Consider the following 243793-nt stretch of genomic DNA (forward strand, 5'->3'; position numbering starts at 1 on the left):
TGAGGGAAATGAAAATCAAAACAACAAAGAGATATCCCCTCACACCTGGCAGAATAGCTATTATCCTCCCCGCCCATACACACAGACTTCAAAACAAAAGATAACAAATATTGGTGAGGATGTGAAGAAATTGGAATCCTTATACACTGCTGGTGGGAATGTAAAATGGTGCAGCTACTGTGGAAAACAATATGGCGGTTCCTCAAAAAATAAAAAATAGAACTACCAGAAGATCCAGTAATCTCCTTCTGGGTATTTATCAAAAAGAACTGAAATCAGGATCTTGAAGAGATTATTGCAGAGATACCAATTTGAAGGCATCACTTACAATAGCCAAGATATGAACACAACTTAAATGTCCATTAACAGATGAATGAATAAAGAAAATGTGGTATATACATATCTTGGAATATTATTCAGCCTTAAAAAAGAAGAAATCCTGCAGTACGTGACACTACAAACAAATTTGGATAACACTACACTAAGCGAAATAAGCCAGTCATGGAAAGACAATATTGCCTGATTCCATTCATCTGAAGAATTTTTTAAAAATCTCATAAGAAGAGAAAGCTGAATGGTGATTGCCAGTGACTGGGAAGAGGGGAATGGGGAGCACTTATTCAACCAACATAAAGTTTCAGTTAAGCAAGATGAATAAATTCTAGAGCTCTGGTGTATAGTATCATGCTTATAACAGTACTGAATTAAACTCTTAAAAATGTGTTAAGAGAGTAGATCTTATGTTAAATGTTCTCACCCCAATAAAACAAACAAAAGTCACTACCATCACCACCACCAACAAAGCTACACTAAGAAGTACCAAGGAGCATGGACTATTAACAATAAAAGAATCTAGTGCTCTGGGGAAGAAACCCACTATAGATGAGAAATTCTAACATTCAAGGAGAAGCCTGAGGAATAGCCCCTTGGCAAGATTCCAAGATAGAAAATCAACGCAAGAAAATCAATCATATGTTGCTATGCTAGCAACAAACATGGGCCAAACAAAATTTACAACACAATACCATTTACAATCACTCCAAAAGAAATCAAATACCTAGATATGAATCTAATAGAATACATACAGATCTGTATCTGGTTCTGCAGAATATCACAAGTGATGTTATGTTCTTATTGAATCTTCGTGTGTGTTGTAGGGCTTCGCTTGGTCCCATTATTGATGGTTTTCACTTCGATTGTTTGATTAAGGTGTCATCTCTCAGGCTTTTCCACTGTAAAGTTACTCCTTTTGAAATTTTTTAAATTTAAAGAAAATGGTTTTTTAGATTGCATACAGTAAAGCTCACCCTTTTTTGGTGCCCAGTTCCTTGAGTTTTGACAAGCACATAGAATCATGTAACCACCACCATAGACCAGAGACAGAACAATTCTGCCACTCCAGAAAACACTGCTTTCTGCTGTCCCTTTTTGGTCAAGCCCTCCTTCTTCTCTGAGCACTTGGCAACCACTGATATCTTCTCCATCCTGTAGTTTTGCCCTTTCCATAATGTCATATAAATGGAATCATACAGTATGTAGCTAAAGTTACTGTAGCGTCCTTGCAGTTAATATTTATGGGGAAGTCATTTTTTTTTAAAGATTTTATTTATTTGACAGAGAGAAATCACAAGTAGATGGAGAGACAGGCAGAGAGAGAGGGGGAAGCAGGCTCCCTGCTGAGCAGAGAGCCCGATGCGGGACTCGATCCCAGGACCCCGAGATCACGACCTGAGCCGAAGGCAGCGGCCTAACCCACTGAGCCACCCAGGTGCCCCTATGGGGAAGTCATTTTAAACTGTATAATATACTCCTCTTCATCATGCTTTCTATTTATTTATTTACCCATTTATATCAGGATGAACTCGTGGTTCCCGACTGATTAAATCTATTACATCTATTACTATCATCATGTATTTTGATGCTCAAATTTTTCCTGATTTGACTAATCGGAGTCCTTTCAAGTTGGCATCTATCTCCCTCTGACATAGCCCCATCATTTTTGAGTGCTTTCTGGATTTCCAGCACAAGATATCTCAGGCTTACAGGGGCTCCATCACTCCGGGGATGTGAGGTTTTGCGGGTCCTTTCAGTTGACAGAGCAGGAGAATATGTATGTATGTGTGCATGTACATAGGTATGTATATGGTAAATACATATACATTTCCACCCATATTTTTTAAATTTTTATTTATTTTATTTATTTATAAATACATTTTATTTATTTAGTTGTTTGAGAGAGAAAGAGCATGAGCTGGGGGAGGAGCAGAAGGACAAGCAGACTCTTTGCTGTACAGGGAGCTCAATGTGGGGCGCAATCCCAAAACCCTGAAATCATGACCTGAGCCAAAGTCAAGCACTTAACTAGCTGAGCCTCCCAGGCGCCCTCCCCATGTTTATCTCTATTTATGTTTCTCTCTCTCTAGAGAGAGAGACAGACAGAGAGAGAGTAAGAGAGAGCTATAAGCTCACACCAATACCTTGAATTCCAGTCTAACATCACAGGGTTCAGTCAAGTTTTATCCTGTTCTGTATTTCTAACTCTCTTCTCCGACGGTGAGAAACATGACTCTAATCATCTTTAATGTGTTTAGTTATTTAGTATATACCCAAATTTGCATCACTGTCACCAACCCTTCACCCATGCCAAATTCCCATTTGGGTTTCGGCTTCTCACATTGGACCAGCCCAATGCACAAGCACCCCTCCTCACCCTACTTGGGATCCAACATCCAGTGTCAGGATAGCCTTCTAGATGGATGCCCTCTAGATCCCTCCGGATCCTATGCATGGGCTCTGAAACCCCCTTCCAGGTCTCCCCAGCACCTCCATGTGAATGCCTTCCCCATCCTGCTCAGGATCTGACACCCCACAACAGCCCTTGCTGGCATCTGCACTCCTTCTCTATAGGGATAGCCTCCTCAATTTGCTTGGGCTTTGAGCCCCCAGCAAGGACCACCCCAACTTCTGAATATGCTTCCCACGCCAGCCTGTCCCTCCTCTGCCACATGGATATCCTTCGCACCCTGCACTGGGCATCTCACTATGTAATACCCTTCTTATGGTCTTCCGGCTCCTGCACTGTGTCTTGCCTGCCCCCCCCCCCACCGCCCACCCTTCACAGAGGCCCTCCTCATGCAGGCACACAGAGAGATAAAGACAGATCATCTTGACCGAGTTGAAGCTGGTCTATGTCCAGTTCACCTTTGCCCCTAGAGCAAATGCCCATCATGAGTCTCGGTGGGAGGGCCTACGTGTTACCTTGGTGGATCTTTAAATATTTGTCTCCACATACATGTGAGATTGCCAAACCCTCTGCTTAGCTTTTTAGCCCCTTAGCAACTTCCCGTTCGTTTTTCTTGGAAACTCGTAGGTTCAACTTGGTTGTCAACAAATGTCTTGAGAAGGGATTATAAGTAGAATTTCAGGCTCACTTCTTTGTATTTCCCTTTTTTTTTCTGGGATCTCTAGTCCTCAAATCCTGCGTAAGGTAGCTCTGAACTTCAATTTCTGCCTCCGTGGTCCCATAAGCTTGCTTCAGCTTTGCCTCTCCTGCTTCCCATTCTATTGCCAGGACCATGAACTGGTAACCGCCGCAAGGGGGCAAGTTACTGAAAATTTAGATCATAATCAGCAAGCTTCTCTTGGCTTTAGGATGTTGGTCCTTCAAGTCCCAGCTGTCTTGCTTACTCTCCAATGCAGTCAAAAAGCAGCTTTTTAAAATCTAGTTTTGGGAGCGCCTGGGTGGCTCAGTTGTTTAAGCATCTCCTTTCAGCTCAGGTCATGATCTTAGGGTCCTGGGATGGAGGACCCTGCATCAGGCTCCCTGCTTAGCAGGGAATCTGCTTCTCCCTCTCTCTGCCTCTTCCCCATCTCCCTCTGTCCCTTCTCCCCTCCCCCCTCCTCCCTCTCCTTCCACTTGTGCTCTCTCTCTCTCTCTCCCTCAAATAAATACAATCTTTAAAAAATAAAATAAAATCTAGTTTTCATAGTAGTTCTTTTTTTTAGCACAGTGTCATGGAATTTTATTATTATTATTTTTTAATTTATTTGACAGAGATCACAAGTAGGCAGAGAGGCAGGGAGAGAGAGAGGGAGGGAAGCAGGCTCCCTACTGAGCAGAGAGCCGGATGTGGGGCTCGATCCCAGGACCCCGGGATCATGACCTGAGCCTGAGCCAAAAGCAGAGGCTTTAACCCGCTGAACCACCCAGGCGCCCTTCATAGTAGTTCTTAGCAGGAGAATAAATCTGATACCACCTACTCTGTCCTAGCTAGAAGCAGACATCTACCTTTAGTTTTCTGTTTTTCCTTCTTGATAAATGTTGCTTTGAGTTGGGAAGTCAATAGGTTCCCTATGCGATTTTGGCGGGGGAGGATTGGGCTGTGTTTGGACTACCATCCTTCTAGAGTAATTGCCTATTTAGGTGCTAGAGGGAATTAGGTATATTCTGTTCCTCTCTGGAAAGAACATGAAACCAGCCATCCTATCAGATCAGGGTTCTCTGTGCCCTGAAGGGCTCACATGTGAGGGAAAACTGTTGTTCTCAGTAGATAGCCCATTTCTTCCTTTTATCAAGTCTGTATCATAAAATAGAGGAATTTCAAACCAGAATTACAAAAATTAGAACATATTTTAAATGTTCATATGTAACAAATATGACCTTTTAAAAATATAAAACGTGCCATTGTTTACATTTTATTATTTATTAGACACCTAGAAGAATTGTAAGTCTATTAATTAACAAGGCACTATCAGCACGGGGGTCCAGTAAAGGGCCGCGAGTTTAAAACTGTAAGAAAACCAACTTTTCCTCCATTCCCATCTATGTACCTTGTAAGTAGAGATTTGATCTCAGCGTGACATAATGTCCATGTTCTAAATGTGAATGCTGTACTGGGAAACGGGAGTCCCTGACCCTGACAGTCTCTGACTGGGAGAACCGTGGATGTTAAGCAGAAAGACCTAACTGTGGACTTGCCCCTAGGCAGGAACACTGAGAGAAGAGGATGACAGTATATTTAACAACAACAACAACAAAAATTACTAGATTTAAAAGTGTTTTACTAGCTTGGGCAGACCTGGATGGCCCGTTTAGCATCTGACTCTTGATTTTGGCTAAGGTCATGATCCCCGAGTAGTGGACTTAACCTCTATGGGGTTGTTTCCCCTCAAAGTCACAAGAAACTGATGTCCCTCTCTCAGGTTTGCAAGGATGAGATGAGGCAATGGTACGTGAAAGTACTTGGCAAAGAGTCGTGACTAATTTTAGAGACTATTTTCAAAGATGGTTTAAGATCGTTTAGGACTTCAGGGATTGCTAAGCCTGTGTGAACACCTCTCCATTCTCTGCTCCACGTACAGGATACTCTTTGCTTTCGCAATGGAGGGCAAAAGTTTAACTCAGTAGTCCCATTGGGCGAGAATGGCTTTACATAATACATATGTGTAATTAGTTTTCATGAGGGTGAAATGATAAAGATCCAGAAGACTCTTGAGCATTATCTTGGCTTGATCTCTTCATTTTGTAGAGGAGGAAACTGAAGCCCAGGGGGTTGAAGGGCCTTGCCCTAGGTATCCCCCTTGATGACTAGCACCCAACTCCCCTCTCCTCACACTGGGTCCACACTGATCATGGTTGCCTCGGAGGCCTAGGATCCTCATTGGCCCTTTGTCTCTTCTGCCTCATCCTAACAGGCAAGGCAAGTCCCCTGGCCAGCCTGGGGGGCTGGGGAAACAGGGTCTACCACCTGGCAGGAGAAGCTGCGACGTCACATTGCACCAGGCCTGGATACAGAACAGGGAGAAGAACTAAGAAAAACACAAAAGGCAAGTGTCTTCCACTTGCCTGATCTTTGCTCTGTCCAAAAGGAGCCATGAGTGTCACACAAACTTTTCTTAAGTATAAGAAATAGTCATACCTTTGGACTTTGTAGGCATCTGTACACTGTGGAGAATCCTTGGGTAGGTAGTTCTATACCTGAGTGCCCATTCCATGCAGGGTGCTGAGAGGAGACGAGGCAGCAGTCTGCGGGAGTCATGATCTGGGCCTGTAGGCTCACAGGCAAGGTAAGGTATACATGGGGACAATCACAAGATGGCAAATGGCAGTGGACAGCGACTCAGTGTGGGCACAGGGGGTGGGAGTAGCTTGCTGATGGTCAGGAAAGCAAAGCTTCCTTGAAAGACGTGAAGTTTACACGAGGCAGGGAGAGGCGCCTAGCACTTAACTAGCCACGTAGAGGGTGGGGACAAGGTCTGCCCTGAGGGAAATGACAGGATACAAAGTGGAACATCTGGGGCGAGCCTGCGTCACTGAGGGAAGGAGGATGGCATTCAAGGTGGAAAGACAGGGTTAGGCCAGAGAATAGAAAGCTTCCATCCAGGACGGCTGGAACCCACTGAAGGGGAGGAAATGCACCTACAAGCCTGTGAGGTGGGGCTGGAACAACTTCCAGGGCAGAGGAAACTGGGAGAAAGCTCTCAGCCCACACGCTGGTGCATTAAAGCCTGGGTAGCCGGAACCTAAAAGGAAAAAAGCTAAGGCTGGGCTAAAGGGCAAATTTGGAACATTTATGTCCCTTGCATTCAGACGCTCATGGCAAACTGCACTAAAAGCTAACTGAGTGTTTAATGATTTTGAATAAATATGTGTAAAATTGGAGGCTCTTTTTTACCCCAATGGTTATTTCCACTTTTACCCTAAATGCAAAAATATTGGTCACATGATAAAGAAGCCAAAATTTTTTCAGCTTATTATTTTTTTAGCCCTGGAAAAAATTCGAACGCAAAAGCAAATCAAATGTAGATACGAGGAAAGTTCATTTTTGAAAATGCTATATTTAGATACCATTCATTTGTAGCACTTAAAACTAATATTATTTAGATTCAGTATTTCAGTATTTATTACCTTGAACCTGCACTGTCCAGCATGTAAGCCACTAGTAAGTATATGAAATGTAGCCATTCAAGTGTAAATTATATACCAGATTTCAAAAACAATACAATGAAAGAATGTAAAATGCCTTTTTAATAATATTTATATTGATGGCTTATTGAAATGGTGATTTGATAGTGTTAAATAAAATATATTGTTAAAATTAATTTTACCCATTTCTTTTTGTTTTTTAACATAACTATTAAAAAAGTAAAATTATATATGTGTTCACATTTGTGGCTCACATTATATTTCTACCAGGCAGTGCTATTTTAAAAGTTTCATTCGTCTAGAAATATTATGTTACGGAGTGGCCCATACCACAGTTAATAATATTAACAGGTGGGAGGGGTTTGCAGGCCCTGTGAAACAAAAAATTGTTCCATACATTTCTATTTTCTTCCAGGCTGAATCTGTGATTTAGTGATAAGTCCTACAACTACCTTGAAGCACATGGTATATTACATGCTTTCAAGGAAAGCCGTTTCTGTGATTATGATTTCTTTTCCCATAGGGGAGGAGATACAAAAGAAGTTTGCAATAAAAATTTCCATTGGTTAACAAGTTTTAATAATAAATACTTTAGGTTATCACTAAAGCATAATAAATAATGTGCCTGCATAATTTTAGCACCAATTTACAAAATCTACATGCAGCCAGCAGTAGACCCTTACTGAACAGGTGTGATGTTTTGTTCTCATTGCTGTTGTTTAATTAGGTCTCTTAAGTGTCTTTTAATCTTCAGCAGTCTCTTGCTGCTGTTGCTTGTTTCTCTTTTTCTGTGGCCTTGACTTTTTGAAGATTTGCAGTCGAGTGCCTTGTAGAATATTCTGCATGGTGTCCTTTTACTTGCTCCACATTCCCCTGAATTCCTGGAAATGAAAGATCGGGTCTAGAGAAGCCTGATTACATTCAGGCCACACCGTTTAGTAAGAATAATGGTTGATGTTATGTACTTAGTATTGCATCATATTAGGAAGCACGTATGTCAGGTTTTTCTACAATTCATGATGTTAAACTGGTCACGTGTTTAAAGTGGCAATTGCCAGGGGCACCTGGTTGGCTCAGTTGGTGGAGTGAGCGACTCTTGATCTCGGAGCTGTGAGTTTGAGCCCTGTATTGGGAGCAGAGATTACTCAAATTAATTAACCAATTAATTTTTAAAAAGCAGTCATTGCCAGATTTTTCCGTGGCAAAAGTATATGTTTCCATTTGCAAATAAAAGTAATCTTGTAGATGATACCAGTTTCGTAATAACTGTCCGCTTAATGGTTGTAGCATCTATTACCAAATTCTTGCTTGAACCAATTATTTCATTAGAAGTTGCAAAATGGTGATTTCTAAATTCTCCAGTTCCTTTTACATCTATTAGCTGGCACTCTGCTGTAAAGAATCATTGTTTTCTCTCTTTCTCTCCTTTTGATTACCATGAGTTCATGGATTGTAGCACTTAAAACTAATATTATTTAGATTCAGTATTTCAGTATTTATTAATTTAATTAATTTAATAATTTACAATCAAGTATAGCATCATTTTGATGCTCAAGTTGTCCCAAATTTGGCCAATGTCCTTTAGACATACCCCATCATTATTTGAGCACTGCCTTGCTTTCTGGTACAATGAAATGTTCCAGGCTCACCTTGTACTTTCTCCACTCCAAACTGGGTTTCTTTTAGTGAAGAAGGCTATTTAGAAGCCAAGATCTGGACCTTAGGTATGCTCAGTGCACAAGGGTCTCTCAATGAACAGTCTTTTAAATTAGGGTATAATTCACATACCATAAAATTCACCCTTAAAAGTAAATAATTCAAAATGCAAATCGAAACCACAATGAGGGGATGCCTGGGTGGCTCAGTCAGTTAAGCTTCTCCCTTTAGCTCAGGTAATGATCTCAGGGTCCTGGGATCAATCCCCCCGTCGGGCTCCCAGCTCAGTGGCGAGTCTGCTTCACCCTCAGCCTCTGTGATTGCTTTCGCTCTCTCTCAAATAAATAAGTAAAATCTTTTTTTTTTTTTTTTTTTTTTTTTTTTTAAAGATTTTATTTATTTACTTGACAGAGAGAGATCACAAGTAGGCAGAGAGAGAGAGGAGGAAGCAGACTCCCTGCTGAGCAGAGAGCCCGATGCGGGACTCGATCCCAGGACCCTGAGATCATGACCTGAGCCGAAGGCAGCGGCTTAACCCACTGAGCCACCCAGGCGCCCCTCAAATAAATAAGTAAAATCTTACAAAAAAAAAAAATCAAGGAAGCAAGCAAGAACAATGAGTGCTCTCTTCAGGAGCCTATATACTGAAATTGGAACAATACAGAGAAGGTTAGTATGACCTCTGGACCACGATGACATACAAATTTGTGAAGTGTAAAAAAAAATCCATAAGGAGATACCACTTCACAACCGTTAAGATGGCTATCATAAGAAAAATAATTTAGGGGCCCCTAGGTGGCTCAGAGGGTTAGGTCTCTGCCTTCGGTTCAGGTCATGGTCCCAGGGTCCTGGAATCGAGTCCCACATCGGGCTCTGTGCTCAATGGGAGCCTGCTTCTTCCTCTCCCTCTGCCTGCCATTTCCTCTGTTTGTGCTCAATCTCTCTGTCAAATAAATAAATAAAATCTTAAAAAAAAAAAGAAAAGAAAAATAATTTAAACAGAGAATAACAAATGTAGGTAAGGATGTGGAAAAACTAGAATCCTGTGCACTGCCGATGGGAATGTAAAATAAAAAGAAAAGAAAAATAATTTAAACAGAGAATAACAAATGTAGGTAAGGATGTGGAAAAACTAGAATCCTGTGCACTGCCGATGGGAATGTAAAATGGTATAGCCACTATGGAAAACAGCATGGCAGTTCCTCAAAAGCTCTAAATAAAATTTCCATATGACCAGCAATTCCATTCTTAGGTTATATACCCCAAAGCACAGAAAGCAGGGTCTCAAAAAAGGTATTTGAAAACCCATGTTCAGAGCAGCATAATTAGCAATAGCCTAAGAAGAAACCCAAGCATTTGTCAATAAGTGAATGAATAAACATGTGAGATAAATACATATACTATAATATATATGGTGAGAGTATCTATATACTGTTATCTTCCTGGAAAAGGAAGGAACTTTTGCACATGCTCCAGCATAGATGAAACTTGAAGACATTATGCTCAGTGAAATAAAAGAGTCACAAAAAGATAAAAACAGTGTAAGTCCATTTCCATGAGGAGCCTAGAGAAGTCAAATTCAGAACTGGGAGAGGAGGAAATGGAGAGTTATTATTTAATGGGACATGGAGTTTTGGTTTTGCAAAATGAAAAGAGTTCTGAAAAACGGGTGGTAGTGATGGTTGGTCAACAATGTAAATTGTACTTAACACCACTGAACCACACTCTCAAATATTCTTAAAATGATAAATTTTATGTTATATATATTTTACCACAAGTTTTAAAAATTCAATGATTTTTTTTTTTTAGTGTGTTCAGAGTCATACAGCCATCACCACTTCTAATTCTGGAACATTCTTTTTTTTTTTTTTATAAATTTTATTTATATATTTGACAGCAAAAGACACAGTGAGAGAGGGAACACAAGCAGGGGGAGTGGTAGAGAGAAAAGCAGGCTTCCAGCAGAGCGGGGAGGCCGACATGGGACTCCATCCTAAGACCCTGGGATCATGATCCAAGCTGAAGACAGATGCCTAGTGACTGAGCCACCCAGGCGCCCTAATTCTGAAACATTCTTATCACTCCCACAAGAAACCTGGTGTTAGGAATTACTAGCAATTACTGCCAGCAATCATTTCCCAGTGATTTGGGCCCCAAATCTACTTTCTATCTCTATACGTGTGCGTTTTCTGGACATTTTATATGAATGGAATCAAAAGTATGTGAACTTTGTGTCTGTCAATTAGCATAATATTTTCAAAGTTCATTCATGTTGTAATATGCATGAATATTTCATTTCTTTTCATGGCCAAATAATATTCCATTGTACAGATATGTTGTATTTGTTTATTCATTGGTTAGTTGGTGGATATTTGGATTGTTCCCATTTGGGGCTTGTAAGAATAATGCTGACATGAACATTAATGTACAGGTTTTTGTGTGAGCATATTTTTCTCGGATATATACCCAGGAGGGGATTTGCTGGGATATATAGTCTCTCAATGCTTAACTTTTTTTTAAAGGTTTTAATTTTTATTTTTAAGTAATTGCTATACTCCAAGTGGAACTTGAACCTATAACTCTGAGATCAAGAGTCATATGCTCTACTGACTGAACCAGCCAGGTCCCCTTTAATAAAAGAAAAATTTTTAAAATGGGTTTTTTTTTTTTTTTTTTTTTTTTGAGTAACATGCTTAACTTTTTGAGGAACTGTCAGGCTGTTTTCCCCAGCGGCTGCAGTATTTTACATTAGTAACAGTGTATGAGGGTTTCCAATAGTTTTTTTGAGTAGCTGTATTAAAGTAATTGTATAATTTTTCTAAAATAACGACCTATACATTGGCTTAAATCATACAGCTCTGTGCTTGGTTTTGCTTTGCAAATTTGTAATCAAATAAGCTAGACATGCCTCACATGAGGGCGAAAATGAGCTAATTTAATAATAAAATATATACTACCACCTCTGGTATCTCTAATCCAGAATATTCTTCCATTCCACCCTAACACCTATGGCCTCCTGACTACTTGCCGGACCCGAACAGCTAAGCAGGAGAATGAGTCTCGGACTTGGCCAGTTCTGCTGGAATGCCCTCAGCTTTCCGTCCACCCCTTTTCCGCAATGCAGAGCAGCCGCGAACTACATTTCCCAGAATGCCCCCACATGGAGGTTGGAGTTCGCAAGAAAGGAATTCGGGGGAAATTTGGAAGGTAGACGCGAAAGCGACTCTGTTATTCTCCAGAGGTGGTGACAGCCGGATGCCGAGCGGATCTGAGTCGCCCAGGATGCCCGATAGTTCCTCCGGAGCCCCCGCTTCAGGCTGAGACCGCCGGCGACCACCTGTGCCTTCGCAGCGGCTGCCCCAGCTCCGCTCCCTGCCTGCTCGTCCAACAACCGTGTAAGCCCCTTCTGCTGTGTTAGACCCCAGACCCCGAAGACGTAGAGTGGCTTGTGGTTTCCTGAGCAAACCCTGAATAATACATGTGTATATGGGGCAGAGGTACCATTTAACATTTAATGTATTTAAAATACAATGGGGGGGGGGCGGGAAATGTGATGTGTCTAGAGACTGTTTTTGCACCTATGGGAAATTTCTGTTTCGGAGACAAACCGGAGCCAGCCTTGCTAGTCTTAATTTTCATGAGCATTAAACAACGACAGAAGAAGAAGAAGAAAAAAAAAAAAGACATTAAAAAAGTGTCGTTTAAAACTCATTGTAATCTCCATTTAATGGTAGAATAATAATCCATCAAACAGATATCCTACGATTTAATGAACTAGTCCCATAATGTTGCCATTTAGGCTATTGTTTAAAATTGTTTTGGCAATTATGAATAATCCGGAAAAGAGCGACTCTTATGATTACTTTCTTTAGACAGATTCCAAAAAGTAATTATTTCTGGTTCAAAGAATATAAACATATTAAAGATTATGAATACACTCTGCTAGATTGGTTTTCAGAAATGTAGCAATTTAGACTCCTACAAGTAGTGACCAAGAATTTGTCTTGCCTGTCGGGACAGCCTATGGCTGCCATCAAATACTAGAATGTACCAGTAATGTTTGCTAATTTGCTAGGTAAAATTTCAGGTTTAATTTTTATTCACTTGTTGATTAGCCAAGACTGTTCTCTCTCTTCGTTTCTTTCTTAGCTTCCGTCTGTCCCCACCCCCACCCCCACCCCGTCTTTCTTTCCCCTCTCTTCTTCTCCCTCTCCCTCCCTTCTCTTCTTCCCTCCCTTCTTCTCCCTTCTTTCCTCTCCCTTTTTTCGTTCCTTTTTTTCTCTTTCTCTCTCTCATTCTTTTCTTCTATTCTTTCCTCTTTTCTAGAATTCACATGCTTTGCCTATAAATCTGTCAAGAACCATGTTTTTATAAATTCTCCCAACTTCCTGTTGCATTTAGTTTTGTTTGCATATCATTTTATTATATATCTTAATAGTTTTAATGTAGCAAAAATCTGTTCCTTTAGAATTCCTAACATTGCTTTCAATATTAAATAGTTTATTTGTCATTTGGAAATAAGGTAAATACTACCCTCTATTTTCTGTTATTTATGGCTTGATTTAAAATTATGGCTTGATTTTATACATTACCTCTTTGATTTGCCTGAACTTTTTTGGGGGGAGGGGGGAGCATATATTAAGAAAATCAGATCTAAGTTAATATTTCCCTGAAGAAACTAGTTGCTTGAGCACCCTTGGGACAAATCCTACCTTTATGTAATCATATTTTTAGATTCTAAATGTGGCTCTTTTAAAGAATTAAGACATTCATGTTGAAGAAAGTTCAAACACCTCAGAAATACATAATGTGGAAAATGAAAGCATCCCACCCCTTAAAGGTAACCACTGCCGATTTAGTGAATTTTTTAAAATGTAGCTTTCTTATTTTATTTATTTTTCAAAGATTTATTTATCATTTGAGAGAGAGAGAGAGCATGTATGTGCTTGCATGTCCAAGCATGGCAGAGAAGGGCAGAGGGAGAGGGAGAGAATCTCAAGCAGACTCCTCATTGAGAGCTAAGCCTGGAGCCCCACACTGGGCTGGATCCTAGGACCCTGAGATCATGACTTGAGCTGGAATCAAGAGTCCCCCACTTAACCGACTGAGCCACCCAGGCACCCATAAAATTTAGATTTTTAAATTGAGGTATAGTGTACAAAAGAAATATGCATAGATTTTAAATGTACAGTTTGATGAGTTTTGACAAATATATATGCCCATATAACCATCAACCAATCTAACTACAAAACATTTCTGCTCCCAGAAAGTTCTCTCTTGCCCCTTGCCATTCAAACCCCATTTCAAACTATTCCCAAAGCAACAACTGTTCCAATTTCAATCTCTTTGGTCTTGTTTTGACTGTTCTTACACTTCATATAAATGGAATCATAAGTATAAACTCATTTATGTCTGGCTTCTTTCACTCAACATAATTCTTTTGAGAGTCATCAATGTTATTTTGTGTATTAGCACTTCTGTTTATTGCTGAATAGTTTTCCAATGCATGAATGAATCACAGTTTATTTACCCATTAAAACTTACTGATGGACATGAGTTCTTTCCAGTTTGAGACTATGTCAAATAAATCTGCTAAGAACATTCTAGTATAGGACTTTCTGTCAGCATTTCCAGAGTGGAATTACTGGGGCATAGGGTAGGTGTAACTTTAATTTTATGAGAAAGGGACATATGGTTTTTTAAAGTGGTTGTACCATTTAACCATCCACTGGTAGTGTGGAACAGCTGCTTCCCATTCTCACCAAAACTTTATATTATCTTTTGTGTGTAATCATATTTTTAATATATTTTGTTAAAATTATAGCGCAGTCACACACGTTGCAAGTAAATACAAAGAACATTCTCCTTCACCATTTTAGAATAAGTTGCCAACCTGATGCTCCGTCCCCCTCTAATTCTGGATTGTGTATTTTATACAATCAAGGACCTTCTACATGATGATCAAAATTGGGAAGTTAATCTTGGTACACAACAAATACTTAATCCTCAGACACTATTCACTATTCAATTTAACAATTTGTCCTAAAAATGTCCTTTCTAGTAAAAGGATCCTGTTCAAGGAGTTTATGTTGCATTTAATTGTCAAGTTTCTTTCGTCTCCATGAAACTGGAACTTTCCTCAGGTTGCCCTTTTTATTTTAATTTTCAAAATCTAATTAATTAGTTAATCTTTCTTGAGAGAGAAAGTGTGAACAGGAAGGGACAGAGGGAGAAGGACAGAGAGAATTGTAAGCAAGCTCCATGCTGAGTGCAGAGCCCCATGTGGGGCTCAGTCTCATGACCCTAAGATCATGACCTGAGTCAAAACCAAGAGCTAGAAGCTTAAGAGGCTAAGCCAGCCAGGTTCCCCAACATGTTGCCTTTTTTAAAGTTTCCAAGCCAATTATATTGTAGAATAGCCTCAAAATTTGGGGCCAATTGATGTTTCTTCATAATTGTATCCATGTGACACATCTTTGGCAAGATTATCATAGCAGGTACGTGACTTTAATTTGTCCTCTTGCTGATCATATTCATTTCGATCAATTTGAATAAAGTGATATCTGCATGGTTTCTCCAATATAAAGTTACTCTTTTCTCTTTGTAATTCATATTTTTGTAGGGAAGTACTCTGATATTAGGTAACTATTTAATTGCTTCCCAAACATTAATTTATATCTGCATGGACTTGTGGTTTCCTATAGTCTTCAGTGGACAATAATCTTATACTATCATTTATTTTGATACTTAAATTGTACCATATTCACCCCTATAAGCTGGCTTCTCTGTCCTTTTGAAATGTCCCCGTAATTCTTGGAACAATTCTCTGCTTTATGGCACAAGAACATTCACTGTTGCCTTGAACTGAGAAAGAGCCATTCTCCAAGGAGACTTCGTTTCTCTTAGTGGAGGATGGCATTTAGAAACCAATATTTAGGCCCTAGGTGTGGTCATTGTTACTAGCATAACACTGCTCCTAGTGCCTATCTCAGGAGAAAACTAGGGAATATGTGGATGGATACACACAAACACGCACACACACGTGCACATGTGTGTGCATGTACACACCCCAAATGCACACAGTTATATCTATGTTTATTTCTTTCCTTTTTTTTGAGAGAAAGTGCGCACACACACAGAAGTAGGGTGGGGGGAGGGGCAGAGGAAGAGGAGAGAGAGAGAATCTTAAGCAGGATTCACAATCCTGAGATCATGACTTGAGCCAAAATCTAGAGTCAGACTCTTAACCAGCTGAGCCACCCAGACATCCCTATTTATGTTCATTTCTATACCTCTTTACATTTATTGAAAACCGTAAGTCTATACCCATACTTCCAATTCCAGCCCAACTCATATGATTCACATTAGTTTTCCCACTTTCCATATTTGTAACTCTTTTCTCTGACGTGTGTTATCATTATTATATTTATTTGATCAGTACCCTGAATGTATCCTATCTCCCATGTCCACTGCTATCTCCTCCCCAATGTGGTCACCCTCCTCACTATACTTACTCTCTGATACTCCACTCCAGATTACTCTTCTACCAGGACACCCTCCTCTCCTTGCTCTGGTTCTGAGATCCTGCTTTGGGCCTCCTATTGAAGCAGATGACTTCCTTAGACCACTTGGGCTCTGACTCTCTGGGTCACTCTCACAGGGACACCTTCTCACTCAGCTCAGGCTCTAGCTCCCCATGTTGGGCTATCTCCCATTGGACTCTCTGCTCTATTCTGTTCTGACATCTAACACTGGGCTTCCCTCTGTGAAAGCACCTGTCTTACCTTGCTCACCTTACCAATATTCCATATTGGACTGTCCCTAAACATGCTTGCTCCCCTCATTCTGTTAGAGTTCTGATACACTGTTCTAATCCATTGTGGCTGCCCCTTCCCCCAGGTCTCCATCATGTGGCACCTACTTGGCTCTACTCCACATAATGGCTTTAGGACTGAATCATTTGGGAAGCAAAGGGAAGGAGGAAGGTGTATGGACCTAATGTCATTCCTTTAAATTTTAGTTATTCTAAAGGGTGTGACATAGTGTCTCATTATGTTTTTAGAGTGTGTATCTTCGATGAATAATGATGTAGATCTTCTTTTATGTATTTATTGGCCATTTGTACATCTTTTCTCAAGTGTCTAGTTGAGGTTTTTTTTTTCCCTCTGCCTTACTGATTTGTAAAAATTCTTCATACATTCTGGATTCAAGTCCTTTTTAAATGTATATGTTGAGAATGTATTTAACCACTTTGTGGCTTGCCTTTTTATTATATTAATGGTGAAATTTTTACTTTTTATGAAGACCAACTTATGAGTTTTAATTTTATGGCTAGTGTTTTTGTGTTCCATCTGAAATATCTGCCTACTCCAAATTCATGAAGATCTTCTGTGTTTTCTTTTAAAAAGCTTTAAAGTTCAGACTTTATGGTGAGGTCTCTGATACATCTCAAATTAATTTTTGTTTATACTGTGAGACCAAGGCCAATGTTATTTTTTTCTATGCAGCTATCCAGTTGTGCCAATACCTTTTGTTAAAAGATTTTCATTTTCTGATGAGTGACCTTGGATCTCTTGTCAAAAATCAATTATTGTATACATGTGGATTTATTTCTGTATTCTCTGTACTATTACTTCTATCTGTAGTCTACTAATACACCAGTACCCCATCATATTTGATTATTGTACCATTGAAATCAGGTAGTGTAAGTCCTCAACTTCTTTTTTTTTTAAAGAGTTTATTTAATTATTTGACAAAGGGAGAGAGAGCGCGTGTGAGAGCACACAAGCAGATGGAGCGGCATGTAGAGGGAGATGGAGAAGCAAGTTCCCACTGAGCAGAGAACCTAACATAGAGCTTGATCCCAAGACCCTGGAATCATGACCTGAACTGAACGCAAATGCTTAACCAACCAAACCACCCAGGCATCCCAAAAGTTTTCCACTTTTTGTTCGTCTTTTCGAGATGGTTTCTGCTAGATCCTTGGGTTTCCATACAAATTTTATAATCAGCTTGATTAGCTATAAAAAATGCTGCCTGGGAATTTGATTAGTATGATATTAAATCTATAGGTCAAACTGGGGAAAGTCACCATCTTAATATTGGGTTTTTATGAAACGAACATTGATTATTTCCACTTATTTAGGTCTTTCCTAAATTTTTTCACAATGTTTATCATTTGCAGTATACAGGCATACCACAGATACTATGGGTTTCATTCCAGACCACAACAATAAAATGAATAAAACAATAATCAAATGAAGTTTTTGGTTTCCCAGTGCATAGAAAAGTTACACTTACACAATAGTCTGTGAAATGTGCAACAACATTATGTCTAAAAAACAGTGTACATACCTTTTTTTTTTTTAAGATTTTATTTATTTATTTGACACAGAGAGAGAGACACAGCGAGAGAGGGAACACAAGCAGGAAGAGCAGGAGAGGGAAAAGCAGGCTTCCCATGGAGTAGGGAGCCCGATGTGGGGCTTGATCCCAGGACCCTGGGATCATGACCTGAGCCAAAGGCAGATACTTAACAGCTGAGTCACCCAGGCACCCCCAGTGTACATACCTAATTAAGTAAAAAAAATTTATTGCTAAAAAATGCTAACCATCATCTGAGCTTTTAGCGAGTCATCATCTTTTTGCTGGTGGAGGGTCTTGTCTGCTGCTGATGACTGCTGACAGATCTGGGTGGTGATTGCTGAAGCTTGGGGTGGCTGTGGCAGTATCTTAGAATAAGACAACAATGAAGTTTGCTGCATGGATGGACTCTTCCTTGCATGTACTATTTCTCTGTTGCATGCAATGCTGCTTGATAGCAGTTCCCCGCAGTCCTTCAAAAGTGGAATCAGTCACCCTCTTTGCTCATCCATAGGAAGCCACTCCTCATCTGTTCAGGTTTTATCATGAGACTGTAGCAGTTCGGTCCCATCTTCAGGCTCCATTTCTAATTCCAGTTCCCTGCTGTTTTCACCACCTCTGCAGTTAACTTCCTCCACTCCAGTCTTGAACCCTTCAAAGTCATCCACATGGACTGGAATCTGCTTCTTCTAAACTCCTGTTAACGTCGGCATTCCATGGTCCTCAATCCCAGGATGTGACCTTTCTGGGGTCTCCTTTCATGCCTCCAGATCTGTGAATGTTTATACATTGTCTATTAGGCTGGGCCTAACCTCTCATGTCTTTCATGACTGTGCTACCTCTGAAATCTGTTCAGCTCTCAGCCTCCCAGAAGCTTCCCTGTGGGATCTTCTGGAGTCTTGCCCTACTCATACACATCTTAACAGTGGGCCAAGTACCCAAGGGAATTTTTCATGCAATTTTACAGGGTTCCTTCTCTGTAGCTGCCTTCTCTTAAGGCACCTTGCCCTCCAAACCCAGCTGTGTTAGCAGGTACCTGCTCTGAGCTCTGTTTCCTCTGTTTCCCAGAGACATTGCTGCCCTCTGCTTGGGCGCCATAGCCCTGTGATGAATGCTTCCCTTTTCTGAAGGGCAATAAGCCTGCCTTGGTTTCTGTTCAATGCCTGCGATTGTTGTGTGTTGAAATGCCTGTATTTGTCTAGTTTTATTGTTGTTTACAGTAGGAAGGTAGGTCCAATGTCAGGCACTCAATTTTAACTATAACTGGAAGTCAAGAGTTTCATCTTTTAAAAGGAATTAATTTAAAGAACCATTATGTTTTTCTCCTCTCTAGCTGTAGCAAGGGTAAACTTAAAGAGCCACTTACCAAATACTCTTGGTCAAATTCAAATCCTAAATGGAAAGCCCTATATTTTTATAGGGCTCCGTCCTTTCTTTTCACACCTTCCATAAAACAGTGACGAGCTTAATAAAATATATTCATTCCAATCTTTGCTAAATTTCCTAGTCATATAATTGGAGAAACCTAAAACATTTACATATTTATTTTTATAGACCATTAGAGGCAAAAGTTAGATTTCTTTGGCCAAAGATAAAACATGGAAGTACAAGTGCTCAGACATCCTTCAGTCATTAAAGGAGAGTGGAAAAGATGAGTTTATCATCTCATTCCTTCTTTTTTTTTAATTTCTTTTTATTTTATTTTATTTTTTAAAAAGATTTTATTTATTTATTTGACAGAGAGAGAGAGAGCACACATAGGCAGAGAAGCAGGCAAAGAGAGGAGGAAGCAAGCTCCCCGCTGAGCAGAGAGCCTGACATGGGGAGCCTGCTTCCTTTCCTCTCTCTGCCTGCCTCTCTACCTATGTGTGCTCTCTCTCTGTCAAATAAATAAAATCTTTAAAAAAAAATTATTTATTTATTTTAGAGACAGAGAGAGAGAACATGAGCTGGGGGAGGTCGGAAGGAGAGGGAGAGAGAGATCTCAAGCAGACACCCCACTGAACGTGGGAGTTGGGACTTGATCCCGTGATCCTGAGATCATGACCTGAGCCGAAATCACGAGTCTCACACTTAGCTGACTAAGCCATCCAGGCAACCCTCGTTCCTTCTTTTAAAAATCTAAAACAAATAGGGGTGCTCAAATAAGGGGGGTTTCATCAGGGAGTCAGCTTGAAGATTCCCTCCCTCTGTCCTGCCCTCCCAGCTTACACTTATGCACACATGTTCTCTCTCTCTCTCTCTCTCAAATAAATAAATAAATCTTTTTTGTAATCTGAAAAATAAAAACAAAAAAACCTAAAAATTTTTCCAGTTGTATTGAGATATAATTAACATATAACATTGTATTAGTTTTAGTAACATGATGACTTGATATATGTACGTATTGACACATGACTACCACAGTAAGTTTAGTTAGCATCTGTCACCACAGATAGTTATAATGTGTGTGTGTGTGTGTGTGATGAGAAATTTCAAGATTGACTCTTTTAGCAACTTTTAAATATAGAGTACAGTAGTAACTATAGTCACCATGGTGTATATTAAATCCCCAGAACTTATTTATCTTATAACTGGAAGTTTGTACCATATAACCTTCACACATTTTGTCCAGACCCTACTCGCCCACCTCTGACAACCTTGGTACCTATGAGTTTGATTTTTTAAGATTCCACATATGAGCGAGATCATATTGTATTTCTTTTTCTGTCTGACTTATTTCATTTAGCATAAGTTAGCGTATCCTCAAGTTCTGTCCATGTTGTTGCAAATGGCAGAATTTCCTACTTTTTTAATGATTGAGTCAGAGATAAATGAACAGATAGCTCGATCTCACATTTTTCTCTATCCATTTATCCACTGACATATACTTAGGTTATTTCCATGCCTTGGCTCTCATAAATAATGCTGCAATGAACATGGGGGTACAGGTATCTTTTCTAGGTAGTGATTCCATTTCATTCAGACATACTCCAGAAGTGGAAAGGCTCCTTTTTAAACTTTCTGAGGAAACTCCGTATTGTTTTTCATAGTGGCTGCAGCAATTTATATTTCCAACAGTGCAAGGGTTCCCTTTCCTCCAGATCCTCACCAACACTTGTTATCTCTTGTCTTTATGAGGTGGCCATTCTAACAGGTGTGGGGTGATATTTTCTTGTTGTTTTGATTTGTATTTCCATAACAATTAGTGATGTTGAGTATAATTTCATGTACCCATTGGCCTTTTGTATGTCCTCTTTGGAAAATGTCTATTCAGATCCCCTATTTTGTTTGTTTTTGTTTTAAAGATTTTATTTTTAAGCAATTTCTGCACCCAACATGGGGCTTGAACCTCCAACCCTGAGATCAAGAGTCACATGTTCCACCAACTAAGCCAGCGAGGCATCCCACTCTGCGCATTTTTTCCTTGGGTTGATATTGAGTTGAATGTGTTCTTTATATATTTTGGATATTATCCCCTTCTTAGATATATGATTTACAAATATTTTCTCCCATTTTGTAGGCACCTTTCATTTTGATGATGGTTTCCTCTGCTACACAGAAGCTTTTTAGTTTGATGTAGTCCTACTTGTTTATTTTTGCTATCGTTGGCTTTGCTTTTAGTGTCAAATCCAAAAAATCATCGCCAAGACCAATGTCAAAGAGTTTATGCACTGTGTTTTCTTCTAGGATTTTTATGCATTCAAGTCTTAGAGCTTTATCATCTCGTTCCTTCTTCCTTTTTTTTGATGAATGCAAAACCCAAAGGAACGAAAGTTGTGTACCCTCTCTAAAACTGGCATAGACACGAAATTAGAGTTAGTGAGCTCTGTAATTCCCATCTTTCTTACAAATTGCCTGTAAGACAATTCAATCCTGGGTAGGAACCTAAAATAAAAGACAAGACAATTCCGGGGTAGAAGTCTAAAATAAAATTTTTATAGTAGGAAAGCTTCTGTGTTATGGTCATAGAAACAAGGATTTATTTTTGTTTCTCCCATGTTGGAAAGAACAAAGAAGATACTTAGCAATCCCTTTTTCCGCTATACCCTATTGCTATTTACTTGACACTGAAAATTAAAGTTATTTAAATGTGTCAAAGGGACTTTTTAAAAATAGGGTGCCCACTATGATATTGAATATTCAATGTTCAAATAAGGCAGTGGCAACAAAAACATATTAAACATTATTCTTATCTTCAAGGATTTATTGTGGGAGGGGTAAAAAAACAGCATCTGGAAACATTGGCCCCTGTTGCCCTGTATAGTGTTATGGAAGTTCAAGGAGAGAAAAGATCTTGTTTGTTTGGGTGGATCATAAAATGTTTCATGAATGCACTGGCATCAAATCTGGTCTTAAATTTTGGGTAGAATTTTGACTGGTGGGGAAAAAAAGAACATGCAAGCTGGGTGAAACATATTGTCAAAGATAGAAAAGAAAGGAAGAGCAGAAGGTCCAAATTTCTGAAAATTAGAGATAGCAATGGGAAGGTAGTATAGTATGGTGTGTGCTTGCTGGGAGTTTACCTCCCAGGCTGGGAGGTGTAGGCCACCAGGAACTGGGAGGCTGTTACTGGTCATAGGAGCACTATGACTGGAGCTCGGAACATTCATCTGTCCACAAGAGGATATCAGGACATCTAGGCAAGTGCTGGTTCACAGAAGAGTTTCCAACTACTTGAGTAGAAAGTCTTGGAAACCGTAGTGAATTTGCATAAAATTAAATATATGTAATGTAAATGACACCCCTATATTCTGAATATGAGTCCTCTCTACATTACCATTTTTAAAAGGATTTTATTTATTTATTTGAGAGGGAGAGTGAGCGAGCATGAGTAGGGAGAGGGCCAGAGGGAGGACAAGCAGACTCCCTGGGTGGGGAGCCCGACCCTGAGATCATGACCTGAGCCACTCAGGCGCCCCTACATTACCATTTTTAAAATAGTCTATAAGTAAATAAATAAATGACAAGTACCCATGTTCATTGCATCATTATTTACATTAGCCAAGGCATGGAAACAACTTAAGTGGCCATCAACAGTGAATGGATAAAGAAAATGTGTTATCTATAGATAGATAGATAGATAGATTGATTGATTGATTATCTGGCAAAAGTAAAAGCTGGTGATCCTCTGTTGTCCTTAAAAAAATTTTTTTTTTGAAATGTTATCAGTGAAAAAACCAGAAGCCTGAGAACTACTGTCCCTTTGGGTCAATGTGGATATGAGGGAGATTGGAGCACTCTTAGAGCAGAGAAAGGGCTGAAAGGAGCAGCAATATTTGGGAAATAAAACTTAGAAGACGAGGCAACTGTTTGGCTATGTGAGTCAACAGAGGACAATTCCAAGGGTGCCACTGATAAAAACGGGAGAGCGAGGAGCACAACAGTATTTTGTGGAGGCAGAACAGGCAGAGGCTGACAGGGAAGATTAGTTTGGGGAATGTGTGGATGTTTCTGAGGAAAGCTGTTTGGAACGGTCCCATGGGCAATGGAAATGTCAGTCTGGAGCTCGGGAGGGAGGCTCCTTTATTGATGAGATGATAGATGTTTATTTTACACTTACTAGGAACCAAGCCCTAAATGTGGGGGAAAGAGAAATATTTGCATGTCATTCATGAAATTTAAGATTATTTGATAATAGATTGTTCCTCTCTTTAGCGTATTCCTCGGGACTAATTGCTTAGACTCTCTGAAAAGTATCTTTTCTTCATTAAAGTCCTTGTTACTTAAACATTATTCCTTTATGTTTATGATGCTTCTGAGAACCTCTAATTCAAGGATATACCGCAAATAGAATAATAAATATTATGAATTTATAATTCACCTATCTACAAAATCCTAAATGGATAGAAAACTAAGACTGAAAACCAACTTTATTGGTGTATTGAGTTGTCATAGGCTGAGGTAATAAATAGATCAAAAAGGTAATGGGGCAGCGCCATGGAAGTTTCCATCTTGGTCACAGTTTTATCTCTAGATTAGCAAGTGAATAGCCTGGTAGCCAGGTTCTCCTTAGAGACCCATGCTGAGACAGGTTCCACCTCCCGAGAGCAGCATGTGGCTTCTAAGATCCTCTGTCGCCCTCAGCTCAGTGGGCCAATGCATTGAAGATTTAAGGCCTCAGAGGGGCAAAGGTCACTTCTAGGAACCTCAAACTCAGTCATATGGCCAGATCTAACCTACAAGGGCAGCTGGAAAGCACAGTCCAGCTTTGTGTCCAGGAAGAAGAGGAAATAGATTTTGTTCAATAATTAGTAGTCTGCTATGATTTGCATTAAATCCTTTGAGTAAAAGTTAAATAACTAAAACAGGGGTGCCTGGGTGGCTCAGTCAGTTAAGCATCTGCCTTCAGCTCAGGTCATGATCCTGGGGTCCTGGGATTGAGCCCCATGTGGAGTTCCCTCCTCAGCAGGGAGTCTGTGTCTCCCTCTGCTCCCCTCCCTGCTCGTGCTCTCTCTCTTTTTCTCTCTAAAATAAACAAATAAAAATATAAATAAATAAATAACAACAACAACAAAAAACAGTTGGTCATGGAAAGCCTGCCTGTTGTGTGTGAATGAACAGAATATTTAGCACTGCATCTCTGGAGAGAAGGGATTACCATTCTTAGGGAACTTCTATTCATGTAACAGTTAAGCTATGCTTTAGTAGTTATAAAAATCAAACATGAAAACAATCGAATCCCTGTAACGTTGTTCAGAGTCCTCGTGAGGCTATCATTTGCTTTTTCTAGCTGAAAAGCAATCTGAGCTAAGTGACCTGAAATGATGGCGGGAGAGGCAAGAGGCAAGAGGACAGTACCCCAGGATTAATATGTTTTCTATAAGCAGATCCTTTACGACCTTCCTCTGTTCCCAGGAATATGGGCCTCTTTGATGTGTTTGTGGTTTTGACATTTCTTTCAGCATCAGCACTTTTTCTCCAAAATTGTCCTTAAAGTGACTGCATCCTTTTATGATCCCTTACTTAGCCTGTGACCACTTGCCTACTCCCAATAAATTTTTACAACAAATCTCATCCACTTCAGCTTCGTCCTGCACTTGAGCCTGAACGTGTGCTCAGAGTGGCAGATGGAAACCCATCAGCAGTAATAAATACATCACTACTCAAGATCTTTTATTGCTTGATAGCCAGAGATCTGGATTTTATTCATTAAATTTAAGATTATTTGATAATAGATTGTTCCTCTCTTTAGCGTATTCCTCGGGACTAATTGCTGTGACTTAAAATCAAATCTCTCTACTGGAGATCCTTCTTCTCAAAGTCTTAAAGCTATGATCAGTTCTGTTTTGTTAAGTATTTCATAGTATTCATACTAACATATTGTTTAGTATGGCCTAGGATTTGGAGAGGGAAGCATTTGAAAGGAAATTAAGGATTTCAGATATTAGCTCTGTTTTAGGTTGATCCTAGGTAGATGATGCGGTCTTGTCTGATTGGGCTGCTAGGACAAAATACCAGATTGGGTGGTTTAAAAACAAAACAAAACATTTATTTTTCAGAGTTCTGGAGCTAAAAGTCGGAGATCAGGTGCTCCCCTCTTCTGAGCTGGATAGTTTTGCTCTATCCTCACATGGTAGAAGAACGAGGGAGCTCTGTGGGTCCTCTTTAATAAAGCCACAAATCTCCATCCTGAAGGTCCAGCCTTGAGTCTTAGTCATCTCTATTAGGAGGCCCCCTCCTCATAATACCATCACCTTGGGGGTTAAGAGTTCAACATGTGAATTTGGGGTGGGGGTGCGGAGTGTGTGGAGGAGGGTGGAGAGGTGGGTGGGGAGAGTTGCAAACATTCAGACCGTAGGGAGTCTTTTCCTGGTAAGTAGTAGAGAGCCAGAGTGAGGTTAAGACAGGGGTAATTTGGAGCATTAGGAAACCTTCACAGTATTGTTCAATCAGAACATTTCAGTGGATTTTACTTTTGGTCCCGGCACATCAGAATACTCTTTGGGCAGAGTCCTAAAATAGATAGGAGGCAGGGTCACACATCCCATTGTAGAAACTAAAGAGGGTAGATAATCTTTTCCCCTGACAGCTGGGACATCTGCAAATGTTCCTGCCAAGGGCTTTGAACCTTGAAGGAGTTACACAAAAATGGAAGCCCCTGAGAGATCACTTACAGCAATGGAGGGGTGCAGTGCACAGTTTAGAGATGACTTCTGAGGGGAAGGGGGTCCTCTGGGGACTGCAAAAGAACACTGCCCAGCTTCCCCTGTTTCCGGCTCTTTTCCAGGACCTTATTCTTCTTAGGTTCTGTGATAGCCTTATATGAAATTGCTTTCTGCTTGCACTGGTCAGGGAAGATTTCTGTTGTCTGCAACCAAGAATTCCAGCTAGCACAAACATCCCCCAAATATGCTATACTTATATTTCCATTAAAGATAACTTTATCTTATTGCAAAGATTAGCAGCTGAAAAACTTAGAAAATATAAACAAAAAAAACACTGTAATCCTATCACCCACAGAGCAACTTTGTAAAAATTTTTTGAAACACTTTCTGGTGCAAGGATGTCTGGGTGGCTCAGTCGGTTAAGCGTCTGCCTTCCACTCAGGTCATGATCCCAGGGTCCTAGGATGGAGTCCCTGTCTGGCTCCTTGCTCAGTGGGAAGCCTGCTTCTCCCTCTGCCTGCTGTTACCCCCTGCTTGTGCTCTCTCTTTCTGACAAATAAATAAAATCTTAAAAAAAAAAAGAAGAAGAAGAAGAAAAAGAAACATTTTCTGGTGCAGTCTCCCCAACTTTTTCCTGAGCATATGAACAGATTCTTTCTTTAGCTACTATAAGAAATGCTATGACACTGCAATCAACATGCCTGTCATTTGCCTGCTATTCAGCCTCACCTGTAGCATTGCATCTCTGTATGAACATAAACACAAACATGATGAGTTGGTCCAGCTCGTATTTGTCACACTTACTCAAGTTTCCTTTGAGTAAATATACGTAGAAGTGAAGGCATACAAAATTATTTCAGGTACATCCTTGGGACAGAACTAATCCAGCAGAGGGCCAGTGTTCCTCTCCTGGATAAAAGTCCTCAAACACCTAACATGGCCCCCTTTGTTTGGTCATGTGCAAACCAAGACATCATTTTTATATTCAAGTTGCTAGGATTCAGGATTTCCAGGGAAAATTTAGGATATAGGTAAACTCTCTTGAGGACCACAATTTCAACTAGAAATTCACTTAAAAATTACTCATTTCTCAGAATGCATGAAATTTATCTCTAATTCCGAAGAGTTGTAGGATTTGGATTTTAAAATCATTACTTATATATATACAAGTAACTGCTGCCACAAAGTACATAATCAAAGAAGACAGTATTGCTATGTATGTTTTAAATTAGAAATACTACTTGTAAATAGAAAATATATGCAAAGTTCTTAGAAAGTCTATTCTCTACCTCTTATGTCTTAATAGACTTTAGTACCTTTTTCTTCAGCGGCAAACTTCAACTACAGGTAGATTTAAAAAATGAGTAGGTTCTAAATTAGTTGCATTTCTGTTTTTTTCAGCCTAGCTTGCCTTTAGCCAGTCTTGTTCTAACGGCTCCTCATTCCATTATTTGCCTTTAAGGCATCTGTTGGTTTTTTTTTTTTTTTTTCCTTTATAGTTGTATTTTAATTCTAGGAATACGAGTTTCTAGCTCTAGTTTTCTTCTTGGTGAGTAGTAATCGAACTTTCTCTACCCACAAATTATCTTTAATAAGTATGTTTAAGAATCGGATTAAAAAAATTTCCAGTGATTTCCACACTAGTGTGCAGGTGATAGCTGTCGGTTTTGGGGTCCCCCCCCTTTTCAAAATAAACTATCTTTAGCTGGTTTTAAGATTTTTATTATTAGTTTTAAAAGTCACATAAATTGACTGCTTTCATCTAACAGTGCTTTTTCTCCATATACAACCCACTGAAAAGGTAACTTCAATAATTAAAAAATAAATAAAACCACTCAATGCTTTATTAAGCAAATGAATTAATAGTTAACTTTTTAGATCCTGGACCTCAACATCCTTTGCTATTCACATCAAAATGCAGTAGTCTTCACATTTGTTACCATGGATTTCAAAAGAATAATCTACATTTCTAAGCTATTTATATAGAAAGACAAAAGAGAACATAATTAAGCTGGAGTCTTTCCATTGCATTGTCTTTTGGGGTCCAGGCAGCAGAACCATGATGTAGGTGAAAAAGTACTATGGCCAGGTTCCAATGTATGTGATTCAAGCTAAAGAACAAAAAGTTGAACTGTGAATACATTAGCTCAATTTGGAAAGGGAATGCTAACTAGAGGGTCTGCATCTTTGGAGACCGAACAAGGGCAAAGAGCTTAAATGGTGGCAGCATCACTGTGGGTTGTTTATAAACAGTACTTTGCAACACATATCAAGAAGCTAAGACACCTATTGCTCATACCTCTTAGAGAACAAAATAGGATACTCATTTGTTTGGAATGGTTCTTGAAGGAAAATACTCTGGAAGGCAGGAAGAGAGCTTTCCTTACTTGAAGGCCATCTTTCTCCCTATGGGCTCAAGCCTTTGAATTGTATCTCATTTATTCCTCTCAGTGTGAATCCAATCCAGCTCTAGAAGTTACAGACTGCAAATACTTTCGTAAGCTAACTCCCATTGTCAAATGGGCTTTTCTTACTCTATTTTCTGATACTCAGAACCATTCAGAGCATTTATTTCTACTATAATATGCAACGAAATGTCATTTAAGAAACAACTCTGCAAAATAAGAAATATAAGAGCAGTTGGGCTTTTTTTTTTTAAACATTTGGTCAAGTAGCATGGGGCAAAGCTTTAGCAAGGTTAAATTCCCACTTCGTTTTGATAAGAAAAAGTCAAAATCAAAAAAACTTCTTAGAAATAAACTACAAACAACTCTATTTGTAAAAGTAGGATGAACTCTCTTCTTTTAAAGCACTTTGGAAAGATGAAAAGTTAAGTATTCAATTGGTTATATATACTTTTTGGATATTTCAACTTCTGTAAGATTGGAATCTAGTGAAGCCTTCTTTCAACTTTCTAACACCAATACAAAATCTGTCATCAAAATGTATAAAAGCTGCTTCTACAAACACTGTTAAGTTTAATGTTTTGGACTGGGTGATCAAGCCATAATTTTTTCAGTTCCAGCTTGAATTTGTTTCTGTACACTCTCTTTAATGGGGATTTGGGCTTCCAAGTCATCTTCTTCAATCTGCATTAGGTGAGCTACTCGCTTCTGGTTAGCAGAGCTGGATCAGGAGCATCTCTGCATTTGATTGGCTGGCTTTTAAAGGATTACTCCTTTGGAAAGCCACTGTTCTATATCACATTGCTAGCACTGTGGACTTAATTGTGGTTAAAAATTCCTATTGAGGATGAGTATTTACCACCAAAGACAATGTAAACTTCAGTACTCCTATGTTACATAGCTTCTACACATCATATCGACTTAATGTGTGTGAGATGAAGAGCTCTGTTTCAGAACAACCTTAAATGCTATACCCAGAAATAACAAATGACTCTGGCAAAGAGAGGTAATTCGGGGTCCCTGTATGTTCTTTAACAAAGCCAATACAATTTAAAAATAAATGAATTCCAACTACAAAAAACTGACTTCAGTAAGATTAACAAAACTAAGGGAGACAAATGTCGGCTAAGTCAACAAGTCGAATACATTATACTACTTATATCCAGCTGAAATAAAACAATGACTTTCCATTTTTATTTTGCATTTCCCAGTTACTCAGAGTAAACATTATCACGTTTCAAATTCCACTGATCATTTTATCTGAAACAAAAATTTGCCGAGTAAAATGCTTAGCTGTAGGATTTTATGTTTACAATCCATCAGGTTACAATATTAAAGTTACTACAGTTTCTTCCCCAGTGTGAGCATTCTGTATGTGTGTTTTGTTTACATTCTGTCACTTTCTATTTCCTCCTAAACTTTATATGCTCAAGAAAGAAACTGTATTGGTGTTATGTAACAATACTTCAGATTTGCAACATACATACTGGTTTATCTCTCCCTTGAACCCATGTGCCTGAAAAATAAACACAATGTATCTCTCCACCAAAACCACCATGGAGTGTATAAGGGAGAGTGTAGACCTGTAAAACTATAAGCACTGAGAAACAGTTGTGTGGAAGGGTAAAGATGTATCTGTCCTTGTTGACAACAATCCCCACGATTTATTAACAGCCACAGGCAGGGAGCTTAGTGAATGACAAGGTCCAAGGCCTGGCCATAAGAAGTGGGTAACCCAGTGGGAGTGAAGGCTTTTAGGTCTTACAACTAATGTGATGAAAACAAAAAACCCCAAACGCAAAGCAAGCAAACCGTAAAACCTGGAGAAAGTGCTCCAAACAGAGCCTCTTTGGCAACCCAAATTGAACCAAATGATTCAGGTGGACGATTAGAATAAACTGTGCGCCGTTTTCTTTCACTAGGTCTACAAAGCCCATAAATTATGTTTGGTCCAGAAAACCAGGAGTTATTAGCACCTTCCGTTTTCACTTTTTAATATTCAATATATTCAGCAACAATCCTTAATCCATGGTCTTCATTCATTTATTGACTGAACAAGATCCTGGATGCCTCCTGGTGATCGCTCCTTCCAGGATGACCTGATATGACAGCAAACTGAAATGCCCCTCCGTGAGGAGGTCAAGAACCGCGAGGAAAGTCATCCAAAGGTGGACGCATCTTGCTTTCATTTATTTGTTTATTAGGGGGGCGGCGATGGCAGCGGCTGGACGAGGACAAGGCGAAGGGGCGCGCGGACAGTAAGCCGCAGCCCATGGTGGGTACCCACAGAAGTGGAGGGCAGCAGCCACGCTCTACCAGCTCCGCCCGCCGGACCCAGAAAATGACCAGGCCCTCCCCCCACTGCACCCTTGACCCCTCCCCCTCTTTCCAGGCCTTTCATCCGCCCGGTCGCCCGCCGGGCAGCCCCGGACCTCGCGCCGTCCACCTCTTTAGCCAACCCGGTCCAGCGACGCGGGCAGGCTCAGGGCGGCTCCACGAAACCCTCGGTCGGGCGAGGACCCCCGACCCCGACCCCTCCGGCCGCGCCCCTCCCCCTCGAGTAACGCACCTGCGGCCCCGCCCCCGGCCAAACGCTGAGGCGGCGGCGGGCTGGCGAGGCCGAGCGGCTCGGCCCTCCAGGCGCAGTCACCTTCCCTTCCCCCGCCATTCTGCCCACCCCCCTAGCTCAGCCACCAAGCAGCCGCCGCGCTCCTCAGCCGCCCCGAAATCTAAAGGGGTCCGTCTCCGGCACCACAACCAAATGGCTGAGCCTCCCTGGCCGGCTGCGCAGCCCGCCCATTGGTCCCTTCCCCCCCCGCCGCCGCCACCATTGGCTGTTGCTCGGAGACCCTCGGCAGCGATTGGCTTCAGCTGTTGCCGCTCATCCACCGGACCGCAGGTCCCGCCTCCTCCGTGATCAGGTTAGTGTGCGCCGCGGGTGCTGGGGGCTCGAGAACCGAGCGGAGCTGGTTGAGCCTTCAAAGTCCTAAAACGCGCGGCCGTGGGTTCGGGGTTTATTGATTGAATTCCGCCGGCGCGGGAGCCTCTGCAGAGAGAGAGCGCGAGAGATGGACATGGACAAACGGATTCATTTAGAGCTGCGGAACAGGACGCCCTCTGATGTGAGCATTTGCCAAAAATATCTCTGTCGGTCCATTCTCCTACTTTGTGTGTGTGTGCGTTGGGGGGAGGCACTTTTTTTTGAGGGGGGGGCGCCCGGGAGGTGTGGGTTTGGGGGTCGGACTGCAAATGAATTGCAAGGTTGGGGGGTTGCAATGCCATCCGAGCATGTTCCGGCTGCCGCCGCCGCTGCCCTTGGTGTGTGACTACCTGTGCGTGTGCTCCCGCGTGTGCGAGTGTGGGTGCGAGAGTGTGCGTGCGAGTGTGCACCCACCGGGGGCCAGCGGGCGCACGCGTTTGGGTCGGAGAGAATGAGGCAAAATAACCATCTGAGCTCGTTGCTCCCTTGACTCCGTCTGGGGGGAAGATTAACGAGGGAGGAGGAGGGGGGCTGCCTCCTGGATTTAACAACAACAAAAAAAAGGGGTTTTATATTTTATAAATGAATCCCCCCTTCCGCCCCCCTCCGGCGCCTCCCCCCTCCCTTTCTCTCTCTCTCTCTCTCTCTCTCTCTCTCTCTCTCTCGCACACACACAATAAGTTTTGGGCTTCGCGAGTCCGGTTTAGTTTCTGATAAATGTGGGCCGAGGCCCCCGGGGAGAGCGCGTGGGGAGGGGGCTGCCGTGGAGTTGGGAATGGCTCGAGTTTAAAGTGCGTCTTCATTTCTTTGCAGTGATGAGGCGAGAGACGGGGGAGCCATATTTGTAACTTTGTAGTGTTCGTGAACGCGCCCTTTCTCTCCCTCCCTCCCTTTCTCTGCCTCCCTTCCTCTCCTCCTCTTTCTCCCTCACTCTTTCCACCCCACCTTCGGGCCAGATGCTGATGTTTCTTCCTTTCCTTGCGAAGGGAGGATAAATTGGAAGGGGGGAGGGATTTTCGAACGTGCAAAGGCACAGATAATCCCCGCGCCTCCCCACCTCGAGCGATCGCTATTGCAAGTTACCCAAAGGCTACGTCCCGGTCCCCCCTCACCCCTGCTCCTTCCGGCCTCGCCAAGATGCCAACCTTTAAGCCCTTACGGCCCCCCGGCCAGTCTTTCACCAGGGTGGGCTCCTCGGCAGCCATTCGGCGCCTGGTTCCTACATGGGCACGGGAAACTTTGTCAGGACGCGAGCTGCCCAGACCTGGTGCCCGTGGTGGGTATTGGCTGGGTCCAGATTTATGCGGGCATAGGAAACACGCAGCTCCGGGATGGGAGTTTGCCTTCTGGACGCCGTTATTGATTGGGCAGCGGCGGGAGTACGGCCGGAGGAAACTTACACGGATGGGAACTGGGAGGCTCGGGCGAAAGCCCACCCCCAAGGAGGGGGAAGGTGAGGGTGGGTTACTCGAACGCTCGTTTGTATTTCTGTCTCCCTCTCGCTTTCAAACAGTGTTTTACGCGAGTTGGCGGCTCTGGGGCGGAGACCCTGGCCGGCTCCTCTCCGGGCCCCTCCGGAGACCAGGGCGGCGCGGGCAGGAGGACCTCTCCTCCAGCCTCGGTGGCCAGGGTTCCAGAGTTGGGAGTTTGGGGAGCGCTGTGCGCTGACCTGTCGCCCCTTCAGCCCGTTAAAAACCGAATCCCTGGCGAAGGCAGGCCTTGCTTCCTCTTTTCTCTAGTTCCTCCCCCAAACCTGAGTGAGACTTTTGAAAACAAGATCCTTTTTGTGCCCCCCCCCCATCATAACGCAGCTGTGGACTGTAGACGTGCAGTGCCTTATGGCGCGCAGGGCGGGGAGGGGGTGGCGGAGCGAGGGGAGGGGGTGCCCGCCGAGAAGGCAGGAGTTTCCGCGAACAATTTGCCGTCGGTCTGCCTTTCTCTGGCCGGTTTCATCCCGGCTTAGACCCCGAGCCAGAGGATTTGGGGGCTGGGTGTGGTGATGGGGGAGGGGGCCGGAGCCGCGGTCTTCCCGCGTACTTTCCGGAAGCCCCCCATGCGGAGGGGGAAGGGCGCACAGTAGGGGGCCGGGGTCGTGGCGGGTGGGTGTGGAGGTGCGGTTCGCACCGCCAACCCCAGCCACCCGGCTGGCCAACTGGGAGCGAGATCGAAAGCGGGTCGAACCGGCTCTTTAAACTTCCCCGAGTGTGTGCTGGGGGAGGGGAGCGCGCCGCGCCGAACTGGGAGCGATTTCTCACGCTTCGCCCCCTCGCCTCCGAGTCTCCCAGCCCACTCGCCTGCCCCCTGCCTCGAGGCGGGGTGGGGCGCGGGAGGGGATGGAGGGGGCACTTTCGGCACATTTGGGGAGGAGTGGGGGAGAGAGAAAGCTAGCTAATGAGGGACAAAAGGGGTGGGGGAGGAGGAACTATTTTTTTTTTAACCGTTCTAAAGACAAATAGCTCTCGGAGAGCGCCCCCTGCGCCCCTCCCCGCTGCGCTCCCCCCCCCCCACCCGGGGCCCCCTCACACCCACCTTCGGAGCCTCTCCCAACTCGGATCCGGGGGCTGGTGGCCACGCCGCGACGCCGAAATAGGACGAGCAGCCATGTTTCCCGGGTCTCGCGCGGCCCGCCCCGCCCCTCCCCCATGGCGCGGCCGGCGCCGAGCGCGGGGCTGCGAGTGCGGGCGCCGGGCTCCATGCGGCGCGGGGCGCGGGCCGGCGGGCAGGCGGGCTGGCGCCTGGGTGGCCGGGCCTCGCGCGCGCGGGCCGGGCACGGGTGCGCCCGGCCGACCACGGGCGGGCCTCTTGGCTTCCTCAGCTGCTTCGGAGCTCGAGGTGTTCTGTTATTATTTTCATGAAGGCCAGGCCCGCCGGAGGCCGAGCCCGAAGGGCGCCGAGGCGTAATTGGGGGGCAGGGGCGGCCGCCGGGGCCCTGCTCGCCTGTGGCACGACTGCCGGGCGCTGGGCTGCCATTTTGTCACCGTGGCTGTTGTCGCTGGGGGTGGGGGGGGTGCAGAGTCTTGCGCCATCGCCCCGACGGCCCCGGACGTGGAGGCAGCAGGGGAAGCCGGCTCCAGGGACCCCCGGTTGTGCTCTGGGCCCCGAGGGGGTCTCCCTCCCTGCGACAACGGCCTGAGGCTCTGCTGGAGCGTCGCGGCGGCGGTCGCCCCGGGAGGGCGACGATCCTCCCCGCAAGTGCTCCCCCGCCACCCCCCGTCGCGCTCCCTGTCTCCCCCGCCCCTTTGCTCGCCAGTGTTTCGCCCTTCCTCCCGCTGGCGTTTTAGACGTAGTTAAATGTGGCCCTAAAGACGTACTGGTCGCCCCGGTCTTTGCTCCTTCGGAGGAATTGATAGGAACGTTGGGGGAGAAATTAAACATGAGGTTTCTTTTTCGGGAGGGGGGCGCGCGCGGGACTCTAGAGGCCCTAACTGGAGCCAAGGACAGCAGCCGCTTACCCGGGAGGGACGAGTTGTCGGTGTGTTGGGGGAAACGCCCTCCGGGGCTGGGCTCTCCGGGAAGGTAGGTCGTGCTCCGGGTTTCAGGTGGGTGTTGCAGCGTCCTGCAGCTAGGGGAGCGCCCCCCCCCCCCCAAATCTTCCTCTGCCCCTCCCCTTTTAATTTTTGCTTTGGGGAAGGCAGGTTATGGTAGTGAACGTAACCCTAAACCCGAAAAGAGAAGGTAATAAGGAATAAGGTTTGCTTTTTTAAAAAGTAGGTGATGTCTTTCTCCCGGCCGCCTTTCTGCGTCATGTCTCTGGCTTCTCTCTGGTACTTTTTAAAGAGCCGATGTCAGTGCTGGTTAAGTACCTCACTGGTTAAAGTCTGGTGTCTGCACGAGACTGGCTTTGATGGCAGTGCCCGGCAAAGGCTGCCCAGGAAGCCAGGTTTTAACTTTGACCTTTGGAATACGTCGCATGATGTTTTCCAGACTGACTTACTGCCTAATTGGGTTCATGTAGCCTGATATTAACTCCAGTTTATGCAAGCCAACCAAGGATCCCCAAGCAGAAAACTGAGCTCCAGCTCAGTGTGGTCATGGTCGGTTGTTTTGTTAGTGGATTGCTGCTGGTCGTAGTTTTGAGTCTGGGGACTCCATGGTGAAGCTGGGTTTTGGAGCTCCCATGGACCTGAGTTGGAATTCTGACTACTACAAAGAGGTAGGATAAGTTAACCTCCTCTTTGAACTTTAGTTCCTCACCTGTAAAGGGGGAATGGTGATCCGGTTTAATGAGTAATGATCTGGCTCTCCAGAACTCACTATGTGATAGTTACTGGAGAGAGAACTCGGATGACATAAGGCACAACTTTGAGCTTCTCTCTGGCTCTGGACGACAACAACAACAGTAATAATAGTGAATGCTTACACAGCCCCACGCTGTGCCTGGCAGAGTTCTAAGTGGAGTAGACAGATCAGTTAATTTAGTCTGCACACCAGCACTGTGAGGTAGGTACTATTATTATTCTCACATTATACATAGGGAAACTGAGGCATAGAGAACTTATCAGAACTCTTAGCCTCTGTTCTCTCTCCTGTGGTCCGACATTGAGTGGAAGAGCTTTTTCTTCTCTGCCTTTAAAACAGTACCCCCGTAAGAGAGATTGAGTTTCCTGTCATTGAAGGTGCCAGCATGAACCCGGGATGGCCTCCTGGTTGAAGATACTGAGATGGATGGTCAGGACCAGGGGCTCTGATAGAGGGGAAGCTGTACACTTTCTGAGTTTGGTTTAGAACATCACATCTGTTTACTCTGAAATAAGTCTGTCCTTTTAGGTGTTGGGGGATACATTTTGGGTAAGGAGAAGACTCTTCGGCAGTGGTTTGTGTGGGATTTTGCATGTAATGCATTTTACATTTCTGTTTGTCATCATCTACAGCCAGAAAACTGAAGAGAACTGGCATGGCCTCTCTACCTAAGATGTAGTATAATAATAACAGCTCACGGATCATCTCCTTTAATTCTCCTTAACAACTCATTAGGGGTCGGCAGATCCGGCTGACATCCTCCATGCTGCGAGGGTGATCACAGTAGGCTGCAGAGTTGAGTTTTCATCCCACCATTAAGCTAGGGGCCCCTTTCCTTGGACAGCAGGGACTTGGAGTGTTGTATAGTCCATTAGGTCCCATACATGGCTCTTCATCAGAATCACCAGGGGAGTGTGTAAAATGCAGATCCCACAAGGGTCGTCAAATTCAGGGTAAGCTGCCCGTTTCTGTATCATGAACTAAGAATAATCTGTACATAGAAACACTGCAGTCAATTTGATGATGTAGAACACTTAACTTTGAATCTCAGTTAAGTGAAACGTTATCCCCCTAAAAGAATTCCATTTGTCTTCTTAGGTAGTTATAACCCTTCCACCACCCCAAATTGTATTCTTTTTTCTTTTTCTTTTTCTTTTTTTTAAGATTTTATTTATTTGAAATAAAGACAATGAAAGGGAACACAAGCAGGGGGAGTGGGGAGAGGGAAAGCAGACTTCCCACTGCGGGGCTGGATCCCAGGACCCGGGTTTCATAACCTGAGCCACCCAGGTGCTCCCCAAATTGTATTCATTATAGATCTTGAATTTTGTCAATAAAAGAATTGTGGAAATTTTGGTTTTTGTCATTATAAAAGTGGCTATGTAGTATTGTTAGTTTTATCTCTAGATAAAGTTTATTGTCTCGCCTTTTATAGAGAAAGCTTGGTCATCCTTGTTTGTGAGGTGGTGGGTTCGGGATCTAGGTTTTTTTCTTGTTTTGTGTGTGTGTGTGTTTTTTAATTCTTAAATTTTTTAATTAAAATGTGGCAAGCCATTCATTTGGGTGGTGCGTTAGGAGTCTTTCCAAGTTCTTTTTTGTGTGCCCTTTAACTAGTTGATGCCTAGTGGAAATCGGCCTTGTTACCAATTTAGAACTGAGAGCCACTTCTATCTAGAAGTAATTTTCTGTAACGAACTAAAATTCCTCAGCTTGCATACTCCCGAGTATTTCAGAAGGTTTTTGCATATCTTGTAGTTAAATGGTTACTCTTAAATTTCACATGGCTTCTTAGGGCTTTGGGGCCTGCAGAAGGTGCAGCAGCTGTATCCTCCATGGCTGACATCAGACCCTCGGAACACAGATCATTGAAAGCCATAGATAATCCTGCAGTCTCTGGTTCTGCCCTGCTGCTCTCCCACCATGCATGTTTCCTGGGGAACATACCAGCAACAAAGTGGCTTTGAGTTTCAGAGCCCTTTCTACCTCTAGCCTCTGGTGCTTGAGCTAATGAGCAGAGGGAATAGAGTAAGATTGGCCAGACCAGGGGGAGGAGGAGATAAATCTAAGGGGAAGAATCCCAGCTCCGGAGTCTACAGCTCTGACCTGTACTTAAGAGCAGCGGGCCGCAGACCCAGTTCCCTGTCTTGGCTGGTCGTGCACCCGTAGCCTTTCAAGGTGACTTCCTCTAGACTTCACAGTCTTTTGTATTTGTAATACAGGCACCTACCTGAACTATGGAGACTGGTCATCCCAGAGCTTCAGTCCAAATTAATGATACCCCATTGAAATAAGAAACTTGGGGCTGTGGGTGACCCTTTATGGGTATTATATACATAGGATACTCCTCAGACATCTCAGCACTGTACCTGCCCTCTCTACCTTGGTGTAGTTGGGAGAGGAGCACAGAGCTTATTGCTGAGTGGTGATGAGCCCTGGTCGAATGAACTTGTCCCAGTTGTTTGGCCTGAATTATGACAGGAAGAGGAGACAGACTCATTACTCTGGTGTCCAGAGGGGGCCACTCCCTTCTAGATGGGTGCTACCTTGCCTTTCCACCCCATTTTGACCTACCCACCCCCTGCACTTGTTAGTTGTCTGGTCTCTGAGGAAGTGCACACCATTAGTTCCCCCATCACCACTGCCTTCTTCTCACAAATAACAGAGAAACAGGGACCTGACTTGGAATCTGTAATCTTCTGTTACCTTGAAATACAATTGTACAAATGATAAATACCCAACAATGATGTTTTCATTAGAGAGATGGAGTCTGGCAGGGATGGAGAATTGCGAAGGCATCTGTTATTCAGAACTTGTCATTTAATAAAATTGGTTGAAACAAGATGAGCAAAGCACCCATGGCTCTGGGCCACCTGCCTGGACAGGAAAACAGCTCCTTCCATAGAACCAGTTGTCCTGATGATATTTGTCCATACAAAGTATGTAAACAAGATAAAATATCTTTGTTCTGCCACACCAGGCCCTGGCTTATGCCCACTGAGCCACACCCTGCAACCCCTGTGTTTCCGCTCCGATCTATTTTGTGTCAGCCCCTCAGCTGCCCTGGTGTGCTCACCTATCTTCTTTACCAGAACTCGCTCTAGGCAGCAGATCTACAAGATCAGCTTACTTACTCCACTATCACTTACCCTAATGTGGATTAAAGTCAACAGCTGTCTTTCCCAGAGATGTTTGTGTTTGGAGATTCCCGTTTGGGGAGGAAATTAGCAGAGGACTTTTAGAGACTTGTGTGCTATTCTCAGTTTTGCTGTTAACTAACTTGGACATGCTGCTGGCTTCTTGGGGCCTCTGTTTCTTCTGCTCTAAAATGGGAGTATTGAATTAGATGAGTGGCTTTCCAACTCTGATCCTAACATAAAAATAGGTTTCACACCACTATTCAGTGTGTATATACTTACAGGTTACACAAAACAATGACAAGATGCTTCCTTACTCCATGGAAAACACTTCTGTTCATTAAAAAAACAAAAACAAAAAAAACTGTTCTGGCTTTGACCCACAAATTGATTGTATTGCTTGTGATTATTTGAGAAGCATTAAAAGATGAATATTAAACTTCCTTCACACTCAAACATCTTGTGGTTTGATTTGGGAGAACGAGAGAAGGCCATTTGTAGCTTTGTGAAATCCCTCCACCTAAGGTCAATAGTGATTTCTCTTGCTTTTAAACCAGCTCGTCACTGGGTCCCCATGTTCTCAAATGTGGCCCTTTGGATTCTAGCTCTTTGCCACTCCAAGCCTTCGCATGGCATTAAGGAATCCTTACCCTAAATTCCTACCCTCAGGTGGACGCTTCCCAAGGTTCCTGGTTATGCCCGAGGGCTCCTAGCCAAACATGCCCCCCCTTCTTGCACACTCACCGCGGGTCACTGTCTGTCCTCCGTGTGCCACACCCTGTGTAGGTTGCCCACTGACTCCGACATTTCCCAGCACGGAGGAGAGGCTGTTAGGGATAGAGAGGAGAGTGTCTTTGGCTCCTGCTTCCACCCAGACTACCTGGGTGGTGCTTCCTGTCTCTCCCACTTTGAGCCATGGCACTTCTCCTCTCTGTAAAGGGATGGTAGAATAGTACCCACTGCCCAGTAAGTGCTCAGTGAACCGTACCCATTATTGGTATTATGGTTGCTTCTGCTGGAGCACCATCGTCGGCATTCACTTAAAACACACACACACACACACACGTTAACAACAGACACATTACATAAAAAAGTCACATTTGTTTCAGTAAGAAAGGAGACTAGAAGCTAGAAATTCTAACTTGGCAGAAGTCTTCTTCCTCACAAGCAGTTCAATAGTAAATGTGTTGTTTCTAGATGTGGGTATGGCTGTAGCATCTCCATCCCGCTGAGCAGCCCCAGCACGGGATCCCATGCAGTTGCTAAAGACGGTAAGGTCACCCACTGCCCACCCTCTCCCTGACTGTGCCTTTGCTCACTGTCCAGGGCAGCCGTGTCATACCCCCTCCCCAGACTGCCCTCCGACCCTGTCTCCTTGCCCTCCTGGCCACCCCCTCCCCTCTCGCAAATGATCCACACCTGGCTTCTGAAGAAATGCCCAAGCAGAGTCTGGAATCCGTGCCCATCTTTGCCGCCCTTGGGGTCTGGTCTGCTCAGTTCCCTTCTGCCTCCTGGGCCTCTGAGTCACTCCGCTGCTTTGGTCCTTCTGAGGCTTAAGATGTTTCTCCCATCTCAAAGCAAACAGAAAACCTGGCTTGATCTACCGTGTCACCGTAGCTGCTGCCTAGTTCTCTCTTGCCTTTTATAGTCAGACTTCCTGAATTGCCTAGAACCACCTTCTCCATGCCCTCACTTCTCCGACACCTCAGCCTTCCCCCTCCGGTTGGCTTCCTAAACAGCTCTAGACAGACAGTCTTCCCTTACATGATTCCTCAGCAGTGTCTGCACCTTGACCTTCCTGAGGGCTGTTTTCTCCTGCTCTCCCCTTTCTTCAGTACATCTCCTACAGCTCTGGCCAGTCCTTGTTTCTGGGGTCCTTTGTGGGTCCCTCCTCTGTGTGGCCACGAAGACTGGGGCATGGGCACTCTCGATCTGCATTCTCTCGCACTGATAGCGGAAGGGACCATGCCATGCCCTCCCTGTAATCTGATACGGGCCTCCCGGCCCCGAACTCCTGGCTCCATATAGGACCTACCTGATGTCTCCACCTGAATGTCCAAAAAGATCCCTTTGCCTTCGGTCACCTCTGTGCTCCCGCAGATGCACCCATGATCTTCTGTTTGTCCCAAGTCCTGTCTTTTCGAAATAGCATCTTCTCCTGCCTGCCAGCTGATGTCCCCACATCAGCAGCCCCCTTGAGCCATGATCAGCCAGCTTGGTGAGAACCAAACACAGATGTAATCATGTCGCTGTGCTTCAGACACACAGTGCTCTTGGGAGATGGTCCAAGAGCCTTACTGAGACCTTACTGAGGTCCCGTGTGGACTGGCTGTGGCGTGCTCTCATCTTTTCCCTCACCACCTTCCCACAGCGCTGGCCTTTATTCCCACAAAACTACTCCAGGCCTTAACTGCCACCACTGTCACCAACTTAGCATCTAATTGTCTCTACCAGCTCCCGCATGCTCCCTCCTCAGCTCTGGGTCTGGTTCTTTTGTTAAGAAACTCTTACAGAAATTTCCTTCACAGTGCTTCAGTTGGTAATTATACATTCTTGAATGTGAGTGTTTTCCTGAGCATTTCTGTCCCCCTGTGTAGCCGCATGATTTGAAGTCCCCGTTTTTGGTACACGTTACCGGGTACCCTCAGCACAGCACTGCCCTTGGCACATGGTGGACATTCTAGAAATTTTCTGGTTGAATGAAGAGACCAGGGAGTTTAAGTGCTCTTGTCATTGTCATTGCCCTCTGTCTGGAAAGCCAAGCACAAGTCCCTGAAACAAATATCGGGAACGATGTAGGCTTCATTACCCCCCACTCCCACCCCTCTGTTCTCTCCTTGGGTGAGTGAGCTCCTGCCTCTTGGCTGGTTCACACTTTCTTCATACCCTGTGGTCCTCAGATGTTTCTGGTTTTTACAGCCCTAGTGGGAAGAATTTGAATCTCAGCCCTAGCTTATCTACCTGTTAGTTCATGGATTGTTCACACACCCCATGTGGGCGTATGTACGGTATAAAACATAACACCAAAAAATGAAAGTAAACCTCAGAAGTAGATATCCAAAAATATTTAAATGTCCTAATATTTTCTTCCTGCAGGTCAGTAGATTGTGCTGGCCGATCCACTTAGGAGACTGATCTGTGGTTGGTTTTATTTTTAATTTGGTCATGAAGGTCTGGGCTGTGTAAGGCATGCCCATACTTTACCCAGCATTCTCTCCTTGCTCAGAACTTCCCAGCTCTGGTGTGTGATGGGTCCGGGCAGAGAGCATCCTTAACCCTTCTTTGACAAGCAGGAGAAATGCAGCAGTCTGCCGGAGATCCCCAGCGAAGGGAATGTTCGCTGAGCTTCTGGCTGGTGTCTGCTCTGCACAGACTCCCCCAGCCCCTTTCAGGCCGTCCCTTAGAGTCCAGTGAAGGCAAACCCCTGTGCGGGTCTGCAGATGTCTTGTGAGGCTCCCAAGTGCCTGAGGTGAGAGGATTCTATGAGCAGCAGACGGAGGCTGACCCTGGTCGGGAGAGGAGGCTTTCTCCTCCTTGTCCTCAGGCTGGGAGTAAGGGATAAGGCAGGGTCTGCTGCAGGCTGGAAGAGCAGGCATGGAGGGCCGGAGTGAAGTCTGGAGAAGGGCCCATGGTGTTTCCTTGTGTGCAGCATCGTGTTAGGACTCTGCAGTCAGAAGTGTCCAGAAGGCCTTGATATCTGCATCCTGCTGCCTCGCTCAGAAGTCATGAGAGAGGGAGAGAGAGAGAGAGAGAGAGTGTGTGTGTGTGTGTGTGTGTGTGTAGCGGGTGGTGAGGTTGAGGCAAGAACCTGTAATAGTACATTTAAAGGGATTCCTTACAGATTTCTTCAGGGGCATGTATCCCAGGGAGGCACTCATTGCCCATTATGTAACCAGCTTCCTCCATCCCTAGCTGCTGGCCTCCCCAGCAGGCCCAAATGGTGTGGCTGCGAAGGCAGGGAGGGTGCAGGGAGCCCACTTTCACTGCCATGGCCTGTGTGCCCAGCCTCCAGAATGATGCAGGGAGTTCTGTGAATGCTTGTTAAGAATCTGGGTAGCAGCTGGAATGTGCTGAACCCAGCTCCTATGTTCTGGGTTGGGGGCAGGATACAGACAGGAGTGAGGTCTCTGGTGGGGCTGGGGAGGTAGAGCACCGACCAGAGAAGAAGGGTATGCGGCTCCAACCCCAGCTGTGTCAGAGCCACCAGGGGAGCATTTTAAGAAATCCCCAGGCTCTACCCAGCTTCAGAATCTGCTTCTAAGGGTGGTGCCCAGTCCGTGTATTTTTAGCCTGCTCCGAAGGGGGCTCTGAAGCACAGTCGGGGACTGCCACATTGAGGCAGGGTGCAGAACTTCACAGCAGGTAGGAAGACGTAAGCCGAGTGCATGTCAAAGAAGAAGAAAATGGGAGAAGGAAAAGAGGAAAGTGGGGTGTGGCATTCCAGCCACAGGGAGGGGTAGCTGCTCTGCTCCTTGGCCTGGCCCCCCTCATGCACCCACATTCCAGCTCCTCACACTTGTACCTGTACTGGTCTCCCCATGGGGCTGCTGCTGGAGTGCCTGGTGGCATCTCTTGAGCAAGTCCAGAGGCGACCCTTCCTCTGTCCCCAGGGGACTGAGAGGCCAGGGGGCATTTTGTAGGAGGGAGGGGACCCAGAGCCAAGCAGGCAGGCGTAGCAGGCAGGGCCTGAGCTGCTGCGCTCCGCTGTGGGAGGACACCCGGCAGGTTTCCCATGAGCCTTAGCTGCCTCGTCCGGAGAAGGGTGACTAACGATAATACCTGCTTACCCCGGGGTTGTGGTCGGGACTGAAAGAAATGTTTACGCCAGGTGTGTAGTGGATAGCCCCTGGAGGCTAGATGCTAACCAGCCTGCGCTTGGAGGAGCTGTTGGAACAGGGCTGGGGAAGGGGCGGCCCGTCTGAAGAAGGCCCTTGCTCGGTGTCTGAGCCTGTGTGTGGTGGGAGCAGTTTTGGGGAGAGCTGTCTTTGCCTGCCCCGAAGGAGGCCTCCCTTGGAGCTGCTCTTGCAGGTGGGAAGGGGCTGGAGGGGCCCCAGGCAGGAAAGCATCTGCATGTTTCTGTGGATGTGGGGCTGGAGGGGCTGTTGGAGCTACAGACATCCCCTGCCCCAGGGCTTCTCTTGCCCTTCTCCCTATGACGTCTGCCCGACTTGTCTTTTCTGGACAGAGCCTGCCCGTGACCCTCCTGCCTCTCAGAACTCTGGGTCTGCCCCATTCAGGCCTCTTGTGTTCAGATAGCTCCTGAGACATCTCCTCCAGGAAGTCTTCCTCCACTCGCCGGAAGAGTGCAGTTTGCTTCCCTCCCTTGAGCTCCTTCCCGGAGCACCTCACTGCGGGGTGCGTGGTGGTTCAGCTCTCCATGGGGTCAGGTCAGCGTTTCCACAGCTCCCTGGCAGCTGGGTGCCTTGGGAAGGCTATGTGATGACGTCATGCATCTCCAGCCTCCCGCCTAGCTGCCTGTGGGAAGGATCTGTCTGTTCTGGCAGCAGAGCCTGTTCCATATGGACTGCCGGGAATTGGCCATCCTGGTCACCCAGGGCGTTCCTGCCACTTCTGCATGTCTCCTTTTCCCCAGGGAGATTTGGGTGCACCCTGGGCATGGCCTGGGGAAGGTAGGCAGGCGTGCACTCTGGTACAGCTCCCCAGCTGTGTCTGGGAGGCTGGAAGAATCCAAGCCTCCCATCTGCAGCGGTTGGCCTGCCGCCATAATGACTGGTTCTGCTCCTTCTAGCCCCCATTTGCAGCTCTGTTGCAGATATGCTTCTGTGTATCTTGGTCAAGAGGGCTGGTGTGTCTGCACATTTAGGTGTGGTCCGTGAGTCTGGGGAGGCTTCTAGAGTAGGGCCTTCCGGAGCTGCTGTTTTGGGGGGATGCAGAGGTGCTGTGGTCATGGGAGCAGAAATGGAATGCTGTCCTCAGAGTGAAGGAGTACGTGGTTCAGGGCAGGCTTTTGGCCTCTGTAGGCACTTGGGAGCCTTCCCTCAGTTCCAGTGGCCAGTGTGGTCACTGCCAGGAGTGGCCACAGGGGAGGCTCTGACATGGAAGTGAAAATACACCTCTGTGTATGACCAGTAGCCATGGACTCCGACAAGGTCTGGGTCTTGGTCTGCAAGGTGCCCGCTGTCCTGCGAAATACACTTGTGTCAGGCAGATGCTTTGCTGGCCCGGGGAAGCTTATGAAGTCCACAGATGTCTCTGACGCTAAGCGGCACTTAGCCAGCTAGTGCCTGATGGTAACCAGAGTTAGGAGGGTGGTTTTTGCAGATAGTAAAGGCTGTGGAAGGGTCATTCACCTTCACATAGATTGACCATTGTGCACTGGGTCTTCTCTGGGCATTCTGGACACAGCAGTGCGCTAGACAGGCTTGTCCTCTGTGCTGTGCATGTGGGGCTCCTGGTCCACAGAGGGGGATGGTCGGCAAACAAAAGGCAAGACTCCTGCTGTGCTGGGTCCCAAGAAGACCAAGCTGTGTTCGAGGGGATGTGTGAGCCTGGAAGGCCTCTCCGAGGAGGTGGCATTTGAGCAATCATTTGAATAACCTACAATGGACATCTGGTCCCAGTGAACCAGAACCTTAGAATATCTGATCTCAGAATACCTACGAGTCATCCTTGCTGAGGAGCCAGCTGATGCCCAGGGCGGTTAAGATGCAGAATCATGAGATGATAAATAGGAAGGATGATGTGGTAGAGGTGGGGACAAAACATAACTGGCCAGTACTCTGCTCACACCAGTGTTGGGCATTTCCCTGGGCCAGCTGACCCTCTGCCTTTTCATCCCAGAATGTCTTATTATCCTGTCAAGACTCAAGCTTTGAAAGATCAGTACTTGCAAGTTTGCATTTATTAACAATAGCAGACTTATTTCCTCATTTATGGCTGTGTGAGTTGGAGGGTGGAGGGCAGAAAGTTGAAACACATCTTATGTCCACCAGTCAGCCCTCCAGGCAAGGGCTAACCACCTGGTGTTGGTCTTTCCCTGCCTAGGCAGAGATATGGCCTGGTTTGGGTGACTGCAGGCTCCTGCTGCCCCTCTCTGTGGGATCTCCACTGTTCTTTCTGAAAGAGCCAGGTTCTCTGAGGAGCCCATTGCGATTGTGACTTTTGGAATTCTATCTGGCCCTCCCAGTCTGGTTTGAGGGTTTAGGTATCTCTCTGGGGGCCACGGACACCGTACTGATGCCTCTGACCAAAGCTGGTGAGGTAGGACTCACCAGAGGGCCCCTAGGGCTTATTTTCAGGGAGAAACCGTAAAATCAGGTCACAGAACCAGCCCTGATCCACCTCTTCTCCCAAGGACCAGCCTTAAGTGGCTGATAGTTTTCTTCTAGAAGAAGGTGTCCCACATGAAGTTGAAAGGAGTGCTGGTGAAGTAAGACTTCATTAATTAGCCTGTTAGGGAAACGGCTTTCCATTATTATGGGGGCTGGATAAATTTGATGACCACTGTTCTCCTTTGGGCTTCTAAAGGGAAGGCACTGCATTTTCCTTTTTTTACTAAATACTGAGAAATATGTAATATTTTTTGCAAGTATTTTGTTTCTAGGTGTTGAGTATCTATGTGCCAGATACCATATTTATTCTTATTTAATCTGTGCAGAAATGCTGTAAAATAAGTGGGATTATTCCCACTTTAACAGATGAGGAAAGGGAGGTTCATATACCTAGTTAAGGAACTAGCTCAAGGTCATACCCTCCTGAGGAGCTGTGCTTGGGTGCAAAGCCAGGTCAGTGACCTCAAGCTGACTTGGATCTTAACTGTGACTTCCTGCATCTTCCCCGTCACTTTTGGGCTGCTGATAATATGAAAATGTTCTAGATTCCTGATATTATTTCTTTCTTTCCTCTGTAAAATCTGCTGCATTTGTCTTTCCCGTGGAGGGTGAACATGGGATACCAGCAATTCGGATTTTTAAAAATATTTTATTGTAACATGGAACACATTAAAGTAAAGGAAGTAAGTGAAGTTCGATGATTTTTCTCCTTCGGGTTATTTTCCCCCCTAAATGATCATTTTACATTGTCAAGGAAATCCCAGCAAGTCAACCCTGCGTACCTTCGCTTGCCTATCAGTGCCAGGGTCTGACTTGACCTTCCCCTCGTGGCTCTGACATAACTTCAAACACGAAGGCTTAAGCACACAGAGGAGAGGCATACTTGGGGGTTCTCAGAGGACTCCAGAGGGTCTGAAAAGTGGGAGAAGACCAAATCCTTTTCCAGTAAAAGTAGGCTAAGGCAATTAGGGGCTTAGGTGCTGCCCCAAAAACTTAAGTAGCAGTGTGCTCCAGTGTTAGTTAAGAAGACCAAAGTGGAGACTGTGGGAGAGGCGTGGCAGGGTGTTTTGGCTGCTTTGCCTTTAACTGGACCCCTTCTGGGGCAGGAGTCAGGCCTCCCCCTTCCTAAGCACCTACTGCAAGCCTTGGATCATGTTAGGTGTTTGGCAAATGATACTCCTAAGATATATCTATAGCCATCTATTACCAGATGGGGAGCCGGGCCCTTGGGGCACATGGAGCTGCCCCTGTGAGTCCCTTCTTCTTGTCCCTCCAGACTGGACAATCTGGGTGCATAAGGCAAGGATACCTTGATCCCTGAGTCCCTAGTGCCTGGTATGGTGCCTGGCCTTGGTAGGTTCTAAGCCTTTACTGAAGGAATGGAGGTGAAGTGACTTGTCCACGTAGGTACAGTGATGAACCCATTAAATTGTAGGACCCTGAGGCTCTGGGACAGCTGTTCTGCGGGTCAGAAGTAGGATTTGATTCCAGCTCTTAGTGGTTGATAAGTTTGGTGAACACAAAATGACGTATGTGCCCACTTGTGTAAATTGCAACATTATTATCGCACAAGATTGGAAACAACCCAAATATTCATCAATAAGGGACAGGTTAAGGAAAACGATGGTACATCTGCACAATGGGACATGATGGAAGTAAGAAACGAGGAAGGTTTTCGTGAACTGTATTACACAAGCTTCACAAGAAAAACAAAGATCAGCATATAATATGCACATTTTGGGTAAAAGGGAAAAAAATAAGATTTTGAATTTGCCTGTATATGTGTCAGCAAACTCTGGAAGGATATTTAATGGGTGGGATGGTTAGCTGGGCAGGATCGGGGGGAGAATTAACTGAATCTTATGCCTTTTGGTTTTGAAGTCATGAGAATGAATGTTACTACTTACTCAAAATATTAAAAAGAAAAAAATAGTTAAAGTGACTTTGGACCTGCTGTTCTATCTATCGGGGCTTCAGTCTCCTCATCTGAATAATGAGGTGATTGGATTAGAGCAAGGCTTCACGTAGAAGGGCGATGTTGTCTATGTTGGGTGTATCTCTGGCTTTTGTGGGCTTGTCCAGGAGATTCTGGCCCTGTCTGCAGTCCCTTCTGTTGGTGGCCTGGACCTGGATGAGCCCAGGCTGTTTGAGAAAGGCCAGGGTGATGCCGAGAGCAAGTGGCCTTCTGCAGCGGTGTGGGCCTTGTTCCTGTCCCCATGCCTGGCAGTTTGTCCTCTGAACACCTTGCCCTGGTGTGACTCAGTTGGTTCTTCCCCCAGACAGGAGGATTACAGTGAAGAGCGACTGTTCTGGAGCGTTCTGGCAAAGTGCTGCAGTTTGATAGGAAGAAAAATGGCAGAATGTTTTCCCAGGTTATTTTTAATGCATTTCAGTTCAGCAAACATTAATTGAGAGCTTAAGTGCAAGGCAGTGTGGGGGAGTCAGAGCAACATAGCACCTCATCTCTGCTCTCCAGGGTGCAAAGTCTTGGGTGAGAAACTTGAGTCTAAAACCCCTCCTCCTGCCCTCCAGGACTGCACAGTTCACCTCATCTGGTCCTGCAGAGGCCTGTGGGATTGGTAGGAATTCTACCCATTGCACAGAGGGGGAAATGGAGTCTCAGGAAGTCTTGCCCAAAGCCACACAGTTCCCAAGCCTGGAACCAAACTAGGATTTCTCTCACTGCTTTCTGTGAGGCCAAACCCTTCTAATCCGAACATTCTGCCACATGGTACTTCCTGGAGGTATGTGTGGCGTAGGCCCATTTCTACCTGGAAATACCAGGTGAGCACAGCCCTAAGTAAACCTCCTGCACTGGTTTCCTTTGTGGAAGGGTAGTGGAAATCTCAGGCTTGCAGTCACATGCTGAGTCTTATCCCCCCTTTGCTGTGGTCCCAACAGTTCTGCCCTCCACTGCCTGGAAAGCTCACCCCCTTACCATTAGTTCCAGGCAGGATGTCCCGTATGTGTGTAAGGGTGGCTGTGACAGCAGCTTTCTTCCCACTCCATCCTCATGCCACCACTTCCCTTCCTTCCCTTCCCTTCTTCCACAAATTCTCTTGCTGCCACCTGTCATCCTAGCTCTTTCCCAGAAGAGCCACATATGCTCCCCGCTCAGGGTCTCTGCCCTCCCTGGCTCTTCCCTCTACCTGGAAAGTTCTCCCCTTGGACTTCACTTGGCCTCAGGTCCCTACTGGAAACTCACCTTGGGTATGTCTCTCCTGGCCACCCTTTCAGTGGTGTCCCTTCCCACTGTTGCCAGTTCCTCCCCGGTTTTTTCCTGTCTAGTATATGTGTGGATTACATACAGCTTACATGTGTTGGGTTAGCGTCTCTCTCCCTGCTAGGATGTAAGCCCATGAGGTCTGGCTCGTTGTGCTTAGCACTGGATCTCCAACTGGATCACTAACGCCAGACTCTGGCATGGAATAGATACTCTGTAAATATTGTGGAATGAGTAAAATCGCCCTATGGCCTAAACGAGTAACACTTCTTTAAAGAGGGAAGAAGCAAATCATAGCCTTTTTTAAGAGGTGAAAAAGACCCAAGGCTTCTCTCTTTACAGAGCTTCATCATATAATATTAATTCATTTAATAATCGCTCGGCACCAGGTGTGTGTGGAGTCCTCTGCGGACGGTCACTTAGCAGCCTCTGATTTGTATACTCAGGGAGACCACGCACGGATTTTTCAGAGCAGCCCATTCCTTTGGGGAACAATTGTAATGATTTAAACACTCTTTTTTTTTTTTTTTTTTTACATTCTTGTGTTTCAGCAACTTTTTTTTTTTTAAGATTTTATTTATTTATTTGACAGAGCACAAACGGGGAGCTATAGGCAGAGGGAGAGGGAGAAGCAGGCTCCCTGCTGAGCAAGGAGCCTGAAGCGGGGCTCCATCCCAGGACCCGGGTATCATGACCTGAGTACTTAACTGATTGGACCACCCAGGTGCCCATTAAACACTCTTATAGTTTAAACGGGGGCTGAAAACGGCCTCTTTCAATTCCTGCACACTGATCTCAGTTCTTGAAGTGCCAGAAAACCTGGAAGAATTGGACTTATGCATGCATGTAACACTCCTTCAAATAGTTGCAGAAAGATGGCTTATTACAAGACTTCTCTTCCCGGGCGCGCGCCCCTGCCCCCCCATCATTGCCAGTTCCTTTGACTGTCCTCCCAGTGCCTGCAGCTGTAAGGGCCCTTCCCACCCTCAGTGCCTTCTTCAACATTCGGCTTCAAGGTTCAGAATTTAAGGTTTAGGCCTGTTGGAGCAGAGTGTTTGGGGACCCTGACTGAGGCACCTTGTCCCTTATTGACTTGTCTCTGTCCACACAGCCTGGAATGGGCTCTGCGGATGAAGACAGAACTCAGTAGGTCTCTTCAGTGGTGGGGCCCCGCCCTGACCCCTCTAGAATCATAAAGGTTGTAAGGTCTTTGGCTTGGCTTTTAGCATTTTTGAGATTATAGCAGCTGTTGTAGATCTGCAAAGGACCAGGAACCTAACCCGGACCCTGTTTTTTAAAAGACAGTAAATACTGGTCAAGTTTTGTCTCTGAAGTCCCGCAGAATGTGCTGAACCTTTATGTGTATCATCTCCTCTCTTGTCCCTCTGCCCTCCGTGTTCCTTTCTCCTGGCAGCCTCTCGCTTCCCCGTTCCTTCCTCACCCTCCTGCCACTACTCCCCTCCCTGCCCCGCCAGTCTGCAGACATGGAACAGATAGGGACGTTGGGCCCACGTCCCTCTCTAATACTTTGACCGTAAGCCTGTCATTTACAGACTTAGGCAAGTTGCACATGTCCCATCTCTCTCAAGGAGAAAGAACTGACATTAAATTGCTTCATATGTGAGACCCTTGGCTGATTTGCTGTGGATAGAAGAAACTTGCACCCCCAGCTTTAGGCACTTGTGTGAGATTGGATTTTGTGTCTGTCCCTCATCGTGGCTTCAGATGGATGACTGGATGGGGGGACTTGAGTGCCGTGCTGTTTGCTCGCTTCTGTCATTGCCACTGCCGCTGTCATCTTGGGTTCAGGTGGCAGGGAAGGAGACAACTGAGCCTTTTTCTCTGCCCTCTCTGTATCTCCAGCCCTGCTGGGGGTGCGCGGAGGCAGGAGGGAGGGAGGAGGGCCGGGATCCGGCCTGGGGCCCTCTTCCTCACAGCCGATTTCCTTGTTTCCTCTTGCCTTAACGAGTTCACTCTGGAGAGGCCCCTCTGGAGAGGCCCGAGGCTTTGGGGTGTGGGCCCTAAATTGAGAGAGGATGGAGAACAGCCCAAGGACTTTGGATTTCCATGATGGGCTAGCTGTGTGACCTTGGGTGAGTCACTGGGTTGGTTTCCACTGAGCTTCATCAGATACCTGAGGAGCTGATTTGGGTCCAGTGGTGCTGATGGGGTCCTTGGCTTCTCTGAAGCACTCTGGAAGAACCAGCTAGAAGTTCCATCAGAGGCACATTCGGGGCTGTGCTGCTGGGCCGGGCTGGGCAGAGGCTTGACGTGCCAGCTCATGGAGCCCCGAGGAGTGAAACTGAGGAAGCCAGTGAATTAACTTTTGTTTTGTGGACTGTTCTTCCATGTCGGGAACCATGGGGACTGGGTAGCTGTGAAGGTCCACATGGGACCCACCGCAGACACCCTGCGCTGTCTTTTCAGACCCTGCTAACTTGAGGACTCCAGTGGCATTTCCACAGCACATAGTCCCTTCTATCCACAGGCGATCCCAGCTGGGCTAAAGATCCCCGAGTCTGATTTCAGGAGCCCCAGTCAGCCACCCCAGGCAGCTGAGACAGGGGGTCCAGGAAGCCATGTTTGTGGACTTGCCTAAGAGTGGAATTAGTGGGATGCTTTGCTGCAGAAAGTGAGTAAGGGGTTCTTTAGCCTTTTAGAATCTAGATTGTTCGGAGCCATTGCCCACCCCTGCTCCATTCTTGGCTCTGGCTTGAGTGACCCGGTCCATTTTGGCCACTTAGCAAGTGTTTACTGAAGGCCAACCCCTGTGGGCAGGGCACCAGCAGGGAAACACAGCTCAGACTTTGGTAAAGCAGTGTTTGGAGGAGAGACCACAGAAAGAAGGACTGCCAGGTGCCCTGTGGCCAAGCAGCGGCTCTCTCAGAGGGCCCTGGTGGGCAGGGGCCATTTTCCCGGGAGAGGGATCTGATGGGTATACTTCCAGTCATCTGCAGAGTCAACGAAGTGATGTCTGGGGAACCACTTTGTCACCTGTCACATGGGAAGAAATGCCAGGTGGTGTCACCATGTTGGCTGCAGGGCAGGGAGGCTGACAGAGAGGTGAGGGTGGGGACAAACCGCCTTGGGTTTTGGTCCTGGCACACCGGGTCGCTGGGAGGCTGGGAAACCTCTGGCTTTGCAGTCCCCGTGGCTGGTAAAGGCAGTGGACCAGGAGTGACAGGACCTGACAGGACATGTTCAAAGCAGTGTTTCAGGAAGATGGGCTAGGATTTGCCTCTCTGCTTTCCAGGCCTTTCTTTTCTGTCTCCTCATGGCTCTTCTGTTGCATGGGGCTAGCTATGGCTCTTTAATATGATCATCACGGACAGTGTGGTTTTCTGTGAACCACAGTGTTGTCGAACAGGGACTAGGACCCCATGGGCTGAGCTGCCTACTCCCTGCTGCCGTGGGAGATGGCAGACATCAGAGGGGACGATGCCAGACTTCTGCTTTTGGAACTCAACACCCTCTGCCTCTGGGGGCTGTTTTTGTGATCCCAATTTGTTTTAAGAGATTACATGATTGATTTTTGTATTTCATTAATTGCCTGGGGCCCCAAATTTCCTTCCTGGCATCCCTCAGGGATGAATTCTGGGTTCTTTCTGTCCATGAAATCTCCCACTTCCTTTTGGGGAATAGAGGCTGAGTTTGGATGTGAGGTGGGATTAAAAATATGTGGACCCACAGAAGGGGGCCTCCTCTCTGCACTCAAGCTCCATTGTCCAGTGTGCGCAGTAGGGGACTGCCCCAAGGCATAGGACAAGTTACTGGCAAAGTAACCAGGGGCCATCCCAGTCATCAGACTGGACAATGACCATCCTTGGCACTGTACCTCCATGCTTCTTGTCCCCCTTTCTTTCTCCTGGTCCCCATTTAGATACCACCTGCTGGGACCAGGGTCTTCACTGGACTGCACTTCAGACTCCTGCCTCATCCCACCCTCTGGGACTACAGGTGCAGAGGGACAGCCAAGGAGAAGAGGCAGCCTGCTCGATTGCCAGTGGATTGTGTCCTCCACCAGTTCCCAGACCTCACCTCTCCCCGTACCCCCTACACCCCCTTTCTCTAGCCAAGTTAGACCAAGACAACTCCTCCCCACTTCCCGGGCCCAGACAGCCTTCTGGGCCTATTTTCTGCTGCCCTGGGAATACCGTCCTTCACATGCGCTCAAAGCCGGTAGGGCTGGGGCAGGGTCTGGGTGATCAGGGAGGCCTTCGTCCAAGAGGTGGAATGGACAGGGTCTGGAAGTGGAGTAGACTCTAGACGGGTCCAGAAGGGAGGAATGAGGTGTCCAGGCAGGCAAGCAAGGGCGGAACATCAGGGAGCGGCCCCAGCTCTGCTGGGAGTTCACTTGCTGAATGGGCCCACTGGACCAGCCCAAAGCCCGGGTCCTACAGCTGCTGGGGCCGGCCTGCAGTTCAGCTGCGTCTGTCCTTCTGGCTAGAGGAAGCATCTGCAAGGGAACCAGCTCCTCTTTCTCGGCCAGGCAGAAACCAAGACCTCCCCACGCCCGCTGGAGGAGGGAGGAAGCCGGTTCCAGGCAGCGCAGGAGCCAGTCACAGGCTTTATGTTAATACGGGCCCTCCCCGCGCCGGCGCTCAGCCTGTTCCCTGGGCCTGGCCGACAGCTTAATTACGCCGCAGCGCGCCTCGGCTTGCGTTCCACGGTTCCCTAAAATAATAAGGATGGCGTCACCGACTTCCCGCGGCCATGTGCTCCCACCCGTGCCTTCCGAGCTCTATTGTAGGAAACAAACAAAATCCAGACACTCAGATGCTTTTCTTCTTGGAGAGATTTGTTTTGTTTTGTTTTAAGGTAATTTGGGGACCCTGCCCCTTAGTTAAGATTTTAAAAGATCTTTAAGGTGCAGAGACCAGAGTCATAGCGACCCCAGGGGCTGCAGAATATCCTCCTGTTAGCAGAAATTCGTGAGCAATGTGGAGGATGCACAGTCTTCCACTGGGAACGGTGGTTTTTGATCAGAGCAAATGGTGTGGCAGAAGGACCACCCCACTCGGGGTTTCCTGGGCCCAGGGCCAATTCTGGTCCTTGCCTTTTCCTCTGCAAAAAGAGGGCTAAACTGGACCATTAAAAAAAAGATTTTTTTTTTAATGTAATAGAAAAGAGTCATTGTGATTGGGTATGTTTTGTTTTGGTGTGTGTGCCTGTACACACCACATGGGTATACTGAGCCAAGGCAGGAATGTATTTTTTACTGTGGGCTGTGGTCAGAAAGCCACTGACCTAGATGATCCCGAAGGCCTTTCCAGCTTTCAAAATGTCCGACTCTTCTCCCAGAGCCTGGCTTTCCCCTCATGGAACCTGACCGGTTTTTGCAGGTTTTGCCCCACAGACTGTTAAGCAAAAGTAGAGATTTTAGGGTCGAAACAACAGAATCACAAGCATCTGTCGCTCCTATTGAACACCTTTGGGAAGAAGCTCATTTCCCCTCAGCCTTGGTGACTCAAACAGTTTGGCCTTCTAGCTAGAAATGGAATCTGCAACAGGGGATGGCCCATTTAAAAGCTGACCTATTTAAAACCCATGAGCACCAAAAAAACACGGGGTCAATTTGATTTGAGTCTCCTCTTCTGTGCAAGACTGGAACCTGAAAACTAAATTGGTCAGGGACTGACAGGGTTGAAACCAAAGCTACACATATTTATTGAATTCTTGTTCAGTGAAAGAAAAAAAAAAAAAAAAAACCAAGGCTGGAGGCTCCTGGGGGGAAAAGAAACAAAACAAGGTGTAGATACAAAGTCAAGAGGGGTGTATTTTGGGTGTAACATCTTCGCTCTCCAAAATGTTATGAAGCTTCATGCCTTTCATGAAAGACAACTTTGGTGGCTCAGATGTGCCGACCACCCTTTGTTCCCATTCTCGTGCTGTGACTGTGGACACAGTGGGGAGAGGTGGCTGTGGATCCGGGAGAAGACAAGTGGCTTTTTCCAAGCAGGGGATGCTCTAAGTGCGTTATTTCACGTAATCCAGCTCTAGGTGATGGGCATTACTGCCATCGGAGGAAACGGAAGCTCAGGAGAGGTGAGATGAGCCAGCAAGTGGAGAATGTGGACTGGAGCCCAGTCTGTCTGACTCCAGAGCCTGCCTTCTGTCCACCTCTCCACGTTGCCTCCGGAGGTCCTAGAAACATAAAGAGCTGTTCTCGCCTGAGCTTCCTTCTTTCTGATTCTGGCCTTCAGTGATCTCTGTTTTAGGCCTGAGCTGTCCTTTTAAATCAGGGCCCCCTGATCATGGGCCTGTGACCTGTGCAGTCACACAGGGCCCTGGGCTTCGAAGGGCCCTCCCTTGGGTTTAATGCAGTGCTGTCGCTGTCTCTGGAATTCTTAACAGTTTTTGAGCAGTGGGCCTCAAATTTTCATTTTGAACGAAGTCTTGCCAACTATATAGCTGGTCCAGAATTTGATACAGTGCATCCCCTTTCTCGTTTTTTTCTGGGTCCCTCCTGTCTTCCTTGAGCATGCCTGGCCTCTGGGCATTTAAAGAATGCACTCGGTCCCCCTGCTCCGGCCCGCTACCTGGCACCCTGCTCCAGTAGCTGTTTACCAGACGGCGGCTGGGAGGAGGCAGCCTCCTCCCAGCCAGCACCACACCCCTGCTGGCAAGGACCCCAACTGTGGCTCACAGCAGCCTCTGAGTCCCCAGCATGTTACTCTATAACAATGTCACAGGTACACCCTTTATGGAGGCAGGGGCTGCTTCTAGGCAAGAGGTCGGTGTACAGAGCACTGGGTCAGGTCAAGAGGAGTGTGCGCAGTTGGCCTGCCTCCTGGGGGACACATTGTCTAGAAGAGGTCAGGTTCATTCCCATCTGTGTGGGACTGATTACACTGTATGTTTCTCAGCAGTTTGACTCACTGCGCAGCACCTAGTGCTGTGCCTGGCACCGTAACGGGATGTTTGTTAAGCACTTACTCTGGTGTCCGCCCCCTGCTAGGCTGATTATGGGGAAGGACAGTCCCTGACCTCTAGGAGGATCGGATGCTTAATACACGATTAAATGATTCATGTGGCAGCTGCCCTCGGTGTCCTGGGATGCTCGGAGCTGGGCGGGGGAAGGCTTCCTGGGGAGGGGGGCCTGAACACCATTTGTGGTGCAGGAGTGAGACGTGGGGAGCCCTGTAGTTGGGGGAGGTAGGGAGGTGGCTAGTGGAGGGCCTCCTTAGGTCCGTTTAAAAACTTGGACTCACCCCCACCCCCACCCCCAAGCGGCAGGAAGCCAGGAGGCATGTTTTCTAGGCTGGAGTTTGCACTTCGTGGGTTAAACAGATACCATTTTCCCTTTCTGCGGAGCCAGAACCTCAGAGCTCAGGGATGGAGTTGGGCTACTTGAATGTTCCAGTAGTCCAGCTGTCCCCCCGCTGTCACAGAGACCCCATTTGGAGGCAAAAACAGACTTGGGGTGACTTAGATGACCGTGACCAGGACTGCAGTGTAGAGAATAGAGAGGAAATGATCGAATTTGAGAGAACTGTGAAGACAAGATTTCACAGTTTTGAAACAAGCAATGGGTTGTTCCTTAGAGTATGTGTTTGTGTTTATCACGGACGGTTCCGCTCCCATTGGTGAGAAGCGATTGCTGTGTCCTTGCTTTGGGGACAAGTTTTTCAGGAAATACCAGAGCCGGACAGTCTGATTCCTTGGGAAGCCTCATTGCCCCCCTCCCGCCCGACCTCTCAGTTGGGGCCGAGGATGAATATACAGACCCCTGGGGGGTGCTGACACCTGAGGGGTGAAGCATAGAGTCCCGAGTACTTCTGTCCATGGGTGTTTGAAAAGCTTCTGACACCAGCGGAGGAAGCCAGTGGTTGGGCTGGAGAGAGAGGAACCACATTCAGATATTTTTAAAGGGCCAGTGGAGTTGGGAGAGAATCTAAACCCAAAGTACAAATTTTCAGTTTAATTTTAACTTTGCTCTTAGCTCACACCCAGGATTTGGCAGGGGGACGTGGACCTTAATTTTTTTTTTTTTTTTTCTTTTTTAAGCAGAACACACCCTGGTTGTAAAAGGGATACGCTCTTTGCTTGGAAGGGTCTGGAGCCACACGGACGGGGAGGAAGTGGGTTGGGACTGGAGCAGGAGCTTGGAGTGGGTCTGAGGCGTGTGGGGCTGGTTGCGGGTTTGGAAACATGTGAGCCTGTCCCAGAGCTCTAGGAAAGGGCAGCCTTCCACGGAGTCCAGGGTCAGGAGGGGGTGCATGGGATGACTCTAGGCCTCCTGTTGGGCTGGTGTTTTTGTTTTTTGTCTGGTCCATTTCAGATACTTCACAGGGAGCTTACCTGCCATCTCCAAAGTGACAGTCACTCCCCAAAGCAGCTGTGGTTTGGGCTTTTTGGTGATCTCAGCAGCCTCTAAGTCTAAGCCTTGCCCCTCTCTCACCTTTTTGATCTTGCCCCAACACTGCTGAAACCCCCTGCCAGGAAGGAAATGCAAAAACCGGTAGGGGTCCCAGAGGTGGGGGTCCCAGAGGCCCCACGTACCTGACCTGTAAGGGCCACCTGGGACCAGACAGCAGGGGGCCTGCCCAAGTGGCTGGGGAGGGGGCTCTTCCTACTCACTCCCCCAACCGCTCTCCACATCCTTGCTCCCTGATTGAAGCCTCATCTGAATGAGGGCTGGCTTGGGGTTTGTTTTGGTTACGGAGGAAGTATAGCGATGGGACTGGCCCCCATCCTGCTGGTGGAACCCTTAGAAGAAGGGTGTCGGGGAGCTTGGAGAGTTGAGGTAGTTCTGAGAGAACTTGGACCTCACATTTGGGAAGGTTTGAGAAACAGTTAGGAGCCAGCACTGACCAGCTTGGTGCTGACCATTCCTGGGACTTGAGGGCCAGTGGTTCTGGGGTGAGATGGGAAACTCCCCCCCAGAGAGCAGTGGTGAGGATTAGGTGAGCTGGTGCAGGTGAAGCACGTTAAGGGTACCTGTTGAGGGCTCAGGAAAGATCTGACTGTTACTAGGAATAAAAACGTTAGTGGTGGGGCGCCTGGATGGCTCAGTGGGTTAAAGCCTCTGCCTTCGGCTCAGGTCATGATCCCAGGGTCCTGGGATTGAGCCCCGCGTTGGGCTCCCTGCTCGGCAAGGAGCCTGCTTCCCTTCCTCTCTCTCTGCCTGCCTCTCTGCCTACTTGTGATCTCTGTCAAATAAATAAATAAAATCTTAAAAAAACACACACACAACAAACCCACAAAAAACGTTAGTGGTAGGAGCTTATGTATTGTCCTTGAGAGGAATGTCCCCGCCGTTGGTCGTGGTGGTGGAAGTTGGGACTGGGACCCTGGGTCTGTCTGTAGAATTCCCAGGCAGCATTGTGTCTCTCTGGAAGAGACGCCAGCTTTCAGGGAAGAATTCCCCCAATTCCCAACACCACCTCCCCCAGTCTCTAAGACCTTTTTTTCCTTGGCTTATGGCCATTAAGAGGAGAAGCCCTTGACCCATCTGGAAAAACCACACGTCTGAAATCTTTGAGGCTGGGCTAGGATCCCTTCTCATATTTGTCTTTCTCTGGTGGAGCTTCAGGAATCCGCAGTGCCTTCTGAAGACTGTGGGCCCTGTGGCTCCAGTGCTGCAGAGGTGGTGGCCTTCCCTCCCCCAGCACAGTGGCTCTCCCTCTGTTTGCCCTGCTCCCCTAAGGGCAGGCTTCCTGGCTCTACACTGATTTCCTGCCCTGGGGTAAAAGGCCTCATAGGATTTATTCCCAGCCACTCTTGCCAGTGACCTTGAGAAGGTGGCTTGACCTAGACATCTGGCCTCTCCTGGGGACTGAGGGAGTGGAAAAGGACTTAACTTCTCCCATCCTAAATCCAAGGGATAGGCGGGCCTTGGCGGCCAGTGCCTGGGCCCAGAACAGGTCAGCTCTGGGAAGGAGCTCCTGTGCCTGGCTTCGGCCCCTCCTGGCAAACTGTGCTGCTGTGCTGGGCTGAGCCTACCACCTCTCTGCACCAAGGAGGCGGAAAGCAGGGCAGCTGTGGGGCTCTGCAGCCCAGATGTGCCCCTGAGCTCCTGTGGTCTGCCTGCTGACAGAGGTGGGCTGAGAAGGAGCATGGCAGGCCCACTGCGGACTCTATTCCCCCAAGATTCCCCCTGGGGACTGTGGCAAGCCGGTCGTCCTGGGCCCAGCAGGAAGGTCTAAGCAAATTGGTCCTCTTATCCAGGAGAAAGAAAGACTCTGAGGGGCTGGCATGACCCTTTGGACCATATGGGACTGCTATTGAGAAGAACTAGACTGTACTGTCTGATGCCATGTGACCCATCCGAGACAAGTAACATGTGGGTGGATGTCCCAGGCCAGCAGCGTACCAGCCACCTGGATGCAGGCTTCCCTAAGGTTCTAGCGAGCAGTCAGGTGTTGAGCACTGGGTGCAGCCAGGAGGAGTCACCTTTACGGGGCCTGGCGGCCCTGGGTGGCCAGGGAGCAGCTGGACTGCAGGACAGGAGTGGGTAACCACAGACATCTGCCTGGAGGGTGGGACACCCTGGCCTCCCTTGCTGACTCCCCAAGGTCATTCCGGCCCCAGGCTTGATCTTTTCTTTACTTTTCAGCTTGTCTCCCTCCCATCTGTACTGGAGCCTGGAATCACCTTCAGCCACATCTGCCTTTTACCAACCCAGTGAGACATGGCTTTTTTTTTTTTTTTTAAAGATTTTTATTTATTTATTTGACAGGCAGAGATCACAAGTAGGCGGAGAGGCAGGCAGAGAGAGAGGGGGAAGCAGGTTTCCTGCTGAGCAGAGAGCCTGATACGGGGCTCAATCCCAGGACCCTGAGATCATGACCTGAGCGGAAGGCAGAGGCTTTAACCCACTAAGCCACTCAGGCACCCCAAGACATGGCTTTTTATCAGACTTTCTACATGATTAGAAAGGATTTGGACCCAAACTTGGGAAAGAATAGAAACGAGGAAAACATAACTACGGTGGCAACATTGTCTCCAGGGAGTTTTAAAGAAGGCATAGGGTCACAGAGGTGCTTCCTGAAGACCGATCTTTGTTCTTTGATGGCCTCAGCCTGTCACTTTGGGGGATTTCACATCTACTCTCAGGGCCCTGTGAAGAGCAGGGCCTAGAGAGGCTCTACCTAATATGGTAGTGTCTTTTTAAGTAGTGTCTTTTTACACTTAAATTAGGAAAATGAAAACTCAGTCCCTCATTCTCCCCAGCCATGTTGCATATGGCCAGTGGCTCCTTTCATGGGCAGAGCAGGAGGCATCCATCATTACAGGAAGTCCTGTGGCTACTCTGCAGAATAGAGTATGCTGCCCCTACCCTGGGCCAGGCCAAGTCGGTGACCATGGTGACAAGCACCAGACCTGGTGGGCGGGCTCTGGTGGGCAAGCCGGTGGGAACAAGCGGCCATGTGTGTCTGGGGACCCATCCACACTCAGAGAGTCACAGGTGCACAGAGGTGGAGGACAGTGGGGCCTGAGGATGGGAAGGAAGGTAGCTGGCCTGGGGAGGTGGTCAGGCCGAGGCCATGGGGCCATGGGAGTGGCCAGGGCTGACGGGAAGCTGGAGACTGTGGTGGCTGATTTTTAACAGGAGTTTGGAAGCAGTGTGGCAGTGGGGTTGGAATGAGACCACCAGGGATTATGGAGTGTGTCACTGTGGTCCGGCCCAAGCTCCTTTCGGGAGTGTGTCCCTACCACAGCCCTCCCTGCCCTCAGTTCAGGTAGAGGTGGGAAGCCCAGGCTGGGTGTTGGCGGTGGCCTGCTCCCGGAGAGGCAAGCGGGTGCCACCGTCATATACTGAAGGACCTGTCTCCCCGTCCTGAGGAGGCCTGACCCCCCTCCCCGCCCCAGTCCCGAGTCTGCGCCTCCATTCACTCTGGCCTTCCCTTTGCAGGTGAAAGAGCTTGTCCTCGACAACTGCCGGTCGATCGAAGGCAAAATCGAAGGCCTCACAGATGAATTTGAGGAACTGGAGTTCTTAAGTACAATCAACGTAGGCCTCACCTCAGTCGCAAACTTACCAAAGTTAAACAAACTTAAGAAGGTAAATAGGGTGAGGAGTGTGTGTGGGCAGGGAGGAGGGGGTCGTTACTCTGTGCTTGCAGAGCGGAACTGAGGGGGAGCCGGGCAAGTGCGCTGACTTGCCCCTCACCTGTCTGCTGGGGGCCGAGTGCTCTGGACCCTTGGCCTTCATTTTACCAGCTCTTTGCACTTTTCCCCTCCCTGCCCTGTTTAGCTTGAACTAAGCGATAACAGAATCTCAGGGGGCCTGGAAGTATTGGCAGAAAAGTGTCCGAACCTCACGCATCTAAATTTAAGTGGCAACAAAATTAAAGACCTCAGCACAATAGAGCCACTGGTGAGTCATTTGGGTCCTTCCCCTCCACAGGGTGGGAAGCGGGAGGGATTGGTATCAGGGACTACTACTTTTACCTTTGTAGAGTATTGTTTTTCTGTCATTCCCCTTTGCCCTATGTATCTTACTTTATTTGACTCTTGTTATGGGCCACGAGGTAGAGTTGGAGCTCATTTCTGCTTGGTCCATAGAGAAACGGAAGCCTAGAGACACTCAGTGGCTTGAGCAAGGTCACACAGCCGAGTGGCGGTCGGGAGGCAAGGGTGGGTTCCGACCCTCACCTTGGGGCTTTCCTTCATACAGCTTCTGCTCAGCTTTGGAAACCCAAGCTGTCATTTCTTAGAGCATGATTCCTTGTCCCTCGTTGGGGAGGGTGGAACCATCAGGAATTCTGCTGTCCCTGGAGTTGGCCACTTGTTTTCTCTCCGATGGCTGGCCTGAGGCTGGTACCTTCGAATGGTGGGACGGTGCCCTGGATGGCACAGGATGGTATAGGATGAGAGCCTCAATGCCGGCCTTACTCTCCTAAGGGGCACAGAAGAGGGTGACTGACCCTTGGTCTCCAGTTCTCGGTGTGATGGTGACCGGGGCCTCATCTTCAAACAGCTGAACCTGCCTCACATTTCATGGATTTATTCGCCAGGAAGGGGCAAAGCTGGGTCAGAACAACAGTGTCTGCATTACTGCGTCTGAAGGATTGTGTTCCCCTGATTTCAGCTGTGTCATTGATTAACAGCATTCTTGAAACAGAGAAATAATGTCGCATCTAATGAGCACATTTGCTGTAAACATACACGTAGGAACCGTCCCACAAGCCACACACCTCAGAATCAGGGCCAGGTTGTGAGGCTGTTTTGCCAGCTTTGCTGCATTAGGACAAGTTGGGGCATCGCTCAGTTTGGGTTTGTAGGTTCTTGTGCACAGAGCACTCCTCACACTCTGGACACTCGAGGGTCGGCTTGATGGGCCAGCGTGGCGGAAGCTGGTCCTTCTTCGTTAAGCTCAGACTTCTACCGTAGGTGGCATGGAGGCCACTAAGAGATATGCTTCCCATAGCCCTTCTTTTCAGGTCTTCCGCCAGCCTCCTATTTTGATCTACTTGAAAGCCCTGATTTAATGATTTCATAGGACAATCTTTGAAATTCTGTATATGTGTATTTGGGGAGACGGGTATGGAGACCAAGTGTGTGTGTATATAAACCATTGTGATTTGGTTACCATTAAAGGTCAGACCTAGGCACACACAGATGCACGCACACAGAAACACACCCTATTCTCCCTGCACAGACCATGTGCCTTTCTGTAGCTTCTCCTTGGTGACCAGTGTGAGTGATGTGCTGTGCTCCCCTCTGCGGGATGAGAAGATGCTGGGGTTGTGCCCACCCACCCCACCCTGCCCAGGCCACAACTCCCTCCCTGCCCTTGACCTGTTGAGAATGACTTCTTGCTCTTGAGATCTTGAGAGCTGCTGGACTAGTAATCACTTCTGCCTTATCAGGGCTGTGAGGATAAACTGAGCCACTGCTACCTGGTGTGCTGTGTTAAGGGCCGTCATCCTCACCATCATTACTAATAGACCTTGTTAGTTTGTGCCACCTTTTCCGTTTCCCTCTGGCTCCCCAGTCATGGGGACAACAGCAAAGCTCTTGGCTGGAGCCTCAGGGGGAGCCACAGCTTAATTTGAAGCCAGTCACTGATGGGGCCAAAGCCATACTTGCAGACTTTGTTGCCATTGGATGAGGCTTTAAAGGCCCTAAGGGGGCCTTTTCCAGTGGTGGGAACTGAGATCCATCCATCAGTGACTAGGCTGGGCAGAGCAAAGCCATTTTCTCCAACTGTTTCCCTGGGTTGTTTGCCCCCCCCCCCCCCCCCCGTCCTGCACAACTCACTGTTGAACTTCATCTTTCTGCTTGCAGAAAAAGTTAGAAAACCTCAAGAGCTTAGACCTTTTCAATTGTGAGGTAACCAACCTGAACGACTACCGAGAAAACGTGTTCAAGCTCCTCCCGCAGCTCACGTATCTCGATGGCTACGACCGGGACGACAAGGAGGCCCCTGACTCGGACGCCGAGGGCTACGTGGAGGGCCTGGATGACGATGAGGAGGATGAAGACGGTGGGTGCTGGGGGGGTGGATAGGGGCAGGCTGGTGGTCTCCTTTGCACAGCTGTGGAGGGAAGGGGGGCTGCTTTGTTAACCATGGTCCCTGATCTTGCTCACGGAGTCTAGAACCGCAGAGAAGCATCCTGAGTCTCCCTGATGGCATGGTAACGACTTGAGAAGCATCTAACTGAACCCTCCCGTCAGGTTTTTCTTCTTTTTCCAGAGGCCCCTGGAATGAGATCCTACAGTGTCTCTGTAGTATGCCCCTGGGCTCAATTCCCACCCCCCAGTAGTGGGGAAGATGGGGTGTGGCTTGAGGGTCCCATTCATCTAGGTCTCCCTAATGGAGAGGAGGGCAGGAGCTGGAGAGGGTGTGGAGCCCCCTGGTGGCTGCAGGACACAGGACCTCCAGGGTGCAGGTGTAAGGGAGTGAGGAGGGGTTGGGAGATGGAGGAGGCTTGCAGGGGCGGTGCTGAGCACCCTGGTAGTGAAGTGAGGGTGAGTGTGAGCCAGCAGGGCCTACAGGGAGGAAGGAAGGAAGAAAAGAGAGGGCCACCTCCCGCTGTCCCCTTCCCATGTGCTAACACAGTGCGGCCTCCCTACAGGGCTTCATGGCCACAGTAACCATGAGAAAGGAGACATTTCGCCCATAATTCACACACAAGATTTTTTGTTTTTCCTTGTTAGGTTGGAGTGTTTTGCAAGATACTCACACATGTGTTCACCCAATGGGAAGGGCCCAGGTTTCTAGGCCCACCTCGGTGGCTAACTTGATGAGTGACCTTGAACAAGTCACTTCTCCCCTCAAGGACTCAGATTTTCACCTTTAAAGCCAGGAGTTTGGTAGATGCTCTTTCCAAGTGAATAAGCGTCTTGGCTTCTGTAAGCCCTGTGACTTGGTCCTTTGATCGCGTAATTGCTTTGTGGTCTGAGCCTCCACAAGGGATCTCTGCTTTTGTAAAAGCTGGGAGGGGAGGGCTTGTCTTTTGGATTACTTCCAGATGTGTTGAGTCCTATTGGAGCATCCCTGGTGTGGGCGCCTGTGGGTGTGAGAGGGTCCTGGGCCCCACCAAAGACTGCTGGGCCCACGAGCCTGGGTTTGTGCTGTGAGGGAGACCAGCTCACCCCCAGTTCCCCTGTCCCCGTTTCTGCCGCACAGAGGAAGAGTATGATGAAGATGCTCAGGTAGTGGAAGATGAGGAGGATGAAGAGGAGGAGGAGGAAGGAGAAGAGGAGGACGTGAGTGGAGAAGAGGAGGTAAGGGGCTGGGCAGGGGCACCATCTCCCAGGGTCCACCTGACTTACTGCCTCTTCGCAGTTGTATGTTAATTCAGGTATTTACTCTGTGCTTAGAGTCTGCTACCTTGGTAGTCTGAGCCAGTGGTAGGGTAAGACACTGCTGGGTGCCAAATGACAGTGACCAGGGTCCCTGGCGCATGTGGAAATAATGCTTTTATGCTGACACCCCAGTTTCTTAACAAGACCTATGCATGTCTGTGAGAGTTACTACAGCCCCGTCTGGGGGGTGGGGTAGTGAGCCCAGCTCTGCCACTTGCTGGCTGTGCGTCCCTGGATAAGTTCCTTAACCTTTCTGAGACTCTTTCCTCATCTGTCGAATAGGTATTGTTTTGCATCTCGGTTGTTAATAGGGATCAGCTCAGTGAATTCTTAAGAGGATATAATAATTTGTAAACCAGAACTCGAGAACAGTGTTTGACCACTTGCTGTTTTAGGCCTTTATACCCTTCAGGGTTCTGTGTGCTAGGTCTTGTGTTTAGGTGTTTGGAGTCTCCCTCTAGCAGATCATGTTCATGACTTGTTGAAATTCTAAGTCAGCTCTTGCTAATTACAAAGGTTAGACCTCGAGAGGCTTAAAGTGACAACAGCGCAGACAAGGGACCTGCCTCTTTCCCCACCCCCCCGCCCCCCCACCCCCTGATTTGCCATCTCTATCCATTAAGAGTGCAGACACCTGCCTGCCACACACAGACCCGCTTGGGCTGGATCTCTGCCCACCCCCATGCTTGGGAGAGTCCGGTCAAGGCAAACAGAAAAAAGCCACTGTGATCAGCCTGGTTCCTGTCTTGTTCAGCTGCTGAGTTTTCCTTCTCCCTAAGTGTGGGCCACTAGGCTTAGTTCTAAAGAATATTGCGCGTTTTTTCAAAATAAAGACTTAGAGAAACAGGTTCCCCCAGGACAGGGCAGTAGGTCTGGTTGGCTAATGGATTTCTCATCTTGCACTTCCTGTCACAGGAGACACAGTGTGCAGGGGTTTCTTTGGGGGTGGGGTGTTGGGGATTTTTTGGTTTTCTTTTGTTTTTGGTATGTTTTTTTGTTTTATTTTGTTTTGTTTTTTTGGTAATCTCATTGACCATCTGCAGAGTCCCAGTTTCCAGCGAAGGAGAGCTTATACACAGACCCAAAAAAAAAAAAAAAAAAGTCTTAGCAAACAGACTGATTAAAGAACTATTTGGTGACATTATAAAACGGTAATTCCCTTGACAAAAAGAAGTCTATCACCACGTTCTTTTTTTTTTTTTTTTTTTTTTTTTAAGATTTTATTTTACTGGGTGTCTGGGTGGCTCAGTGGGTTAAAGCCTCTGCCTTCAGCTCAGGTCATGATACCAGCCAGGGTCCTGGGATCAAGCCCCACATCAGGCTCTCTGCTTGGTGGGGAGCCTGCTTCCCCCTCTTTCTCTGCCTGCCTCTCTGCCTACTTGTGATCTCAGTCTCTCAAATAAATAAATAAAATCTTAAAAAAAAAAAAAAGATTTTATTTTATTTATTTATTTGACAGAGATCACAAGTAGGCAGAGAGGCAGGCAGAGGTTGGTGGGGGCTCCCCACCAAGCAGAGAGCCCGATGCGGGGCTTGATCCCAGGACTCTGGGATCATGACCTGAGCTGAAGGCAGAGGCTTTAACCCACTGAGCCACCCAGGCGCCCCCACCAAGTTCTTTTTAAACAACAGGTTGCCTTATGCTTTAGGAATGGTGTTTGGCCTGCAGACATTCAACTAGCAGGGGACTGCAGGAACAACTTAAGGCAGCGATCCTGTATTGAGAATGAGTTCATACACCTTGCCGACTCTGAAGGAGCTGGGAATGCTATCCTTAGGGGGCCTTTACCCTCCCCTCCAAGGGATCCACGTGTGCAGAGTGGTAGACGGGCTGGGTAGGGCAAGGTTGAGCTTGCCCACGGAATCTGGATTTGCTAAAACTGGGGTCTTCCCTCGAAGGCAGAACTGTTCTGAAGCCAAACGAAAAGCTGGCTGGCTTTGCAGGACCGAGTTGGCGTGGGGAGCTTTTTCTCTGGAGAGCACACACTCAGGAAGGCGTGCTTGAGTTACAGGGACTCGGGGTCAGAAATTCTGAGCCTGGGTTTACAGCTCCTATGTGTAGTGTGGGTATTTTCTGGACAAGGGGTTCCGGGCTTTGTCAGATTTCTTAATGGGCTCCTTGAGGCAAGGGGACCTCTGCTCTGGATACATCCTGAGGTGACAGGTTCTTGTGGGGCTCTGAGAGGCAGGGGCAGCCTCCACTTTTTTCTCCCATGGTCCAGGGAAGTGCCTTCCTCAGCATGTCCCTGGGAAGGAGGCACCCCTAATGTCCGCCATCCATCTTCTTTCCTAGGAGGATGAAGAGGGTTATAACGACGGGGAAGTAGATGATGAGGAAGACGAAGAAGAAGTTGGTGGTATGGCAGCATTTTTACTCTCGGCGGGTAGCGGCCTGGCCCCCTCATTTGGCAGAGTAGACGGCAAAGGCCCAGAGGACCCAACCGTCTGAGGCTCCTGGGGCCTCCCTGTCTTGGCAGATTCCCCGTCTCAGATTTGCCAGGGGCGGCAAAGCTTCCCAGATGCGTGGTCCCCTGGCTTCCCGGCAGGTGGGTTGAGTCAGGGGCAGGATCAGTGTTTTAACCTAAATGCTTTTTCCTTCCTCTTCCAGAAGAAGAAAGGGGTCAGAAGCGAAAACGAGAACCTGAAGATGAGGGAGAAGACGACGACTAAGTGGAATAACCTATTTTGAAAAATTCCTATTGTGATTTGACTGTTTTTACCCATTACCCCCCCCCCGAAATCCCGCCCCCCGAAACTTATTTTTTTCTGATTGTAACGTTGCTGTGGGAACGAGAGGGGAAAAGTGTACTGGGGGTTGTTGGGGGGGAGGGAGGGCGGGAGGGGGTGGAATAAAATACTATTTTTACTGCCACTCTTTATTTTTTTTTCCCCTACTTTTTCTTTGTGTCTGGTTTTGTCCCTGTAAATGCGATAGCTGAGTACACACTGAGTGAGCATTTGTTCCTTACTCTCAAAGAGGACGGTTTGGAGGGCTCTCACACTTCCTGGTATTTCCCGAGTCTCTGGAATCGGTTGGAAGGTCATGGCTGGCCTCCGTTTTTTGTTTCTTAAAAGCCCGGGAGGGCCTGAGCACCAGCCGGCATCTTACCTCTTATTCGGGTTCCCGTGATTCCTGCATTTCTTGGGCCTTCTAGAGGCATCCAACGCCCTGGTTTGTAAATAGCAACCAAAAGGCGTATTTTGGCACTGGTTGGGGGACATTCCCCGTCTCTCATTTCTTTCCTCCTTCACAGATGGTGGTGGGCTTTGCTCTCCGAAGAAGACTCTGAGGTCACTCTTCAGAGTTAGGAGCTGGAGAGCTGAAAACAGCAGGCTTAGGAGTTAGTAAAATGGAGTTGGTAATTCTAATTAAAAGAGAAGAAGCAAACCCTCAAACGTCAACCTCTTTAAAAGATTTAAAAAACAAAACAACAAAAAAAACCGTGTCCTATCTTGTTCTGTAAAATATTAGAACGCTTTGTTTTATGAAAATGACAAGACAATTCCTCCACGTGTACTTCTGTGCTTAGACCATTTTTACCGACCTGAGCACAGGAGACGCTGCTGCATGTCGGCTGGGTTTTTTTTTCATACACCCGAGCACGGAAAAACTAACACAAAATTGTATTTTCTTACCTAGTGGAAATCTGAAATGACTGCAAATTCCTGGTGAATGTACAGGTTTGCTTTCATGTCCCTCTTCTGGATTGCTTTAGAAGTGACGTGTGATTTCCTAGCCCGTGTTTCATCTGTATAAAAGAACATCTGCACCGGTTTCTCTCCTACCCCTCAGAAGAGCCAAACTTTTGAGTTTTATGTCTGTTTGTCATTGATAAATTTCAATAAATCTTTTTATACAATTTTTTTGGGGGTGGCTTCTTTGAGTCCAACAGGGTCATCAGTCTTTCTAAGATGCATTCCAGATAAGCTGCTAGCTGATGGGGCGGGGGAGGGAAGCTTAGCACAGGTTATCTGATCAAATAGCTTCTTTCTAGGGCAGGTAACCTGATACCTGAGTTTTGGATGCCTTGGCTCCCAAAACAATGTTGGGTGGTGTGCTGTCCTAGGCGAGAGTTTCGTCATCAGCATAAAACCCCAGAAAGATGTAAAGATACAAAAAATTACTCAAACACCAAAATGATCACCAAAAATTTTGTTAGGCCAACTTTGAGACCTTATTTTGAATTCTCTTACGGTTTTGTTCAGACTCTGGAGAAAGGACATGTGCTTGAAGATCTCAGGAACGTATAAAACAAATCTACTCCTTTTTGACTTACCATGATGATGGTCGTTTCTCTTATCTCTGAAGAGTGCAAAAGCCTGTGTCTTCAATGATGAAGTAGCAGTTCGTTCACTGTTCGGACTTGCTGAATGCTAACCACGTGGCTAGAGAAACATTTGGGTTATTTCCCACTTCTCACTACAGTGAGTGTTCTGTTAAGACATTTTGTGGATTTTTTTTTTGTACAAATGCTTAAAAATAGGGTCCTTGAACAAAAGTTGACATTGCTGAGGCTTAGGTGCAAGGTTCTGTGTTTTGCAGAAGGGTTATACCAATGTACTATGGTAGTGAATGCACATACACATACGTTCATTCTCAGCCCTACAGCCTCGAACCCCACAGCGAGGGCTAGTTCTGTGCGGTTCCCACAGAATAAGGTGCTTCTTGAGGGGAGAATGATGGACCCACTCTTCTGGGTGCAGGATGAAGAGAAGGCTTCCCAGGGCCAGGTGCTGTGCTCTACCCTAGGGCAGCAAGGAGGAGCCAGGAAAAGAACATAGGAGTGGAGTGGAATCAAGAGACTGGCAGACCCAGCCCTGGATTTTCTGGCCCTGACTCCTTTGGAGGTTTTGGGGTTAGTCGACTCGTAGTTCTGGACATACGTGCTATAAAACATAATGGATGGTGATGAACAGGTTAGTGCTGATGGGATTAAGAGAACAGGCTATCAATCATACAACCCATTCACACCAATCCTCAAGGAAAAGGATTACTGTGCCCATTTTACAGATGAGGGAAACAGGTCAAGTGACAGGGAGGTGAGAAGTGATAGAGCCGGCCTGAATCCCTGTCTGTTGGGGCTATTTCCATTTCATGAATGGCAAGGAAGAAGAGGAAGCTCAGTGCAAGGGGGAGAGCCAGGAAAAGCCGATCTATCGAACTGGCTGTGTACCTGGTGCCAGGCTTTATCTGCAGCATCTCGTTCATTTTACAGAATCCTCATAGCCACCCAGGGAAATGCCATCCTCCTTGTTCTACCGGTGGCTCAGAGGGATCGGCCCAAGGTCCTGCAGCTGGAAAAGAGCAGCAAGTAGCACCATAATAAGCTATGGAGGTTTGTTTCCAGAGTCAGCCCTCTTTCCTTACCCCCAAGTGCCAGCAACCTCCTCCCCCAAGCTGGGACCACCCATATGGGCCAGCTGTGTTCATGCAGTTCCTCTCCCTCCACCATGAGGGTGTGGCGGGCAGAGCTTGAGTGCTGGCAAATACCATTGCATGGACCCTTGAGAGGGGAGGACTGTTAGAAATCACCGGGTCATCAATAGTCCCATTGGATGGAAGAGGAAGGCCATGGCAAGGCCAACCTGGAAAGCAGGACCCCTGTTCCCGGGCGGCTGCCTCATACCCTCAACGTCACTGTGGTCGCAGGGAGGCCCGCTACTGTGGGAAGTGGGATAGCATCTCCTGGGAAGAACAGCCAGGCCTTTGGCTGACAGGATGTAGCAAGCACCAGGCACATCATGGGTTCCGTGTGGCTTTGGAGAGCATCCTATGTTTTTAAAGATGCGTGGTGCGTGTGTGTGGAGGGGGGGTGGCTTCCCCATTGTGTCTCCCATTGATTATCCAGGGAACCTGTGCACATTTCCTGATGGAGAACTGTCCTTGGAAAGAGAATAATGATGGTGATGATTCTAGATTATGAGCTGCCCCGTGCCCTGTGCTTTATATCTATGGTCTCCCTGAATCCTTGCATAGATCTTGTAGAGTCAGAGTTCAAGGAGGAGACAACTAACCCGGCTAGTCAGTGGCAGTTAAGCCTCAAACTTACGTCCTAATGTGAGAGACCCCATTCCTATCCACTGTGTTAAAAGAGCCAGGCATGAGGGAAGGGGGTGGGGGGCGGCGGTGATGAGCAGTTCCGTTTTTCTCATTTGCTGACTTGCAAAGGCTGTTTTTATCCTTGTTCAGAAACTCATTGTTCGTGGTTGGAAGGATTCCCACTGTGGGTCCCTAAGAAGCAGCTTTGCACAATGGTGGCCCTGAGTCCTTGCACCAGCCCTTAGATAGGCCCCTGTGGCAGGCTGGGCCCCCGGGTGAGAGAACAGGGCCAAGGAGAGGGTGGGAGATGGTGGCACGGAGGAGAGCAGGTCAGGCCAAATCAGGGGGTGCCATGCGTATGCAGGGGAGAGACAAGAAAGACTCCAACCTGAGGGGACTTGTGTAGCCTTGCTGACTAACAGTGACAGGAAGCTGATGTAGGAGACATCTATGGAGTTGGGTCTGGCAACAACACTCTGGGGTCCCCCAGAGGGACTCACATGGATATGGAACCTGAGGTTCAAGTGGGACTACCCTCTCCAGTTTCCGGGATGACCCAGTCCTGGCCATTTAGTGTATTCTGAACTTAGACCATAGTGGCCAGTACAAGGAAGGGCCTGGAACCCAATCTGGTTAAGTGAAGCTTGGTCCTTGGAATTTGGAAAGTGAGAAACTTCCTGTTGGAGCTCTGGAGCTGGGAAGTCGGAGACCTGGAGTTGTAGAGGTACACACATCCCTTGGAGAGAGCCTCTGGGTCATTCCATCTCAGCCTGGAAAAGACCTGACCCACTACGACGGAGTGAAGACACCAGCATATATTTAAAACTTGTCTGTTGGACATCGTACATCGTTTTGCTTGTTTTTCATCCAGTAGAGTCATTCTTACCCCATTTCAAAGACTGAACACATACAAATGCTCGATAAATATTAGCCGCTTAGTGCCAGATGCAACAATAAATGCCTTCTAGAAGTCAGCCTGGTGTTTTCCCCAATGTCCTGATAAGAATCCTTGGGGCTTTTCAGACGACCAGGCCTCACCCCCTGGGAATTTTGGTTCAGTAGCTCTGGATCGAGGCCTGGGAATGTGTGTGTTAACAAGTACCCAGAGGATTCTCATCACTGGGGACCTCTGGGGAGTGCTGTGTCAAACCCACTTCCTACAATGGCCTGGTGAGGAAGGCGTGGCCATGCTCAGTTCACGCTGAGAAAGTGGGGATCAGAGTAAGATGAAGTAACCCGCCCAAGCTATCACAGGGCAATGGGCAGAACTGGGATTCTAACCCAGGTCTCTGCGACTTTCACACATGTTACAGAAAGAGAAGGACACTAACTGCTGTGTAGCTCACAGGTTGTGAGGCGACCAGAAAGATGGAAAGAACATTGCAAAGTGGGAGGCCGTCATTGGTGTAGAGAAGAGAAGGATGGGGGCTCCTGCCTAGCCCAGTGGGAAGAACCGCACCTCTTAATGTCAGGGTTCATGATTTTGAGCCCCATGTTGGGTGTAGAGAGCACTAAAAAAATAAGTAAACTGAACAAAAAGAGAGAGAGAGAGATGCCAGTTTTATGAAAAAGAGGCCCAAGCAACCCAAATACTTTCTGTAACAAGCAGAAAACAAAATCTTAAAAACCACTTGGTAATTAAGATAATCTGTGTGGATGGTTTCTCATCCCCCTTGAAAAACTCACATGCAACAAAATTCACTCTTTGCACCGACTGCCATGGTCAGGGTGCAGTTTATGCAAGGTGTTAGTTGTTAAAAAAAAACGAATTTGTGTTCTCAGGGCAGCCTCCATCTTGCTGACCGCCTTCTGCAGTGTGAGGCATCTTGGCCAGGCTCAGGAGGGCCAGGAGGCCTGGGTCCCCATCCTCGTTCTGCCCTGAGACCACCTGGCCCGGGGAAGGCAGACTTTAGGAGCTATTGGAAGAGCAGGGCCGAGTAAGTGACCTCTAACAGCCTTGGTCAAGGGTTTGTTGTGATTGTCTTTCCCTCTTGACTTGAGCCTCCCCCTGCCCCCAATCAACTACCCATCATGCCTCTTAGTCATGGCATTGCCTGCCCAGACTCCGAGGTACCGACCAGAAGGTCAAGGTGGGAGAAACAGCCTTGCTGCTCAGACAGGTGCACTCTGGTGAGCAAAACAGGTTTCTGAGGCCTCACGACACAGACAGATGCCAGGTCTATACACACCCAGCACTGCCCGGGTAACCCAGCTGAGCCAATCAGGAGTTCAGGAGAAACACAATCTGTACGGAGGCCTCGCTGTGTGCCCAGAGTCTGCCGCCTGTGACCTCACTCCATCCTCACAGTGCGATTGTCTTTGATGTGCTCTCCCCGTTTTCCAGATAAAGAGACTGAGGTTCAAGGACATCTTGGAACTCGCTTGCGATCACACAGCAAGGATGGCCCCCGCTGGTAGGAGAACCCGGTAGGCTTCCCGGCCCCAAGGCTGGAGATGTTTCCTCTGTACTCAGCCCCATGCCGCTGACAAGAGCTGCAGCAAGATTTGTCTGCTCCAAATCTTGCTTTGACTAATTTCACACCTTTCCCCAGGAATCTAGCTCTTGTGCCCAGCACGGTCCTCCCACTCTGCTCTGCGGTTCTCCAGACTCCTAAGTCTGTGACAAAACCAGTCTCTCCAGAGTCGCTGGGAACAGATGTCTACAACAAAAATGATCTGGACCTCAGGAACAAGGAGACTGGGACTCTACCTCTGGAGAGAGGGACACTGGATGTCTTGAAGGAGCAACAGCAGCTCCTTCCCCTGCTTGAAAACCAAGGAAGAGGCAGCACAGCCAGGGACCTCATCCCGGGCTGGAGCTGGGAGGCCCTGGGACCTGGGACGGGCCACCTCTCTGCATAGCCTTGATCCCAAAAGTATCCAGAGGGGCCAAGCCCATGTATGTGTTGACAGGCATGATCCAGAAGAGAAGGTACATGAAATGGAGAGTGTCTCGGAGAAGATCAAGATGCAGGGTATCCTGGTTAGCCTCTGGTGGAGGAAAAGCCACTTCCTCCTCTGTCGCTGGGAGAGAAAGGAGAGGCCGTGATGCAGGAGGGTGGGTAGACTGGGTGGAGAGAGGGTGGCAGAGTTCCTGTCTGTTCTTGAAGGAACTAGGAAGCAAGCTGGTCAGTGGAGTTTGGGGGCAGAGGGGGCAGAATGGGAGTGAGGGTTTGAAGAGGAACGAGAAGGTTGTGACACAGTTGCTGGGGAAGGTGGGAAAACAGCGCCCCACACCCGCACACTGTGAAGTCTGGGAGGAGCCAGTGCCTATTTACCTGTAACGGGGGACCCACGACTATAAAGGAAGATTAGCCAACAGGCGTCAGGGTGGTAGACAGTTGGGTTTCATTAGTGGGATGATTATAATGCGTAAGGCGTGGGACACGGAAGATGGGGTGTTTGGGAGATTGTCAGGACCGACCAGAAATTCCAAGTCGGCTAAGGAGGGAAGTGAGTCATGATTGATAGTGAGAAAGCAGGAGCTCTGTAGATTGGAGAACTGCCAGGCTGGAAGGATTGTTCGGATGGGACCACCAAGGCAGGTGAGCTGCAGTGCGAGGAGGCAGCCATCAGAGGGAAGGTCAAGGCCTGGGTGGTGGAGGGTGGGTGTCTGAGTGAGATGGAAGAGCAGATCTTCACTGGGGACGAGAAGATGACAGAGCTGAGAGGCCAAGGCATCGGAGGGTTTATCTGCGAGGTCATGGGAGTTACTAAGAATGGTAACAGGAGGGACGCCTGGGTGGTTCAGTAGGTTAAGCATCTGCCTTTGGCTCAGGCCGTGATCCCAAGTCCTGGGATCGAGTCCCACATCAGGGTCCCTGCTCTGCAGGTAGCCTGTTTCTCCCTCTGCCTGCTGCCTTCCTCCAGCACCCCCCACCCCCGCTTGTGCTCTCTCTGATAAATGAGTAAAATCTTAAAAAAAAAAAAAAAGAAGAAGGAATGATAACAAGAATCATAAGAGGAAAAGAGATGTGGAACCACCTCCCTGACAAGGAGGCACACGACAGCAAGGAAGAGACAGTCATAACTGTTTAAAGGAGGAGGAAGGAGAGACAGAGTGGTGATGGAGCACGAGGAAAAAGTCCCCAGTTCCAGGCTTGGGGACCCCTCAAGGAGGGGGGTGGGTTCGGACCAGGGAGGAGGTCCCTCAGCTGTTTACTGATGGACAGTACACGGTTGCAGAAGGTGTGCGGAGGTGAAAAAGGGGAAGACCAGCCCTCCTTCCTCTTCAGACTGCTTCCGTGTATCTTCATGGCTAGAGCCGGCAAAAGGACCAGGTCTTTTCCATTCTGGTGCTAGTGGGCCACCATGGAGGACGCTTGTGCATGCTGTCTGCTGCCTCAGACTCTTTGGAGCTTGCTGGCTTCTCCTCCCAGGCTGCCGACCCCCTACGACCCCAAACGCCCGACTTCTCTGTCCTACCCAAGTACAGGTGGTCGGCTCTGCCCCTTGTCTTAGGTCCACTCCCTTCCAGAACAGTTCCAGCAAGAGCTGGTGATAGACTTTCAACTGGCCAAATATCTAAGCCAGATCTTACACGCCTTGGGCTGGCATTCCAGACTTCATCTCTGGGATTCCGATGGCAGGCAGGACAGCCAGAAACACCATCCCAGCCCAACCCCTCTGGGTCCTAGCCCCTCATGGACGACCTAACAAACAATTCAGAGAATTACAGCAAAGGCTTCTTCATTACTTGGATATGATGGTGGCTCTGGGGCCTGGGCCATTCAGTGGACTCTGCTGCTGTCTGGACATCACGCCTTCCCTTCCCAGGCAAAAATGTGCTGCCCCGGTGGGCTAGTCACTGGCACTAGGAGACCCCACCATAAGGCTGCTTCTGGCTTGGACACCAAGCCCTGCCTCAATCATCTGGCCAGGGGGCTCCTACTGTGTGGAAAGAGCTGCCTGGGCCCCCTCTCTCAGGAGGGGCTGTGGGCAAGCAAAGCGCTTGAAGGTTTTGAAGTTGTCAGAGGAATCGAGTTTCCGAGTTTTGTTGCTCATGCTTCGTGCACCCCAGATCCTCCATGGGCGTCTGTCATAGAACCTGCCTTTGCCCACTTCTGTGGACCCTATCCAGATTCCAAGAGTTCTTGGCTGCCTGGATTGGCCCCTGGAAGTCTCTTTGATCTCCATAATTTAGGTTCCTGACAGCCCTTTTCCTCCTGACCACCTCCAGGCTATGCCATTCAATGTGTCTTAGAAGACACAGGGCCCTCATGGCAAGAGACCTTAAGTAGGATAAACTGATGGTTCTGTTGATACTGGGGAGCCAAATTCTCCCCTACAGGTCAGTATTTCATAAAATGGTCCACACCACAGGAAATAATTGAAAAAGCAAGTATTGACCACCATGCCAGCCATGGTCGGAGGTGCTGACTGGGACTACAAAGTTTAGGGAGGCGTACCTTCTCCCTGATTTCAAGATGGCGGACTGAGGCACCATCTGAATTTGAGCTGTCCCTTGAAATTGTGTGGCGACAAATGAAATTTTGCCCAATTTGATCAGTAGCTACCCAAACTGATAATTCTTAAAACTGTATCAGCATGGAAAAAGGCTTGTGACAAACGGACCAAGTTTCCAGCTGACCAGGAGGAAAAAAGAAGAAATGTTCTATAATTATTACACAAAATTTTTAAAAGAAACCCCAGAAAACTAATCAATATGCACACAAATAAGAAAAATAGGTTGTTTATTGCCATATGAAAAAGATGACATGCTCCATAATTCAATAAGAACAAAAAACCCAATTAAACAAATGAGTAAAATAAAGATCTCTGAACAGAGCATTTTTCAAAGGAAGAGACAAAGAGCCTATAAGCACACGAAAAAATACCTCACATCATTAGCTATCAGGGGAACGAGTTATCACTCACACCCCTCAGGACAGCTAAAATTAAAAAGACTGACAACAACAAAAATTGGTGTGGAACAACCAGACTCTCCTTTATGCTCGATGGGTGTCTAAGACGGTTCAGCCTCTTCGGAAAAAGTTCTGCAACTTCTTTAAGTTTTAAAATCGTATACCTATCCTCAAATCTAGCAATTCCATGCCTAGTTATTTATCCAGCAGAAACGAATCATGCGCACAATAAGACTTGTGCAAGAATGTTGACAGCATCTTTGCAATAGCCCCCAAATGGAAACAATTCTAATGTCCAACAAGAGGTGAATAAAGAAACAAACAAAAATAAAGAAACAAAGAATAAAAAAACTGCATAATGGAATACTCCCCACCAATAAAAATAGATGAATTGCTGATATACACAACAACTCAGAAGAGTATCAGAGCTATCATGCTAACCAAAACCAAGCTAGACACAAAAGAGTACAGACTGTGTGAGGCCACTTACATGAAATTTAGTAACAAGCAAAACTAATTTATAGGAGTAGAAGTCAAACACTGGCTTGCCTCTGGGGCATGGAACTGGGGATTGACTGGAAAGGGGCATCAGGAACTATCTGGGGTGATGGGATTATTCTATATCTTGATTAGAGTGTGGGTTTCAAACATGTGTACATTTGTCAGAGTTCATCAAACAGAAGATTGGTGTATTTCACTGTACGTAAATTTTAACTGGAAAAATTAAGAACCGTAAGTAAATATTGAACTTTAGCTAATGATATGCATGCTGAAGTTTTCAGAAATGAAGGGCACTGATTTCCGCAAATTATTTTTAAATGCATAAGAAAATAAGATGGATTGATGGATATGTGATAAAGTAAATATAGCAAAAATGTTAATTATAGAAGCTAAGTGGTAAATATATGAGGTTTCAATGCACAATTTTTTCAGGTTTTCTGTATGTAGAAAAATTTCAGGATGGAAAGAATGATGTGAAGATAGCATGCAAAACAAAGATATATTACAGAATTAACATTATAGATTATTTTTTAAATCACCTGAAACATTAACTTTATATTTTGTATTCAATAAAAATGCTTTAACATAATTCTGTACTGCCAAAGTGTAAAAAAAAAAAGCTTATTATAGTAACTTTGGACTATGCAGAATAGAAACAAAAATTTCTTTTTTTGGAACAAAATTTTTAAATCTGTATTCCCATGACCCATAGAAAATCACTTAACAACCTATTTGTATATTTTCTTACTAAACATATCTCCAACATTTCCCTGTCATTAAATATCCTTGAAAATGTGATTTTTAGATAGTAGTGCATTTCATTGTATGTATGTACTATATATAAATTGTTAATCATTCCCTATTGTTAAATGTTGGCTTGTTTCCAGGTTTTTCTACTGCAAACAAAGCAAGGGTGAACATTATGGTACATACATCTTTGACCACATTTTGGTTTTTCTTTAGGATGGATTCTTTGCAGCTGAGTTACTAGGTCAAAAGTTAGGAATATTTTTTACATGTAATACTAGCAAATTGCTTTCCAGAAGGGTTATACCAATTTACATATATCAGTAGTATGTAAGACTGTTTTTTTCTCCTGCAACTTCATCACCTTTGAATATTTTTTTTATTTAGTTTTTTTTTCTTTGGCCAATTTCATAGGAGATTGTATCTTATTATAATTTTAATTTGTAATCCTTTGAATACTATTAAACAATTCTTTTCCCAAATTTTTATTAGTGATTTGTATTTCTTCTCTGAATTAACATCTGCATCCTTTCTCTATTGTTCTGGGGAGATTTTTTTACTGTATTTAAATTTGTGTATTAAAACTTCTTAAAAAATATTTGTATTAAAGCTTTTTGTAAAGTGAGTTTATTAATCCCATACCTTATGTATTTGCTACAGATATTTTTTCCTGGTTATTGAATATTTTTTATTATTTATTTATTTATTTTTAAAGATTTGTATTTATTTATTTGACAGACAGAGATCACAAGTAGGCAGAGAGGCAGGCAGAGAGAAAGGAGGAAACAGGCTCCCTGCTGAGCAGAAAGCGATGCGATGAGAGGCTCAGGTTTGATAGCAGGACCCTGGGATCATGACCTGAGCTAAAGACAGAGGCTTAACCCACTGAGCCACCCAGGTGCCCCTTTGAATACTTTTTAATTGAACTTTTTATTTTGAAATAATTGTGGATTCACATGTACTTGCAAAAAATAATGCAAAGAAATTCTGTACACCCTTCACCCAGTTTCCCCTGATGGCAAGATCTTGCAAAATTATAGTTCGATATTCATCACAAAGATTTTTTTTTTTTAAAGATTTTATTTATTTATTTGACAGACAGAGATCACAAGTAGGCAGAGAGGCAGGCAGAGAGAGAGAGGGAGAAGCAGGCTCCCTGCTGAGCAGAGAGCCCGATGCGGGCCTCGATCCCAGGACCCTGAGATCATGACCTGAGCCGAAGGCAGCGGCTTAACCCACTGAGCCACCCAGGTGCCCTCATCACAAAGATATTAACATGGACAGTCAATCCCCAGGACACTTCCAGCCACAAAGATCCCTCCTCTATACCTACTTCCCTCCTGACCCTAATCCCTCCTTAAATCTGGCAACCACGATTCTGTCCTCCATTTCTATAATTCTGTTATTTGAAGAATGTTATGTGAATGAAATACTATAATATATAACCATTTGGAGTTGTCTGTTTTCACTCAGTGTAATTCTCTGGAGATCAATCTCAGTTGTTGCCATATCAATAACTTGCTCCTTTTTAGTTCTCAGTAGTGTTCCACGATGTAGAGAGATCACAGTTTAACCATTCCCCCCATTCTAGGACATCTGGGTTGTTTCCAGTTTCTGGCTATCATCAATGAAGTGGCCATAAGCACTCACATACAGGTTTCTATTGGACATAAGTCTTAATTTCTTTGGGATAAATGTCTCAGAGTGCATAACTGGATTGCATGGTAGTTTGCATGGTTAGATCTCGGAGAAAGTGCCGAACCCTTTCCCAGAAAGGCCATCCCATTTTTCATTTCCACCAGGATTGTATAAATAGTCCAGTTTCTTGAACTCTCGACCCTGAGATCAAGAGTCACATGCTCAACCGACCAAGTGAGCCGAGCACCCCGGTTTTGTCACTATTTTTTATTTTAGAAAATTCTGATAGGTGTAATGAGGTATCTCCTGGTGGATTTAATTTGCACTCCCCTAATAATTAATGATGTTAATCATCTTCTTATGTGCTTGTTTGCCATCACTTTAACCTCTTTGGTGACGTATCTTTTCTAACGAAATGGCTTCTCTTTTCTATTTTTTAAGATTTTATTTATTTATTTGGGAGAGAAGGAGATAGTGAGAGGGAACACAAGCAGGGAGGAGAGGGAGAAGAAGGCTCCCCGCTGAGCAGGGAGCCTGATGCTGGGCTCAACCCCAGGAGCCTGGTATCGTGACCTGAGCTGAAGGCAGACGCTTAACCAACTGAGCCACCCCGGTGCCCCAATTCTGCCAAACATTTAAAGAATTAACACCAAAGCTTCTCAAACTCATCCAAAAAATAGAAGAGTAGAGAACACTCCCAAACTCATATTACCAGCACAGCATCACCCTGGTACCAAAGCCAAATAAAGACACCAGGAGAAGAGAAAACTACAGGCTGTGATGAACATTTTCTGAATAAAATTATATAGAACTGGTGTTAATTCTTTAACATATGAATTCAATTCCCTTGTAGTGTAGGGCTACTCAAGTTACCTATGCCATAGTAAGTGAATTGTGGCAGCTTGTGGTTTTTGAGGACTTGGTTTTTTCCATCTAAGTGGGCAAACTTATGTGTGTACATTCGTCCAGAGTGGCACCTTTGTTTCTTTTTAAGCTCGACAGGGTCTGCAGCTGTATCCTCACATTCGTTCCTGATATTGGTCATTCTCATGTTCTCTCACTTTTTCTTTTCTTCTTCTGTCTTCCTAATTTTGTCAATTTTACTGGTCTTTTCAAAGACCCAGCTCTTTGTTTCACTGATTTTTCTCTATTGTTTTTCTGCTTTCAATCTCATTGGTTTCACGACTCGTCTTTCTTATGTCCTTCTTGCTTTGAGTTTGTTTTGTTCTTTTTCTAGGTTCTTGCTTGACATAAGGTTTTAGATCGCTCATCTGGGCTTTTCCCTCTTTTCAAATGTATGCATGGAGTGCTTAAATTTCCCTCTCTGCGCTGTTTTACCTGCATTCCACAAATTTCGGTTTGTTTTATTTTCATTTGAATTCAGTTCAATGTATTTTTTTTTTAATTTCTCTCATATGATCTTCTTTGACCTGTGGATTTTTATAGTCACATGTTGTTTAGTTTCCGATTGTTTGAAAATTTCACCGGTACCTTTTCTTTATCTATTTTGATTCCATTGTGGTTCAAAGAGCAAACTCGGAATGCTTTTAATTCTTAGATTTGTGGAGGCTTGTTTGACTGCCCAGTATGTGGCCTATCCTGGTATATCTCGATATGGGCTCCATGAGTGCTTGAAAAGAATGTCTGCCCTGCTGTTTTTGGTGGAATGTTCTAAAAATGTCCATAAGGTCCCCCTGCATATTGAGTTTTTCTCTAACCTTACTCATCTGTAGGCTCATTCGATCAGTTGTTGAGAAAGGGGTATTGCTGTCTTCAACACCAAGGGTGAATACGTCTATTTCTCCACTACGTCTATCAGTTTTTGCTTCACATATTTTGCAGTATTGTAGTTGGTGAGCACCCACTTTGGACTGCTATGCTTTCTTGGTAGATAGGTCCCATTATCATTGCGTAATGTTCCTGATAAAATTCTTAAACTCTGAGGTCCAATTTATCTGATAAGAATATAACCCCTCCTGCTTTTTTTTTTTTAATTGATACTTGCATGGGAGCTATATTTTATTTTTTCTAAATTAAGATGTTTTAAAGATTTTTTTTATTTATTTGATAAAGAGAGAGCACAAGCAAGCAGGGGGAGGGGCAGAAGGAGAGAGAATCTCCCATAGACTCCCGCTGAGGGCGGATCTCATGACCTCGAGATCATGACCTTAGCTGAACTCAAGAGTCAGATGCTTAACTGACCAAGCCACCGAGGGCCTCTCCCTTTTTCTTTTATTCAGTTTTTTTTTTTTAAGATTTTATTTATTTAATTGACAGACAGACAGAGATCACAAGTAGGCAGAGAGGCAGGCAGAGAGAGGAGGAAGCAGGCTCCCCACTGAGCAGAGAGCTCGATGCAGGGCTCCATCCCAGGACCCTGGGATCATGACCTGAGCCGAAGGCGGAGTCTTTAACCCACCAAGCCACTCAGGCGCCCCTTTTTTATTAAGTTTTAAGTTTTAATTCCAGTATAGTTAACATATTGTATTATATTAGTTTCAAGTGTACAATACAGTGATTCAACAATTTCAGACAACACCCAGTGCTCTTCACAACAAACACCCTCCTTAGTCCCCATCACTTATTTCATCCATCCCCTCACTCCTCCACCTGCTCATAATCATCTGTTTGTTTTCTATAGTTAAGGGTCTGTTTCTTGGTTTGTCTCTCTCTTTTTTCCCTCCTTTGTTCATTTGTATTTTTCTTAAATCCCACATATGAGTGAAGTCATAGGGCCTTTTTCTTTCTCCATCTGGCTTATTTGACTTAGCATTATACACTTTAGCTCCACCCACATTGTTGCAAATGACAAGATTTTTTTTTTATGGCTGAGTAATAGTCCATGTATACATATACCATAACTTCTTTATCCATTCATCAGTCAATGGACACAGACTGCTTCCATAATTTGGCTATTGTACATAATGCTGCTCTAAGCATGCATCACTCTGAATCAGTGCGTTTGTATTTTTTTGAGTAAATACCCAGTAGTGTGATTGCTGGATTACAGGGTAATTCCATTTTTAACTTTTTGGGGAACCTCCATACTATCTCCCGCAGTGGCTACACCAGCTTGCATTCCCACCAACAGTGCATGTGTGTTCCTTCTTCTCCACATCCTCTCCAAAACTTGTTGTTTCTTGTTTTTTTTTTTTTTAAGATTTTATTTATTTATTTGACAGAGAGAGATTACAAGTAGGCAGAGAGGCAGGCAGAGAGAGAGAGGAGGAAGCAGGCTCCCTGCCGAGCAGAGAGCCCTATGTGGGACTCGATCCCAGGACCCTGAGATCATGACCTGAGCTGAAGGCAGCGGCTTAACCCACTGAGCCACCCAGGCGCCCCTGTTTCTTGTATTTTTGATGTCAGCCCTTCCAACAGGTGCGAGGTGCTCCCTCATTGTAGCCGTGATTTGCATGTCCCTGGTGATGAATGTTGCTGAGCATCTTCTCATGTGTCTTTCGGCCATCTGGATGTCTTCTTTGGAGAAATGTCTGTTCAGGTCTTCTGCCCATTTCTTAAATTGGATGATTTGGTTTGGGGGTGTTGAGTTCACAAGTTCTTCATATATTTTGGATACTAACCCTTTATCGGAGATGTCGTTTGCAAATATCTTCTCCCTTTCAGTAGGTTGCCTTTTAGTTTTGTTGATTGTTTCCTTCTCTGTGCAGAAGCTTCTTATTTTGATATTTTTTTATAGTAGTTTATTTTTGCTTTTGTTTCCCTTGCTACAGGAGAACCCTCCAGAGAGAAGTTGGCCAATGTCAATGTCAGAGAAATTATTGCCTGTGTTCTCTTCTGGGATTTTTATGATTTCAGGTCTCACATTTAGGTCCTCAATCCACTTTGAATTTACCTTTGTATACGATGTCAGCCAGTGGTTCTATTCCATTCTTTTGCGTGTAGCCATTACATGGGAGCCGTTCTTTCTAAAGATCTTCTTTAAAATGGAAAATGGGTGATGACAATTCTAATTAAATACCTGTACAAAAATATAGTGAACTCTTAGTTGTGCATAATGCAAAGAATCTAAAAGTGCAAAGACGAGGTAGCATTGCGGAATTCACTTACTTTACTCCCTACATGCCGTCTTTTGGGTGAACAAATTAATACAAAAAATAGAAATGCATCCTAATAACTCTGATATGCCGATTCGAAGCTGGCTTATACCAATCCTTGCAGAACTTATGCCAAAGAGCAGAAGTACTGTCAGGACTCTTCTAATTTCTATTTTGTAGGACTAATTCTCTCCTGCCTCAAGAATTTCGCTGAATTCCCTCAGGCCTCACAAGAACAGACCATCATAAATATAGAATTTTAATCTTATTTCCAAATGAGATTATACACAGAGCCACAGAAACACACCAACAAACTGAGAGAAGATATTCATCCAGTGCCTTCAAACCTGTGGCCCTTCCCTGGACCACACTGCTGATCATGTGCTATGAGTAAATATTTTTATAAACTCTGTAATTATCTTCTAATTAATCTTCTAACAACTACCTTTCGTTATTTCTGCTTTTTTTATGTTCAAAGGACTGATTTAAAAATGTGTATGTTTTAAATATGCCATAATTTTGTGGCCCCATCTGGGCATTTCTTCATTTTATAGCTTTACCAGGAATTCTAAAAAAATGGCATTTGCTAGATGCCTGGGTGGCTCTGTCAGTTAAACATCTGTCTTCAGCTTAGGTCATAATGCCAGGGTCGTGGGATGGAGCCCCACATCAGATTCTGCTCAGCGGGGAGTCTATTTCTCCCTATCCCTCTGCTCCCCCTGTTCCTGCTCTCTCTCTTAAAAAAAGGCATTTGCTGAGGTCTCTTCTGATGGCTTAGGGAATCTACAGCAAGCCCTGAGTCCTTTGAGTACAGTATGCCCTGATCTAGGAATACTAGAATCATATTAGCTGATTCTTTAGGACTTTATCTAGAAAGAAACAGAATCCAGGTATTCTTGCCTCAAGCTAGAATAATAGCATGTGGAAAGACTGACATTGGAAGGATGGCTGCCTTCTACCCAGCCCCCGAAGCATCTGGGTGGGGTGCTGAACTACCAACTCCACTGTTTAACAAAACCAAGATGGGGGTGCCTGGGTGGCTCAATTGGTTACGCAACTGCCTTGGGCTCAGGTCATGATCGCAGGGTCCTTGGATAGAGCCCCCTGTAGGGCTCCCTGCTAAGCCAGGAGTCTGCTTCTCCCTTTCCCTCTGCCTGCAGCTCTCCCTGCTTGTGCTCTGTCTCTCTCTCTCAAATAAATTAAAAAAAAAATCCCAAAATGTATCATGTCATGTACTTATTTATTTGTATTTATTTATTTATTTTTAAATAGGCTCCATGTGCCACATGGGACTTGAACTCAGGACCCTGTGATTGAGTGTCGGAGCCAGCCAGGCACCTGCCCCCATCATATCCTTCATTTACGTACTAGCAGGCAAGCTTCAAAAACTAAATACAGGGCGCCTGGGTGGCTCAGTGGGTTAAAGCCTCTGCCTTTGGCTCAGGTCATGATCTCAGGGTGCTGAGATCGAGCCTTGCTTCGGGCTCTCTGCTCAGCGGGGAGCCTGCTTCCTCCTCCCTCTCTCTCTGCCTGCCTCTCTGACTGCTTGTGATCTCTGTCAAATAAATGAATAAAATCTTAAAAAAAATAAATACAAATTAAAAGGAGACGTTTTATGTCTTTGCTGGAAAGCCAAGGAGTTTCTAAAATTTACTTTACAGCTGAGGCCACAACTGTGTCATATCAATACAAGGCAATCCAAGTCCCCATCCTTAAAGGTAGGATTCTGGGGGGAAACCTAGGTTTTCAAGAGATTCAGATTGTCTGAATTATGATGGAGAAAACTGTCAGGCAAGTCAAGGGCTCCATACACTGGACGTCATATTGAGTTAAAAGACTTTAAGAAATCAATACACAACACAGCTGATGTTTGCGTGACTCCATTGTTCACCAGCTGGAACAAAGCGGTCAAAGGGCGGGACGATGCATGGTTATGGGCCGCCATCTTGTATTGGCATGGTATGACAGAGCTATGGATGCATGTTAGGATAGGACACAAGCCTTGAAATCACGGTATCTATGATGAAGATTGATGGTTTTCCCTTGCTCCTCTAATATCAATAAAACAAAAGTCCTTCTGAGGCTTAAAAGATAGAAATGGACAGCGAAATCTGATTCACAGGATACTTAGGACCACTTCTCTCCCGCCACGGTGTATTAATTTAAAGCGAAGGTAAAATTGTCATTGCACTCAGTTTAAAGGGGGTAATACACTGCCAGGAGTCAAAAATCAAACAAAAAGGTAGAAGAAGGAAGTTTTGTTTCCCACCCCCTCCCCACTTGCTCAGCTCCTGCCTACTACCCTACTGATACACTTGTAACTGCTTCTTTGACCTCTTCTAAGATGCCAATTTGCAAATATGAGTAGATCATTATAACCCCCTCTTTTTATACAAAAGACAGCATAAAGAATGCTAAAAGCATGACTCTTGAAGCCAGCGCCCAGTTCCTCAACCCATTAGTTGTGTGGCTTTAAGCAAGTTTCATGACCTCTTAGTGCCTCAGTTTCCTCTTCTGTATAATGAAGACAATACTAGTATCTGTCTTATATGGTAACAGGATTAGATGAGCAAATACAGGTAAGAAGCATTTAGGGCAGGGCCTGGCTCTCGGGGAGTCCTCTATATAGGACAGGTGGTGCTGTCATCACAGGGAGGTGTGGTATCAGGATTCTAAGGTCATGGACTCTGGAGCAGGACGGCCCAAGGTCAAATCTCATCTCCTTACCTGTAAAGTGTAGAAGAGAATAGTACTTATCCTCCCAGGGTTGTGGTGAGGCTGAAACAAAGGATGCCTTGGGCCTGGTAAGCACTACTATGTTTCATCAGATCCAACACTCCATGGATTGTGAGACATCGTTATTTCATGGACAATGAAAGAAAAACCATTCCAATTAAATTATGACATGCCTTTGACTATAACGCATCCTTGTTTCAAAAATGTTTAACAAAGTGAAAAAAATGCACATTTTAGAATTGATGAAATGTGGGCTTCAAGTGTTAGCTATTATACTCTTGTTTTCACCTAAAAAATACATCTGGGATATTGTTCTTTATTGGTATAAAGACAGCTTCTCTCCTTTTAAAAAAGAGGGCTGTATAGTAATCCATTGTGTGGGTGAGCCATCAATTACTTTACCATCTCCTGTTAGTTTCCTGTCTATGGCTGCTACAAACAATCCCGCAATGAATAACCTTGTAGATATGTTCTTTGGCAAGTCTGTTCGCATGTCTGTAGGATCAGTTCCCAGAATCGGCACTGCTGGATGAAGGAGCACAGGTATTTGAAATTTTGGCAGGTGTTCTAAGCTCCAGTTTAAATTTCCAGGCTGCTTCACACCAACTCAAACTCAGGAATGTCTGAGAAGGATAGATCAGAAATCAAAGTCCCAGAGTGGAATTGGAAGAGTGTCACCACAGAGGTAAGGGAGGAAGGACATTCCTGTATATTCTTGGTGGCTGTGCAAATTAGTCAGGCTTCTCGAAAGGCATTTTGGTCAATCTCTTAGATCCGACTTCTAGAAAGCTACCTTTCAGAAATACCAGCACCGGTTGCAAAGATGCAGATAATGCTAAGGGCAATTGGGATGTGCAGGTGAACTGATGTTAACGTGTCTGATGGGCAGAGCACTGCGAGGTAGGGGCTCTGCTTGCCAGCTTTCAAGATTCAAAGGCTTGAGACCCAGAGCAGGTAACTCCAGCAGCTGAGACAGGGCTGGACCTGAGCAGCCCATTACAACTCTTGTGCTCTTAAGCGTCATACAAATACCCTATCTGGAAGTTGTAGAAACATATCTGAGAAGCCTGGAGTTCCCAAAGTAGTTAGTTTATATTGTTACAATATAATGAAGTAAATATAATGAATGAAGTAAATCTTCGTATACAACAACCCTAACCTATGTCCATCCTGTATTGTCTTGTTAAAAACAATGAAAAGGGAGTCCGCTGGGCAGTTTGCATGGCACGAGTACATTTCGATATATGTGATTATGGGATGTATCGATCAGATGGTGGACAGATAGACAGATATTAAAAGGTCTGGAAGGATAATTAAACAATTAAGGATATTCGCTCTAACCACCCCTGGGTGTGAGAGAGGGGAAGGGAAGGGGGAACTTTGCTTTGTATACTTGCAAATTATTTGAATCTTTTCTATGAAGCCTGTGTTCTTATACCAGATTTGTTATTGGTTTAGAAAGGCATTTCATTCCAGATTCCTGACATTTGACTTCATTCCTGCACCAACATCGTCAGAAACACCCAAAATGACTGTATGTGAAGGGGCATGTGGCCACCGTGAAAAAAAGAACCAACCCACATTCAGGAGTAAATAGCACTGAGCTGCACGACTGTATTCCTGGGCGATAACTGGGCACGATCGCTTACTAAAGTCACTTACCAAAAATGAATGTTTTTAAATAATTAAGATATAGTTTAGTTTTCTTTTTAGCAAGACTTCTAAGTTTTTACTCCCTAGAATCTTATCAAGCCGATTTGAAACTATTTAAAGGAAACTTTAACGAGGATGTGCGGGGTGCCTATGAGCGATCCTTTAAAAAGGAATCCCTTTTCTGAAAGGTGCAGTCCTGGCTGAGATGGTGGAGGAGGCCTGGGTGCACACTGGTGAGGGGGTAGTCATTGCTGATGTTGGGAGAGCAAGGCGTGGCTGTCCCAGAGGGAGGCGGTCTGGCTCCAGGACAGCCCTGTGCCCCTGAGCACCTCTCTGAGGCTGGTGCTGGAAGAGAGATGGGCTCTTGAGCTTTCCAGAAAGGAGGAGTGTCATGGAAAAATGATGGTTTGATCTTTGGAAAAGAGCATTTGAGATGGTGTAAAGGGAATGTCTAAGGAATCAGCTCTGTCCCAGGAAAGCAGAGAAAGGAGTAAAGTTTCATCTTCTCATAAAGAAGTGTGCTCGTTAAAAAAAAAAAAAAAGAAGAAGAAGAAGAAGTGTGTTCTGATGTCTCAGCAGGAAGAATGTTTCAGGATACCCGACCCTCCGACCTTGCATATCTTCAGACTCTGGGTGGAGCGTCTGGCAGGGGATCCTAATTTTGCAAGCCCGCCTTCTTCCTTCCTTTTCTCCCTCTCTCTCATTCTTCACCTGAGTTTTCTGGAATATTTGGAAATTTTTTTCAGGAGTGAAAGTTTGACCTCCTCCTTTATGGTTAATCTGAAAATGTGGTTTCCTGTATCTCAGGGACCCCATTTTACTGCCCTAAAATTCAGTCTCCTGTTTATTATTCTGTGAGACAATTATGCAATTAGCTTGCAGGTGACTGGAAGGGGTTTCTTGAAATTCCTGAACCTATGAACTTCCTTTGCATCCAGAAGCCAGAGGAATCTGCGGTCTCTGGCCATGGTCGGGGTCCCTCAGCTGGGAGTCAGACCCAAGGCTTTGCAGCAAGAAGGGACAGAATTTTTCATCTTCTTTGAGATCTTTTCCATCACTGCTCAGCCTGACTGGTAGGATACTTGATATTTGTACTTCTTTTCCTTTTTCTTCCCGTTTTCTTCATTTCCTTACTTAGTTAAAATATTGTCTGTTTTACAGAAGTACTTAAACTGTCTGTTCTTTTCAGCTGTTCTTCCCTCATGATGAAAATGGGCAAATACAGAGCCTGGGAGAAGCCTGCTTCCTGGTCCTGTGTCATCCCATGAACGTGCTTGTTGGTGGGGAGTCCCGGGCTCCGAGTTTGCCACCTCCCTGGGGAGTGGTACATCCAGTCCCATCTTCTTCCTCCACAGCCCCTACATCTCCTGCAAAGCTTTGCCTCTTACCCTGAGCTCTTTGCCTTGGTAGATCCCTATGCCAAGTCTCAGCAAGGATGTCTGCCTCCTACACTTTTGACTGGAACTCGAACACCACTTCCCGGATTGCATCTTTCTGTGAAATATGTCACTTCCTGGATTACATCACTTCCTGGAATCTAGCATCCCATTGGGCCCCTGGGACCAAGAACTTCCCTATTTGATTTTGTCCTTGTCACCTACAGGTTGCTTGGAAGTCACTCTCTTGACTTTTAGTCAGGATTAGGGTGTTAAGTGTTCTTATCATTAACAAAGAAACAAACAGAGGGACATATAGGAAACTTAGGGAGGCAATAGTTAGGTCTGTTACTTTGCTTGTGATAAATGCAGCATGAGTGTTACATGTGTCCAAACCATAAAATTGTATGTATTAAATGTGTGTATAATCCTCTGATATCAATTATGCCTCAATATGGCTGTTTTACTTATTCATTTTTAAGATTTTATTTATTTATTTGTCAGAGGAGAGAGAGAACAAGGAGGAGGAGCAGTAGGCAGAGGGAAAAGCAGGTTCCTTGCTGAGAAAGGAGCCGGATGCGGGGCTCGATCCCAGGACCCTAGCATCATGACCTGAGCCAAAGGAAGATGCTTAACCAACTGAGCCAGCCAAGCATCTCCATAGAGCTGTTTTAAAATAAATAAATCCAACATTGAATAAGATGCAAGCAAACCTGGCCAACCTTTGCCCTGGAGGGATGAGTGACTTTATTTATTTGCCACAGTATCATTCTTTCTTATTTTTTGCATTTTTCAACCACCTTCTCTTTTTTGAATATTGCTTGTGCATACATACACTCTTGGGGCCAAGGAAATAATCTATATTTTGTCAGTGCTTTTTTATCACTTAATTTTTTTTTTTTTTTTTTTTTTTTACTCTCTTCTAGTTCAGTGCTCTGTCCTCCACATCGAAGCTGCCTCCTGGGATGGAGGAAGGAGCCATGATTTGTCACTGATGTATCGGGTGGCTGCCGGAGCTTCTCCACTTGTCATTCAAGTCCTAGCCTACCTCTTTCCTGACCACCTCCAATTATACTGCTTTCTTTTCTTTCTGAATTCCTACATCCATTCATTCATTTCAACACAATACACTTAAGTGTCTGCAACACACTAGGCACAGTGAGAAGTGCTGGAAATGATGAGAAGCTGGACAGACAGACAGATGCAGCCCACCTGTCAGCGAGTTACAGAGCTACCTTTGCTTTTGGAGAAGACAGTTGTAGAAGGGGAAGTCAAAGGTGTTAGGAAGGAGCAGGATGTAGGTGCTTTGGTACATAGTGGTGGGAAGGGCCTCTCTTGGGAGGGGGCATCAAAGGAAGACATGAAGGATGGAATGCAATTAGCCGGACCAGGAGTGTGGGCAGGAGTGATGCAGGCAGAAAGGATGACGGGTGCAAAGGCCAGGAGGCTGTGGGCCTGGGGGCACAGCTCAGGAAACTGGGAAAGCGAAACAGAACAACCATCTGTCTGGGATGTTTTCTGACATTGACCGATTCTCCACCACCCGCTGCTGTCGATTTGGAAACTAACCACTCAGAGTTCGCACAAACCCCACAGCAGAAGGGCCCAGTCCTTCCGACTGCTCTCACTACCGAGTCTCACTTACCAAGTCTCACATCACCCATACTTCTCACTAGCTATAAACTGGGAGTTCCCATCACCTTGGGCTCCATAATTTGTTAGATCAGTCCACAGAACTCAGGAAAGCACTTTACTTACCTTCCATAGTTTATTACACAGGAACTTCTGTCTAAATGAAGTTGGGGGAGGGGGCAGTGCGCATGGGTGGCTCTGTCCATTGGGTGTCTGCCTTTGGCTCAGGTCATGGTCCCAGGGTTCTGGGTTGGAGCCTCACATCAGGTTCCCTGCTCAGTGCGGAGCCAGCTTCCTCCTCTCCCCCACTGCTCATACTTGTTCTCTCTCTCTGTTAAATAAATCAATGAAATATTCAAAATTAAAAAAATGAAGGAAGGAAGGAAGTTGGGGTGTACCACCCTTCCAACACCTGAGTGTGTTTACCCAACACAATTCTCCTAGGGTCTTATCCAGGTTTTTATGGACCTCAACTCCAGCCTCCCCTCTCCAGCTCCCAGGAGGTTGCAAGTGGGGCTGGAGGTTCCAACCTTCTGATCACTGGGTCTTTCCGGTGATCAGCCCCATCCTGAGGCGATCTAGCAGCCCCACTCTAAGTTACTTCATTAGTGTAAGCTCAGGTGCGACAGGAAGGGACTTCTTATGAAGAAGAAAAGACACTCCTCTCACCCAGGAAATCCCAGATGTTTTAGGAGCTTTGTGCCAGGAAGAGAGACAAAGCCCAGGTATTTTTCTTATTACACAACAGGGTCTGAGGAGCAGAGGATTTCAGACAACAACTGGCAAGAGAGGAGGCCTGGGAGATGAGAGGACCAGATCAAGACAGATAGGTAGATGAGGCTGAAGAGTTCTACTTGAGATTAGGGCAGCGGGGAGCCCTCTGAAGAGTAAGGAGGGGAGGGAAGGAATGAATTTGCATGTTATAAAGGTCATCCTATTTGGAGAAAACAAAGAAAAACAAGCCTGGAAGGGTGCCTGGATGGCTCATCGGTTAAGCATCACCAGACTCCTGATTTGGGCTCAGGTCATGATCTCAGGGTTGTGAGATCAGGCTCTGAATTGGGCTCCACGCTGAGTGTGGAGCCTGCTTGAGACTCTCTGTCTCAAAAAAAAAAAAAAAAAAAAAGACTCTCTGTCTCCCTCTCTCCATCCCTGACACTTTGTATGCTCACTTAAAAAAAAAAAAAAAGCCTGGAGTCAGAGAGACTAGTGAGGAAGCTATTATGGTGATCTTGATGGAGACAATGAAGTCCTTGGGAGGTCATGAGGTTGGCCAGAAATGGGTGAGAAGGTTGAGCTGACCCTACTGTGATTTTTGGATGCATAATGACGTCTACCATTTTTCCATCAATTGTGTTCTTCCTCACAACGTTTTTTAGTTTTAATTTTTTTTAAGATTTTTTTTTTAAGTAATCTCTACACTCATCGTGGGGCTCGAACTCACAACCCTGAGATCAAGAGTCACATGCTCTACCTAGTGAGCCAGACAAGCCACCCCAACAACATTTATTTTTATATTTATTCCTACTTCTTTAATGCTGTTATTTGGCTTTTCATGCATTTATATTTTTTCAATCTGACATTCCTTAAGATTGGAATTGTTTCTCATACCTATTTAATTTTTTGATTCTTTTGGCTTCAGTGTTCTCATTGTTAACATGAAATTGATAATCCATGTCTTTCCTGCTTCGTAGGGTTATTGTGAAGATCCAATATTCAATGAGCTAGGATGGTGAAGAATTATAGATAGCATGCAGATATACTGGGTTATTATCATAAAGGAACCACCTACCTGCATTGAATCAATACTTCCCAGAGCATATACTGGTCAGGATACAGTCAGAAAAGAGAAGATAAAAGCCGCCGTACTCTCTTGCATGGTTGATTCTTAAATTATGACTGAAGTTCAATCAATACTAGCCAAAGAATACTGACTTCAGCCAGAGAGAAGCCTGTAAAAATGGTTCTTGTGATCAGAATCAGATGGTTGAGGGTTTCAGTTACCTACTGTGCTCATCCTAATACCTCCACTCTCCACGGGATTGGTTGGAAGGCCACCTCCCAGCGCAGGGAAAACCCAGGCATTCTCCAAGATTTCTGTTAATTCCTTGGATTTGGATTTCTCAGTGTCACCTCTGACTCTCAATGTCTTCCTTTGCTGAATTATGGCCACCCCGTTATCTCTATCCCAGAACCGCCCCCGGAGTTGAACATACCCCTTCTCTTTGACGCCCCCTTACCCTGCTCTCAGGAGGTAGCTTTGTGGAATGGAGATTCGTTAGTGATCTGGGGAATGGATTACATTGGAGAGAGGGCTGGATTGCAGAATTTCAGTCAGAGATCTCACTTTAAAAAATATATATCTATTTTTAATTTATTATTTATATTTTTAATTTATTAAAAATTTATTTATATAATTTAATTTATTTAATATTTTTTGTGCGTGCGTGTGTGTGTGCATGCGTGCGCATGCACCTGGGGGGGCACCGTTGGTTAAGCATCCGACTCTTGGTTTCCTGGGATGGAGCCCTGAGTCAGACTCCACATGTAGCATAGAGTCTGCTTGAGATTCTCTCTCCCTCTCCCGCTACCCCTCCCCCTGCTTGTGCACATGTTGTCTCTCTCAAAAATAAATAAAAATTTTTTTAAAAGCTTCCCCAACTTTCCACTTTCAGTCTTTGAGCATTTTGCTTAGTTTTCCTTTTTTTCTCTTTGTTCTTCCTCATCCTCAAATTCTTGTTCATGGCCTCGGCAGAGTTATTTAGCTCTCTTTGTCTTTTCCCTCTCCACCCATGTCCTTAGAGCCTCACCTTCTACCCCCCCCCCCCAAGGGGCCTATCAAGGTATTTTCCCAAACAAAGACATTTCCTTCCCTAAAAGGAACTCTGGTGCCAGCTGATAAAGTAATAGCTTCTCTTATCTGCTACAACAATGACAAGTTTGCCAAATTGTGTTTACTCTTTGTGAGATCTGACCTTAGGTTGGGCCTTCCGGCTGGTGGGAAAAATAATTGGTGTGCACTCATGGTAAGTTAGGTGTGACCCCATTGTCATTCGATTTAGGTGCTCACAGGTTTGGGAGAAACGTTGGGTGGTTCCGATGTGCTCATTTTATGATGGGCAAAAATGGAGTTTAGAAGTGGTCATTGACCAGATGAATGCATTTCTGAGCCCGAACTTGAACCCAGATCCCAGCTCATTCGGTTCTCTTCCCTTTGAGAGTTTTCCTGACCATGGAAAATGTCCCTTGTTTGTTAGTCAGGTGAACCGTTTGGAGAATGAACTTGATATGCCTGTGGACGAGGTCAAAAGAGACGTGGATTATTTGCCAGATTGCTTTTGCAGAAGAGCGGGAGGAGAAGAGGAGCTGTCAGCAGATGCCTTTCTGGGTTGAGACCAACTGTCATCCCCCTGAGATAACCATCTCGAGGCTGTTAGAAGGGGCTGAGGCTGGGGAAGGCTCCAGCAGGGCGGCTGCAGACCCACAGCTCAAGGCCTTCTCTCTACCTTGGATGCTCCCTCCCCTGCTCCCATCCTTCCCCCAATCTCCTCGGAGGCCCAATCCCCAATCCACAACACCCTCTGGGGAGCCATCCCTGACAGCCACACATGGATTGAATCTCTTTCTCCTGGGAATCCCACTGGCAATTACTCTCTGCTTTGCACCATTAGCATGTTCTAGATCAGTGGCTCGCAAGTGTGGTTGATGGCGACCCACAGAGAAAAACCCGTCTTTTGCTTTGCATCTCAGTACACATGCCACGCCTCCCTCTTCTGCCTCACACGCACGGAGAGCGGTACGCAAATGTACGCTACAGAACAGAGTTCCCTTGGTACTGAGCCTTATTTTGTGTGATGCATGCCAATATTTCTTTTCTATTCTACTTAATTCTATTCTATTCTACTACAACATGCTGGTTGCAACCCACTAAATTGATGTCACGACCCACCAAGAATAATTCCTTTAATCTAATTCTCCGCAAGACAGCGTGGTGTGTTACTATACACGGCAGCCCACTTCCCTCCCGACGGCTCCTGATCTGCAAATTCACTTCCCCTTCATATCTCACCGGGAACTCCCAGAAGCTTCTCACCAGCCTCCTTGCCTTTAGTCTTTCTCTCTCTTCCACCCTCCCCATTGCTTTTTCTTAAATGCAGATTTCATCTGACTGATCATTCTGTTGCTTAAAAACCTCCCGAGGCTTTCCATTGCTTAAAAGCGCACTTCATATAAGTAGCCTGCGCATAAGGCCCTCTGCAGACCATCCACCCGCCTGCCTTCTCCTTGGTTCCAGCAAAAAATCAAGGCCCTTTGTCATTCCCCTGCCAGATGCCAGCCCGTTCCCTTCTGTGACTTTGCACATGCTGTTCCCTGGCTGGAATGCCTTGTTCGCTTCTCTAGTGGAAACTGCTTTCACTTCAATAACTCAGGTTACTAGAAAAAGAAATCCTGCCATTTGTGACAACACAGGTGGACCTTGAGGGCCTTTTGCTAAGTGCGATAAGCCAGACAGAGAAAGACAAATATTATAGGATACCACTTCTGTATGGAATCTAAAAATGCTGAACTCGTAGAAATGGAGAGCAGAAGAGTGGTTACTGGAAGCTGGCAGGTAGGGGGGCTGTGGAGATGTTGGTCAAAGGGTACAAACTTACAACTGATAGATAAGTTCTGGGGATCTAAGGGCCATTTATTATACAGGGTAATTGTATGCTATATTGCATTACAGTATATTGTAATGTGATGCCATATTATATACTTCAAAACTACTAACAGACTAGGTCTTAAATGTTCTTACCACGAAAAAGAATGACAATTCTGTGAAGGGATAGAGGTATTAGCTAACGTGATGGTGTATGTACTTTAAACTTACACGATGTTCCATGTAAATCATCTCTCCATAAATAAAAAATCAAACTCAGATTACCTATCACCATGAGGTCTGTCTTCTAGGGTTTGATTGCTCCTCTATACTGCTCTGAGACCCCCCTTACTACCCTGAATTGTGAATCCTCGCGCGCACATCTGCATCCCTCAATAAACCCAAGGCTGATGACTTGTATTCTGTGTTCTATCCCGGGCACCTAATGGAATGTCATTGTCCAGCAGATGTTGACAGAAAATTAGCAAAAGAACACTGTTCTCCAGTCGCATGTCCTTGATGACATTTCTCCCAGGGCCGAACAATCTTCTTTCCGGCCACTTGAATGATCCCGTGATATATGTGTGTGTTTGCACGAGCGTGCATATCGTACGGGATAGAGCGGGTAGGTTTTGGAAATAACGGTGGTTGATTTTGTAGTCCCTGATGGGTGAGGGCACTCTGATCAGATGGGGGGGTGGTCCCCAATATGGGGTATCGCAATTGGATGAGGGCTGGTGGCAGGGGCGGTGAATTCACCTAAGGCAGAACAAAAAAGAAGTTTGTAGAATGCCCTGCAAGGGAGCAGTGGGCAGGATAGCAGAGGGGAGACTGTGATGAGGCGGTGGCAAGGGGCTATAGTCATGGGGCAGAGTGAGGGAGTATGCGGATCTATGGAATTTTCCCCTTTTTGGAAATCTTAGAAATGGTGCCTTGTTGTAATTGGTCAGTTAGGGCCTATGGGCCGCTTCATGAGCCTGTTTGCTTTTAGCTCAGTGGTCTCTGCGGGCCCTTTGCCTTACTCAGGTGGCCTAGAATTAAGTGGCCTCTACTCGATGGACCTCCCTTCCCCCCAGCCCCAGCGAGAGGCATTCACTGCCTGAGGGAAGATCAGGATTCTGATAGTCGGAATGCATAAATAAACACATAGTCAATACTCCGGGCTTTGGGGTTTCCAAACAGATTTTCAAAAATTCATGACCGAGACCATAAATAATCTTGCAAGCCAAGACTTCTGACTTGAAGGAAAGGGTTCAGTGGCGGGTCATGGGGTTTAGGCTGCAGCGGCTGAAGTTGGGTCAAGAGCCAGCTCAGCCTGCTCCTCCAAAGGCAAGATTAGGGATTGGGGGCACTTGGGGTCAAGTGGGAGGAGGTCAGTGGGTGCCACTGGACCTCGAGGGATCAAGAAAGGCCCAGTCAGCATCAAGAGGATCCAGAGAAGGCTGAGCCGGGGCCCAGGGAAAATCCGTCCCGCCCTTGCTTCTGGAGGCATCCATGGGAGTGAGCCTTGCATCTCGGGGGCAGGGAGCTGGGAACCTCCTGGAAAGGACCCTATTCACCAAGTGTCTGACAGAAGTAACACCTGGCTGGACTTCAGTCTGCTCACCCCGTCCAGCGACTCACAGGGGCCATCTCTTCTGGGCCCCAGGGGCTGTGGTGATATAGTAGGAAAAGCCCCAGCACCCACACCTGGTAGAGTGAACATTCAGAGTCTGGAGGTTTCATCCCAAGGCAAACAGTTGGTGGCAAATCTCAAGCTTTTACATGTGTTTAAAATAACCTGAAAAAAAAAAAAACAAACCTCCTCTTTTATTAAAAAATTTTTGTTTATTATGGAAAAATGCAGGTATTAAGAAAGAATCCAAAGGACACTTGCTAAGCAGGGCGCAGTGGTCCTGCTGTTCTCAGTTCCCTATTGGGTGGCGCTGGTTTAATAGAGGTAGGAAGCGCCGTGCCCACCTCTGGGGCCGACCCTATCTGTTGGCACCCCAGCTCGGGTTCCCCTCCTGGGGGGTCTTCTACCATGTCCCCCTCCCTAGCCCTTATGCCCCTCTTCCCGACCCCAGCCCCCTAACCCCAGATGTCCATTCTGAAGGCTGCCCTGACTGCTCTCTGTGCCCCCTACCTCCCACTCCCTGGAACGTCTCACCAGCCCCTGCCAGGTTTCCTGCTTTGGGGCTGCCCTCTGATTCCTTCCCCTCACAGCAGCTGGAAGAACTGCCCATTCCGGCTTCCATTCCTTCCTTGGCTCCCCGTTGCAGCGAGTCGAGCCCAGACGCCAAGGGCAAGGATTTAGGGCTTCCGTGGTATGGCTGTGACCCCCTCTTCCTGTGCCCCAGGCCGTGCCTGTTACTCTCATCAGTAACTTCCTGGGCACTGGCAGGGTCGGCACTAGTGAGCCCCAGGGTTGGGCTGGGCTGTCACCAGCAGGCAGCAGAGGTCTGGCCTGAATCCCTGCTCTTCCCACCCCACTTTTTCTTCTTCCCCAGGCTTCCTGTCCCCAGCTCTTCCTTCAGTCCCCTCCTCAGGCCCAAGCCTCCTGGAATTGCAGACTCTCCAGGTCCTCCTTGTCATTGTCCCTAAGGGAACGGGGAGAGCAAGGAAATGCGGCTCAAGGTCACAGAGCAGGTCAGGGGTTGGGCCTCACAAGAATCCAGATCCAGTCTCTTTCCAGCACTTCAGGGTCGGTGGCCTTGGAGGAAGGAGGTGCGAGCGCCCTCCTCTGGCGGCTTCTTGGAGGCAAATGGGCCGGGGCAGTGAGAGGGCCTGGCTGCCCTTTTGAGCTTCCCTTCTTCTGTACTTGGAGCATTTCAGGCTCTGGCTCTTCCGCGTGTCTGCTTTGTCATGGAGTCCTGGTGCCTACCATTGGATCATTAATTCTGGGGTGGCGTGGGAGGTGGCAGAAGGGACCCAGCTCAGGAAAAATGGGCTTGATAGGAAGGCCATCAGCTGCCACCTGCTGGCTGGATTCAGGCTCCCAGCAAACTCTTCCTGGTTTTTGAATCTTGCCTTCATCACTATGACCTTGAAATCCCAGATTTCAATCCAGGGTGCCCCCACTGCCCTCCTCCCACTTGAGCCCCGCCCCTTTCCACTGCCCCATGTTTTCCTCATGAGGTGTGTTAACCCTGTTCATGCTAGCATCCCAAACCCAGGGACCTGTAGGTCTATGAAGAGGGTACTGGCAAGGGCAGGCTCAACCCAAAGGGGCTATCTACTAATGGGAAGTAGCTGGCGGTGTGACAGCCAGGTGTAAAGGAGGGGCTCAGAGCCAGGAGCTTCTTAGGACTGCTCAAATCTGGTCCTGCTCACCTGCACCGAGTAAGGCTGACCCATTTGTGTTCGCGACCGAATTAAAATCCCAAGGAAAGACAGGCTGCAGGTGGTTTCCAAACAGAAACACATGTGCACAGGGAACAAGGAGCTTCTGCCAGCATCCCAGACAGGGCCCTCTTCCCCTCCCTGTTCCACACTCCCGCTGGGGAGGAAATCAATCTGGTAATGCTTCCTGTGGTCAGGCTAAGTGTCTGCTCCTGCTCTGGGCAGCCCCTGTGAGTGTGTGTGGCCCTTCCAGACAGTAAGGCTGGGAAGCAGGGGCCTCGTGGTGGGGGTATTTTCACTATGATGCCATTTCCCAGAGTGAAAAAGCAGCCACATTCCACGTGGTCCACGGGCAACTCAGGATATTTTGCTTAGCACCAGGAGAGTCTAAAAATGCCTCAAGCCCATCTCAGAGTCTCAGGAATCTGACTGGAAGAGAACCCAGGTGACAGTAAATCCCCAAACAACCACTTACCCCACACTGAACCCAACAGAAGGGGAAGCTCGTTCCAGCCTCCAAGGGTTCTGTGTCCCAGGGGGTGACACGATGCCCATAGATGGACTCCTGGCTGAGTCTCTCAAGGGCGGGCCTGGTTCCTTCCCATTTCTGGGCTCCCAGCACCCAGTACTGAGGAGATCCAGCTACTCAGCATGGGTAGGACTCTGCTGAAAACTCGTGTTGCCTGGGGTGCAGGACAAGGAGTTCTAGGCATGCCCAGGAGGGACCTCTCCATAGAAGAGAAGGATCTGGAGTTTAGCCTAAGATGTTCTCACCTGGAGCAAAGAAGGAGCAAGTAAGTGGTGGGCAACATGGCAATAGAAACAGGTTCAAAGAGCCATAAAAGGGGCTCGCTTTCCTTTGTTGTTACAATCACCAAAGCAACATGGTAGGCTAGGCAGTAGTAGCTGGCAGAGGGATCAGCATCACAGACCAGGCTTGGAATGTTTTCTAGTATATGAGAACTAAAGGACCTAAAGACAACCAATAAGGGACTGATGGGTTATTCAATAATGCTGCTGGGGAAATGGGCCCCATGGGGGAAATGGCATTTGACCCTGACCTTGGATAATTTGAGCCAGCTGGGCTCAGAATTGGGGATTCAGCGGGACAGAGGCATACAGGAGACAGTTTTCCTTATTCATTTATCTGCTCCCCTGGACCTGGCGAGGAGGATGTCCCTGTCAAGGTAGAATGTGTCTTTCTCAGCATCCCAGCCAGGAGCAGGAGCTCTCAACAAATGGACTCTCTGGGAACTTAACATTTTTTTTTTTTTCAAGCCCAGGACTTGGTGCGTTGATCTAGAGCAGAAACTCTAGAGGTGTCTTTGTTCGAACTCATCTTTGACCAAAGTCCTTTCCTGCAACCAGACCCCACAAGATGCTGTTTTCCTTCTGACATATTCTGGTTTGCACTACTTGAATTGGACACAGGGAGCTCTTAGTGATTTGTCCCATTCTCTCAACTGCTGGCCTCAAGGAAACTGAAGTGTTAGACCAGGGAGGGACCCTAAAATTGTCTCAGTCCTCCATTTTATAGAAGGAGAAAGTGAGGGCCAGAGAGGAGTAGCGAGTTCTCAAGGTCACACAGCAGTCAGAGGCAGAACTGAGCCGGGACCACCCCTCCCGTCTCCGGCGTCCTGCTCACCGCTCCTCTGCCCACCCTTTGCCATTCCCTCGCCAGCCCTCTTTTCTAAGACGGTCCTTGCTTTCCTCTGGCTCTGCTGAGTTTCCTGTGGTGTCCACCCGGCCACTCTGCTCCACGATGACCCTGTCTTGATGAGAGAGGGAGTGTCTCCCGGTGGCCTGGCAGTCCCTGCCCACCATCCCTTGCCTCATCATGGGCCCCAGACCTCCCTCTCAGACCAGACTCTGCCCAGCACTGAGTCTGGCAGGGGTGGGAACTGGGAGCATGTGGTCCTCCAGCTCCGGACTCAGAAAATCTACGTCCTTGTGTGTCTTCCCCATCATGCCAGCTGAGTGACCTTGAGCATGTCATTGGTCTGGAGCTGACTACTCTTCTTGAACATGGAAATAATATTAGAACATAGCATGTAGAGCTGCTGTGAAGATCAGAAGAGTCAAGTAGACGGAAACTGGGAAGCGTCATTCCAGTGTCAAACACCAGTGGCCCCAGACCCCAAGCCAGGGGGGGGAATACAGAGCAGATGCTCATCAAATAACTGAAGCACAGTGGTCCCCAACTGGGGGCGATATTCATATCCTAGGGGCTACTGGGTGACACCTGGAAACATTTTTATTTGTCACAGCTGGGGAGGGGCTGCTATGGCGTCTGATTGGCTGAACAACTTAGGAGAGCCCCCACGGCAAAGACTTAGCTGGCCCCAAATGTCAATGGTGTTGGTTCCAAAGCCTTGTTGTCGAAGTGTGAAGCGTGGTATCCATAGGTACAGACATGGTTTGTTGTTCTGGAAAGGCAAGAGTCGCAGCTGGGAGGCTGACCGTCAGGATACCACAGTGACCAAGCGCCACGGCCACCGGGGTTAAATGAGAATGTCACACCCACAGTTGGGATACGTTGAAAACATTTTATTTCAATTCTATCCTTGGGAGGCAGCATAAATAATCACAGAAGACCATTAAGGTCAAAGGGGGAAGAAAAAAAAGGTCCAGAAGTGTGAGGAGGGGATGAGAGCAGACACTGTCTAGCTGCAGGGGGCGGCAGGCCCAGAAACCCTGCTGTAGCTGGCCGAGAGGGTGGAGGGTTCTTGGAGGAAAAGCCTGAGGGCTGGGGCTTTCCCTGCCCAGGTGACCTGGAGGGGCTGAGGGCGCCCCAGCCTCTGTGGAGGGACGTACTAGAGGGTGGCCACGGGAAAAGCAGGTGTGGGGTAAAATGCGTCTAGTAGATCCTAGCTAATGAGAGAGGAGTGGACACCCATTTCTGGACCCCCAGGCCAGATCTCGCTCCCGGAACCGTGACTTTTCTGACAGCAGTGTTTACAGACTCTGTGGATAGTGGGAAGTGACGGGAGCAAATAAGGAAACAAAAAAGAAAATGCGTAGAAGACCAGATGAAATATGGCGTCTCAGAGAGTCCTGTGACCTTGGGCCACGTCTGTGTCCTCATCGGCAGCGTGGAGAGAAGGCTCCCCACCTCTTGGAGCAGATGCGAGGCTTGAATGAGGTCCTACGGGTCAAAGAACCGTGTAAACTTTAAAGTGCTATACGGACATAAGGGGCTGTGGTCCTTCTACGAGTGTAAGGCTGAAAGTGGCTGAGACAGAAGTGGCGAGGGACAGGTGCAGAGCGGTCTCTGAAGTGATCAGACTCCTTCTGCCCTGTCTTCCCCAGGGCCGAGCTCCCCCTTCTCAGCCCTGGCTTCCAGGGGGAAGGGGCCTCCTCGGGAGGGAGTCCTCTGGGGAGGGAGAGCACAGGGCAGGGGCCGGGAGCACTGGGTGGGAAGGGCCTCAACTGGGCAGTGTGGCACGTTGGCACTACTGGTGTTGGGCAGATGGTAGCAGTGGCTTCCAGTTCTTTCTCCACAGAGACGTGGGCACAGGGGATGTCCCCATGCGACTGGCATCTTGATGTGGGGGGAAGGGCCCGGACTCGGAGTCTGGACGTGCTGGGTCCTGGTCCTGGGTTGACTTTTGACCTTCTGGGTGACTTAGTAAGTCACTTCCCCATTGCAACCCTCAGTTCTGTCCTTCGTAAAATGGGGACCCTATTCCCTACCCTGCCTACCTCACAAATTAAACGGGAAACGGGTGTTCCAAGAGCTTTGAAGAGAATCATGGGAAGGCAAGGGGTCATTATGGCCTTGGTGAGCAATCCTCTTAATTCCCTGAAGACAAGAGAGAGGGGGCAAGAGACAGAAAGGAGCTGGGCTGCTTGCAACCCTTGTCAGGTGAGCCAGGCTTGCGGGGCTGTCAGGGAAGGGAGGAAGATGCGGGGAGGGGAGGCAGAACAGCCCAGGCCTGTAATCCAGCCCTTACTGGGCCAACAGCAAGGGTGCTGTGAGCCCCCGCAGGGAGAGCCAAGATGTCCCTGCAGGCCCTTGGCAGGGGAAAAGTTCAAGTTCTCCGTCAACTGGGGTCCTGGCTTCGCCCTCTGCTCCCTGATCCATTGAGGGTCACCCCACAAGGAGTCCATGGTCTTCACCCCTCCAAGGGGCCTCTGAGGCTCCTGGGGTGGTGGGGAAAGGGGGGGTCTCCAGCGGTGGGTCTCCAGAAGAGGCTGGGGACTTTCCCAGCAGGAGGCCGAGAGGTCAAAGGGCAGCTTCCAGTCCTCAAGGTGGCGGGTGGGCGTCCTCAGGCGGTCCCCAGCTCCAGTCCCGGCTCTGTCTCTGGGGGCGCTGGAGAAGGGGAAGTTAAGGGGCGTGTGGAAACCGCGGAGAGATCAGAGGTCAGCTTAGAAAGCAGCCCTGCCCGGGAGCTAACAGTTCTTGGGGCTGTTGCGCAAGTTTTTCAGCTCCAGCTGCAGCTGCCGAATGCGGATGTCCTTCTGGGCCAGCTCCTCTTTCAACCGCCGGATCTCATCCTGCTGCCGGAAGAACATTCGGAGAAGCTGGGGAGGACGGAGAGGGGTGGCGGCGGGCAGGAGACAGCAGGTGAGAAGGCGATTTCTCGAGTGGGTGTCGCGCCTGCCCTGCCCCCGCCCACTGCAGCCTCTGCCCTTGTCCCCCGGGGCCTCCCCCCCACCCCTGCTTTAGTGTCCCCAGAGGCTCTTGTCCCTGCAGCATGCCCTTCTCCAGACCCAGCTCAGGGCTCCTTCTTCCCTTGGGAGCCCAACACCGCCCACTGTCCCAAATATTTTGAGCGCAACTTTTAAGGGTGCAAACATAATACTCTTATTTACCATTGTGAATGAGAACCTTTCTAAAATGCTTTGTATCCTTCTCTTCTTAAGGAAGCTCAGATACAGAACAGAAGCCAGGTTTTCGGCTGCGGGGGGTGACTATCACAGCCGCCAACGTTCGCACTGTGCAGGGATTCCCGGGAGGGTTGGGCATGGGCAAAGCAGAGGGGTCAGACAGCCCTTCACTGGGACATGTCCCTGGATTAACCAGACTCACCCCTTCCACCAGAAAACAGACTGCCAGATGCCTGCAAGACACTGAGCTCTGCAAGACAGCGGACCCCTTGAGGAACCCCAGCCTTGAACTAAATGTTCCTGATGCACACTTGTGGGGGAGCACTCCTGGGTGTGAACTGCACGTGTTCTTGTAATTGTATACTTAAGTGAGATAGGATAGACACTGATGAAATAGTTTGAAAATGTCCCCATGAAAACTAAGTTGCACGCATTAGATAAAGGGGATGCTAATGGAGTTGCTCCTGAGTTCGGTGCCGGCCGTGTAAACATAAGAGATCAGGAGCAGTGTATATCTTGCTTGTCCCATAGTGGTGACCCGGCTGTATGTGCTTGTCAAAACCTATGGAACCGTACACTACAAAGGATGACTTTTACCAGCAGGAAATTATACCCCAATAAATCTGTCTTAAAGCAAGAAACAACGGGGGCCAGCTCTGAAAAAGAAAGGGGGGGGGTGATTTATTTGTGAATAACATAACAGGTTCCCAGACAGGAATCTCCTCAAAGAGAAGTCTTCGTCCTGCATCAAAGTGGGATTTATGTATGTATATATGTGTTTATTTTACTGTGTCAGTGTATGTACTGTCAAAGTGAGCATTATTTACTTAATGCATCAAAGGAAAATTAATGGTTTGAAGAATATCTCTATCATTTTGATGATTCTTTAACTGACTTTTTTTTTTTTTTAACCAACAAATTGGTACTGGTTACATCTTTTTGGTGGGATGATGTACTCTGTCCCTGCACTCAATGATCCCACACAATCCTGTGGCTTCCAAGTTCTGAAAATTCCTCTGCATAATCTTTTGGTCAGCTTTTGTTTAAAAAAGCAAAACAAAACAGTGTTATTGAGGTGTAATTCACATACCATAAATTCCACTCATTTTAAGTGCACAAGGAACTGATTTTTAGTAAGATTCAGAGTTGTAGTAAGTCTCCTCCCCTGTATCAAGCCACCAGTTTATCTTCCCATGTAGACAATGTGTCCACCATTTACAGTTCAGTTTTCTAACTGGTTGCTCCCAATCCGCTAAGTTCTTTCCAAGAACAAAGTGCATAAGCTTTAGTGTAGACAGATTGTGACATCTATGTTGCCTGCCCAGAGACCCTTGAAAATCTCCCTTTGGATCTTTTCTGTTCATAGAAACAAGTTGTAGCAAAATGTTACTTGATTTCAGTGCTGCTCAACCCTGCTTCCTCCACACTGGGTACTAGAACAGAGCTCAGTCTCTTGTTATGGCCCACTGGGGCTATCCCAGCAACTCAGGTACCTTCTACCTTCTCAGGTAATTAAAAAAATATTTTTTAAACGGAAAATGCCAAATAGATAACCGTAAATTGGTGTGATAAGAAACTTTTAAGATGGCCCCTGTGTTACCCCTCCCCTCAAGGGTGGGCCGGACTGGGTAACTTGCTTCAAATGAATAGAATATGGCAGAAGTGATGGGATGTCATTTCCAAGGTCAGGTTACAGAAAGACTGTGACTTCCATCTTGGACACCTTCTCTTGCTCACTCTGAGGGATGCCAGCTGCTATGTTGTAAGCTGTCCTACAGAGGGGTCCATACAGTAAGGACCTGAGGGAGGCCTCCGGCTGAAAGTCTGTGAGGAACCAAGACCCTCGGTCCAACAACACATGAGAAAATGAGTTCTTTCAGCAGCTGTGTGAGTGAACTTGGCAGCAGATCCTTCCCCAGCTGAGCCTTCAGATAAGGCTGCAGCCCAGTTGCCAGTTTAGCTACAAGGTCTCATGGAGACCTTGAACCACAGGCATCCATTCTGAGCTACTAGGAGATAATAGATGTTTGTGGGTTTAAGTCACTAAGTTTGGGGATGATGTTTTACACAGCAAAAGATAACTAATACAGGAAGCCTCACTGGGCACTTCGTATGGACCAGGAAGAGTGCTAGACCCTTAGGAAATTTCCTGTCTTATTCCTATGTATTGTTTCCTGTCCCCACTTCACCATGAGAAAGGTCAGGAAACTTGCTTGGGCCCAGCTGAGAGATGGCAGAGCCGATTCGATGCAGATGGGTCCATGTAGCCTTCTCTACTTCAGCTGCATCAGGCCAAGATCCTGGCCCAGGGCATGCATCTTTGAACCCTGGCCCGAGCCAAACTTGGCCCCTGGTATTGGCACCGGGGTCTGGAGGTATGGTGCAAAGGAGACTTTGGGGGGCCTGGGTAAGACTCAGCCATGGCTGCCCCTGAATGAGCTGCCCCCATTCTACAGGGTGCAAAGTACTTTCATAAACACAGCCTCTCCCCCAACAAACAGGGAACTGTCAGACCGTGTCCTTGCCACAATGCCAGGGAGGAAGGCAGTGCTGAAAGGCTGAGGCCAAGCTTCCCTCTGTTAGTCCGCAATTTAGAACTCCCGTAACAGCAAATGACAGCCTCTTTCTGGTATGAGACGCGGGACTGCGTGGGTTAGTGAGGGCCGGGGTGGGTGTGGGGCATCAATATCCCTGTGTATCCCAGCCTCTATTTATTGGGGTCAGAGGCAACGGAAGCCAATAGCAGACTACTTATGGTATTTGTCACAGAAAGAAAAATGCCCCAGATGCAGCCGGCTTAAAGGCCTGAAGCCCATAATTGAAATGTAAAGGTCTCGCTCTTCCAGGACCCATGGAGGTAATAACTTATATTCCTTACCTCGTTCTCTGTCCTGGGTGGGACATTCTCTAATAAATCTATTCCATTGACCACAACGCTCTTCTTTTCTTTGATGGGAGCCTTAAATACCATTTTTGAGGACTTCTTATAGCCTTCCTTCAAAGACATCAGCACGGGATCTATGGAAGGCAAGGGAAACATTCATGTTGACAATTTGGTGATGTGTCAAGGGATGGCTTCTCTTGTTCACACCATACTTGACAGCTGGCCTTGTGTGTGTATGGTGGGGGGGTCAAGTAGGAGGTTACACAAGGGGGCAATAGGTGAACCAGACTGAAGGCAAAAGCTGCCATCTCGAAGCCTCTCTTGGGGAGCCCAACCCTGGCATACCTCGGTTGATGCCCCCCAGCCATTCATCGGGGGTCAGAGCTGGCTCCGTGCCTGGTGTCATGGGGTAAATGTCTTCCTGGTAGGAATCCGACTGCAGAGGGGGGAGCAGAAGAGAACCAAGAGAACCCCTGCTCTTCGGCAGCCCCTCCTTGCTGACCCGCCACCGTGCTCCTGCTGTCTTGCCCCCAAGCCTTAGCACTCAGGCTTGGAATCCCCACCCTGCATTCATCAGCAAGGCAGACTGTCCCCACCCTAGAATGTTCCCCTGCCACCCCCTAAATCGGGCCTGAAGACCCCAGTCCATAGGACTTTCTTCTTCTGGGTTCCTCATGCTTTAGTCTGTGGCAAGCCAGCAAGGATTCAATGTGGGGGTCCCTCTGAAGCCCAGCGCGGCCCCACTCACCCTCCGGGGCACGATCATGGAGATGGGCTCGATCAGGCCCTTGAGAGTCACCAGCTTGTAGAAGCGGAATACCTCGCAGGCTGACACGTCCAACCCGTGCTTGGGCATGACCCCTGTGGACAGGCACAGGCAGCTCCATGGGGTCCCGGGGTGCCCCTGGCAGCGCCCCTCCTCCCTGAGCACTTAAGAGGCAATGACCTATGCACAGGGCAGCAGGGGGGCTAGGGGCTGGGCTCTGTCCTGGGTCTCAGAGAAGCCCCTCAGGCCAGACCCACCTCACCAAAAGGCTTTAGAATTGGGGTCTTTTGAGGGGTGCCTGGGTGGCTCAGTGGGTTAAGCCGCTGCCTTCGGCTCAGGTCATGATCTCAGGGTCCTGGGATCGAGTCCCGCATCGGGCTCTCTGCTCAGCAGGGAGCCTGCTTCCCTCCCTCTCTCTCTGCCTGCCTCTCTGTCTCCTTGTGATCTCTCTCTGTCAAATAAATAAATAAAATCTTTAAAAAAAAAACCAAAAAACAAAAAACAATAGAATTGGGGTCTTTTGTACCGGAAGGAGCTATAGAAATAGCTGAGTCTATTCCATTCTTTGGATAGACGGAGCTCCTGCTGGTCTAGGGGAAGGGGCTTGCCTCAGGTTACAGATTATTGCTAGGGTAGGACCACAGAGCCTGTCACCTTCTAAAATAAACAGGCTACCCTAAGCCTCTGTGTTTCTGGTCCTCAGAGAGAAGGAAGGAGAGAGAAACCTTCCCACTTCACCCTCAAGCCTGAGACTGCTGTTCTGTTGTACATCTGGGACTGACAGAGAGTGGGTGTGTGCGCGTGTGCGTGTACTATCTATCCACGTGTGTGCACTAGCCGCTGTTCCGAACAGGTCTACTGTATACCTACTGAGGAAACTGAGTGGTGTGGGGTTAGGAACGCAAGCTCTGGGGTTGGACACACCTGATTCTGAGTCCTGACTCTGCCCCTCCCTCTGGCTGGGAGATCTGGGGCAAACCACCACTAGGCCTCTTTGAGCGTCAGGCTCCCTGGCTGGTTAGAGGTGGACAGTATGACTCTTCATGAGTCGGTCAGGAGACTGAGCGGGAAGACGCTCGTTGACTGCCTGGCATCATCGTGAGCCCAGATAACGTTAGCTTCTTTTGCCAGGATGTGAACCTGAGTTAAGGCTCTCCTTGACTGGAATGGAAAGGAGTTCTAGGAGCTGGAGGGAAAAACTGTAAAGGTACCCAAGCAGGATTTAGAGCCAGCAGACCCGGTTTTGAATTCTGGCTCGGCCACTTAGGATCTATGTGACTTGCCTGGAGTGAGCTACTCAACCACACTGAAACTATGACAAATGCCTGGCCCTCAATGGATGCTCCACAGTGGCCAGAGGTGGGGGTGGGGGGAGGAGAAAGAGTTCTCCTTGGTTCCTCCCTCCCCCATCTCTCTTCCTCAAGTCTTGCTGACTCTACTTCCTAAACACCTGCATTCATCTCCCCATCTTCCTGTTGCCTCTCCAGTTACCGTCCTTTCTAGGCTAGAAGCTCCTAGGGGCCTCCGAACTGGTCTCTCGGCCTCCCTCCTGTCCTTCCCAAGTCCGTTCTCTCTACAGAAGCCAGAGCAACCTTAGACTCACATTCCAGATCACATCATTCTGTCCTATCTCCCTCCTGTCCACCTAAGACAAAGAAAACCCTCCAGCTCATTCCCAGGAAAACCCAAACTCCTTCCCCTGTGTGATGGTTAACTGTATGTGTCTGTGGGCTCAGGTCGCCCTCCCCAGGCTGGATGGCCATCATCCAATCCGCAGATGGTCTGAACAGAACACAGGCAGAGGAAGGAAAGAGTCACTCCTTTTTTTCCTGCCTCACCGTCTGAACTAGGACAGCTCATGTCATCTGCCCTTAGACTGAGATTCACACCATCAACTCCCCTGCTTCTCAGGTCTTTGGTCTTGAACTGAATGATACCACCAGCTTTCCTGGGTCTCCAGGAAGCCAGCAGATCATGGGACTTCTTTTTTTTTTTTTTTTAATATTTTATTTATTTATTTGAGAGAGAGAGAGAGCATGAGCAGGAGGAGAAGCAGAGGGAGAGGAAGAAGCAGATTCCCTGCTGAAAGGATTCTGGGATCATGAGCTGAGTCAGAAGCAGACACTTAACCAACTGAGCCATCCAGGCGCCCCAATCATGGGACTTCTCAGCCTTCATAATTGTGTGAACCAGTTCCTCATAAATCCATGTATATGTATTTATATGTTTTATATATATAACATATTATATATATTTCTGTTTCTCTGGAGACCCCGTCACGAATACATCCTTCTAATCCATCCCATGGCATCTGGTCCCTGCCCTCAGCTCCAGATTCACATCCTAACTCTCTCCCCATCTTCTGCTATATTACAGAGCCTATACTTAGTCACACTGACCTCCATTCTGTTTCTAGAACATGCCAGGCTCCTTCTTGCCACAGAGACTTTGCATTGACTGTTCCTCCTGCTGGCCCTACTCTTCCCTCTTCCTGCCTTTCAGATCTCAGCTTAAAAGGCCACACCCACAGGCAGGCCTTCCTGGACCACCAGGTCCCAAATAGCCTTGGTCACTCTCTGTTCTATTGCCTTATTTGAATCTCTGCCTAGAATTTATGACCATCCCGGTCATAAATTCCTTCTTTATTTGTTTATTTTCTGTCTCCCTTTAGTGGAATATGAGCCCCACAAGAGAAAGGCTGGGTTCTGTATTATTTACCACTGTGTCTAGTGGCAGCGACCTGGTAAGTGTTTGTTGCATGACTATGTGAAAGAGCAGGAGGAACAGATGCTCTGCCAGGTGCTCTATCCAAGCTTGACAACAGCCTTACCTAAAAGGCTGATTTTCCCTATTTTACAGATGGAGAAACTGAGCCTCAGAAGGGTGAGGTATACAGTTGAATCCAAATGTAAACTTAGGTCTGATTCCAAAGTCCAGGCTGCTTTTTATTCTACTCGATGAAGAGGTGACAGTGAGGAGGTGGAGATGATGGAGGTGGGGAAGGCTGAAGTCACTGGGACCTCAGGTATATCTCTGGGCCACCATCTTGCTGTCAGTCACTGAGGTGGATCCTTGGGCCCTTCCAGTACTGATGACCTGGAAGCTGGCTCTCAGGTCCTATCCATAACACCACACCCCCAGAGGGAACAAGCCAGACCCGGGCTCCAAGGGAAGGAGGGAATGCAAAAGAAAGAAAAGGAAGTTGGAAGAAACTTCTTCCAACTGGGTGATTCCGACCCCGAACAGGGAATTGCTGAATGATATGTGATGCCAGTGTTCATTGATAGGAATGAACTTTTGCTGCAAGACTTACTGGAATGTGGGGTGTGAAGAACATCTCACCCCTGACCTCACTCAGTTACGACGTTCCATCAATCCTGGGCCCTCTGGGGAGACTGGGGGATGCAGTGATGGGGACCCATAGCCAAACGTCCAGTCTCTCGTTCTACGGTATCATAGCGTGGGAAACCTCTGGACCCATCCTTACCTAGGCCTTTCTGCGGGGCTGGGGAGCGGAACTCCATGAGGTAACTCAAGAAGGGCTTCTCAGTGCTGATCTCGTAGTACCGGATATTTCCGTCTCCCTGGGGGGAGGGGGAGAGGGAAGGAGGTAAGGAGAGTGAGGGGTGGTCCCAAGGTCTGCTGAAGACGCCTCGGATGTGTCTCAGGGGTGGTCAAAAGACCAGGGAGACCTGGCCTCTAGACCCGGGGCTGGCCACCACAGGGCACTGAGAGGGGTGAGGGGGTTGGGGCGCCATGTGTGGAGACAGCACTTCTGATACATGAGGCCACATTTGCCAAAGGGTGCCTGTCAGGTGCCTCAAATGCCCCCATGAGTCACTGTCCTCTACACTTCTGGCTCTGATCCTTATTCCAGTGTAAACCCTACCCCAGTGCTCCTCTGAAGTCATTCCCAGACACTGACCCTTCAGTAGGAATGAATGGCAGACCCGAGGGCACGTTTGGAAGGCAGGGAGTGAGAGCCTGAGGGGAAAACCAGAGAGGATAGCCTGGCTCTCCTTAGGGGGCAGGGCAGGAGCAGGGGCACAATGGGGGTGGGGTCTCCCACAGGCTGCCCGTGTCTCCCACCCCCCATCTTCTACTACCTTTCCAGCCAGGTAGAGCATGTGGGTATCAGCATCGTAGAAGGGGAACAGGAGGCCTGACAGCCCATCAATTTCCTCCTCGATCAGGGGCATGGACAGGTCCTCCTGTGGGGGGTGGGTAAAGACTGGTATCAGCTTATGTCCAGGCAGGATGGCACCTTACCTTCCCCAACCCCAGCAAAACCCCCAGAGTGACCACCCTTCTGTGTCACCATCCAACGTCCCCATGGCTGACCTGGTCCCAGAGGGCGATTTGTCTTGTGTTCCACCTGGAGACCCCTGTCGTGAGAAGCCGTTTCATGTTTCCCAGGAACACCACCCGGTTCACTCTGTGGTTTTTACAGTTTGCCTCCTGGTGGGGACAGAGAGAGCTGGTAAGTCAGGGCCCCAGATGCTAGAGAACTGCAGTGGGCTGAATGGGGTTCCCAAAAGATAGGTTCAGGCCTTCATCCCTGGAGCCTGTGAGGGGTCCTTAACTGCCTTGCAATAGACAAGTGGGCCCCAAAGGTCATCACGAGCATCCTTGTGAGAGGTAAGAAAAAGGGAGGCGCTGCTGACACACAGAGGAGGTGATGTGACTCCAGAAGCAGAGACTGGAGTGAATGTGGCTGCAGGCTGTAGGAGGCGAGGAAGGGCTCTCTCCAGGACCCTCCAGAGGGAGTGCAGCCTTGACTTTGGACTGCTGGTCTCCGGAACTGCAAGGGAAGCATTGCTGTTTTGCTGCATTGCTGTAAGCCACTGATGGGGGAAATTTCTTATGGCGGGCGCGAGACGACACTTATGCAGGTGCCACGGAGCAAAGGGGCCCTGAAGCCGGGAATCCAGTCCTCTCTGCAGCGGGGGTGGGGTGGGGGGATGGGAAGGGAGAGCAAACGTCAGCTGCACCAGGTGCTCCCAGCGAGGTCTCTCTTCCAAGCCTCACGGTACCTGCTGGAGGGGACCTCTGAGGTTGAGGGTGAAGCTCAGGAGCACAGGGGCCTCCCTGGGTCACTGCTCCACTACGTGCTTCATTTGGGGCTTCTTCTAACAGGGCCATCCTCCGCCTCCTTTCCCCCTGCCTCTCAGTTCATGACCCTTCCTCCTCCTCCTAACGCATAACAGTCCTTTGCTGGGATGACTCAGCATCAGGTCGGAAACCAGAGGCTGGTGGGGGAGCAGCTCGGAGACCCAGGCTGGCGTCACTTCCGGTGCTGCCCAAGGAGGGTGGCACCCAGGAGGGCCACCTCCACGACCTGTGTCGTGTCTGTGGGGTGGAGCTTGGGTTCTCTGTTCTTCTGCTCAGCACAGGCTCTGGAGGCCACTGGCTGGGCTCGAATGCTAGCCCCAGCTGTAACTGAGCTTCCATCTCGAACCCTCTCCAAGCCTCGGTTCCCCAGTGTGGGAAGCAGGGAAGAGTAGTTGTGCCCACCTTAGCAGGCTGGCAGGAGGATTCAGGGACACAGCGAGCTCGGTGTCAATGCTGCTGGGTACTAATGATGCTAATAACTCTGAGTGTTATTATCTATAATGGTAAGTAGTTGATGATTTTCTGCTCCAGCAATTTCTGACTCTTCTAAGATAAACAGCACCAGGTCAAGCATCAATCCAGGAGATAAACCTCACATTTGGTTCAAAATTTCCACCCCACCTAGCCCTGTGACTACACCGCAGGTGCTCAGGAAGTGTTTGTTTCTTACTCCCAAATGGCATCTAATCCCTTCCCCGCAGTCAAGATCCAGGAGACCCAGTGACCAAGCTGGAGCCAAATTCACCAGCAGCCTCCCCACTTGGAGCTGTCCCTGGGGCCCGTGCCCTGACCCATCTCCCTCAGGCTTGTCCCACGCAGGTGGCTGGGCATCGAGAGTCCAAAGCCCCCTCCTCCTGGGCCCATGATGGGGTTTGGGTAACACCTGGGATTTGTGTGCTGAAAGGTGTCACCTGTGCTGCCCCTGAGGAAAGCCAGAAGAATCCCATCTAGGAAGAGGGGTACGTTGGGGATGAGAAAGGGTACCGAGCTCCCTCCCCACCCAGACCAAGGCAGGGTCCCTGTGAGTTGAGAAGAACCCAGAACACAGGGGCTGGTCCACAGAGGTGCAGGGCAGGTGCATGGGAGAAGGGGAGCCGGCACAGCCGTTTCCTCTAGGTCTGATCGAAAGCCACGGCCCAGATTCCAACATCTTCCCTTCCCCTCAAAGACTGTGGGGCTTCACCTGCAGGACACGGCCGGAGCGGGGCTCAATCACGCGAAGCTTCTTGTCCTTGCACGTGGTGGTGAGCAGACTGCCGTCTGTGTTGAAGGACATGCAGAGGATCACGTCCGAGTGGCAGTCTATCATCTTCACGGGCTCACCCACGTCCAGGTTCCAGATGAGGACCTGCGAGGGTGGGCATGCCAGAGGCGTCTGTCCCTGGTCTGCCCCCCGAGGGTCCTGGGAGAGACGCCCCATGGGGGGTTGGGGTGTGCTGGGAGGCAGGACGGGAACATGAAACTCTGTATCGAAGGCTGAGGCTCCTCATCCGGCAAATCCTCTACCGTCCCTTGGCAGAGCCCAGCCCCAGCCTGGGGAGCAGCTCGGTTTCTGCTACTAGCGAGAAGGATTAAAGTCCCTGGCCGGGGTCCCGAGGTCGGCACACCTCTTTTGAGGGCTCGCCATTCTCCTCCCTCCAGCAACTTTGGTTGCTCCTTTTTCCTACCAAGAGGGCGGTAGCCACTTCTAGATTTAAGAAGTGGCTCTGGAGAGGGTCTGGGCATGGAGTGGGCATTCTCTTCTAATCTCTTAGCGCTAAAGGAGCCAGACAGGTGGCCGCTGTGGACCCCAAGAAGGACAGGGTGCCCCGAAGATGCCCAGCCCTGTGGAATGAATGAATGGATGAAGGGACAGATAGGACGATGTTGGTCTACACGTTCAGGAGAGTAACAGTGATCCTTACAGGTGGCTCCTAAAGAGATCCCCGCCAGCAGCGCCCCCCTCCCTTCAACCCTGCACTGAGCTGCTCTGGCCACAGTGGCTGCCGGGCTGCTCACCTTGTAGTCATAGCCGGCGCTGAACAGGATGTTGTTGGTGGTGGGGTGCCACTCCACCAGCCCCACGCGCCGGCTGTGCCCGTACAGCTCCAGGAGAGCCTCAGTCATGTTCCGCTTCAAACCCCCCTCAGGGATCTCCCAGATCCGCACCTGCAGAGGGGGACGGGGAGCCGAGACGAGACTGGGTGGGCAAAGGCCAGGGGAAGCCCCTGCCGGCCCTCCCCCTCAGACCCCAGGCTCCTCCAGATCTGCGCCATGGGGCACTCCCTGGTCGGTCGGGTGGGCAGAGCCTGACTTCCCAGGGGAAGCTCCGAAGTGCCCGGCACACACTAAGCAGCTTTTGGTGAGCGTTGTATTAAGACTGCTTCCCTTCCCACGCCCTTCTAAGAGCTCTGCTCAGCCTCAGCAGCTCTGTTGGTTTCACACGGCCCTGTCGCTCACTCTGCTCCTCACCAAGGAGGACTCCAGAGCCCAGGAAAACCCATCTGGGAGGCTGGGAGGCCCAGAGTCTCTCCCGAGAGGTGAGGCTCCAGGGGCTGGAGACCATCTGATGTTTGGAGCCTGTACTAGGAGGATGGGCAGAGCCTGGACACAGCCGTGATCGGCAGTCTTGTGGAAGCTTAAAAAGAAGCAGAGAGAGGGGCACCTGGGGGCTCAATCAGTTAAGCATCTGCCTTCCGGCTCAGGGCCTGATCTCTGGGTCCTGGGATGGAGCCCCAAGTTGGGTTCCATGCTCAGTGGGGAGTCTGCTTCTCCCACAGCCCCTCCCTCTGCCTCTCCCCTTTGCTCATGCTCTCCCAAATGAATAAATAAAATCTTAAAAAGGGGGGGGCAGCAGAAAGAGATGATGAGTTGAGAGGAAGATGGGACACAGGGAGGAGCAGAGAGCAGAGACCATGCGGCCCCGGAGAGAGAGTGCGCAGCCTCTCTGCCATCCTTGAGCACCTCCCGGATCACTGACATCAGCCCCATGGGGTTCCACCTCCCCGGGGCCAAACGTACTCTGCCTAGTTGCAACTGTTTCATCCACAGATGGGAGAAGAACCCTCTTTGCCTAGCCTTGCCTCCTGGTGGAATAAAATGAGATGCTGGGTGCCTAAGCTTGTCAGCTGTGAAGTGCTCGTGAGACCTAAGGAATTCTAATCTTTTCTATAATCATTGTCATCACGAATGCTATTGATTATGCCCTGACCAGAAAGGAAAGAGCGTGCGTCTCTACAGCACAGGGCATCCTTGAAGCAAATCGTTTGAAAATCTGAACTCCATCCTTGCCAGTAAGGAGAAAAACAGCTTTGAGATACCATTTATAATTTTCTAAAGTAGCCAACTGGGAGGTGGGGTGGGGGAGAGCCCGTGCTGGCAAGATTGTACTGGAACTGGTGGATGAAATGGGCGTTGGTAGCATTATAAATCAGAGTCACTCTTTTGGAAGCAATCTGGCAATCTTTAGCAGGAACCATGAAGACATTTATGTCGTATTCCTTGATGTGGTAATTTCACTCTGAAAATCCGATAGAAGCAAAAATCTCCGTGCATGAAGGTGTTCACCACCACGCGGAAAATTTAGAAATATTAAAGTGACCAACATTAGGAGAACAATTTAATACGTTATGTTATTATGCAATATTGGCTGTTCGGTGATAGTTCTGAAGCCTATGAATAAACGTGGAACTCTAAGAGCAGTCCTCGGAACAGGGGGGATGGCTGGGAACTGGGGGTGCCCCCGAGGCGATTCCTGTGGTGGTTTCCCTTCTTGTTGTGTTCCCCGAGGACCCAGCTCTGCTCATCGAGACACGGGAGGCATCAGGGTGAGAAAGGCAAGTTCAATCAAAGTTTCGGGTCACCCTTCAGTGAACCCTTCTCAATTTAAAAAACATAGCCATGGGGCACCTGGATGGCTCAGTGGATTAAACCTCTGCCTTCGGTTCAGGTCATGATCTCAGGGTCCTGGGATCGAGCCCCGCATCGCATTGGGCTTTCTGCTCAGCAGGGAGCCTGCTTCTCTCTCTCTCTCTCTCTGCCTGCCTCTCTGCCTACTTGTGATCTCTGTCTGTCAAATAAATAAAATCTTTAAAAAAAAAAACAACCAAAAACCAAACATGGTCAAGAAAAAAGTTTATAATTAGGGGGCAGTTTAAAACATGTTTCTGACAGTGCAGTCCCCTGTGGTTGCTGCAGTTCTCCACAGAGAGCTGGTGGCTGGGGGAGGATTGGGGGAGCAAGGTGACACAGAGGGGACCCAGCAGGACCCATGGTTTTCCCTCAGCGGGCCCTGTACAATGGCATTCCGAGATGAGGTCTGATCTGGAAGTGGAGGAGAGGCTGGGACAGGGACCCATGTAGATGACTGTGTAGTCACCAACAGTCCTTGCAGTAGAGGAAAATAACCCCTGAAGAGAGGAGACCAATGGTCTGGTAGGACATGCACACGGGGACACACGCCCGCGTTGCACACACCCTCCCCTGCCCCCACTTCTTTCTCTTCTACCCAAAAGAAAGTTGTTAGTTTACATGTATTCTTCTGGAACTTGCTTTTCTCCTGTAATAGGCAGTAAGCATCTTTCCACCCTGGTATCCCTGGATTGACCTTCTCTTAGTGAGAAGCCAGAGGGACATCTGTTGCCTGACTCTGCCATGATGACTTAACCACTCTCCATTTACAGACACCCAGGATCTGCCTTTGTCCTTTGTCCCTCTTACAAGTCACTCTATGCAGAACAGCCCTGTAATACGAGTTTGGGTGCCAATACTCCTGTAGGGCGTGTGCCTCCAAGTGGCTTCATTTTTTACTAGTTACTGTGAGACTGTCCCCAAAGCTGTCCCAGTTTTCGCCAACAGAGTCTGAGAGTGCCTCTTTACCCACGGCTCCAACTATGCCTTCAGAAATAGACTTCTGCCCACCCAACAGGTTGAGAGTGCCATCTCACTACCCGGGTTTGCATTTCTTTGCTTCCCAGAACTAACTACTCGGCATCATTTTCTATGTTCCTTGTTGGCACTCGAGGAGGGAGCTCTAGAAGTCTTTGGACTCTAGAGGATGATACTTTGTGGGTCAGAGTGACAGGCCTGTGTGGAAGCGTTTGGGGTTGAGAACACCTTCTACTGTAGCTTGAGGTCAGCTGACAAGTGTGTACCCATGAACACCGAGGCAGTCGGTGCCGAAATGTTGACTGAGGCAGGAGAGCGGCCTCCGGACTTGGAGAAAGATCTCCGAAACAGAGAGGAGAGCCTGATTCGTTCCACACTCCTTTCGATGAGCCAGACTCCTGCTAGCCACAGGGGTCTCGCTGAGTCGCTCTTGAGCAGGGAACCCATGGACACAGAGCTGGAGGGGCTTTGAATCCAGTCTTCCGGGGGTGGGGGGAGGTCAAGGGTGGGAGGGTCCGGGAAAAGCAAGGCTGGAAGATATCATGTTGGCTTAAGCTTGAAAAGAGAGCTGGGCGGGCGGGGGCGGGGGGAAGGGGAGTGCGGGGGTGGGGGGTGGGGGCTGGGGTTTGGGGAAAGTGCAGGTGGGTTAGCCTGAGGGGTGTGGAGCAGGCTGGCAGGTAGCAGAGGAGGCCGGAAGCCATTGTGTGTGTGTCCCACCGGGTCACGGAGGCCTTGGGCAAGTCTCAGGAAAAACCCTTCCCCTCCCAACAGCCTAATTCCTGAGTGTCCAGCTAACTGAGGCACATCATCCCTGGGTAATGTCCCCATGCCAGGAGAAGGCAGAGGCACAAGGGAAACTGAAGTGAGGGTCCACTCAGGCTCTAAGCCCCCTCACTGGCTGGATGACCCGGGAACACCAGGTGACCTCTCTGAGGCTCTGGTTCCTTGTCCAGACAACCAACAGAGATATGCCCACCATTTAGAGGCGTGTAGGTTAAACTAAACTGGGCTTCGTGTCCTTGTGAGTTGGAGGCTTTCTAGCCAGATAAGCTGACTCGTTAGGAAGACAGCTCTGCCCAGGAACCCAAGGGCTAAGCCAAGGGGCTGGGGAGGGCGGGCTGCGTCTGTGCCCTGGTTCAGGCTCTGAACTGAATCCAAGTCTCAGGGAGCAGAGGCCCACAGCGGGAAGCCCAAAGAGCCATTTTCACCAAGAACTGTTAGATGTATGATATACTGCTACAGCAAATAGTTGGCCATAGGCACTCCGAGGAGGAGCTGGAGTTCCCAGTGGGCCTAAGTAGCTGGAAAAGGAATTCCAGTCCCTCCGTATTCAAGGGATTTGTTTGAAGCAAAGAGAGGATGGGTGTGGGAGGAGCCCTGTGGATCTGCTCAGAGGCTGCTTCAACAGGAAACTTGATAGGGCCAGACAAACGGGATTTCTGGAAGGAAGGGGTGGAGAACTGTGGCAAAACGCTCCCTCTAGCAAACCAGCAGGGCCCCTTCTCAGGTCCCTGGGTCAAAGTCAATCCAACAAAATATGCTCCGTGTCTGCCGGGGTCCCACATACTAGATGCAAAGCAGCTCACAGTTTCGTGGGGGGAGACAGCAGACTGCGTAGACAAGACTAAGGCAAGATGGCCGATAAGAACAGTTAATAAAACTACAAAACCAGGGACTCCTGGGTGGCTCAGTTGGCTGGGCGGCTGTTTTCGGCCCAGGTCATGATCCCAGCGTCCTGGGATCGAGTCCTGCATCGGGCTCCTTGCTTGGCGGGGAGCCTGCTTCTCCCCCAGCCTCTGCTGCCACTCTGCCTGCCTGTGTGCGCTCTCTCCTTGCTCGCGCTCTCTCTCTGACAAATAAATAAATAAATAATCTTAAAAAACAAACCAACCAACCCCCCCCCCCAAAAAAAACTAAAAAACCAAGTGTCTCTGCCCTTGGGGAGGGGTCAACAACGTGAGAGCTTTGCAGGCTGACAAACTCTGTCCAAATCCAGGCCCTGACAGGCAGCCAAGGCCTCCCTTCTCCCCTGGATTGAACCTGACACCTTGGCCCTGTTATTCCTGCTTATCTATCCCCCCAAAGAGAGCATCTCCCCAGCGCGGGGTGTCTAGATATCACCTTTCTGGGGGCACTGACAACCTGCCAAGCCATCACACTGGACAGCTGACTCTTCCATACAGAGGTAGGATCTTCTAAGCCCTACCTTGGCCTTCCGTGCAAGGAACAGGGCCTGACAAATCCCTTTGGAACTGGAACCAATGGAAGAAACCTAGAAGCCCAGAAACCTTGCCATCATCTCAGCAGCCGGCTCGGCAGTGAGTCAGCCCCCTGACTTGGAGGGAGCCCGCCAGTTCTGACTCTGGCCGGTGGTGAGCTGGGTAGACGGGGATTCACCCCTGTACTCCTGGTTTAGAAGGGGTGGGGGATTTCTCTCTTGGATTTTGAGGTTCACCATTCAGCTTAGTCCTTCTTTTGGAAACCAGTGACCGAAGACCTATGCAGGGCTCAAAGAGCAAAGACTGAAAAGCAGTGGAAGGAGCCCCGGGTGTCTGACTCCAGCTCGCTGACTCCCCAGGGGCCCTAGAGTTCTCAGTAGACAAGAAACACAAACTATTGTGTATTCATTCGGCTCTGATGCTAAGTCCAATACGAGCTCCATTTGACAGGAGGGCAACCTGTGCCCAGAGAGGTAGAGAAACCGGTTCAAGGTCACAGGCCTGGGAAGTGGCAGAACCTACAGATCCATGGACTCCTGAGCCCAGCAGCTGCTTAAGGACAGAGGCACACTGCTACTTGCTCCGCAGTCCCAGGTCTGTGGGTGAGGCCTTGTCAGCCTCTCTGGGGCCACTGTCCTTCCGTCTCTGAAAGGGGCATGGTTCCAGTTCCAAGCAGTATCGGTTCTCTAGTGTGCATATGCATGTGTGTGTGTGTGTGTGTGTGTGTGTGTGTGTGTGTGTATGTGTGTGTGTGTGTGTGTGTCTAGAAGAGAAGGGCAGGGTGGTGGGTGGTTTCTGGCTGCTTCCTGCACGGCTGACATCCTGCCCCATCCCACTCCCAGCTCGCTGGGGAGGGGCATGCTCTCTGGGAGGTGGGGGTGGGCTGGGAGGGCAGCCTTGGATAAAGAGTGGAGGAAAAGCTGCTGAGCTCAGTCCACCAGGGAGAAGGGCCTGCCTCCCTCTCCCCTCTGGGACCACTCATTCCCTCTCCTTAGATGTCAGAAACTTCTCCCTTTCTCTGCAGCTGCTGGCCCTCTGGGAAGGCTAGGAACACGCGGCTGGAAGCCCGTAGAGCCTTCCCTGCCGCCTGCCATCCACCCTCCCTAGCTGCCGCAGAAGCTATAAAAAGCACAGCCGTTCAACAATAGGTGACATCACCCAGTGGCGGAAAGAACTGGATTCTGCCAGATGCTAGGGAGAGTTATGGCCCCTACCTTTCCCACAGGACAGGAACCCACTGGGAAAGGGCCCGGGTATGTGCCCCTGGAGCCCTGGGCGGATGGGGTCAGACTCCTGAGGCCCTCCTCATGCTCTGAGGAGGGGAGGGCATGGGGCATGGATCTCCCTGGAGGTTTTCCAGGGGTGGGGGGTATGGGAAAGGAGCTGGGGAGCAGGGAGGGCTTGCTGGCTCCATTCAATGTCCAGGCAGAGGGCAGTGGAGGGGTGGGGGGTGGGCAGAGACACGGAGACCTGGGCCACACCCACTTCAACAGCGACTCCCCAGCCCCCATGAGGAGCACGGTGCCTGTCACTTTGTTCTGCTGACTGACCTCAGCCTGGTTCTGGATATCATGTCTGCTGGGCAGTAAGTTGACCATTTGGGCCAGCATGGGTTGAGGGAGGCCGTCTCAGGGGCTTGCCCCTGAGGTGCTCTGAGGGGAGGGCAGCAGGGTTGTCAGTCCCAACAGCGCTGGTGGTGTGGACAGGCCTCCTCACCTGAGCTGGGGAGCTGCAGGCTCCTTCCCCTTCTGTGCCACCCCTCCCAGGCCCTGCGGAGGATGCCTGCCCCCGCCGTGTGCCCTTGGTGAGTGTGCAGGCTGGGCTGTGCTCGGAGAAGCCTCAGAGACGTCCATACTGGGTGGTGGATGGACCCAAGCTGCCAGCCCTGCGCAACTGCGCCTCAGTTCCCTTACCTGGAAACCCAGGACCATTGGTGAGGAGCTGAGGGGTCCCGGCCCTGCCTGTGCCTCGCCTTCCCGTGGGACAGCAAGCCTCAAGGACCTTCTCCAGGAGGGGTACTCCAGCCTGGGGGCCTGTTAGCTCCACTGGCCCCTAGGCCGGATGAGATCTAATAGGGCTAAGCAGGGCTCCGAGCTGCTGCCTAAGGACCAGCTGGACCAGCGGCCAGAGCCACAGCTTGGTTCCTTTCCGGACCAAAGACTTAATCCCCTTCTCTCTGGCTCTGTGGCCCCCGGCCAGCCCTCCCTGCTGTGCCCCCAGGCCTGGGGTCCTTTCCCTTCATCTCCTACCCCTGCCAGCCATGCTCCTCCCCAGGTAACGCCCTCCTCTTGGCCGAGCCACATCCCAGAGCTGGTTTGGCTCAGGGCACAGGGTGGTGGGGCCCTCCTCCACAAAGGTAGCCGTGACCCCCACCCTGGCCCATTAGCTCCCCTTCCCTGATCCCCTACATATGTCGAGATCCTGCCCCCTAAGCAGGAGTGAGAGTATTGGGAGGTGGGGTGTCTGGGAGGTGACAAAGTCATGAGGTAGAACCCTCAGGAACGGGATTAGTGCCCTTACCAGAGAGTCTCCAGAGAGACCCCACACCCTCCTGCTGCCACGTGAACATAAGACAAAAACAAGGCCCTCCCTGACCATGCTGGCTCCTGATCTCAGACTTCTGCCTCCAGAACTGGAAACAGTGAACACCTGCTGCTTACAAGCCCCCCCAGCCTGGTGTTTTGTTACAGAGGCTTGGGGGCTGAGACCCTCCCCCAAGGCCTGTGCCCTCTCCCCTGGCCTCCCTCCACCCATTCTCTGCCAGCAGCCTTGCTTCCCCAGGGCTCAGCTTTCTCGAATTCCCTCCCCACAACACGAATCCCACTTCCCCGAGCGCGAGCCCTCATCTGACCTCCACGGCCACAGTGACTTCAGTCTGCGCAGACCTTCAGCACGTGGCGTGTGATCCTACCCTTCTACCGGTAGTGTTTCTGGAGAAACTCCTCACTGCCACTGGCACATCTCACCACTGCTGTGACACGGAGGTGCAAAACTGAGGCCCAGAGAGGAGTCACCTTGGTCACCCAGCTGGCAAGTGGGTAAGCTGAGATTTCATCCCGATCCGTGAGATCCCACAGCCGAGATCCGTTTGAAGAAGGCCAGCCCCGGGAGCGCGGGAGGGCACACTGCCGTCCCCCCGTCAGTGGGTACGGGCCTGAAGACAGCTGCTCGGCTAGCATGGTGGGTGCCGGGGCCTGGCACTTTTCCAGAACCCACAGCGTGGACACCTGGTTTATCAGCCGGGTCCCTGGAGAAACAGGCACCTGACTCACTCCCGGGTGAAATAAGGTGCTGAGTGAGAACGGGGCAGGGCCATCTTGGTGAGTGACCCTCCCAGCCTTGCCCTCAGTCGGGCAGAGATCTGGACCCGACCTGGAGCCTGGGCGGCCAGCGACTCCGAGAGGCCTGGCTTATCTGTCCCTCCCTTCATCGAGCTGCCTGCTGCTCGTCTCCTTCCCCGCTGGCTGCCCTGCTGAGAGGGCCAGGGGCTTCTAGCCTGGACCGTGGGGTTTGGTGTCCTGACGAGGCTTGGTGGAGCAGGGAGAGCAGGGCTGGGCGGCCAGCAGCCCTCCTGTACTTTCTAGCCTGGCCTTGCCTGACCCTCAGCGTGTGGGTGCCAGTGGCCGTGAGGACCAACGACACTCCAGCTCAGAGTGGAGGAGCTTGGTATGAGGGAGAGCGTGTCTGCTTCCTCATGGCTGGGGACAGGGGCCCAGCACCTCGGCAGGCAGAGACGGAGCTGGCTGTGGTCACCACACACCTCCTTGAGCTCCCGGCGCCCCAAAGATAGGACTGGCCGCTCCCCCACCTGCCATCTCTCCCGCTGGGCCCCTCTGCTCTCGGCCCCGACCGCTGCACCCTCCAAACCCCAAGCTCCAGTGGCATCCTGCCCAGCCCAGGAAGGGCAGGAGGGAAAGCACGGACAGGGAGGAAGGTCTTCTCTTGAGATGAGCGCTGAATCACATCCCTAAACTTCGTGTTTTAATTCTCACCTACAAAATCAACACCTCCAAAATATATCACACTAAAGGCACAAGATCTGTCAAATATTCATGGATTCACTCTCTCGGTCCTTTCCCTAATTCCCTCCCCATCCTGGGCCTGGCTGGAAAGATGAAAAGAAGACAGAAGAAGGGCAAAGGTAGGAGAAAGAGAGGAGTTTAGGAAGGGAGGCCTCCAGGAGAAAGCAGGGAGGAGCCCCCTGGGGGTCCACTCTCGTTGGGGATCCCCCCTCCTGCTCACCGATGTGTCCTCTGAGCACGAGGCAATGATGTTGTCAATGAATGGGTTCCACTTGATGTCCAGCACGTTGCCTTGGTGACCACAGACCTTGGGGTAGTTGGGTTCAATCCTGCCCGTCTGCCAAGGAGAAAGAGAGGGAGATAGAAGAGGATTAGTTTGATTGTCCTAGGGTGACCCTGAAAGGAGAGCCTTTATTGTGGGCTTCTAAACTGGACTGGAAGGTCCCCAGGACCTCCCATTGTCCTATTCACCTTTGCATCCTTGCCTCAGGCTGATCCAAATTGTTCTGTGGCTGTGTTCTCCCCAACTCCGAATGGTAATGGGGAAGGGGACACACAGCAGAGCGATAAGGCAGGTCTGCTGTTAGTCCACATGAGTTCTTTGTGCAAATCAGGAAAAGGTACCCCTTCCTCAAGTAAAAAAGCTTAAAGATGCTCTTATTCGCCTGAACAACCAAAGCCTAGTGGGCAGCAGTCCTGGCAGCCTACATCTCCAGACATGGGGGCATGTGTACTCTCCCCAGTGTCCATAGTCTCCCCCCTGCCCTCCAGGGGAGGATGTCCTTCCTGCTGCTCCAGGAGTCAGCAAAGAGGCCTGAGTCTCTGGGTCCACCTGAACGCCATCACATAAGTCACTCTGCTTATGATGTGAACAATGCCGCTGCTAGATATGGAGCCTTGTTCAGTGTGCATCTTAAACAGCTGTACACAGTGCCGCGTGTTTCAAAGCATGGTCTATGGAGGCACACAGGCCTATGTTTGAGTTACAGCTCGGCTGCCTTTTAGCTGCGTGGCCGTGAGAAAGTCAGTGAAGTTCTGTGAGCTTCAGTTTCCTCATTTTTTGAAATGAGGAGAGTAACACCAGCCTCTGTCTTTGGTGAAGACTGAATGAGCTAACACTTAGCAAAATGCTTTGTGCGGAGATTATCATTACCATTACCGTAAATGCTTAGTATGTGTTAGTAGTAGTATTATCATACAGATTAGATAATAACACCTCCTCCAGGAAGTCTTCCCTGATTCCTCAAGGGGGAAGAGCTCCTGCTCTGTGTGCTCAGAGAATTCTAGGCCTCCTTCTATTACAGACACCATCAGGTGCAATGGCAGCCTGTTTCCATTTGTCTGCAAGGAACTGAGGACAGAATCTGTCTCTTGTTTGACTATCCAGCTCCTCACAAGCCTGGCATATGCTATGTGCTAGGTGCAGGACCTGAAAGGTGATCTTCAAAGGGATGAACTCCACAAAAGATGAAACAAAGAATGTGGGGGAGGGGAAAAGGAAGGGAGGTCCATGTTTAACAAAGGGAAGGAGAATTATAGGCAGAAGCTGTGTTTCCATCCCCAGGACTTTTTTAATGCTAGGTTTGGGGAGCATCTGAGGAAAGAGGGAGGATTTTCCCAGTCACAGCCTATCGGCTGATGGTGGTTAGGTCATTGGAGGTCCCTCAGGCAGGCCATACCTCACCCCCCTTTTTGGCCCCTCAACAGACTAATGAAGAAGAGGATCAATTTTTGCAAAGCCTCTTTGCTTCATGTGCCTTACGCTTCACCAGCACGATGTGGCAAGAGTGATTTCAGAGTGTGTCCTGCTGTAACCTCTCCCCACCCAAGTCCTGCCCGCATCTCTAGCCACTCATTTCCAGATCCTCTGACTTTTTGTGACACAGCAATGGCGAGATGGGTGGAGAAGAAACAGACCCAAGAGCAAATGACAACAGCACAGAGCATGAGAGATGAAGCAGAGAAACGGGGGAGGGAGCATTGATCGGAGGTGTACAAAGGGGAGTTTCATCGATGCCATGCATTGTGGGAAAATTACAGAATGGAGGCGAAGGACAGCTGGGGAGTACCACCAGCAGTTAGGAATGGGGTCCCCTTTGCCATTCTATGGGGGAAGCAGTTAGAATGATACCTTTACAGTTACCTTTGGGCTGTTGGACTCTTTCTTTAAATGAGACTCTGAGCAGAGACTGAGCCACATGTGCCCATGGCATTTGTCAGGGTTACACATGACCTTCTTCGACTCTCGCACATCTCAGACTTAGGTCTGAAGAACTTAAGGCCCAGGAAGCTTCAGCCACTTGCTCAAAGTTACCCAGCTGAAAGCAAATCAGGGGTTCCTGCCTAAGTGTGACCCTCAAAGCTGAGCTCTTTGAATCCCACTGGTCCTTTGGGCCAACTCCTCTCCTCCAGCCCTGATTCCCAAGGGTAGATAGGTCCTGCCTTGTCTGCTCCCACAGCTCACACACTCTCTGATGGCACCATCCTTTCCATTTAATCCCAAAGGCTGAACTGTGTGATCCCTGAGCAAAGCTGTGTGCATGATACTTTTGGCTCCCAGCCCAGCCCAGGCATATCTGAGGGGCACTGAATCAGCCAATAGGTGGCCATCAGCTAACAACAGCTTCTGGCCCACAGCCTGTGTGGGTTATGCACTGGAAGGACAGGTTAAGCAACATCCCTGGAACCTATTCAGAACGGAGTGAGGTCAGAGCCCTGCACTGGGGAAGGAATAAGTCTTTTTAAAGACGAGAATGATCCTGATGTAATGTATCCTCCCCCGCGGACCTTGCCTTACACAATGGAAGCATTCCCCAATAGGGTGGGGAGTTATGATTGTCGTGACTGAATCACATTGTTGCTTATGTGAATGGTAACCCCTACCATTGTACAGTGCACAACCTACTTAGCTGTACATGGCAGCCCTCAGGGGAAGAACCCCCTTTCGATGTGGCAGCTCTGCTTTTCCTGTTTTATACTGTAAGGTTCTACATAACATTTTGTTTGAAAGACAAGTTCTACTACTAAGAAAAAATGTCTGAAAACCACTGTTCTATGGAGAAATCAAGTAAATAAAAAAAACACAATTATTAACCCCAGGAAAAAGGTTCTATAAGAAAGCAAATGTAAATCACAGTGATAATGATTTATGTACAATATTTACATAGCTGTAATAATGTAAATCTTGAATATTAATTGAAATAAGAGTTATACTGTAGGGGTGCCTGGGTGGCTCAGTGGGTTAAAGTCTCTGCCTTCGGCTCAGGTCATGATCCCAGGGTCCTGGGATCGAGCCCCGCATTGGGCTGTCTTCTCTGCAGGGAGCCTGCTTCCTCCTCTTTCTCTGCCTGCCTCTCTGCCTACTTGTGATCTCTGTCACATTAATAAATAAAATATTTTTTTTAAAAAAAGTTATACTATAGCATACTGGGAGCACAGAGGTATGGAAAGTGTGTGTGTGTGTGTGTGTAGTAAGAGGGGAGACTGAGCTGGAAGAGAGCCAGAAGCTCATTTTCTATAATAGGAAGTCAACATACAATGTCTAAAATTTAAAAATCTAGACATGGTGGTGAAAGCATGTAATTAAGAAATATGGGGATAAGTGCAAAAGGAAACAGCTAAAAGCCAGGAGCAGAGCTCCATTTGGGGGAATGTAGCGAAGTTGGGGGGGTGGGTACTGAAGTTACAGGCAGTGGTGTGCTGGTAACTGTTTACCTGCTTTTCCAGGAAAAAAAATAAAGGCCCTATTTGGAGCATTTGCCAATTTCCGTGGTGTAAATATTCCCACCAGGCTAATTTCGATATACCAAGGTGATGTCAGCAACAGAAGAGTCAGAAGAGACTCACAACAGTACACGGTTATGTGAAGTTTCTACCACGGATATTATAGACAGCAGTCACCTGGAGAGCACAGAGAGTAATTAAATAGCTGGGGAGTAACGAATTGTTAACACTCAGTACCTTTGTTTTTGATGTCATTTATTTAACCACAAGTTTGCATAACTGAATTTTTAATAATGGCCACGTGTACCAATCAGCTTGCAGAGCTCCTAAAAACGCAGTGAGCAGACTACAGCTCCTCACTTGAACTACAGGCCATTAGCGGCACTAGACCGTTATGAACTCTAGACCATTACTGCTTTGAGAGGCATAAAAATGAAAGAACAAAGAAATAAAATGCAGGTACCAGATGTTCTAAAGGAAGCTTGTTCTGTATTATTTTTTTTTAATGTGAACAATCCTCCCCCCAGACCTGCAAATGTCTCTGTTTTCTGTTCTAAGTAGTCTGTGGGGCTGTGACTTGAGTCCAAATCCAGATCTGGTTCATAACTGCTACCCAACACCACCTTCTCTCACTCACTCTCCTCCTGATACACACACCAACACTAACAGCGATCATTAATGTAATCTGATTTAACTCTCATGACAGCTTCATCTCACAGCCGAGGGAGCAGGACAACTGCCGAGTTGTCCCTTGGCAGCAGGTGTCCAAGGAGAAGAGTCAGGGTTTTTCAGTGTTTCATAATTGTTAGGATCACTGTGGAGATGGTCATTCCCAGTGTCCCAGTGGTAGGGTGTCAGGGGTCCTGGGGTCTAACCTACCAACTGGTCCTTGAACCTCAAAGACAGCTTCAACCTCAGCAGAGCTGAGGCAGAGATCCTGCTTCCTGGGGTGGGGTGGGGAAGCCCGTTCCTTGGTGTCTAGAATCCTAGAATCGCGACGGAAATCTTTGTGCTCTTGCTGTGGGCCTTATCCTGGAGGCCTCAAAGGACAAATCCGGCCCCCACTTCAGTGAGACAGGCCTTCAACTTCAAATGCTGGTCTGCAGCTGTTACATACCTTGAGCCTTCTCAAGGAGGAGCCCGGGGCTTGGGGTGGGTGGGGGGGTCCAGTCATATTTCAAGTACACCTCATCTCCCAGAAGGCAGAGTTTGTAGAAGCCGGGACACAGCTTCTCCACCTTCTCGCAGGTGCATTTTATCCTAGTGTCTCAAGGACTTTTGAAAGGTTCATAGCCTTTGGCTAATAATTCCACTTTGGGAACTTACCCGGGGAATCAATAGAGAAACATAGGAAGACATCACTGCTGTGTCATTTACAATAGAGAATAGTATAATAAATGTCCAACAAGGGGGCACTGCCAAAATGCATTATAGTACACCGATATTAAAGAATATTATGGGGGCGCCTGGGTGGCTCAGTGGGTTAAGCCGCTGCCTTCGGCTCAGGTCATGATCTCAGGGTCCTGGGATCGAGTCCCACATTGGGCTCTCTGATCAGCAGGGGGCCTGCTTCCCTTCCTCTCTCTCTGTGATCTCTTCCCTTCCTCTCTCCTACTGTGATCTCTCTCTGTCAAATAAATAAATAAAATCTTTAAAAAAAAAAAAAGAATATTATGAGGTCACTGAAAATTGTATTTTCAAAGAATATTTAAAGACTTGAGAATTGCTCAAGAGCTTATGTTTAGTGAAACAGTCAGAAGCAAGCTATGTACATTAAATGATCCCTATCTATTAAAAAAACACATAGTTTGTGAGAAAATACATCCGGACGTTAAGAGCGGCGATCTCGGGCGAGCTATATATTCATGGTTTCCAATTATTCTACGATGAACATTTAAAATAACATCTATCACAAAGATAGATGTTATTAAAAATACACACATACCCACTCCACAGCTCTGACAGAAAGATGTTCCTCTCTGGCTGTGGTTAAGTAGGTCCTAAAGAAGTGAGGGGCAGGCTGGTGTCCACCAGATTTACATATTTCAGAAGCTTTGGGGGGAGGACAACATAAATACGTTTGCTCACACAAGTTCTCTACTCCGTTGTTACCCCATGAATTGTTTGGGGGGAAATAGCCTCCCTGAAATGGCATAAAATTCGTATAATGGACTGCAAGCGGGTTTCAGAGAGTGCAGCATGCATGCGGGCCGCCAAAGCCCCCCCCCCCCCGCCGCCCCCCGCCCCCGCCCCGGGAAAGGCTGCCTCCAGGAGCCACGAGTGCTCTGGGCCTCTGTCCAGGCTCTACCTGAACCCAGTGAACTGAGAGAGGACCAGATATTTTCAAAACAACCTACACTGCAGCTTTAAGCTTCTTAGAATTTCCCACCGCTGGAAAGCTGAATTTTGTACACAGAAGCATTTCTTACCTGGGGAGTCTGCTCAGCCCGGGCGGCAGGGACAGACCCTGAGCCAGAGGTAGAGTTGCCAGGCCCCGTTCCAGAAACTCACCTCAGTGGCTGAGTGACCTTGAACTTGGCCCTTGGTCTCTCTGGGCTTCCCAGATTCCCACACCCTGGGCTCTCACCTTTTCTCTTTCTTTGTGGCTGTCCTTTTAACTGTAGGAAGCCAGGCCAGGCTGCTGCCTCTCTGGTACCAGGATAGATTGTGGACAGTCACATTAAGTGAGTTATTGGAAAGACGGGCAATGGCCAGACTCACGAAGACAGTGGCAGCGATGGTAACAACAGATCGGTGGACAAGGGCTCACCAACCCCTAAGCCTTGCGCTGAGCAATTAATTTATGTATGTTGTTTTATTTAATTCTTGTAATAACCCTCCAAAGCTTCATGAAATGCTTCTATAACCCTCCAGGGACAATCCATTTTAAGTAGCGGAAGACTGAGCTCCCAGGTTCCCGTGCTGAAGGGGAGGAGTTGCGAGACAGGGAGCTGAAGTTTGCACTTGGGGCTATCCGGGCAGAGGCTCCTCCACTCTGCCACCTCCTGTCCCACATTGGAGGTGAGACACTTGCTAAGGAGAGAGAAACGTGGCCATCGATCCCAAAGTAGGACGTCAGAAGTTCTTGTGAGCTCCTCAGGACGGGCTGGCTGGTGAGTCTGTTGTGAAGCCCTTTGAACTTGCTCTTGGAGAACCCCTCCCCTCACACAGTTTCTCCTGTCCCTGGTCATTCTCACACTTGGCTACAGTTTAGAATTACCCGGGAAGTTTAAAAAAATTCCAGTGCCCTGTTGATTTCATCACCACGACTGGGACCGGGGCGCCAGACATCGGTATTTTTTCAGGATTCCCAAGTATTCCAATGGGCAACAGAATTTGGGAGGTCTGAGGGTGGCATTCTGAGCTTCGGTGGGGCAGTCGTTTTTGGTCACCCAGACATGACACACTTGTGCTCCGCGCTGTCCCGTGCCTCACAGAACACCCCATTCGGCTGCTTGCGGTCTTCCCTGTTCTCTCTCCTCCAGACGGGAGGTGACACTAACAGAGAGAGAGTCATCATAAAATGGGAAGCGTAGTCCTGGCCCTGGGCCTGAAGGACCTTGCCCCCAGCTCACAGCCCTTGACACTTCACAAAGTACTTCCAGCCTGTGCTCCTAATGAGTATTGCCTGGGGAAGGTGTGACTGGACACAGGAGGACAGTTGTCCCTCGTCACCACATCTGAAATGAAGGCCAGGATGAGTCTGTGCAGGATCAGAGCCCTGGGCACCCCCATGGCCATCTCAGCAGGAGTGAAAGGGGCGTCCCATGCTCCTAAACATGGTGTGCCCCTCACTCCAAGTGTGGGTGCCCCCCCAAAGTAGACCCGATTTGCCAGGGACAATCCCCAACACACATGTGCGTGCACAGACAGTTAGACACACGTGCATGTACAATCCACGTGGTCGTTTGTGTCCAGGCCTCTGACGCTGCTCCCTCCCTCCGTCCCAATCGGAACTCACTGTTCTCATGTCCCATAGTTCAGGTCTCTGATCTCTCCGGCCACTTAATCCAATACACGGAAACCTTCTAAGGAGGACACTGGGGGCTAACGGGTCAGTCCATTCCAGCACACAGGTCTTCTATGTGGATACCAAAAGAGCCTTCAGAGAGAGCCTTCTGGGCCCCAGGTACTCTCCTGGGTTTTCAGACTCTCAGGCGGTCTGGGAGGAGATCTAATTTGGATGGAAGGCTTTACTCACGCCAGAGCTTGCAGGATTGTTCTGCGGGATTCTTGAAGTAGGTCCCCGATTTGTCTGCTTGCCTCTAGCGTCCACTCTCTTCAACTCTCTCGCCAATCCATCTTCCGTTCTGTCACTTAGAGACCACCTCTGCTGCAGTAACTCCCCCGCTCCGTAAGATTCAATGGTTCCCTATTGCTTAGATTTGAAAAGCTAAACTCCTTATTCAGACATCAGAGCCATTGTCATCGCAGCTGAGTCCTGCTTGGACAGAGTCCCTCACCCACTGCTGGTACCCCACCAAGGCCACACACAGTTCCGTGCCCCTGTCTCCAATGCTCCCACTACCTAGATGACTTTTGTTCCTGGTTCGTCCTTGCCACGGGGCTGTGAACACCACCAGGTCAGTGACCCTGATAAAGGCATGTCTGGGGCCTTGTTCAGGGCCCAGCTCATAGCAAGAACTCAAGCTGGGTGAATGGGTGCCACCCAGATTCCCACCTCTGGACCTTTGCTCATGCCGTTCCCTCAGCCCGGACTCCCCTTCCCATTCTTGAGACCTAGAACATACCATCCAAGGACTAGACAAATGCTCTCTCCCATCCCTATGCTGGGAGATAATTCTGGATCCTGTTCTTGTGACCTTGAGAAAGTCTACATCTGGGGCAGAGCTTCTGGGGTAGATTCAGAGTCAAAGGGCAGAGTGTGGGAAAGGGGCCGTGAATGCTCTCAAGTTAGTCATCCGGACAGAGCCGAGCTCATGGCAGGACCTCAGAAAGCCTCCTAACCCCACAGCTTCCTGTTTTGATTTTCCCCCTCATTCTTTTATCTTTGTGTTTTTCAAGATGAAAAGGGTTTACTGACTTTTCCAGTTAAGATCCCTGGTGTGTTTGTATGGGTGTATGTGTGCATGGGCAGAGGGAGTGGGAAAAGGCTCAGGGGGGTGGGATGGTGGGGGTGGTGGAGAGAGGGTGTTGTTTGGGGAAGAGCAGTGAGGAATCCTGTTTTTCTGGGTGTTTCAGCTCTGGGAGACACACTTCTTCCAGGCTCCAGGAAGAACAGGTGATGGGGCCACCTTTGTCCACGGTCCTAGGCAGTATCCTTTTGCAGACCCCATGAGAAGAGAGGAAGAGGCTCCCTGAGTCTGGGATAGGAAGATGTTGAGTGACTCTATGTGTGTGCGTACTGGGGAGGCGGGCTTCCTGGGACCTCAGAGTTCATGCCTGTCTCTGCAGTTTCCTGATAACTGGCACCTTTTATAAAACTTTATGCTTAAATACATAAAGAAGATAGGAAAACCCCAAACTGACAAATCTGTTGGGATGTCCTGGGGGTGGGTTTGTGCCCTTGGTTGCTATTAATCTACTGATTAATAAACAGAGAGCCAGACAATTGGTGGGCTGTGCTTTGGTGGAAGAAATATGGGGGAGAGGGGAAGTTATGGGAGCCAGAGGAGGGAAAGTCCTGGAGAGTCTGAAATCAGGAAGGTCTTCCTGGAGGAGGTGCTAAAGATCCAAAGGATTGATAGTACACAGCCAGCGGATAGCATGAGGGATGCTTAAGACACAGAGGTCCAGCACCTGCAAAGGCCCAGGTATATTTGGAAAGCCAAGTAAGTGGAGAGAGAAAGACCACAGAGGAAGGCCTAGACCAGATGGCTGAGGAAGTTGCTGGTCTTGAGAAGGAATCTGGACTCTGTCCCACGGCAATGGGAACCTTTGATGGTTCGGCGCGAGAGAATGTGCCGCAGAGGGACCCAGGAGTGCCCAGCAATTCCTGCAGAGCAAGAACTATGTTACACATGCGTAGGGAACTGAGGGGCTTGGGGAGGGACTCCCAGCCCAGGGAGCAGGTTTCCCGGTATCCCAGGCCTTAAGTGTGATGGGGAAAAGGGTGTGGGGGAGAGACCGCAGAGGGAAGGATCCAAGGCCCAGCATCCCAGAACCCCCATTCTTTCCCAATGTCCCACAGTAGGGAAGGGGTGTGTGGGCAGAAACACCTAAACCGTAACCTGTTGGAACCATGAAAGAATTGGCAAAAATACCAAAGCAAAACCAAAACCAAAAACAACAAACAAAATATGACAAAAATGTAAAACATACAGAAATACAAAATACAAGACAGCTTCTATGCAAATTGTGGGGAAAGACTTATTTTGTTTTATGACGAATAGAAAGGCAAATTTCTAGTCCAGGCAGAAAATTGAAAGAAAAGGAGGGTGCTCACACACGCTCTCAAGGCAGTCAAGGGGAGCTCAGAGCCCTGGCCTCTCCCCACTGCCACAGAGCCTCGCTCTCCCAGAAGGAGGGGAGCCCTCGGGACACGAGGCCCGGAGCATCGTGGGGTCAGCCTCTGGCTGTGCAGTCTCTCCCCATTTCTTGGCCCCAAGCAGGCCTCATCCTGTGCGCTCCTCCAGAGCCCGGTTGGTGCCTCTCCCCAGGGGCCCTGCTACCGAGAGGGCCCTAGTGGGAACCCACTCCGAATGTGAGCATCCTGGGGAGGGATAGAGGCCTGGATGGGCCCGAGGGGCAACCTAGTCAAAGTCAGGAGCAGCTCTTGGGTCAGTCCTCTGTTTTGGGGCCCGAAGGCCTGAACATCTAACACACAGGGGCCATCTCCACAGAGACCCCCTGGCCCCAGGACTTCCTGTGTTTTCCAGGGACTACTGCCAAGAATATAAAGATCCTTTCCATTTGCTGTCTGAGCCATGGAAGGAGAGAGAAAGGGACAACTTCTGGCCTGAGGCCCTTGCTGAGACACCCCTGCACGTCTCCTGCAGTGTGAAGGGAAGCAACTTCGGGGTTACGGGCTTTTGTCTAGTCCTCTCCTCACCCCCAGGGTTTGGGGAACACCACTGAACCTCCCTGTCCCAGTCCCTAGCCTGGGGGTCTGAGCACTGGGGTTGATGACAGCTGCTCACTGGCTTTAGCCTGGGGCTATTTCCCGCCTCTGTGGGCCTCAGCCTCTTCTTCGGAACCGTGGAAGCGTGTGGTACACCTGCTGCCCGGGGGGCTTCCATCTCTATGGCCATCATTGCTAATGGTTCTCTCCATCATGCCTGAGCCCTGCGCCCCTTCTTGGTGAACAGCAAGGGGACATCTGAACGTTTGCCGGGGGGCCATGTGACCCTCTGGAGCCCTGACAGCTGTTCACCAAGCCCCAGAGACACGGGGTTGCTCTCAGCATTCAGAGAGGATGCCCAAGGCCTCTGCTAAGTTAGTCCCGGCAAATGCCTTTGCATCTGCCCCTTCCGGACCCACTGTGCCCACACCATCCCCGAGGTGCTCCAGCAGCCTTCCAGTGAGTCTCCTGGGTGCCTGGCTCCTCTGGAACCCTAGTGTGATGTTGGAATTCCATAATTATCCCTTTCATTGTACAGCTCTCCTGGAAACTTCCACGGGTATAACCATTTGTAGGAATTTGGGCAGTTGGATATCCAACTTGGATATCCAAGTTCCTTTCCTGATTTGGGGGGACTGATGGGATGCAGCTCCTCATCTTCCATCATGAGAATGAAGTGGGGCTCCTCCTATCCAGGGCCCTCTGGGGGCCAGGAAGGAATGCCTGACATGTTGTAGCCAATGAAACTTCCCACCCAGGATGGCCAACGACTGACCCAACTTCCTGCTCTGGGCCCTCAGGGGCTGACTTTGTGCTTCCCTGGGTTCCAAGTCTGACCTTTCACTACACCCGGCCCCTTGAATCCGTGAAGGGCCCCCAACCCCTGTCTGCTCACGAGGGCCACTGTGACCTCTGTTGCTAGCAACCAGGAATCCTGACTCAGTCAGCTGCCTTGTCCCTACCTCCTCAAGGATCTGCTTGGCATTTGGGGGCCCACAACCTGATCCCACCTGCCCTCCCCTAACCTTACCTACCAGTTTGACTGGTTCTTTTGGGGTCATACTTCTCAGATCTGTCAAGAGACAGACCCTATGTTAAGTGTTATATCTCAGAAATCTCCTTAAATCCCAGAATTTTCTCAGACTGCTTCTCACATCTGGAAGAAACACAGAGCTTCTTTGCCGGATCATGTGTCCTGACCCTTGGTTGCGGAAAACACAGTCCCCAAATCAGGGGCTCCCCACTGGCCTGTGGCTTCTTCACTGTCCATCCCCACATTCCTCAGGACACCCATCCTTAGAAGGACCTGCTCCTTTGGACCCTCCATAAGCCCTAACCATCCTTCAGGAGACACCCTGACTCCTGCTCTTGCTAAGACATCTTGTCTAACCCCTCCACAACCTGTGATTTCCCTCTTCCATCAGCTTCACAAGGCTGTGCCCCCCATGCCCCACCATGGCTGCCATTTTCCGACACCCTTCCAAGTGTTATTTCAATTATTTATCACAATAACCTTATGAAGCACATATCATCATTGTAACCGTTTTACAGATGAGGAAACTGAAGCTCAGAGAGATTAATTAATACAGTGGCAAGGTTGGGACTCAGACCTCAGCCTATGTGACTTCTGAATTAGGATGTAAGTTATGTAAGGCGTGGTGCTGGGGCTTGTTCTCTGCTGTAACCTGAAGGCCTGCAGTTGTGCCTGACCGATGGCAGGATCTCAGTAACTTTTTGTTGACTGCCATAAACTGTCTGAGTGAGAATAATATTACCAACTCTGGACCAGATCAGATCCCCTGGATAGTTGCATGGGTTGTGCACTGCACAACTCAAAGGAGCTACCATTCACAAGGTGCATCCTTTTCTGTGGTTCTCTAACCATGATGCTGCCCTGCTTCTCAATTTAGCATTACCTTGTATTATATGCTTTCTTTCATGGATGTTGGTTGTCTTTCCCAAGAGATTATCAGCCCCCCCCCTTTTTTTTAATATAGGCTCCACACCCAGCATGGAGCCCAACAAAAGCTTGAACTCAAAACCCTGAGATCAAGACCTGAGCTGAGATGAAGTGTTGGGTGCTCAACCAACTGAGCCACCCAGGGGCCCCATCAGCACCTTCAACTTAGATGAGATAAGCATGGACGGTTCTCAGCAGAGTATGGGGCCCAATGAAACCTACAAAGTATGAAACATGCTTCTTGTGCCCTCTGGCCCTAAGCACAATGTCAGTCTATATTCAGAATCAAATAATCCCCCCAACCACATGCGGCCAGTTGCCTGGGTGCTCCTTTTATCAGCCGTAGGAGAGGATCACAGGGCACTATTCACACCCCTTAGAGATGGGCTACTCCTCTGCTTCATCTTTTTGGAATTATCCCTCTAGAGAGCCCACTATCCATCCAGAGCATCCAGACACTGCAGGAACCCAATGCCTGGCATCCTCCTGGCCAAGACTCAACCCTGGGCTGGCACCTGCACACATGGAAGCTGTGGAACCTGAGGGCAGGGCAGGGGACCCGTCCTTCAGGGATATCTTTTTTTTTTTTCTTGTAAAGATTTTATTTATTTATTTGACAAACAGAGATCACAAGTAGGCAGAGAGGCAGGCAGAGAGAGAGGAGGAAGCAGGCTCCCTGTTGAGCAGAGAACCTGATGTGGGGCTCGGATCCCAGGACTCTGAGATCATGACCTGAGCTGAAGGCAGAAGTTTTAACACACTGAGTCACCCAGACATCCCCATCAGGGATACTTAAGACACCAGAGGAGGGGCTGCGCCATCTCAGAGGCAGTAGCCCTGGGACATCAATGGCCTTGAAAGTCTCTTAAATGGAAGGTGAACCGCTCACTTCTTAGATGCCCCCCTCCATCCCAAGCCTCCTCTCACTGCGTCTGCTGAGGCCTGGTGGTCCCCGGTGGCGGGGTGGTGGCTGAAGGGGCAAACGGCATGCACTCCGAGCTCCCAGAGCTGGTATCTGGCTCTGGCTTTGCGCACACTGAGTGAGCAAGTCCCTTCCTTCCCTGGAGTTCAGTTCCTTTAGGAGACACAAACGTAATGCCCTTGGCACAGCCCTGGCACCAAATATGCGCTCAGTAAACCTCATTTATCTTTATTATCTACAAAATAAGGGTCCACATCCCCACCCTGCCTGTGTTCTGCACCCGGGACCACTGCCACCCCCATCTGGCCGCCCCCATCCTTCAACTGCGCTCAGTGCCTCTGGGCTGAGTCTCCTCCGCCCATCGCCCATCGGTGAGCTGGTGAGCTCTCCACGGGTGGGGCCGGCGCCTAAGCCCAGCTGCAACCCCAGCCCAACACAGGCCCTGCACACGTGCTCAGAAGTGTCTGTGGGACTGAGCTGAGCCATCGGGGCCTTCCCAGCTCTGACCAGCTGTGGTTATAAACTGAACCTCCATCTATGTCCTCATCCAACACAGGCAGGAACCCTCCCTGGGCTTGGCACTGGCCACCTAGAAAGGAAATCTCCCCCTTTGAAGGTGAGCTCCATGACATTCTGTCTGTTTTGGTCGTGGCTATAGCCCCAACACCAAGCATAGTGCTGGGAATGGGAGAGACTCTCAGTAAGTTTTTATTGAATGGATGTATGAGTGAGAAGCAGGTGACCTTCTGCAGAAGGTCCATACTCTCCCTCATCTGTACCCAGGGTCTGGAAAGAGACTGGCTGTTACCATCCAGTGGGGTTGGACTGCCAGAGGGGGGTGGGGCAGGGGACACATCCCCTAGTAGGCCTGCCACCTGGCCTCCAGCCAGATCCATTATCCTCCCAGGGACCTGGGGCTACTCTAATTCTCGAACAATAAGTGGATGTGAGGCCTGGTGTGTGTTGAACAGCAACAGATGCAGCAGCCGTGAAGGCTGGGGGTGGGGAGCACCGCGGTGCCTGTGGGTCTGGGGTCCCCCACAGGAGACAGTGTGGGCAGCTCCTCTGAGCTTGGCCCCTGCCGCCCACCCGTCAATCCCTGGAACACCCTCCATTGGTTGTCCCCTGGCCCCAAGGCCACCTTCTGGGGGCTCTGGGTGGGAGAGGGAAGAGCGGGCTCCCATCATTACAGAAATGGGGGCTTCCTTATCTTCCAGAGCCCACACCCTGCACTGCGGAGCCCTGGGTGTGAAGGGGCTCTAACCTACCCAGGGTTGCTCGATGAGCTAGCAGCCAGCAGCCTGCGTGCTGAGCTGCTCTTCTGGGGATGTCACATGCACATAAAGCCCTAGTCAGAAAGGGACAGCAGCACTTGGGGTACAAGAGGGCAGTGATCCTTGCCATTCAAGTGGTCCCCTTAACCTCTGTCTCCCTAATCCTGATAGCTGTGAAGAAAAAGACTTCAGCTAGATTGGTCCTAGGTCGTCAAAAGCCAAGGCTGACCAGGAAAAGATGGAGAATGTTCTGCTTGAATTCAGGGGTCCTCCCTTGGAGTGTCTGTGCAGCTCACAATGACTCCCTAATTATGGCATTTATCTATAGATGGGGAGGCCTGAAGCCATGTTAGTCACTCCCGAAACACACTCACAAACACACACACACACACTGCTGATTGGATCAGAATGAGCATTAATTAAAGCTGAGCCAATCAGATTTGGAATCATACCCCCTTTCTTCCTATACAGCTGATTGGATGAGGATGAACATCTAATTCAAATTGAGCTAATGAGAGTACCTGACCACTGAATTTAAAGTTGTCACTACAACTTCACCCTCCCCCGTTCCTGTCCCCTTCCCTAATTTCTCTTCCTAGCATTATCTTCTATTATATTCCTCACCTCACCCTATTGTCTGTCTCCTGCACTGGAATGTAAGCCCCAGGAAGGCCAGGATTTCTGTCTGTTTTATTTCTTGCTGGGTCCCTAATGTTTCCAACAGTGCCTGACACATAGTAGGTACTCAGCAAAAATTGGCTGACTGAGTGAATTCTCTCTTCCAGGAGATGCAGTCATAACTCACATTCAGTGAACACCTATATCGTTCATATTTTCTAAGTACTTCAAATATGTGTTAACTTGTTATTTCCTTTTTACAAATGACTAGTCTAAGGTGACATGGAGAGGCAAGACTCAAAGCTGTCTTGCAGGGGCTGGTTGGATCTAGGTGTACTATTTTATGTGATACTGGTTTTATGGTTTGTAGACACATTTATAAACCGGTCCCTGAGTTCTCCCCACTCCCCTGGGGAGGTACTAGCTCTCTAATTTTAGAGATGAGAGAGCTGAGGCCCAGAAAGTTTAATCAACTTGCTCAAGATCACAAAGTAAAAAGTAGCAGAGCTGAGGCATGACCTCGGACTTCACACCTTCCCCCGGAGCACCACCTCTTTTCAGACACCAAGGCATCTTTCCTGTGTCTAGAAAGTGCTATTCCTGTCCTCAGAAATGTACTCTTTCCCTGTGAAAAGCAGCTAGATGAAGGGACGGATTTATAGGCCCAAGCAGAGGCTGAATGGACTGAAGAAGGAGAATTAACACAAGCTCGCCCCCCCCCCATCACTCGCCGCCCAGGTACTGTGAAAGCCTCATAAAGGAATGACAGCAAAGCAGAAGGCAGACGTTGGAAGGCAAATCCAGAGCACATGGAAGGGGGGGGAGTACAAACACTCCAGTTCCTGCTGGATCAGAAGTATTTCTGCCATCATGGCTGCCTTCTTCAGATTACCTTCTGCTCTATTTCCCAATTAAAGTATGGCTCATAGAGCGGAGAACAATACTGTACTTCCAGGCTGTGGTCTGACCAGCACAAAAGGAAGGAGGAAGCTTTCTTGACTCTAAAATCTTGCTGGTTTGTAAAAGGATCACTGACTCTTCTGTTGACTCATACCTGAAACTCCACCATTAGGGATTCATTCCTTTGGTATTACACCTTGCTGCTTTTAACATATAGATATTCCTGAGGAGTACCTAGTGGAGAGAGATGTTTTTGGATACTGACAACTCCTGTGAGTCACTTTGGGAACTTTCCATGAGATGCATCTGATGGGAAAAAAACTAAGGGTACTGGTTGGAAGGGTGGAAATGGGGAGATGAGAATGAACAGAGTGGCCAGGGTCGGTGCAAACTATTAACTTCAGACTTTGGCTGATGAGGTCATTCATCATCACTGAGTTTCGTGATCTTCATGCTGTGCCCCACACAAGAGCTTCTACCAGTGAGAGCCTCTGGTGGTCAGAGCCCCTGCCCCTCCACCCCACCATCAGCGTGAAACCCAGAGAAGAGAGGGCACTTGCTCAAGTCACTCAGGGAGTCCATGAACAGTGGCTATTCCCAGGGCCACACCCAGGTCTGCAGACACTCAGGTTCAGTGCTCAGTCCCCCCACCCCCTGCTCACGCCAGTTCCGGAAGCCCTGCTTGCGGGAAGGGCAGAGTAAGGGGTCACCTGAGGATGGTTCACGGGCTTCATTCCCTGGTTACAGACACTGGTGGGGGATTCTGCCTACCTCTTCTGCCTTCTGGCACGTATGTGCAGGGGATATCCCCCACCTAGTCTCTGGAAGCTCCAGCAGGGAGCTCTCAGATCCCAAAGGGCTGCTTCCCTTCTGGAAAGCCTGGCCGGGCGGGCCAGAGGACAGTGTGGTGGCCAAGCAGGGCATGCTGCACTACTGCCATTCGACCAGCAGAGGGCGGTGGCGGCACTGCTCTCAGCCACTTCCAGAACTCTGGATCTAGAGTGTGGGAGGAAATTTCACAGACCAGCTCTTCCTGAGGCTGGGGTTCCTGACTCACATTCCAGCCTTGACTTGAATGTTCCCAGTCAACTGTAGCTCACTATTGTGCTCAATTCACTAGAAAATTCTTCTTTATACGGAGATGAAAATCTACTTCCTTATGTGTCTTGCCATAAGGGCCTAGCTCTGTTTCTGGAGCCACACAGACAAAGTCAACCAGTTTTTTATTTGCCAGCTCTTGGGAGTTGGAGTCTCTGTCCTAGTTGGCCATCCACAGTGCTGTGTGACTTTGGGCAAGACACGTATCCTTCTCTGGGTCTTTATTCCTTACCTATAAGACAAGGGTATGGACCCTGATGAATCCCAAGGCTCCTTCCAGTTCTGTCATTCCCAATGGCATCCCTTTCCTGGTGGCTGCTGAAGGGCAAGAGAGGGGACACTGCACCCCTCACCTCTCCTTGGGTTTTCAGCACTCACAACAACAGCTCCCAGGCACTCCTTCACTACCCTTCAAGCCACAGCCTGTTCTTAGTCCCTTTCCTTTAGAGTTTGGGTTCTCCTAGCTGTTCCTCTCCTCCACCTCTACCTGAGCTCATCGTCAACTGGGTGATCCTGACACCTTCCCCTAGATGCATCGGACCCAGCCACAGGTCCCTGAGCTCATATTCCACCTGTGATCCCAGTATGCCATGCGGTGGGGAGCGGGGAGGACAGGTTCATGAGTGGCAGGTCCCCGCCTCAGAACCCGGTGTGATGCCTTGATCGATCTTATTCCCTTTCCACCCCTCCCAGGCCACTCTGTCTCGGACCAGCATTCTTTCTGATTCTAGTGCTGCCTTTTCTTCTCACTTCCAAACCTGAGCCACTGAACCATTTGTGGCTTCTCGTGAGAGTCAGATGGTTATACATACTCAAAGAAGACAACTTGAAGACATTCAAAAAGTATACACAACACACACACAACTCCAAATTACCAAATCATGTTGTTATCCCTGGGGATAATCCTATTATTTTTGGTGTAAGTCTTCCCCAAGCTGCGCTCAGTAGAGTAGGGTCCTTTCATCCCTTCCTATTTGCTATCCCTAGGGACCACCCCCCATTGCATTTTTTTTTTTCCTGCGTTTCTGAAAGAGTAAGGCATACTCAGAATTCTGTGAGTGAGCTTCACCCCACCTCCCGCCCTGTCCCATTCCCCCCTCAGAACACTACTTGCTTTGGTCCCTTGCGATCTCCACCTCCTGGCCGGCGCACCCTGTGCAGTCCCCTTCCAAGTTTTACAGGGCCTGGTCTGTGACGCTGATGGGATTTGGTGAGAGCTATAAAAGCTTGTGGTCTCTGCCTCGGGCCCTTCTCCTCTTGGATCACCAGTCAGGGGAAGCCAGATGCCCAGGTGGCAAGGAATTAGGGCCTCCAGCTAAGATCTCTGTGAGAGAGCTTGGAAGGCTGTGTGGCTCCCCAGTCGAGCCTTCAGATGACTGCAGCCCAGCTGGCAAATTATCTGCAACCTTGTGAGAGATCCTGAGTCAGGTCTCTCCAGTGGAGTTTTGGGGTAATTTCTTATGCAACAGTAGAAAATGAATACCAAAAACTAATGCTTCTAAATATTTTTACTTCACCTTCTTGGTCCCTATCCAGCTCCCTGTAATGGTCAGTTATCTGTAATAAACACAAACTTTTTATTAGATAAAGTGTCAGGGATTTCTTTATTGAGCCCTCCAAACACCCTAGAATGATCTCTCTAGAAGGTTCACGTTTGTTTCTGGCCCGGGGGCATCAAATTATAGCTACCTCAGAGACAGCCTTGCTCGTTGCTCTCAGGGGATGTGGGGCCACCCAGTGATACACCAGAAGTAGGGGCAACCACAGGACTGCGTTTCTTGTTAGTGCTCCTGGCTCTGGTCCTCACCAGCCTTTATGCAAAGTGCTGCAATTTCTTTCAGAGAATACCCCCTCCCAACTGGGTGAGACAAATTTACCACACTCTTCACAGCCACCTCCACTTTGCCCTGACCAGAGGGAAGCACAGTTGCCCATTTGCAGATAAGCAAATAGGTCAGCAAATGAGCTGTGGTCCAAATGTGGGCATCTTGTCAAGGTCAAATCCTGTCTCAGGTTTTCTAAGGGAGATGTTATTATGTGTATTTCTTTACTTAGCTCAATTAAGAGGCAACTTTGACCTTGAATGGCTCCCACTGCACGTAGGTAAAAACTCACACTCCTTAGTATGATCTCCAGGTTCTGGGTCATCTAGCCCTTGCCTACCTGTCCATCTCTCCTGCATCTCTCTCTCTGCTCTCCTGCTTACCTATGATGCCCACTCCCTACATCAGTCTTCTTTGCTGCATTGGGCTTTAGCACATGCTGTTCCCTCTTGTGAAGACACTCTTCCTTGTGGTCTTTACATAACTGGATCCTTCCCATCCAAGTTTTCAGAGAGGTCTTTCTTGAGCACCTCATCTAATGTATCCTTCTCAAGTCTATCACATCACTGAGCTGGGCTTTTTTTTACAGCCCTTATAGTCTGAAATAATCTTGACCAGTTTGTTCTCTTGTTTATTGTTGGTCTCCTTGACTGGCCCACACAGCCCCTGAGAAGAGGAACCTTGTCTGTATACCTGTCTGCATCGTTTGCATGATCCAGAACCTTCTCTGGTCTCCAGTCTCTCCCTTTGTGGCTCTTCCTCCCTGCCCAGCCCCCCACCCTTGTGCCTGCCAATTGCCAAGGCTGGGTACCCAGTGGGGCAGATGACTGAGGCCCTATTGTTGACCGAGGCGTGGCATATGCTAGGGACTTTTGACCTCTTGGTCCACATCATCCCTATTTCTCCTGGTTCTATCACTTTCCAGCTGTGTGACTTTGGGTAAATCACCTAACTGTTCTGTGACTCAGTTTCCTCATCTGTAGCACAGGATGGCCCCTGTTTCATAGGGTAGCGTGAGCATCCCATTAAGACATGGGACAGTCCCTGGCCCATCGTACGGGCTTGACAGGTGTAAGAAATTGTTCTTATAGCATCCCTGTCAGGTAGGATTTATTACCTCTATTTTATAAACAAGAAAACCAAGCCTTTAGGGTCTAATAGCTTAGCTAGGAAGTAGCTGAGTCAGGATTCTAAGCCCCAAATCCCATGACTTCACAGCCCCATATTCCAGTTCTTTTTATAGAGATGGAACTCACTGGTCTGAATTCTCTCCCCTTTCCCAGCAACTGCATGCTAACATATAGGACTAGCTTTTTCTGTGTTCCTCCAGCATGAGGTGGCGGCCTCATTACCACAGTCGCCAGTGTGCTCTCCCTTCTCACAGGTGGGGTAAACTGAGGCCGAGAAGGGACATGTGGGTGAGCAGAGAAGCCCAGGGCCAACCCAGTTTCATGATGTCAAGGTCACCGGATACTGCTCCCAGACACTCATTCAGGCTGGGGTTGGGGTGGGGGGATGGCGGCAAGTGGCTGGGTTGAGATCTGCCAGAAACCCTGGTCTTGTCCCCAGGGCCTCACCCATCATGCCCCTCAGCCAGGGCCTTAAATTCAAAGCTCACAGTCCAGCAGACATGGGGCTTTGGCCAAGACTTGTCACCATCCCTCAAAATGTTTCTTGGTCCCCAAAGATCCTGGTCCAGTGTCCTCGCAGAACCCTGGGTGTTGGGAATAGAAGGATGAGTGGACATTGTCCCCAGCCCTGAGGAGCCCAGCGAGTGTAGCAGGAACAGGTGTGACCACAGAGCGAGGTCACACGTGTGTGAACAGCCTCTGTTGGCCCACCAGAGGAAGAAGCATGGTGGCTCTGGAGGGGGCTTCCCCTAGGTGGTGCCCTGAAGCTGTGTGGGAAGGAGGGAGAAGGGCACGGGGGTTGGAAAGACCAAGACCAGCTCAGGAGTGGGATGGCGGTTGGACGTGGAGGGTGGGGAGACTCTGTGGAGCCAGGACAGGTGTCGGCTTTACCGGGAAAGGGAGGAGAGACGTGGGGAGATTTCACAGGGGGGGGGAGGGGGGGAGGGGCAAGGCTGGGGAGAGGAACATTCAGTGCCCACTTGCCAAGGGCTTCCCTCTGGCAGGTGCAGACTAGCCCTTCCCCTGGGACTGCAGGTCTTCTCACTGCCCCGAGGAGGAGTGAGAATCGTAAGTGGCCCAAGGTCACACAGCTAGTTTCTGGCAGTGACAAGATTTGAACTCAAGTCTATCTGACTGGACACCTGTGTGTGTATACATATATATGTATATGGAAGTGTATATTTATATATATAAATTACATATAGAAAAGATAAATTTATACATGAATTTTATTTACTTATTTATTTACTTACTTATATTCAAGGAGGGGACTGCAATATTATAAATAAAAATGACAGCCTGGGCCAGCACAAGGCTCCCTGGATCCCTTCCTTACCGTTCCCCAGCCCCCAGCACCCCCACCTTGCTGCCCACTCCAGCTGTCCAGGAAGATGTCATTCAGAGCAGGAGGGAAGTCCCTTCTTAGCCCACTTCCCTTCCTTTGTCTGGGGCTCTGCTAAAAGGGGTAAGCTAGGCAGGAGTAGGAGACAGAAAGGAAGGAAAAAAGGAAATCCCCACCAGCTGTCAGGAAAGAGGGTGTCTCTTGGAATGCTGTCTGCATTCTCCGGGTCCTGCAGAAGTTCAGAATGCTGGGGGGGATGGGCGGGTGGGAGAGGTGGTCATCCTTCGCCTGCTTTCACCTGAGCACCAACTCACCCACTTCGTGTCCTGACATCTGAACTCCCCTCTTCTTCCTCTTCTTCTTCTTCTTTTTTTTTTTTTTTAAGATTTATTTATTTATTTTAGAGAGAGAGAGAGAGAGAGAAAGAGAACAGGGGGAGGGGCAGAGGTCAATGGGAAGAGAGAGAATCTCAAGCAGACTCCCCACTGAGTGTGGAGCCCAATGCAGGGCTTGGTCCCATGATCCTGAGATCATGACCCGAGCCAAAACCAAGAGTCAGACACAACCAAAGGAGCCACCCAGGTGGCCTTCCCCTCTACTTCTGAGGCTTGTGTGACATCTTGGGCAGAGCACTAAGTGGTCTGGGGCCTCATTATCAGTAATTGTACATCAGAGCATCACGTGATGGCATAGGACATGCCAAGTCCTGGTCTGGCTACACAGAATGTCTCCGAGGAATTCTCTGTCTGAAGTCCCTTCCCTGCCTCAAACAAATAGGGCCCCACCATTGGCAAGTGCAGTGCGCTGTTGACAGTACAAGCTGGGGGATATTCTCTGCAAAATTAGTTAAGCTTTATGGTCTGTTTACAAAGTTTCATAATAAAATGTTGATGGAAGGAAGTTATCTTTCTCAACTTCATGTATTTACTGGGTAAACAAGTGAGGTAGGGCCATCAAAGTTAGAAATAAGACAGCACTATTGCTGACCATTTCCTTAGAGGTGGTATCCAATGCAATCAGAAAAGAAAAGGTACCAGAAAATTGTAAGTAAAGAGGTGAAACTAGAACCACTTGCAAATGATAAGATAGTATCCCCAGAACAGCTAACAGAAAACACTGAAAAAGTACTAGCAACAATTAGTGAATCCAGTAACATGGTGACATAAAAAATTAACATAGAATGGCCAACGGCTTTCCAATATATAGTCACCAATTCACATATATAATGGAAAGCAGCAGTATATGATACCCCAGCAAAGCAGCAAATACAGATAACAAGAAACACGTTAAGATCTATATGGAGGAAATTTTTAACTTCCTACAAAAGGACATAAAGGACCAGGATAAGTAAAACTATAATCACAGACTCAACATCAAAGGCTTGTCCACTCTCTTTAATTTATTCTATGCATTCAACATAATCCCAATAAAAACAAGAGGGTCTCGTTTCATATCTATATAAGCAGATTCTAAAATTAAATATTAAAATAAGAAGCAAGAAGAGGCAGCTAATGTTTGAGAAAAATGATGAGTCACATGACCAGCCTTATAGATATTATAACACATTATAGAGCCTTAGTGACATGGCATTATTGTACTGGTACCTGAATAGAGAGATCAGTAGAAAAGATCCATAAATAAACCCAAATACAAACAGAAATGCTGAATGTCGCAAAGACTGCTTCTCCCATCAGATGATTTGAAAGACAGAGGACTCACTAAGTTGTATTAAGACAACCAGAGAGCCATATTAAAAAAAAAAAAAAAAGATGAATCTATACATCATACTTTATACCAAGGTAAATTTAAATGTATCAAAGATTTTAATATAAAGATGAAATTATAAAAGTACAGGAAGGCCTAGTGAGAAAACTACCGTATAATCTCAGAGAAAGAAAGGCTTTTCTAACCATGGTCCTAAATCTAGAGGGACAGACTGGTAAATTAGACTTCTTGAGATTTAAAAGAAGAAATCTGCATTGAAAAATATAGTTGCAACTTATATCCCAAATAAAGGGTTAATTTCCCTAATACATAAAGAGCTTTTTCAACCAGTAAAACAATCAATGATCCTGGAGAAAAACAGATGAAGGAAATGGATAGATAATTCACACAGAACGGAAATGCAGATAGACTTTAAACACATAAAGATATCCCAGCTTCATTTTTAATAGAAACGCTACTTGAAACCACTCCGAGACAGTTTCCCACACACCATCTTAGCAAAAAATTTAAAAGCACAGCAAGACTCCATCTTTAAGGGGTCAAGAAAACAGGCACATTTATACTTTGCTGGTGAGAATGTACATTGTTACAACCTCAGTGGAAGACCGTTGTGTCAATATCTATGGAAATTTCAAAGGCACATCACCTTTCTCCCTAATTTGTGAATTTTAACTAAGGAATACTTATACCCAACAAAATACAGAAATCTTAGCTATACAAATCATCGAATTTCTACATATGTGTACTACCATGCGACTATCACCACAATCAAGAACTAGAACATTTCCATCACTCTAAAAGTTTTTTTGTGCCAACCCAAAATGCAATCACTATTCTCACTCCCATCATCATAAATCATTTTGCCTGTTCTTGAGCTTCCAATAAGCAGATTCATACAATGTGTACCATTTTGTGTCTGGCTTCTTTGGCTCAATGTGTTTTATTTATTATTATTATTTTTAAAGATTTTATTTATTTGTTTGTCATAAAAAGAGAGTGCACAAGCAGGGGGACCATCAGGTAGAAGGAGAAGCAGGCTCCCCACTGAGCAGGGAGCTCAATGTGGGGCCCGATCCCAGGACCCTGAGATCATGACCTGAGCCCAAGGCAGACACTTAAGAGACTGAGCCCGCCCCCCTCCCCCGCCCCCAGGCACTCCTGGCTCAACGTGTTTTAAAGATTCACATGTTGCTGTGGGTATCAGTAGTTACTCCTTTTTACTGCTGCATACTATTCCATTTTATGTATCGGTAGATACAGTTTGTTTATCCTGCTGATGGACATTTGGGTTGTTTCTAGTTTGGGATTATTATGAATAAAGCTGCTAAGAACATTCCTTGACAAGTCTTTTCTTGTGGACATAAGTAGTCATTTTTCTTGGGAATAAAGCTGTGAGTGGGATGGCTTGGGTAGACATTTGTTCCACTATATTAGAGATTCGGAACAGTTTTCTAAAGTGGCTGGAACATCTTACATCCCCACCAGCAAAGCAGGGCAGTTCCACGGCCACCCTCCCATCCTCATCAACAATTGAGGTTGTCAGTCTTTTAAATTTTGCCAGTGCTAGTGAGTGTATGGGAAGAACACCTGTTTTAATCTGCATTTTCCTGGTGAGTCATGACCCAAAGAAGTACCAATAGGTCTAAACACGTAAAGAGATGTTTAGCCTCAGTCTTAATAAAAATGCTAATTGAAACTACCCCCAAAGTAGCACGTCTCCATACGCTCGTTGGCTTTTTTGGATATTTACTTTTATATGATGCTCATCTAAGGTTTACCTTTTCATTTGCTGCCGGCATGAACACTGTCATATACTGCGGACACCAGTCCTCTGTCAGGAATATACACAAACATATTGCCCTCATGTCTGTGGTCTGCCTTTTTGCTTTCTTAATGGTTTCTTTTGATGAGCAAGTTTTTGATTTTGATACAGTCCAGCTGGTCAGTGGTTTTTATGATTATTGCTTTCTATGCCCTGTTAAACAACCTCTGACTACTACGTCAGGAAGAAATTCTCGTGCATGTGTGTGCGTGTGTGTGTGTGCATGCATCTGCCTTTCCTGGGAGAAATCGCAAATCTCTTGAACCATCAATTCAATTTCTGGGCATTTATTCAGGAAAGACACCAGTTGCCGCCACCGAAAACTGGAAGCTAGGGGGCGCCGGGATGGCTCAGTCTGGTTACGTGCCTGACCCTTGATCTTGGCTCAGGTCATGATCTCAGGGTCTTGGGATGATCGGGTTATCTGCGCTCAGCAGGGAATCTGTTTGAGATTCTCTCCCCCTCCGTCCCTCCCCTCCCTGCTCCTGTGCATGTACACACACACACACTCAAATAAATAAATAAATCTTAAAAAAAAAAAAAAAAAAAGACAACCAGAAGCTAGGTGTGAGAGGCATATCCTTCACTGTATGTCCCTTGATTGCTTTTGAAGTTTAAACTATGTGAAGGTTTTACTACCTGGAAATAAACATTTACACATAGAGAGATGTTATTCTAAATGGGTAAGATGTTCTGTCTGCAAATACAGGTGAGTAAGGGTAGTCCAGAGGGGGAAAGAACCAGAATCAAAGTGTGAATGATCTCTAGCTCACTCCTAGGCTGCTAAGTCCCATGTGCCTGGGGACAAGGAGAGTGTGTCATACATCTTTGCCCAGGGCCTCATCCTGGCCTGCCGGTTGCATTCCAAGCAGCAGGCACTCTCCAGTCTCAGGTGTAAGCCCTCTTGGGATGGCCTACAGCACTGAGCCCCCAGGCCTTCTCTGACAGCGCTGTTTTGGGGTACTTTACCTATCCCATGTCATTTAAACCTCCTTCAGATCCCAAGGGGCAGTTTTAGGAATGATGTCTGTCACACAAAGGAGGAACATGAAGCTCAGAGAGGTCAAGGAACTTGTCAGAAGTCACACAGCCATGAAGTAACCTAATTGGACCCAGGGCTGCCTATCTTCCCCTCTTCAGAACTCTCTCTAAGACCAGGGTGGAAAAAGGGAGGGTGGAAAGAGTTAAGCACCCAACAGTAAGCAACCATGCTCTTCCCTGGCTCTTTCTCAGGCAGCCCCCTCCCCCTCCCACCCAGGTTGCTGCCTGGCCTCGGGCCCCATGCGCACCCCCACCCGCCCCCCGCTGGCGGACTGCAGGAAGGAGGCACAGATGGCAGGCGAGGATGAGGCCCCCAGCCAGGCTCACCCAGCTGTCGCTTTGGAGAGCACCACGCATCTCCTCCTCCTCCTGCTTTGAACAATTGGGAGCTGGCCAGCCTGGCCCCAGCTGTTCCCTCTCTCTGGTCCGGGGCTCCTGCAGACCCACACTTCTGAGGCCTTTGTCTCTGGGGGACCCTGTTGGGGAAGGGAAGAGGCATGACTCCCGACAAGATCTTAGAAGACAACGGGTCTAACATCTCATTTTACAGATGGGGAAACTGAGGCCCAGAAAGGCAAAAGGACTTGTCCACAGAGAACTAGGCAGAGAAGACAGGTTTCCTCACTGCCAGCAAAGTTGAGGATTTAAGGGGAAGTACTCAGATGGGTTCCACTGGTCCTTCGGACCAAGCTTCCAGCAGAGCAGTTCTCCTCATCCTGATTGTGTATAATAATCATCCACCTGTGACTTTGGGGGTCTTTATCTGGGTTTACAGACCCTTTAGGTCTGTGAGCTTGGATAGGAGAGAAATTTCACTAGCTTCTCACTGAAATTTAATATTTCTTTTGTTTATAAATGTAGGCCACAAATCCTAGTAAGATTAGCCGAACCTGTGACTTTTTCATCAATAATCACAGATATTTTCAGATCACATTATTCTGTTACTGCTGTCCAGAAATAATGTTTACACTCAGCACTACTTGGAAATTATGGAACTTATTAGGCCCTCTGCTTTAATCACGTTATTTAATGTGTTAATATAAAAGCACAGAGAATACTATATCACAGTTCTGGTATACATTTTCATAACTGTATTTCAACATAATTGGTTCTTTTCTAATCCTATTTATTTTATTTTACGTATTTAAAATTGTTATTCTCTGAAGGGGTTCATGGGCTTATCCAGATTGCCCCCCCTTACAGATAAGAACCTGTTTTATTTGGGGTGCCTGGGTGGCTCCTTTGGTTGAGTGTCTGTCTCTTGGTTTCAGCTCAGGTCATGATCTCACGAGTCATGAGATTGAGTCCCACCGCGGGCTCTGAGCTCAGAGAGGAGTCTGCTTCTCTCCCTCTCCCTCTGCCCCTCCTCCCACTCTCTCTCACACATAAATAAATAAATCTTTAAAAAAAGAACCTGTTTTATTTGGACAAAATGTTCCAGTGTTAAAAACCAAAGTTTGACAACTTTTGTGTCACATCTGTTACCTCAGAAGACAAAAGATTGTGGCTGAATTCACTGGAGACAGAGGTAAGCTGGAGGGTAGGGGGCTGGCACCATGCGTGGGAAGCCCATGGGCACGCCCCACACCACGTGCCCTTTCAGGCTTTATGTGACATCTCACTGAATCCTTGCAATGGCCTTGGGGTTGAGACTTAGCATTTCTTCCCTTTTGCCACTGAGGAAACTGAGGCACAGAATATGAGGTATTAGCCCAAAGCCCATGGCTAGTGAATGGCAAGAGCTGGGTTTGGAATCCAGGACATGATCCCGGAGCCTTCCTCCCTCATCACTGGGCCTCTGCCTCCTTGTCCGGGTAGATGGAAGCTTCTCACAGAAAGTCCCTAAGGTGTTGCTGCTGCCTGGGTGCTTCTCTTGGTGGGGGGAGGGGCACAGGAAAATGAGATTCTGAAGGATTTGTGGCCCCAGCTGATCCTCTGACACATGGGGCACCAACTAGCTGTGCAGCCTTGACCAAGTCCCTAGCCCTCTCTGGGCCTCATCTATAAAATGCAGGGTTCTAAGCACAGTCGTCCCTACCTGCCCCCTCCTGTGTTCACCTAACAGATGACCCACTTGGAAACTTGGGCATGGGTTGCTTAGCAACTAAAATCAAGGTCTTGGCTGAGGGGAATAGAAAGTGGGGGGTAGGACAAGCTAACACCATGGGATGCCAATGCCAAAAAACCATCTCTTAATTTTTTTTTTTTTTTTAAGATTTTACTTATTTGAGAGAGAAAGAGAGAATGAGCTGGAGGAGGGGCTGAGGGAGAGGGAGAAGTAGATTCCCCACTGAGCAGGGAGCCCAATGCGGGGCTCAGTCCAGGTCCCTGAGATCATGACCTGAGCTGAAGGCAGATGCGTAACCAACTAAGCCACCCAGGTGTCCCTATCTTGTGTTTTAAGAGGCTGAATGCTATGACCTATCCCTGCACCTTAAGGTGACCTGGCCCTTTAAGAGCGTTGGGACGGAGATGGGCGCAGGGACTTTAGGAAGGCCATCCTAAACAGAAAACTTCCCCAGCACTAAATCGGACTTGGGGGCTTGGAGTTTCTCAGGCTCAGCAAACACACACTCATTGTTCTGGAAGTTGCCATGGGAAGGGCCAGTTAGGAAGGGTCTTGCCCAAGGCCTCAGGACCCTATTGGCCCTTGGGGATATGCCCTGTTTCCAGCCAGGCCACCTTTGTTCCACTCCCCTGTCCTGCCTGTACCCTGTATCACTTTTGCTCCCTGAAGTGTCGGGAGCCCATAGAGGGACTCCAGATGCTGCAGCCTCACCGCCACAGACCTCAGAGAACAGACACGTTTCTCTCCAGGGTGTGGGGATGGCTGCCCTGGGTGAGCTGATCTCAGAGGTTGAAATTCTCCTACTAGCCACACTTCCCTTTGGGTCTCAAGGTTTGGTCTTCTTAAATCTCACCCTCACCTTAACCAAAGGCAAATTCCCCTGGTGAAGGGAAGCAACTGTCCCCACCTCGGTAGGTCTGATATTGGACAAGGGGCCTGGCAAGGACCCCTGGGAAAGGGCGCCAAGGGCGTCTGGGGGCACCCTGCAGCCTCAGTAAGTCGCTTCTCTTCGGGGCCAGGATTTCTCATGGGTACAGCTTGGTGCCGAGAACATGTGATCACTGGAGGCTGGTCCAACTCTGACATCCTTTCAAAGTGAGGCTGGAACTGGGGTGTTGGGGAGATGGGCAGGGGTGGGGCGGGAAGGGGCTATGGGGATTCTGAGGCCTCAGGCAGGCTCAGAGCCCAGAATCTCAAACTCTCACCTGCCCAGCTGTCCTGAGCTCGGATCCGAGCCAGCTGGACTCCAGAGAGCCCCTGTCCCAGTCCCGATGCTCATCCCCATCCCCCAGTGCCTCTTCTCCCCGTGATGTGAAGTGGAAGATAGCGGTTCTGATAGAACTCTAAGTTAGCTAGAAGGGGATTAGAACCATTAGCTCAACTTTCTGAGCCCTGGCTGTACCTTTCCACGCCTTATCACATTTAACCCTCGCAGACAGGTAGATTCTCGGTAAGCAGCAGGCTACAAAGTTCACCACTAATTGGTCACCAAAGTGTGCCCAGAATCCTCCCCAAGTTCCCCCTCCCGCAGGCATTCCCATCTGTCCCATCAGCGGCCCCCTGTATTGCCAGCCCCAGACCCTTTGGGGCACAAGTGACGGGGCTATGAGTGCCTTCCTATCTACAGCGCTCAGAGACTGTAGCCAGCCAGACAGTTCTAAGAAGGCCAGAGATAAGCCTCCTCCTTGTTGGATGCAGGCTGGGGAGCCCACAGGCTATTTCTGGGCCCAGACGGACCATGGAAGAGGAGGGAGGTTGCAAAACCCCTTGTCCCCACCAAGCTCCTATTTCCTGGACATACACCGTGTGCTCAACTATGCGCTGAGTGCTGTTTAACCACCGCGGCCCCAGGAGCCATGAGAATGATTATGATTTCGCAAATGGAGAAAGCAAGGCACAGAGAGGGTGCACACTCAGGGGGTCCCAGCCAAGGGGTGGATTTCTAAAGAGGCTCCAGGTCTGAGAAGGAAAGCAGAGAGCAGATCCAGCAATCTGGGTGACTGCTCTGGCCCACAGGCTAGTGCCTGGGTCGGGGTGGTGGCGGGGGGGGGGGGGGGGGGTTGGGCCCAAGGCCCAAGTTCACAGCCTCACAGGCTGTGCTAGGAATGGAGCTGGGGAGACAACTCCGCAGAAGCCCTGACCCAAGGCAGAGGGATGGATTCTTTGATCTCTCAAGATATCTACCAGTTTAGCTGCCTCCCTGGCCTCCTGTACCTCAAATCCAGAGGATTCCATCCCATAACCATGAACTAAAATAAGGGAGCGACACTTCCATGTCTGCTGAAAAGCGCGCCTTCACTTTTCTCAAAAATAAGCACCCATTCTTCCAAAAAAGGGAAAAACACAAAGCAAGGCTGTCAATCTCGGCCCTCAGACAAATGGAACGAAGTTGTGACTTCTCCCTCGGAGCACAGTTCTCCCCCCCTTTTCCCAAAGTCACTTACTGTACATTCCGGCTGTCACAGGCTTTGAGATGCAAATTGCACCAAGCGGAAGGCAGCTTGAAGAACAAAGAACGATTGAGGAAAGATCTGAAAAATGGATGTGGAAAAGATTCCGAATTCCCCCCAGAGAGGGGGGAGACCTGTCTGCAGAAGGGAGCAGGGATGGAGATTTGGGGCTTTTCCATGGGAGCCAGCAGGATTGAGGAGCTCAGGGCTGAGGCAGGGAGCGATGGAGAGGGAGTGTTCCAGAAATCTGGAATGGAAGTAAAGGCTTCGGCAGAGCAGAAAGTCTGGTCTTATTACAGCCTTCGGCGCTGAGCTGGGCACTCATTTCTGGTCCTTCTTTTATTATCAGGCCTCAAATGTACAGTGAGTCATGGAGCTAACTGGCCTGCCAACTTCTGGGGTCGATTCCAGAATAAGAGCAGCTGGGCAGGCAATAATGTTCTGAGGGCTCTAGGGGGAGGGTACAGCCTCCCCTCCACCCAGCTTGAGGCTGGGAAGCCCCCCAGAGAGGAAACTGCACTGTCCCTGGGGCCTGCAGGAGAGGGGATCCCAGGACCAGCAAAGAGAAAACTGCAGCTGGGGAGATGGGGCATGGGAACCTCGGGAGCTGGCATCGGGTCAACCCAATGCCCCCCCCCCCGCCTTGCTGAGCACCTACTGTGTGCAGGCGCAACTCAGACATGTTCCCCACCCTCAGGGCTCTCAGGCCAATCAAAGCAACTCCCTGAACTGCAAACTCCTGAGGTTTTGGTCTTGTTTGCACTTGATCTTGTTTATTGTTGTATCCCTGGTCTTGGAACGGGGACTGCGACATAGTAGGTGCTCGATAAACATCTGTTGAATGGTTGGGTGGGTGGATGGATGGATGGTTGGATGGATGGATACACTAACCACTTAGGACACAATGAAACCTTTAAGGAGTAGCCTAGCAGCAACAGTCACAGACTGCCTCTGGATGGGTACTGGGATAGGGGAAGATTTGGGGAGCTGGCCTTGTCTGAGGTGGGCCTTGAGCGATGAGAAGGAGCCATTCTTGTATTCTGTGCAGTGCCTAGCAGCATGCTGGTGATGACATATTTGAACAAAACGGTGTGAGAGGGGAAGAAACCACGAGAGCTAAACTGAACCGGAGAGAGCGTGTGGCCCAACCCCATCATTTTGCAGAAGGGAAAACTAAGGCATGGGAAGGTTTACCTTAGGTGACTCACCTAAGATCACACAGCAACTTAGTGGCAAGGCAGAGATTCAAGCAAGGTCTGTTGGCGTCTAGAGTCTGATCTCTTAGACCCCTCCTGTGATGCTCTCCTGCTCCAGGGCTCTGCTGTCTTCACCGCGATGCCTTGTGGAGTTTTGCTCCCATTCCACTCTACCACCCACCCTTGCAGGGCTGGGGAGAACAGGGAGCACCTGCCCAACTCCGGTTAGATCTCCCAACCTTGAACACTGAAGACAAGCCAAAAAGCAAGAGAGGCCCCCCTGATTGGGTTGGGGGAGGAGAATGCAGCATCTCAGACCCAAGTCCAAGGGGAAAGTGTTTTGCCACCAGGTCACGGAGACTCAGTGGGCAATAGGAGGGGGAGAGGGAGGCCATAGGGCTTGCACAAGGGGGTAGAAGGGCCTGGGGCTGGTCCTTAGTCCATGCCCACTGACTGAAGGAAGGATGCCATCCTGTCCGGTTTCCTGCTCCAAAACACCTCTCCCATCTCTTCCTGCTGACTGAAATTGCTGCTTCAGGCCTTCAGAGCGGAAGCTTCCCACAGGCTTTAGGAAATACCCACTCTCCTGGCTTTCAGCAGGGATGGACGAATGGTGTTAGCATATCAGAGGAGATCATAAAGTACTGTGGAATTTACATCCAAGGAAGTCCTTGGAGACATTCAAACAACCGTAGTGACAATATAAGGCGTATCTCCAGACATGCCTCTGCCTAATGCTCCGTGGGCAGGCCCGCTGCTGGGAGAGCCCTGAGTTCAAATTCTGCCATGTGTATGCTGTGCAATCTTGAAGGAGTCCCTTGACTCCTCCGAGCCTCTGTTTCTTCATCTGTAAAATGCAGAGAACAACTCTACATCTTCATCATGGGACTGGAGGTGAGATTCAAAAGCAGCAAGTACATTAGACTTCAAAATCTGTCCTGCTGCGGGAAGCCTGGGCGGCTCAGTTGGTTAGGCCTCTGCCTTCGGCTCAGGTCATGATCCCAGGGTTCTGGGATCGAGTCCCGCATCGGGCTCCTTGCTCGGCAGGGAGCCTGCTTCTCCCTCTGCCTCTGCCTGCCTCTTTGTCTGCCTGTGCTCACTCGCTCTCTCTCCCTCTGTCTCTGACAAATAAATAAATAAAATCTTTAAAAAAAAAAAAAATCTGTCCTGCTGATTCTAGCGCACAGCCAGGACTGAGAACCGCTGGGTTGCAGGGACAAGCCAGCCTCCTGATGTCCAGGCCAGGTCTCATCCCTCTTCCTCCAGGTGCCAGTGGGGCTACCGGGTAGCTGCCTAAAGCTTCGGCGGGCAAGACCCCGCTTCCAGACTCTGGCCTTCCCGCAGCCCGGATCTGGAGGCGGCAGGCAGCCCGGGCGGAGTGCGTGCGGTAGGAAAGGGGCGGTGCACCTGGGGAGGCCCAAGTGGTTAATCAGGCCTCTGGGCACCGTGCCTGGTCTCTGGAATATTCATAAGGCTCCTCCAGCTGTGCCAGGCAATCAGGGTGATGATTGCTCCCCCATCTGCAGCTTAACATTCCACTCCAGAGAGGAGAGAGCTGGCGGCTGAATGTTAACTAGGGGAACAACAGGCTCGGGCCTTCCCCGCAGCAGCCCGAGCAAGAGCCCCAGGGAAGGCAAATGCAAGTCTTGAGACGGGCTGGCCAGCTAGAGCAGATCTGCTCACCAGCGGCAGGGGTGGTAGAAAGAGCCGTGGCTTCGGAAAGCAGGAAGTTGGCCTCAGGTCCAGCTCCCACACTGATCCAGGGAAGGTCCGTCTCCCCAGCCTCAGTTTCCCCAACTGTGAAATGCCACCCAAGAGGACTGACTCTCAGCTTTTGGTTGGATGCGAGCACTGTGCAAAGAAAGCATCAGCACGGCTGTTGTTGGGAGTCGCTGCAGATGGGCCTTCTGGCCTGGAGAAAACTTTTCCGTCACAGATATTGAAATCTTAGGCAAAGCCAGCTTTGAGGGAACCTGAGCAAAGGGGCAGCTGGAGTCCCCTTCAGAAGGCTCGGTCTCGGGGCAGGGATCTGGGGGTCCCAGGTAGTGCTATTCTCATTTGGCCCGAACCTCTCAGAGACGCAGGAAGGGAAAAGGGAAGGACACCTGATAGCAGAGGGAAAACATTCGGAAAAGAACAATAACAGCAGACGGTTCCGGTTGCTCGGGGAAAACAGCCTAGAGTCATTTAGTGTAGGGACAAAGTGTGTCCCCAGGAGTCCACAGTTCATAACCAGCGCTCAAAGCAGGGATTAGGATCTGCTAAGAAAGGGCCAAAATCTTTTTGGTGTTTGTACTGAGAAACCTGGGTTTGTAGAAAGGTTTCTATCAAACTGAGGGAAAAGAACCTGGCACTAAAATAAGAGAACCTTCTTCCTAGAAAACTGGCCAACGTGAAACAGCTCATCTCTACTGCTGTCCGATAATGGGAGGGTTCTGAATTGGGTGTTACTGTTCTGGTTGGTAAGCCCTGCCCCCAGACCAGCCGGGCTGTGCCTGCAGGCTCGATGTGGCCACCATGGGCAGGACACTGACAGCCGTGGCTGGTGCAGCAGGGGACGGCGGACGTTGGCTCTGATTCCTAAGGAGCCATTCTGTGGATGTGGAACCTTGCTCCACATGGCCTCAGACACCCAAACTAAGTGAACACCACAAAAGAGTTGTCTCACCCACCCACCCACTGCCAGCCTTCGCCCTCACTGTCTTGTTAGCCTTTTCTCCAGCAAGCTCCTAAGCATGTGTAACTCTTCGAGAAAACATTTGCAACAAACGTAATGGAGGGCTGAACTGAGTTCCTCCCCACAGCCTCTCAAACCTCAGGGATTCCATCTTTACGTCAACAAATTGCTTTTATTGTTTTTTTCTGAAAAATGAAACCTTCAGGGTTCACCTAAAAAAAAAACTGAGAAGCTATAGCTATGGAAAAAGAAGAAAATGAAAGAACCTGCTTGATCCTAATAATACTCAGAGATAACCATTATTATCTTTAGGTGTATATCAACAAGTCTTTTCTGGATAGGTACATGGATAGATAGAAATTCCCTTTTTTTCTTTTTTAAAGATGTACTTATTTGAGAGAGAGAGAGAAAGCCAGAGAGAGCACACATACGAGCAGGGGAGGGACAGAGGAAAAGAATCTTAAGCCGACTCCCAGCTGAGCTTGGAGCCCAGCACAGGGCTTGACCTCATGACTCCAGAGCTCATGACCTGAGCCGAAACCAAGAGTCTGACACGTAACCCACTGAGCCACCCAGGCGCCCCAGATAGAAATTTCCTGATGGGATTAATTATATTTTTCTTTTTGTTTCACTTAACAGTATGTCATAAAATTTTCTCTCATGAAATGCTCCCCAGTATCAGTGGTTCTCAAAGTGTGTTTGGGGGTCCCTGGGGATTCCTAAGACTTTCAAGGATTCTGTTGGGTTGAAACAATTTTTCTAATAATACAGGGATGTTATTTGCCTTTTCACTGCCATTCTCTCAGGAGCATAGAGTGAAGTTTCCAGAGACTACGTGCCTGTTATTAAAAGAGGCCGAATGCAAAAGTTAAAACATGCAAATCTTCCAATATACACATATATAACATGCAAAACTTCTATTAAGCCAGACTAACTTAAAGAGACTTGCAAAAGGGTAAAGCAATGCCTTTCTTCTCATTAATTCTTTTGTGTTTTGGAAAATAGTTTTTTTTCATAAAATGTTTCTTGGGAGAACATGAAATGGGTTCATTAAATTTAAGATATTATTTATTTATTTGAGAGACAGAGAGAGCAGTGGGAGGGCCACAGGGAGAGGGAGAGAATCTCAAACAGGTTCCATGCTAAGTGCAAAGCCCAAAGTGGGCCCAGATCCCCCAATCCCAAGATCATGACCTGAGCCAAGATCAGGAGTGGGAAGCTCAACTGACTGAGCCACCCAGGTACCCCTAATGTTATTTTAAATGAATTAACAAATAGATATTTTTGAAATTCCTTCTTTTTTATTTTGAATATGCCAAATATTGATACGGAACTTATCCAAGTAAAAGCCCTTTGGCATCCTCAATACTTTTGATTCTGAGCTGAGCACTTGGGAACAACCATTGTACATCACCAATTTTGATGACTGCTTAGTATCCCTTTATTTGGATGTTCCCTAATGCTCTCCTCATTTCCTTATTGATAGACATGCAGGTTGCTTCCAATTTTCATTATTATAAAAGGGCTGCACAAACCATCATGCACTTATGTAAAGTGAAAACCTACTGGATTCAGAGAAACTAACAGTAACCAATTGGTAGAATGAGCCATTACTACCTGTTCCTTAGCAATCAAATCAAACACAATGTGTCACAATATATGAACAAATAAAGTTGAAAGGCTCTGTGTGCCTTGGCTTTATATGTATGAGTTTGGATACATTGTTTTCTCTACGCAGAGTCTCACACTCTATAAAAAAATTCCCTTTTCCCTGCTGTCCCTAAAGTGTTTACAAAATCCGATCACATTCTAGACTAGTGCTACTGATAATATAAAACTCTCTGGTACCATTACAGAAACCGAGGAGAAGAGTTTAGAAACTTTTAAGCAACTTGAGAGAGAAATTTGATCTCTGTAGAAAATAAATTGGAAAAAAATGGAGTACTGAAAAATGGTACAAACATTTTGGGTATCCTTGAGAACATTTCTGTTGGATAGAGTCCTAGAAGTGGAATTGCTAGGCCCGTGGACATGTACATTTACATGTTAATAGCTATTTCCAAGTTACCTATAAATTTGATGTAAATACATCAAATAAAATACATCAATGTAAATCAAATGTACATCAAATACATCAAATTTAAGTACCTTAAATACGCCAAGAACGTATTTGGACACCTGTTCTCTCACACACTCAGGAATACCAAAGATAATTAGTCTTTTAAATCTTTTCCTATTTTAGTAGGCTAAAAGACTTATTTTCATCTTCTGTAAACTGTTTATTCATATCCTTTACCCGTTTTGTTTTTTTTTTTTAATTTATTTGACCGACAGAGATCACAAGTAGGCAGAGAGGCAGGCAGAGAGAGAGGGGGAAGCCGGCTCCCTGCCGAGCAGAGAGCCCGATGCGGGGCTCGATCCAGGACCCAGAGATCATGACCTGAGCTGAAGGTGGAGGCTTAACCCACTGAGCCACCCAGGCACCCCTCCTTTACCTGTTTTTTACAGGGTTCTTTTGCTAATAGATTTTTCTGGAATACTTAGCTATTTTGAACATGGGTCTTTTGTCTGTATCAGTTATGGGGTTTGCTTTTAAGTTGCCTTACATGTATAGTAGTACATACGTTGTATAGTAGTAGTATAATAATAATATAGTAGTATAGAAACTTTACTTTTAAAAAAAATTGTTGTAATCTATTACTCATTTCCTTTATGGTTCTGGGATTCTTGTCTTATTTAAAAAGACTTTCCTCATTGCATGATTTAAAAAATCCTCTCTTTTCCTATAATATACATGCAACTTTTCTTTTTCTTTTCTTCTCTCCTTTTTTCTTCTTTCTCTTTTCTTTTAATGGTTAGACCTTTAACACATCTGGAATTAATTGTTACAGCATGAGGTACTGCCTATTGACCTTGGAAAGCCACACGGTGGAGTGCGTGCCGGCACTGTTCTTGAACCCCTGTAAGGACCAAGCCACACTTGGCTGGGGACCTGACGTGGGTTGGAACTTAGTTAGTCCCCGAGGTAGACAGGTGTCTGAGCCCATCTGGTTTGAGAGGGGAGACAAGCTATATTTCAGAATCCTTCCAAATGTGTTAGAGCTGCTGCGGGCATCTGTAGGCAAAGTCCATGAGCAGAGCTAATAGATGTTTCCAGGAAAATACCCAAACATCTTTAACATCCCATGTGGTTCAAAGGAGCTTCCATGTCTATCGTCCTACTCCATGCCAACATGGTGCATGTAGACAGAGGACGATTCAGCATCCTCGTCTTACCATTACAGGAGGATCAGGTGCAGACAGGTTAAGTGACTCGCCTGAGATCACAGTGGCGGCAAGTGGCAGAGCCAGCTGGAACCCTGCCACCGAGGCCATGGCTCCTCAGACCAGACCTCTCTGCCCATTGGGTTCTGTCCTCACACCTCTCAGTGTCACTGCGGCTGTGCCCCCTTTGGTGGGAGGGAGGCTATGGCCTGAGGCATTCCCAAATCCGTGTTCCCCCACTGTGGGCAGGAGAGACTGGAAAAATCCATCCTCCACCACCAGCTGACGGTAGATTTCGAGAACGAAGGCTTCCTTCCGCTTGTACCTCCTCCTCCCCTGAGCGGTTTGGTTTGGCGGAGGGTGGGAGTGGAGATGAGTCAGGCCGGGAAGGGAGAGCTCAGCCATAAACAAGCGAGACTGACAGCGAGCACTTTCCCTGAGGCGCGTGACCTCCCACGGGCCTCCAGGGACTGCCTGAACACAGAGCTTCAAAATTTCATGATCTAGGCTTTGCAGATTTAATTTGCTATATTCACAAAGGCAGCCACAGAAGAGGGAAAACCTTTACCTAGGAAGTGGGGATGAGAGGGAAGGTGAATTATTCCTAGGCTCTCAGTGGAGAGAGCTCACAGTGTTTTTTAATGCGAGTGTCATTTCTGCAGATGCCCCCATGGCCCTATGGCTGGGTCTTCAACCCTTCCAGCTTCACACCAAAAAGGACAACCCAGGACACAAAATTGTGGAGCAAGACCTGGTCTTGGAGATCACCTGGAGATCAGATGTTCCAATCCCTAGTGTTAACGGGAACCCCATGTATCCGAAGGGAAGTGACTTGTTCAAGTGCAATCTTTGGGGAAGTTTTGGGAACAGATCTCAGGTCTCCTGGATCCTGGCCTGCTCTTCTTCTGGCAAATCTTGGGAAAACCCGGGGGAGGGCACAGCCACCGGACACATGATGAGACAGTAAAAGGGCGGAGGGCACAGAGAGAAATGGAGGCAAGAGTGACCAAAGAAGGCTTCTCCCTTCTCCGGACAGCAGCCAGGGCTAGGGAGCTGCGGGTCCTACCTGCTCCAGAGGGATGACCAGGAAGGAGCCACCTCCCGCGCTCTCGGTGACAATGGCCAGGAAGCGGGCGTTGACAGCACAGAAGTGGTTATCGTGCACATTTTTGGTGATGGGGATACCATCGAAGCAGTGCTCCCGGTTGGCCACCTTCCCGTAGACATTCCGGAACTTGGAGCTGCGATATTGTGGACGCCAGGACATCTGTGAGGGACCAGGAGAGACAAGCGTCAGGCAGGTCACTGCTTCCAGAAGAGCCTGGGCTGGGCATGGGGTGGGGGATGGGGAGAATGTGGAGAGAGGGGAAGAAGCTTCCAGGAATGCGGGGCCCTCTGTGTGTCCGGCCCTGTGCTAGCGGACTTCCTCTCTTACTAAAGTCCTACAAGAGCAAAGACTGGCATGCGGGCACTCGTACAGGAATTTCCTGCCTTTGATGCACACTCCTATCCCACCTTCCAGAAATGATGTAAGGTCCTTTCACTTCCTAGGGACATGGCATGTGACAGAGCAGACTGTCCCCCAACAACACGTATGGGCTGCCTCCTGCCTCTCAAAGGTTGTACTCAATTCAGTATGGGAGGTACACAGAGGAGGCTGGTGGCCCCAAAGACAAAGAACACTGCTGTTGGTGAGGAAGGTGGGAGATGTCCCCCTTTATGGTGAGGACGGGGGGAGATGTTCCCCTTTATGTGCAAAGAGACACATGACCACCCATTATCATCTCCTTCTCTTGTTCTCTCGAAAGCCTCTAATCCACAAATGCACCGTCAGAAATCATCATTTTCATCATCAGGCACAGAGAGGTTAAGTCACTTGTCCAAGGCCACACAGCTAATAAGTAGAGCCCCGAACACAGGCCTCCTAACTGGAAATCCGAGACTCTTTTCTATGCCAGAATATTCTTTGGAGCAAGATTTCTCAGTGTGTGGTCTAAGGCTCATCTGAGCCTCACACATTCTTTTTTTTTTTTTTTTTTAAGATTTTATTTATTTATTTGACAGAGAGAGATCACAAGTAGGCAGAGAGGCAGGCAGAGAGAGAGAGAGAGGAGGAAGCAGGCTTCCCGCTAAGCAGAGAGCCCGATGCGAGACTCGATCCCAGGACCCTGAGATCATGACCTGAGCCGAAGGCAGCGGCTTAACCCACTGAGCCACCCAGGCGCCCCGAGCCTCACACATCCTTTGTGAGAAATGCTGATCCCTTGGTCCCAGTCCAGACCTACTGAACCCAATATCTGGGGGATGGGCCCAGAAATTAGATTTTAATTCCGCTTTTCTCCCACCTGCAGGAAACACCCAGCGAGAAAGACACACATTAAAGTCTGAGAGCCCAACCCTTCTCTACCCACCATCAATAATACCCATTCCAACCAAGCAATCAGTTGTCCCCTACTGCATGTGTATCCTGTGCCATGCATCCTAGATTACAGATGTGCACAAGGGGGGGACTGGAAGAACGAGTGGGCAGCCCACGCTGGAGTCCAGTTTCACTGAGGGATGGATTCTCCTAGAGGGAAGCCCTACAAATGGTCACCTTCACAGACAGAACCCGAATAGGAGTTCTCCCAGTAGATGTGCCTCCAAGTGCGACAGGCCACCGCCAGTACCCAGCCAGGACCTGGCACACGGCTAGACCTCAAGAGCCCTTTGTTTTTGTTTTTTGTTTATTTGTTTTTTTTCAATAGTATTTATTTATGTGAGAGAGAGAAAGAGAGAGAGGATGAGAGAGAGCACAAGCAGGTAGAAAAGCAGAGGCAGAGGGAGAAGCTGGCTTGCCGCTGAGCAGGGAGCCCGACGTGGGGCTTGATCCCAGGACTCTGGGATCATGACCTGAGCTGAAGGCAGATGCTTAACCAGCTGAGCCACCCAGGTGCCCCTCAAGAGCCCTTTGTAAATGAATAGACTGCTGGCCCAACTTTGCCATGATCCATGCCTTCCCCTTCCTGCCAACTCTCCTGTTATCTCCAATTGCATCTGGGGACAGATCCAGGCAAGGGTGATTTCCCTATAGGAAATTTCCATGGGAAGGAAAAAAAAAGGAAGCCCCACCATAGAATCAGGACACCAACTCTGGGAATCTGGAAACAAAACTTTGCATTTGATTTAAATAAAGCCAGGAACCCAGCTTCGAAGTTCTCTTGTCACTGAAGGAAGGAGTTCAGCTCCCATAAGGAGATTCCCAGGGAGTGTCTCTCACCTGCCAGCAAATCCTCTTCCCACTGGCCCCAGGGTTGCGGGGTGGTGGGTTGTCCCCTACCCTCCATCTTCTCCTCTGCCTGGGTCACTGTGCACCCTGCGGGGATGGGGGGGGGGCTTTCCCTGCTCATCACTCCTTCCTCCCTCCCCGCCTCAGCCCACACTGCCACCCACTCCAATCTGCCTGCTCTGGTTCCTGCCCAGGTCTGTCAGGACTGTTCAGGACAAAGTCCTGTGGGATACGGACCACAGCCCCATGGGCACTGCTATCTGCAAGACCTCACTTGCTCGCTCAGGACATCAACTCCGAATCAGGATTACATCAGCGATGCCCAGGCTGGGGTCCCAGGTGCTCACTCTCGATCCCCTTACATGGTGCAGAAATGAAGGGTTTAATTTTAGTAGTTACGGGTTTATTTTAATTTGCATTAGAAATAATATAACTTGCGTGCCAAATCCATAATTTCACAGATATCACTGCTAATAAGGCTAAGTTAAAAAATAATGAATCAATTACAAAAATATAGCATGAAAAATATAGCAGAGACCTGGCAAAAATTCAATCTCATAGGGGAGTGCTAAGAATTTCTCTGTCCCTTCCAGGTAGAACATTCTAGATTCCACAGTTCCCGTGAAAGAAAAAGAGAAATTCTATCTCCTGTTCTTTGTTGGTGCATCCCTGGCCTGGAAGGTCTTCACCCCTGTTCCCTGCCCAGCCCGTTAGCCTTCAGGGCATGGCTCAACTTGGACTCCTCAGAGCCCCTGAACAGCCAGCACCTCTCCCTCAGGAACTAGTCTCTACCGTGTCACGCCGGCTCTCTCTTCCCCGAAAGACAGTCTCAGCATCGTGATGGAAGGTGCTGACCCCAGGGCCTCTGAGCCGGACTGCAGACTGGTGTCTGCTCTTCCTGGGCAACCTGCATGAGTCCCAGATGCCGGTGTGGGGCGGGGGGGTGGGCAGAGGGAGGGAAGACCTGCTGGGCTTCTGGCCCCTCCCCAATGGGACCCCCCCACCCCACGGTGGGGAGACAGCCGGTGTGATTCAGCCTCCCTACCACAAGAGGCACGGGGAGCCACTTCTTAGCCCACATCTGGTGAGCAGGACAACAGTTTCTCTTTCTGCTCCAAGCACAGCCCCTGGCCTGGCACCTGGGATGGGCTGACCCAGGCCCGTTGATAATGGCTCAGCCCCACACTCTTCCCAGTGCGGACTCCACTGCAGGGTCTCTTGGGTGGCTGTTACCCTTCCCGGGTAACAAGAGCCAGACTAGAGCCACATAGCTCCAGATGCAGTGCCATGTTTGCTGCTGCCTCAATCTGTGACTTGGGAAAAACCCTTAACCTCTCTGTGCTACATCTGTCTGCTCTTAGATAAAGGAGGCCAATAATCCCCACTGCCTCCGAGAGGGTGGAGGAGTCAACGCCAAGATGCTGTGGTATGCCTGGCACAGGCCTGGCCCCGTCTGAATGCCCACTTCACAGAGCAGAATAGAAAGCAGGAGAGGAAGGGCTGGGCTCCCACTCCCCCTTATTATGAATGCCCCAGAGGCCTGCGGGTTCAGGGGTGGGACCTGCGTCCAGGTCCTCAGGGCCCCCAGCCTGGGTCTGCCATGGCTGGGGGCATCCCACGGGCCTCCTAAGACATGCCTTGTTCCAGAGTTCTGGTGACACGGAGGCCAGCTGACCTGACGGACTCTCGGGAGCCCTCCTGTGACACCCATGTTTCCCTGGGTGGAGCCTGCAGCGGCTGGATATATCTGGATCTATTTTCCCATCTGACTTCACTTCTTCCTCCTCCAACTCTCCTCCACTACTTTCTGCACTGCCTCCCTTCTCTGCCCTTTCTCCCCTCCCCCCCATCCCATCTCCCCATTGCCCCATTCCCCAGGGCGTTTGCGCCCAAAGAACCATTTGTGGTCAAGGCTCCTGGTGGGGGCACCTGTATTCTCCTTGAACATATCCCACTGGTGCCCCTCACAGCCCAGCATCCTGCGGGGGGTGGGGGGGGGTGGGGGCTGCCCTGAGCCCAGCTCTCGGGCTTGGGACCTGCACTCAGCAGGCCCATTCTTCCAGTGAGCCTGCCTCCTTGGGCTGGGCTCCAGCGGACCCTAGAATAAGGCCAGCCTTCTTCCTGGGAAAATGGAGAGCATCTTTCCAAGGGCTTTGTTCTCAGCAAGCCCACTGCTGGTTTTCCCTACTGGCCAGTAGGCTGGGGCTGGATCTCTCAGCCGGGTCTTCTGAAGGGTCCTGGTTGACCAAATGGTTGTTCACAATAGGGTGAACGCGGGGTGCTCCCATGGGTTTCATGTGGCCGACCATGGTCCTCATCACTGGGTCTGCACCCTCACTGCACATAGACCCACACCGAGAGCACGGCAGAGTGCTGGACCCTGGGTCTCCCCTCCCCTCTCTGACTCCTGCTAACCTTGGAAAAGACACTTTGCCTCCCTGAGCATCAGGAGCTACATTTTTAAAAGAAATCCGTAATTTCTGATTATGTGGTTGTCTGAAGAATCAAAATGAGATCATGTAGGTGCAGATCCCATGCACCATGCCACTGCTGCTCCCATGGGCCCAGGCCGTCGATGGGGCCCGGGAAAGCTCCCGCACAGATCCTGCTTTCAAATACAGAGAAGACAAAGCCTATACCTGAAACGTTCATGGTGGTTAGTCGCTTGGTGGCAAACAGACTGCGGGATGGAAATGCTGTGGGGATGGGAGGTCAGGGAAGAAGAACATCAGGGTGGGCTTCCTGGGGGCAGAAGCCCACAAATGCTTGCCTGTCCCAGGCACCGCGAGAGTACGGGGCTGCACATGATGCCCATGGGGGAGCTCCGGCTGTCCTTGTACATGGTGGAAACACCCAGTCAAACTTCAGATAGTTAGCGAGCACAGGGGCGACTGGAACCTGGTCTTTCAGATTCCAGGGTCCAGATTTTTATTTTTTATTTTATATTTATTTTTATTTTATCAGGAAAGATTTCAATGCATAAAAATAGTTGGGGGAATGGTAAAAAACAAACAAACAAACAAAAACCACCCAGCACCTAGGTTGTCATTAACTTTTTGCCATGTTTCTCTCTTTCTCCGTGTGTGTGTGTATGTGTGTGTGTGTGTGCATGCACATGTGCATGTCTTTTTTTTTTTTCCTTTTGTGGAATCATTTGAAAGGAGGTTGCACACATGACTCTTACCCTCTATTACGTCGCCATGCATTTCCTACAAAGGAGGACAAATTCCTACAAATTACCACGTCTAAGAAAATTAACAAGTCCTCAATTCCGTCGAAGACCCAACCCATACACAGAATGCTCCAAATTCCCTTTTACATCCATTCCCTCTCGTGAACAACCAGGACAGGGGCCACTGGGCGCTCCCATGGGTTTCATTTGGCGGTGATCTCTCTTTTGCCTCCTTTCAATCTAGAACATTCCCATCATCTTTTTGTTTTGTTTTCTTTCCTTTTTTTTTTTTTTAAAGTGGTATTGACTTTCTGAGCACACACAGTCAGCTATGTGACAAAACGTCCCAGCGATCTGTCCCATATTGCTTTGTGACAGCTTCAAAGTCATCCCTGTGTTGCCTGTAAACTTTAGGAGTCAAGTGTAAGGCTTTGATTCGATCCAGGTGAAAGACGGCCCTGTTATTCACCCCTCGGCTTTGGTTGAGGCAAGGATGGAGAGGAGGAGGCAGATAGAACGAGTCACACGCACCTGGTCTGACTGGTGGCGGGGAGGGACGGGCTAGGTGTGCTGAGGGTCTGTTCTTGGAGGGCGGTGGACAGAAGGCTGGAAGGCCTGGGAGGCCGGGTCAGGCACCGACACGCGCTGTGGACCCAAGCAGGGCGACTGCGGGCCCTGGAGGGCTGACCTTTCCACCCGCAGTTCCCAACGGGCTGACTTCACTCTGAGGTCAGCTGGCTGCGTGTGCAGGCAGAGAACAGAAAGCACTCCTCCCTCCTCTGCCAGAAGAGGAGGCCCTGCCAAGGCTGGGATGGAGCCGCTGCCCAGACCTCGAAGGGAAGGCAGTGTGGCAGCCAAGAGATGACCTAGAACCTGGCCCTTTGTCTTTTACCGCATGCCCCCAAGCACAGCCTGGATCCTGGTGGGTTGCCCCAGCTCATTCTAGTGAGGGTGGGACACCACACACGCTCGCTCTCTGAACCTTTCAAGGCAATCAGCACAGACTGAGACTAAGTTGAGCTCCCTACAAGGGAAGACTTTCTTAATGGTTAATGCTGCCCGTGGTGGGAAAGGAAGCTGCCTTTAGAGGTAATGAACTTCCCATCCCTGGAGGGGTTCAAGATTCTGGTGGATGACCTCTGATCAGGGTGGTCTGGAATAATGAATGGGTCCAGCGGTATTCCGGCCCCAAGATGAGATCACAGAGCTCCTCTATGAAAGGCGCTGTGTTGTAATAGAAAGGGGCATGGGGTCAGAGTGCCCAGCGGGGGTCCTAGTTCTGTCACCCTGGCTCTTCCTCTTCTGTGAAACAGGGAGCCTGATGCCGCAGAGCTGGGCTGTGGTGACCCTGAATGACAACCACTCTTGTGGCGACTGCCATTTCTCCCAGGGTGTCCCAAGGGCTGCTTACTGCTACTCATTCTAAGCTCTAGGTGTGTGTTTTCTCTCCTGTTACTAGCTTGGGAGTTACCTGGTCATCCATCCCCTTCTGTGCACCCCACCCTGGCCTGGTCCCGGACTCCTGTCTAGCAGGACCCTCACAGTGACTATGGTTGAATAAAGCGTCAGGTGGCCAGGCGCAGGCCGAGGTCAGACCCAGCTGCCCGGCTCCCCAGATGGAAGAGGGAGAAGTCCCTCAGGAACCTCACCCCAGGGCTGTGACTTCAGCTTCCTGAAGTTTCGAGTTGCCTTCTCAAGCTGACATCCCACTCCGGCCCACAGGATGAGGGTCTGGTCCTTACCCTCCCGCAGCAGTACTTCTGGGTCCACGCCCTTCCACGCAGTGTTTGGCCTAGCAGTCATGCAGCCCCATGTCCTTGGGGCTCCTTGTCACCGGGAAGCCAAGGCCTCTGCATTCAACACAGCTCTCCTTGCTGCAGACAGCACAGTATCAGCAAGGGACCAGTATCTGCACAGCCGTGCCAAGAAGTCCACCGACGTCATAGCCATGACCCAGGCTACCCACCACCTTGTTCACCTCCCTCCACCCCAGTGGACCAATGCACAGAGCTGGGCAGATACCATAACCTCATTGAAAACATGCAGTACCTCTGTGACTCATTTGAGGCTCTGAGGCATTAAGAGACCAGCCCAAAGTCACAAGCTATGAACATGGCAGAGCCAAGGCCAGCCAAGAACTTTTGACTTTTAAGTCTACTGTTCTTTCCAATATAATACACATCTTCCCTTCCTTTGGCCTCTCCCTAAACTTCTATCCCTTCCCGCTTGCTCCATAGCATCCAGGATGCTCATGATACAGAAGTGTCAAGAAACTATATAATAGGCGGCGTCCAGGAGTCAGAAAGAATCCAAAGGTTACTGTCTTGTTATTTGTTAGCTGTGTGATTTTAGACTAGTTACTCAACCTCTCTGAGCATTTGTTTACCTACCCATAAAAGGCAAATAATGCCACCTGGCTCACTGGATGCGGTGAAGGGATCATATCCAAAGACACCCGACAGGGTGTCCGCCAAACATTAGCTCCGCCCTCTCTCCTGGTCCTGCAAGGGAGTCTCTGACCTCAATTACGTGTTTACTTGGGGAGGCCAGGATCTGCCAGGAGCACGAGGGGGCTGGGCTGGGCTGATGGTCGGAGGAGGGAGGGAGATGCTCTGGCCTCCAGATGTGCACAGCTGCTGGGCCGACTCCCTAGCGGCCTCTCCCCGGGCCCAGCGCCATCCTGGTCTCCCTCGGAGAGGGGGAGGGCCCGGAAGGAAGAAGCATTCATTTCGCAGCTGAATGGCCCTTATAGCCTCTTAAGAAATGGAGACTGCCTTTTTTCTCCTCTGAGATAATCACTATGTACACTCCACATGGAAGCAAATTGTATCCTGTCCTCCGATCCTAAAAATGATTTACTGTGGCCAGCGGGCGCATTTTCTAGATGATGATGACTAAAATTCAGTCCTTTAACTGGAACACAAAAATGTACCAGGGCGGTTTTTGTTTCTTTTTTTTCCTTGCCTCTGACTCAGGTGACGGGGGAGTTTATGGCTACATCCTCAGTGGAGAGCCCAGAGCCCAGGACCCCTCTGGAATTCAACCTGACAGCTGCTGGGCAACCCACTGGGGTCTGTGGGAGAGCCGTTTTCTGTCCATGTGCTGCCAGAGGAAGGCTGATCTTTTCCTTCTGGTGGGGATCACTAGCTACATGATGTGGGTCAAGTCACCTTCCTTCCCCGCCGACTCAGTGTCCTCCTCGGTGTCCCAAATCTCTGTGAGGATGGGACAGGAGATCACAGGGGTGCTTTGCAAATGGTGTGCCACTGTCCCAAAGGGCACATCTGTTATCACTATTCTTGTCTCATTCGACCATGACGATCAGGGTCCCTGAGTGAAGCCAGTCACCTGGCCCTCCTCTGTCTCTGAGCCCAGGGCTGGATGCATGGGAGGGACCCCAAACTGGAGAGAGCAGAAGTGACCACCAGTTGGGGGCCTGAGAAGTCCACCAGGCTGGGTGGCTGGACTGACTAACTCTGGGCCTCAGTTTTCTTCTCTGTGAAATGAAGGGCTATGGTCTCTTCCTTTCAGCAGGAGTGTCCTTTCTCTCAATAGAGCATTACTTAGACCTCCAAAGTGTACACAGGCCAAGCTAGAGATGCTTGGGTTCCTCGAGAAGGAAGCTGGGAACACTTTCATGCAGTGGTCTGCAAACACACTGAGGAAACCTGGACCCTTGTGGAACCCAATTTGAGAACCTCTAGTATGAGGAAAGTGCCAGAAACCTGCATTCCAGCCGGCTCAACTCCTCATGAGCTGGGAGCCTTCAAGCAATCCCTCCTTCTGCCATAGGAGAGGTTTGGGCCAAATGGCTCACCAACCTGCTCTGCCATTTTGTGGTCTAGCCCAGGACACGGGGTTCGCACTGGCTTTCAGGACTCCTGAGAAGATGCTGTGGCCACTCAAGCAGTTACTAGCATGCCACACCACACGTGTTCTCTCTGACCCGCTCTCTGACTCCTGGATCTGCTGGGTCTGGGCCTCCAGAGAGTTCCTGAGGGCCTGTCCCTGAATCTTTGGCCCCCCAAGCATACCCAGTGTCAGCAGGGGCACAGGGGTGGGTGAGGCAGGAGGCTGGCTCACTGCCCCTGCCCCACCCTCCACCAGAGATCCCAGCTCCACAGCATTCGTGCCAAGGAGACCCACGTTCACACCCTGGCTGCACCCCAACCTGGTGTGAGGCTCCGAGCCCATCAGAGACCCGGTTCCCTTCGTCTGTGACGTGACCTGCTCAGGAGGACACCACTCCTTGCATTGCTTCTCTCACCTCCTGTAGCTCTTTTCTCAAAGGTGATCTCTCAGTGAGACCTGCCCCAGGCACGTGTCATTATCAAACACACAACGCCTCTGACACATCTGGTGGGACCCTTGTCCTCTCGGAGTCAGCTTCAGGACGGCAGGCACTTCCATCTCTCCCGTTCACTGTGGCATCGGCAATGCCTAAAACTGTGCTAGGTACATGGTCACGACTCAGAGAATGTGCCTGCCAGGGGGTCTGGGGCAGAAGCGTGCTGGTAAATGATTATCAACCAGCTCGTTGAGGGAAGGGGTGCCCTGGTTTTTAGTATTTTCCAGTTTCCGTGGCCTAAATGCTCTCACTATGACTGTGGCATAACTGAATGTGTAGCTGGTCCGGAATTAAACAGCAGTGGAAATCAGATGATGGAGAAAGAGGTAGAGGCTACAAGGCAGACAGACCAATGGATGGATGGTGTGAGGCTCCATACGCTGCGGGATGTTGACCACTTCTCTTAGTGCAGTGGCTCTCAGAGCCCTGGTCCGCTGATCTCCTAACCTGACTGCACACAGGGATCACCTTAGGGGCATGTTATGAAGGTGCGTCTCTGTGGATGCTCACTTTTGAGGATACTTCCTCTAGCCCCTATACCTAACAATTGCACAAAGCTATACCATCCCACGTGGCAGCTACTTGCTATGTGTGCCTGATGAATTAACATGAAATCTAATGCAAAATCCAGTTCCTTATTTAGACGAACCACATTGGTAGCGCTCACTGGCCATACGTGGCTAGGGCCTACCATCTTGAACAGTACAGATTACAGAGCGTTTTCATCCCTGCAAAACATTCTACTGGACAGTGCTGCTAGAATATTGATTAGTCCCCAAAAGTCATATCCTAGAAGAGACTGATCAGACTGAACCTTCATATCCCATAGTTCCCGACCAGGATTCAGGGGAACCAAGGAAGGCCATGGTCTGGAGTCACCCCAATGACATGCTCTGGAGAAGGCTTCTGCCCTGAATCCCTGCATCTTTTCTGTACCGCTGAGCCGCAAATGTGGAATGCCTGGGTCCCAGGCCGGCATGCCCACCGATTCCCAGAGCCTCTTGCGCAAGCCCTTCTCCGCCATGAAATGGGACCCCTCCCAGCTCTGTCCCGTCTCCCTCATGCTATCAGAGCAGATCGACGTGGGAACGAACGGGGCTGGGATGGCACTTTCTCAACAGCCTACAGATGGGAGGATCCAGCTTTGGCTCCCGAGGATGCTGCCCACTGCCCATCACCCAACACACGTCCAGCCAGACACGAAGTCTATTCCTGGAGCAGGCTTCTGCCCTGAATCCCTGCATCTTTTCTGTACCGCTGAGCAGGACTGGACACGTGAGGAGAAGGCTGCCGGCCTGCGCTGCTCCAAGCTTTTCAGGAGAGCTTCCCACCTACGGAAAGATGGCTGCCGGGCAGAGAAGTCTTTCCAGAAGCCCCCAGGTTCCGTCCTGTGCTCTCCTTTTCCTGGCTTAGCACACTCATGACAATAGCCGATGTTGAGGTGCTCGTTGTGAACCAAGCATTTTATGTCCATTACATCCCCTAATCCTGATAGCAACCCTAGGAAAAGATACAACAATAATCCCCATGGACAGAATCACCTGGGCTTCTAAGCTCACAGGAGTGGAGGAGCTGGAGTGAACTCAGGTCTGACACCTGGGCTCCACCCGGCATCTTTGCTCCCCAACCACACTGGATGTGATTGAGGGTGGGAACTAGGTCTCAGTCTCCCTCATTTTTCCAGGACTTATCGTTAGACTGAATATAGTGCTGCTACATGTTTAGCAAATGCACAAATGAGTGAAGGGATGAGGACAGGAATAAGGAAAAGGGACCCCGTCACTTCCCCTCAAAGCCTCCAAAAGCCCCCTCGGCCCTCCCAGATCACTAACCATGCCCCTTTCCTTCAGAAGATCTGCAGGATCAGCTCTCAACTTTTAAGATCCGACCTGGGCAGAAAGCTGGGAGAAGGAAATGTCTGCCTCTCTAGGGGCCCAACCTTTTCTACATGTGGGTTCTGACACCAAAAGACTCTCATGCAACCCACCAGAGCTCGTCAGAGCAGAAAATCACCCTTGGGTCCACCAAAATCCAGCCTCTTGTTTCATAGAAGGCCCAGAGAGGGGAAGTGATTTGTCCAAGGTCACACAGCAAGGTTATGTGATAAACAGTGCACACTGCCAGACACCTGTTGGTGCAGGGTGAGGAGGGGTGAAAGGATGGGGGGGGGAGGTGTGCAACACAGGGTTACCCATTTCCTCCACAGGCATGCCCAGTCAGAAGGTCTGGGGTAAGCGGGCCCAGCCCAGAGAAGCGCCCACCCACCATGGGGGTTCTGAGTTCTATATTCCTCTGCCCAGTGAGGGAGGAGCAAGGGAGCTCAAAGCAGAGGCCCAACAGATGGTTTCTATTTGCAGCCACTGAGCCTGGTCTGTGCCAGACTTCTGACCTATTTTGAGGAACTGAGGACCCACTGGCTCAGGGATGGCCTCCCACTCACACCCTTAACCCAGTTTGGCAGGGGATCAGATGGGTGGTTCAAGGCCAGTGGAGATGTTGAATGGAAGAGAAAAACCTTTGAAAATGAGGCTGGGGGGATGTCTGCAAGACTGAGCTCCAGAGAAGCAGTCCTCAGAGGCTAAGCCCCAAGCCACCTGTCTCAGAGTCATCCCTGGGGGTTGTCTGTGGAAATTCACATGGTTGGGCTCCACTTCCGGCCTGTAGGATCAAGCTCTCTGGGAATAGACCAGGGAATCTGCATTTGAACAGAGCTCCCCACCCCCACGTCCCCAGGTGATTCCTGCTCTTCAGTGTGCTATCTGTGGGCCAACAGCACTGGCATCTTCTGGAGGGGGTGGGGGTGGGTGTCGATCAGAAATGCAGAATCCCAGGCCCCATCAGGGCTGAAACAGAATCCAGTTTTGCAAGATCCCAGGTGATCTGCAGAGATGTCAAAGTTGAGAAACAGGGCTTTAGTTCAGTGCTTCCCAAACCTGAGTGAGGGCCTGGTAAAGCACAGACCACCGGGCCCCGCCTCCACCGCGTCTGATTCAAGAAGTCTGGGGTGGGGGTGGGGGCAAGTCTCTGCATCTCTAACAAGCTGCCAGATGATCTGAGGGGACGTAAGTCCTTGGGCTATGGTGCAAGGAGCACCTAGTTCTGTGACCTTAAATAAGTCCCTTTGCTTTGCTGAGCTTCGGTTTCTCCATCTGTGAAATGGACAGAATTCATACCTTCCCCTTAGGATAATTGTGAGGTCCCTGTGAAATAGTGACGTGTGCGGAGCACTGTGGGAACTACTGTATGAGGACTATTATATAAATCCATTCGTTCCTTAAAACGATTGCAGTGATCTCATTTGTCCTTGACAGCTATCCTGTTGTAGAGTGAGTCAATCAAAGAGAGGGCCTAACACGTTCCTCCAGGGCTTTACTCTCATTCCTAGACTGCACAGCTGCAAGGTCAGGCATACAGTAAGTGCTTAATAAGGGCTGGCAGCATTCTACCCCAGACTTCTGGTTCTCCGCCCGATTTTCTTTTCCCCAAAATCTCAACTTCTCACACCTTCCTCCGTGGCTCTCTGGTCTCTCGCTAGGCGAGACTAAGCAACTTCTTCTTCTTCTTCTTCTTCTTCTTTTTTCTTTTAAGATTTTATTTATTTATTTGACAGACAGAGATCACAAGTAGGCAGAAAGACAGGCGGGGGGTGGGGGGTGGGGGGTAGGATGGGGTGGGTGGGAAACAGGCTCCCTGCTGAGCAGAGAGCCTGATGCGGGGCTCTATCCTAGGACCCTGAGATCATGACCTGAGCCGAAGGCAGAGACTTTAACCCACTGAGCCACCCCGGCAACTTTTTTTTCAAGGTTGTTTGGTAGTTGAGGCTAAAGGCTGGGCTGGGGAGACCCTCCAGGCTCTTCAAATGCCCTGCCTGATGTTTAGGATGATTGGGGATCCCATGTGCAGGTGCCTGGTCCTGCGCCTTGTTGCAGGGCTCCTTCCCCGTGGCAGAACCTGCCCACCCAGGCATCCCCAAACCTTCGGGGCTCAGCCCTGGGTGGTTAGACCTCGCATGTGGATGCCGCTTCTGTCTAGGAGAACTTCTAAAACAGTCTGTCAGGGGTGATTCCCTGGAAGGGGACATTCAGGGCCCCCTGTGGGGCAGAGTCCCATGAGCTTTCATCGGGGCCTGCCGGGGAGCCCTTCCACGTGTTGGTCCCTGTGGCCCAGGGTCCTAGGACCACCTACTTCACAGAACAAGACCATGCCTCCCTGTCACCCAGCAGTGCAGACAAAGATGGGCTGATAAACTGTTGTGGGGCTGGGGGGAGAGGGGGACGAGGAGCAGGACAGTCTGCATGCCTCATAGTGGGGTCTCCGTTAGAGAACAGAGGAAGCCCACCCATCCCTCAGCATGCCAATGGAGAAAGGGAAAGTTGAAGACCTTGCTATTTTTCTAAAGATTTAATTTATTTGGGAGAGAGTGATAGAAAGCGCTTGCGCAAGCTTGAGCCCGGGAAGGGGCAGAGGGAAAGGGAGAAGCAGATGCCCCACTGAGCACAGAGCCTGGACAACAGGGCTGGATCCCAAGATCACTAAGATCCTGACCTGAGCCGAAGTCTTATGCTTAGCTGAGGGAGACACTCAGGCACCCTGAAAGCTTGAAGGCCTTTGTGTTACTGTTAACTATCTTGGGCACAGACAAGGCGGACCGTCCGCTTGCCCACAGAGAAGCAGACACTGGGCCCCATGCACACAGCTAATTTGGAGATAAACTCTCTGTGTTGCTCACCCTCTACTATCCCCTAGGGATGTGTGTGTGTAAGTGTGTGGGGGGTGTGTGGGGGGGCACTATTTCCTCCAAGACACTGGAAAAACTTTATCAGCTGAAGGTCTAGAAACTAGAGTGGAAACTTTGTGAAGAAAATGTCACTGAGAAAATAAAAAGGTTTTTGTTTAAAAAAACCATCTGACTGATGACTATCTCATGATGTCCTGCACCTTTCACTCACTCATTGCCTTGTAAAAAGAACCTACTAATTCATTTAAGACCTGGCAAGGAAAGGGAAATCTTCTTGGATCTTTGGCCAATTCCCCTATGACAGCGACTGTTGCCCAAACTCACGAGGGACACTGACTCATCGAGGTGGCCATGTTGTGTCCCACAGGGACCTCTAGCCTAGCTCCAGAGCTCTGCATGGTAGGGGAGACCCACGCTCAACGGCGATTGGCTCAACCACTCAGCTCCTTCTTTGGGAGTTTAAATGTGAGCTACGGGGAGTCAGTAGTTGGTGGCAGAGACAGGAGCCACAGGCACAGTAAAGGGGCATGGGGAAGAGGACACGGAGAAGCATGAAGAGGGTCAGTTTTACTTTCCAGATATGTAAGTGTGCTTCACTCCTGTGCACTGGCTAATTGTGACCTTCTCCTTTTTCCTCTTATTGGCATCCATTTATTCAGAGAGACTTAGGATGGTTAAAGCAGGAATCAAAAAAAAAAAAAAAAGAAAAGAAAAAAGAAAAAAAAGAAGGTTCTGACTTCTAAAATAGGATTTTGCACAGCTACACGACCATCTTAAGAGCCAGACCTAAGAGGCTTTTTTGGACTCCCATCTCCCCCTGTTAGCAAGGGAAGAGTCTTCCTTGGCTGACTCTGGTGAGACACCAGGGCAAGAGGAAAGCCCACTCCTGGCAGATGGAGACGGAGAATGCGAAATCAGAAATCAGAACGGAAGTTCGTGTTCAGGTATGTGTCCTGATTTTCCATCTCGGGGGCAATATGCTTGGTAGGCAGACGGGTTTCCCTCCAACTTCTTGGTTAGGATTCTGGAAAGAAGGGTGCCTAGGTGGCTCAGTGGGTTGAGCGTCTGACTCTTGATCTCAGCTCAGGTCTTAATCTCATGGTCATGAGTTCCGACCCTGCGCTGGGCTCCACGCTGGGCATGGAGCCCACTTTAAAAAAGAACAAAGGATTCTGGAAGGAGATCACTATTCAAACAAGATGTGGTTTCACAGGATTAAGATGGCCAAGGGGAATGGCCAAACAGAAGGGGCTGTGTGTGCAAACCTGAGCTCCCTTCAGCTCTTGCGTGTTGGAGAGAACCCTGCCATCAGTCCCTGCATACCTCTGAGGGAGGATATGGGAGGTCTAAGAGCTACGGGCCACCAAGAAGTTGCTGTTGAGAGGGGCAAACCAACTGCAAGGCCAGGGGCAAGATGGATATGAGACAAAGGACCAGCTAGGAACAGACACTGTCATTAGGGCCAAGAAAAAATGGACCATGAGTCTGTCAGTTGGAGAATTCAGTGGTAGGTGCCCAAAGAATGCCCAAAGAAGGACAGACCAGACACACTTTAGTGGACATCAGCCAGGACATGTCTAAGGACCAGCACAGAACTGGGGGTCCCCCTCCCCCTAACATCTGAGGTCGTATAAGCCTCAGCCGTCTATATCCACAGATATCATTTTGAAAATGAGCCAGAGGAGGAGGAGCTCTGAAAGATGAGCCCTTGAGAATCATTCAAGAAGAAGCCAAATTACCCCCAAAGAGGCCGAGCCTTTACAAGGTGATTTACATGACTGAATCAGACCGGCCCCACTGGACTGGGCTAGATGTGTTTTATCACAGTGACTCTGTGAGGCAAGGCTTCTGAATTAGATCAGATCAGCTTTGGAGAAAATAAAGGATCTGTATCTTCTCTGTGCTTCCAAGTTGTCAGGGCCGCCGTGGAAGGCCATGCAGGACGTGCACTGCACACTTGACCATGTGAATAGCGCCCCCTGGGGTTACAGAGCTCGGGTTGGCGGCGGGGAGGGTACAGCCTGTCCCTTCCCGATGAGGAAGAGGCTGCAGAGGCAAGCGACAGAGTAAGAGCTCTCATCAGTATCCCAGAGGCCAGGCTTGAGCAGACAAGAAAAACCTCGGAATCCTGTGCACTTGCAGATCAGAAACGTCATTCCAGACTTCCGATGCCTGGTCACGTGGCTGCCCCTGGGAGCCCGTGAGGCCTGCCTGCTGCTTACTCTCTTGCCTCCTATTACTGACCGTAAAAGGGTCAGCTTCTAGCCACCAACATAGACCCCATTCTAGCAACGCGGAGTGACAACCATCATCTCTGGCAGCTCAAGAGAAGGGGTTCTCCTCATGTGGGCACATCAGGGCTTCCTCCAGTGTGGGTGCTGGCTTCAAGATGGGAAGGATGTGATCCTTCTCACCCCCCAGACCTCTTGTTTGGTAAAACAGAAACGTGCCTACAGCTCGAGTCTTTCTTGGTTGGCCTTTTTTGTTACTTGTAGCCCAAAGCATCGCAGCTGATAGAAGAAAGACCTACCCGTGACAGGTCTCCATGAGGCCTCTGTCTCAGCGGCCCTCCCCCCAGAGTCAAAAACCTAGAGAAGGTGAGGATGCCCAGACCCCACCCAGCCCAGCCCACACCCAGCCTAGGCCTCTGCCAGAGCGCGAAGAACCAGGACCAGGACCCCCTCCATTCCCCTTCCAGGTTTTCTCTCCTCTCCCAGCAGAGCTTCTTGGGGTGAGCTGAGGCAGCTGGCTCTTCTTCCTGTGTGCTTGCTGGAAAAGTCGCATGGATGGGGGGGTTGGGGGAGAGCAAGAATCAGATTCGTGCTGCCCTTGGCTACACAGCTACTCCCCACGGCGTATTCCAGGCCCAGCAATGCTGTGGAGACTTGAAAGAAGATCTCCCCACCTTTTTTTTTTTCATTCTACTAAAAGCTGTCATTGCTACAGAAAGCATGAGGAAGGGGGTGGAGAAGAAAATGAGGTCATGTGTCTAAAACATCTGGCACGGGCCTGGTGGGTGACGAGCACACCAACACCAGCACCCTTCTTCCCCTCTTCCATCATGGCGGCCAAGCGGGTGGCAAAGCATGGCCACGGTGCCTCGAGCAGGATACCTTGCCATTGTCTGTTGGGATTCGTGCTTTTTTGAGGTTCCCTTTCTCCTTTCCCTTATGGTAGTCACACACTCACACACACACACACACACACACACACACACACACACACACTGCTGGCTCAAGAGCCTAGCCTCCCTGACTGCACTGTGAGTTGGGTTCAGGGTCATGGGGTTACCATCTTCTTCAGCCCCACTCAAACCTCCCAGAGCTGGTCCCCCCACAGGGGCTACTCCCATCACAGACGCTTCTGCTGGTCCCTATTCACTTCGTGAGCATGTTAGGAAGACCCAGAAATTGCTCAGCCTTCCATCGACATGGTCCCAGGCTGTGTTCTTTGCTTCAGGGCCTCCCAATCACTATGAAACCAAAGCCACGGTTCCCCAGCCCAATGGCAACATCTGACCTTGCAGACTCATCTCTGCAGATAAAGTCTCTCTGCTCCCCCCTCACCTGGAGTCAAGACCACCCCAGTCTGTAGGGCACTTTAGTGAAAATAGAAAATGGTGCCTCTTCCTCTAGGCAGATGTAGACCCAGATCAGAGCCCATGACTTGGTGAGTGAAACGTGAGCTGGACTTGTTCCTCTGCCAGGTGCCTTTGTGCAGACCACAACCTGCACAACTGTACATGGTGGCCACGCATGGAGCCTTTCCAATTACCCTCCTGTGTTTCTGACCTAAATGCTATTCTCAGACATTGACTACTCCAGAATTTCCAATGTGGGGCAGACCAGCTCAGGGGGCAACAACTTCACAAAACATCAAGACCTATTTAGTACTTCTCAGCACAATCCTGTGGCTTACCCAGCACCCCCTGCTAGGTCTTGCTCCCTGGACTCCTCCCTGCTCATGCTTGTTAATGTCATAGCACCTCTAGCACCTCCAATTCCAATTCATTCCTTCCTGCCCATTTTGAAGGTGAACCACACAGCTATCTCAGGAGACATGGGGGTGTCCTACCGTCTGCTGTTGTCATCTAGCTCTGGTTGGACGTCTTTCTCTATCACTAACCAGCTACTGTCACAAGTTCACAAGAAATTGGGGTTATTCGTGGTGCTTCCTTAAGCCACAGGAGGTGGCTTGATGGGAGATTAAGTGAGAAAATGTGTATAGAATGCTCCTGACATTACCTGGCACCTACTGTGTGCTCAATTCACTTAGCCACAGTCCCTTGACTCAGCGGTTCCTGATTCCTTGTTTTAACCCGGATGAAGCAAGGTAATGCACCGGGTAATGTATCTGACATTGCGTTGTATTTACTATGTGTCAGGTACTAGTCTAAGCATTTTGCCAGTCTTAACTTAATCCTCATAGCAATTCAGGGGTATAGCAGGTGCTATAATCTTCCCCTTATTACAGGGGAGGAAACTGAGGCACAGATGTCCAGTAACTTGCCCAAGATCCCATGCAGATAAAGTGGTGGAAGGATCTGAACCCAAGCCTTCCAGCTCCACTGGGTGTATCGCTCAACATGCAGGCCATAGGGCTTCTTGCTGGCTGGGGTGGGAACTGAATGAGATAATGCAGGCAACATGCTTGGCACATGGAAGAAACTTGATATTGGTCATTATGTTAATGTATTGTTATCGTTGTACATTTATCACTGGTATTACTAAAACGTGCAAAGCACCCACCAGAATCAACCTGCCCCTTCTCGCCCTTTCTCCCTCCTCCAGCGCTGATGTTGCTACATTTTGGTGGTGGTGGGCAGGAGTCTTGGCATTCTTTGTAGAAGGTCTCCTGCTGGGTATCCAGTCTGGGGGTGGGGAGAGAAGACTGAGGGTATCAAGGGGAAGAGGAGTAAAACCCCCCAGCACAGAACCCTCTGGAACTTGGAGATGCATAGCAAATAAAGTGGGCTCCAATACAGAAAGGCTGGAAGTAAACTGGGCTAAGGAAGCAGACGAAGGGGACCAGGCTGCCCCCAACAAGGTCCAAGTCAAAAAATAATAACTGACTTGCCTAACAGCATCCCCAAGGCTGCTTCCTCCAGGAAGCCTTCCTAGATATCCCAGGCAGATCAACACCTTCCTTCCCTGTGCCATCAGAACACTTTATAGATCTAGCCCTGCCCTGCCCATATTATGCCACCTTTATGCGAGAGCCTCAGCCAAGCACGGTCAATGTGTCTTGGACTTGAGTCTTCTGGAGCGTAAGGACCAGGGCTGTCATGGGGGCATCCCCTGTGGGGCCTTCCGTGCAGGTACAATGAAGGCTCTGTGAACACTTGTTGAGTGAATGAGTGAATGAAGGGGACATGGCTCCCGCCCACCTCTCTTTTCATGGCTCCCTTTGGCCTCTCTTTTCTGTGACCTCCCCATTGCCGAGCAACCGCTGAGATGCCAGGGTTGGCAGGAGGTGAACCATGTAAGATCCCAGCTGGCTGTGGAGGGCGACGGGAGACACTGCCACCCCTTCCCCCCATCAGCTGGAGGGGGACTGCTGTATGGCCTGAGCCCCCCGTCCTTCCATAGCCCCGAGCGAAGGTCCTGCAGTCAAGTGATGAGACTGGGAGTGGGCACCAGGCAGCTGGTCCCAGGGTCTGGGCATCTGCATTTTTAAAACCCTGCTCAGTGAGGAGGAGGAGCCACCAGTCTAAAGGTGGTGATTCCTGGGGGGTCCCTGGCTCTATCTTGCCCCCTCCTCACCCCACTTAAAGGCCAGGAGTCCTGCATCCGGCCACCATCCATGTCATCCGGCCACCATCTTCCCTTCTCTGTTGATGTCACTCCGCCCCAGGGGACACAGGGGAGGTGAAAAGAGCAGAACTCAACCCACTCATGCCAGCTCATACCAGCGCCGGGCCCCATGTGCAGCTGGAGTTACCTCAGAACAGGAATGTGAGTCTGGACTTGACTCGAGTTTTTTTTTTTTTTTTTTTTTTTTCACTTTCTCCAGGACACTGAACCTTTCCCCTCGGTGTTTTCTGACCTTAAGACTTAACAACATCGTTCCAACTTCTGGCCACTGGTTCTGTCTTTCAGCTATTTACATGGTCATGCAATTTGGTCTTCAATCCCTTCTGGGAGGTGGCTTTGGTCCTCCAAGCACACCTGATAGAAAGGGCCAGAAAGCCCCAGAGCCCCAGGCTTCCAAGGGAAAGGGGCGAGATGCTAGACATAGCGCCACAACGTGTCCACTAAAGGGCGTGGCAAGACTTCCAGTATGATGGACAGTTAGGTCTTCAGTAGAATATGTTACAAGAACAAACAGTCAGGGGCTGTGCTGACTTCCTGATTTGAAAAACCAGTATTTCAAGGTCAAGTCCATGAAGGAAATTTATAATAAATCAACCTCTGTGCCAAAGGGCTCACTCACACCTGCTGACTCGCCATTCTCTGGGGGGCACCCAGCCTCTTCCGTGTTCACAGTCCTTGCCCAGGCTAATCCTTCTGGTTGACGTTTCCCCGCTATGGACAAACCCCTACTCCTTCCTCAAGGCTCACCTCAAGGTCACCTTATCTGGGAAGCCTTTAGGGACAGTGATGGGTACAAGGTACAATACTGAGTTCTCAAAATATCTTTTTACATGGCTTCTAGGACCTTCCCCCAGTGAGTAATTACTGCTCTACAAGCCCTGTTTCTCCCACTGGTGTGTGATCAACTTGGAGGCAAGAATCCTTTCTCTTTGCATCTCGAGCACCAAGCACAGCAAGAGCCCCAGGCCAGGAGGCAGAGACCCACAGACTCAATCTGGCTCGCAGATGTGGGACTTAAGGGCCAGCACAGTGATTATAATCATTCTGAATTACTTGCCAACATTAAAAAAATCAGGACACTTCATATAAAAATCCAGATTCCTTCCTCTTCTGGAAAAACCGGAAATCAGAAGTCCTGGCCCACTCTGGGTCTACATTCCCAGAGCTGCTCCTTCTGAATGGAAGAGGGATCTTCCAGTTATTCCCAAGCCACCCCTCTTTATGAAGTAGGTGCCCTCGTAGAGGCATGTAGTAGCTAATTTAAAAAACATTGCTGAAGAATGAGTCTACTTTGACTTTTGAAAAAGCCAGAGCAGAACGATCAGCATGGGAACCAAATGCATTGCGTTTCTTGGTAGATCATATATCTGCACAGAATCTGGGGACAGTGAAGTTACCTCAGGAAGGTAAACCGTGGCACATCCACACCATGGAATCCGACTCGGCAATAATAAAGGACAAACGACTGATTCCCGCATATGTCATGACCGAATCTCAAATACATTATGCTGAGCCAAGCATGCCAGACACAAACACTGCATTTATACGATATTCCGGAAAAGACAAAACGATAAAGATAGAACACAGATCGGTGGTAAGTGGGAAGAGGGGCTGACTACAGAGCAGCTGGAAGGGATTTGGGGGAGGGGGAGACAGAAATGTTCTAGGTCATAACTGATACTACACAGCTTATATAGCTTGTATGTCATTGTTGAAACACATGGAAGAGAACACAGTAGAGGATTTTTATTGCATGGAAAGGATACCTCAATAAAACCAACTTTTAAAAAATTCCTTGAAGAAATTTTTGCCCTGGTCCTCCATAGAGAAATTTGCATACAAGAAATGATCAGAACAGGGGCACCTGGGTGGCTCAGTGGGTTAAAGCCTCTGCCTTTGGCTCAGGTCATGATCTCAGGGTCCTGGGATTGAGCCCCACATCGGGCTCTCTGCTCAGCAGGGAGCCTGCTTCCTCCTCTCTCTCTGCCTGCTCTCTGCCTACTTGTGATCTCTGTCTGTCAAATAAATAAATAAAATAAAATAAAGAAATGATCAGAATAACTCAAGTTTAAGGACTCCTAAGCCCTATGTGGTACGCTGAGGAGACAGGGTCTCTTTCCTCCCACCGTGTCACACTCTGGACACCTTGTGCAGGCAGTCTAGGGTCGTGCAGCACAGAGGAGGTGTCCCCGGGCACCCTGCCAGCTGTCCAGCGGTGTGCCCCACTCTGGGCAGATGTGGCCTTCAGCCACTAACACTGGAAGAGGAACAGAGATCCCCGGCTCCACCCCACATCCACTGAATTAAAATCCAGAGGCCAGACCCAGGAAGCTGCCAGGCTGATGTTTAAAAAGCCCCTTGGGTAATTCCAGTGTAACCCTAATATTTGAGATGTGTGGTATATGGGCTCTGGGCCTTGGAGACAGTGGGTTCAGGCTGGGGAAAAGTCTGTGAATGGTACTTTTCGAAGATTCTAATGATCTGTGCATCCCCATTACTGTTCGTGTTGGTGATTGCGTTCTCCGTTGATTCTGTCTAACCTTGGTGGGGCACCGGGATATGGATTACCTCGTCTAAACCAGGAAGCCGGCTTTCTTAATCCCCATTTATCAGATGAGATAAGAGAATCAGAAATCGAGGGGAGGTCACCTGCCAGGGTGGGGCAGGGGCAGGACCTGAGACCTGGTCCTTGGGTCCATCTCTCCTGCCTTCCACCACCCCTCCTTTTCACTGGAGGCCGAGCTGAGGAGGGGTTGGGCACAGAGGGAGGAGGGCTCAGCAAGGGTTTCCTCTCCAGCCAGCGACTAAGAAGCCCATTTGCGCTCCCTGTGCCTGACTGCAGAGGAGCTGCTGACATCTTTGCTCCAGGCTCCTGGGGCCCAGGATGGAGAAGCCCAACAGGACTTCTGGAGCAAAGAAATCTGCAGGCTGCCTTTAGCGTCCCCCATCAGAGACCATCCCGCTGCCAGCGATGATGACTCCTGGACATCATCAGGGATGGCCTCAGTGTACATCCCTGCTGGGAGAGGCTGACCTCACCCATTTCTGTCCTCTTGGGCTAAGACAGGGCAGGGCTGAAGATGCAGGGCAAATATGGCTGTGGGAGGGGAGGGCCAGAGGTCACAGGTGTCAGCTTGCACATGCTGGACACTGCCAGGGTTCCCGAATGACTTTCCCACGGTGTGCAAAGGGCCCAGGGTCTCAGTCCAGTTGCTTCAGTTCTGCAGGCACTCCATAGGGGTGACACTTTTATTTCTACTGAGTAGCCAGAGAAGTCCAACGACAGAATGGATTATTTATAAGTGGTGAGTTTCCCATCTCTGGAGGCAATTAATGACATTGGAAGGTCCTTTGGTACAGGTGGGTACTGAAGGGACTTCCACATCAGATTCAGGTTGAACTGAATGACACTTCAAGGGTCTTCCACCTCAGAGAATGACAGACTCACTCATCTCATCCTTCCAGCCACCAGCAGCCCTCAGTAAAATGTTGTCTAACAGACTCACACTCAAGTGCCTATAAAAACAGCCCTTGCCTCCTCACGCTGTGGTCAGACTTCACCTGGACAGATGGTCTCAAAAAGACCTTCAAGTCCACACTTGCACACACTCAAGTCCATCTTGCACACCCACTCACTGAGCAGTTGCCACCATCATTGCCAACAGCAGTAGCACCCACCACACTGAGCACTCACTACAAACCAGGCTTTGGGCTAAGTCCTCCTCTCCCTTGATCTCCTTGAGTTCTCCTAAGAGAAAGGGCTTTCTATTCCCATTTTAAAGATGGAAAACCAAGGCTGAGATGGTAAAGCGACATGTTCAAGGTCACATGGTTGGCAGGAGCGAAGATGGGCTTTGAACCTCGTTCTTTCTGGCTCCAAAGCCTGGTCTCGTGAGCCACATTGCGTCCCTAACACAAACCAACAACCAAACCAAAGTGAGCCCCACTTGTCCTCAAAAGGCTGCTTCCAGCCCAGCCGTCACCCGACCTTGGCACATTCTCCCCTCAGTTGCACTTGTGCTGGTCTCCAGGTCCACGGGAGTGTGGAATCCTCGCCAGCAGCGGGCTCCTGCTTGAGCCTGAGCAGCACAGGGGCCCCAGCTTGCGAATGGTTTCAACCCACCTTTGTAGCTTCTCTCCTCGAAGGCCTCACTCAGCTGGGTATCCCAGCCAAACAGGTTCCTTCCCGGTCACCTCCGAGCGTTTGCTCTGGCAGACCCTCATTGGGAATGCCTTCTCCTCTTCTCCTGGCAAACCCCATTCAAGAGCACAGTTCAGTTCGGGTGTATCCTGCTCCATGGAGCCTCTCTGATCCCCGGCAGGCAGAGCTTGGTCCCTCCCTCCCTTGGTCCATTCCTCCCTTCCAGCTTTTACTGCATTGTTCTTTGGCTAGTTGTTTATGTGTCTGCCTCCCTCACTAGACTGTGAGTCCCCAGGGCCCACGGCTGTGTCTCATTCAATGTGAGCTTCCGCCTGGGAGCACAGGGGCTGGCAAGGCATAGAAGCCCAGTAAATGCTGTGGTCTCATTACTCGTGGCCAGGAGGGTCCCACACAGGGCGCCCACAGGTGCCCGGCGGCCAGAGCTGAGTGCGTTCATGGCTGATGTCATCCGTCCCCACAGAGCGGAGCACCAAGCCCATCAGTATGCCAGCGGGAACATCTGGGCTCCTTCGGAAAGCTATGTCTTCCCAGAAGTGGAGCAGAGGTGGGGCAGCATGGACTGGGCAGCGATGTCCGGGTCAGGCTCCTTCCGAGTGGAGACAGGCCAGCGGACTGCTTGATTTCATCCAGCCGACTTTCTACACTGGTTGGGGGATTTCAACACAGAAACTGGCTCCCCACCTGACTCCGTCTGACACCCAGTGGGAAGGCCTGGAACCATTCTAACCTGGATCAGTCCATAGCTGGCTGGGTGATGGCAGGCCTGCCCCCGCCTTGGGGCTCAGTTTGTCCATCCATGAAATGGGAGAAACAATAACTCCTGCTCTGGGAGTATTTACTGGGGTAAAAGGATTAAGTAAGTAAAAGACAGAAATGTAAGAAAGGGTTCAGAAGCACAATGTGGGGCCAAATGAGGCTGGAAGGGGAAAGCTCTCTGTACTTCTGTAGATTAAGAATAACCTGCAGGACCCAAGGACAAGGGTTTTTTGGGCTTCTGTTTTGTCATTTGTCAGATGAGGGCCTAATATGAATTCCTGTTTGCCAAACTTCATAATTTATGGACCACTGCCAACACTGTTTTGCCATCTCTATTAATCATCTGAGCCATATTTATTTAAGGATTTTGTTTAGGCGTATCTGGCTGGCTCAGTCTTGATCTCTGGGTTGTGTGTTCAAGCCTCACGTGGGGTGTAGAGATTACTTAAAAATAAGAATTGTTTAAAGAATATTGCTTAAGTTGACCCTTTCTAATATTTAAATAAATGCTTGAGCCTCATTCTAAGGAATTTTATCCGTGATGGAACTGGTTCAATGTGTTAGCTACATTTTTCTACTACACATTAAATAAATATGTCACAATTAAACCAAACCATATTTATCCAGGCCCCAGTGAAAACATCTTGTACATCACTGGTGGCTTGTGTCAGTTCTTTGAGAAACAGAGGGAGATGGTAAGCCAATCCCTACTCTCCAGGAGCTCCAATCTTGCCTGTAAAACAAAAACAATAACAAAACAAAACAAAGCAAAACCTCTCCAGTTGCTTCAGTGTGTTTCCCTTATGTTTCATTTAAAGCCTGCTCAAAGGTACGCATACCAAAATGCATACATTATGGTGAGGCAAAAAATCAAGTAGTGACGAAATTCAGTTTAAAGGAAAGTGAGGGTAGGAGAACTAAGGCAAGACAAAATGAGTACATAAAAGGCCCACTGGAATCCACGAATGTTCCATGAAAGAGTGCCACCGATTGGAACTCTGAGCTTCCTAGCAGCCAAGGTAAAAAGGGAAATATGTTTTATCCTCCTTTCATATGATATATGAGCCAAGTCCTTAACTGCAATGAAATAAATGTGACATAATGGTCTCTGGGGCAGCTGACCTGAGCAGAAAAATGCTGCTCCCGTCTTCTGACAGATGTCCCTGTCTCTCTTTGAGCCCATCTCCTATGCTGGTGATCTTTCCCCATGTGATCCTGTCACTTTCCTTTTTGAAAAATGTGTAACTTTTTTTTCTCTTTCCTCCAGAGTGAAATTAAACATTCTCAGGCTTGTATTCAAGCATCCCAATGAATTAGTCCCCAAATATCTTTAGGGTCACATCTCTAGGAACTTCATTTAGATCTCTGTGGAACTGCCTGAGTGCAAATCTGGACTCTATCACTTAGCTATGTGATCCTTGGCAAGTTACATAACTTCTCTGAGTCTCAATTTCTACATCCATGACATGAAGGTACAAGGAGTTCTCGCCTCCTAGAATTATTATGGGAACTGAGTGTGGCACACCAGGTAAAGCATTTGCTTTCGAACCTCTCACTGTGAGCTCTGCCTGGAGCACTACTGTCTCCTGGCCTGTGCTAGTGCTGTTGCCTCGGGTTAGCTTTCCCCTTTCTCTGCAGACCAAAATCCTATCATTCATCCACTCAAGTGCCATTTGAACCAGGGGCCTTCCCTGATTGTCCCCATCAAAAGAACCCATGCCTTCCTCTCATTTCCCACAGCATGTAATTTATATGCAATTTCATATACACACCAGACGCAACATTCAACCCATGTTTCTCACACTGAAGGGTCACCTCCTATCAGCAGGTTATGAAATCAAAGTGGCAGGATGATACCAGCACTGAAAAAAAAAAAAATGAGACAGAGTAGAAAAGACTAAAAAATATCAGAGTGCATGGCCTGCCTTGTGATTTGGTTTTATATATGTAATATAAGTATTTGTGTGTGCGTGTGTGTGCTTGTGGCCACAACATAAAGTGATTTTCATCCAGGAGTCATAGTCACAAAACTATCTGAGTGCTACAGCACTAATTGTGGGTTCCTGGAGGGCGGGGACCAAGTCAGGTTCACTTCTGTGTCCCCAGGACTTAACATGGAGCTCGGCACATAGTAGACACTCAGTAAACACTATTATTTTTGTTTTTGCTTTTCAGTAAACATTACTGAAGTGAACTGAAAATCCAGTAATTCAGAATAACGTACTGAGCCTGAGATTCAAGTATAAGCCCCCGTGTTCAGCCACAGGACCCACCCACCTAGAAGGGGGCCACCCAGGATGGATTTCAGAATTGAGGTTGTCAGGTGTGGGTAGAAAAGAATGATACGGCTTAGTCCCCACTTACTCAGCACCCCCTTCCCAAGACTGGACGTTCATCTTCCAGAAGACAGGAACGATGATACCAGCATTGTCCACCCCACGGGGAGGGAACATGGTAAAGAAAGGCCTCAAGTCTGTCTGGGTGGCCGAGAATGAACACACAGAGGCACAGGCTCACAACCCTGCACACAGACTCACAGACATGTGCACACCCTGCTCTTCATTTCAGAAGTGGGAATGTGGAGGCCCAGTGAGGGCAAGTGACTTGCTCAAGGTCACCCAGCAGGCTAGTGGCAGGACTGGGACTAGAACCAAGTCCCTTGGTTCCCAGACCAAGAGAGAAGACAGGACAAATAGTGCAGTAGACAGAAGAGCGCCTGGTAAGGCACGAAGGTCCTTTTGAGACTGAGAGGGGATGCTGGGCCACCTGCAGACACAAGAGGTCACGGTGGTCCAGCAGCCTCTCCTCCCCCTCCACCTCCAGGTTCCTACCCATTTCCCATGCCAGTCCCCAGGACTACCTGAGCTGGGATAGAGACCTGTCCTGCTTTGCTGAGCGGGAGGGAGCTGATTGTCATGGGAAAACAGAGGCCAGCTGTGACTCAGTCCCAACAATTCCTGGCCCATTTTCTTAACCCCTCAGAGCCCCGGAGCCTCAACTGGTAACCATGGTTACTGCTCTCCAGGTTGGCGGTGGTTGGGAGGAGTAAACAAGAAGGTAAGTTAGTTCATCCCTCCCCTTCCCCTCTCCCCGAAACCCTTTATTTCGTCTTTTGAGATTTCTTCTGAATAAAAACAAAACACCTCCGACCATGAATCTGCTCTAACACTTTCAATGTCCCTCCACTAGGAGAAGAATGTCCACACTCCCCAGCCCCACACTCAGATCCTTCAAGGATTTGATCCTATTTCCTTTGTCCATCAATGAGATGGGCCAGGCACCTGTCACCCGGGATCGCAGAATTTGCTGTGAATGAACACACACGCGCACACACACACTTCTGCACAGGAGCATGCAGGCCTGCATGCCCACACACACATGTACATGCGTCTACAGATATGCACACATACATTCTCATGCGCACACACAGAGCTCTCCCCTCAGGCTGGCCTTTCCCACATCCTCCTTCCAGAACAGCCATTCTGAAAGCCTCCTCGGATCCATGCCATTGGAACGGGTCTGCCTGCGTGTTTGGTTCCGGAACCAAAAGCACGTCAGCACACCATAATCCTCCCTCATCCACGATGTCTGCCATGACCCCCCCCCCTTCGGTGCCCAGGAGGCAGGACCCGGATCTCAGGTCCTGGGGGGTGCCAGGCCCTGACACGGGGACTCTCACAGAGGGCTGCAGCATGGGATTCCCGGCTAGAGTTGAGGCCCACGTGCTGACATGCCACGCTCACAGCTACTCAGGATCCTCCCAACCACGGCCTCAGAGACTCACCCAATTGCCCACAGCTTCCAGCGAGGGGTCTGAATCTGATCGAGGGCAGCCACCTGCTTCTAAGGAAGTGAGGCACAGCAGAGAGGCCAGCAGGCCAGACAACAGGCAAGCCCCCTCCTCACACTTGGGGGCTGGGTGACCCTGAACAAAGCCTTGTTCTTTTGTTGGAGTCACAGTAAAATTCTAAAATCTATAAATAAGACTAAAAATAAGGCTAAATATCTGTCTGGGAAGGAACTAGGACAACGGGGGAGCTTTTTTGAGCTCTATACATCCTGCCCAAGATTGGTAGCCTCCCCTCCCCCTTATAAATGCACACCAGCGTCTGGGTGCTGGAGAAGAGGCAAGCTTATTATTTTGCAAAGTCTTCTGAGAGAATTCTGATTAGTCCTGGCTCCCAGAGCAATCCAGGTATGCCCAAAGCACACGCTTTGGAGACATTCCGGGCTGTCTCAGCAGGGGGAGAGTGCTTAACCGAGCTCAGCTCTCACGATGCACTCCGATCAGAGCCCCGGGCAGGAGACAATGGGTCCTTCCAGCCCAGAATGGAGGAAAGGTCTCCCTTGGGCAGGGTTGCAGACCAAAGGGAGCGATCCCTGCGTGTTAACCTCCTGGCAGGTCTGACTCTCAGTGGAGGCTCTGAAATGCCAGTCTCTCTGGGCACCTGGGTGGCATAGTCAGGTGAAGCGTCAGGCTTGGTTTTGGCTCAGGTGGTGATCTCAGGATCGAGCGATGGAGCCCCTATCGGGCTCTGTGCTCAGAGTGGAGTCTGCTTAAGACTCTCTCTACCTCTCCCTGTGCCCCTCCCCCTTCTCAAATAAATAAATCAATCTTCCAAAAGAAATAAATAAAATGCCAGTCTCATCTCCCTCCTCTTCTAGGTCAGATCTGTATCTCCCATCCCCCAAGTTCAGTGGCACAGAGAGAGGCCACACCTCTCGGAGCCCCTCAAGAGGCTCCCCATTCGGATCAGGGAGGTTGGCCTTAGTCCTGTCTCCTGTGGGCCTGAGGCCTTTGGGCTCCCCCACAGGGGACCCCGGGAATTACTGGCTCTCTGGGGCCTGGGTTAGCCAGACAGCTTCTGCTCATGACCCAGCAGTGTATTCAGAGCAAGCCTGGGAGCCCTGGGAGGTGGTGGGACTCTTTCCCTGCCGTGAACTTGAAGTAGGCCACCCTTCCCGTTCCAGCCAGGAAGGCCCGTATTGCGATCCATGACACCACAACTCTCCCCGCTCATTGACCTCACTGCGAATCCCATCTCCTCTATTGGCGGCGCCCGCCACCATCCCACCCTCTGGGCGTCCAGTGCCTGGTAAACAGAACTCTGCGGGGGCCCAAGCCCCCACCCTACTGGGCTCCCACACACAGAAGCTTTGTCTGAGCTGTTGATGCATAATACATGGGCGCAGGCCCGGACCAGCCGCGGGCCCATCTTGGACAACAAGCCCGTCACTAAGAGGCTGTGAGGGACACAACCAGGACACAATGCTCCAGTCAGAGCTGAGGGCAGCGGATAAAGGGCCTGCTGGGGCCCTGGAACCGGCCCCTCCCCCAACACACAGTGCAAGGGTAGAGGAAGGCCGTCCCCAGACAGCCCCTGGAGTCCTGAAATCCTCCCAGCCACCTTCCAAGTACAACCTCCAGCCCCATCCTTGGCTCACAGGCTTGGCTGCTTCTCCCTTGTGACCTGTGAAGGTCCTCTAGGACCCGTCCCTGTCTTGGTCCTCATGCTCCTTCTTTAAAAGAGTTTCTCCATCAGCTGTTACCGCCCATCAGGGTCTAGGGTGCTCCTTGGGGTCTTGGGCAATGGTTTCTGATTTGGGGTGGCACGCAGACCCCTCACATACCTGGGCCCCTATTATCAGCGGAAGAGCAAGGTGGGGTAACAGAGACTAAGAGACTAAGAATCAAAGACAACGTTCTTAAAAGAAGCCATGCACAATTTTATGTGATAAAACAGCACTCTTCCTCTTGCAGAGTATTTAAGTCAGTAAACCCACACGCAGCCCAACTCGGATAAGCAGTATTGGGCAATGACATACATGGGTACTTTGACAATAAGGGTCCGTGAGATTTGTTGTTGAACCACCTGGCAAACGTGTTAAAAATGCGTTCAGAGGTTCTCCCTGGCATGGAGATGTTTATTCCGCCCGCTCCCGGAGACTGATTTAGAAGATCTGAGCGAGAGCCCAGGAATCTGCGTCTTAACATGTACCTAAGAGAGTCCAGCGCAGGTCGTCCACAGATGACACTTCAAGACACAGTGGCTAGTGAAAAATTCTAGGTTTCAAGTATACAAATTAGTGCCACTCACAGGTGGCTGACGAAACAACCCACCGCAAATGAAACAATAGCCATGGAACTAAACTCAGAGCTGTTTGGCATTAAAAAGCAGGGACAGCAGCAATTGGACATCGGAGCCTGCTCAAAGAGGACCCCAAGCTAACTTCAACTTCGTTTATGCTACTTTGAGTCTTTAAAGAGCAGCCCTAACCAAAATCCTATTTCTAGGGTGCCTGGGTGGCTCAGTGGGTTAAAGCCCCTGCCTTCGGCTCAGGTCATGATCACAGGGTCCTGGGATGGAGCCCCGCCTCGGGGTCTCTGCTCCGTGGAGAGCCTGCTTCCTCCTCTTTCTGCCTCCCTGCCTACTTGCGATCTCTCTCTCTGTCAAATAAATAAATAAAATCTTAAAAAAAAAAAAAGATCCTGTTTCTAACCTCCGTTTCTCACTCTTTCCTGACCCCGGTGGAGAGGGTAGTGTCTGACTAGTGATTCAGAGAGGCGGGTGAGGATAAGGCACACAAGCCAGGACTTAAGGTTTCCGTCACGCCCAGGGCCTCTCCTGGAACTTCTGGGAAAGAGGAGAAGACTGGTGGGTTTCTCAGGAGTCCTCTGTTTTGGTGCACTTAGGGAGGGTACTGGTCATACCAATTCCCTGTGCAGTCTCAGCTTAATGGCTCTAACTTTCTGCCTCGGTAAGGGACGCCCAGAAACTTGTTCTAGGACCGAAGGAACAAGAGGGCTGAGGTGAGGGATAAATCAGCCACTGCCATCTGTCTCTCCTCATAGGCTGGGCATGCCCAAGCTATAGATCTTCACACTGGAGGTTTCCCAAAGATCATCTAATCTCATTCCGTCATTTACAAAGGGGGAAACTGAGGCATGAGGGGGCAAGTCATGTGTTCAAGGTTAGGTAGGAAGCAAGTTAGCAGCAGCCCGAGGCTGGAACCCAGGTCTCCTGGCCCCACCCTGCTCAATGTGCTTTCTGGATATTGTTACCAACTGGTGGAACAGCCCAGCTCCCAGGAATTTAGAAGTATGCAAATAAAGACCTCCCATCACCCCAACAGCTCTCCTGCCCACCTCAGACCTCAGATCAGAGCACTCACTCCTACATCATCCATTCCAGTATTTGTGGGCTCTTCGGCAGTGCTGGGCAATTCTCAGTCTCCTAGTCTCTTGCATTCCCTCTCCCTCTTCCCTGCACACCCCCCCCCCCCATAAATAAATGGAGCCACTCACTGGTGATTTGTCCTTCTATGATCATCATTTTGACATCTACACACAAAGAACTGCAAAGAGAATAAGGAGAACTCGCTAAATGCAATGCCCATCTTCATCCCTCTGTATTCACTTCTGGTCCTTGTCAGCATGTACAAGGAAAAGCCATCATGAGCCTTTAAAAAGCTTCATTTATTTTGCCTCATTGTATCTATTTTTAAGAATCCACCCCAATAAACAATGAGCAGTGTGGACACATTTCACATACTGGATGTTTCTTAAGAGTAGAAAGTTGGACCCACCTAAATGTTCAATAATATAAGGCTGATAAAATCAAGTATATTGGGGCACTTTCGGTGGCTCAGTTGGTTAAGCGTCTGCCTTTGACTCAGGTCATGGTCCCGGAGCCCAGCATTGGGTTCCCTGCTCAGCAGGGAGTCTGCTCCTCCCTCTCCCTCTACCCTATCCCCTGCTTACGTGCTCTCTCTCAAATGAATATATTAAAATAATCTTAACAAAAAATCCAGTATATTCATATTTGTAACAGATAGACTGTTATACAAGCATAAATCCATGCTTTCAAAGCATTTAAGCATATTTCATCAAACCCAATTCAACTACTTCTAGGACTGACCATTATTTTATGCTTTCAGAGGAAAAAAAATAATTTACTATAACATGCTATCAATTAAAAATACATTGCAATTTCAAGGATCATAAAATGTAAAATATTATAATCAATGAAATATGGTATAAATAACACAATGGAGAAATTCTCTTGATATAATGTTATAATAGTAAATGCACAGGGTAAGATATACTCATATACACACATAGGAAAAAGACAACCTAAGTAAAAGAAGTACTAAAATGCAAAGGGTAGTACCTTGAGAGGGTGGGATAAAGGGTGATATTTTACTTCCATTTTTACAGTGTTCTGATTTTCCAGATTTCCAGAATGATCATGTATCATTTTTATAATCTAAGAAAAATACTGTGATTCAAAAAAATATATAAAAATGAGTACAATGGAGGGGCACCTGAGTGGCTCAGTGGGTTGAAGCCTCTGCCTTTGGCTCAGGTCATGATCTCAGGGTCCTGGGATCGAGCCCCGCATCGGGCTCTCTGCTCAGCAGGAAGCCTGCTTCCTCCTCTCTCTCTGTCTGCCTCTCTGTCTACTTGTGATTTCTGTCTGTCAAATAAATAAATAAAATCTTTTAAAAAAAAATGAATACAATGGAACAGGTGAAATCACGGTGAACTCATATGCATCTATATATGGACAGCTGGTCCTATTATCATGCTCATGGCTGGGGCACATATCCTCGTGTTCATGAACGGCAGTTGGCTTAGCTTAGTTGTTGTTCCAGGACATGTTCATGGAATGTACATGGAATGTTTCCCGATTTTTTGCTAACACAAATAAAGCTTTGTGCAAAGTGCTTCTTTTGTTCTCCCTCTTGGGTCCTTTTCTTGACCCCTTCCAGGGTGTTGCGTGAAAGGTGCTGCCCGGCATGTCTGGGTGTTCGTTGGCGACTCAGAGTTGCAGTCCGGGGACAGAATGGTCCGTCTAAGGTCCGTTTTCACTATGACACTCTGTTTCTAGATGTGAACATTCTGGACTAGCCTGATGCCATACTGACTTCCCAAACCTGCCTCACAGAAACTGGAGTTCTTCTACTGGGGAGTAGAATATCGTACTCTGCCAGGTGATATGCCATTTGAATAATGAAAATGAAAACATCAGTTTCTTGACAGATGGGGGACCCTGGGAGAGACGTACCCTCAGGCACAGAAGATGGGCAGATCTAGTCTGAGATCAGGTGTCTACCAATAGAACTTAAAGGCACAGGGTGCTTGTGGGGAGGGGGAAAAAGGGTAGGGAGGATGTACGACCTTCAGTACATCATGTGCTCTCCAATGGTCAGTTTCAGGAAATAAGAAATGGAGGGCATACACCAAGTCTGATCTAGACATATGGTTCTTAAACAGATGCAACTCAATCAAGCGACTCATTTAAAAAGTTATTTTATTTTATTTTAAAATAATAATTGTATACATTTAAGGTGTACAACATAATGATTTGATATACATATAGGTAGTGAAATGATACCATAGCCAAGTTAATTAACATACCCATCTTTCTACAGCTACCTTGTGTGTGAGTGTGTGTGATGAGAGCACCTGAAATCTATTCTCTTAGCAAATTTCCAGTATTCGATACAATACGATTAACTATGGTCACCATGCTGTCTTTAGACCTACTCATCCTACAGAACTGCCACTCTGTACCCACTGACCATCTCCCCATCCCTCCCCCCCCCTACCCCTGGTAACCACTATTTTGCCTTCTGCTTTTATGAATTTGACTCTTTTAGACTCTACATGTAAGTGAGATCGTGCATTTTTTTTCTTCCTGTGCCTGGCTCGTTTCACTTCACATAATGCCCTCCAGGTTTATCCACATCGTCACAAGTGGCAGGATCTCCTTCTTTAAGGTGGAGTCACGCTCCATTCCACATATACAAACGCATCACAAGCATATCACAGTTTCTGTTTCCGTTCATCCGACAGATTCTTAGGATGCTTCCATATTTTGCCTATTGTATATCATGCTGTAAGCATGGAGGTTGCAAATTTATCTATTCAAGGTACTGACTTCATTTCCTTTGGCTGTGTATCCAGAGGAGGAATTGTTGGATCATATGGGATTTTTTTTTTTTTTTTAAAGATTTTAATTATTTGACAGAGAGAGACACAGTGAGAGAGGGAACACAAGCAAGATGAGTGGGAGAGGGAGAAGCAGGCTCTGGCTAAGCAGGGAGCCCAACGCAGACCTCGATCCCAGGACCCTGGGATTATGACCTGACCCAAAGGCAGATGCTTAATGACTGAGCCACCCAGGCCCCTCCCATACGGGATTTCTATTTTTAGTTTTTTGAGGAAGTTCCACACTTTTTTTCATAATGGCTGCACCCATTTACATGCCCACCAATAGTGCCTGAGGGTTTCCTCTTCTCTACATCCAAGCCAATACTTCTTATCTTTTATTATCTGACACTAGCCATCTGAACAGGTGTGAGGTGGTATCTTATTATGGTTCTGATTTGCATTTCTCTGATGATAAGTGATGGTAAGCACCTTTTCATGTATCTGTTGGCCATTTGTATGCTGTTCTTGGAAAAAATGCCTATTCAAATTCTTTGCTTACTTACAAATGAGGTTGTTTGTCTTTCTGTTGTTGAGTTGTGTTTTTTTTTAAATATATTACAGATATTAACCTCCTATCAGATATTTTCTCTCAGTCCATAAGCCCCCTTTTCATTTTGTAGATGGTTTCCTTCGCTGTGCAGAACTTTTTAGTCTGATGTAGTCCCACTTGTTTATTTTTGCTTTGGTTGCCTGAGCATTGGTATCATATCCAAAAAATCATTGCCAAGGCCAATGTAGAAGAGCTATCTCCCTATGGTTTTTTTTGTGGTTGTGGTTGTTGTTGTTGTTGTTGTTTCCAGATTGTTTACAGCTTCATGTCTTACATTTAAGTCTTTAATCCATTTTGAGTTGATTTTTATGTATGCTTTAAGATAAGGGTCCAACTTCACTGTTTGGCATGTGGATATCCAGTTTTCCCAACCCTACTGAAGAGGCTGTCTTTCCCATTGTATACATTCTTGGTGTTCTTATCAAAAAATAGCTGATTATATATGCTTTGGGTTTATTTCTGATCTCGAGCCACTCATTTTTTTTTTTTTTTTTTTAAGATTTATTTATTTATTTGACAGAGAGAGATCACAAGTAGATGGAGAGGCAGGCAGAGAGAGAGAGAGAGAGAGAGGGAAGCAGGCTCCCTGCCGAGCAGAGAGCCCGATGCGGAACTCGATCCCAGGACCCTGAGATCATGACCTGAGCCGAAGGCAGCGGCTTAACCCACTGAGCCACGCAGGCGCCCTCGAGCCACTCATTTTATTCATCAAACAATCACTGAACAAATTATGTGTGCGAGCCACAGCATGAGGACCACAGGACTGCAAAGCAGAAGAGGAGGGGGGAACACACTTCGAGAACAAACAATATTTGTCAGGCATGGAGCTGCCTGATCATTAGTGACCATTCCAGGAGCCAGTTATTATTTTCCCCACTCTAGAGACAGCAAAACTGAGGCTCAGAACTATTAGGTCATCTGCCTAAGGTCATAAAATGGTAATAGTTGAGTTGACAGCCTAACCCCAGTTAACCCACTATGTCTCATCTTCCCTGTAAGGAAAAAAGCGCTACTTTTGCCTTCAAGGAACTCAAATTCCAGTAAGTGCCTGAGTTAGACAGCTAACGGCAATGCTGGGCAGGAAGCAGGACAATGCCTGATTGATTCCGACAGAAAGATGGGGAAGGAGTCGAGGAAAAGTTGGCATGGGAACCCGCCCGAAGCTTAACTCGGATTCCAGATTCAGACTGCCGAACCCGGGGCAAGGAGGGAGGGGTGGCCTTGGCATTGTGGGTAGAGGAAACAGCACAAAAGCATGAGTGGACAGAGGGTAAAGTTCATGAGCCGTTTGGGAAAGAGCCTGTTGTTGCCGGAACAGGGGGTCTGGAGATCAGGGCAGGAGACTGGTTCGGGCAGATGGGTGGGGCCAGGCATCGAGGGGTCTTTGATGTCAAATCTAGGGTAGGCAATGAAGAGGTATTCCCAGGACCTAAGCCTGCTGCCAGCCCATCCCCCATGGGGTCAGGGAGTGGCTCACTTCTTGCTTCATAAACCAGGCACTGGAGGCCCCATGCTTTCCTGGGGGACCCTGGCTCCTCTTCTGGGCTGTACACATTCATGTTTACTGAGGGCCACTGGCTCTCTGCAGACAGGGTCTGTTTCTGACAGATTTGCAGTGCTCACCTTGTAGGAGGGACTCAGTAAAGAGTCACCTAGTTAGTTCTGAATAACAGACAAGATAATAGCCCTACCCATTTTGTTTCTGTGCCTGAGTCTCTGGCGGGGTTTCTACTAAGAAAAGTGGGGGGTGGGGGGGAGAAGTTGATTGCACAATTAGGGAGCCCCTTGGGGATGGGCTAGGGGGCCAATATAGATGATTCATGTGGATTCCAGGTCAAGCCAGCGTACTGAATGAGACCTCTTCGCACTCCCCCACCCCATTCCATCCTGTCTGCCATCACAGCCAGTGATGAGGCCCAGAAGGCCCGTCCACACCGCGTGCGGTGACAAGCCGCTCTCAGTCCCGTGTCCTCACCGATGACCCCAGCTCACCCCTGGGCAGGCTGAGCAGCAGCCTTCCATCAGTAGCTCTCAGGCCTTTGCTGAAATCTTACGCTCTGGGTAAGGAATGGTAGTGAGGAAGCCAAGGTCGGCCCAAGAAGGAGCTGGAGGCCAGGAGCAAGGAGAAGCTGGAGACTTGGATACTCCCTGACCCCACACTGACTTTTCCTCCCCGCCGACACTACTCTGGTTCAGACTCTTGTAACCACCTACTAGATGTTCCACAGGGGCCACAAACGGATCCCCTGTCCCAGAGCTCGCACAGCCAGAGCTCCCTTCAACAGACCCCGCCAGGAGAGAGATGGAAGTCTATTCCTACTGGCCTGCTGTGCGGGACTCAGGTCAACAGATCCTCTTCCCCTCTGCCCGAAAAGCCTTAAGAACGCTGGTGGATAAGGACTAATTCTCTCAATGCAGCAAATGTGGCCCTGGCGGGTGGCAAACCCCTGGTACCAGGCCCCACGCTCGGACATTCCTGTCCATATTTCTTCCCCTGTCTCCTGCCCTACCTGCCGGAGCCAAATCCCAGGCCCTCCAGAGGTGTAGGTCAACGCTGCTTGGCCCTGCTCCCTTCCCTGCTCTGCACCTTCCCACTGCTGTCGCTTGAGGACAGGGTCAGAGTCAGAGTTCTCTCTCCCCCAGTTTCAGTAAAGGCATGTTGCAACCCTTGCTGAATGGATGGGTGGAGGGCTAGGGCCATGTGCCCAGGAATGATGGCGGTGGTGACGACAACTGGAAGAGTTCCAAGTCCCCTCCTGCGGTCCCATCACTCCTGAGAAAGGGCCATTGGGAGTCTGGAGGGGAGGGGCTGAGAACAAAGCCTCGAGGCTTCAACTACTCGGGGTTCAGGGTTCTGGTTCAGGGGGTGGTCACTCTCTAGGAGAGAAGGAATTAGGAAGAATAGGGAGGGTATTTCCCTGACCTTGGTCCTCACAGCATTCTTTAAAAAAAAAAAAAAAAAAAAAAATCACTTCACGACACAAAGAGCCAAATCCTTGAAAAACAGAAATGCTCCCCAACACACACACACACACACACACACACACACACACACACACACACACACGAAGGTGGAGAGGGCCAGGATCCCTGCCAGTCAACGGGCCAGCTGGAAGATCAGGCTGCACCCATTGGCCTGACCAGGGGAACGGAGCATGGGGAGGGAGACCTGCCTTGCTGGCTCTTTCCTCAGGAGGCCTGGAAACTGTGACTACCATTGTTGGGGTCGGGCCGTGGCAGCCAGTCATAGGAGGCCAAACCTGTTTTGCTCACCCTGAAGACTGTGCAGCCCACATCACACAGGACAGCCTCCAACTTCTGGCTCTGGGCCTGTGGTGGCTCTGGGGAGGCTGCCAGGTCTGGTGGGGGCCGAGGGGTGTAAGTCCACTCAGCAAGGCAGCCTTTCAGTCCAGAAAACTCTCTACGGAGCTGTGGAGAAGCTGCAGCGGAGCCCCGGGATCCCCCATTCTCCAGAACTCCCCTTCATGAAGTGCACGCCCAAGTTTTGACTGGAAGATGATAAAGACCATGAGGGTCTCAAGAAAGCTGCTGATAGGTGTGCCTGGGTGGCTCAGTGGGTTAAAGCCTCTGCCTTCGGCTCAGGTCATGATCCCAGGGTCCTGGGATCGAGCCCCGCATCGGGCTCGCTGCTTGGCAGGGAGCCTGCTTCCCCCTCTGTCTCTGCCTGCCTCTCTGCCTACTTGTGAACTCTGTCTGTCAAATAAATAAATAAAATCTTAAAAAAAGAAAGAAAGAAAGAAAGAAAGAAAGCTGCTGATATGAACACGGGGTAGTGTCTGCTCCTGGAGATTTAGTCGGACTCACCTTCTAGAAAGCCAGAGAAGCACATCTTAGAGGGGGCTGTGAGATGGCTTCCATGTCCTCTCCCCCTTAATCTAGGTGTGGAAGGGACACTGTGTGGTTCTGAGGTTAGGTCACAAAAAGCCATGAGTCTTCTGTGTTGTTTGCTGGGGCACGTGCCTCTGAAGCCCCGAGTCATGAGGTAAAAAAAAAAATCGGACAACTCTAAGGCCGCCACGTCATGAAGCAGCCCAAGCCACACAGAGCTGCCCGTGTAGATGCTCCAGTCCCAAGCCCCAGATAGGCCCACCATCAAGTCAACCTCATTCAGGCACCAGATATGAGACTGAAGAAACTTCCAGATGATTCCAGCCCCTGACATGTTCAAGTCACCCCTCCTCCTCTGCATTATCCTAGCTGGGAACCTAGATGTTGTAGAAGAGAGACAAGCTATTCTCTCTATTCTTTGTCTGAAAAATCCTGACCCACAGAGTCCATGAGGCTCCTTGTTAACCCTTCCCTTGACTCCAAAAAAACCCCGGTATGTGTCTTTACCCTGGTAAGCCAGAGAGAAAGCCAGGAGACACTCAGAACATGGGAGAAGGCTCCTTTTTGTAGTGCTCTGCAGTTTGGGAACATCCTTTCCCTGGCTCTGAATCATACCCAGTTCATGAAGCTTGAGGGGATCCGAAAAATGTCTCCTGTGCCCACTTCTCTGCTCAAGAAACCACCCTTTTTCTGGAACCAGCAGAGACTAACCAGAGATACTGGGAGATACGTAACTCCGCATTATGCTCCAGATTTCTCTGTCTGTCCCAGTTTCAAATATTCTGCCTGCCCTCTGTACCCGTGAGCTAGCAAAACATCCCCATCATTTTGGTGTTTCTACATCCAGCCTGCATTTTCTTTTCTTTCTTTCTTTCTTTCTTTTTTTTTTTTAATAAAGATTTTATTTATTTATTTGACAAGACAGAGATCACAAGTAGGCAGAAAGGCAGGCAGAGAGAGAGGAAGGGAAGCAGGGTCCCCGCTGAGCAGAGCGCCTGATGTGAGGCTCGATCCCAGGACCCTGGGATCATGACCTGAGCTGAAGGCAAAGGCTTTAACCCACTGAGTCACCCAGGCACCCCTCTTTTTTTTTTTTTTTTAAAGATTTTACTTATTTATTTGACACAGAGAGAGAGAGAGAGAGAGATCACAAGTAGGCAGAGAGGCAGGCAGAGAAAGAGGGGGAAGCAGGTTCCCTGCTGAGCAGAGAGTCCCACACAAGGCGAGTGGGAGAGGGAGAGCAGGCTTCTGGCCAAGCAGGGAGCCCGATGCAGGACTCGATCCCAGGACCCTGAGATCATGACCTGAGCCAAAGGCAGAGGCTTAAAACCCACTGAGCCACCCAGGCGCCCCAATCTGCATTTTCTACATGGCCTCTTCCACCCAGAATCCGCTCAGAAGTCCTGCAAACTGTGTGCCAGAATTGGGGGTATGGAAAATATTTCCGTTAAGGAAAGTGACTGACCCACAACTCTTCTATTCTGTTCCACAGGGTGGGTGCCTCAGCCTGCTGCCTGCATGTTAGGCTCTGTGCTGGGTACTGCAGGGCCTCAAGGCAGTTCTAGAACCAGGAACCCCAGTGCTGGAAGGGCCTCATCTGCACAGCTCAATCCAGAGGCCAAGGCCTCCACATGCCAACCTCTGGATAGCAGTTGGCACCGATGACCATTCCCCTCCTTGACTCTCCTTTGGCCACACCTTCTCAGTCACCTCTGGGGACTTTTCCTGTCCCCAGTCTCAGCAAGGTTCAAACCCAGCCTGTCTTCTTTCACCTTGACCCATATAACCCGCCCCTGGATTGCCTGGGAGCTCTGAACAAACGCTGGTGGGACCCCACCCAGAGATTCTGATTCACCTACCAGGAGGGACCTCCACTGATGCTAACCTTGTCAAGGGTGAGACCCGCTGTCCTGCCTCAGGTCACCCACACTCCGGGATCACACACCATCGACAAGCTGATGGCTCTGCAATTCCTACCCCGGGCCTGGGCCCCATTCCTGAACTTCTGACCCATCCATTCGGATTCTCCCAGGTGTGCTTGACCCGACACGTGGGGACAAACTATGAATCTTCTCCCCACCTCTCTCTGCTCCTCCTCTGCCACCGCGACTCGCAGTAACAGAAACTTCCACCCACCCAGCAGATCAGCCCACAAACCTCAGAGCATCTCTGAATCCCCCACCCCACTTCTTCCCCGTCCACCTCTAAGGTCAGTCCACTCTTCCTCTCTTTGGTTTTCCACAGCGATAATCACGGTGTGCAGAAAAACTGTATCCTTCCTTTTTCGCTTCGCATGAACATTATTCCACATTGTTGTATCATTTTGATATTCTAATTTTTAACGGCTGCAAAATGTTCTATTGAATAAACGCTGCCTAATTTACTTAGCCAGTCTCATATTGCGAAGCCTTTATTTTGCTTCCAATCTTTTGTTGTTATAAATAATGCCATGATGAGCACTCTGATGCATAGAGCCTTTCCCTGCCTTGGGATTATTTCTTTTGGATGGGTTCCCAGAAGTGGGATTACTAGGTCACAGGATATGGACATTTTTATGGCTTGTGATGCATGTTGCCAAACTGCTTTTCAAAAGGCTGACACTCCTTTACTTTTATGTGCCTTTGATAATGGCTTCTACAGCGCTGGAGGACAGTGCCACAGGACCTAGGACAGCCCAGGGCAGCTCCAAGTCTGGAGTTTCTCTCTTTTTCAGAGGACTTCTTAAAAGCTTGCTTAATTTTCTCTGAACTGTCAAAATAATAAATGTACAGTATAGGGTGCCTGGGTGGCTCAGTTGGTTAAGCATCCGCCTTCGGCTCAGGTCATAATCCTACGGTCCTAGGTCAAGTCCCGCATCCGGCTCCCTGCTCCGTGGGGACTCTGCTTCTCCCTCTACTCTTTCCCCCTGCTTCTGCTCTCACTCTCTCTGATGCTCTCTCTCAAAGAAAATCTTAAAAGAAATAAATAAATATACAGTACAGAAAGGCAAACAGAGACGTATAACCAAACAGAACAAAAACACCTACAATCCCACTTTTGTGTAGGTTCTCAGGACCTCTGATTTCGGAATGCTAGCACAAGGAACTCCCTGAATTTACAGAGAGGTGAAATGGTGCTTTTAAGTCAAGGCTTATACACACAGAGAAGGATGGCCTTCCTGGAGTAGCCCCCTGGGAAGGACAGGCACATATTCTAACCACAACGTTGAGAGCAAATCACCATTTTTTTTTTTTTTTAAAGAAAGAAACTAAATCACTTTTTAAATTCCTGGAGTGAAACCCTGCTTAGGACTGGCTAGGAATAGCTTCAGTGAAGGCATATCTTTGCCCTCATTAATAGGGTTCTTCTCCTTAGCCACAGTCAGAGTCATTCAGACACAAGCTTGGTCCTTCCAAGGTGGGGAAGATGGTTTGCAGGGGGAAGTAGGGGGAGGCTGGACCCCCTTAGAAGCTGGTCCGGAAAGCTGCTCCCAAGTAGGTTCCAGCACGTTCTGAACAACGGCTGGAGCCCCTGGCATGCGTGTGACATGTGGGGACACCCGCATGACATCACTGACAAGCAGACACAGTGAGGATGAAGGGGGCAGCTGTGTTTGCGGGGGACTCACTAGGCGCCAGGCTCAGTACTCACTGCTTCAGTATGTAAAAAACCCCACACTCACAATGCTACTTGTACAACAAGGGGTTAACCATAGCGACCATGGTTACTATCTCCATTTACAGATGGGAAAACTGAGAGCTAAAACCTGTCCAGGACCTCCCAGCTGGAGGATCGGAGGGGCCAGGATGTGGATCCCAGCAGTCTGACCTCACAGCCTGGCCCCTTGTCCTGAAGGTCCAGAGTGCGCATGTTCTCCTATGAGCCCCGGAAGAAGACCTGAGGCCCTTCGGAATTCCTCCCCCCATGTTCCGTCTACCTTGACCTCCCACCTGAGTTCCCGCAACCCTGTGCGTGCTCACCGGCTAGCAATGCCGAAACGGAGGGCCACAGGCCAGCTGGCTCCGGAGGTGGGAGTCTGGTTGACCTGGTGGGCTCACACAGCTTTTCCTCTGGGCGCCGTAGGCTCCCTCCTTCCCATAGAACAACAGCCCTACAGGATTAGGGCCCCACCCTTCTCACCGGGGGTTAAGGTTTCCACATATGAATGGGGGCGATAGGGGATAATCCCTTCAATACGTGCCCCTGGATGTGCTCAGGGAGACGCAGAATGCTGACATCCAGGGGACCCTGCACCATCCCTGTGGCTCATTCTGTCCCGCCTCCCATTAGCTTCCTCCTCAAGCATGCCTTTGTGTAACTACTTTATGATTATCGGGAGGTTCCAGGCCAACGGTCACTGCTCCGCGCTGTCCTCCCATTCATTCATTCAACTCATTCATTCCTTGAGTCAGTCACTTGGCCACCGGGCAGCTAGTTTAGTATCCCAACACCTGCTAGAAGCTGGACACTTGTTGGCCTGGGACTTTGATGGGGGCACCAGTGCCCAAGACAGAGAGGCAGTTCTGCCTCCGAAAGCTGCCGACCTGTCTCCTCTCCCCCCTCAGCCCCGGCCACCTGACATCTGTCACCTCCCATCCCAAACCCACACTGGGCAGGAGGCTCTCCAGCACCTTCCCGCTCAAGGGAAACAGGTGTTAATCCAACGAGCCAGCTGTTTCTAAGCAAGAGACTGCCAAGCTCCGTGTCCCTTCCCCGAAAATAAAATTACACGCATCCCAACAAGAGATGTAACTGTGTGTACGCAAGATTTGCACAGGCAGGCCCTCCTTGCCCAAAAAACAAGTCCACGTTGGTGAAATATTCCCACTAGAAAACAGAAAGGAAAGGCTTCTTTGTGTTCTTGAGGAGGAAGAAGGAGGGCGTTGCTTATCTCGCTGAACCTCCCTTCGCTGAAGTGGAGAAGCTGAAACCCACAGCTACCATCCTTCCCCAACCAGGGGCAATAAAAGGAGGAGACACCATAGAGCAGGCAAACCATGGGACCCCCACCAACCGGGGCAGTAAGAGCCCCGGGGACCATGGAGATGATGGCTGGATCCTGTTTAACCTGGGACAGACGGGGACAGGCAGAAGGTAAAGGCACATATGACACAGGACAGTGAGAGCCCTTACGCTCATCTCTCTCTTGAGTGGCCTGGAATGTCTGTATGAAACCAGATAGGCAAAGTGTGTGTGCGCCCCGAGTCAGAGCCTACTGTGGGCCACACACCCCAGTCACTGCGATTCCCGCCTGGCCTCTCCCTGGTTTCCCTTCACAGCACTGAGGGTGACCTGACATGAAAAACTGGGGATCTTTATTTATTTTTAATCATAAAGGAATACACCCCCGAGTGGCCCTTTTAAACCTAAATCTGATGTCATTCCCCTGCGTAAAGCCAGTAAATTGTCCCACCCTCCACCCTCAAGATCAAGTCCGTGGTCCTTGCGAACTGGATTATGGTGGTCCTCTGTGGCCTGGGCCCCCAGCACGGCCCATCTAGGCCCCGGATGCACTCAGTTTCTTCCTGTTCCATGGGGCCTCTGCTTCTCTTCTCCGGGCCTTTGCACGTGCTGATTTCCTCTCTCTTGATCCTGTTGCCCAGTGATCACTGGGCCAAATCCTCCTCCTTTTTGGAGTTCTCTGCTCCAGAACCATCTCCTCAAGGCAGCCTTCCAATCTCCTACAACTGTGTTAGCGGCTCTTACTCCTTTGGGCTCCTCTGCTTCCCTTAGCCTATGTGCCTCACTCCATGCTGTGAGGGTGAGACCCTGCCCTCCTCACCCCCCTCCTGCCCTTGACTGACAGCTGCCACGTTTGCTGCTTTACCCTTAGGACTCACCAAAAGGCACAGCTCACAGGCAGCGCTCAGGGGATGTTGGCTGAAGGAAGGCCCAGCAACAGGCGGGCCCCACCACTGTCCCCACAGCCCTGGAGGCCAGGGACACCCCTCATCCATCACTGCATCCCTAGGGCCTGGGGCTTGGCACCCAGCAGGTGCTCAAGGACAGTTTGCGGCCTTGAGGGGAGTGGGTACAGAGAGACAAGCAGAACACTCTACTTTCTGGGTGGATTTCTAAATCTTTACTCCTGTCACTATTTGCACCCCCAGAAACTTGCCCACCGCCCCATCCCTCGAGGGAGACACACATCACAGATTGCCAGTGCCCGAGAGGCTGGCTGGAAAGTGTCCTGGTCCTTTTGATTAAAAGTCGGACAGGCAGCCTCCTCCCCACTCATTCCTCTGTCTCCAGGTCATTTCTGGTAACTGAGAGTCAGCAGGACAGAGGAGAAGGAAGTGCAGTGGCTGTGGAGAGATTGCTGGGTTTGCATCCCCCACCCCCCACAACCCTCCTCCCACACTAATCTTCCCCCGTGGGGGACCAGGCACAGAAGGGCCCAGCAGCTAGGAGGCTGGGCGCTGGGCCAGGCTGTCCCCCGCTCGCTATCTTCATTTCTTCTCGTCTCCTTTTCATTCCCACTCTTTCCCCAAAGGCCCAGGCGTCCCTCCCTCCTCAGGAGGGAAAGGCAGAGGGCTGTCCCCTGGCTGTCACCCGCAGTCACGGAAGACAAGGTCTCCAAAGGCCCTGGGGGCCACATCAACAGAGAAGCTTAGGGTAGGACTGAGGGCAGAGAGAGGCTGCTAGCAAAGATCCCTTTTTCTGTCTAAGCCCTCTGGGGGCACCATATCTGAAGCTCCAGAGAGGAAAGCAGAAGGTTACCTATGTTAGAGGACTTCGTCACCTGGTATGAAGCGAACCTGATGTATACTGGGCCAAGTCCACTCCTGGGCAACTGTGCTGAAAAATATGCATGAGGGGCAGACCAAGCACAGTGGCAAAGGGGGTTGGCAGAGAGAAGTTCCAGGAAGGCTTCCTGGAGGAGGTGGCCTTTCAGTCAGGCCTTCAAGGAGGAGTGCCACTTCCACATTTTAGAAAGTTTGCAAAACAGATGACAGTCAAAGCAGTGGAATTTGGGGTACATTCATATGTTCTAGATGAAGAGGTGTTTATTTGATTGTGGGACAAGGACAACCCCCCAGCCTGCAATGAGGCTGAGACTGAAATCATCTGAGTGCCTTTTATCCCTGCACCATGGGTGAGGGGAATTATGGACCCATCCCAAAGGTCTGCAGAGTTGCCTCCATCCTTGCTCCCCAGCCCCTGGTCCCGGGTTGGAGAGGGCCTCCACCAAGCAGCAGGGACAGTCTACACAGAGAGACAGGCAGAGACCCCCCCTAGCCCAGGGCTGCGTCTCCAAGGACGCAGCTCATTACCACGCATCCCTTGTTGCCATGGAAACTCCCAACCCACAGAGCCTGGGTAAGAGTTCCTGAATTCACTCCGGCCTGGAGCACAATTAGACAAGATGAATTTTTGAGTTGGAGCATAATGAGACCCGGACATCCGGAAAGCATATGGCAGTCTCCCAGGGGACGGCAGAGCCCCCAGGGTAGCACCCCGCTCTGAGGAGGTCACCAGGCCACCGCCTTTCTTAGGCGGGAGGTCTGGGAGGCCCTGGGGAGCACTTCCCCCCTTTAGAATTCTTCAAGGGCAGCACAGCTGATAGCGGTGCTGGGGGGATGGGAGGAAGAAGAATAAGCTCCCTCTATCTGTCCCAGGCCCTTCTGAGGTCAGGGTTGGGAAGCTTTATTCTGCGCCATTTAATAGGTTCGCCAACAAATGCATCTCACGTGGCTGAAGTCTCACAAGCACAGAATAGAGTCCTCTCCATGCACAATACAAAAATGTCATTCAAAAATCTCCACTCGAACATATCCGGGGCCAGGCACGAGAAAGGCGTCATAGGATCCGCGGCATTGTGGACTCCCTCCCACTCAGGACATGGGGCTCGCCCTCTGGTGGAGAAGGTAGGGGGTCCCCGCAGAGCTGCGACAGAAGAACAGTTTGGAGTTGAGGAGAGATCAGAGAAGCCTCCCTGGAGGAGGTGGCATTGGGCCCATTGGCTGGGCCTTGAAATCAGGGATCAGGAGGCCTTTGGAGTACCAGGAGCAGAAAAGCACGAGCTAAATTTGGGGGCAGCAAGCACACCAATGTGGCTAAGGGGAAGGGTGTGGGCAGGAACCAAGGAGAGCAATGTGGTCAGAGAGGGAAGGCTTTGCACACCCAGCTAAGCAGCCTGGGTGGTGGGAAGCCAAAGAATCCTACCACTCCGGTAGACAACGGACTCCAGGAGCACAGGCTGGTAGAGCTTTCCTCCTTCCTCCATCCCCTCATCTGGGGAAGCCCAGGCCAGCTTAGGCCTAAAGCCAGAACAGGCTCAGAGCAGGGCCGCCACAGCTTCCATCCCCCTAGCTCCCGACTCCCAGCATCCCTCAAATAGTGTCACCCTTCCAAGGCTTCCAGAAGTTCTAGGCAGAATGGGAGCTTGCTCCCAGCAAGGCTCCTACATAAAACCCCAGCGTTCTAGACACAGACCAGGTGACAGATGAGCCCCTGGGTGCCCAGCGAGGAGCCCAGCATCAAGAGGGGAAGGGAGTGGGAGGATAGGGTCTGCAGCAGGAGTTGGGGAGGAAAGGCAGAAAGGCCCCCGGGCCTGGTGGGCTCCAGGAAGGGACGCTTGCCAGGGACTTGCCTCCGCCTGGCTTCTCTAAGGTCCAGGCTTTAAAAAAAAAAAAAAAAAAAAAAAATCAGGCCTCTTGTCCTGAGAAAATTGGATCAATTTTTTACCAGGAGGTTGCTATTAGCAAAATCACTGATGCAGCAAGACAGAGAAGCAGAGACGGTAAAACTTCCTGTTTGTTCTCTCTCCCTCCCTCTCAGCCCCCTCCCCCCTTGCTCTCTCTGGCCAGGGACTCCGCTCGTTCCCGGGAGCCAGGACACCCCAATTCCAGCTTGCTATTGTCCCTTTCCTCCTGAGCTTCAGCCTCTGGGGGATCTGATTTTCTGAAACTGAAAATGCTCTCAGAGCCCAGTCTGTGGAATAGGTAGATGGTCTGGCTGAAGGGGACGGATCGGAGATAGGGCCCCTGATGGGAGCTGGCCCCTCCCAGGATCCCCAGTGCCCTACTGACTTCCACATCGTACCCGCTTCCACCTCCAAAACGTCATCCCCATGTCCTGTTTCCTCTTCAGCCCTCCCTGGCTCAGGGCCCCTGGCGCATCAGCACGACCCCCCCCCCCCCCGGTCTGCTGCCCACCCAGAGCAGTGGGTGTAACTGGAGCCTCCGGGAGTGGGGCAAGATTGGCGCCACAACCGAGAGCTTTTTGTTCATTTGGTCCTTTTTTTCCCCCTTGATGGGAGGGAAACAGAAATCAGGGAGAAGCTGTGCGTTAAATATACTATTTTTTTTTAAAGATTTTATTTATTTATTTGAGAGAGAATGAGTGAGAGAGAAGAAGGTCAGAGGGAGAAGCAGACTCCCCAAGGAGCTGGGAGCCCGATACGGGACTCGATCCTGGAAGTCCGGGATCATGACCTGAGCCCAAGGCAGTCGCTCAACCAACTGAGCCACCCAGGTGCCCAAATATACTATTTTTGAGGGACAAAATGGCAACCAAACTGGCTAAAGGGCCAGTGCTTCAAGGATGGGTGGAACGCTGGCTCCATCAGCTTCGCAGCTGTGTGGGCTGGGACACACAACTCTCCAAACCTCAGTTTTCTCATCCATAAAATGGACATAACAGCAGCCCGTGCCAAACCCCCCCACCCCTCCATCTCACAGGCTGTTGAAAGAATGTTAATGAGAGGCACACAGAGCAACTAGCATAGTCTGGAACATGCTCAGAACCAAGTAAACATTGATCATTACTATTTTGTTACTAGCGAATTCAAATCCTATAGCACCTTCCTCCTCGCCTCCCCAGCCCTGGCCAACCCAGAGCAGAGCACAGCAGCCTACAAGGCAGCTGCCTCACTTTCCTCCTCCCTTCTCCTTGACCTGAGACGGCTGAGCCTCTTAATTGCTCTTTGGTTTTCCTCCACTTGAAATGAGCAGGGCACCAATTCCCCGCAGGAAAAAATAAATATGCTTCTGCTCAAAATACTAATGAGGTTGGACGCCAGGTGAGGCGGGCAGGGGAGGCCGGCCCTGAGGACTTTGCGAGAACCCAGCAGGCCCTGCGGGAGGCCGCAGCCCAGTTTGGAGCATCCTCTAGAGGCCAAGAGGGATGTGAGGTTCTGGTTTTGCTTCACTGGCCCCAGGCCAGGGGAAGGGCTAGCTCCGGGGACCCATCGTGGCAGGGGGGTGCGAGCCCCCGTGGTCATGTCCCGTGGATGCATAGAGACAGTCCTCCTCTGAGCAGCTCCTAGAAGAGCTGACAGCCATCTCCCCCTCCTCCCACCCAGTCACCAGACAGAGTCCTCTGCCCTGGCTTAGACCCTCATCAGCTCAACGGGGCTGCTGGGCTCCAGACCTCCAGCCTTCTTTCCCGCCTCCTTTCCTGCCTTCCCTAAGCAGTCATTCTCAAGCAGTCAGTCAACAAACATTACTGAGCAGGAGGCACCCTGTGGGAGGAGGAGAACTCAGTGTGACCCAGACCCAGCCTCAGCCTCCTTCTGACCCTCTCCCTTCACCATGCCCCAGACTAGGGCCTCTGTCCGTGGTTCAGCTACAGGTGGCCTTCTCCTCAAAGCCTTGAGCTTTCTGCTTTCAGCCAGAAAGTTCTTCCCAGATTCCCTGGGGCTCCATCCCTCCCCTCATTCCACTCTGGGTCTCCACATCCCCTTTCAGAGCCACCCTATTCACAATAGCTCCCTGGCCCCCACTGCTCCGCCCCTGACCCCAAAGCATTTTTCTTAATGGCGTTAACCATCCCCTGACATTTCTGTTCTGTCCTGTCTCCCAAGCCTCCAGGGCCAGTCCCCTAAGTGGGCTATCACCTGGATGGTCTTTCGTATTCAGATTCAGATCGTCCTAATCTGTTCTAATCCTAACTGATGTTATTGACTATGACTTCTTATAAGGTCCCCCATGAGATACAGGAAAAGCAAGCCAGTGATGAAGCTGGGAATAGAAACCTGGCCCTGGGAGAAGCCTTGGAAGCCCTGCCCCAGGGGCCAAACTGGGGACAGGGCTGCTGGTCCCTGGAGTGTGCACAGCAGATGACCTGAGGCCTGCCTGGTCCGGACACAGAGCTGCAGAATTTCACAGCAGGTGACCTGGGGCCTGCCAGAACCCAGGCACAGAGCTGCAGAATTTCACATCTGAAGACAAGGCCAGTCCCATGGTCAGGGGAAGTGCAGCCTGGCCCCTTGGTGCCTGCAACTCCCAGGGGATAGAAACCGGACAGCCGTGTCCCCTTCCTGGGAGGAAATCCTGCCAGAATTCTCAGGGACACATGCGTGGGACTCAGCTGGAGGAGGAAGGAGGGAAGGGGTCCCAGGGTGGGCCTTGGTCCTGGGAGCATTCCCCCTGGCCTGATCCCACAGGCCACAGCTGCCGGCTGGGCTGGCCCTTCAATCCTGTCTCCTGTCAGTTCTCTGGCTTTGAACATTGCATAGCTGGGACTTTCGCAGGGTGAAATGCTCCGTCCACCTCTTCTTATCCATTCCACAGCTCATCTGACTCTCCAAATACTGGCAAGAGACAGACAGAACTGGATTGATATCTCTCCCTTTTCGGAGCTGGAAATAAAGACCCAGAGAGGTTAAGCAACTTGCCCGAGGTCACACAGCATGGTAGAGGCAGAGTCCAGAACAGAAATTAGGCTGAGATTTCAGTTGTTATTATTTGGAGTCACCAAGAAAGCATGTGCTGAATGGCTTTCTTGGGACCAGAAGCAGGAGGTTGAGAGGGCTTTCTGTCCCCTCCAGAAATCCCCGCCCCCTTCCTTTTTGCAGGCACACAGGCTCTGTCTGGCTTCAAACCCAAAGAAATTCCTTTCTCTGCTCATTGGCTCTCAGACACGGGAAGCAGCCCGTTCCCTGCGGCTTCTTCCCTGGAGGATACGTTCAATAAACAGAACCCCTTTCTCATCTTCCTGCTTAAATATTTCAGGAGGCGGAGAAACAAACAGATCTGCATTTGGTCTGCTTCTGGTCACTCAGAAATGGGGGCTCCTCCGCCACGGGCAGGACCCTCACCACTCCTACCCCTGCAGTGTCTCCCAGAGGCCATGGGAAATAAAGGGTGGCAGGCACAGCCGCCTTCCTGCACAGGGTGTGCACCTGGGTTGGGGAACCTGCTGGGAGCAGGAGAATATAGACCCGTTTTTTGTTTTTTGTTTTTTCACCAGAAGCATCCTCCCCCCCCCCCCCAACTGCTTGCTGTCCCTAGAAATGGGAGAACATAGTCTGTTCGGCATCTGTTGTTCTTGGGGACACTTTAGTGGCTGCTGCCCGAGACCACAGTGCAGGGGACCTGAGGTTCCTGCTCAGACAGGCACCACCTTCGGGGCAAGGGTACAGAGCCTCCAGGCACAGGTGGACCAGAGCTCTGGCTGGAGACCACGGCCATTTAGTGGGCCAGTCCCCCTGGGCTCCCTCATACCCTCCTTTTGTTTATTCCTTCAGTCGTTCATGGAGCACATTATTCTTGGGCAGGGAACATTGAGCAGCTCCCCTTTGCCACCAGGATTCTGACTTCTCAGACTGTCATTTCCTGTGCTTCCCAATCCCACCCCAATCCCAGCCACACCTCCCTCCACTCAAGTCACAGGGCACACTGCAGTGCTCCTGTGTGCTCCCTTCCCCTAGATGAGTCCTTCCCTTTCCTTATTGCTACCTGCCTTTGCCTTTTCTCCTCTCTCGGTTCTTTGCTCTCACCATTTGCAGGATGGTGAGTGAGACACCGCCTCCGTGAAGTCTTCCTTGACCATTCCTGGCCGCCCCACCCTCGCAATGATTCCCCTGGCCTCCCCCTCCTCCTGGATCACTGTCCCTGCAGCCACCTGGAAACTGCTCCTGGGACACCCTCACGTGTGAGGTCTTAGCGTTCCAACTCATTTACAAGCATCTAGAGAGTCAGGTGCCAGCTTCCGCTTCAGCCAGCTGTCTGAGGATTAAGGGCTGCCCCTGGACATTACTCCAGAAGGAAATTCAGCTGTAAAGACATCTTCATGCCCGTGCCCTACCTCCCAGAGATTTTGATTCTACTGTTCTGGGCAAAGGTGGGGGTGGGCTGGAGAGAAAGGACCAACTCCATCATTTGTAGGGGCCCTTGATCAAAAAGAATACAGGGTTTCAAGACAGTATCAGCAGAACATTAAACCAAGTGTCCCACGGGTCATATAATCCTGCAAAGCATTTAAATGTCCCCAGGGGATGTGTAGCCAAGCCTGGAGAACCACTGTCCCTGACAACATGGGGACACCGAAGTTTCTTGTACCCCTGAGCCCCCGTGGCAGTGCTCACACCCCTGCATGCCTGGGCCGCCCGGAGCACAAATATTTGTAGTGGGAATGAACATATGAGCGGATGGAGAGAGATGAAGCTTACACCAGAAAGCCGGGAAGGATCCTTTTTCCACTTGCTTTAAAAATCAAATATAAATATATTAAATATTAATATTGTATTATTAACAAGTAAATACAATAAGTCAATAATTATTTTGTCTAAGAAAATAAAATAAAATATTCATATTTTAACATTAATATATTAAAATATATCCAGCATGCTCATAGCACACAAACTTTAAGTGTTCAGCTTGAAAAATGTTTACCCATGCATACGTTCACCCGACGGCCATCACTCCGGAAGGTTCCTTTGTGTCCTTTCCTAGTGAATACTACACGCCCCCCCAGGTCACCAATAAAGAGTGGATAGAATTTTCATCGAAGAAGGGCTCTCGGGCTGAGCAAGGCAGCATCAGAACAAAGGGGGTATAGGAAAAGATGTGGAGAAGGTTGACCCATAGAATTCCCTGGCGTGGGAGGGTCTGATGTTTACACCAAATGACAGGGAATAAGCCAAAGTTTCGATCGGCTGAGCTACTTGCTCAAAGTCACAGGGCCAGCTGTGGCAATGCCAGGACTCGAACTCTGATCCTCAACCCCCAAGTTTTTTGGCTTTTTTTTTTTTAAGATTTTATTTATTTATTTGAAAGAGAGAGTGAGAGAGAGAGCACAAGCAGGGGAAGCAGCAGAGGGAGAGGAAGCAGGGAGCCCAATGTGGGGTTCAATTCCAGGACCCTGGGATTATGACCTGAGCCGAAGGCAGACAGTAAACGGCTGAGCTGCCTAGGTGCCCCATCAATGCCTGAGTTTTGTTAGCTGTTCACAACCTTGACAGTCTGGAGTATGTGTGATGCACACGTGTGCATGCACTAGTGGACGTGGCTCAGAGGGAGGAAGATGGGCCAGGGCCTGAGGCTGGACAGCAGCAGGAAGTAAGTACATCCATGAGCTCCCTCCTGCACCCAACCTTGGACCAGGGGATGTCATCTAGCTGGGGAAACAGTCCCAACCAGAGTTGGGGGGCTGACTAACCCAAGGTCACACAGCATTTGAGCTGGGCTTTAGGTGAGAGCTGCTAGAAGCCTCCTATGATGGTCTTCTCTTCATGCTGGAACCATGTCTTCCCAGCAGGAGACCTATGGCCCTCTGCCCCCTCCTTCCGTATCCTCAACTCCCAGCGCCAACCTTTCTCGTAGCCCCAGGCAGGCGGGAAAGGCCAGTACCATGGTGTGGTCCCACCACGGGTATCTCCTTGGTGGGGAGAGGGGCACAGGCAGCGCTCCCTCGCAGCCCTGCAGGAGCTACCTGCTGGGGATCTGGGCTGGGGGCCCAAACCCCTTACCCCCACCTGGCTACACCCAGGTTTTGGGAATGTCCACTCACTCTCTGCCTCTAGGGTTGGAAGAGACCACCTAAGGGCAAGTCGGATCAGGTCCCTCCCCTTACCCCCGAGCCAGGGCACCTGACATCTCTATAGGGTACAGCCCAAACCCCACCTGGCTCCCACCTGCCCCTCCAGCTTTGCTTCACCACCCCTCACCTACCCTTTCCACCCAGCCACACCCAACTCTCCCAAAATAAGCCAAACCCATGTCCCCCTTCCATGTCTTGTTCATGCCGCCCCCTCTCCCCGGAATGCCCTTCCCTCCTCTTCGTACGCTTCTGCCTACTCGGCCTTGGAGACAGGGCTACGATTTCTTCCTCCGGAGAACTTGCCTGGCCTCCCGGGTCCGTCCCCATGGCTTCAGCGCTCGGTACACACACCCCTGCCCTCCCCACACTGCTGCTCACCAGCCTCCCTTTGCCGCCTCCCTGCAGCACCTGTCCTTCTGGGCAGCCCGTCTCTGCCACTGGATGGGGGATTCCCTGATGAGAGGATGGCCTGGGGGCACCCTTTCATGCCTGGTGCCACGTGCTTCGGGCCTGGCCCACAAGTGCTCAGCAAATGCTTTTCGAATGTATCTAGCGCCTCATTTTATTTAGGGGCAAGGAAGCGGGCGGGGTTGGTCAGTGGTCGCCAGAGCAAGGCAGCGAGGGTGGAGAGGTACCCAGAACCACGGCAAGTCCTCACTGCCCCCACTCCCCTGGACACTCTGGCTCCCCGCTCCCTCACTCCTGCCTCACTTTCCTCCTCGGGATTGTCTCCCAAGTAAAGTCTAATTATTCTCGGGTCTTGCCATCTGCAGGCGGAGTCCAGTGGGTGACAGCTGCCTAAGTCAGGTATTACCCCTCTTGGGGGAATTTATATTTTAATAACATCTAAAAGGCCCATAGGAACAGAATCCTGGGTATGGTGCTGGGAGGGTGATCTTGAAGAAAGTAATCATACAGCACGATTCACCCCCACTGTCAGGCCGGGCCCACATGGGTGGTGCAGTCAGACACCCTGGGGCAGGTCCGGGTTCACCCCCCCCCAACTGGGATGCTCAGGGCTACTGCCCCTCTCTGAGGCTGGGGTGATGCTCGAGTCATGGGGTACATCCTAGATGTGACCCACGTCGCATGGGGGGCAGGCTTGGGGGACAGCATCATTCCTGCTGCTCTTCAAAAGCAAAGGTCCACGGGTTCCCCGGGGGGCCAGCAAAGGGGTGGCTTTGTTTGCAGCTCCTGAGCCCCCCCTCTCTTCCCTTCGCCCACTCTCCGTCTCTTTCTCTCCCTCTCTCCGTCTCTCCCTCCCTCCTTCCCTCCAAACCAGAGTTCCAGGGAAAACTTTGCCTTTGCCGGGAGACTTCTCAAGCCCTGATAAGGTCTGGCCAGAGGAAAGCTCTTAGCAACCCAGGCTCCCAACCCAGAGGCCCTTCTAATGGTTTCAGAGAAACAAAGGAGGAAAAGATTGGCTGCAGCCCAACATGCCAGGAGGGCTGGTTTCCAGGAGGGAGAGTGGGGTTCGTGGGCCTCTGCGGCGGCCGGAGTGGCAGCCTGGTACACAGGGTACCTGGCTGCCAGATCTCGGGGACCACAGCCCCGTGGCCAAGAAGGAGCCTCAGCACGCACTCCTCCTGCCTCTGCCAGACCAAGGCCACGACTAGGCGTGGTGCTCCTGGCTGATTACCTGGGGAGCAGAGCCTCTCCGTTCGGGTGCTCCCTGCCAGCTAGGCGAAGTTCTCCAAGTCTCATTTCTAGAACTTTCCCCCGCCACCCACCTCTGAATCAGTCCTTGGCCTGATTTCTACCAGAAGCGGAGAAAAACCCATGGAACTGAAATTCACCCAGTCTGAGCCTACCATCAACCAAAGGAAGCCTCGCTTCCTGCTCCGCCGCTTGTGCCCCCTTCAGGAAAACCTTCTGGGGTCTCGATTTTTCTCCTTTGCAAAACAGAGGTCCCATTACATCTCTATTTAGAGTTCCTTCCAGCTCCAGCGGTCCACGAACGTACAAAAGTAAGGACTAAGCCCAAGCAGGAGCAATGTTTAGGGAAGAGCTTTGGCTTCCCGGACATCCTGCCCAAACTTGCACTTCACACCGGCTACCCCAAAGTCTACACCACACCTTTGACGAGCACTGTGAAAGATACCCCAAAACATCAGACATCATCCCCCGCCTCAGCGAGCTCACAGTCAAGGCAAGGAATCAAGGTCAATCCCCATAACAACATAACTTGTTGGGCCTTTACCTGAGACTGGTGTCGTAGAGGCTGGGCAGGACAGGAGCTTGGAGAACGGGGGAATTATCTTGGATCCAGACCGTAAAAGGTCAATTTAACAGGAATTTTGGGACCTGAAATGGCCACAATCCGTAACAACCTGAGTTTGTTCTCACACACTATAATGACGATGGCAGGAAAGCAGCCCTGGGGTCTTCGGAGAACACACTGGTGATATTAAAAAGTTATCAGATGGACCCTCAGGTACACAGAAATCCCCTTTCCCAGAATTCCAAACTTTTCGGAATCCTAAATTTCCCCCACGCATTCCTGCGAAGTGATCTCTACCGGGAGGTCAGCAAGGCAGGCGTGGACAGCGTTTTCTTCACCAAGCTACACCCAAACTGCAGGAATTAAATCCCCTTGTCCCCCTCCCCAACACCTTCCTTTTCCATCAGCTGTTTCACGTCCTGGAAACTCCCCTGGATCCCAGATCTTCACGCCCCTGAAATCATTCTCAAAAAAAAAAAAAAAAAAAATGTTTTGCTGCAAATCCCTCAAGCTAGCAGAGGCTACAGCTTCCCATACACTCAAAGGAAAAGCAGGTCTGAGCTGGGGTGCACCAGGATGTATCTGGAGCAAAGGTCAAGGTCATTTGCCAGCGGGGACTCGGGGCTCTCTGCCCAGAGACTTGGGCAACACTGGGCTTTGAGACCAACTTTCCCTCACCCTCCACAGGGCGCTGGGGCCTGCGCGGATGCAGGACGATACAGATCAAGGGTTGGATGCTTTATTTGTCTCACTTTTCAAACGAAAGCAGGACATCCGATTCTTAGCCCGATTATTTGTCCCAAGCATATTAAAACACCCGAAATAGAACAGGAAGAGGGAAAAGCAACTTTTCATCTGCCCCATACCAGCCTGACCGAATACAAACAGACAGAGGCTGTTTGGGAGAGATGACCTGGTCTCTTCTGCGGACACAGTGTGAAAGAGGGCTGCTGGCATGACCACAGCAGGGGGGAAGCTCTTGGACAGACTGCCTAACTCCCAAGGCCAAGGGACACTGGTGGTGGGAGGGGGCAGGAGGGGTGTGAGATCCCTAGAGATCCCAGTGCCCTAGTGAGGCGGAGCACTAACTCCCTTTTCACAGGTGAGAAAACAGGCTCAGAGACATTGAGGGGACTAGCCCAATGTCATGCAGGGAGGAGCAGAGGTTAAGAGCAAAGCCTGAGTCTTTTTGCCTCCAGATATCACCCCCCCCCCCGGCTCTGGCCACAGGTCTCAGGGTCATTCCTACCAGCCTGACTGAGGGGCAAGAGAGGCCTGAAAGGCAGGCTCAGCCCCTCACCAGCTTTGTGACCTTAGTAAGTGATCTCCCTTCCCTCTCTGGGCCTCTGTTTCTGCACCGAGCAGAGGAGGAGCAGTAAAGGTACATCAAGACTGAATGAGGAAATACGTGTGAAACACTTTTTGTGAGTCTGGTATAGATGCCCTCTAGAAAGGTCAGCTCCTTCCGCTGGCGATCTTTATTTCCCGGCCAGCTTCCTGAAAGCAGGGACCTAACACTTGGTAAAAGGCTAGGATCGGCCTCCTAAGAAACTAGCATTTATGAAGTGGATCTAAATTCAGATTAGGAGTCATACTCGTGTTCCTAGAAAGTGTGGAGTGCCACAGAGGCAGAGGACTGGACCAGATGACCCCAGACAGCTCTGGAGTTGAACCCTGAGCACGGGGCTCCTTCCGAGGGCTGGGTGTGAACAGCCACCATTCCCCCCCCCCCCCCCCCCCCGCTCTGAGAGAGCCTCCCCACATCCCTCTGTCTGGGCAGCTGGATCCTGCATGGGTGTTCTCCTCGGTCTCACACGCAGGCCAGTAAGTTCACTCTATATATCCCTATAGTTTTATTTTGTTTTAAAGTTTTATTTACTTATTTGACAGAAAGATAATACAAACAGAAGAAGCAGCAGAGAGAGAGAGAGAGAGAGAAGCAGGCTCCCCACTGAGCAGGGAGCCCCCAACTTGGGCTCTATCCCAGGACCCTGGATCCATGACCTGAGCCGAAGACCGATGCTTAACGACCCAGGTGCCCTACAATTTTATTTTAAAGACTGAGGCCCGCTCCTGATAATCGGAAGGACTACAGATGGTTTTAACGGGGCCCGGTAAAAATAGAAGGTAGAAATTTCCCTGCCAGAGCAAAGTTTCCCTTTGGAAAAATAAATGACCCTTGCCCTGCCAGCCAAGAAGGGTCCTGTCCTCCCAAAAACACAGCCCAGGGAGGCTCTGTGAGGGAAAACAGAACATCATACCTTATACCCCACTGGCCCAGGTCGAGTCTAAGAAATGGCCCACGGAAAAGCCATCCTCCTGGCCCACAGAAGAGCCATCCTCCTGTGATCAGGAAGCCGCAGAGAGGAGGAGGAGGAGAGTGCCAGACGCAGGAAGCCTGGGTTTGGACCAGCCTCTAATCTGCCTGCTGGGCAACTTTTTGCAGCTTACTCGGCCTCTCTGTGCCTGCTTCCTCATTCTTGAAGTGGGGGAGGACCGTAAAGTCACTCAGTGCATACAATGACCTAATACACGTGCGTGAGAGCTCTCAGACACCTGCGTGCAGGGGGCCGTCTTGCTGAACGTCTGACTCCGGGCCTCTGCCTGAGCTGTTCCCTCTGCCTCCTACCCTCTACTCAGCTCCTCTCCTTCTACCTGCTACCTTCTGTACCCATCCTTTGTGAATCAGCTGAAAAGTCCCCTCCACACCCCCTCTGACTAGGTCAGGCCCTCTGCTGTGATTCCCAGAGTTCCTCGGTACTTCTCATTTCATGAGCCCCAGGACGCTCATTATAAGCATTTGTTTAATTTTCTGTCTTCCCGACGTGAATAGCGAACACTCAGGCATGTGGTAAGTGCTTCACACGATCAGCTCGTTTAATCTTTATAATAATCCTTTTAAGTGCTACTATTATCAATCCCAATTAATGGACGGGGAAAGCGATGTTCAGAGAGGTTAGGCAACTTGCCCAAGAGCAAACAGCAAGTCAATGATACAGTGCCATCTGTCTGGCTCTAAGCTGGCATTCTTAAGCCAGCAGCACCCGCCCTGGTCATCAGGGGCCATCCCAAGAGGGCCGCCCACCCCAGGCTGAGAGGGGATTTGCGCATTCAAGTGGGAAAAGCTGCAAGCCTGGACCACAGACCCGGGTTCCCTACGCAAATTGTGGAAATGGAGGTGTCGTAACCGTTCACCCTCTAGGGCTGGTCGCCCTACCTTAGAGGCCCTGTCTGACCTCAGACACGGAGTGCAGGGTGCCCTCCTCCTCACTCACTCAGCTTACATTCTTTTCCCAAAGGATTTACAGGGCTCCCAGTTACAGCGGGAGCCTAAGCAGAACACAGCCATGGGTGTCCCCTGAGGCAAGCAGCCTTTGCCAAGCACCCCTTGGTGCCGGGACCCCAGACCCACAGACAAGAGCCCTCTGCCTTGGGGGGTAGGGGGCGGAAGAGAGTCCTGGAAATGAGATGCCCCTGTGCTCTGGGGTCTGACGGCTGGGGGACCGGTCCCCACCTACTCCCCCAACCACTAAACCTGTGCCCCAGAGCAGGTCACTCACCCTCCCCGCGCCTCTGGAAAATGGGAGTGTCTGCTAACAAAACCAAGCTCCAAGAGCCCATGCGACTGTGTGTGCCCAATGGCGGCTTCATAACTTATTCTTGAGAGCCCAGTGATTAATGTCCACGGGCTGTGGACCATTAGCGATTGGATTGAGAAGGTTCTGGCTCCATGTCAGAAGATCTGGGTGTGCAACCCGGCTCTGACCCATATTAGCTCTGGGATTAGGGTGTGGCCATGTTTTCACCGGGAGACTCTGTTTATTCATCTGTAAGTAGGGGGCTCCCTCCCTGCCCTGGGACCCTCCAAGGGATTTGTGTTTGTTTTCTGTAGAAGGGACTGTCCTGACCAGAGCTGGGTGCCTCCTCCTTGCTGTGTTAATTAATTGGAAGGGGGGTGCCAGCCAGAAACCAATTAGGAGGTCCCTCTAGGGGCCTCTTGGGGGAGGGGAGGCAGTGGGCAAGGAGGGGCGGGTGGCAGCTCCTCCCTCATTGTCGCAACCTCCCCTCCCCCTCCCACCCTCCCAGGCAGCTGGTCCCACACTCCAGGCCCACAAAGGAGAGGCTCATTCAAAACAGCTTCTTTTCATGCGGAAGCCGCTGGATTTGCATCTGTCCTCGCCCAGTGGGCTCTGCTCCATGCCAGCTGCCCAGCCTGAGCCTGCAGGGTCCACAGGCCAGGAGAGGAAGGGGAACAGAACTAGCTGATCAGAAAAGGGACGGAGAGGGGGGCTGGGCGCAGAGGGAATTTGCACATTCTCTCATCTCCTGGACACCAGACAAATTCTGTGGCTAGCGTATCCAGATCAGAATCAGCCCCGGTGCCAGGAGCCGGCGGTGGCTGAGGCCATGTCTGCTCCAGGCTGGCCAACCCGGGAGAGAAATGGAAAAACTCACTCCATCTCTGAGCTGCCAGGGATGGATGCTGCCAGGCCGTGGGTCTAGCCAGTGTCCACACTCCCGAACCCGCCAAGCTCAAGTCTGTGCCGATTCCACAGGGCCGGCTCACTGCCGGGCTTTGGGGGGCCCCAGGGCGCCTCACCGTCCTTCCCAGATGCCTCTGCGTGCTGTCATAGGGGCAAAGGTGGCAATGACCCCGGGGCCAGAGAACACAGGGCCTAGGGGCCCAGGTGGGAAGAAAATAACCCTGGGAGCTCTGGAGGGAGAGACAGCGAGGAAGGAGAAAGGCTGAGGTTACTTACAGTATGCAGGAGACAGACATGGCTTGTGCCCGCGGCACCCTGAGATCCTAACTCAATGTTTTGGCACAACTCCTCCCGCATCCATCTCCTCAGAGGTCCTGGACAGCAGGGGCCGTGGCTTCGGTGTCCTGTGACCCTAATGCCTAACACACAGCCTGACCCAGACTAGGAGCTCCCAGGGTGCTGGCCCTAGGAACCAATGAATGCTAGCACATACCTTCTGCATGAGAATGCTGGGTATTTGCAAGAACTGAGGCAAGGGAGGAGGTATGATGGGCACACAGGGCACGGGAGGCAGAACTTTCCGCTTCAGGTTTCTGGGAGCTGGGTCTCTGTGGGGAACGGTGAATATCTCTGCCCTCCAACTGGCTCTGTCACAGGCCTGCTTTCTCCTCTCTTCTCCCAGTAAGAGCCAGACAGGAGACAGGTGCTGGGAAGTGGAATGTCTGGGAGTCCAGGCATCTTCTGGACTGGCCAGACCCTGGTCTGGGAATTGGAAGCAGAAGGCTTCATACTCCTTCCTTCTCCTTTGTCCTGGCCCAGGAGGTCGCAAGGGACCCCAGATGCTTTTTCAAGAGAAGAGGGAGACTCTGACCCGAGAGGTCCAGGCTGGGGTGGTGCAGTGGGGTCACTGGAGTGGGGCCAAACTCCCTGTCCCGGCACGGGCTGCCTGAGGCCCCCCTCGCACGGCAGCCAGGAATCAGGAGCCCTCAGGTTCTGACTCCTCCAGCCAAAAACCCGCTGAGTGACTTTAGGTAACATAGGATTCGTTCCCTGGGTCCCTGTTCTATTATTTGTCAGGGGAGAGATTTGGATGGCTTTGACTCAAACTTCCTATTCTCTGAGGCCGCTCTTCAGGGGTCCTAAGGACACACGACCTGGCCAAACGAAGGTCTGTTAGTAGCTTCCTGGACAAGGCCACACTGTCCTTGGTTCCAGCACATCCAGCAGGGGCCAGGGGCTCCCCTTTGTGAGCTAGGCTGTGCTGGGACAGGGGCAGGAGAGAAAGGGCTGCCGTGCAGAATGAGGGGCCCAGCCATGGTCAAGGATGTCACTTCTGAACCTGGAACTGGCTGCTCAGAGTGGGGGATGCTGGCCTCTAGAATATTCTGTCTGCCCACACTCCTTCTCCTAAGACCTTCTGAGGTGCAGCAGGCATTCCGGCTGCTTGGGGTACTCTGTTCTTGGACTGCCGACCCCCCGAAGGTGGCCTTGGGGACCAGGAAAGCGCTGAGCTCCCAGCATCTCGTGTGACAAGCCACACTCAGGAATGAAGAAGCCCAGTCACCTTCCTTACCTACCAGCCCAGCTCTGACCACAGCCAGACAAAAGCCAGGAAATCACTCCAAAGGACCTCAAGGCAGCAAAAGGCATTTGCAAAGCCCTGCATTACAGAGGCAGACCTTTCTTATAGCCTCCTGACTTGTACTCTATGCACAATTTTAATGTGTTTTTTTCTGTTTTGCTAGCTGATGGGAGTTTAGAAACATATTTAGGGCCAGAGAAGCACAGTCAGGCTGGTACATGACTGACCCGGCATCGAGACAGAAAACCTATAGAGAGCAGGCAGAAAAGGGCAAAGAATAAAATCATCCCATTACTGGGAAAGCAGCCTTCGCTCCCTCCGCGCTCACCTGCCCTCTGGACTGATACGGGACTGAACCTGGGAGGAGATGGGCCCTTAACCTCCTGGGGATGTTTATGGTCTGACAGGCTGCATCCCTTCTTTTTATCTTCCTTCTCCTCATGATTGCATAAAGAACCTAAGACAGCTTATGAGATTCCACACAATAAAATAAGAGTTTAAAACATCATAACCAGGAATCATGCTGTCAGCCTGGAAGGCTCCACTCCAGAGACCTGCACGGCTCTTCATCTCTCATGCCGTCTGGGGCAGGGGTTCCTCCAAGCCCCCCAGACTTCAAGGGCAACATTAGCGGCTGCACCTCAAAAAGGAAGGGGGCCAGGGTGCGCACGAGAGGGGGATGGTAGATGGAAACTGGAGGCCCATCTAGACTCAGGAGGTTCTCCTGAAGATCTAACAGTTTGTCATCGGTTTCCTCTCCTCCACTTTCCAGGCCCTCTGAGCTAAAGAAACCTTCTTCCCAATCCACACCTTACCCCTGGCCCAGAGGACTCCAAGCGGCAGGCAGCCGGGGCTCACCAGAAAGGGGTGACCTTTGCCTTAAGGAACAAGCAGGGCTGGGGTCTCACCCTCCAACCCAGTCCTCCCCTGCCTGTCACTCCAGCTGGTAAGCAGTGATTCCGCCTCTCAGACCCCCTCGAGGGTTCCTCTTCTTATCTGTCTTGTGACTAGACCAACCCCCCAAAAGAGAGAGCTCCCCCTGTCGCCATCAGAGCCCACTTCCTCGCAGAAGATGTGCCAATGCCCAACAGAAGGGATCCAAGACATCCAAGAAACCAACTGCTCACCTCATAGATGGAAAAAACAGAGGCTTAGAGATGGCCGTGACTAGCCCAAGGTCACACAGCCTTTTGGTGGTTGACTGAGGACTAGAGGCCAGGCCTTCAGACTCCTAGAGCACTGTGGTTCTTCTAGAACTCTTGGAGAAGCCTCTTCTGGCAGGCTTTCAGACAACGGGAGGGCTCCTAGGCCCTCTCCTGCTCCTCTTTTACTCTCCTAGGCCTCCCCACGTGAACATTGCTGGTCTGTGAAGGGCTGGCAAGGGGAGAGAAGCTAGGGTTAAGGTGGGGATTTTATCTAATCCTCTGAGCTGGCTTAAACTGACGCCACATTGGTTAGGGCAGGAGAACATCCAGGAGGGTTTGGTGGGGGTTGCGGGGAAAGAGGAGGGCATCAGGGAATAATCACTAGATTCAAGAGGCCAGGCCTGCCACTGAGTTTAGCAGACAAGTACCCACTTTTGTGGGCTCCATGCCTCGGGGGCCTGAGGCTTCGAGTAGTGACCCCCTTTCATGGCATAACCCAGCGTCCATGTACTCAACAGGGCAGAGCAAGACAAAGATCATAGGCTATAGGTTGTGATAGAGCTGACGGCAAACCCCAGCTTTGCTACTTACTTGCTGTGTGAACTTAAGCAAGTCCCTTTTCCTCTCTGAGCCTCAGCCTCTTCCACTCCTAAGGGGGCTGAACACACCTTCCTTGCAGGCCTCCTGGGAAGGAAGGCTGCCTGAGCTCATGTACATAAAGAGACGCAGGGGAGGCAATGAGTCAAATTTCAGTGCTATTATTACAAATCTCATATGCTTTATCTCTCATTCAGGCCCATCCATTACTCTTCTGCCTTGGCCTGTTTGCGTCTTTGACATGAACAACCCTAATGATAATAATCCTTCCCAGGCAAACAGCATTTGCATCATTTCCAAACACGAAGCATCCTACCCACCGTGGTCCACAGCAGCCCTGCCAGGAGTACTCAAAACTGAGGCAGATCCTTAGCCCCCAGGCACATCCCCCCCGCCACCCCCAGCAACGTTTCTAAGTCCCAGTTTGGGCACTGAGCCCAAAGACCCTGGACATACAAGCTGTCTCTGGGCAGGCAGATCTCCTGGAGGCACTGGTAACCCCTGGCTTAGCAGAAGGAGCCAGAAGAACCCTACCCATCACCTCCACAGCTGACCCTCCATCTGATCCACGGCTCTGACCTCCTCTCCACATTGGCCTCCAGCTATCCAGTACTGAAAACCAGGTGGGTAGCTGCTGGAATCTGGCCTTGGGTGCGGGGATTGCCAATCCCAAGGCCAAGGCCAGGCTGTGAGCTCCTTACCTGACAGGGCCCTCTGAAAAGTCTGGGTTTACACCTCTGATCTTATTACTAGTTCTTCAACTGTCTGTCACCACCCCCAGGATCCACAGTTTCATCCTCATATTCCACAAGAGGAAACTGAGGCCCAGAGTAGAAGGGCCCAGCCAAGGTCATCCATGGGGTTTGGGGCAGAGGGGAGAGTGAACTTAGGTCTCCACAGGTCTCCTGATGCTGGGCACTTTCCACAACTATCTTGGTCTGCTTTCCATAATGGGGAGGCCACAAAGTCTCTCCAATAAACCTGGGCCGCTGTAGCAGAGTCAGAACTCTCCTCCAGTATGGGGGCTGTCAGAACACGCATCTCTCCTGTCCCTGTCACATTCCCTCCCCGCATCTTCAAGAGGGTCATCAGGGAACCTGTCCTACCCCTGGTGGCAACTCCTGGGGCTGGAGGAGTGCCTTCTCCACTGAGTAGCTCCGGAGTGGGGCCAGAGTTCGCAGGACCGGCAGCAGCGCCTGGCAGGTGGGGTGGATTTGCCCGTCGGATGGTCTCCCCAGGGCGACAAGCCCATTCCCACACCCACTCCTGCCAGCGTCGCTCCCCGTGGCGCGCTCTAACGGGAGACACCAAGCAGCTGCCCAACACTGCTCTCCAGGGGTTAAAAATGCAGCATCCTAAATAAGGGTTAAAAATGCAGTCGCGGGGCGGGCCGGTGCGGGTGTGTGTGTGGGGGGGGGGGGGGGAATGGTGTCCAAACCACTGCGGCTGCCAAAGCGGCATCCTCCCCCTTCCCTCCGCAGTCCCTGGGGGCCAGAGCGACTGGAGGAACCCGGGGAGCAGAGGAGGCGCGCGCCGCACCTCCCCGGCACCAGTGCCCCCTCCCCACGCCCACACCCCCGCGCCCCCAGCAGCCCAGGCCGGGGGCTGCAGGCGCCGGCGGGTCCCGGGCGCGGCGGGCGAGCGGCGCTTACCTTTGTGACAGTCATGCAGAAACTCCGGGGCGGTGCGGAGGCGCGGGCGCGGCGTGCGGGGGCGGCGGCCCGGGTCCACCGCCGGCCCCAGGCGGCGGCGGGAAGCAGGCGGGCGCGGCGCGGGCAGCTCTGGGCGCGCTCGCCGCTCCCCGCGCCCCGCGGGCAGTTCGCAGGAGCCTGGGGCCGCGCTCCGGGCGGGCAGCGCGCAGGGACCGCTCGTCGGCGCTCACCCGCCGCTCGCCGCTGATGTCAGCCCCGAATGTGCATTTATAATAGATGAGCCTCCTTCGCCGCAGGAAGGCGAGGCAGGAAGAAAGGGAGAGGGGGAGAGGGCCCAGGCTGGGGGGCGGGGGGAGGAAGAGGGGCCGGGAACTCGCTACAAAGGAGGCGGGGGGGAGGAGGAGGAGGAGGAGGAAGCGCACGCCCGCTCGCTGCCCTGCCCTGCGCCTGGGGCTTGCTAGCCCGCCGCCGGGCACCGCCGCTCCCCTGGCTCCGGCCAGGCGCCCAGGCCCGAGGCCTTAACCCCTTCGCGCCCGCGGACGCCACGCGTCCGGGCGAGGCCAGGTCCTGGCACCTGCTGGCTGCGGGCGCGCACGGCCACCCCCGCGCTTGGGGGTCCCCGTTGGCCCGGGGACGCTGCTGAAGTCACACGCTAGACGGCCGAGACGCCGCGTGGGCCGGGAAGCCCGCCAGGCTCGCCCCCTGGAGGTTGGCGACGTCGGTCCCGGGCCTAGAGTGCCGCGCAGCAGCGGAGAGGGGCGTGGCGGCCGCAGGCCCTGCCTCGCCCGACCCCCGCACGGGGTCGCGGGACTGGCGGTCTTTTGAATCTAATTCCCCGCAGCGATTGGCTGGCCCAGCGGGCAGTGTAGCCAGTTTCACAGAGAAGGAAACTGAGGACCAGACTGGGAAGTGACTTAGACAAGGGCAAACAGCCATCCTTGGCTCCAGGCGGTCGTCCTGGCGCCCGCTCTTTCCACGTCTCCACAAGCTCTCTACGGAACCCCTTGTTTAAAAAGCTAGACTCCTCTAGAGATCGGACCGTCCCTGTCCTAGGAGTGTCTACACTGCGCTTGGGTGCAGCGCTACTCTGGCGGAGCACAGACGCGACCTGTGTGGTGCATGAATCCTGACCTGGGTCACGCCACATCCAGCCGCTGACGGACTTGAGGGACAACCACCTGAAGGTAACCGGGCAAGTCTCCTCCTTCCCGAGCACCTGAGCAGAACCGGTTTCGGCAGATACTGAACCTCTGAAACTCAAAAGAGGAGGAGTTAGTGGAGACGGAGGCGGAGGAATCTTCGCGCCCCACTGCCTGCCTTAAGCCCGGAAGTGCTGGCTTCCTGCTCCACCGCGACTGCAAAGCAATTAACTAGACCAAGTGGATCTGGTGGTGTCTGGGCACCTGCGCTGCGGAAGGTGCTGGAGAAAGAGGGGAGACCAGTTGCCTGCCTTCAAGGAGCCGGCTGAGTAGACGACAACAGTAGTCATCAGGATGGGCCTGCTATATTTTTATTTTAATTTCTTTTCCTGTAACCCTACCTGCAAGAGTATGAGGAAGGAATTACCATCTTCATTTTGCTGATGAGTGAACACACTCAGAGAGGGGAGGGGACCTGCCCAAGATCACACACTGACAGCCAGGACTTGAACAGAAGTCTTTCTAATAGAGATCTTTTATTTGATTATTTTATTTTATTTTATTTTACAGAGAAAGACATACAGAGAGGGAACACAAACAGGGGGAATGGGAGAGATAGAAGCAGGCTTCCCGCCCAGCAAGGAGCTCCATGTGGGGCTCGATCCCAGGACCCTGGGGCCAGGACCTGAACCAAAGGTAGACACTTCAGGTCTGAGCCACCCAGGTGCCCCAAAAGTCTTTTTAAATGGTGCCTAGCATTCCCAGCATTGCACCGTGGCTCTGCAGGTTCCACAGTGCACACTCACACTTGCTGCCCTATGTGATCTTCACACTTGTCCTGGGAGGTAGATGGACAGCTACTGGCCCCACTTCAATGTGTTTGAATGACTTGCTAATTCTCTTGGGGAGCAAATGTTGCTGCATTTCCTCTGTGCACACCCTTCCTGTTCCCATGTTGGACCACATGCTTTTGACCACAGTGCTCCCCTGCCAAGAACACCCTCCTGATTTTTATGCACTAATTCAACATACCCCATATCTTGTGGCCCTACCTCTTTGGTGCACCCAGACTCCAGCCCCCACGCTCATTTGGGTCTGAGTGCCTGATGTTTTCATGAGCTTCCTGAGGTGAGTTAACAAGTGTCCTGAGCACAAGGCCATGGCTTCTCTTGCTGTGTGCCCCTGGGCAAACAGTAGGTTCTCAGTGAATATTTAACACTTTTAACAATGAATCAAGGGAAATAAACCTTTGACACACAGCAGAGACAATTTAAATTAGACCCACAAAAGCATTTTCCTAGGCGAGCTGTCCTGCATCAGAAGTGGGTCACATTCCCTGTCTGGATTGTCTTGGTAAGATCAGCCTTCAAGACCGGAGGCTAGACCTTCAGACCTTTCCAGGGCCCCTCCAACCATTCTTGGAAGACACTGAAGGACAACTCAAAATCACCGGTCACCCTTCCCCCATGGCTGTGACTTGTCCATTTTATCCCTTACGGATATTTCAGATCCCAGATTGTTAGCCTCAGCTAGCCAGCATGCCTCTTGGCACTTTCCCCACCATCCGCCGGCATTGTGGGCTCTGGGAATGAGACAAATACTTAATATCAGCTTGAGCCAAATGTAATTAGGAACATCAATCTTCTGCCCACAACCCACGTGACATGCTCCAAAGGCAGACAGAAAATGTTCCCGATCCCTCACAGGCTGGTGGCTCACCCCTCTGTCTCATCTCCCCCTCGGGATGGAGGTCTGGGAGAGAGCAAAGAGCCTCTCAAAGAACTCTGCCTCCCCTTGTCAAATCCGAAGAAGATGCTCAGAAATGCCTCTTCTGTGATGCAGTTGTCTATACCACAACACCTCCTGCCCTGAGTTCCAGCAACACGGCCCATCTCACTTCACATTCTTCCCAAAGCACAGCCTGAGAAAAGAAGCTGTCTCCACTATTACTGCCCTCACAGCATTTTCTTTTGCTTGGGCCACACCAACTGGTCCTCCTGCCTCCTATCTTATGCCCACCCATCCATTCTCTACCCAGCAGCTCATGCACTCCTGAGTAAACACGCACAGATCTGCCTCCATGAAACTGATCAGGGGCTCCCTGATGCCTTCAGGATGAAGCCTAACCAGGATCCTCCAAGACCCACTCCAGTCTCTTTCATCTTCAGGCTTCTTGTCTCATCATACTCTTACCCATATCTTCCCCCTCAGTACCTGTCAGAGTCTTCCTCATTCTTTCCTCAGATGTTGCCTCCTCCAGGAGGCCTTCCTGGATTATGACAAGGATGGCATAGTGGCCCAGCCTCTGTGCTACTTTCCACACTCCCCGAGTCTCTTTCTGTGCCTGCGCATTGTTTTGACATTTCCTGTTTGTGCGTGTGGCATCCTGCAGTAGGACAAGCTGCTTGAAGACAAGAACTACTCCTTTTCTTGGCAATTCCAGCACGCAGCCATTCTAGAGCGTTCTTTCATCCCCTTCCCTCTATACAATTCTCATGGTTTATATTTCCCCCTTCCTGGCTCTTTGTTTTTTTCCCAGTCTCACTCCTTGGCTACATGTCTTAGTCCCTGGGTTCTCTCCAGCCCCTGTCTCTGTCGCCCCCACCTCTCCAAGCTTCAAATCTGCAAGTCTGTGTCCTGTATGCATGCTGTGCCTATGTGGGATGTACGGAAATGGATGAAGAAGGGAGGAGCTGCGTAAGTGAGGGAAGCTCCGTGAGGGAAGCCAGGGGTCAGCTGCCCCTGTTCTTGTCTGCTCTCCCAGCTCTCTCTGGGGCCATGGTGGCAAACAGGCATGTTCAGCCACTGGCAAGGAAGATGGCAGACACCGCAGATGCAGCCCAGAGATAGATGTGCTCCAGAAACTCTGCCCACTCTTATACGGTACAAGGCTTCAGTGCTGTGGTCTGGAACCCTAATGCCTGGGCTCAAATCCTGGCTCTCCCGCACTATCTGTGGGATCAGGACAGGTGTTTGATCTCCTCTTCGCCAGTGGCGGTAATACCACTGGCCCAGAGAGCTGTTATGGGATCTCAGTGAGAGAGCACTGGGGGCCGTGTATCTGCCCGAGTAGCCTGTGGATTCAGACTCCTCCAGGGTACAGGAAAGGGAATCAGAGGCCTGAGTTCTAGTTCAAGCTGTACCATCTGTGAGCATGTGGTTTACCAAAGCCCCCTAGCCTTGCCAGGCCATGGTTTGCTCCTTTATAGAATGAGATGACAGAAACTCATCGTCTCTAGTAGTATCAATTGGCAAACGTGTATTAAAGATAAAAAATGTTTGAAAGAAAAAATGAAAGGGGAAGAAAAGCCAGCCATGCCACCAACTACCAACAGAGGGCATGAGCGGTCCCTGGTATCTGGCCACCTGGGACCTAGGAACCAGACACCCAGCTTGGAGCTCCTTTTGCATCTCAACTTCGGGAACACCTCCACCTGTGCCTCTCAAAGCCTGGGTCCCAGAGCAGCAGCAGGTGGCTCTGGGAACTTGTTCTAAACGAAGATTCTTGGGCCCCACACCAGGCTTACTGGCACTGGAACTCTGAAAGTGGGTCCAGCGCTGTGTTTAAGTAAGTCCTCCTGGGATTCTGAAGAGCACTGATTTTCAGCATACAGTACGGCAGGCATCCTGTGGGCCAGTGGCTGGAAGGTGCTTCGCAAACCACACAGAACCAGGAGGAAGGAAGGGGCTGTTTCGCCTCCCGTCTTTCAGGCAACAACCTGGAACTTTAACCTGTACTTCAAAATCCGGAGCTAGAGGCTTTTAAGATCTTTCCACCAAAGATGAGGAGGTTATAGGCATGGCAGAACCAGAGAAGGGCCCTGGCTCTGGGTGTTCACACTTTGGCTTGAAATCATGTACAGCCTCAGGAGCTGCAGGTACTACCAGGGTTAGCCCCCCTCGGCCCTTCCAGGATGATCCTGAAGATGCCCCCAGGAGTGGGAAGTGCCTGGGTATCCTGATTGCCTTGTGGGAGAGAAGGCCCTCAAGGCTCAGAGACTTGGAGAAGGGTCTCAGAGATATGCTTATGGGGTGACTACCCTTCCCAGATGCCCTCAGCCAGACCAGTCCCTGACAGTCCCATGCCCCCGCAGATCCCTCTCCCTCTGTGTCTCCAGGGACAGACTCCTTCAGGAGGAGTCTGGGGCTCCTTTAATAGCATGAGAAGATCCTGGATCCTCCACTGCCACCCCAGGAATGCTCCGTGCCATCCTCCTCCAGCCTGGCTCAGCAGAAAGTCCTTCCATTCTGACAATCCCCCTCCCCAACACCCAGACACTCTGTCCTCTCCCTCCACTGAGCCCCTAGCACTTACCAGCTTGTCCCTGTTAAATACCCCGAGGTGTCACTGTTGCATTTTAATCCCCCGTCACTTGTAAAGAGCGGGCTTTAGACCAGATGGTTCCCGAGGTCTCCCCCTGCTGTAAGACATTCTGACTCCGGTCCACAAGAATCAGGCTTATCTCCCCCTTGTTAGGACTGCTCTTAGTGTGGGCAGGGCCTTATGGAAATCTGTGTGTGTGTGTGGCGGGGGATCCATGTCTATATAAACAATTTGATTTTTAAATGTACTACAAAATTCTTGGCCCATATGTGGTGTTGTGATTTATCAATAAAAATTTATAATAATGTGTAGAGAAAGGAAACTAACTAACTTGTTTATTGTCCAAACAGAGCATATGAAGATTCTTTGTAGAATCCAGGAAACATCTTTTTCTTTTTTTAGTTGTTTTTTTTTTTTCTTGTTTTTGTTTTAATTTGAGAGAGAGCAGGAGTAGGGGAAGGGCAGAGGCAGAGGGACAAGGAGACTTCCCACTGAGCCTTAAGCCCAATCTGGGACTCAGTCCCAGGACCCTGAGATAATGACCTGAGCTGAAGGCAGATACTTGATCAACTGAGCCACCTAGGCACCCCAAGAACCATCTTTTCTTATTCAACCATCTCTCTATATTCTTTATTGTCAAATATGTCATTCCTGGTTAATTCCTCATCTTCCACCAGGAGAAAAAGGCTAGAACACTGCTATCATTCACAATTTCGTGCTTCTTAGGAACCTATTTGTAGCCAAATAGTACGGGTCCCCTTGCCTCTGCTGGTCCCTGCTACTGTCTCTTTCATGCCAGTTACATCATTACTGATGACGCTGTACCATCCACTGTGACATCTAGAAATCCTGGCTTCCAGTGAATTCTTCAAAGGGTCTTCATCTGCTTCATCGGTGATGCCCCTTCATGCGAGTCTTACCCGATGTGTGGGAGAAGGTTCACTTGCTTTCTGGATGTAAATTGAGCGTTCAGTATGCCAGGGTGTAAATGACCAATGTTTTAAGCCATAGAAGCCTGCAGTGGGGTGGAGAACTGTCCCGGGGGCTCAGGAAGGTCAGTACTAGAGTGAAGGATGCTTGCTGCCACCCCTGCCACTGTGGGCTATTGGCCAGAGGTGACACTGTGGTCAGATCATAGATGAGGGGAAGACCCAGCCCAGACTTACGCACAGGGTCAGTGGTAGACCGATGGTAGCCCAGAGGCCTGAACTTGTCTTGAGTCTGACATGGGAATCACTCCTAATCAGCATGTCAGCCCCATTTCAGGGGCCTCCATCCTACAAAAGCCTGAGTACCAGCCACACGGTGGGAACTACCTACCCATCAGACCACCCTCTTGGAAGGGAGGCCTGATTTCAGAGCTCTAGGACAACTCCCCAAGTGTGAGTCCCAGAGCTCTTGGTGGGGGGGTCATCAAGCCAACCCCACGCCTGGGGTAAATGTCAGAGGGTATCCTGACAAGAGAAATGGGGCACCAAGCCCCAGGCAGGGTCCAGGCCAGGCTCCCCGGCATCTTGCATTGGTGGCAGTGTAGGCCCTGACTGGTTCTCCCCCTTCCCCCACCCTCACTGGGCTAGGCTTCTCTCCAAGACAGTGGCACCTGCTTTCAGAGAGACCAGTGAAGCTAACTTGGTTGGAGGGAAGAGTGCTGGGCTGTGGGTCTGGGGACCTGAGCCTCGTTGCTTACAGCAGCCCCGTGTGTTTGCATAACAGGTCACCCCCATGGTCAGCCCCGGGAGTGCTTCTTACAGAGGGGGGCTGGTGTCTGCCTCTTGGTCTCCTTGTGGTCCAGGCTCGTTTCCCCCAAATCTTACCTCTTTACCGGTTATGTCTCCATTCCATGACTGCTTCTCCCATCAGGAAAATGGTATTAATTTGACAATTCATTTGGCAAATATTTAACGGGAACCTACTCTGTACCATCTGCGGTGCGGGGGGCTGAGGACGGGGGTGGGACCAAAGCCAAGGTCCCTGCCCCCCATAAACTTGTGTTCTGTGAGTGTGGGGCCAGGGATAGAGACAATGAGCAAATGCCCCAGTAAGTACATGGCTGGGGCTGAAGGGTGTGATGCAAGGTAAGGAGGAAGGGGTCGGGGAGACCTAAGGAACACAGCAACACTCGGGCAGAACCTTGAGGGACCGGGATAGGTGCGCTGCATGCGTCTGGGCACTGGAAGCCCAGGCAGAGGGGAGAGTGAGGCTGCCTTTCCTGGTGTGGTGGTCCACAGGGCTGGATGGAAGGAGAGAGGATACTGCACTGGTGTGGAGCCGATCCTCTAGGAGAGGACGCAGAAGCCAGTGCCAACGTTCTTGGACAATTCTTTAGAGAGATGTCTATCTATCCCTGCCATCAGATCTCTATCCCCAAACTCTTACGCACCCTGGGGCATGGTTGCTGCTGCTGCTGCTTCCTCTTCTCCTCCTCCTCCTCCTTCTTCTCCTTCTTCTTCTTTTTAAGAGTTTATTTATTTGAAAGAGAGAGAAAGAGAGCACAAGCAGGGGGAGCAGTAGAGGGAGAGAGACAAGCAGACTCCCCACTGAGCTCAAGTTCCGCATGGGGTTCTATCCCAGGACCCTGACATCATGACCTGAGCCAAAGTCAGACACTTAATCGACTGAGCCACCTAAGTGTGGGCATGGATATTTATTTATTTATTTATTTATTTGAAAGTGGGTGTGGGGGGAGGGGCAAAGGGAGAGAGAGAGAATCCCAAGCAGGCTCCATGACCAGCGCAGACATGGGGCTCGATCTCATGACTCTGAGATAATGACTCAAACTGAAAGCAAGAGTTGGACACTCTGTGGACTGATCGCCTTCTTCCCCTACCCAGGCCATGGCTTATAGGTGCCCACAGCCAGGGGCACCACCCATTACTTCTTCCTCTTCCTCCAGACTTCCTTCCAAAAGGACAGAATCCTGCCAGGGGACCTCTGCAGGCAGGAAGATTCATGTTTTCTGCCATCGTCAGACATGGGGACCCAAGATCAAAAATCTGAAGGTGACCAGTCCCAGGAGCCTTCTCTGGGCTGGTGTCTCAATCTGTCTTTACTGTGATCCTAGAGGGGTTTATGTCCGTTTTGCAGATGAAGAGATAGAGGCTCAGTGAGTTGGAGCCCAAGGTTGTTGGAAGAGGCAGTGATGGAGACAATAGTCACCCGTGGGTCAGCCTGCATCCAAGCTGGGCTCTTTCTGCTGTACCACTTGGATCTCTGCCCTTTTGGACAGTTCCTTCCCTATGCTCTCCGCTGCTTAGGTGGACTGGCTCGGCTTCCATGGTCTCCACCGAACCCCAGGGGATACTGAAAGGAGAGCACGGAAGCCCCCCTACTTTCCTATTTGGGGTTTCCTGGCTCTCAAACCAGACCATCTTTGTGGTCGCTTGGCTTGTTCCTGGTTGTCTTAGTCCCTGGACCTCCTCATCGTGAGGACACCGGCTTATGAGTCACCACCCAGAAGTTTCTTCCAATGTCGGACAATTTCATGATCAAGACCCTCAGTAGCCTCCAACTCATTCTATAAGGCCGGGGTTACCCTGACACCAAATCCAGACAAAGACATCACAAGAAAAGAAGACCCTAGAACAATATCCCTTATGAATATAGATGGTGTAAGGTCTGAGTCATTGTTGTGTTACCTGCAGGCACTTAACACATGCAGAGACCTCTCTGATCCTGCCAACAACCCCAGGGAGTGGCCACCATTTTTCAGGTGGGGAAATGAAATCTTAGAGGGAAGGTAATTGGACACAGCCGCACAGCGCGTGAATGGCACCGACTCTGTCCAACTATCAGCAAGCTGGCTCTTCCGACAGCATCACCTAGCCATCCGCAGAGGGGAAGAGAAACAGCCACCCCACAGGTTTGCCCTTTGTTCCAGAATCCCTTCTGCAGGGATGCTTGCTCAGGTGACTCATCAGAGAAGCTTCTCCCTGCAGGTGAGTTGCTCCCTGCAGCCTGCTGGGCAGGGCACAGGGCCCGTTGGAAAATGACTCCCCAGCCTACGCGCTGCGAGAGCTAGGTGCGCAGGGAGAAAGTGGAGTGGGAGGACGATCTGTCACTGCCCGGACGAAGCCTTTGCCTCTCTGTGCCTCGGTCCCCCCGCCTGCAAAATGGAGGGAAAGCTCCCAAACATGAACAACAGCAAACACTGGTGAGAATGTAGAGCGACAGGGACTCTCGTTCGTTGCTGGTGGGTACACAAGAGACACAGCCACTTCAGAGGACAGTTTGGCGGTTTCTTACAGAACTAAACATACTCATACCATACAATCTAGCACTGCTACTCCTTGGCGTTTACCCAAAATAGTTGAAAACTGACATCTATGCTAGGCATCTGGGTGGCTCAGTTGGTTAAGAATGTGCCTGCGGCTCAGGTCATGATCCCAGGGTCCTGGGATCAAGTCCTGCATCAGTCTCTCTGCTCAGCAGGAAGCCTGCTTCTCCCTCTCTCTCTGCCCTTCTCCCACAACTCCCACTGCTCGTGCTCTCTTTCTTTGTATGAAATAAATAAATAAAATATTTTTAAAAACCCTAACATCTACACAAAATCTACACATGGGGTTTATAGCAGTAAGCAGCCTTATTCATAACTGCCCAAACTTGGAAGCAACAATGACCTCCAGCAGGTGAATGGATAAACAATGGAATAGTATTCAGCACTAAAAAGAAATGAGCTACTGAGCCATGAAAAGGCATAGAGGAAGCTTAAATGCATATTACTGAGTGAAAGAAGCCGATCTGAGAAGGTTACGCACTGTATGATTCCAACTACAGGACCTTCTGAAAAAGGCAAAACTATGGAGACAGTAACAAGAGCAGAGGTTGCCAGGGGCTAAGGGAGAGAAGGGATGAGTAGGCAGAATTCAGAGGATTTCAGAGCAGTGAGACCATTCTGTATGCTCCTGCAAATGGTGGACACATGACATTACACATTTGTGGAAACCCACAGAATGGACGACACCAACCAGGAACCCTGATGTAACTTACAGACTTCGGGTGATAATGTCATGTCAGTGCCGGTTTGTGAATTATAACAAATGTCCCACTTGGTGCGTATTGGAACTTGAGACGGAGGCTATGTCTGTGAAGGAGAGGGATATGCAGGAATTCTGTATTTTCTTTCCTTTTTTTTTTTTTAAAGATTCTACTTATTTGTTTGACACAGAGAGATCAGAAGTAGGCAGAGAGGCAGGGAGCCTGCTGAGCAGAGAGCCTGATGCGGGACTCTATCCCAGAACCCCGAGATCATGACCTGAACCAAAGGCAGAGGCTTAACCCACTGAGCCACCCAGGTGCCCCGGGAATTCTGTATTTTCTGCTCTATTTTGCTGTTAACCTAAAACTGCCTTAAAAAATAAAAATCTATTTTTAAAGACAGAGGCAAAATGACCCAGGTCTCAAGCTAGGATACACAAGCTTGTGCCCATGGAGACTGTTTGTAGACAGCAAGTTAGTTTATTGGTATGAAGGACCAGTGATATTATGTTCTTAAATTCCAGCTCGCCAGAGATCAGCACTGGGGTGCACGTCGGTCATTTTGACTTTTTGGGTCCCAATATCCTTCTTTACAAACCAAGAGGAAAACACGTGTTCTTTGTTCCCATCCCCATGACAACCCCTCAGAGAGTGAGTAGTGATAATGATGGGCATAGGCACCTTTATGTCTCGACTCTGTATTAAGCACTCTATACACATGATTTCTTTTAATCCCTACAACCATCCTGATTTTATAGATAAGAAACAGAAACATGGAATTAGGGTAGGAAGGGGAGCAGCAGGTGGGGAACAGGAAATGTGCCCTGGGTCGCCCAGCTGGTCAGTGGCAAAGAAGATTCTGGAAGTCTCAATGTTTGTATTCAGCCTTCTGTTTTACCCCCATGCCCTCCAGGGCCAGCCAGGGGTTGGCCCCATTGCCTGATTGCTGGGGACTGGCTTCATAGTAACAGGGGACGGTCACAGCCAACCTTTCTGCAGGACTTACTGTGACCCGGGACCATCCTTAAGGACGTGACACGCACCGTTTCACTGATTTCTTACCATAATTCCGTGGAATAGCTCCTGTTTTGATGCCCAAGGGAAGGTGAGAAAATTGCAGCATAGACGTCAAAGAGCAGAACATGTCAGGTCCAAGGAGGATCATGGGGGTCAGCTGGTCCGAGTTTTTTATTGGACATTTGGCAAACCCCTCAGGTCCCTGAGCTGCTGCAAGGTCAGTTGAGTCAGGCATGAATGAGCAAGCTAGTGTGTGTGTGTGTGTGTGTGTGTGTGTGTGTTATGCACATTGTGCTGTGCTGTTGCAATCCTTCCTTTTGGGACTCAGCAAATCAAGAGCCACGAGAGGCCAAACCTGGGCCTCAGGAGCTTTGGCTCCTGCCGTGTTCACCCTAGGAGCTTCTGGTGGTACAGGCTCCTTCCCCCATGTGACATCTGTGCCCACAATCCAGGCCAGGAAAGGAAATCCAGGAGCAGTGAGGTCTCATTTGCCCTTTAAACACAGAGGAGGACGGGGAGGAGGGAGGGGTCACCATGCAGGAACAGGGCAGGCGGTAGCCCAGGGAAGCCACATCCCTAGGGCTTGAAGCCAGTCCTGCAGGGTGTTGACTCCCTGCAGGTGTGACCCAAGGCTGGAGGGGAGGGGCCAGTGTCCCTACAGGTATTTCTCCTATTCACAGGTCGGAGACAGGACTTTGAGTGGGAGCCCCTCCACGAGGATGTTTTGTGTGGCGATCAGGAACCTAAGAGAGAATCAGTCTGGTCTGAGTCCAAATCCTGTCTCTGCTATTTGCTGACTGTGTGATCTTGGTTGAATTACCTAGCCTCTCTGGGCGCTAGTTTCTTCCTCTATCAGATGGTAGTGACTGACAGGAGCTACCTACCGAGGCAAAGTCTGTACCTGAGCTGGGACCAGCACTGGACAGAGTAAGGGCTCAGCATATACTAGCTGCTTATCAGCTGTGTACTAGGATTCCTGATAATATCTGCCTTGTCATGAAGATTAAGGGAGAAACATACATGCAAAGTGCTCTGGAAGGATCCGGCACAGAGAAGGCATTGACTATTTTTAATATTAACGCCCTCTTTCCTCCTACCTCTTCTCACATGTGCAGGGCACCTAGGGCAGGGGGGAGGGGCTGCTTGACTTTAGGATGCAAAGTGCAAAGCTAGCAGTGGGTTCTGCTGCCTCCCCACAGTGGTGGAGGAAAGACAGGGCTGCAGGAGGAATTCGTTAGCACCAATTAACACCGTGAGGCTCCCTTCTGCTCTCACCCTGGTCTGCCTCACTGCTGGCTCAGGGCCTAGAACCACATGGCAGAGGAAGCAGCCAGGCTTATGGGTGGGGGGGTGGGGATGGGGGGAGGGGTGAGAGGGATGTTGTGGAACTATCAGCGAAGTCTGGGTATCCCAGCAGGTATTATTCCCAGTTGGGCAGGAAGGTTCCAGAAAAGGGTGTGGCGGGCATGGAATAATGGGCAGGCCTGGTCTTGGGGGCATAGACAAATGCTCTTCCAGGCAGGAATACTTTCTAGGGCATCTGAAACCCAGAGTGGGGGCTGTCCCCTTCCCCTGTAAAATAAATTTAACTGGAGCTATGATCTTGCAATGAAAGAAATAATCAAAATGGCTGGGAAAGAAATATAGACAGCGAAAATGGTTGTGTGTGTGTGTGTGTGTGTGTGTGTAAGGGGGCATACTGTAAGTTAGTGTTTTTTACTTACTTGCAATGAAAAAAAAATCAAACTATAATACACAATTGTGTAGAATAATACACAAACTTTATATATATGAATTCATTATATATGGACTTTATATATATTCATGCCAATAAAAAATTAAAAAATAAAAGTCCTAAAAAGGAAAATAGCAATGCTTAATACTTTTTATTTACCTTAATATGTTTTTGAAAATAGAGGAAAATTTCTCTCTATTAGCCTGTTAGGGTAGCAAATAATCACATGACAGCTCCTGCAAATATGTAAATACGTCCAAGTGAATCTTCCTAAATCATATTCAATCCATGATACCATGATGCCCATCCAAATTTGCTCCTAACTCATGAAAGAACAATTGTTTTTTTAAGGTTTTATTTATTAATTTGACAGACAGAGATCACAAGTAGGCAGAGAGGCAGGCAGAGAGAGGGGGAAGCAGGCTCCCCGCTGAGCAGAGAGCCTGATGCGGGGCTCGATCCCAGGACCCTGAGATCATGACCTGAGCCGAGGGCAGAGGCTTTAACCCACTGAGCCACCCAGGCGCCCCATGAAAGAACAATTATTGATTTTAACCTTGAAAACTTTCCTCCACCTGGAGCAGCAGATTACAAATAAGAAGTCTTGAATAGGAGGATAAATTTGGTCGAGATGGTTTCACAACAGAATCTAGAAATTGCAATGTGTTTGTATCTTTGTTTCTTTAGTATTGATTATAGTGGTTCTCCAATGTTTCCATAGGCAAAAATTTCCAGTAAAATATCTTTGCCAGAAAATTCTCACTTTATTTGGTAAAACCTAAAGTTTTTCTTCTCCAAAAACCGGAGAAAAGGGCAGAGAGAAAGACTATTGACATGATTTTGACCCATTGTTTTCGAATATGACAGTAACTGAGTGACTCATGTTCTGTTTCTTCATTTTTATATCTTTTAAAGATTTTATTTATTTATTTGATGCATAGCGAGAGAGAGAGAGAGAGAGAGAGAGAGAGAGAGAAGCAGGTCTCCCGCTGAGCAGAGAGATGCAGGGCTCCATCCCAGGACCCTGAGACCATGACCTGAGCAGAAGGCAGATGCTTAACGATTAAGCCACCCAGGCACCCCTGTTTCTTCATCTGTAGCCACTGATGATTTTGAATCTACAGAGACACAAACAATGCCTGAAGACTTGAAGGAATTCCCCATGATTAAAGTGTTCTCCAAACAATCCTGTGTAGAAACTTAGTTTAGGTGTGTCAAGGCCCACTGTATGATTGTGAGTTCTCTGAATTGACTCATATGTTGAAATCACTACTTATTAAAGGGTAAGTAAGTAAAAACCACTAACTTATAATAAACCCCTATTCACACACACACACACACACACACACACACACACTAACAATACAGTAGTTATTTAGAGCTTAGACCATCTAACATTCTCAAGCTCTCTTAGAACATCTTTGTTGGGATTGGTATAAGAGTAATGCTGGCCTCCCAGAACGATTTAGGTGCTCCCTCCTCTTCTGTTTTCTGTAAGAATTTA

At 49.4% G+C, this 243793-nt stretch overlaps 2 protein-coding genes and 4 long non-coding RNA genes across 8 annotated transcripts; 3 read left to right on the forward strand and 3 right to left on the reverse strand.

The window, feature by feature from the left end:
- Positions 1-29603: 29603 nt before the first annotated feature.
- Positions 29604-34770, reverse strand: LOC309867868. The gene is made up of 2 exons (XR_014313360.1): positions 33946-34770; positions 29604-31482 (listed from the first exon to the last, which is right to left on the reverse strand). It is a non-coding gene; the product is annotated as an uncharacterized lncRNA (long non-coding RNA).
- On the forward strand, positions 31429-68925 carry ANP32A (acidic nuclear phosphoprotein 32 family member A). The gene is made up of 7 exons (XM_082736978.1): positions 31429-31558; positions 61162-61311; positions 61504-61626; positions 63540-63738; positions 64885-64982; positions 67357-67420; positions 67672-68925. Exons 1-7 carry the CDS (start codon positions 31505-31507, stop codon positions 67731-67733), a joined length of 750 nt encoding a protein of 249 aa, XP_082593104.1. The 5' UTR covers positions 31429-31504; the 3' UTR covers positions 67734-68925.
- A 32869-nt stretch (positions 68926-101794) lies between these two features.
- Positions 101795-230378, reverse strand: CORO2B (coronin 2B). Of its 3 annotated transcripts, none has more exons than XM_082736975.1 (12): positions 230232-230378; positions 163088-163288; positions 124188-124304; positions 114859-115008; positions 114044-114208; positions 112090-112206; positions 111855-111959; positions 111236-111332; positions 107731-107843; positions 107328-107418; positions 106977-107116; positions 101795-103792 (listed from the first exon to the last, which is right to left on the reverse strand). In XM_082736975.1, exons 2-12 carry the CDS (start codon positions 163286-163288, stop codon positions 103661-103663), a joined length of 1428 nt encoding a protein of 475 aa, XP_082593101.1. In that variant the 5' UTR covers positions 230232-230378; the 3' UTR covers positions 101795-103660. The 3 variants fall into 3 exon arrangements, with proteins under 3 accessions (XP_082593101.1, XP_082593100.1, XP_082593102.1); XM_082736974.1 differs by lacking the exon at positions 230232-230378 and adding an exon at positions 229101-229797; XM_082736976.1 differs by lacking the exon at positions 230232-230378 and adding an exon at positions 192063-192085.
- On the forward strand, positions 103695-104962 carry LOC309867870. The gene is made up of 2 exons (XR_014313362.1): positions 103695-103835; positions 104135-104962. It is a non-coding gene; the product is annotated as an uncharacterized lncRNA (long non-coding RNA).
- Positions 120601-122228, forward strand: LOC309867869. Its single transcript, XR_014313361.1, has 3 exons — positions 120601-120674; positions 120713-121198; positions 121439-122228. It is a non-coding gene; the product is annotated as an uncharacterized lncRNA (long non-coding RNA).
- LOC309867176 lies at positions 198275-201793 on the reverse strand. The gene is made up of 2 exons (XR_014313016.1): positions 199522-201793; positions 198275-199298 (listed from the first exon to the last, which is right to left on the reverse strand). It is a non-coding gene; the product is annotated as an uncharacterized lncRNA (long non-coding RNA).
- Positions 230379-243793: the final 13415 nt, after the last annotated feature.

Source organism: Mustela nivalis, assembly GCF_964662115.1.
Source record: "Mustela nivalis genome assembly, chromosome: 6".
NCBI lineage: Eukaryota > Metazoa > Chordata > Mammalia > Carnivora > Mustelidae > Mustela > Mustela nivalis.

Bases quoted from the DNA above. Each gene is read 5' to 3' on its own strand.
- ANP32A (XM_082736978.1), top strand. From the start codon at position 31,505: ATGGACATGGACAAACGGATTCATTTAGAGCTGCGGAACAGGACGCCC. The intron at 61,312-61,503 runs GTAAATAGGGTG...TGCCCTGTTTAG, and splicing joins AGTTAAACAAACTTAAGAAG to CTTGAACTAAGCGATAACAG. The intron at 67,421-67,671 runs GTATGGCAGCAT...TTCCTCTTCCAG, and splicing joins AGACGAAGAAGAAGTTGGTG to AAGAAGAAAGGGGTCAGAAG.
- CORO2B (XM_082736974.1), bottom strand. The intron at 111,960-112,089 runs GTCAGCCATGGG...CACCCCCCACAG, and splicing joins AAATCGCCCTCTGGGACCAG to GAGGACCTGTCCATGCCCCT. The intron at 111,333-111,854 runs GTAGTAGAAGAT...CCCTCCCCCCAG, and splicing joins TGCTCTACCTGGCTGGAAAG to GGAGACGGAAATATCCGGTA.